General features: G+C 42.9%; 6 protein-coding genes across 9 annotated transcripts; 4 read left to right on the plus strand and 2 right to left on the minus strand.

Moving 5' to 3' along the window:
- The first annotated feature begins 29948 nt into the window (after positions 1-29948).
- On the plus strand, positions 29949-125908 carry GTF2F2 (general transcription factor IIF subunit 2). 2 transcript variants are annotated; one of them, XR_014269356.1, is made up of 10 exons: positions 29949-30076; positions 37771-37844; positions 38351-38369; positions 39169-39313; positions 49119-49157; positions 73353-73434; positions 107571-107670; positions 115270-115413; positions 122799-123015; positions 125785-125908. XR_014269356.1 is itself a non-coding variant. In XM_082485922.1 (9 exons), exons 1-9 carry the CDS (start codon positions 30011-30013, stop codon positions 122916-122918), a joined length of 789 nt encoding a protein of 262 aa, XP_082342048.1. In that variant the 5' UTR covers positions 29949-30010; the 3' UTR covers positions 122919-123688. The 2 variants fall into 2 exon arrangements, 1 of the variants encoding a protein (XP_082342048.1); XM_082485922.1 differs by lacking the exon at positions 125785-125908 and having other exon boundaries at positions 122799-123688.
- KCTD4 (potassium channel tetramerization domain containing 4) lies at positions 62409-63182 on the minus strand (the record flags this gene model as incomplete). Its single annotated transcript, XM_082485937.1, has 1 exon — positions 62409-63182. The coding sequence occupies one exon, from the start codon at positions 63180-63182 to the stop codon at positions 62409-62411; it is 774 nt and encodes a 257-aa protein (XP_082342063.1).
- A 9196-nt stretch (positions 125909-135104) lies between the features above and the next one.
- TPT1 (tumor protein, translationally-controlled 1) lies at positions 135105-139465 on the minus strand. The gene is made up of 6 exons (XM_082497401.1): positions 139314-139465; positions 138872-138945; positions 138226-138416; positions 137392-137497; positions 136784-136900; positions 135105-135343 (listed from the first exon to the last, which is right to left on the minus strand). Exons 1-6 carry the CDS (start codon positions 139339-139341, stop codon positions 135341-135343), a joined length of 519 nt encoding a protein of 172 aa, XP_082353527.1. The 5' UTR covers positions 139342-139465; the 3' UTR covers positions 135105-135340.
- Positions 139466-159928: 20463 nt separating this feature from the next.
- SLC25A30 (solute carrier family 25 member 30) lies at positions 159929-171584 on the plus strand. 3 transcript variants are annotated; one of them, XM_082483642.1, is made up of 10 exons: positions 159929-159977; positions 162301-162379; positions 163829-163976; positions 164642-164736; positions 165007-165092; positions 166353-166452; positions 167339-167459; positions 167988-168126; positions 169064-169144; positions 169973-171584. In XM_082483642.1, exons 2-10 carry the CDS (start codon positions 162316-162318, stop codon positions 170012-170014), a joined length of 876 nt encoding a protein of 291 aa, XP_082339768.1. In that variant the 5' UTR covers positions 159929-159977; positions 162301-162315; the 3' UTR covers positions 170015-171584. The 3 variants fall into 3 exon arrangements, with proteins under 3 accessions (XP_082339768.1, XP_082339769.1, XP_082339770.1); XM_082483643.1 differs by having other exon boundaries at positions 159961-160063; XM_082483644.1 differs by having other exon boundaries at positions 159967-159977; positions 162305-162379.
- A 1068-nt stretch (positions 171585-172652) lies between these two features.
- On the plus strand, positions 172653-204029 carry COG3 (component of oligomeric golgi complex 3). Its single transcript, XM_082493548.1, has 23 exons — positions 172653-172931; positions 175650-175796; positions 176323-176384; positions 178032-178197; positions 178990-179064; positions 179194-179286; positions 179610-179735; positions 181920-182000; positions 182210-182253; positions 182460-182586; positions 183068-183159; positions 185354-185493; positions 186754-186914; positions 189281-189386; positions 191375-191499; positions 193308-193397; positions 195328-195448; positions 197795-197883; positions 197983-198117; positions 199316-199391; positions 201039-201166; positions 202049-202147; positions 203385-204029. The coding sequence occupies exons 1-23, from the start codon at positions 172770-172772 to the stop codon at positions 203412-203414; spliced, it is 2475 nt and encodes an 824-aa protein (XP_082349674.1). The 5' UTR covers positions 172653-172769; the 3' UTR covers positions 203415-204029.
- A 56631-nt stretch (positions 204030-260660) lies between these two features.
- Positions 260661-261635, plus strand: CBY2 (chibby family member 2; the record flags this gene model as incomplete). The annotated part of the gene is made up of 1 exon (XM_082491245.1): positions 260661-261635. The coding sequence occupies one exon, from the start codon at positions 260661-260663 to the stop codon at positions 261633-261635; it is 975 nt and encodes a 324-aa protein (XP_082347371.1).
- Between the last annotated feature and the right edge of the window lie 26723 nt (positions 261636-288358).

The following is a 288358-nucleotide window of genomic DNA, read 5'->3' on the forward strand; positions in this document are numbered from 1 at the left end:
CCATGGAAAAATCCCCTTTAGACTCGTGGGCAGGACATTGCGTGACTGGAGTTCCTGCTGGGGACTATAAACTCAAACGGCAGCTGTTATGTCCACCCAGTGCTTTTATTTCTGTGATTCTGTGTCTGTACATAAATACAGGTTTATATGTATGCAGTATAATTTCTGCACTATGGCAGGAAGAGCTAGTGGCATAGTAGTAATAAAACCTCAAGATTTGCAGATTTAATTATAAAATGGTAGAATACAAGAAGAGAAAATCTAATTTGAGTTTCAATTTGTAGAGCTTGTCATTAGAAAATCCATCTTTTTTAAGCAAATACAATGCAAAAATCAAACCAAAATAGAGTTTATTTTGTCCGTTAATTTGCAGAGCAGAACAGCTCTTTGGTATCAAAAAGGAAATAAATCTGACATTTTTAAAAAAAAAAAATCTATATCCATGCTTAGAGTTCTTTAGCTTTTCTGCCTGTGTGTGGAGCAGCTGAAAGGAGGGTTGTGTTACTTATTTAAAATTAGACTTGTACTTTCATCCTTTTTCTCTCGAGTAATGTTTGGGATCCTTTTTGAGGAGTTACTGACAGTATCTATATATGAAAATAATTTTACATATGAGACGCTGGCAACTTGTTTGGAAGTGTGACACATTTTTGCATATTAAATACCACGGGGTATGCTGTAATTTGGAAAAAGGCTACTGTGACAGACAGTGACCCAACAAGCCCCAGAAATAAATGGCTAAAAACTTGGTATTTATTTTATTGCACATGTGAGTGAGCCCAAGGCACAGCCTCCACATGCTGAGAAGTCTTGGAGAATTTTCAGTGTTTCAAATAAATGCTTGCGTACAATATATTTAGGTACTGCTTTTTTTTTTATAGACAATTTATTTTGCCTGAAAAATCTGCCACCTTTGGGAGGGAGAGGGACTGGTTTTATATTGTGTATTGGTTTTATATTGTGTATTTGTCTTTAATCGGTATTGAGTTTCTGAGCCTTCTCCTCTTGAGGCAAGAGGAGGGGTTAAACAAGGGGCTGTTTATTTTTCCTCCCATAAAGCAGACTTCTCTTAGTGCCTCGTGCTTTTTTGTAGCATAGCAAACAGTGTCTCGCCAGGTTTCTACCTTCTGAGTTGTCCCCTTCCCCTCTTCGGGGAGCTCCTCTGCAGCTAGGGGTTAAATAACATCTCTCTAGCAATTCAGCAAATGTAGATTTATTAATTGGAAAGGCAGGAATGGTTGGTTGGTTGGGTTAAGGCAACTAAAGCAATGGCAGGGTGAGCATCGTGTGACTAGCTAAATCTTCATGGCTGACAAAAAATGAGCCTCATGTCCGCTTTTGGACACCCTACTGCCTGGATAAATCCATTTATTATCGGGTGTTGCCTTATGTGCTGAGCACATCATGCAGTCCTCGCTCGTTCAGACAAGTCCGTAGCAGGGACGAGGGCTGCTTGTATTGAGATTTTGTTGTTGTTACGTGCTTCGTTTTCATTTTTGTTCTTTGGTCCTTCCTCCTCCAAACCGAGGACTGGTCACCAGATGTCACAGGTGGCCAGATCTTGCCATCCTGCTCTTTGCTTGCTGCCCTGCCTGGCCCCATTGCTGCGGGGTGCTGCTCACGAGGAGAGCTCTCGTAACGGGGAGGGGAGGGCAGGCAGCCCCTTCGTGGTCGTGCGGCGGTACGGTACACCCCCGCTATGTGGGACGTGCGGTTCTAATTAGTGAAGCCTTGATGTGAGGTGGGAACGTGTTTTCCCTCATCTGCTTAATCGTGGGGGTTTTTTTCAGCTCTGAGGCAGCCTCTCAAAGACTCGATGAAATCTGTGTTACGAACTTGAGATAGAGGGGAAAGTGGAATTGTCGAGAGTTCAAATTAAGCTTTTCATTACTTTGTGTAAATTGAGTGAACTTTTGAATCGCGTTAATACACAAACTAATCTCCTGTTACCATACCAAACCGTTCCCTCAAACAGTCATTAGAACAAGCAGCAGCTCAGTAAATTACAAGCTCTGTGAGCTTTTGTGGGAAAAGATGAGCTGCCCTCTACAATTTGGATGAGCCGCGAAGCATTTCTGCAGAAATGTTAGTGGGTGATTTTTCAGAATCTCATTTGAAAAACCAGAATTTATTTCGGAGAAAATCCTCACCGTAATTACTATGTAACGTTTCTGGTAACTGGCTCCTGACACAGATTTAATGGATTCTATTGCTGTTCTGCGCTGCCAGCCTGCGTCGCGGCATAGCGACTGCAGGCACATCAGGAAACTCTGTTTTGTTAAAAAAAAAAAAAAAAAAAAAGTCGTCAGAGGTTTTCCTGGATGTGAAAAACCTATCAGCCTAGATTTGAAAGCGCTTGTCTTTGTTTTGTGCTGGCATAGATATAGTTTATTAATACTGATGCTAAAAATTTCTGCTCCAGAGCAGGGTCCTCTTCTTCTGAAACGTCAAGTAAGCATGGAAGGTAATTCATAGTGAAGCCAGTAGAAAGAAGGCTTTTGTGGTAGGCAAATGATAAATTGGGTGTTTAAGAGGAATTTTAAGGACTATTATATGTTAATAACAAAAACAAACAAAAAAAAAAAACCCAAACACCAAAATAACCCCTGTTGAGTCTGCTGTATTACCGAGGAACAATTAAAGGCAATATAACTTTCTGATTTCTTTGCATCCATATTCAGGACAAAATATTGAGTTACTACCATGTTTGATCCAGACAAATTTTGTTAGAATATGGTATAGCAATACTGTCACCTGATAAAAATCTCTGTCCTTGAGATAAAATTCTGCTCTTCTGATTTAAACACCTATTTATGGAGAGTTATGTTTTTGCTTCTGCTGTTTGCAGTCAGTGGATGCACTGTGCGTGTTGGCTTTTTCTGGATGAAGTGTGTTTCCCAAATAATAAACAGCAATAGAAATGCATTTTATTTAGGGCTCTGATGGTGTCATGTTGATAGCACAAAAATGGCATCGTTGAAATAGCTTTCTTCTCAAAAGAAACATTGAGATCAAACATTGATATGTTCCTGTTCAGTAGGAAATGGTTTTTTCTGCATAAAAGAAGTTTCAAAATGCTCCAGAGGACTCCAGGAGTTTGGGCTTACTTGTGCCTGGGGACTTGTTTTGTTTCCGAAATGTAAACTTTGTTATTTCTATCCAGCCAATGATCAATTGTATGTTGATTTAAGAGTAATATAGCATTAAAAATCAGAATCTGTGAAAACTTTCTGTGCATGCATCCTTAACTTCAGCCACCCCACCTGCATAGAGGGCATATAGTTTCTCATTGCGTGATTATCTAATTCTCAAATAAAACACATGCATATGACTTTCTGTCCTTATGAATTGTGTGCAGTGTTTTTTATGCTGGGGGGGAAAAAAAAAAAGTTATGTGGTGTCTTTCAGCCAACAGCTTTAGATTTTTCTCATGTGGTCACTGATGAAGGTGGTGTATTGTTACCTAAAGTCAGTGAGAAACGCAACGTGGGGGCACCAGTCGTTGGATGAAACACATCTTCCTGATGCTTCCAGCTCTGGCAGCCAAGTGGGAAGTGGTGACCCTCAACAATCATTTGCCCAAATGCGGCATTTCTGTTCTTTTGGATCTTGATGTGAAAACTGAGGTATTACCTGTGCAGAGCTGATCTTTTCACAGCAGCTGCTTCTGGGTCCTGCCGCAGTAGCCATCACCACAATGGGCAGAAGCCCTTTCTCCATCATCCCATCTTCCTTCTTTGTGGTTCCAATCTTCTGTTTTCTTACACTGGTCTTTAAACCAGCAATAAACCCCATTGCTCCTTGAAATTATACCCATTTTTAATCAGCGTGGCAAATCAAGCCTTATTTTAAAAAAAAAGAAAAAAAAAAGTCTTTCTTTTAGAGTGGGAACTTAAGTTCTCGAGGAGACAGCAGCACAGGCTGTTTGTCACTCCAGCAGGAGCAGCTGCAGCTGTTACTTCTTCCAAATAAGCAATCCAAACATAAATATTCAAAAGAAATTCTCATAAGAAGACTTTAGAAGGAGGAAAAAAAAAGAAAAAAAAAAAAGAAAGAAGTGACTGGCACAGACTCTCAGCTGCTTAACATTGCAATTGCTTGCTTTGCTTCACAGGGTTGTAGCCACGTGTGGTACACCTGGCTAGGAGTTTGACAACTTCCCCGCCCTGGGGCAAATCACATCTTCTCTCTGTCCTTTCCTGACTCTCTCTCTTGAGGAGCCTCATTCCCTATGTATGCCAATGCCTGACTTGCTAGAAAGCACTTCATGTACATCAACAAATACTTTTTTGATATATCTTAATTTGTGTGAGCCCTGGAAGAGCTGCTGCAGCTCTCCCTGTTGGTCCTCCTGGTGGCCTGGCTTTAAGAACAAGCCAAGTGCAGTTTTGCAGCTACTCCTTTATGTTTCCTAGGACCCGTCCTTATATCTTGCTGGCCTGTGGCAAGGTTGACACCCATCACCAGCTTAGGGTCAGGAAGAAATTTGTCTGACCCCAGCCACAGTGGGGAGAGGACAAGTGTTGAGTTACTACATCAGCCTCGGCTTATAGAAGACAAGACCCTCTGCCCGCTGGAGCTTGATAGTGGAGTTTATGGTAGAGCAGCAGCGCTGTGACAGCACCCTGAACCCAGCAGCTGTCCCTCTGGTTAAGTCCCTCAAGCCAGACTTTGGTTCAAACACAAGACACCCCAGAGCAGGAGAGCCCCACAGGTACACGTCTGCCTTCCTTAGCCTGAGCAGCAGCCCCATCTCTGTGTTAGCCATAACCCTCCCTCAATGAACCTCTTGAAGACACCTCTCCTCTTTGGTGTCTGGCCAGATGGCCCAGGGGTGCTCCCACAGTTGTGTACCACAGGGCTGGATCCATCCTGGCTGCTTGGCCCAGATCTCTATGGGCATTTGCATCCCCTGACACCTGCTGTCCCCTCAAGAAGAGAAGGGGGTGCAGACACATGGCCAGCACCCAACAGTCTACCCAATGTCGGCTGGGCTAAGTCCACCATGACTATTCTTACTATTAATTTTCTAAGCAGCTCTGAAGAAGTAGTCTCCAAAGCCAGTGCTCTGAAACCAGCTTGGTGTGTGTCACAGAGCCATGCTGCTTTTGGCCTGGGGTTTGGGGCCAAGGAGGGAATTTAAAGCCCTGTGAAGACACCTGGGTTGTCTCCCTGGTCAGGATGCAGGGAGCCATTCAAGCTCGTGTGCCCACCCGGCTGATGCTAAAACCCAATCTTCCCCTCCTTCCCGGCAGCACGTCAGCACTGGGGAGGGGAGGACTTCCCTGGGGGGACATCTTCCTCCCTCCCTCACCAAGATTACCCCCAGTGGTGTCCCCCCGTTGGTCCCCAGGAGGTCCCATGTTGCTGCCTTGCCAGCCACCACCCTTGGATTGCCACAGCACTATCATCTGCCCCACAGAGCCAGTCTCCTCCTCCTCCTAATAGTATTAGGAGATGCTGAAGACGCAAACATGTACTACCATGAACTCTGCCTTCAAATATTATCGTGAAGGAAATTCTGCTGTGGCTCCTCTTTCTTGTCCACGTTGGTTATAGATAAATCAGAAAACTGCACTGTTAAAAGCGCAATGGCTGTGCATGTGGTTAGGACACTGGATTTCAATCCCATTAGATATGTCTCTGCATGGCTTTCATTCCCACTTTAATTAATGTTTTCCAGAGGTCACCTCCCTGCAAGAGGCAAATAGCCAAAAAGAGCTGGAGAGGGAAAAGTGTGAAGGAACAAAAAGGCCAAGATGTCATTGCCTGTGTGACATTAAGCTGATCTGCTAATAGAGGCAAAGGACAGAGATGGACTCCCAGGATGCCCGAGAGCAACCAGGATTAACTAATGCAGCAATTTGTGCTCTGCCATGCTGTAAGTCTCAGATATCAAATGCTTTCCTGAGTTTTCTCCTCTAACATGGAGCAAGGTCCTCAAAGGAGCATCCCCAGGGATCACAGCATGAAAGGGATGGAGAGACACGCAATGAAGGAGCAAAGTCACCAAGATGCAGCTGGTGGACGGTGGTTGCCATTCCTGGGGTGCTTTGCCATCGCTGCTTTAGTTATGAGTCAATCAAGGTTAGGGTTGCTGCCAAGGATGAGTTTCTTTCCACTTGCCACGGATCCTGGAGTCCTGTGGTTATACGCATGGACCTCAGTTTTCCTTTTAGAAAGCGCTATGTTCACAGTCCTCAGGGTGGTTGGACATCTCTGAGCTCAGTACTGCCTAACAGCCATGGAGCTGCAGCCCTAGAAGCAATGCTTTTCTAGGTGTTTATTTGCTATTACGAGGCATACCCTTGGAAATTAGAGGGATTTCCTTTTTCTATACCCTTGGCAAAAAAAAAAAAAAAAAAAAAAGATAAAAAAAGCTCCTGTAACCTACCTGCTCCCTTTTGGCAAGAAATTGTTTGTGAGGGCTTAACACGACTCCCCATGAGCCGCCATATGACAGCGCGGGCTGCAGTGCCAGGCCTTAGCGGAAGCTAAAAAGGCTGTTGCTGAACATAAAAACTGTGATTGAAATTCTCCCCGCTCCCAACCTCTAAATGAAATGACAGCCTTTGGGACCACACTCGGGCTGCTGCTGCTCCAGACCTGCATCTATTTGCAATTCTGAACAGCAACGCTGAACATTTTCTGCTTGAATATAACACATATGGTATATTCCATGGAATATATGCAGCTCTAATACCCTAAAAAGTTTAAAACTCTTCCATAAAAGGTTTCTCCAGATAAGTAAAACATGTCCTTGTTTCTCTTCTCTGCAATTTAGCCTAAAGCTTACTTTACGTGAGTCACTAAGACCATCTTGTTAGGTCTTGTAGAGACTGTCTTTGGTGTAATGTCTTATAAAACTTTGCAATACGCTTTCAACTTCATCTCCAGTGGTAGAGCATTGAAGATAGGTAGACTTCCTTTGGGTGGTATTTTGCAGCAACTAAAACTATCACGTTGTTTCTAAACCAGGAGGGTGGTATATGAAGGATATCCTATGTCCTGCACTACTTTGAATTTGCTCATTACAAATACAGCAGAAGAAATTTGAGAACGAAGGAATCAAGGGAGGCCACCCTCTGTCCCACAGTTAGTGGCAGAGCTCCTGGCAGCCCAGTGGACTGTTTGTACTTGAGCTTCGTGAAAGTCCCACATGGTAACTTCCCCTCCTGGTTCAAGCCTTTTGTTAATATTGTCTCCTACTGATGGCTGCTCTTTATGGAGGAAGAAGCATGGCCTTCTTGTGTCTCTATTCAAAACCTGTAGATCTGATTTTAACTTTTTTGTATTAGTGCACTCCATGTCTTTTTTTGCAAACCTGCGTCCCCACTGAGCATTCAAGACCCCAGAGCGAGAAAAGTGTAAGACCTTTGAAAGGAAAAATTCCCATCTTTAGAGCTGTGAGTAATTTGAAGGTTTGGGGGTTTTCTGCAAAGCCTCAGATCTGTCCTGTTGTTCTGACAATCACTTCTTCCAAGCAGGCTGGTCTCCATGCCTGCCAGAGGAGCCTGCTGTCCCAGGAAATAAAGCACGCCCATCCCCTTCACCCCAAACTTCAAAACACCCAGCCAAAAGGAGACCTGCAGCATCCTGCTACATAAACCAAGGAATATACCTGTTTCAAGCATTAATAGAATCATAGAATGGTTTGGGTTGGAAGGGACCTGACATGGGCAGGGACACCTTCCACTAGACCAGGTTGCTCAAAGCCCCATCCAACCTGGCCTTGAACACCTCCAGGGATGGGGCATCCATGTCTATGGACAATCTGTTCCAGTGTCTCACCACCTTCTCAGTAAAGAATTTCTTCCTTGTATCTAATCAAAATCTACCCTCTTTCAGTTTAAAACTGTTACCCTTTGTCCTATCGCTACACTCCCTCTCCACCTTTTCCATAGGGCCCCTTCAGGTACTGGAAGGCTGCTATGAGGTCTCCCCAGAGCCTCCTCTTCTCCAGGCTGAACAATCCCAACTCTCTCAGTCTGTCTTCATAGGAGAGGTGCTCCACCCCTCTGATCATCTTTGTGGCCCTCCTCTGGACTCACTCCAACAGGTCCATGACAGAAACATCCCACCACAGAAATATATTGTACCTGGGGAAGGCATTCGTTTCCCATGAATCTCACTTCCCCTCTACTGTTACAGGCTCTGTAACAGTACAGGAGACGACCTATGTAATATCTTTATAACCACAAAAGCCTTCCTCCTTTAGAGCCCCAAAGCTTTCAGGGTACCAACTCATTTCAGCAAATCATTGAATCATTCTACAAAAATGACATATGAACGATGCTGCGAGGATGCTACTAGGCAAAGGAAATTTGGGGCAAATGCAGGCCTGTTGATGAACAGGGGAAGGCCAGTATGACAGGCAGTAGGTAAAAGGCTGAAATACTCCACTGCGTAGGGGAGCAGCAAGCCAGGGTTCACTGCGAGAAGCTGGATGTGTTCATAGCCACAGGGACGGATGGGATCCACCTGAGTCTGCTGGAAGAGTAGTGACTGCAAGGGTATTGCCTTTCATCTCGAAAAGTCATGGCAAAGGGGGCTTATAGTTGTATGCAATTGCTCTACCAATCTCAAATGGTGTCAACCCCACCCCCATCTGCCCCCTGTGGGACGCAGGCAATATGGTTTGCTGTGGAAAGGGGGGTGCAAAACAGGAGTAGGCATACCTGCCTGCGCCCACCATCCAAAAGCAGCCGTGAGACTCCCTACTGAGAGAGGACTGGCCTTTAATTTGGTTTTAAATTTACTAATACATTGGTGGATAGTTTGGGGATAGAAATAGTTCAAGTAGCAGTCAAATTCTCACAGTCTGTCTTTATTGTTCGTTTTCTTAGTGACACTTCCCTTTGGCAGCCCCTCTCTTGCCCCATTACAATTCCTGCTCCAGGCTCACTCTTTCTCCCAACCTGAACCTGGAATCCAAGTTGTAGGCCAAGGTTAAGACAAAGCCCCTGAACATTGTTGCCAAGATGAAAAATCTGCAGCACACATGTCTGTGCAGCCTATGCTTTCTTCTGGCAGTCCTGATGGTAGGCTGACCCTTAAATAAAAACACATAAGCTGTGTTCCAATTACAGAGTTATCACAGCACAGCCCTTCTCATATCCAATGCTTTCCTTCAGCAGCTCCTTTCTGTCCCACTACTGTTTCTTCTCCAGGCTTTCTCTTTCATTCAGCCCTGACCTAACCATCACCCTAATGCTTAACTCTAATCCTACTGGTTGGCAGAGCTTTAGGCAGGGCCCCCTGTACTCTGGCTTACAACAGATGTTTGGAAAAGTTGGTCCAGCAGGTAAGTACCAATCTGGGGAGAGGCCTTGAGCACATGGGCTATGAGAGGTGTTTGAGATCTCTAGGCTTTTTCAGCTTGGGAAGAAGTCATCTAATGGGGAATCCAACTGCAGCTTAGAAGTACTTCAAAACGAGTCGCAACGATGGCCTCATTGAACTGTTCTCAGTCATGGCAGACAACTTAGCAAGGGGCAATGAGGACAAGCTGTCACTTGAAGGTTCACGAGGACATTAGGAGATGTTCTTCATGAGGAGGGCAGAGCAGCACTGTTTTAAGTTTCCTAGCAAAGCTGTGGGACCTCCACCCTCCGAGGCTTTTAAGACTTGGCAAGACAAAGAAACAACTAACTGGATCTGGTGTTGGCGACAGTCCCTCTTTCAGCAGAAGCTTGCACCAGAGAGCTCCTGTGGTGCCTCCCAACCAAGATTTCTGTGATTCTAATACTCATTCTAGTCTTCCCCTATGTCAGTGATGATGGGCACAGTGAACAGTGACAAACTCACCACTCCTTGTCTTTTTAGGGTTAGAACACATCTCAAAGAGAGTTCTCTACATGTTGAATGCATTCATGGACATTGAAGAACACAAAGGGGTTGAATCCTCTAGTAATATCTGTGACAATTTTGTAAACCCCTGAGGTAAGGACTACTGTACCTTTCTCTTAAATGAAAAATGTGTAAAGAGTATGAGCAGTTCTCAGGGTAGATCCATCATGCTTTTATTCAGAGGTACCTCAGATGAAGCAGACTGGTGACCTAATTTTGTGAGTCTTGCTACTAAAGTCATGTCTTATTCTCAAAATGGAATTGAAAATTAGTATCTTCACTGATTTTTCTATGGCTTTATTTGCAGATAATTTCCACTAAACCTGCTTCCCAGGCAGCAGGGAGATCCAAGGCTTCAGTTGTATACTGTGCTATCAAACTGAGCTGGTGTTCTGCAGGAAAGCCCCAGTTCTGGCCTTGCTGGGTGGTGATGTAAAAGCTGTCATCATTAATAATGGCTATGTCCTGAAAAGAGAACATCTGTAAATGCTGCAGACCTACAGAGAGGCTTCCGGTATGGTGCTAAACTTCTCACCATCAAACCATGGTCAAACCATCTCACCAGATACTTCTCTCTTTGTTCCTTTCACAGTTACTGCTTTTCTAGTCCTCCAAATCCTGCCTTGCTCTACAGTGGTGGTTTATGACTCTTTTGAGTAGAGGGAGCCAGTAACCATTTTGCCTGCATCATATTTTTGCCTGGCACACCGTTCACTGAGTTGGGCCCATTAGTTCAGCAGGGCAATGCTACTGCCTGACTGGGACTCAGGTCTGCTTCTGGCTTGAGCTTACACTTTAACCTCCTGGAGAGAGCCCATGGCGCTGGAAAGCCATTCTCTTTGTGGATGGTGGCCTGGCAAGTCCTGAAAAGGGTTGCACACTGTTTCCAAAAATCCAAGCTAGCTGACACACCTGACATGGAGAGGGTCTACAGACTTGTAGCAAATGAAGTTTATGTGCATGCTCTGCAGGGGCTCACACACCATCTTGTGCTTCTCTTCAGAACTCTACTGCTGCTGGATCTCTCTTCTCCCACACGAAATCCTCCAGCAAAGGAGGTTTTCTGGGAATAGGGTTGTCCACAGACACAAAAAAGATGTGGGAGCTCATGAATGCTATTCATCATTCAGAAGGGTACTCCTACAGTGTAATGTTAAGGAGCTAAATATAAATTTGGGAGTATGGTGTCCAGGACCCCAATAGAGGCTGCTGTTGGAAAAGGAGCCAGATTCCATTTAAGAAACAGTTTTCATAGGAGAGGACAGAGGGTGGTGTTTCTCCTCCTGGATCTACCGTGCTCCACGTGTGTCGTTACTGTGGCCCTCATAGGCCCTTCAGGCAGGCACAGCTGATAAGAAGGACACAACAGGGTCAAGTGAGTCAGCCACAGGCTAAGCCATAGGAGCATGATTTGCTCTCTTCCCACTGCCCGTGGCAGCCGAGGGCAGGCCAGCCCTATATCACCAGCAGCCAGGGACAGCCACTGCACAACGCTTGGCAAGCGTGAAGGGGACTGGGTCTGCTCCACCTCACACAGGCTGATCTGACCATGCTAAATGCAGGAGGCCTGGAGAGCATTTACACTGAGGCCATGGAAGATCCTTTCCACTGCTTGGGATTCGCTTTTTTCTGTTCAGCTGCTTTGTACCTCTCCTGTCAGGGCAATGAAGGGTTTGCCTTACCTAGAGGGACATCTGTGCTGTGTGAAAGCAAGCAAGCCCATCTCCCACCACAGCTTCCCAGTGCAGCCACCCCTCGGTGTGAAGTGCCCCCAGAGCACCAGGAGACAGTAAGTCAAAGTGGTCAGTTCCCATCCAGGGAGAAAAGGCACGATGGAAAAACAGCAACTCTAGGAAAAGGAGATCGTCCAGCTCCTGGCATACACAAAGCCTGCAGCCTGGGGGAAGCTGTCTAGAAACCATCGCGGGCTTGCTGCGGTTTCCAAGGTAACTTCCATCTTCTGCGACCCAGGTGAGGCTCAGCCTTTACAAGTACACGGGCAGAATACAAATAGTGGGTCTGAGGTGGAAAACAAAATGCACACAAAATGCCATGTGTTGCGCCAGCTGCTCTGCTAGCAGCTGCTCACCTTCTGCCCTTCCATATCTGCCCAGTGAGGCAAAGTGCCAGGAACCAGGAACCTAGACACCATGGCTGAACTTCCACGACTCGCTGCCAGAGGGAAGCCAGGTAATTCAAAATTACCATAGGTGGCTTTCCAGCTGGAGTCATGACTCAAGAGCCCAGGGTCCCCATGGATGCACAGCTCCTTGGTGCGCACCGAGGCTCTGACTTTCCCTGCATATTCACCTGAGAGCATCCATGAGTCCATGCGGCCAGCATCAGCACCAGCTGGGCTCGGCTGTTGCCTCAAGGCTGTCCCAGGGTCTTCTGGAGAAATAAAGGAGTCAAGGCTTCCCAAGCTTCATCTCCGTGGTAACCACGGGAGACCTGGGCTTTTGTCACAGGAGAACCAGGTAGCTATTCACACATGGGGTCACACGGGTCAGGTGCTGTTCACCTCTGGACCACCTGCTACAAAAGCCACCAGTTTTGAATTGCCTCTTCAAAATCAGCACAAGAGGAAAACAAGAACATGAGAGGATGCACTCATGGTCACATAGTGAATGCAATACTTTAATTCTTTGATGTACACATTATTGTCCACAAAAAGAAAGAGTTTCCATAAGCAGAGAAACCAAGGCCAACGCCAAAGGCTTCACACAGTTCTTCCTGTCGCTATCATGCTGTGCACAGGCAGCAAGCCCACCCCAAAATTACCAGCTCCCCGCAGTGCTCACAGAGGCGCAGCCGAGTCACAGCATTTCTGCTGTCCCTTGTCCAGTATCTTCTCTCCATCACCTTCACACAGCCTGGGCCTCGGCTGGCCAGGCTGGGAGAGGGACACAAGGTGCCGGGCTGAGCCTGTTCGGGCATGAGCCGGTGCAAGAACACCACTGTAGTGCTGAGGGTTATGGGTGATGCTCTTGAGGAGGATTCTGCGCAGTACTGATGCTCTGTCAGGAACTAGTGCATGGCCAGGAACCGGAAGGGGACCTGGTAATGACTCTTCCTGCAAATGTAGGCTGAGAAACTTGGCATCAAGAGGGCCTCCTTTCCAGGTGTTTGTGTTGTTTCTGAAATACTCTGTCAGCTGGCATTACCTACCCCAGGTGTCAGCTCTGATCCACACACAAGACTTTTTCTTTTTCAAGTATTTCAGAGCACAAACTCCAGAAACATTGCCGATATTGAAAAGGCCATAGCTTTGTGTTGCTGAGAAGCTCTGGTTTGGAATATGCACTTAAATTTGGGAGAGGCAAACCTGGGGGTCCCATTAGTGTCAGGGAGATTATTTTTTTATCAAACGCACCCCCACGTACAAGCCTTGGGCCCTCTCAGGTGACATATACTGAGAAGAGACTGGTTGGAGCTTGAGGAGCAGCTCACTGCTCTGGTGATGCAGGAGCCTCATGGCCTGCTCTCTTGGAAGGCACAGAGAGATATGCTTTGCCTTGTCCATTGCTGGGATGAAACGATGCCATCAGCTGAGGCAACCAGTGAAGCTTCTGTCCCATCCCAATGTGTTAAATCCTGCTCATCAAGGTCGTGGAAAACAGGGTGGAAGGAGCTGCCTGGCCACTGGTTTGTGGTGATCTTCACTAGCGCTGGGAGATGGGCACAGCCTGTCAGGCTGGTACCTCTCGGGATGCAGACGTCAGGCTTCCTCCTTTGACACCTCCTATATCCCCACTGTCCTAAGGAGGAAACATTGGTCACAGTGGACTTGGAACCTCTCGGCTGGCTTTAGGCACACAGAAAAGGCAGGGACCCCCACCAGTATCCGAATATCAATGGTAAGCGAGACGAGACATGGTGCAGGCAGCTGAGGCATCATCCTATTTTGACTGTTGCACACCCCTAAATTAGCAGCTGAGCATTTTTAGTTGCAAAGTAACATTAAAAACTCTTCACAGGGAGGAATTCTTGGTTTAGCAGCTAAGTTGAGACAGTGAAGATCTGCCAAATGCTTGGGAGTTTGAAATGCAATAGGCATAACTTTGCAAAGGCAAAAGAAAGCTTTTTTCTCAGCCTGTCAAAAGACACAATCTTTGACTCTTCATACAAGTCATCTGGGATGAAGGGCTTCCAACAGGCAACATTTCTTACAGCGTAGTCACTCCGCCTCTGATCTCCCAGCCCTGATTCTCAAAGAAAACCTACAAAACCTTCCCTAGGTAAATCAAGGAACTCTATGTCATCACTTTTCTGAATACTAATGCTTTAGAGCAAGTTACCATCCTCCTCTTTCCACCATTCCCACTAATCTCTCAGTGCTTTACATTGTGCTACTATTATTCTACAAATTACCTGCCTCTCTTTTCCCCTTAGGAGATAACCACCAATATCCTCTTTATATTCCACGGGTGCTGTCAGATGTCTAGCTCAGACACAGGTCTAATTAAACCCAGAACAATTGTTCCCTATGTGCAGCTAGGTTTGAAATTCATTGCATCTTTTCCAAGGAGCGTGCATGCCCCAAACCTTATCTGCTTTCTCCAGCTATATTAGCTGGCTTCATAAAAGCTATTACACCTACCTAAAAATCTTTATCTTTCAGCCTTTGGCTCTAACAATGCTGCCATGCCAAAAGGCTGCATGCAATTGGGTCTGGTTTATAAAAAATAGAGGCATAACACTGACACGCTTCACGGAAGATCTTAAACTTTGTTTTGCAAGACACAGTGGGGTTTGAGCACTAGTTTAAAATTTAATGTTCATCTTTGACTAGCAACATTGATCCATGGTAAGAAGCTCTGGTGCAGCTCAGCCTCCCCCTAGCTCCTTCAGTCCCTGCCTGGAAGAAACACCTCTTCACCTCTTTCTTCAGGAGGGTCATCTCCAGAAGGGAAGCAGCATCCAAGCTGCCCCTTCACTGAGCCTCAGTTTCCCATCTGTAGAACAAGGAGATAACAATCTCCCTCAGTCCTAGGAATACAGGTGCAGGCTCAGCCCCTCCAGCCTACTCTCACCCCCACTGCTTATCCATTGCTGCTCACGTTTGCTCCTGACCGTGGCCAGTCTCTCTCCAGGGAGCCACCTGCAAGACTCTCACCAGGGGTTTGTACAGCTTCTGACTGCCAAATTACTACATGAGTAGTACACTGTGTCCCACTGACACCTCCTGGGGCACCTGCATAATATCCCTATTTTGTGTCTCAAAAGTAGGAGAGGACCTGAACCTCTTCTCCTTGAAGCCAGGTATCCTCACTGGGAGCTTCTGAAGGTGACTTACCCAGCATTTGGGAAGCCCTCACATGCTACGGCAGCAGCTGACACAGAAGATGGAGAAGGAGCATTGCTGGTGGAAGGCAGCATGTGGGGCAGAGAATGTGGGACTCCCAACAGTGTGGGCTAAGCCACTGCTGCAGCAATGTCCCATGGGAAGTACTGACCACATGGAACTGGGCTGTGCAGGAGAGCGAGGAGGGCTGAGACCAGGTGGGTACCCCACGTGCAGGGTGACATACTGAAGGAGCATCACCGTAGTATGTATTTATCTGATTCAGAGGACCAACAGAGGAGGTAAAACCTTGACTGTGGCCACGTATTTAATTAAACATGGAGACCAGATGAGGCTTTTGTCATACCTGGAGTAATTTTAGCTTTTCCTCCCTTGGGTTGCTTCTAGTAAGGGCTGGGTTTACACTGCTCTCTCTCTCACTGGATATCTAGCAGGATCTCTCTCCTCAATTGGACCTCCAATTTCCATATATTTATGGCAGTATAGTATCTTTGAGATTTGGCTGAAACTGGTGGATGGTTTCAAAAGCTGGGGTGGCGACAACTGTCAGACATACACCTACAGAGACAGCATGACCACACGGGCCCCCTTCCTGTAGGAAAACAAGCTAAATGCTATGTAATCATGACATTCAAGGCTCTATTGTAACACAGAAACACAGATGAACAAAAATAATGTTGTGGGGGCAGCCTTAATTTGGCCTCTCTTAACCTTTGGCTATTTGCAATTTTCATGACTTTTTCAAGGAAGCGTTTTTATATGCGATACATTACTCCATGCGTTAACTTCGATGGAGTGTGTTTAGGTGGAGGAAGATGCCTTTTAATTTTGTGTTGATTTTCACCTTTTTTTACATTCTTCCCACGCACACCCTCCCCCACTAAGAGTAGATTCACGAACAGGTGCACAAATACGTGGAGGATCGGCAATGCAAAAGCCATCCACATCTTTGTCCCCATGCCACCGATGATGGGAGGCCGACGAGTCTGACTCTCGAGCCTTGCACGGACAGGCTTACTGAACTTGACAGTACCTCTTGTGTGCAGAGAGATGACTCACTTGAGCAGAGGCTGTGGGATCTGCCCCTAGTTGTGGACCCCTTTCTTGGGAGCAAATATTAGCTGTTCAAACAACACTCATGTTTCTATTTTGGGTCACTGTTTACAAGTACAGACTAATAACAGCGAAAGAACGCGAATCTGCTACCAGCCAGCACTCTCCCAGCCCTCTCCAAAGCAGCTTAGAGAAGCTACGTTTCTGGAGAGGGTCAGAATGGACAATTGCTGTAAATACTTTAAAAAGATGTTATTAGCTGCCAGAGATTACACATTTCCTAAGAGGAAGGTGAATATCTGGCACTTTCTCCAGCAGGTTAGAGGAGCAATTATTAGCGCAGAGACTTAGACGCCGACTCTTATCTTTGACAGGTTGTCAATGATTTCCGAGACGAGGGAAGTATCACAATGTTTTCAAAATACCAGCAAATTTTCTAGTGAAGAGCTGTACGGTTTTGGGTGCTTAACTGAAGCAGCTCTGAATGGCTGTCAGAAATAATTTGCACCGTCGCTCAGCAGAGGCAACGGATGGTTTAATATCCAGGCCTTTTGTTATGCACAGACATGTCAGATAAGTACACATCTGGCCCAAAGGAAATTGCTACCCATTCTTCTTACATTCGCTTCTCTCTGTGTGAACTCGCCTGCTACTCCAGCAGCCACTTCAAAGTCCCTCGTCAAAACCATAACTGCGGTTCAATCAATAACATTTTACAAGAGGGAAAGTGCCTTGACCCACAAGTGCTCAAAACGGAGGTCATGCCAAACCCACAACTCATCGAGATGTAAGGACACTTAGCATGACCTGCCTTGATTTTCAAAAGCTGAGTTTTATTGAGCAGTCATCTTGATGATTTCTTGTTGACCACATTTCTAATACAGCAGTGGACTCCTCTGTAATGGACTCCGTACGCCTAGAAAGCCCATGATGGGATCGCAGGCACAAGGGACTTCCGATGTCTGGGTTTTCTTTAGCAGAAGCACGTTGTGTGTCACTGAGATCAGAACAAAAGGGCAAGGAAGGCAAGAAATTTAATCTCAGCTCTGCCACTCACCTCTCTGCATGGTGAGAAAATCCTTAAATCTTTCCCTTTTTCAATTTTAACCCTCTACATGTTGAAAAACAACACATAGCTATTAATGCAGTGTTAACGTTTAAGATTTAATGACAGGAGAAAAGCCTGTCTGAGCCAAAGGAAGGACTTAAAGTCAGTCAAGCAAGAGACACAAGTGGGTGAGAAATCAGACTTCATTATTCCTAGCAGTGCCAGAACGATGCCTTCTCTCTCATCCCAGAAGATCTCCACACAAACAACAAAGAGAGTTTGGGTAATTTAACCATCACGCTGTTAGGGAGATGTTACTGCCTAGCGTAACACACCAGCAAATGAGGACAAAGTCTACGGATGGCTACAAGTCGTTGCTGTCTCAACTCCTGATCAAAAGTGTTGGGATCTTCAGCGGTAGCCAGGGGCCACTGAAGGTGCTGGTGATGCACAGCAGGGATGGCAAGATGAGCGAGAAGCTCAGCTGGGGCCAGCATTGTTCTTTGGTGTTCGTTCGCGAGACGGCTGAGTCCGAGTCGGCAACAACAGCAAATCTTTAAGAGCAAATCAGCAAATTAGAGGCAGACATGTTGAAGCTAAGACACACGTTGTGGCTCATATCAGGGTGTTCCTAAAAGGATTATTTTCCATTTGTTCTCTAAGAAATAACTAGGTAATGTGCCGTGCAGGCATGAACCAGACCTGCAGGGCAAGGCAAGGCAGGCAGAGGGGGAATACTCTTTCTCGAAGAATAGTGCAGAAAAGCAAGACACTTCTAATTTGCTGAGGGGCTCCGAGCCCCAGACTGAGGAAGGAGAGATTAGGCAAATGCTCTGCTAATAAGAATACCGAAAGGATAATGTTATATGTGATTGAAGTAGCACTGTTGCTGTGTGAGAGACGGGGGTTTTAAGAAGGTGTATGCATAAGAATAAGAATATAATAGTAAAGCCCTGCAAAAGCTATAACAACCAGGAAGGTTTTTTAAGTGAGGACAACCGTGTATGTTAAAAAAAGAGTTTAATTAAGTAACGTGATAAAATGAGGGGCAAGAGCTCGAGTTCACAGAACAGCAGAGTCACCCTAAGCCAGAGGGTGAAAGGAGGAAAGGTCCTGCGAGCCTTAGTGCAGGGAGAAGTAATAGGATGAGCTTTGCAAAGCTAGTGAAAATATTGCAGGCTCTGAAGGGAAATCTCACTGCAGTCAGAAACGGCCTTTTTTTTAATTTTTTTTTTTTCTTCTGGTAACTTTAAGAAAGAAGTTAACATCCAGCTTTATTACCTAAAGCTTCAGCGATTCATCCTTAAGAGTATATGATGTGAAGAGTGAACTCCTGATCACATTGGGTCTCCAAAAGTGACAAGTGTATGTGAAAAAGGATGTGAGCTTCTGGAAGATGCTGGACGTATCCTGCAAGCCGCAAGTGCCAGTTTAAGGGCTGCTGCTGCTAAACTCTCAGTCTCTGGGAGAAATCATTCTCAGAGGTAAACCTGCAGTTTTCAGTAAGAAGCAGACTATGAGGAAATAGCATCTGATGACAAATAATCCCAGAATCATCACATTTCTTTCCCTCAGCCCCACATGTCATTTGCCAGAAGATAAAAGGAAGCAACATCAGGCCATCGGGATTAGCTGCAGCCCCTGTCTCTCTCATCACCCAAGCTCCCATCGGTTCTTCTTGTCCTCGCTGGTTTTGTTTGCTGTTTCCCTCTGTTCCTCGTCTGCTTATTTTCCTCCCACTGACTGAAATGCTGTTTCTGTTCTCTTTTCATGTTTAACTCATAATAATTAACTAGAAGGCAAAATTTCAAACCTTATTTAACCTCATCCATCAACAGAAATCCAGTAAAACGCGATCCAGTTGTAGGTCTGTAACACTTTCTACTCATTCCAGTTTATTCATTTCAATTTAGCGGGATAGCCCTTCTTTGTGGCAAAGAGAATGTATTTTGCTCTGGTCCATCATAGCATTGTTAGCTTAAGCAGTGAGGAGACAAACCACTTTTGTATAATCATATTTATTAGATCATTAGCACTGTTTTAGAGAAGTGCCAACAATCGGCACTTGGGGGAAAAAAAAGAGAGCTGACAGTAAAGGCCATTAGGTGGAAAGGCTTTGGAGGGAACCTGCGGGCGGTTCGCAGCAGTAATGAAGCAGACACGTCTGATGTCTCCAGTTAATTATCTCATTGAGAGCTTGTTGAGAGGTGCTGCTGTGGCTGAGCTGCAACCAGGTGCAAGGGTGGGATACGAGGTTGGATGCAAATACAGGTGGTTCGTTTCCTTTAATGACAGCGCTTTAATATGTGGCATTGCAGGGTACCACAGCGATCACTTCTGAAGCAGCGGCACCCACAAAACTAGATGCCTTTATCACATTGATATATATACACAATCTCAAAATTTTTGGTTTGGTCAAAACTCTGTATATACCTGCCTAGGGTGTCAACTGTGGGCAGTTGCAGGAGGTTGTCAGCCAGTTCAGTTCTATACATGTTCAAACGGTGAGATCCCTATACAACAGGCTGGATGGATGGATGGATGGATTCCCAACAGAAGCGTCCTGGTTTTCTCTAGTAGCCTTCTAGATTTGTTCTTCTGGTCACTAAAGTTGTTTTACTTCAGCTTAGTCACACAGTCTTCTCCCAGGGTCATTGGAAAGCTCCCTCTACAAAATAATAATAGTCCATTAGGAGATAATTTCTATATCAATAACATTCCTTGGCAACTGTGCATTGTCTATACCTATATAATTATGGCAATATCACTGGCATGTAATCACGTTTGTTTAATTATAACACAAGGGAAATAAATCCATTGAAAACATTTTTTTTTCTGGTAGATGAACAGAAAATGCCTCGCTCTTCACCAAGTCATTAGTGGAAAGTCCAGGAGATGAGTGACTGTAGGTACCACTGACCTTTCGTGCTGAGGTAGTACATCACTAGAGAAAACTCAGGGATCAGACAAAAGGTAAATGAGCGGAAGACTGGAAAACAGGTAGCGCTCGGTCCTACATAACATCTCCTACTCAACTCCAATGAAAAGGCACTTTATAAAGCAACAAGCTGCTCAGAGCTCACATAACCTTTGTACTATTAATGGGTTGAAAATGTTGCATGCTTAAAAGCCCTTCTTAAGAGACGTGAAAAATGCTAGGCTAACACTTTTCTATGACAGAGAGAAGGTGTCCTTCAGTTAAAGAGATAATTTCAATGTTATGGGTCACTTTTTAAGAGATTATTTTGAATTAGGTTCAGATCAAGTATCTCTGAAATTCTCTGACAATCTATCATCTTCCTTTTTCTTTTTTTTTTTTAATGTTGCAGCTGCATCTTTCAGTTCTCTCCTGTTTGTTTTTTTTTTTACTTCCTTGATATGGTAAAAATCCAAATGAACGAGAGGCCAAGCTGCCTACAGTCAAACTCACTGCACGTTGTTAATGTGATGGAAGACAGGGTAAGGGTGAAACTGTAAGCACAGCTGCAATTTCACTAACCTGAAAACTAGGTGTTCTCCAATGCATAGCATACATAAAAACGTGTGGTTGTAAACACACAGAAAGAATTCAGAAGGATTAGTCAATGAATGAAGGTGGCCTTCTGATCAGAACTGGGTTTTTGAGTTGTGTTTTCAGGCAGAAGTGGGATGTTTAAGTTTTTATACCGCTCAGCATTGCACTGAAATGGGAGCTCTGCTGTGGGCTTGATGCTTTCGCACTCTGACACAGAACAGCTTGGGGTGAACAAGTCTGTTATTAATGTATTGCTCAAAGGCAGTCTGAAAACACAACAGCTACAACATATATTTTGGGCTTAAAGAAGCACACTGAGGATCCTTCCCTGCCGGAGGAAATAGATATGCAGCTTCATGGTCCATGCTCTGTTTCGGGAATAAGCTACACAGACCTTCTCTTCTCTTATTCCAAAATAAATGATCATGCTCTGCCCAGATGTTTTTTGCCTCTTTGCAGATTACTTCCTCTCTTTTTTTCCAGGTTACATAGACCATCTGCAGTGCCAGCAAGAGAAAGATGCATCAATGATGCCAAGCTGGTGAAGAAGGCTTCAAACTAAAGTTGCCGGGGGAGGGGAACTGTAGTCCATCCCACAGTCCATCCCAGTTTGATGCCAATGCCAGCAATAGATGCTCAGAGCCTGGAGAAGGATCACAGGTCAGCAGGAGAGCACCTGGAGTGCAGCACAAAGGAGTTCCAGCCACTCCAGCCAGTATGGCAGATTCATCGGGGGCCAACTTAAACACCTCTGTGCAAACCCATGTAGCATGGGGAATAAATAGGAGGAGCTAGAGACATGCGCACACCTGTAGGGCTATGATCTTACTGGCATCACGGAGACATGGTGGGATGGCTCCTATGACTGGAGTGTTGGAATGGAAGGATACAGGCTCTTCAGGAAGAACAGGCAGGGGAGATGAGGAGAGGGTGTCACCCTCTATGTCAATGACCAGCTGGAGTGCATGGACCTCCGCCTGGGGATGGATGAGGAGCTGACCAAGAGCTTTTGGGTCAGGATTAAAGGGAGGGCAGGGACAGGTGACATTATAGTGGGGGTCTGCTACAGGCGATCTGACCATGAAGACCAAGCTGATGAGGCCCTCTATAGACAGATAGGAGCAGCCTCACATTCAGAAGTCCTGGTCCTCATGGGGGACTTCAACCACTCTGACACCTGTTGGAGGGACAACACAGCAGGGCGTAAGCAGTCCAGGAGGTTCCTGGAATGTGTTGATGATAACTTCCTTCTCCAAGTGACAGAGAAGCCAACAAGGAGAGGTGTTATGCTGGAGCTTGTTCCCACCAAGAAGGAGGAGCTGGTGTGGAACGTGAAGCTCAAGGGCAGCCTTGGCTGCAGTTACCACGAAATTGTGGAGTGCAAGGTCCTTAGGGCAGCACGAAGGGTGCACAGCAAGCTCACTTCCCTGGACTTCAGGAGAGCAGACTTTGGCCTCTTCAGGGATCTGCTTGGTAGAATAGTGTGGGATAAAGCCCTGGGGGGAAGAGGGGCCCAAGAAAGCTGGTTAATATTCAAGGGTCACCTTCTCCAAGTTTAGGAGAGATGCATCCTAACAAAGAGGAAGTCAGGCAAAAATGCCAGGAGGCCTGCATAGATGAACAAAGAGCTCCTGGTCAATCTCAAACAGAAAAAGGAAACCTACAGGAGGTGGAAGCAAGGACAGGTAGCCTGGGAGGAATACAGAGAAATTGTCTGAGCAGCCAGGGATCAGGTTAGGAAAGCTAAAGCCCAGGTAGAATTAAATCTGGCCAAGGGCAACAAGAAAAGCTTCTATAGGTATGTTGGTGATAAAAGGAAGAATAGGGAAAATGTGGGCTCTCTTCAGAAGGAAACGGGAGACCTGGTTACTGGGGATATGGAGAAGGCGGAGGTACTCAATGACTTTTTTGCCTCATTCTTCACCAGCAAGTGCTCTAGCCACACTGCCCAAGCCACGGGAGAATGGAGAACTGCCCACTGTAGGAGGAGACCAGGTTCGAGACCATCTAAGGAACCTGAAGGTACACAAGTCCATAGGACCTGATGATGTTCATCCATGGGTGCTGAGGGAACTGACAGATGAAGTTGCAATCCACCATATTTGAGAAGTTGTGGCAGTCCAGTGAAGTTCCCGCTGACTGGAAAAGGGGAAACATAACCCCCATTTTTAAAAAGGGAAAAAAGGAAGACTCAGGGAACTGCAGGCCAGTCAGTCTCACCTTTATGCCTGGCAAGATCATGGAGCAGATCCTCCTTGAAAGTATGCTAAGGCACATGGAAAATAAGAAGGTTATTGGTGACAGCAGCACAGCTCTGCTAAGAACAAATTGTGCCTGACAAATTTGGTGGCCTTCTATAACAGGGTTAAAGTGTTGGTGAATGAGGGAAAAGCAACTGATGTCATCTACATGGACTTGTGCAAACATTTGACACTGTCCCACATGACATCTTTGTCTCTTAATTGGAGAGACATGGATTTGACAGATGGACCACTCAGTGGAATTGGCTGGATGGTCAGACTCAAAGAGTTGCAGTCAATGGCTTGATGTCCAAGTGGAGACCAGTGACGACTGGTGTTCCTCAGGGGTCGGTATTGGGGCCGGTGCTGTTTAACATCTTTGTTGGCAACATGGACAGCGGGATTGACTGCACCCTCAGCAACTTTGCTGACAACACTAAGCTGTGTGGTGTGGTTGACACACTGGAGGGTAGGGATGCCGTCCAGAGGGACCTTGACAGGCTTGAAAGGTGGGCCCGTGTGAACATCGTGATGTTCAACAAGACCAAGTGCAAGGTCCTGCATGTGGGCCAGGGCAATCCCAAGCACAAATACAGGCTGAGGGATGAAGGGATTGAGAGCAGCCCTACCAAGAAGGACTCGGGTGTGTTGGTTGATGAGAAGCTCAACATGAGCCGGCAGTGTGTGCTTGCAGCTCAGAAAGCCAACTGTATCCTGGGCTGCATCAAAAGAAGTGAGGCCAGCAGGTTGAGGGGCCATTCTGCCCCTCTACTCTACTCTGGTGAGACCCCACCTGGAGTACTGCATCCAGCTCTGGAGACCCCAACATAAGAAGGACTTGGACCTCTTGGAGCGAGTCCAGAGGAGGGCCATGAAGATAATCAGAGGGCTGGAGCACCTCTCCTATGAGGAGAGGCTGAGAGAGTTGGGGTTTCTCAGCCTGGAGAAGAGAAGGCTTCGGGCAGACCTTTGTTGCAGCCTTCCAGTACCTAAAGGAAGCCTACAAGAAAGATGGAGAGGGACTATTTACAAGGTCATGTAGTGATAGGACAAGGGATAATGGCTTTAAACTGAAAGAGAGTTGATTTAGATTAGATATCAGGAAGAAATTCTTTACTCTGAAGGTGGTGAGGCACTGGAACAGGTTGCCCAGAGACATTTTGGAGGCCCCATCCCTGAAAGTGTTCAAGGCCAGGTTGGGTGGGGCTTTGAGCAACCTGGTCTAGTAGGAGGTGTCCCTGCCCATGGCAGGGGCATTGGAACTAGATGATCTTTAAGGTCCCTTCCAACCCAAACCACTCTATGATTCTACAATTTTATGATCACAGCTGAAAATGGCAAAGGGCAGTGTGCCATCTGCTTGCCCTGGAAGTTCAAGCATTAATGGTAGTTTTGAGACTTAATTCTTGCACACTTGTGAAGCCATGGGCTATTTACTGGCTGCAAAATCAGATATTCAGGCTAAAGGGGACACCCTTGCTGGCCAGTGGAGCTCTGCCGATGCTGTGCGGTACTTGTACAAGCAGCTCTGTGACAACCTCATTCCATTAGTCTTCCTCTTCCAAAATGAGTGCCTGGGTCACCTTAATTTGTTAATGAGGAGGTTGGCTGACAGAAATGAATGAAGTCATAAAATTAGTTGTTGGTGGAATAGTCCCCTTCCTGACTCAATGCTCCCCCATGAAAGTCAGCTTCTGCAGAAGCTTCCCTCCGTGCCCGGCAGCAGATCTCAGCTCTAGCTCCAGATCCAAATGTTTTGACCCTATGGCAACCCAGCACAGCTCCTGTGTGTACAGCTGAACTCAAGGAGTATCCAGATGTGGGCAGCCCTCAACTCCTCCAGCACATGGCAATGCTAGAAAACAGACACTGGGGGTGCCGCCCCATCCACATGGAAGAGGAGAGCCGAAAACAGGTTTCTGGGGCATCACCATTTCCCACTGAAATGAATTCTGGAATCCTGGGAACCAAGAGACGAGGGAACATCCCAAATCTACCAGGAATCACTTGCAGACACCAAGGGCTCCCATCAAATGTGAAGCATGACTCAAGGAGGCAGTGGTCCTGCAACACGCTCAGCACCAGCAGCCAGAAAAGGTGAAGGGTGCTGCAGCCATCCCCAAGGAGACCTGCTGTGAAGAGTAAGAAATCACCAAAATGAGATGTTCTAGCTGCATAAATCTAAGTGAATACTTTGGCTGTGAGATGGCCAAGCCACATTTGGCCACAGGAAGGAGGTTGTGGCCTCTGGCTTTTAGGGCTGCCCAGCTCTCAGGCCAGCCAGGCAGCCAGCATGACCTGGGCATCATTGTGGCCTCTTCCAAACTCTTCCCACCCCTACGTGTTCCCAGACACAGGAGCACCATGATGGGATGGGAGATTGCTGGTCGCGCTCCAGTGCCTTTCAGAGGAAGGGGAGCCTGTGGCCCAGTGGTGTGGTTTATCTTGCAGGGAGAGCCCATGGGTGGACCTCTGTGGCACGTCTGGAGTGTGAGTCCCAGAGCAGCAAAGTCACTGCAGCGGTTCAGGTAGGAAGGGACTTTCATGTGCTTAATGTGATTTTACAGGACCATAGCCAGGAGCTACGGTCCCTCTCCTCCTCGCCTTGTGCCAGATACACACTCGTCCTCCTCATCCACCATGTGAAAAGTTATAAAGACAGTGGGTCTGCAAACTCATTGCTGGCAGAGCAGTGAAAAGGAGTCAGAGATGGCTGTGACTATGTTTTTATGTCACTCAAAGCAATGATCTTCTTTTCTGTTGTCATGCATCTGGAGTAGGGAAATTTTGTTTCTCTTGTTAAAATTCCATGCACGCACTCTGCTCTGCTTATAAACTGAAACACAAGTTGGGGTCCACCTGCTTAATATAAATCAGTGTTTGCAGTTTAGTGTGATTATAGTTGATTTGTTTGATCTAGTATATGAAAACTCTTTGTCATCTGCTACTTTACCTGATGTGGAAGGTTTGGGGACATCTGCACAGAGAACAATATAGATGTCTATGTTGTAGTAGCTCATAATATACTAATTATCATGTGCTCTATTTTATTTCCTTTCTACACAGCCTGGTTCACTTCCCCAGAGGTTTCTCTGCACCAGGAAAAGTATGGAAAAATGTAGTTTTCATCAAGACCTCCAATGTTTCTAAAGCATTATCACATGACTTCTTCCTGCCAGGCAGGGAAAAAGAACTATGTTGAATCGTCCTGCAACTAAAATCAGTGAATCTGGGGCAAAGGAATCCTGACATCTTCCAGAGCTGTCTTCTGGGGGTTCCTCCATTTCATGCTATTAGAGGGGCTCAGGAAAAGACAGCACATGGCCTCCAGACTTGCTGGCCAGCTCTCTGCCTGTGTGTCCAGGTCTCCTTCCCCCCAGTAGGAACCAGTGAGTCACAAAAAGGTGACCAGCACATGTGTGAGTGCTGTCCCCCGGGGCACCCTTGGGGAGATGTGTGCACCATGTCAGGAGCTGAACAGCCTTTCCCCGTGTCATGCTTTAGGGCTACCCAACAATAAAGCAGGTTTTCCCCACAGAGAATACAGCTGAGTGGCTTGAGCATTCTCATGTGCAATTCACTTTGCCAGTACATCTTTTCCCTCTAAAACCTCCATTTGATTCCTGCAGAGCATTTTCAGTGAAACTTGTCTGATGGTGTCCATCACCGACATCTTGGGTGGGACCGCTACCAGCTCCCAGAAGCACATCTCCCCTCATCCTTGATGGGCTTTGAGGGAAGCATGTGTTTTCTGATGGCAAAACTCCTGTCAGGTTCAACAGGACAGCATCAGGCCTGGTTTTCAACCAGCACCATCAGGCTGAGTGATTAGCCTGTTCCTAAAATGGATGAAGAGGAACCACGTGAGGCTGCCAACAAAACTGCAGCCTCTTCATCTCACCTAGTTGGGGGGGGGGGGGGAGAGGAGGGGGGGGAGAGATAAAGGTTGTTCATATCTGAATTTGGCCACCTATATCCTCAGACAGAACATCTGTTTCCGTGCAAGCAAGAAGAAAATGGGTGGCTAACACACAGCTCTGCAGCTGGCTCCCAGATCCTCCTCCATGGCAAACAGAAGGTTGAGTTTTAAATGGGGAATTAATGAAAATGCGCTCTTTTCCTGCTTGTTGTCCCTTTAAATTCAGTTTCCATGGAAACGGGTCTGGAGAGGCTGCCTGGAGGGAGCCAGGAGAGATCTCTGCCTGGCCGCCTTCCCCTCCGGGTTGCCAGCTGAGCCACCCCAATTGCCAGGCTTTTACAGAGGTTTTTGCTATTGTCATTTGTGCCTGGAATAGAAGCGATGGCTCCTCGTGGGTTCCTTCTCTAAGGAGTCCCGAGGTGGTCATCCACGCTGCCATTGCCTGCAGCCAGGCCTCTTGCAAGCAGAGCTCCTCTCCTTCCATCGCCCGTCCAGCGGTGCACAGGCTCATCCAAACCCGCCATGATGCCACCTCGCTGAAAATGTCACTCCTGTTAGAAACAGCCGTTCCACTGCTTTTTTCTTAAAAGGGGCAGTGGTTGTGATCTGAGCACACAGACTGAGCTGGGAGTGGTGGCAGAGGAAGAACTTTGTTGTTAATTCAATGTCCATCCTAGGGGAAAATTTGAGATGCCACCTGGAGTATGGCATCCAGCTGTGGGATCCCCCAGCAGAAAACAGACTAGGACCTGTTGGAGTGAGTCTAGAGGAGGGACACGAAAATGATCAGAGGGCTGGAGCACCTCTCCTATATGGACAGTCTAAGACAGTTGGGGTTGTTCAGCCTGGAGAAGAGAAGGCTCCAGGAAGACCTTATAGCAGCCTTACAGTACATAAAGGGGTTCTACAGGAAAGATGGAGAGACTTTTTACCCAGGGCCCATAGTGAGAGGACAAGGGGCAATGGTTTTAAACTACAAAAGGGTAGGTTTAGACTGGATATAAGGAAGAATTTTTTTATGATGAGGGTGGTGAGACACTGGAACAGGTTGCCCAGAGACGCTGTGGAGGCCCCATCCCCGGAGGTGTTCAAGGCCAGGCTGGATGGGGCTTTGAGCAACCTGGTCTAGTGGAAGATGTCCCTGCCCATGTCAGGGGGGTTGGAACTAGATGATCTTTGAAGGTCCCTTCCGACTCAAACCATTCTATGATTCTAGGAAAATCATATCACTGAGCCCCTTATTTCTGCCAGAGCCATCACTAAGTTGTTTTACAGCAGGGTGGGGAACAGCATATATCCTGAAAAACGGCCTGAGAGCTTTTGGCTGCGGTCGAGGGTGCAGTGTTTCCTGGAGTTATGCTGGAGGACTGTGCTGGGTACAGACAGGGAGGCAGGATACAGCTGTATACATACCTTCTTGGATATCCAGCCATGCCTCCGTGTTTCTCTTATAGAGAATTCACTGACTTGTTCTCAAAGACACCCCAGGAAGAAACTGTCCCATGTACAGCACAGAGAATCAGTGCAGTAGGACTCAAAAGCAAACTGTAAAGTGATGGTGTTTGTCTGTGTATACTCATCTTTTTTTCAGGTAAACAAACCAAAGGGTCTTAGATCTATAATATTTGGGGGTCACACAATCCCAGGAATGGTGGCTGGTTTTACCTCTATTGAGATGCATCTGTTCCCGTTTTTGTTAGCATTTGGGGAGATGCCTCTGGTGTGTCTGTGAAAGGTTGTCTTAATGAAAACTGAATTTTTAGTAGAAGCTGACTAGCAGTATAAGCTTCACCCACCCTCCCAGCTGAGTTCTGCAGACAAGTACAGTTCCAATGTAAAAACAAAAGTAATTTTTAAATGTCATTTACCCTAACCAGAATAGTCCAATGTTAGCTGCTGTTGCTTCGGATATGGATAAAAGCACTGCCCTCCTTGGTTACCTAGATGCTTGCCTATAATTAGAAAGACAATCATATCTGAGATGTAATACCGAGATGGTTTTCTGCACGCCAGATGAGCAATGCCTTGCGTATGGTACCAGAAATACGCTCTGCTTGCTGCTGGTGCAGTCTCAGATTGAGTACAACCTTCACTGATTTGCAACCAGACTTCAGGGAGGATGTGAACCTGCACCGGGGAGAATTCAGAGGGGAACGGTCACGACCAGAGGTCTAGAAAATATGACCTATGAGACAAAATTGAACAAATGGAGGTTGTTTGGTATAAGTGGAGACAAACCAAAGGGATACATCTCAGTGAAGGGATAAAGTAAAACTGCAGAGAGGAAGGTAATAAATTGCTTTCCATGTCCACAATGGATAGATGAGAAATAACGAGCTTGAAGTGCAACAAGGGAAACAGTCTCGACATTGGGAAAACTTCCCCAGTGATAGGGACAGAGTCATAAAATAGGGACTTAGAGAGGGTATCTAAGCCCAATTTCCCCCCTCTGAAAGCAGAAATGGTAGGTGCCCGCTGTCTCCTGACTTAAGACATTTTCAGTGTCTGAGACGCCATCCCATCTTCAGACACAGTGTTCCAACACCATGAGTTCCCTTTGCAGAAAGCTAAGCCTAATTTTTCCCTTTTTATCCATTTTAAACGATTCACCTGCTCTATTTTTCTCATTTTTGTGACATTTGGGCACACTGTGATGCTTTGACCCCTCACCCCACAGCCACTCCCCAGCCCGCCATTTTCCTGGGAGAACACTGTCATGGCAGTGCCCCCTCTCCAGACTGCTTCTCCAGTTTCTCTAGACCATTTCGCATGCTGCTGCCGTTCTCCAACATGCCGGGACAACCCCTTCCTTACAGGGAGAGAATAACTTTTTTGTGGCCCCCATGCCGAGACCCTCCCTCGGTTGCGCCGGGGTGGGGACTCGAACCGCCGTCCCCGCAGCAGCGAGGACTCGCCGTCCCGCCCCTCCCCAGCCGTGCTCCGCGAGCGGAGGAGGTTTGTCCGCCGCGGGCCACCGTCTGCCGGCGGTGCGCTGCCGTGCGGGTCCGGGCGGGTACAGCGGCCGCGGGAGCAGGAAGAGCCAGCCTTGTCCTCCGCCTCGGCCCCGGCCACCTGCACCGCCATGAGCGAGAAGGGCGAGCTGGACCTCACCGGGGCCAAGCAGAACACGGGCATGTGGCTGGTGAAGGTGAGAAGCCGCCGGCGCTCCGGCGGGCCCGGCCTGGCACGGCCTTGTGGCGGCCGGGCTTTCTTCCCGTCGCCGCCCCCGGGATGGCGGCGGCCGGCGGGTCCCGCGGAAGAAGCCGGAGGGCGGTGTGGAGCGGGCCGTACCTGGGGGATAATGGGGAGTCCACCCGCGGCGCGGGGCCGGGGTTGTCCGCGTCAGGCTTGTCCCGTGCCCCCGGGCAGCTGTTGCCCCTGTTTATCTTCTGGTGGCCACGGGGGCTGGGCGGGCAGCGACGCGTGGCGTGTGCCCGGGCCGGGCGGCTGCTGGGGGCAAGGAAACACCGCAGGGAAAACTGGGTGACCTGGGAGCTGTCCTTGGCTCGTGCTTTATTGAGGGGTAACAAACATGGCAGCGTAAACTTTTGGTTTCCCAAAAATCTTGAGAGTCGGAGAAAGTTCGAGTGCTCCCAAGTTCACATCCTGGTTAAAAAAAAATAAAAAAAAAAAAAAAAAAAAAAACCAAACAAACAACAACAAAAAAAACCCAAACCGAAAACAAACCACAAGAAAAATAAATGCCTGTCTCATCACTACACCTTACCTGGGTGCTACAGAAGTACAGCTATAGTGAAGATACTATGAAAAGGTATTAAGATCATCCAGTGAAACCCAGGCACCTGTTTGGTGCAGGCCCACGCTCACGCCTGCTGCTGCAAACGAGGCCGACACTGCTTACAAGTCAGCTCTGCTCTCTGGAGGGTCTTTCTATCGAGGTGGCTTGGCTGCTTCTGCTGGCAACAGCAAGCGTTGGCTCAGGAAAGAGGACACTCACAGCCAGTGGGGGAATATGTGCCCTGGCCTCCTTCTAGTCCCCTGTGGATATGCCCCCGTTTTTCTAGACTTGTGTTAGTTCTGTCTGGGAAGAGACAGTAGCTTCCTTTTCCTTCTTTGGGGATGGAGGGAACAGGCCCAGACCATCAACTTGAAAGAACCTGTGGGGACAGGGTAGTACCCAGATACTGGCCCTGGGTGGTGAGGGGGTGTGACACCATTGTAATTCAACTACTGAAACATCCTATTGTGGCCCTTGAAAATGGTGGGGAATTTCAGACTTGCTTTGCAGTGCAGAATTTCTGGTGGCGGGTAGGTCACTGCATCTGGCTTCCTCTTCTGTACTGACACCTGAATATCTGGTTTCATGAAACCGTAATGAACACTGCATAGTGCTCTAGTCATAATAGCTTATGCAGCGCAGTAAAAATGAAAGCTGATAGCAGAAAGCTGCAGAAGTATATCATGATATACTAAGTGACAGGATGATAAAATGGCAAATGAAATTCAGAGCTGAAAACTAATGTGACGTGCATGGAGAATAGCTATTCTAATTATACATACGCGGCGATTGGGTCTCTGCTGCTTGTTGTCATTTAGGAGGAGGTTTAGGTTTTCAGTAGGTGTGGATAACGCTGTAAGAATGTCATGTCAAATGAGCAGAATCCACATTGGGCATGATTACAAAAGATACAGAGAACAAAAGAGAAAATATTATTGTGCCATCATATTGCCTGTATCCTGAATACTGTGTATAGTTGTGGTCTCATCCGCTCCATCATGGAAAGTGTATAGTGGACCTAGAACAGTACAGAGGGGAGCAGCAGGGATGATCTGGGGAACAAGGAATGGTGGCTGTGGAGGGAACCCCAAAATAAGTTGTTACCTTTCAGGCTGGCAAGATGATCGATTTGGAAATCTTATAGAGCTCTGAAGTAATGAGTAATGTCACAGGTGGATAAGGAAACAGTGAATAGGCAAAGGTGAATAGGGAAGAGTCAGTTCAAACACAAGGATTAGGAGTGTGTAAAATTAATTCATCTGACGGGGCTCAGAACAAACAAAGCAGGTACCATTTTACACCACATGTTAAAATTTGGAATTTGTTGCAGTAGGAAGTTGTGAATATCAAAACTTTGCAGAAGCTCAAAAAGCCATCAGACAAATTCAGTCAAGAAAATTGGATGGAGAGGTTAAAAATTAATATGCTTCCATACCCCGAGACTGCTGGGTAAAAGATCCTAGAAATTAGAAGAGTATGCTGGGGAAATACCTTTTCTTCTTATGTTCTCCTCTTCCTGAAGTATCTGCTGTTGGCTGCATTTGGAGACAGGACACTGAACTTGCTTGTCCTTTAATCTGGTACAGTTTGGTGTTTCTTGAAGCAAACCAGGAATTTTCAGGCACATCTATGCTTACAGTTGATGCCTCTTGGTGAGCACACAGTGCTGCCTGGTTTAATGAGAAAAACAAGCTAGAAGGAATGCTTAAATTTTACCCTTCCAAGTAAGTGTGATGGAATCCTTCATGCACGTGGTCTGAACTTATAATTTGTCTGTCTTCTTGTATAATAATGACAGTAAAAAAAAATATTACAAAGTTGCTAACATTGATAGGCCATAGCAAGGGATGTGCAAGATTTTATCCTTTGAATTCCTTTGCACCTGAACTTGGAAACAACTGTCGTTGTTACTAGGACCTTCAGCACATTCAGATGCATGACGGTGTGTAGCACCTGTACTTTTTAACTTCAGTAGCTAGGATAACGAGGCTGAATTTATCCTTCCTTTGAGGGAGAGAGCAATCAGTTCTGCTGGAATAAAAAACCTGGCTGATTTAATTTCCTTTTAGCACGTATTATGCTACCACAGAAAGTATTCCAGAGAGACTACTTAACAGACAATAAAAAATGTAGTGATGAGTATTTTAGAAGCATAAGCGGTACGAGGAGGTACCAGAAATCCAGTGAGTCGCTTTAATACAAACCCAGAAAGCAACTGGAATAATTCTTTATGTGTTTTCAGTGAAAGCTAAGATAGGGAAATATTATAAGAACTGTTGGTTATGTACTTGTGGTAAAGTGAAGCCCATTTAGTGTTATCCATTAGAATTGTTAATTTCTTGTTCCCTGCATGGTGGTTTGTTTTTTTCTATTTAATCTGCTGCATTGATCTGTATCTAGAAAGATGATATCTTTATAGAATTTCTTTTTTGTATGTTCAAAGGAAAACAAAAACATAGAACCTGACATCAGCCTTACTCAATTTCTGATGTAAGTACTGCGTACCGATTGCTGTATAGAGAAAGAGCTAATTTAATTTCATACAGAAAATTGGAAGTAGTTTATTATACATAGAGGCTGCTTGTATGTTTTTTTCTAAAGACAGATAGGAAGCTGTGAATAAGCCGAAAGATGTGTGGAGCAGAGACCCTCATGTTGTACAATAACTGCAGGGTGCCTCATGTACTGGAGGCCTGGGTGTTCGTGTGATGTGAGTAGCAAGAAGAAAACAGCCATGTGAAGAGGTCTTGAAGTGATGCTACTTAGTATGTCAGATTTCTTGTGATTAAATTGAATGTTCTTTTGGAGAGAAGAGTGTTCTTGCCTACAAATCCCAGAATAAAGGCCACTTGTCTTGAAAATGTTCAGTAGCCTCACAGTGTGGCCGGGACTCTGTCCGCCAGTTAGTCTTTCTGTGGGTATGTATTTTTCAAAATCCTGCTGTGGGATCTTTGAGAATTCTTTCTGCTCTGTAAAAGCGGGTCACTCTTGTTTTCTGTATGTTCTTTCAGGGAGCGTTAAAGAGTTTGAAAACTGGCTGTTGTTTGCAAGTTAAACTTTTATTATGCTAAAGTTAAAAGAAAGTGGCAAATTAAGACGTCTACAGTGTGTAAGACTATTTAATCTTTCCTGTGAGCGTTTATGCCATTAGCATGGAGCTACAGTCTGGCATGTGGTTTTGAGAATACCATCTGGTTTTAACTGAAGTATCTGTGTATAGCTAGAAGTAATCCTTCGATCACAGTCCTTTGTAACCCTTTTTCTTTCTCTGCATAGCCAGCAAAAAGATGATTAATTGCACTCTTTAAGACTGTTTACCATGCAGCTGAAAGAAGTATGATTGATCTGCAACCTCTTAATCTGAATAAATTCCATGTCTGATTATATTATATACCAAGTCAGTGATTTTAACAGCATGAGAGTCCTTCACTCCTTGTCCACTCATACCGAATGTGCCTCTACCTTATTACCTGGCAATATAAATTAGATACAGATTAGGTGCAATCACATAATAATATTTCTATTGAGTCACCTGGGGCATATGTCATGGCATTTATCTTGGCTTTAGAAAGAAAATGACATCTGATCTAGCATGAAATCTGCCGTAGAAAATTACCAGTTTGAAAACTGTGGAAAAAATATTTATCAATAGATTGTTCCAATTCATGGCTTTCTCTTGTGCATTTGTGTCATTTTTGACCCAGTGTTAGGACTTTATGGAAACCTGGACTGACATTTAGTTTGGCTGAGCAGTTGGAGCACATCTGGATTTTATAGCTATTCCACAGTACCTCATGGGGTGCTGTGAGGCTAAGGGAAAGTGCTAAGCACCAGTACCAATACGTTTTCTGTTTTTTTTTTGAAGAACAGGTAATTGCAAGGTTAGTGTTAAATTCATTTGAGCTTCAGGAAGCTAGCAGGTTGCTGTTTGTCAGCAAGTTCCTGGAGCAGGCTGTTCGCCGCTTCAGCTATGCAGTGAAACTTGGCTTAGTTTTATTCTATGGAAGACAAAAATCAGACTGCAAAGTGCCTCTTTGCTGCTTGAAACAGAAAATGCCACAGGCGTTTCTCTTTCTCGCTGGCTGTGTCTCACACCATTTTTCTACGTGGGCACAGATGTTTGCAGTAGCTGTAGACTGTGTGAGCCAGGATAAACTTTGCTGTACCAGTAAAGAAAATTGCTGCAAAATTAAAGAATGTAGATTCGTCCTGATGTGTCATGAGCATATGAAGAAAAAAGATATAAAATTCTTATATCTGAATGCTTCTTTAGTATGTGGCATTGGAACACTAAATGATTTTTCCTTTAACAAGTCACTGTTTTGCTAGACACTGAGACTACTGTAGGTCTTTAAGATGATGTTGTCCCAGTGACTGCTGAATCCTTATTAGAAAGAAAGGGGTTTATAGGAAGTAGTAGCTTCTATTAGACTGCTTTCAGCTATTTCCTTTTGAAAAAAGTCTGTAATTTCCATATCACTTGAACATCTTACAATTAGTTTTAAGTAGTCAGATGTGAGATTGTCCTTACTGCCTCAGGTCTGTATTCCATCTCTTGATATGCCACGGTACTTCTACATCTAATAGCATGTGTGTAGGGGGGAAATTGCTCCAATCTCACATTTGTTGTACTAATGTGTCATGTTCAGTCTTTATAAAAAGCCATCATAGAAAAGACAGTCGTAATTGCTGAATGGTGGGGAAAAAAAACTGTGATCTGCAAAGCATTTTACTCTGTGCTTATAGCTGATTGAGTTGGATTCTTGCAAGGAAAAGTAGACGCGTCTAGAACTGATGCCCTGCGGTGGAGCAGAGAAGGTAGAGAAGTTCCTCGTTCCTCTGGGGCTAAACTTGAAGTGCCTCACCAGGGCTGGATGCACGGACATATGGGCTGAGTTGGGAGCTTCTCTCTGGGGCAGGCAGTGGCAGCCACCAGCACAGGCCACCTTGTGAAGTCCCGGGGAACTGTGCGCTCATACAAGCATTCAGATTTACAGGTGTTCATCAGCGATAGCATCATGTATCAAAACAAACGCTTAACCTTTTGACTTCACAGAATAAATGTTGTTTGTCATCTTTAAGATTGCCTGGTCTTTAAGGAGAATCGGGATAACTCTGCTGAGCACTGGACACCTCCTGGCATTACTATCTCCAGAAAAAATAAGTGCTGTTGGGACACATTCGGGAGTCTGAGGAGCGTGAGCGTGTGGCATAGCAGCAGCAGCAAGGCATTGAGGCAGACCTTAGAAGTGCCAACTGCTGGGGTCTAGTTTATCTGGCAGTAGTTAGCTAGTACTTTTTTGGCCAGACAGTGGAGAGGCAGGCTGTGATTTCAGCTACCAGTACATTGATGGGAAAAGCAGAAAAACAGGTCTGCTTGGAAAGATAGCTTGTTGGTTGATTACAGAGGTACCTTTACTGACCATTATGAGCCCAGATCTCCCGATGCTGCAGGTACCAAAACCTTTGTAACTGAAGGAATTTGTGTGTAGGTGAGTCAGCGTCACTGGAGGATAGTTGGATGTATCAGGTTAAGCAGGGCTGCTTGTTCCTGTCCCTGCACTGACCTCTGCTTTGTGCAGCTGTTTGGGGAAATGGACTGGGGAGCTGGTTTGGTTTTTTCTCCCTCTAAATACAAAATTAGCACAGCTAAAACACAGAAGTGTCCGACAGCTCCCAGCCAGATCAGTCTGCTCTTCTGTATACTGACCAGCTGCACAAAGACTTTTCCCAGTACAGTGACGGGAATGTGTGCTGGGAGGCAGATCTGCCTAGGGCAGTGACAGGGCTCTGGCTTGCTGCTCAAAGTGTCAGAGGCTCCCAAACTCTAAGCCTTCCCTTCACAGCACCTTTTAGTCACTGAGTTATAATTGCCTAACTTCTCATCGTTGTGCTTGGTTGGTTGGTTTTGTTTTTTATTTCCCAGAGAGATGATAATTTCTAATGAATATTTAAAAGTATAGTTTTCCCTAAAATTATTGAGACTCCTTAGTTTAAGAATATGATGCTGATCTTTTTTTGCCTTTCATGATTGGATTATAGTACTTAAGTTTCAAGGTATTACAAGATTTTTCCCTCATTTGGGAAATTTGAGACTCTAGACCAGCCTTGGTTTTGTGCTACGTTATTCTTTTTGCTCTCCATAACAGAATATATATATATAACAGCTTGAGAAGTGAGCCCATGTGAACATCATGAGATTCAACAAGGTTAAGTGCAGGGTCCTGCATCTGGGCTGGGGCAACCCCCAGTATCAATACAGGCTGTGGGGCAAATGGATTGAGAGCAGCCCTGCCAAGAAGGACTTGGGGGTACTGTTGGGTGAAAAGCTGGACATGAGCCGACAATGTGTACTCGCAGCCCAGAAAGCCAACCATATCCTGGGCTGCATCAAAAGAAGCATGGCCAGCAGGTTGAGGGAGGTGGTTCTGCCCCTCTACTCTGCTCCAGTAAGACCCCACCTGGAGTATGGCATCCAGCTCTGGAGCCCCCAACATAGGAGAGACACGGACTTGTTGGAGTGGGTCCAGAGGAGGGCCACAAAGATGATCAGAGGGCTGGAGCACCTCTCCTATGAGGAGAGGCTGAAAGAGTTGGGGTTGTTCAGCCTGGAGAAGAGAAGGCTCCGGGGAGACCTTATAGCAGCCTTTCAGTGCTTAAAGGGGGCTTACAAGAAAGATGGAGACAAACTTTTTAGCAGGGCCTGTTGCGATAAGACAAGGTGTAGTGGTTTTAAACTAAAAGAGGGTAGAGTTAGACTAGATATAAGGAAGAAATTTTTTACAATAAGAGTAATGAAACACTGAAACAGTTTGCCCAGAGACGTGGAAGATGCCCCATCCCTGGAAACATTCAAGGTCAGGTTGGACTGGGCTCTGAGCAACCTGATCTAGCTGAAGATGTCCCTGCTCATTGCAGAGGGGTTGGACAAGATGACCTTTAAAGGTTTCTTCCAACTCAAACCATTCTATGATTCTGTATTGTCTACTGTATATACTGTATTCTGAAGTGGTCAGGGTACAAGCATTTAAAGTATATACACATAAACAATTTATATAGAATTTTTAAATCTGCCTTTCTTGAAATCTGTCTTCTTTTCTTAGGTCCCCAAATACTTGTCACAACAGTGGAATAAAGCTTCAGGAAGAGGTGAAGTGGGAAAACTAAGGATTGCCAAGTAAGTTCTTACTGTACCTTTATTGGTTGCAATTCTTAGAAGTTACCTGCATTAAAGTAGATTATGTTGCACCTCTTATAATGCATAATCCTTTCTTGCAAATACTGTGCATATTTCTCTGATACCTGAATGGTACTTGCTTGTATAGTGGTTATGAATATAAATTATATGAAATTGTACTGGGGAGTGGCTGTATCCCTTTACGTGATGTTTGATTTCTTAAACCTAAGAAATATGCACATCTAACTGGAGAATGTTCCTTAACTTACATGTGCTATTTTGCTGCTTCTGTTCTCACCTGCTGACTTTTCCCATTTATTCTTGTGCATCAGCATAACAAAAAAATTTGAGCAGCTCAGGATTGAAGATGAATAACAAAACTAGAATTTGAATTTGCTTTTGTATTTAAAAAAAAAAAGGAAGGGAAAAAATAGAAATAAAAAATGGAAGCTAAACTTGTGGAATTAGATTATGGAAACTAAAACATTAAATATTTTCTTTTGCAGAAATCAAGGAAGAACAGAAGTAAGTAATTACTAAATACAAAGGCTGTGAGTGTGTTATATTTTGGATTCTAAAAATTGTTTAGAATATGCTGGTTTCTCATCTCTCATACTTTTTGTTACACCTGTAATGAAACATTGTACTGCAGAATCAGGAGGAGAGAATTCTGTTCGTAGCTCTGGCCATAGATTTACTGTGGGACTTTCATCAAGTCTCTTCATTCCCTAAGTTTGTTTACCCATCTGGGCAAGTGTAGTAGCCACCTTCTCTCTAAACGTTTTGTGATGTGTAAGTGCAAAAGGCTGGTGAGAGATTCTGGTTACCCAGTCCCCCCAGTACCTCCTTAGCTCATGTATTGGGCATACAATGTAAATACAGCAAAGGAGACATATTTGAACCTCTCCTGGGCTGCATGCAATTCAGGAGTCCCTGGGCTAATAACACTTGTTGTGGTACATTGGCACCTTTTGCTGGGACTTAGCTGGCTGTATGAAACATTTTAAAGCACTCTTACTGAACAATGTTTGAAAACCTATTATGCCTTACATTTTAATAAGTAAAATCAAATTGTTCTCTAACTTCAGAATGAAGTAATTTACTATTTTTTAAAAGATGGGTAAATTTTATTAAGTACATGAAAGCATGGAATTCTCTACTTCAACAAGAGATCAATATAGTAACACTCTTATCCCACCCTTTTATGTTTTTGAAATGGAAATGTGCTATACTACTTATTCTTTCTCTCTTTTTGTTTTCCCATAACTGGTAAAGCTGTGTAATTTAGTCTGTTTAGTAACGCTGTGGTAATTGTGACTGTTAGGTGTCATTTACTTTGAATGAAGAGCTTGCAAGCATCAACGATATCGGAGGAAAACCTGCTTCAGTCAGTGCACCGAGGGAACATCCATTTCTTTTGCAAAGTGTGGGAGGACAGACCTTAACAGTGTTCACAGAAAGTTCAGTAGGTAAGTTAGAATTAAAGTTATTTGTTACAATTCTAGTATACATGATTTCGATAAACTGAATGCTGTAAAAGGCCAGAAGACTCAGAAATCAGATTTTGGCTGTTTTGTTGTTATCTGCATACATAACACTGTTGTACTTTTTTTCTGTCTGTCTCTTTTCTTCATATGACTGAACAACTAATTTAAGTTCTCCACACAGAGTTATCGTGTACCTTTCAGCTGTGGGCCTGCTGAAGAGAGCAAAGAGAGCGTGGAGTGCAGTACATTGTGTATTACCCTTTAGGGTTTTCACTACAAAAAACATGTTTGTGTTCCTGTGTACTTTTGGGATCAACTGATTTTTTTTTTTTCTCCTTGAATTGGTATCTGCTGCGAATATAGTTTTATATGAATGCCGATTCTTCTTCAGTCCAGTTGAACAGATCCATTTTACCAATAAACACATCTGTTCACCCTATTTTCTTGAAGTATGTGTATGTTTTAAGTGTATTAAAGCTTAATAAGGTCATAATACCAAATAGTGCAGCACTAAGGTTATAATTTTTCACATTGCATTTTGTACTGTTTGGCCTGCCTTAAGTTCAGCTCAGTAGCTCTGTAAGTGATTAGGATATTCAAGATCGTATGTCCTAAATTGCATGTTAGACTTAAGGGACATAGTATTGTTACGCTGTACAATTGAGTTCAGCAGACTACCTTGCATGGAACTCCTGTGTGCTGTAAGGTTTTCTTCTGAAATTACATGGTCATGTTCTGGATGTTAGAGAGAGGAGGAAGGTGTCTGCGGAGCATATTTCATTGTCTGCAGAAGGTATCTCACTTTCAGGTACTTAGGTTTTGGTGTCCCCAGAAAATAAATAATAGTAATATTTTTTGATACCTCTGCCTTCTGTGGGGCAGAAAAATTACAGCGTGACCAGCTTCTGATGTTTTGATGTTCACAGGCTGGCAAGTAATTGCTGTGATGGCAGTGTGATGCTTTATCAAATAAATGAGGAAGGAGAATCGCAACTCACAGGCCAGAGTTAGAATACTTAGTAAGTTGGACCACCTCCTTTTTAAAATCTGTTTTAAAGACTTCATGGCTGAGCATTGAGATATTAAGGTACAAGTAGCTTGTCTGTCTTAGTTGTGTTCAGAAATACAAGCTCTTACGCTACCACCAGGCACTTTTCATTTGTTATCTGTTTCTCTGAAACCAATGTAATAGTGTTATTGTTTTTTCACTTTAAAAAAAAATTGTATTTTCATGTGTGTGACTTGCAACACTTAAAAAATACTGGGTTTTATAATTCATGGATTATGAATGTGGAAAGAGATAGGGAGCAAGTTTTCAAGAACATTGCAAGCATTTTAGTAGTGCCTCATCCTTTTTCATTACTGTGTGCCCCAACCTCAGAATGCTTGACAAAAGAGAGATTTCAGGTGTGAAGATATGTTTAGAGTATACATTCAGTGACTTTTCATAGTATCATAGAATCATAGAATGGTTTAGGTTGAAAAGGACCTTGAAGATCATTGAGTTCCAACACCTCTGCCATAGACAGGGACACCTCTCACTAGACCAGGTTGCCCAAGGCCACGTCCAGCCTGGCCTTGAACACCTCCAGGGCAACCCAACCTCTCTGGGCAACCTGTTCCAGTGCCTTACCACCCTTAAAGTGAAAAACCTCTTCCTAATATTCAATCTGAACCTGCCCTCTTCTAGTTTAAAGTGATTCCCCCTTGTCCTATCACTGCATGCCCTAGTAAAAAGCCCTTCCCCAGCTCTCCTGTAGGCCCCCTTTAGGTACTGGAAGGCCGCAATAAGATGTCCCCAGAGCCTTCTCTTCTCCAGGCTGAACAGCCCCAACTCTTTCAGCCTCTCCTCATAGGAGAGGTGCTCCAGCCCTCGGATCATCCACATCGCTCTTCTCTGGACACGCTCCAGCAGGTCCATGTCCTTCTTATGTTGGGGACCCCAGAGCTGGATGCAGTACTCCAGGTGGGGTCTCACCAGAGTGGAGTAGAGGGGCAGAATCACCTCCTTTGACCTGCTGGCCACACTTCTGATGCAGCCCAGGATACGGTTGGCCTTCTGGGCTGCGATTGCACATTGCTGGCTCATGTTGAGCTTCTTGTCAATCAGCACCCCAGGTCCTTCTCCTCAGGGCTGCTCTCCAGCCATTCCCCACCAAGCCTGTATTTGTGCTTGGGATTGCTCCAACCCAGGTGTAAGACCTTGCATTTGGCCTTGTTGAACTGCATGAGGTTGGCACGGGCCCACCTCTCCAGCCTGTCCAGATCCCTCTGGATGGAATCCCTCCCCTCCAGCGTATCTACCTTTCCAAAGAGCTTGGTATCATCGGCAGAATTGCTGAGGGTGCATGCGACCCCACTGTCCATGTCTCCGACAAAGATGTTGAACGGTACAGGCCCCAGTACCGACCCCTGAGAGACGCCACTCGTCACTGCTCTCCACTTGGACATCAAGCCGTTGACCGCAACTCTCTGAGTGCGACCGTCCAGCCGGTTCTTTATCCACTGAGTGGTCCATTTGTTGAATCCATGTCTCTTCAATTTAGAGACCAGGATATCGTGTGGGACAGTGTCAAACACTTTGCACAAATCCAAGTAGATGACATCAGTTGGTCTTCCCTTGTTGACTGCCACTGTAACCCCTTCATAGGCGGTCACCAAATTTGTCAGCGTGACGTGCCCTTGGTGAAGCCATGCTGGCTGTCACCAATCACCTCCTTGTTTTCTACGTGCCTCAGCAGAGTTTCCAGGAGGATCTGCTCCATGATCTTGCCAGGCACAGAGGTGAGACTACCTGCCTATAGTTCCCTGGGTCTTCCTTGTTTCCCTTTTTAAAAATAGGGGTTATGTTTCCCCTTTTCCAGCCGGCAGGAACCTTGCCAGACCACCACGACTTCTCAAATATGATGGCCAGTGGCTTAGCGACCTCATCTGGTAGATCCCTCAGGACCCATGGATGTATCTCATCAAGTCCCATGGACTTGTGCACCTTCAGATTCCTCAGGTGGTCTTGTACTCGATCTTCACCTACAGTGGGCAGTTCTTCATTTTCCCAATCCTCGTCTTTGCATTCTGTACCAAGGGTAGTGTGGCTGCATGTGACTTTTGCATGTTTGCTGCAAATCCCGTCGCATTTTACTTCCCAAGACATCTTTTGGTACAAAATATTGGTTCAAAACCAGTAACTTAAGCTGCAGTGAGTGCAGATGATTAACTTGAATGTGGAGTATTTGTCACCAGTTAGAATGAAAGTCATTAGAATGCGATAGCTAGAAGATTTATTTCCGTTTTACCATCTGTAATACCAGTGTCTCGAAACCTTTAGGTACTTAAAAGCTTTCCAATTTTTATTTAATCAATTAAAATTTTTGCATTTCATAACAACTAGAAAATGTTATTCAAGGACCATGGATCTATTGAGTAGAAGTTGTTATATAAATTGGGAGCAAAGGGTATTTAGTGAAATGAGAAATGTTTGGAATGAAGCACTGAATAAGCATAGACCCTGTCAAAATTGTTTTTGCTTCAGATTAGCAAGCATAACATGCAGTCAGTGAATTTTCATGAAACTCGCTTAAATACAAAATGGCTAAAATGCGTTGCTGTTGTGTTAAAGCTGGCGCTGGCAATACCGTAAAAAATAGACTTTAATGTGCTTTTCTTGCCTGACTTTTTTGGTTGTAAAGATGAATGTGACACAAATATTCCAAATCCCGGTCAGATTTCTTACAGGCACCGTGTTCCTGCAGCCACGGTCTTGTGTTTAAATGTGTATCACTGATATGTTTTGAGCTCCAGAGCCAATGCCAAGAAATTTCATAGTGAATTATGGCTAGTGTGAAAACAGGTGTCTGAAGACTGGAGCAAAACTATGTGGATAACCCAGCTGAAAGAAGGGCTGCTACCCTATTTGATGGCAGAAAGTCCACATGGAAAAAAGAACAATATAATTATATCAACCATGGAAAAAGACTCAATAAAAACTTCCATATCTTTGCACATCAGTCAGTCCGCAGTGAGAGACAGTAATAGGAAGTCAGAGGCAGTCATAGAAAATTAAAATTCATTCATTCTTATGTTCACAGACCACTATTTGTCTCCAAATTTTAATTGGCATATTTTTGTGAAAAGCATTGGTGATTTCGTTCCTTTTTCTTTTGTGAAGTGCACCACATAACAAAATCAATACGCTTGTTTGAACCGTGGGCCAAAGATTAAGTTGGTATGGAACCGCAGATGGCATTGCTAATGTTGCATCTGGAAGGATGCATTTGAAGAATTATGCAAATGAAATAAGGATAAAAAAAGTGTTTCGTGCACTACTGCTCTCATTCAATACCCTTCTTGAGGACTGGACTTGCCTAAAATGGAGCAAATAGCATAAACCAGTTGGGTTTCTTTTGTAAAGGGTGGGAGTTTTTTGGTTGTGGGTTTAGGATTCTTTTTGGTTTTTGGAGCACAGTAAAAGCCTAAGATCTGTTCTGTGTGCTGTCCTCTAATCCTGGGATCCTTATGTTCCAGTGACCATCTTTTTGATGTCTTTCAGAAAATGAATGTGGGATGACAAAGCTGCCTCTGAAATATTTTGTAGATGCTGCAGGGACTTTACATATTCTGGATAATTCAGCATTTCACATAGACTCTTCAGGTCACTGAGAGCAAGCAAAAGAGATCAAATTTGACAAGTAATTTAATATTTTCTGCATGATGTAATTTCTAGACTTCTGAATGGATTTTCTTTTTTTTTTGTTTTGTTTTGTTTTGTTTTGTCTTCACTGAACTTGCTTCTAATACCTGTTGGAGTTGGAAAAAATTCTTGAGTTCTTACATGGTAAACCTCTGCATCTCTGGTGGTCCCATATTAGTTAACAGACAGCAGTAGGCTCTTCTGAGGTGCCATTTGTTATGTCTGGAGTGTTGAATTGCAGTTTCTTTGTCTTCTGCAGTGTGTGTACTAGACCTGAGCTAATATAAAGCTGGATAGATACTATTAAAAAACTGGTCTATGCTGGCTTTCACACATGGTGCACTTTCTGTTTAGACTAACTCTGGGGTTTCTCCTGTTTCTTGTCTTTTCTTATTTCTGTATTTTGAAATAGCTCTAATGAATAATACAGAGTAGTACAATGCACTCTGAAAGTAGTTGTTGCAAAATATCTCCCTACTTTCTTCGCAAGGCTGTTTGCCCATGTGAGACATTGCGTTGTCTTAATTGCTGGGCAAATCAGTAGGACCTGTGGTGGTGTTCCGAACATCAGTTTAGCAAACCTGACGGGAAGTGCGGCTTCTGTGAGGACTGCAGAGGGATCCAAAGCACAGTTGTCTCTTGCTGTCTAGGTCTTGCTGTCTAGGCTGGTTTCAGTATTATTTCTGCATTAAGTATGAACTACATTCTGTTCCATAAACATCACCATATGTACATCAACAGTTGCTATGCAACAATGCTATTTGTGCTTCCAGTCATTTTATCTTATCTTTGTCATCAGCTATCATAGCTGTAATTTTTGGGGCGGGAGGAAAGGAGAGCATTTGACATATATTTCAATGTGTTGTATTGAACAAAATGAATTTTTCTTGTGTGTATATAGCTAAGAACTATCTAGGGGCAAGTGATGGGTTTGATATGGAGTGTGTTTGGTTAAAATAGTTTTTTTTCTCAGCTTCCTACTGGCAGACACCCTGGCATAAGGAAGTGCTGTAATTTGACAGTTTCTTTCTTGGTTGAAGGAATGGGAAAATGCTTTTGTTAAACATTTAACAACAAACTTTTCTGATTGTGATTATAAATTAATTCCCTTACTGCTTTAATTGCCTGTTGCTTAATTTTTCTGCCAGCAGGTAGTTTAGGATTGCTGGCTCTAAATATAAATAAAAAATGCAGCTATGTTATAGATAATGATAAAAGTTTCTTACTGAGTTCATTCTTGGAAAAATGTGTTACTAATGTGACTAGGGAAAACACAGACCTTGGCAGGCAATTGCACCCCTAACTGTAAAGGACTGATGAGTGGAGAGGAAGATTTTTACACTGTAGGCGCAAATAAAGTATAAGATATTTCTGTAAATTTGGGTGACATGACTCATTTTATTGAAATTTTGAATGTATCACAGCTCCCCCCTCATAAGTGGGATTGCCTTAATGCCTGTTTTAGTAACTTTAAATTCCTTCATGCTTGTTCCATCTTACTGAAAGTAAAAAGTGTTTAGGGAATTACATTGACAGAATGACTACCAGACCTTTGTTTCTGAGCAGCATTCACGCATGGATTGTTTCACCGTTTCACGCCTCACAGAAGATTGCTACCTCTTAACATTGTGTTCTTCTCCAGTTTTCTGAGTCGATTCTTCTTTCAGAACCTCAATGAAATTCTTTTTTTTTTTTTTTGTATTCCTGTTCAATAGTACACATAACTCTGCCTATATACCTTAGAACATCTCCTTTATTCCCACAACCCTTGAATATTCTCCCCTTGTTTGGGATTTTTTTTTTTCCTTTATAGAGCTTCTCATATATGAAGGGACCTTTTCTGAGTTTGTCTATGGATCATGCCAACTATATAACTTACAATACGTGATTGTATTTCAGTGAAAATGAATATTCAGAGCTTTGTATTCTGTATTTTGTATATTTGTATTTTGAAATATCAGGTACCCAGCCATTTAAAGAAACGTGAAAGGAAGAAACACTAAGAAAAATCCTGGAAAGACGTTTCTTTCATTTAAGCAGTGACTCCTATAATGATGTTTAGTTATTTCCAGCAAAAATACATAGTGCTCAGAATCTTGATGCCTTGTGATAGTACTTCTGATCTTATTAGATGAAAGCTTGACTTCCCAAAGTTTTCGTCAAACTCTTATTTATGAAATAAACGCCCTCCCTCATCGTTCTGCTGTCTTAGCTCTGCCTGCTGAGGAGTTTCGACGTATACCTGTCTACTTTAACAGTACTTTCCCGTTGTCTCTATTTGTTCAGGCTGTCACTTAACCACACGTTCCAGTCTCCAAAATGCTTTGGGGTTTTACTTTCTGCTCCTTTATAAATGTTCCTCTATGTACTTCATTCTTTTATGAACTGCTGTTAGCAGGAGAGGAAAACCTATCAGCAGCCTTAGGATCAAAAGAAATAGAAGCGGCAGCAGCCTTTCAGATCTCGAGCATTTATGCAAATTTCCAAATATTTGTGAGTATCATAATGAAGATGCATCCCATGATCAGAAAAGCGGAATATGTGATTCAAGCTAGTCTAATTACAGACAGCATTTTGACGGGTCAAGATTTTGAATGTATTGTTGGGACATACGGTTCATTTAGAAAACAACTGTGACTGCTTATATCATCTCTCTTCTCCATCTAAAAAAAAAATGAAAATTATATTTATTTACTTACTTCATATGAGTGTTGTGAGGATTCACAAATTACTGTAAAATGGGTTCAGCTGGCTAGCAGGGGTAAGCTGGTTTTCTTTTCATTTTTGTTATTAAAACTACAGACTGTTAATTCCTGTACAATTTTAAGCAATTGAGGATATAATGCACAAAATATATGGGATCTTAGAATGCACTCAGTGTGATGGGAATAGAATTTGCTTTCTGCCTACTTCAGTGACTTACTTTGTTTTTTTCTATCTCACTGATGTATGCATAATAATAAGAACCCCTCCCTAGCCACCCCGCACCCCCCAAAAAAGAAACAAACCAAAAAACCAACAACAAAAAAAAACAACAACCAACCAACCAACCCCAACCTGTTGATATTTATCTGTGAATCTTGCATGTTGTGGAGGAGGCTGAGCAGCTGTAGTCTACGTTGAAAAATATATTAAGTAGACATAGTACAACTTCCTTTACCTTCTTCATGATATTAGTACTGAGAAGATTTTAGAAGCAGATACTTGTGACCTAATAATAACAAAAAGAAATTTTCTAATGAGAAAAAAACCCTACTTTTTTGCAAGGCTTGAATTTTGTCAAGTTTTTTTTTTTGGCTCCGCTATTAAGGGCATATCTGTTGCTACATACAAGCAAACACACACACTGCCCCTGTAGACATGATACACATTTATTGTTAGGTGAATCAGAGATGCCATTAGCAATTTTTAAGTGTGATGTCTTATGCAGCGGTTCTGGCTAGGTAGGTAGACTTTTCATTGAAACAGAGTTAAAAGGAAACAGCTTTAAATCCATCTGCTTCTTACATCTCAGTCCAGGCAGGGGTTGATATCTTAGAATATTTGTATGTTCTTTATTACGTCCTCTTTGCTTCTTGTGTGTGTACTGAATGTTTCCCTAATTAAGTTATGACTGAGTTGGAGTATTGGATGGGTAATAACATTATGCTGTAAATGTGCTAAATACACACACAAAAAATGTCAAAGAGAAAATACATGCTTTTCTGCAAATGGGCTATCCTGTGAGTATATCTGAAAGTTGGCAGGGATTGTAACTTGCTGTGTGAATGCTCATGGGTGCGAAGAGGCCATATAATGATGTATTCTCAGTTTTTTCAGTGAGAAAGAACATGCCTTCAGCTACTAAGACTAATGACAGCCACCAGTAAAGAAAGAAGGATCTGTAAGATACTGCTTTTTCCATTTGCATTAGTCCTCAGGCTGTCAGCCATCTCAATGCATAACCAGGGCCATCAGCCATGAAAGCCAGCAAGAATCAGTGGCAAGGAAAAGGTTTTGTAAAATCTTTCATGTTTTCAGTTCTGTTAATACCCAACCTCTAAATGGCAGAAATGATCAAACTAACCGAACTCAAAAATTGTTGTCTGAGATAGAGCAATAATTCACTCCCACCTGTAAGTAAATAGTCTGTAATGATAGCTGTGACAGCTCTGAGTTGAAAGTAAAGACGCTGATTTTAACATTTTTAACTGTATTTTCACGTTAGTGCAAACATTCTTTTTATTCTCTACCATAGAAGACATGTAAAAAGTAGACATACAGGAGGACCTGTCAAATATCAGGTTGACATTTTATGTAGGGGTTTAATTTCATAGGACTTGGTAAGTGTTAGAACTCAGTTTACCAAAATACATCCGCTGGCTGCCATCTCTTGAAATGCTGGATTGGAACTTCATGCAGAAAGCTGTTTCTGAATCTGACTCTGCCATTCACCCGAGTGATATTTTTTTGGCAAGTCACTTCACAACACTTATGTCTACGTTTTTCCTTCATACATACTTTGATTCTCTGCTCTGTCGAACAGGACACGTTTCTGATTATGCATATTTTTTGTACCTGACAAGTTGGGCTGTAGTACCATTTCAGGGCTAAGGATTAGAAAGGGAAAAGATTGAAGAAATAAATCCTTGCGTGATCTGCAGAAGGGCTAGAGAAGAGGTTGATCAACTTCAAAAATTTACCTAATGCTGATTAAGAACATTCTTCTGCAGAAACTTGATTTTTTTTTTAATATGCAAAAATAATAGTAATTTGTTAGAGTGACCAGTGAGATACATGGATACTATTAATTGCTTAAGTATAATGGTACTACTGATACTCTATAAATGTGCAACTTAATTCCTGCAGAGCTCAATCAGAGATGTGATGGAGCTCTCTCATTTAAGTTGTGAGTTTGGGCACTAGAGGAGATTTTTTTTTTAATTTTGTTGCTCCCTGTGGCAAATTATTCTTCAGAAAGTAAATTTATAAACATTAATTCAACCCAGTGATTGTGATTTTATCATCGTTTATCATTCTTTGCTTTTAGATGTAATTTCAAATAATCGACACAGAAACATTGTGTTTCCTTTTTTGTTCATTTATGTTTTTTTTTTCCAGAAAGCCAACCAGAAGAAAAATCTGAAAGCGGCAGCGCTGGTGAGTGTGGACACTTTCTTTGAAACACTTAAGAAATTGCTTGTGGCTGCACCTTTTCAGTTTTACTTTCCAAGAAATTAGTAGATAAAAATAGGAGTACTTTTGTTATATTTCTAGGGTAGAATATCATAAAATTGAAAAATGACTGTCATAAACTGATTGTCTGCTGTAACCAAAAGCTTAAATTATTAATATTTTTTATTAAATGAAGGGGGAAAAATGATGAGGGAGAGCTTTAGAGATGTAATGTTCTTTTGAATGTTATTTTAGATTTTTTTTTCCTCAACTCTTTTTTTTTTTTTTTTTTTTTTAGTTTCATTGTCTGTATCTTTTAGTTTGAATTCTTTCCTCTTGATTGGAAAGTTTATAGCAAATTTCCAAATCTTTTGTTATTTGATTTTAATTGTATAGACTAAGCAGTCAAGCAGTCAGAAAAATAGTGTTCTAGTGTTGTACCTTCTTCAGTTTTTCTAATGAAAAACTCTTTCTTCTGGAAGAGTTATAAATTCTTTAGAAAAAGTAAAAAAAGGTTAGTTCACTGATATTACCTACCAGTTACATATTAGTCAGTCCAATGATGTCTTAAGTACAGTCAGAAATTCTAAGGGAGCTTCTCAAACTGCAGTTGCTGTAATAAAAATGTTGGATTTTTTTACACAGTTCAGAGTACTAAATAGAAATATTTCCTTTCAATGAGTATTTTTTTTGTGTGAAATGGGCAACGTGCTTCTATCAGGTAGGTTCCTAAGGCCACCAGGTATCCTAAAGATTTTATTTCCAGTCTGAGCTAGTATGCGCAGACTTCCTTTACAGTCACTGAAGGAGACGATTCCAGAAAGTTGTGTTCTAACGTAGGTGTGAGCAATTCCCCAGCAGCTCGAGCACAGCTCTCTTGAGGCTGTATGTTCCTAGCCTGCTCCCTTCTCTGCTCCTAAAGCCTTTGGCCTTACCTTACTGAAATTCCCAGATTGTTACACGACAGCAGGAGAACTTTACAACGTCAAGTAGTGTTTAATAAATATCCCCTTTTCTGCTTTTATTAAAGAGATGTTTCAAAAATATCATTAATGTACTAGTGCAAATAAGTGCCAGTGTTAGCAAGAATCTGTGAACCTGGGAAACTAGACACAGCTAATACAAAATATATAGACAAATCTCAGTCTTGTTAGTAGAGGGATTACCTCTGATGCCCGCAGATTAAATACTACCGGGACTGGACTGGCAGTCGTAAGTGGTAATGGCAGAGATGATAGATGGACTGGAAAGAGTCTCATGCCCCTGCCTTTGTTCCAAAGCAATTCCTAAACATAAGACTAATGCTAGTGGGTTTTCAAAATGCCTTCTTGAAAGTAATTTTTTCAGACACTTTAACATGGAGATGTCTGTTTTTTCTAATATTTGGCTTTTATTTGACTTGCATTTCAGCATCAAATGTTGTCGAAAGTGTATACATTGTGTCTGGCTAGGAGTAGGGTTTGGGTTTTGTTTGTTGTAGGAGGGAATTCTTTGTAATATTGAGATGCTGTTTATTACACTGGCTTAAGTATGTCAAAAGCCTAGTGTTAGAAATGTTACAGTCTGTAGACTTCTACTGAATTTAAGGTGTGTTTTATAGCTTGCAATTTTTCTGTTACTTGTTAAAACCTGTTCACTCTGATTATACGTTAATTGTGGTGCAGCTGTAAGGTTGTGAAGGGCTACTTTCTAGAGATTAGAATTTTATACCACTTGAAAACTGAGACTGGCTGTTGTGCGATGTCGCATGTAAAGCAGATCTTGAGAGTTTAACTGCTGAAATGAATAAGAATTTTGATACTTACATTGCATTTCTTGATGTTCTTTAGTTGTAGGGATGCACCCTTGGTTTTGCTTGGCTTTTGGGTTTTTTATTCTGTTTCGGTCTGTGTTTGAATGATTGAATTGTCTGCTCTTCGCTCTTGGAGTCTTTCTCCTTGTTCTGCAAACATTGTGTAAGATGGCCACGTGTTTAGCTGTTTGGATTTTTGCTTGGGTCAGAAGAATGAGTTACTGTATGTTGTGAGCTGTTTAAATATGCTGACAAGTGCTAAACCTCTGTGAATGAATCAAGCTGGTTGTGGACTCTGAGTGATGCTGGTTGGTTACACCGGGGCATTTAAAGGACGACTCTCAGCCATCAGTAGTGCTTATTTGCTTATTCACTTTTTTTGTCAAAATCGTTGTGGAACTCAGATGGCATTTTCCAAACTACCTCCCACGTAATTCAGGTTATTGAGTGCTCCATTTTGCTGTTGATCTGCTTTATCTTGGATTACAGTAAGTACTTTTGAGGCAAAGACAATGTATTTATGTGGCATTTTAGCATCACAAGACCCTAACAAATGCTTTTAGGTATTACTGTAATAAAAATATGAGGTATATTTGTAGTTAGAATGTTAATAGAGGAAATGAATGAGACAACATTCAGAAATACTTTGACTTATGTCCTTAAAAATCTCCCCCACATTTTTACATTGGGACGGTACTGTCAATCTTCAGAATTTCTTGTGTCCTACGTTGTTAATCACATATGACATTTTTAATCACATTTATTGATGGGCCAGTTGTAAACCACTTGCCAAAAGGCAAGGTGTCGCCAGTGTTGCCAATCTGCTGGATACCATTTGAAAGGAGACAAGTGGTACTGGGTCAGACCGAAGATCATCTAGCTGGTATCCTGTCCTCACTGGTGGCCAATTGCAGTTGCCTTGAGAAGAATATAAGAACAACACAGAAGCATAGTGCTACCTCTCCAAAATGCTTCTTCCAGCCTTTAATGATTCACAGCTCAGAGACATCCAGACCCAGGTGTTTTATTCAACAGGCCCTTGTGGATTTTCCTTCTATGAAGTATCCCTGCTGGGTTTTAAGCTGATGTAAACTTCTAGTGTTCGTAGTATCTTAAATGATGCTATGGTTACAGTCAAAATGTTTAGGAATTAAGGCATACCTGAAACAAGTTTACCTAAACTAAATTTGGGCTCCCTTTGCATATGCAGTTTGATAATTTTAGATCACCTTGTCCATACAAAAGCCGCATTTGATTAGTGCACGTGATAAACAGTTCTCAGGGATTCAACCGTTGTCGTGTAGTGCCTGAAGGCTGGTTTCTGTTAAATGTGAAAGGGGTGTAGCAAATTACACACTCAGCTAAAGGAGAAGAGAAGGCTCTGAGGATACCTTAGTGTGGCCTTTCAATGCTTAAAGGGGGCTTATAAGAAAGATAGGGACAGACTTTTTAGTAGTGCCTGCTGCAATAAGACAACGGGTAATGGTTTTAAACTAAAAGAGGGTTGATTCAGACTAGATTAAAGGAAGAAATTTTTTATGATGAGGGTGGTGAAACACTGGAACAGGTTGCCCAGAGAGGTGGTAGATGCCCCATCCCTGGAAACATTCAAGATCAGGTTGAACAGGACTCTGAGCAACCTGATCTAATTTAAGATGTCCCTGCTCGTTGCAGGGGATTGGACTAGATGACCTTTAAAGGTCCTTTCCAACCCAAACATGATTCCATGAAAAGAGAAACGGAAAATTGGCTATTCTTGTTCCTATATGATGCTGAGCAAGTGACATAAACCCAAATATCTGTATGTAGCTCCTGTTTGCTTATGGCTTTGCTTGTGCCTATGTGTAAGTGCTATTGTGGTTACAGAAGCTGTGAAAACCAAGCATTTCTGGCAGTTAAAGTGTGACCTCCATGCCTTAGCCCAGATAAAAAATGCCCAGAAGCTGCTGCCATGAGCTTGTGTAGTCTGTTGAGAATGATATGGTTAACAAATGCATTCTCATGTAAGAGCAAATGTAATTAGATACTGTCCTTGTGGAAGTGTATTAAATGAAAGTTGCATGGGCAGCAATTGATTATAATGTTGCCTAAGCTTTGAGAATGTAGTTTTGAAAGCACAGTATTGCTTTTTTGGGGGGGATGTATCAGCTCCGTACATGAAGTACAGCTGCATCTTTTTATTCAAGAATGTGTACATCAGGAAGTGTTAACGTGCAACCTACTAGTTGAAATTCCTGAACGTACTTCAAGTCAATTGAACTCCTGTTGTATCCAAATTCTATCTCTTGAAGTCTTAAAGTTTATAGCAAATAGCAGCCTTCAGTACTTAGCATGCTTTAGGACAAGGTGTTAGTCATCTCTCAACCTGCCAGTGAGTAATACAAATGCCTTCTAGCGAAGTGAGAGGCACCATTGGGACCATTTCTGATTTGACTTTGGGTAAAAGGAATAAATTATCTGAGTTGCTGCAGACAATATAGCATGAACCTAGTATTAAAATTTTGCCAGTTGTCAATGTACGTGTTTGCAGACACAAATATACAGTACTTGAATTGTCCATAGATCACACTTGCTTCACTTTTTGATGTTACAATAAAAAAAATCAGGTGTTGATTATACATGCGTTGGAATATTTGAAATTCAGTGTAAGCACTTGGATAAACACTGAACTGCATGCAGTAAAATCAGCAATTTTTTGTTAAAGGCACAGAGTTCTTATGTTATGACGCAGAACTATATAAAGATGCTAAATGCACGTTTGATTTCATTCACTTTAAAGCACTTAACATATATTAATTATACTGCAAAAGTTAAATTCTAACTGAAAAATTATCATCAGGAGGAATAAAATAGTAATTCGTACTTTAAATACTAGCTTGAAGCTCAGTGCTGTGGATAACTTAGTTATGGAATCTGCCATTTTCAAGCCACAGAAACAGGTTTTTTTGTCTTGAAAATATAACTGGTTTTGTTGGCAGATAAATGCAACAAAACTTCAAATACAAGCTTCACATCAGTTTTTCCAGGAGCCATAATCAGTAATGAAACTCCATTTATAGCTGTTAAGACACACAAAGAAGCAATAATTCCTGCTTTAAGGTATATGTGGTCAAAGTCTATTATACTGGTTACAGTAAATATTGTGGAGAATCTGGAAAGGTGCATTGGTAGAACAGCAAAAAGGACATTGATTTTAATGTAGGTCAACATTAACCGGAGTTAAATTTTTTAAGAATTTGCATAATTGGCCTTAGTGTCCTTAGGGTCTGGCTATTTATTTTAGTATACTGTATGAATATTCTAATATTTGTGTTTGCCTGAGCAGCACTGATGTATCTATTGTCATACAGTCTCTATCCCGAGAACAGAACCTAATACAAAACAGCAGGAGTTAATCCCATGAGTCTGTTCTGTCCTTCAGCAATGTCCACATGCAGCTTGTTGAGGTGTTGCACTAAGAACAAGCGTGCTTTTGGCTCGTATCAGAGATCTTGGTCATCCCTTCTGACTCTCGAGAAATCCCAGGAATTTCAGCCGTGCCTGGCGTCGCAGATCGTGACTGTACAAATTGTGTTTGTCTTCTGTGAGGGATTTTGCTGATTACTGCAGTTCACCCACCTACCAGCACGATCACATTTGATGGGTTCAGACCTTTGCAGTATTGCAAATTAGAGCCTTGAACGGTGGATCAAAGGGGCAGAGGGAGATCAAATGCTTTTCTGCCTTGGCCAGTACGAGACTGGTGTGTAGCAGATGTAAAGTTAGCAGGAGGTAGTTTCAAAGTAAATAAAAAGAGGTGGTTCTGCACTCAGAATGTAATTGAGCTATTGAATTCCTTGCCAGAAGATGTGGATGTGAAGGTGGTATTTGCTAAAGGCTTACATGACCTTACAGGAGACCAAAGAGTGAAAGAAAATCCACCAAAGGGTACAAAGATTGAGAGGACATCTAATTTAAAAGACGCCAAGGCACAAAAAATGGTGGACACTGGGATACATACCCAGTAGGAGAATCATACATATCTGCTCTGCCCTTAGGGTTCTTCATGGATATCTGCTTTTGGCCACTTTGCTGGCGTCATGATGCTGAGCAAAGCAGACCTTTAGCCCGGTCCAGTACTGTTCCTCTCAGGCTCTGTTTTTTTTTTTCCCCTCCCCTATTTTTGTTTTTCCCCAGTTCTGTACCGTTGTTACAGAGCTTGCATCAGGGATAGTTGAAGTTTCTTCTTTTTAACCATGTAAGTAACTTTTGAGGGGGAAGGCAATGAAGACAAAGGCAAGAGCAGCTCTTCTAAGGTTGTGTGTTACCTCTGCAGCTGCGAGAGCACTGGAGCCTGCAGCACAGTAAGACCTGAGCTTTCTGTATGCTTTGAGTCTGGAAACAGTCTAGCAGAGCTCATTTGGTGCTTTTCCTGAGCTATAAGGCTTTTCCAGCCCCAGCATCTTGCCAGCAGCTGTGGTGATACAGGAGCAGGAACAGCGTGTAGCTGGGCTGCAGCATATTGTCTTACTCATGCAGGTTGTCTCAGGGATTTCTGTGCTGTGCTCTGTGGGCAAACCCTAAAATCATCACCTGTGCGTGGCAGAAGTCTTATAGAGGTGTACTTTTATCATCATATGAGAAGGCATAAAATAGCCTACATGTTAGATTTCTGCCCTGTTAGGAGAGAACGTTATTTGCTGTTCGGTTTAGAAAATGTGTTGGAAATATCAAAAGACCTGGCAATGCTGCTGGTCCTAGATAAAGTTAGTATTGGTAAGACTCCTAGCCTGAGAGTACCTTTTTCTCTGGTTAGTTGATTTTTATCAGCCTGGCTTGCAGGACCTCTAATTTGTCTCCTCCGAGATTACAGGTTTCAGCATTGGGAAAATGTCCTGCCTTATCCCTAATACTTGCCAAAGGCTTTATTTAAGTGGTAGAGAGGCAATAAATGATTGGGTTTGATGTTATAGTTGCTTGTTCTGTTTACGTTTTTTGATGCTTAGCCTGTTCGTTGCTAGTTTGTTTGCTTAATTTTTTCTTCCTAATTGAGAGTCTGTACCCACCTCTGACCTGCTCTTTTTTTTCTTCATCTGTTCACTATGGTACAAAATCAAAAACCTCCTTTGAGATAACAAGCAGCTTTCTGTGGAGCCGCGGCAGTAGATTTGTAGCTCAAGGTTTTTTGTTAACAAATTTTAGAAAAAGTGAATTCCTCTGACTTCTGTTGCAAAAAAGAAAATTGCCTTTCTGAAACCTGACATATAAAAATCCAAAAGAGAATTTATTTATTTATTTAGTAATTTCAGGATAAGTAGACATTACTTGTGTTGTACAACCTTAATGTTGCACTGTGTGGGCATCTGCCTTTTCTATAAACCCAAGGTCCTCAGGTCATTGTCACTGGCATGGAGTCCCTCAGCCCTTTTCTTCATCTCCTAGTGCTCAGAAGATGCTCCTCTCTCCCCATCCTTGCTGCTTGGGGAGTCCAACACTGCAAGCTTCCCGAGCATCAGGCCCACAGCTCTAGCAAGCCCTGTCAATCCTCATCTTCCTGGGGCATTTCCCTAGTGAGTAGCCTTGGGCTTTTAAATCTGAATTCTCATCTCCTTGGTGTTCTCCTGTGGCTGGTGAAGTGCCACCCCCTTACACAGGACGTGAGCAAGAAAATTTCCCTTCAGGAGATGTGAGCAAGAAAACCTGCTGCCTCCTTTTGGCCAGGCTTTCCGTTTCTGGAACAAAGCTGCTGTTGAAAGTTTGGTGTGGAGTGGTGTCAAAGGCAAAAAAAGATGTGTCCTGGGAAAGCGTAGAGATCTAGTTTTTCAGGTAACTGAAATAATGTTTGGGGTGGAACTAGTGCAATCCCCCTTTAATGTCCAGAAAGACAGTGGGTTTCCTGAACTCTCTATAAACCAAGGTTAACATCCCGTGCAGTTACACCACTGGTAAAAAAGGCAATACTGTAGTTGGTTTTAGCAGTATCAGGAGAAGTTTACAGACCTTCAGAATGGCTCGATTTATAACAGTCACCTTCTGACTACTTGGTTTTGAAACCTTACCGTGTTGAACTTGCATGTCATCATGTCCTAATAGTGTTTTAAATGAGTAGCTGCTGTTTACAGCTATAATTATTGTACCAGCTTTGTGAGCGGTTTTGTTTCTGAAGTGGCAGAGCAGTATTCCTTTCTGAAGCTTAAAATGAACAAACGTGGTGTTAAATGATAATGGCAATGATGTTAAACTGTTACCAGCGCAGATAGAAACAGCTCTTTGCGAGACTGTTGCTTTAGCTGTGTGTGGTACTCCTACTATGCACATTTTTAGGAAAAGAAATCAAGTGTCTAGATCTACAGGATATTATGCAATTTCTTTCAGAAGGAAAGGCAACTGTGCTATCTTTTTCCAGGTGCGTGCTCATCTGCGTTTCTCAGGTGTCATCATACATCTCCTGTCTTCCCCAGTCCTTAACGCACTTCTTGTTTTCTGGGATTTTATTGTGAATGATGGTGATTTATAGAGGCAGTATTTTGAGACCATGTTCTCTGTGATATACCAGTACATAGGACTTACAGAATGTCTAATTCAAAAGTAATTTCCATAATATCAATTTTCTGATCTTAAATTTCTCGTGCCTTATCAATTGTTTTGTTTCAACCTTGTAAATTTTGCAAGCCTGTCTCTTCATCTGCAAATATCTTCGTTTTTTTAACTAGTAGTCACTTTCCTGCCAATCTAAGAATTTCTGCCCTGTGTTGCAGGACAGGAAACAGAATTAGGGTTAGGCAACAGTTATTTAGAAAAGATGAAATAATTCTAGCCTAAGAAAATATTTTGTTATAGACCTAAGTTAACTCACCTCCTTCATGCCCAGTCCTGATTCACCAGTCAACAGAATTAGGGCAACATGACCCTTCTACCCAAATAAATTCATGGATGAGGCACTGCTGTTATTAAATTGGAATATTTGTTGCCTGCTCTTACTCTGCTTGTATACTAAAGGGGAGAAAAGGAGCAAGATAATTTTCTTAAGCTGTTCTCATCTTCTTGAATGGAAACCTTGTAATGCTTTTAAGTAATAGGTGAAAATAACAATGCCGCTGATTGCTGCAAATAATGCTGTAGGTTTTTTGCCCCTTTAGGATCTAGAGAAATATTACCTACTGCAGAAGAGAAGTGACCAATTGTCACTTACACAGTTGTAATAGGTACAAATGCAAAAAAAAAAGACAATTAAAAATAAGACAAGAGTGTTTGAAAACATCAATAGTGCAATTATGATGCTGTGAAACACTGGTCAATGAGTGAGCAGGTACTGAAGGTGTGGAGTTGGAGCTGTAATTTGACTTTGTTGCGCAACCTGTGTATTTCACAGCATCAGGGCTACCTCCAGAAACCACATCTGTCTCTAGAAGTCATTGGGCAGTAAGCAGCTGGAGACTGAGGAAATACTTCAAGGGAGCATTGTATATGCCTTTTCTGGTTTTATATTCTTTCCTAGGCATCCCTAACAAAGCCGTACAACCCGCCTGGTGAAAGGAAGGGGTATGGGGAAAGAAAAATGAAAAGTAGTTGTATGATGGTCTGGGGAACAAGATAAAGGGAAGGATGTGATGGTCAAAGGATCAAAAATGGGAATTCTGCCCAGAGATGCGAAGGATCAGGGGATGGAAACAGTTCACAGTCATCAGGAGACATTGGGCTAGACTGACCTTAGTCTGGCATAGTGCAGCCGCTCTTGGGTTTTGTCCTTATGTAGAAATAAACCAGATAGTTGGTACCTGTGTCAGCATACTGCCAACTGTGGTAAAAGAGCCCTTGGCTTCTCCTCCACCAATGGAAAAGTCTGGGTATTTTGATCAATTTGGCAGCTATATATATTTTTTTCATGAGCAGTCATTCAAAGGGGCAAGGATGTTCTTTTTACAGTGTATGGGGGTCAGTCCTGCCTTCAACTCCCTCTGTCCTTTCTGCTTGGTGGCCCTTTTTCTCACCCAAGAAAATGGGCAGGGAGGCAAGTGGAGCTGACCAAGCCTGAGAGCAGGTTAAGTGCCTCCTTGGGAAGGGGGAGGAAGATCCTTTTTACTCCTACCCGAGCAATTGAAGATCATCAGAGAAATTATGGAAGTTGTCGTTCATTCCTGATACTTGTAGGACTGTTCTGATAAGGTCATTGTGATCCAAGTCTTAATGAGAGAAAGATGAATAGAAATACTTCCTATGCACATCATATTCTAACTAATGTTGTTAGAACAACTGTTAGTATTTCTGACTTAAGCACTTGATTTTTTTAGTTTTCTCATTTTCATAGTAGTATTAAATACGAAATTTCCAATCTTGAAAGAAAAGACAAAAAAGGAAACTGATATATAACTGGCTACCTTTTCTGGCACACCTTAAAAAAGAAAAGAGGTGGAACACAAGTATTCACCTGAGTGACTGAGCAAATGCAAAATATATTTATGTTATTTTTAGTATATTTATGAAGTAAAAAGGAAACATTGTTCACAGTATGGAGGTTTTATGTGGTCTTTTTGTTCATATACCAAAACAAGACACACACACTAGTTTGAAGTGTCTGATTATAGTTGATATGGCGTGATTCAACATAATTGTGGATTTGTTCAGTATGAACAGGGAAGAGAATTATTTTTTTACCCCCATCTTCCGTCTGTTTCTGCTGTGTGAATCAAACAGATGAGTGAGGTGCTTTTGATGAGAGATGGCATGTAAAAATTTCAAATCCTGACACTTGTTGAAATGCATGAGTGCTCATGAAAATGGGAAAAGAAGACAAGATTGAAGTTAGTGTTACAGCAGATGACTTTACCTGTATGCCATAGATGTCAGTGTTATTTACACAGAAATAAAAAAATATGCAGTGAAAAGTGTGTAATGTAATGAATCATTGAGTTTTAAATCAAAGGAAAAAACAACCCAGGACTTTATTTTTACTAGTGATTAGAGATGTACATTTTTAACTTTAAAACAAAAAGGAGTTTCAAGTGTTCTTTCTTTTTTGTAGGTTAAAGAGGGAAGTAGGTACTCTGAACCAAAGACCTGGCAAGAAAAGCTTCCCAGTAAATCTTTTAAGAACAGCTATAGAATATTTTTAGAAGATATTTCAGATGGTTTGAATTTTACCTGTGATTACCAGTTTGTGAGTAGCTTATAGTCCAAAAGTATTTTCTACAATAAATGCAGAGCCATCAAATTCTTTACCGCTTTTTCACGAGTGAAGTCATGCTCCGATGAAAAACTGGTACTGCTTTCTGATACTAAAGCGCTAATGATTCCTTGATGTTTGGCATCCTAAGAGCCCAACTGAAAGGCAAGCAACCACAATATATTTTAATTACCATGTAAGTATATTAATTGTTTGAAATAAAAATTGATTTTTGCTGTTTTTCTTTTTTCTTCTCAACTGCAATGACATTTGAAATATCAATCAAAGTTCCATTACAAGTGAAGGTTATAACCAAAAGCATTTAAGTGAAAATGGATGATTTGACATGCTAGGAGCAACAGCCTCCTCCAGACTTCGTGCTTATGCGGGCTGTGTATTTGACAGCACTGAGAGCATGCTTCTTTAAAACTTGTCGATTAGTTATGGCCTTTTTTAGATTATCTTGTCACTTTTTCTTGCTCGTGTAGAGAATTGTGTCCACAAAGGGCTTTTAATGTAATTGTTCTGTGTGATGTTGTTTCTAGTTTTTGTCCTAGAAGATCAGCAGAATTTTATTTTGGATATCTTTTAGGGAAACTTTCAAATTTACTTTGCATGGAAGTCTGAGAGATTCTTGTATGTACAAGATTAGTGGTTAATGCAGATTTTTTTTAAGATATTTGAAAATAACTTGGGGGGGGGAAGGATGGAGGATGACATGCACTGATGGAGTTCTACTCAGGATGGCCTATGAGTGTAAAATAAGTATGTAAAGAATTGTATTTTGCTATAGATCTTTTGTTTGTAGATAGTTAATGTATTTGGATAAACTCAGAGAAGTTTTGGGATACACGAACAGTTCTTCAGCTTGGATGTCTGAAAAGAACATCCCAGTCTACTAAGGATGGATTTGTTCCCTCTAAAATCTGAAAGAAAACTGTTCTCAGCCCGTCTTGTGTTAGCTGTGTTCCTCAGTTGTCACTTCTAATATGGATTATACTGCATTTTGTTGACATTCTTAGTATTTTTTTTTTCTGTACAACATTGATGTTTTGGGGAAGTTGAGAAACTACTTGGTTGTTTTTTCTTACTTTAATAGCATTTTACTTGAATTTTGGGTTTGTTTGAACTGTGAATGATGGTTGAGTTCAATGATCGACAAAGGTTAAACACAGAATTAGTACAGCTTCTTTTTGCCTTTTATGATGACTTTTGCTTCCGCTTTTGCAGAGTGACTGGTTTGTAATGCTTGTGGTTAAATTACTTACAGTTGTTCCACAGAAGCTATTAAAACTTTATTTAAAATATAAATGAAAAGATTTAATAAATAGTGGAGATGAGGAGAAAGAAGGTATTTGTTCTGTTACTTAGGGTGATACATTTTTAAATGCCAGCAGGTGGTCTATTGAAAACTAATAGTACTAGTTGCTTTTAGTAAGCCATTGTGCAAAGCAAGGGCTATGTTAATTGCCTGTCCTTACAAGCACAAATGATTAGGAGGAAATAGTGACTTTAGCATTGTAGGATGTCATTACTGGACACCTGTTACATGAAACTTTGTCAAATATTTTTATTAGCCATTTGATATGTATATGTAATTAGAAAATCTAACATTCTGTGCAGATTCCACTCATTCCCCATAATAGAACTAATCCCCTCAACATTATTTTGTTGGTTTACATGTTTTTGGCAATTTTTTAAATGTAGTAACATAGCTGTAAATTTGGTTTTAAGTGAGTTAAGAAATCATTTAACTTTAAAATCAAGTTGATTAATTTGAAACCCTCTTGCAATCTCATTTTTTTGCAAATTCAGTACAACAGATTAGCATAAACACTAACGAACACTCAAAATCATTTATTCCAGTTAAAATCCATTCTGAATTTGTTATAAGCAAAACATATTTTAAGCCTGCTTCTTATATGAAAATACTCTCCCTGCTATTCAGCAGAGCAGTTAGGTGTATGCATGTTAGTCATACAAGTACACAAAAATTCAGCTAGACTCTCTGGTTGAAAGACAGCATTGAGAAAACACATATTACAAATAGCATAAAGCATTCGATCTGTGTTTACAATGTTTAGCAGATAATTTTTATTAAATTCAGACATAAAATTTTCATTCAGCTTAAGTAAGTCAGAGATGGATGTCATTATGAGATTTACATACCATTAGCTCACATCAATTGATTAGCAGCCGATCTCCGTGGTACAAGGCTAGTTCGATACATTATTTGTGATGCCAGGAGGCTGCGAGTCAAGGAGGTTTACGGGCTGCATGCTCCTTTCCTTTGCCTCTGTGATTACTTGATAAAATGAAGTGCATCACTGTGAACAATTGACCCTTTGGAACAATCCAGACTGGTCAGCAGTCTAAATCCACATTTTAAAGCCGTCATTATAGCCTCAAACTTAAGAGTTTCCAGGGTGCAGACAAAGGTGTTGTCCTCCTTCAGTACCAGCCGTGTGCCGTTTTCAGACTTTATGAAGTACTTGAATTGAATAATATTTGAAGATACTGAAAACTCCTCCGGAAATCCATCCAGCCTGCTTTTGGACACCAGTACAATTCTGGATTTTATTTTTGCGATGAAATCAGGAGCATTACAAAAGATTCTAAGTCCTTGTGAACGGTCGTGGCTGTCAGTTATTTCCAGGAAAGTAGTCTCTCGAGATGCTAGCTGTTCCTTCTCCCACCTTGATTTCACTGCATCTGAGAGTACCTTAAGCTGGAAAAAATCTGCTTCTTGTGCCAAAAGTTGATTTTCTCGAAACCCTTCCGGTAGAAGAAGTTCTCCATTTCGTAGGAAGTTGAGAATGTGTCTGAAAAGGAGTCCATCTCTGTCGATGAAGTAATGACCGTCTGCATCGAATGGGCACATTATTTTGCCGTTTATGATCCCTTCAAGAAAAGAATCTGGATACTTGGTTAGTGTCTGTTTTTGTGTGATATATAGATAGCCACCAACATTCAGGGTAATCAGAGACGTTTTATAGTCCTTGTCTTGCTCAGAGCCTTCAGAGTTGCTTTGTTTTTCTTCACATTCCTTTTCTCTTCTGTTTATTTTTCTCTCCATTATTTAAGCTAGGACAAAAAGGCAGCTATCTTGCTTTGTTCTTGTCAGCTTGCAAAGGGATTTTTTTTTAAAAAAAGCACCTTTATTCAGCTCCGGCACGATGTTGGAATGGAAATGCTGCTAGCATTGCTCCGACTGTCAGCTCGGGTTTGCAGTAGGTGGCGTATCAGCTGTGTATGCAGGGAGATATCAGGAATATGACTGTAAAGGAGAATTTGCATTTAACTGTGTAAGGGAAGAAGGGTATAACAACTGTTTGTCTCTTTCTTTCCTTTAACTCTAAGAAGTTTACATAGTTTTGAGGGTTATTCACATCACATGCTACTATTCTGTATGACACCTTATTTTTAGTACTTTAAGATGTATTTGTAGTATCAGATGGCCAAATCACGTTTAGTGCTTATGGTGTTAAACAGATAGCTTCATTTATGTTTCAAGGATTTTAATTTTCGCAAAGCATGTTTTCACAATTTTTTGGTACCGATTACGGCACCCGATGCATACAGCAGGACAGCACTGAAAGTAAAGCTGTCCCTCTCGGTACTAAATGGGTGTCATCTATGGAGTGCGTACACATACATATTCCTTGTTTATCAGACACGTGCACAGTGGTAAGATGTTTTCACAGAAGATACTCTGGAAGTGATGCTGAGGACTTGCTGGTCTGACTTTTAAGTTTGTGGTTAAAGCTTCCATTTGCAGTTGATGGGAGTATCCTCACCAACACAAGAACTGCAGCCTGATTAGGTTTTGCTTTTTGCCTTTCTCTGTGCCACAGATAAAAACTGTTTTAGAGAGGTTTACTATTTATATCAGCGATGTTTTTTCAAGTCACCAAGGCTATCGAGCATCAGTTTGTTCTTTCTCGATAGCAACAACTCAGCTGCCCTGTGGAACAAAGGGTTAGTGTGCCTACAGATAGCTTTGAACATCACATAACATTATAGCTTAGCAACACTTGGGTATGGGGAGGGGGGAAACATCGGCAGAGCGCACTTGAATCAAATGGCTGTCTTCTCTCCATGAATCTGTGCTTTGAGGCTCACTCTCGGTTGCCTCTTGGAAAAAGGTTTCCCCTTTAAACATTTGCAGCTTGCAGCAAGAAAGGGGAAGCTCTCCACGCATCTCCATGTGGGTTTCCTCGGGGAGCGGGTGGGAGCTGCAGGATGCATTCCCCAGCATGGGTGGGAGCAAGCACTTACCTTGGGCTGGACCTGGAGAGGAGGTCCCATCTTTTCCAAGATGTATTTTTCACTTTACAGGTAGATGTGTCCTGCTTTGCCTGGTTAGCAGTGAAAAGTCAGATTATTCTGCTGTAAATTCTTCTGCTCTAGATCTAAATATTTTATTCTTACTGCTCCTGCTGTCTCTAAGGCTGTTTATTGATACTGTAGAGTCATCACTATAATATTTTATTAATTGATATCTGAATCTAGTAGAAATAAATGCACTTTTTTTAACCTCCTATTCTCCTTGCCAGGTAATCCCTAGCACTGGTACGCTAAATTTTTCTGCTGCTGTATGTGATATATTAAGCAGATATTATTCATTAGATTTGATTTATCAGGAATTAGTCATGGGTTTACTTTTAACTCTTTCATGTCATTGATTCAGTGAAGGAGATTTCAACCAGTTTCTAGTTTTTAGATGTTTAGAATTTTTCAAAATTAACTCATTTCACAATTATTGAATGAATAATTAAGAGAATGAGTGAACCAAATAGTTTTAAGTATGACTTTTTTTTTTTTTTTTGCCATTGTAGGAGCCTTCTGTTCAAATTCAGTTTATTGTCAAGTGGTGGAAAATTCAGTTAATGTGCTTAGATAGTGCATAGCCACAGCATTGAACCATTTTAGTGGCTGTTAAACCTTAAGAGAATTATTTCTGTGATGCTTTCATCTTAGACAGTGATCTTGAAATACTGTGAAGCTGAACTAGAAGTGTCCTGGCACAAGTCAGTAGGGATTTCCAAAGAGAGATGGGATTTGTAAAAGATAGGAAATTTTTCATGGCCAGCTAAACTGTCTACATTTTAAGAGATGGGAGTTAGAGAACAGTATCTGCTCACTTAGTTTTTCTTGCTCATCATCTTCTCAATGTTCTAACACTTGCAGTTGAAATTTTCCACTTTTGTGAACGAGTAAGTATTCTTTGGAAGATCATGCAAAATCATTTTAGTGGTTTGTATGATAAAATATTCAAAATCGATTCAATGCAGAAAATATACTCTGTGGAGATCATGAATATTTACATTTAAACCTTTGAGACTTGAAAAATGTAGAGCTGCTGTAAAATTTTCATCACCACAAACCCATGTAACTTTACTTCACTGTGGCTGACAGTCATTTGTAACACAAAATTGGAGGCTGGCACATCTCTCAAAATTTTCCACTTTCTGGGCCGTACTACAAGACAACTTTTCAAAAGAGCCCTTGTTCTTCATATGCGTTTGGTGATAACATATGGTATTGCAGTGCATGTAGTTTTAGTGAGGTAGGAAATATCTTAGTGGTTTCATACAGCTCTGTTTTCTGAAGGGGTAGCTAGAAGAACTGGATTTCCTTTTCTCTGTCTTTTTGTCCATCTTCTGGAAGATCATCCAAAAGTTCATTTTAGTAAAGGTATACAAGTATTTCTTGCAATCACGTCTAGAGACTTGGACAGCTCTTGTGCTCTGAGAGTCTGTGTGTTGTGTGCAAGGCACGTAATAGTTGAGATGTTCCCAGTGTGTCCTGGTTCTTCTTCCTTCCCACTTGGATTAAGACAGAGCGTCTTGCTGCTGTGTGCTTTCCCATGCCATGAGCAAGCTGCCTCTGTTTCTGCCCTGTACAGCTGAAGTATCCTGCTTGCCAATATTGGTAGCTAACAATCCTGAAATGGCTGTGGCTTCACAAATTGTTAGTGTCACCTGTTTCCTGGGATTGGCCATTCAAGGGAGGAATAGCACTGGAATCCAGCAATTGCAAAGGTATTGTTTTGCTTCCAGATTGTCAGAAAATACACTAAGAACTCTATCGCGCTCACACTTCAGAGTGGCTGTAGTAGTAGTACTCCATTTCCAAGTTACTCATCCTTTGGGCTGTACCAGGAGGGCAATCCGCGGAGGTTTTCAGTTTCTTCTCAGTCAGACAAGCCATCCTGGAGCCAGTGAAAATGCAGTGCTGGTGTCTTATCAGCTACACGGGAAAACAAATCCAAGGAGGAGGGGGATAGGCATCTGCCCCTCATTCTGTCCTGCATGTTTCCTTTTGGAAAATAACTTCACTCTTGCTCAGCTTCCATTTTTCTTCTGAACCTCCTGGTCTGGAAGCTCGAGCCATGGAGCTGAGTCAGGACTGGAGCACACCACAGGAAAGCTGGTGCTTTACCAATGGTTCAGCTTACTCAAGTATCCAAACAGCATCAGCTTCGCTGAGAGTCTACTGCCAGTGAAAATGACCTGGGTTACAGAAAGCAGCTACTTTTATTTATTACAGAGCAAAAGGATATGAGGAGAAATCTCAGCTGTAAGAGGTAGAGAATTTTTTAAGTGTATTAGGAAGCTGTGCTAATGAAATCTGTTTGGGTTATTGAGGCAATTTGCTAGTCATTTAGTGTCATAACAGAAAATTGGCCAGGTTGTTGGACAATTAAACCATTCAATAGCTACTATCTCACAGTGTTGGTAGCGTAGACATTCTCATTCCAATAATAACTCCAAGACATTGATTAACAACTATTGAAGACAAGATCTACACACTAATTAAAATTGAAGATTTTCAAATCAGCAAGTCTGAACAATTTGCATTCAAGAGTTTTAAAAGAGCTGTCTAAGAAACTCTGTCAACAGTTGCTGTTGATAATTTTTGAGCACTGTGGTTCTTCTACAAGATGGAAAAAGCAAATGCTGTGGCAGTATTGAAAGGTGAATTGGATAGCCAAGGTATTTAAAAACTAAAAGGGACTGTACAAAACCCAGTAAAACATCTGACTTGGAAGTCAATCAATTAAAATTAAGGAGAGTAATATAATGCTAATCAATGTAGGTGGAGGGAAAATGGATTGTGCCAAATTTTTTCCCCCTTTTTTGATTAGAATTTATTCAGCAAAGGAGGTAATACTTTTTTTTTGTTAAATCCTTGAGTATGTCCCATTTGTCATCTTGAATTAGAATATATACTGTTAGTTTCCCTTTCATTTAACTATATAAAAATTATCTGCAGGTTTCAAACTGGCAAATGCTAAGCAGGGAATTGTCACTAAAATGTTGCTGTGATTTAGTTCTTGGTCCTATTTATTTTTAGTCAGTGATCAAGGAGGCAGTTACTGTGAAGTTTGGAGATGATAACAGACTGAGAATATAGTCAATAGGGAGATGCATTGATGATGCAGAATCATTTGGTTAGTTGGTTAGGATAGCATTTTAATATGGCCAAATATGAAGTTTATATGCCCAGGAGTACCCTGTAGATGGGGTTTGTGGTACGCATGTTTGCGGGAGGGTTAGGGCAGATTCTGTCCTGTGTATCATTAACAACTGAACATGAGGTCATCGGTCTCTGCGTCAGTCAGTAAAACAAATGTAGTTACGTACCTTTGGATGCCTAAATAAAGGAGTGCCAAGCAAAGACCGTGTGATCCTGTTCTCTAGCTGTGTAACTACCAGGGAAGGGTGGTCTGAGAAGGGCACCAGCTTTGAGGCTTCCCTTTGAATGGAAGAGAGGTGCCAGAAAATGCCTCTGGTCTGGAAGAGCAGAGCTGAAGTCTAGTATAATTGAGTGCACCCTCAGTACCCCATGTCGAGTGCACCCTCAGTAAGTTTGCAGATGACACCAAGCTGGGTGGAAGTGTTGATCTGCCTGAGGATAGGGAGACCATGCAGAAGGATTTAGACAGACTAGATCAATGGGCTAAGGCAAACTGTATGAGTTTCAATAAGGCCAAATGCCGGTCTTACACTTTGGCAGCAACAACCCCCACCAACGCTACAGGCTTGGGGAGGAGTGGCTGGAAAGCTGCTCAGCAGAGAGGGACCTGGGGGTGTTGATTGATAGCTGGCTGAACATGAGCCAGCAGTGTGCCCAGATGGCCAAGAAGGCCAACAGCATCCTGGCCTGCATCAGGAATAGTGTAGCCAGTAGGACCAGGGAGGTGATTTTACCCCTGTGCTCAGCACTGGTGAGGCCGCATCTTGAGTACATCTTGAGTTCAATTTTGGGCCCCTCACCACAAGGACATTGAGGCACTGGAGCATGTGCAAAGAAGGGCAACGAAACTGGGGAGGGGTCTGGAGCACATGTCTTATGAGGAGCGGCTGAGGGAACTGGGGTTGTTTAGCCTGGAGAAAAGGAGGCTCAGGGGAGACCTTATCGCTCTCTGAAAGAAGAGCAGAGAGGTTGGAGTTGAAAAGGAGGTTGCAGAGAGGTGGGAGTCAACCTGTTCTGTCAAGTAACAGGTGATAGAATAAGAGGAAATGGCTTCAAGTTGTGCCAACGGAAGTTTAGATTGGATATTAGGAAGAATTTCTTTACTGAAAGGGTCATCAGGCACTGGAACACGTTACCCAGGGCAGTGGTGTAGTCCCCATCCCTGGAGGTACTTAAGGGTCGTGTAGATATAGTGCTCAGGGATTGTCAGTGTTAGGTTAATGATTGGACTGGATGGTCTTACAGATCTTTTCCAATCTAGGAGATTCTGTGATACAGTGATAAGTGGGCAGCGGGAACTACTGGGGCTTCTGACTTGGACGCTGGGAAGCAACAGCCCAACTTCTACCTACCGAGGAGCTGGAGGCACACCTGCCTGTAGCCTGTCCTTACTGCGCTTTCTTCCACTTTTTCCTGCTGCTGGGAATCATGCATCCTGAGGCAGGCCTTCATCTCCTCCTCCCTTGGCACCGCTCACAAAGAGCAGGAGCTGGTGAACTCCAGATCCTGTCCCACAGGCTGTCAAGTCTGACTGTGAGAGACAATGTCTCAGGGGAGACATTCATGAACTGAACTTTCTCAGGCCAATAAGAATGATTAAGAAGCTGAAAAATAGGCCTAATGGAAGATTCGAGAAAACATGATTTATTTTTATTAGGCTTGATAAATGTGGAGAGTACCTAAGTGCTTGGATGGGCAGAAATGCTTTCATCGCAGGCTCTTCAACTTAGCAGTCAATAGTTTGTCAAGACCCAGCGGCTGGAAATTGGAGCTGGGTGCAGTCAGACTAGAAAACTAACACATTAAAATCTCCAAAACAGTCCGTCTCTCTCTAAAAAAAAAAGTACCCAACACCTATCAGACTGTCTTCTGCACAATTTCAGTAAATTTCCCCAGTGCCTGTTTATTAAGATTGCCTTGAGCCTTTTAACCACATTCGGTTCATTTGGTGGTGGTCGTCAGCAGAATTTGAAGCTGGAATCGGTGTCTCCCCAGCGTATCTCCCTATCATCTCACTGAGAGAGTCAACAGTTGAAATTGCTTTATGAATTGGCACCAGAGCATTCAGGCAGGGAGGTCAGGGTGAGCCTGCATTTGGCAGCTAATGATGAAGCTATGGGTTATGTAGACCAGCCTGTCTGGAGCTGCCACCCCACATGTACCTGTCACCTCACATAGGGCAACACATAGGGAGAGTGTAAGACGCTTGGAAAAACGTTGATTTTCCCTTCTAATCACTGGTCTTAGTTAGTCTTCCAGACCTATTAATTTATGTTGTACTATCTGCTTTGTTTTGAGTAGGTATTTTTAACAAGGAATTGCCATTTTCATGCCTTATTCATCCTTTGGCTTCTAGGCTGATGTGACTATGGAAATATCAAGGCAGAAGTGTAGCACTTTAGATGTCTTTTCATTGCAGCTCTGGTCCGCCAACAAGTGAGCACAGACCCAAGTCTCTGAACTTGAATTTGGTGAATGAGAACTAATTAGGCTGCAAAAGGAATAAAAACTGTGTTCCCCTGCTACAGTCGTGCATCCGGAGGTTTGTATGTGTCTTTGCAGGTTTATTCTGCTGGATTCTCTGGATGTGTTAAAATCCCCAAGAGGGTCCAGGGAAAGTGGGACATAAACCTTGGCTTTTGGACAGTGGATGAGCTTTGACAGCAGACTAGCTTAGCTGCAAGGCGGTGATCTTGGAGACTGCAGACAGCCTTGTGCTGTGAAGCAACTGGAATGTTAAAAGCCAAATCCGGATCAGTGGTAATTAAAAGAGGGTATTAGCCAAGACATCAAAGATGAGATATTACTAAGGATAAGCACGTTTAATTGGCAGGTTCATTTCCTAAATAGTCGGTGTGGGGGAGCTATCTGGTTCACTGATCCAGATTCTTAAAACTTAAGAATAATTAGAAAATTGCGCAAGGTGCAGAGAGATTGATAGCGGCATGTCAGTGTTCAGACAGCTGGGCTGCATGGCTCGGATGAGGATAAGCTAGTTAGCCTTGAGCCTGTACCATAGAAACAAGTGGAAAAATTGTTGTGGAGTTCACAAGGTAGAAAAGATCAGAAATATAATGAATACTAGCAAACTTGGCTTTATGTAAAGGTTTTCTGGTCAAAGAAACCTTTTTTTTTTATTATTTTGGAGGTTGTGAGTTTGATAAAGTACAGCATGTTTGCAGCCTGCTTAGCATTTCATATTGCACATAATTTAGAATCTTGTGATATTCTGATTTATGTCAAAAAAAAAAGATAGCAAGCACAGAACAACATTAAAAACTGGCTGACAGTTATCAGAAAGTAATTATCAGTAGAAAGCCACTCGGGTTGTAGTTTGAAGGACTTCCTCCAGGATTAGCAAGAGGGACAGCAGTAAGTGAGAATCACTGCTTATAACATGTGTCTTGATTGACAGAAATGCTGGTCAGACAGTGAATAACTGCGACAGGACTGTCACGGTATGACCGGGATCACTTAATTCACAGAATCTGTTTAAAGACAATGCATTTTAACCAAGCCAAAGGCAATTATACACCTAGGAACAGGGAATGCAGAGCACATAGGTAAAAATGTGAGGCTTAGAAAAGACTCAAAATAGATATCTTGGTGATACAATAGACAGTCAGCTCCATCAACCCCCAGAACTTGATCATTATGGACAAATTGATCTTAACCCAGTTTTAGCCATCTAAACATGAAGCACAGTCATGGGACACAGACACACACACCCCCACAAAAAGAAAAAACAACAAAACCCAAACCCACAAAAATCCCACCAACGCAGGGCAGATCGTTGAATCTTGAAAGAGACAGGACCAATTTTCTTCTGAAAGTCTCCAGTCCTCCCTCTCTCAGCTGAATTCAGAGATTCTGCTGAATAACCTTGAGATGGCTGAAGTGAGGTAAGAGAAACTGCAGCTCCTGTATCTATTATTTTACCTCCATACATGGTTTTGGTAAGACCAGTACAATAGTATTATGTCTATTTTCTGGTCTCCATATTCTTAAAACATCATTTCAAGATTGAACGAGGTGCAGATAAGAGACCCAAAACTGTTTTAAGTGTGCCATAAATGCCTTGTGGTGAGATAATGCATGAGCTTGAATTACTTCATTTATTGAAAAGATGATTGAGATGTGACTTGATTACAATGTATAAGTACTTTCAAAGGGAGAAAACACCAGGTACTAAAAGGCTCTTTACTATAGTATAGAAAGTTGTAAGAAGAACCGGCTGCTAGAAGCTGAAGGCAAATTCATACTAGAAATTAAGCAGCAATATTAGTACCTCTTTAGCCACAAATAGATTACTAGGTTCTGTACAGAAGAAAGAGGATAAAATTTATCTGTCTGTGATACACAGGAGGTCAGGCAAATTAGTCAAGTTGTCTCTCCTGACCATAAACCTTAGGAATCTGTAAAACCAGAAGTGGTTTAATACCCGTTTTCTTTATTTCATTCAAAACTACCTGGAACAGTATGGCATTCTTACTCCTTTCAAGGATTTAGTTTAAATCAAACCAAGAAATGTTAGATAAAATAATTTTAAAATACATGGTGTCAAAGTAATCGCTCTCTGCGTTATTCAGGGAGAGCAGACTTAGATTTCCAGATGTAATAATATTTCAGTCTATAAGGCAATGGAAAAATTAGAGGCGTCTCAGAGTAACTTGTGTTACTTGGCATCAATACTTCTAAGCATTTATGTTATCTTCTGTGACATTGCCAGTTGAAGGTGACGGTGACAGCATAGTACCCTACACCAATAACAAGACAAGGCGCTCTGTTTGAAGGACATTTTAAATAGCAAGAGCTAATCAAGCTGTTAAAGCTAAGTAACTCATCCTTTCTTGGTACGCAAAGCTGTTCCCAGAGGTGTACGTTTTATATATATTGCACCGGTGATGCCCAAAGGAGACGGTTGTTGCCCCCCACACACACTATGCACTAGAACATTGTAGTAGAGAAGCAGGTGTTTGCCCACCATCACTTCTCTCTTCCTTTCTCTGTCAAGTTGTTTTCAATTTTTAGGCTTTTCCAGTGTTACAGAGTAGGCTGGTACTATTGCACCGCTCTGTTAGTCGTCGTTACTTTAGGCAAGAAGGTGTTCACGTTGGATTACAAAGTGACTGTGTATAGAGGTGAACGTACAGAGAGTAGTATTAACTAGAACTTAGTGTGTGATCTCCTAGATTGCTAACTGCAAGTTTTTATATCTTTTCACCGACTGTTAGCATATGTAATATTATTACTTTTTTCCATTATGTTCCTTTAGTGAACAATTATTATTTTTATTGCAATAAGATGAAAATCGGTTACTCTTTTCCTCAGGATAGGAATAAAGTTAGCTCTCATTTTATCTTCCACTAATTTTGGATACTTTGATCAGGTTCTCTTCGCAGATTATTTTTTTCATTGGTGGTATTCAATGCACGTTTCTAGAAAACTGTACCTAGGTATGCTGAATGCAACAATCTAGAGAAAGGAGGACCACACAGTTACCATCTCTTATTTAAAATTTATTAAAATATTAAAATCTTAATATGTAAACCATCTGATGGCAAACTGAGGAAGTCTAGGGAATATCAGGTATGCAAGCATGTTGTTCCTGCTTTTTTCTTCAGTTTCTAAATAGCAGAGATTTTAGAACTTAGAATTACATATTTACTAAATGCTGAATTAGTGAAAAATAATTCAAATGTTGACCATGTTGGTAAATCTTATTTTAATGTTCAGTTTTGTTTTGGTTTTTTTTGCATTCTAGATAAACTTTCCCTGGAAGGAATAGTGGTGCAACGTGCTGAATGCAGACCTGCAGCTAGTGAAAATTATATGAAACTGAAAAGGTAGGAGTGCTCTATCTATCTGGATATGTGATGTCTGACTTTGATGCCTTTATTATTGCCTTACTAGGGATGGATGACTTCAGTATTATCATGGTCTTATGTAAGATTTATACAGGATCGAAACTGTTCTTGCTTTTTGGGTGGATTTACTGTAGGAATGAAGGCTGGTGTGGGGCTTGTACCTCCCCCTGGTATTGTCTGGTAGGATGATGTAGAATTCTGTGTTCCATCATGTGCAAAGCTCTTACTAGAGCACACATTGTGCTTCTTCATACCTGACTGTATGAATGTATGGCTATATTCAGATGTGATTAAAGCTGAATTTCCTGAGGACTTAAAGGTTTACATTCATCTGGTCAGGACACGCTTCTTGAGTATGGGTTTCTGCGTGGATTGTCCAAATATGATTCCACTTAATACTGTGCCATGCTAGACGAAGAGCACCTCTGAAAAGATATTTAAAAAGAGTTTAGGAAGAAGTGCTAGACCTAAACTGGCATGCTTGCCAGAAAAGGTAATGGCTGAAAACGTCAGAAGCAGCATGGAAACCACAAAACATACATTTAGCTAAATCATTTAGTGACTTTTGAAAATTTAATCCAGTACATCTAGAATTTACCATGTGATTCATATATCATATGGATAATTAACTTGATATTCTCTAGTAATAAATCAGATTTTGAATTGAATTTTGTGTTATATTAAATACATACTTATATATTTTAAGCATGTGGGTTTTAATTAAATAATGCTTTATATTGTGAATTTGTTGTAAATAGAGAAATGCAAAGCAAGAAATTTCAGGGAGAGACTCATCCATGACTCGTTTTAGAATCATCAGAAAGAATTGCAGAAAAGGCAAAGTGAGGTTTTTCCCCAATTCCTGATCTGTTTTCTCAGTATCATATACTACATTTACAGTATCTTATGTTTTATTAACCTCCTCTGACATCTAAACTGCTCCAGTATTTCCCTGTTCTGTTCATTTAGTTCTGAGACTTTATGTTCTAGCTGTTGGCAAATCAGTACCATAAGTTTGCTCATGTACAGTGAGCTACTTCATTTCAGACTGTGTTCTGTGATTGCTGTCATGATTTTTGTCATCAGTGTGAAATCAGTGAGTATCAAGCAAATGTAATGTTACTAGAAAAGGACTCATTTCAATCTGGCAATTTTAGGTATATCCGAATATAGTCTGTGGGATGTATTTGCTTCATAATTGTTTTAATCACAGGTTGCCCAATCCAAGTGCTTTTTTGAATTTTCTACACAGTCTTCTATTAGTTGATCAGATAAGCTGCTTCTTGTAAGGCCACAGCAGAAGACCAAAACAAAACTGATAGCTTTAATGACGTACTACCCAAACTTTGAATTTTTCAGCATTCTGCTTTCTGTCACGCACGCATGCACGCAGCCCCTCCTGGTCTTTGATTTTTGTAGTGTTCAACTCCTACGGGAGCAACAAAGATACAAACTTGAAGGCAGGTTTTGTGTTTGGAAGCACTGGCAGCTAAAAACTGATGGCACTGTTGTTTTTTCTTTCCTGTAGAAAAATTGTCAGGCTGTGTATGCCTAGTTGCTAACTTTACATGTTGTTAAAGATTTTTTGCCTTTTACCAAAAAGTAAAAAAAAAAACCAACCAAACAACCAAACAAACAAACAAAAAAAAACCAAAAAAACCAACCCAAACTTATCTGGTGGGAATCAGCATGAGATTTAGCAGATCTAGCAGTCACAGCCTCTGAAGAAATTGGTTTATGTCCAAATACCATCTCTGGTATTTGAGTAGTAGGATCTAACTTTCCGCTCCCTTTAGTCTCTCCCACCCTCAACATGCTGCAGTCTACATTTGTGCTTAAAAAAAGTGACAGCATTGAAGATAAACCACATAAGTTATAGAACTGTGTTATATTAAACCATTTTTATTCACTTTTCTATTTACTATTGTGCTTTACATGAGAGAGACTCTCCAAAGGTGGAATTGATAATATTGATAAAACAGCAAGTCTGTTGTGTAGGCTTTAAGTGCTACAATAGTAAATTGAGTCAGGAAGGAAATAAAATTAAAAGATAAATGTAGTTGCTTCAAACTTTGAAGATCTAGAAAATGAAGTTAAGCTGCACACTCCAATAACTGTAATCATTTGTTTTGTTGGTTGGTCACCAATTTGTTTTGGTGACCAAAAGGGATTATATACTTCCCTGGTATTAAATGCAGATACGGATCCCCTCTATTTTACCCTCTATGTCTGGGACAAGGAAATGGGCTGACGGACACGTGGCGTGGCGTTTGGTTTCCATGCTGCTGTGTAGAGTTTCAGTGAGAGGACAAAGTGGTGGTCTTGTGATGGGGCTGACAGCAGTTAGGTGGGAGATGTGTGTGACGTGGGTTTAAGGACAGGTAATGAAAGCATAGAATTAGGTGATACGTATGGGTGAAAGCATTGTCAAACGCAGCAGATGGAAGGAGGGTATTTTCCCCAAGGAGTAACCTTTTGATTTGATTACAGGAAGGGTGTAGATGGCTGTTGTTCAGAACACTTTGAATACAAGGTACAAATGTGCCTCTAGGGATAGCTAGTCAGAAAGGGAGAGCAAAGGTTGTGTGACCTTCACTTGGTATTTTCCGTTTTGGAAGTTTTGTTGTTGGTAGATGTTGGTTTTTTTCATTTTCCTGAAATTCAAGTTCTAGAAGGGGAACAAATACCATGAAACACCTGTTATTCTGCACTAGTAAAGCTTCATGCTGTTGAATTTCCTAGAATTTTTTTATTAACAATGTATTTGTTCTTTGTAATGCCTTAATGATTAGTTATACATTTGCAGTTGCTGGTGGTGATGCTATTGCGGCTAGCTGGAAAATAATATGTGGTTTCCAAGCATCTGTCCTGATTTCTGTCTTGTGGGAGTGGATCTCATGGTCTCACTTAAAAATATTTGGACGATGTGGTTAAAAAAAAAAAAAAAAAAAAAAAAAAAGGCAAGCAGACTCTGTTCCCAACTGTGGACAGTTTTACTCTGTGGTAGTCGTAGAAGATTCTGTCCCTACACTACTCTTTCTGGTTGACACCTCCCTTCCTGCCCCATCAAGCCTGTAGGACATAGGAAGATGGTGGCATGTGAATTATAGTAGCAGAGGGTGTCTATCGCAGATGGGGTAACACACAAGGTGCATTGTAGGATGCACACAATGTTTGTACTGGTCTTGTGCCCCCACCATGCATGTCACCTTAGGTAGGAAGCCTTTTCCTTCTTCCAGGCTGCCCTAGGCAGGCTCCACATCCACCCCAGCTACTCCCACTCAAACTAGATGATTGTCTTCACCTCACTGTAGTCAGCTTTCCAGCATAAGGAGGCATTATCTGTCCCTTAATTTTGTCTTTGGGAAGCTAAAGAGATTTTTACTTCCATTGCCTTCGTTCCATGGTTTCAGTGCTTAATCATCTTGGGGTTAATGAGTCCCCAAAGAGAGAGGTCCTCCAAGAGGCTAGTCTGCACTGGGAAGGACAGGACACAGAGAGAGGAGGCCCCCAAGCATTCAGGATCCCCTCCAGCTCCAAATAACTTGAAAGGAGATGAGAATAGGATTTTGATACTCTGAAGGGCTTTTGCTATGCACAAAAGAGAGAGAATGGGGGACTGACATGCACCCATCTCATATTCTCTCTGCCAAATTACCTGTTTCCATCCTTGTACTGGTCTTCACGTCTGTTCTGTTCTTCCCTCTGACCACAGCTCTTTTCCCCCAATTTTTTCTCAGTCCCTCTTTCCCATTTCTTTTTGCTTCTCTTTCTCCACTTCCTCACAGAAAACATCTTTTTATTATTATTTAGTTTTTCAAAAATAATTTTAACACATCTCAAACTACATTTCTTTTAGAGGAAAAGTTGAGAAGAAAAAAAAAACCCCACCATCTCTGGGAGATCAATCTCTTCTGCAAAGCTCTGATTCAAACTGACATTGTCAAACTGAGTAGCTACAACAAAGTCTCCAGGACTGCGCAGGTCCGTTGCGACAGGGTGGCTGGGCACCAGGCTCGCCATTCTCAGAGGAGTTTTTGGAGGCACATGCAAAGTGCTTCTCAGGCAGTTGGTGAATGCAGAGTTTGATAGCGCTTCCCCAACAGTAGTGGATGGCAGGCAAAAACTGGGATAAAATCAGAGCCTTTGTTTCATTCTCAAATGTGCCCGTGAAATGCTGCTCGCCTTTTCGAAATGGATTTTGAGAGACTCTGATTCAACTATACATAATCGGAATTACTGAACTCTCCCAAACTGTACACCAAAAAAAAATAAAAATAATAGGAGTCCTAGGATTACAGAAAGCCTCGAAGAGCTGACATTTAACACTGCAGTGAGGCTGGTAATCCCTATAATTCTCTTCAGTAACATAAAAATAGATCTTGAAGTATCATTAGTGAAAATCGTAGTTGCCAACATGGCAGCTTGTAACAAGGCTGTGAGAATTTTGTATATCTTCTTGCTTCTTCTTTTAAGAGTTTTCTACAGAGAGCGTGATGAAAGTCCTTAGAAAAAGTTACTGAAAGAAACATGCATGATAGGCTTTTAGGAGAAATGGGTCGCAAAACATTCTAGAGTAATTAGTGAACTTCCATGTTTGAAAAGTCACATTTCTTTACAACCATATTACAGAAGCCACTAGAAGTCCTGACACTTGGTGGTCTAGACCAAGCAAGTGAAATTTAATTAGTGCAGACAAGTTGTTCATCTTCTCTAAAATACTGTGAGAGTATCGACTGACTGACAGTTCAGTATATTGCTGAAAATGAGCATTATACCATTTTTTTTTTCCCCAAATACCCCCTAATAGCGAAAGAAAATGAATAATTTGACCAGCATGCCACTTCATATATATTCTTGTAGATATGCTTAGTTGGCTATGAATTCCCTTTCAAATTCAATACATATGAATACATTTGTGTATTTTTCACAAGCCCTGACACGCTGCACAAATGCTGTTGAGTTTGTTTGAAGTGGGAGGCCATTTTTACAAAAAGCTGAGATTGCATCTACCTGTCTGTCAATGCAACCTTGATTTTTCAGGTACTGAAGATCAATTTCTTTGTCTTGAAATAAAATTCAGCATAATACAAAAAGATGTTCCCTAGGATGTTTTGAGCAATACATCATTAAGTACAAAAAATATATCCTTTGTTTCCAAGTGCTAAAATATTTCCGGTCCCATTTTTTTCCTGGAGAATAATGTGCAATTTGTAGAAAATTATCTAATAATCATGTTCATAAGGGTTAAGCTGTACTGTTGAGAGACATATTTTATATTTCCCTTATGTTCCCGGACACCCACCAGTTTTTACAAATCAAGCAAATTCCATTCTACTTGTGAACAATTGGACTGCAAAGGAGCAAGCAGACTACTACATAAGTTTCTTTGTCCATTTTTAGTCTATTTTTCACATTTTTAAATAGAGTAATGGGGAGGAGCAAGTAAGAAAAATAAGGTTAAAGTGAGATGAGTTCGGCAGCACAGAGGAGTGGTTGTTCCCCATTTCAGAGGTCAGGAGAGTTGCTTTTGTTGGTTTGCTGTGTATTTCCTTATGATCTTGGGCTCTTTTCTCTGTCTCTCATCCTTTCCATTTTGTCTGTTGTCTTTTACTGTACTTACAAGTGCTGTTCTGAGACTGGATTTTAATAGGTCTTTTATATCGCCATGCTTTTTTGTTCAGTGATATGAAAAGGACCTAATTTCGGTCACTGCTTCCAGCCATTATAATAATGCTAATAAATAAGGAATAACCTACTGTTCGTAATGCAGCAGATATTTTATCATGTTTCTCTTAACCTTCTGCATCCAGCTGCAGGTTTACCATATCCTTTTTGCCCCATTGCTGTCTTCAGCTTCTGGTAGCCAAGTGTATTGGGCTAATTTGCAGGGAGTAAGAAAAAAAAAGAAGAAAAAAAAAAGCCATGAAACAATCTTATTTTTTTGAAATATACTTTCTAGTGTATGAATCATATTAGTTATGGAAAGCTAATACTTTCTTAAATTTTAGAAGAGACCGTTGGTCTGAGCATTGAACATCAGTTTCCTTTCTTTTGCAAATGTCTGCAGATAGAAGACGAAAAAAGTAGGTTTCCTTGTTGGCTGACTTACCTCTCTCCTTTTGGTTTACCTTAAAATGGCTTTCCTACAGTGTGGCATGAAATTTGCCTTCTTTCTGTCTTTTAAATATCATAATTTCCAGATGACAGGCACAGAATCACAGAATGATTGAGGTGGGAAGGGACCTCTGGAGGTCATCTGGTCCAACCCCCGTGCTCCAGCAGGGCCCCCTAGAGCCAGTTGCCCAGGACCATGTCCAGACACTCATGCATTTCTCTGGAATTAAAATCGTGTGATAAGGTGCAGCTGGGATGTTCTTGTGCTCTTAATAGTGGTCCTACAGAATGTGTTCTGTGCCATTTGGAAAGGTGCATTGTTGAGAGGAGCCTGGCATGAAGGTCATTTTCAGAAAGAAAAGAGATGCTTAGGGATGTGTATTTAAGAAAGATTTATGGCAAATATCGCGTGGATTGGTTTTTTTCCTTACACCCTGGGGAAGTAAATCAGTAGTTGTAATTGAAGAGTTCTCATTGTCCTGTTTCTTTAACATGGAGTTCATGAAACAGTATTCCTCTTCTGCTGGTTATACTGCTCCTTTTCCCCTGCTATCAGAGGCGTTGCGTTTAAGAACATATCTAGTTTGCCTTTGTGGTAATTAGCCAAAAAGCATCCATTTCCTTTTTATCTGCTGAAAGGGGCGAGGCTAAAAATAGTCACCCTGGAATATGTTCAGGCTCCAGTCGTAGCCAGCTTCTTCAGGCTGAAAAAAGCCTTATTCAGTACCAGTGCTCAGCACCAGAAGTTCTGGGTACTTTTATTTCCAGTAAACCTAAATGTCGGTGGCACAGATTCCTTCTCTTGAAACCGAAGTCTTCAGCGTCGTACAATGCTGGAGGTCTTTTTGCCTTGCTGCTACCAGGGCTACAGTAATTACAGAGATGTCTCTTCTGCTAAGGTGCTCTCCAGATTTCAATGAGGGACTTGTTTAGTACTTAGGGACATCCTTTCCCAGGGCAGCGCCAATTCCTTCTCTTCATTTTCTTTTCCATTTGTAGCATGAAAGTCACACTATAATGGGTTAAAATCTCTGAAAGAGAGTGCAGTTTTAACTATCATGATTTATCCTGTGTTACTAGCCATACTAACCTTCTGTTCTTTTTGTTTATCATCATACTTGAGCCTGTCAGGGAGGGTGGGATAGGTAGCTGGTGCAAAAAAGGCCATTTCTACATTGGTGTCAGAGTTTGGATGTAAATCTTCGTTTTCTCTGTTGCAGAGCAGAGCTCATTGGAGCTCATGAGTCTCTTCCTAGCCACCATGCCAGATGCTATAGTCATGCTGAGTACTGCCGGTGTTCTGGGTTCTGTAAAAACTGCTTTGGCAACTACCAGGCTGACGAGCTCAAATTTACACAATATGTAGAATGTCAGCACCACAGCACATCTTCTATTTTTAAGCAACTTTGTTCACATACTACTGATGATATTTGCAGTTTGTGAGAGATCAGTAGACTAGTATCGTCCAACAGTTACTCTGCTGCCAAGGAGCTCCAAAAATTGTATGATATCACTGACTACTAGAAGTTATCCTTCTGCAAAATCAAACTTTAGAATCACCAGGTGGCAAGCTTTGTTGGTGACGTATTGATTTCCTGGTTTATTAAAATATTTCTGAAATACTTGACACTGCAAGAAGACACTAAAACAACGGCCTGAAGGGTGACAGGATACATACGCGTCCATCCAAATAGCACTTGTTACTTGGAGTGTCACCAAGTTGAAACAAGTTCTTAGTCGACAAACCATCCATCCTCTATCTCTGGTTCTTTTTTGTGGGAGTGTCTGTCTGTAGGGCTCCAGTGCTTCTCAAACTGGGGTTCTCTGTGGTCAGGGGGTGATTTAATTCCGCAAGACACAGCAAAATTCCAGCAGGAGCTTAACTCCTAGAATGCCCCAGCAAACAGACGTATCCCCAGTGCTCCTCAAAGGCTTTGTCAGTGGAAAAGATCCCAGTTTTAGAAATTAATCACAGCATTACATTTTATGGGAGAATCTTTCATTCTCTAAATACCTCAGATATTCATAAAAGACACTGAAGCATTGCAGCCATCAGTACTCAGAGGCAATCCTGAAACATTTTCCAAAGGAGAGGATATTGTGCAGCCACCTGCCGATGCCCAAGACTGGGACATTTTTTAAATGGTTTGGGAGTTGAATTCAAATGAACACCATAAAACGAAAAAGAATAGTAAGTTGCCTTTTTTTTTTTTTTTAAGAGAGAAATATAATGTAAAATCCTTTGAATTCCAGTCATCTAGAATACTTTAACTCACTTTTTCTCCGTCTTGAATTATCTGGATAGAGAAAATGAGACTGCCAGTGTCAGAGACCAAAAAATATACTTACGTTGCAAATACAATGAAGGAACTTTAAAATCCTAGGGGGTTTATTTAGATTTCAAATCAAGTGCAAATCATTTTCAGCAATATTTTTCACAGAAGCCCTTCTATAAAATGTTACTTTCCACAGCTTGAAAGAAGCAGAAATGAATACAAAGGACACTGCCTAAAACATTTCTTATGTACATTCAAGTGCATGCACAAATTTAACAATACTCTAGAAACTGTGGTTTACAAATTCTTTGTATTTTTCATGCCTGCGTTTAAATACAGACACATCTGCTTATGGCCTTAAGAGAAATACATGCTGCTATTTTAATTCTGTTACCATTGCATGACCAACACAACGGTGAGAGAACAAGATGGTTTCTCTTTGCAATGGTATTTTATCAACAGAATGTGACTTAAATGTCAATGCTAGTGATGTGCAAATCATGAAAGTATTCCTTCCTTTTGAGTCTGCATTCAGTTTTAAATGTGGAAGTTGCTTTGTGCTTTCCAGTGAAATACATTTCTTAGGTGAACTTTGTAGAAAATAATCATACAATTCCTGGGGTTTCTGTTTATGATCTATTATGATGTTTCTGCTAAGCTGTTGCCTCCTTTGTTTGCAGTTAGTGGTCTTGGCTGGGATTTTAATCATTCGGTATCTGCAATGCTTCACTAAAAATTTTGCACTATACACTGCCAGTAGCATCAGCAGGACCTAACACAAATGCGTTTGCACTGGTAGAGAGGGTGTTGCAAATCTGGCCTTAAGTGTGTTCGTTGTATAGTACAGTGTCGAGGTGAAACCGTTGTAGGGCTGATGTGCTTTATCCATACCTGAGGTTGGAATGAGTTTTTTCTGAGCTAACCTCGTACCTTGAATGCTGTGATATATCCCGACAGGAAAGCATGAGAGTGTTGCGGACTCGCTGCTGCATAGTTCCTCTCCTTCCTGCTGCCCATGGTAGAAAGCTGGAACTGAGCAGTTTTCTGACAGCTAACTATAATAGTTAAGGTTTAGGATCAGTGTTTGTAATTTGGAGTTTGTTCTTGTATCATATGTTTGTCTTTTGTAGCATGCATATATATACATATAAAAAATAATATGCAAGGTCCTGCACCTGGGTCAGGGTGATCTCCAGTATCAATACAGGCTGGGGGGTGAAGGGATTGAGAGCAGCCCTACCAAGAAGGACTTGGGGATATTGGTAGATGAAAAGCCAGCTGTATCCTGGGCTGCAGCAAAACAAGTGTGGCCAGCAGGTCAAGCGGCGTGATTCTGCCCCTCTACTCTGCTCTGGTGAGACCCCACTTAAGAGTACTGCATCCAGTTTTGGGGTCCCCAGTACAAGAAAGACATGGACCTGTTGGAGCAGGTGCAGAGGAGGGACGGACACGAAAATGATCCGAGGGCTGGAGCACCTCTCCTGTGAGGACAGGCTGAGAGAGTTGGGGTTGTTCAGTGTGGAGAAGAGAAGGCTCCTGGAAGACCTTATCTGTTGCAGCCTCCCAGTACTTAAAGAGGGCTTATGAGAAGGACAGAGAGAGACTTTATACCAAGGCCTGTAGTGGACAGGACGAGGGGCAACAGTTTTAAATCAAAAGAGGGTAGGTTTAGATTGGACGCAAAGAAGAAATTTTTCACTCTGAGGGTGGAACAGGTTGCCCAGGGAAGCTGTGGAAGCTCCATCCCTGGAGGTATTCAAGGCCAGGTTGGATGGGGCTTTGAGTAACCTGGTCTAGTGGAAGGTGTCCTTGCCCATGGCAGGGGGGTTGGAACTAGGCGATCTTTAAAGGTCCGTTCCAATCCAAACCATTCTATGATTCTATGAAAGTGGTACATGGATATAAGGCTGGACAATCAGTTTCATGTCTAAGGCAAGGAACTGACTCCTGCCCATGCAGCGAAGGCAGAAATGCCATGTTACACAGGAGTTGTGAAGACCTGTTTTGCCATGGAGGCAACTGTTCCAGATGACTGCTCCATGCTTCCCCAACACTTTACAAAAAGCCTGAAATGTCCAAATATACAGTTAAAATGTGCAGTGTGGCACCCGAGACTTGTCAGCTTCTCATGTTTCAGGTGCTTATAAGCCATGAGTTTGGAAGCAAGGTGTAGCATAAAGTGAAACTGAGAGAGATTGTGTGCTGGTATTTGAAATTAAAATTTCCAATAAAACATAATTAATATAGCAAAGCCATTAAATAGAAATATTAATTAAATTAAAAAAAGAGAAGTGTGCTCATCTCCACCCAAGTTTGTGACACACCTAAATGCTGATAATGTTCTGCACTAAAAGTGACTCTGCACAACTGAATTCATATCCTATTGATATCCATGTATATCCTATTAGTATATATTGATATATGTCACCTGCCCTATCAAAATTCTTTCTCTTTTTTTAGCTTTGGTATCCACTGTCTTTACCAAGGTGTTGTAATGTAGTTATCTAAAGCCATTTCTAGTTGGGCCATCTCCGAACAATTTAGAAACCACTGTGTGCGCAGACCAGAATTTACAATGTGGAGGAAGCCAGTAGTGAAGCCTGCGGTGGGAGACTTACTGAAGTTGTGGTGTTTTGGAGGACAGACTGGTTTTTTTTTTTCAGTTGCTCACTCTCTGTATGTCTCTTTTTTCATCTCCCCCTTTTCCTTCCCCGCTCTCATCCAGCACAATTACCTCACTCGGACTTTCAGTGTGCTGGATGCTCCTAGTGTTGTCAAGCACGGTCAAAGATTTGCTGATAAGAGTTTAGGGTGGCCCGTTCTGGCTCGGATGAAATTGCAAGTGAGTTTATCCAGGGGTCATCTTCATGAGCAGTTTTAAAATATAAAGCAATTTAAATCTGTGCTCAACTTGTACAATGTATTCTATTGAAAAAATACATTTGATTTTTACAAGTAACTAATGCCAGAGATAGCAAGCTTCCAACTTTATTAATGTATTTGTCCAGCTATCCTGGCAGAAGTTTCACAGAATTTATTGTGCTGCAAGTCCAAAAAGACCTGCCAGAAATTAACAGGTACAGCACTATCTCGCAGGTCCTGGATGCACTGAAAAGGGTAACTGAGAGGAGTGTGAACAGACTGGGCCCTAACCGAAGTTAATGCCAATGAATTATCTACATTCGGTCTTTGAATAGTTCAGTATTTTTGCAGGAATATCTGGCTAACCTCTTTTTTAATGCAAGTGGCAGAATCAGGAGGAGCTGTACCCTGTGACTTGAAATACAAATTCGAATTACTGTCCTGCTGTTCCCTCAGATTGTGTGTATGCGCTTGAGTGCTGACTGAGACCTTGCCAAGGAGGAAGATAAAGAAGAAATAGTAATGAATTAGGAAAAGAAACAGCTCACCAAAGAGCTTTCTTCTGCTCCTTCTGCTCTTGGACTGTATTCAATTCCGAGGGTTTGCGCAGCACTCCCATTAACAGGCATAGGGAAGTTTGGGATTTTACAGGGTTCGTTTCTGTGAATAACATAAGGCTCCGGCTTCGTGATTCCAGTCTGCAGACGGTGGAGACACATGGGCTTCTGTCCTTCTGCAGAATTGGTTGAACCATGCTAAGTCAGGTTAGAATAAGTTAGGAATGTGACAACAGCTTTAAGATGAAGAAAAAAACAGGCTAACAGGAGTGCTTAACTTCTCATGAACCCAGGCTCTTGTTATGCCTTAGACCATCACAACCACAACAATGCAACAGCTTCAGATTTAAAAGCGGAGGGAGGTGAAAAAAAATCACTTGCGAAATGGTTTTGATTAAAAAAAAAAACACCAAAAAAACATATTTAGTTGGGGCTAGAAGCAATGAGACATATATTCTGGCTGCTAAGCTTATTTTTAAAAGTTCCTGTGTCATATCTGAAAGAAGGAAAAGAAAGGATCCTAGCTCTCCAACAGCGTTAACTATAGCTGCTTCTGAGGTTAAAGAAAGCCCTATGTTCAAAACGTGGTACAAGGGTGAACGTTATCTGTATTGTTGTTCACTCCATTTTTTTTCTAACTGGAAAACAGACAGGAGAAGTGGGAGCACAAAAATATCCTTGGCCAGATTTCTTTATGTAAAAAAAAAAAAAGGGGAAGAAAAACCCAGCTTTCTGGAATATATTTTGAATTAAGAAGTCATCTTGAAAGAGAAATTTCAGTGTATGTGAGTGTAGGCGGGAGTATAAAAATGTGTGATAAAAATAGCAGACTACGTGGAAATCAACACTGATATGTGGATGCATACCTGGAGATCTTACGTGATAATATCTGAGAGAAATTTGTGTTAGGTCTGCATTTATATAATACTTTTCAAAATGAAAAAAAAAAACAACCACCCCACTTAAAGAATTTTCAAATTATATTTCAAATAATTGCTTTATTTTTAATTCTAATTTCAACTCAAATATTGGCTCCCGTTCTCACCTTTGGGAACTACTTAGAAAAATTCAAGATCATTTCACTACTTTGCAGTCAGTGGGACATGTGGAAAGGGGACTTTTCCACAAAGAGTACCTACTTTTCAAGGACTTTATCAGAAACAAAATGCAGGGAATACGTACTGCATCCTAAAAGTCTGAAACTGTGATCAAAATGCCGAGAGCACAGCTGTATTGCAGAAATGACCTTTTAGTTGATAAGAGCTTAATTGATCAAAATCATGATTTTTCACAACAAGTGGGTGTTCTTTGTAGGGTCTCATAAAACACAGCTATGAGCACAACAAACTGAGACTTTTCATACACAGTCTTTTGTGTATCAGAAGCAAAAGATACATTTTGTAGATTGGCAAAATGTATAATTTCATGACGTTAATTTGTTTATACTGTATAAAATAAACTGCCCTTCAAGTGGGTATTGGTAAACCAACTTAGAAAACCATTGGTACTTTTAATCAGCACTATTTAGTGATTCTCTTACTGTACCTAATGTCTTCAGAAAAGCACATTTCAGATGTGCTCTTAAGTGTCATATGGTCTTTGTTATTATCAGCATGATGCAGGAGCAGCATCTGTCTATGGGAATGCAATTTATGACAAAATACAGCTAATTAAATCCCTGGAGGATTTCTATGCACGCATGCTGTGAAACTGAATTATACAAATATTTCCTATTAAATTGTAGCAGAGTTAAAGTGTCTGTTTTAATTTCTAACTGTGTGCACCTAAATTCTTTTTTCCCTGTCTTTCTACGACAAATGTAAAGTAATATGAAATACACTTTATTACTGCAATATCGACCAGGAGAGATACTCAGGGTAACTTGGAGAGACACCTACAGCAGTTATGCAGCCGTGTAATGGAGTAGGAGTAATGGTGTAGGTTTTATAAATTGACACCTAAATCACCTGATCTGAGTAGATTATTAAACTGGTTTTATTGCTATTTCTTTTTTTAACTCTTTTTAGCTCTTTTTTATGTTAATAGACAAATATCCAATGTAGTATCCACTCGGGGGGGGGAAATGCTTCCCACAAACTGTACCAGTTTGTGGTACTGTAGCAAGGGCAAAGCTAGGAAATAGCTCTTCCAGATTTGATCCATTTTATTAGAATCGTACACAGATATTTTTCCCCCTTGTTTATCCTGAACTCTTAGTGTTGCTTGGTATGGCACATAAAGAATTATCCATTTATTGCTGTTTTTAAAAAAAGGTAACTTTGAATGTCACTTGGATATTAGTTTGTACTCTGCGGAGGATGTTTATTATATAGCATTTAGATTTTTTTTTTTATTTTATTTCATTAAGCTGTATGTAAGTGACATGCTAGGCTAGTAAATTTTATGTTAGCTGTAGCGTGTATATGCTGATTCTTGTTCCCACGCATGCCTAAGAACCAATGCTTGTGGAAAAGGAGCTGTGGTTTTGTATATTCAATTAAGTGTATTAGTTGCTGCATAGCCTGCGCCTATGTAATCAAATTTGTCAGAACATAGATTGGAATATGGGAATTATTTGGTTTAATTGCTTTATGGGCTCTTATATCCTTAGATGTTGTTTTCTATTACACTCTACTTTCCATTTATAAATGCGCATAGTACAACTGAAAGAGAGGTTTCACATGCTTTAATTACCTAAGCATATCATTTGTGGCAGTCTAGAAACTGGCAAAATGGAGGATAGGATGGGGAATAACTAGGATTTTATTTTTATCTTCTGTGTATATAGTGGGAATTCAGCTGTATGAAGGAAAGTAAGGTTTGTGAAAGCTGCCTGGAAAGCAGCTGCTTGGCATAAACAGGGCACATAAATTGATGAGAGAAAAGTAAATAAGTAATTAACTCATCTATTGATACTATTTCCCAGCAAAGATTTCAAACTTCAAACAGATAAAATATGCATTTCTTTTAATGTAAGTTAAAAAAATATTGTTAAACAGTATGTAAGGAATCACAGGTACAGTGTTACCTGCTTTAGTGAATCCAAGCCGGTATATTTTAGCTACAGATACAAAAGTCAGGAAATAAAATGGCATATGTATTTTACTTGTGGTTTTACTTCTCTGAAAGGGTCAATAAATTCAAAGGAGTTTACACACCTCAGGGACTTCTTGGTCCCTGAACATCTGGGTGATGAGGCTGGAACAGGGCCCTTGAAAACAATATCCTCTCTTGTAGAGGAATACAACCAAATTAAACGTATGTAATTAGTGATGTATTCCAGTCTGTATATGGGCAGCTGTATGATTGGTGCTGTGTAAATATTACAGAGATAAACATGAGTAATGAAAATCAGGAAGTGCCTAATTATGCATGAAGTAATTTGGAGTTACATAGATTATGGGCAGATCAATTTCAGAAACTAATGAGTGAAGCACAAGTGTCCTATGTATCATCCAGAGAAGATGAAGAGGATTTATAAGCATATTTGCCCAAATGTCCCATATGCCATTATTTTAATAAAAGAATAAACGTAGAGTTCAAGTCTGGTGTTTTGGAAACCTGGTGAGTGCAAAGGAGAAGCAATACTCGATAGAGATGTCCAAAACTTGCTAGAAAGCAACCTCACAATCTCTTACTAAGAGAAAGACCCATGTTCTTTTTGGAAGCGAGGGAAACATCTTGTTACACGGTCAGCTTTGACGTTTATTATTATTGATGTATTTGTGTGTCGATATAAAAAGTGACTGATGTACAAGATGTTTATTTGGCAAAATTTAAAAGGCAAAAATTAAGTGATGTTTTGAATTCATGACACACTACACCAACCAAGTGGTTATTAGAAGCTTTTAGGGCCTGATCCCAAAATCCTATCAAATCAAGGAGGAAGACTTCCATGTGGTGCAGCAGGTATTAAATCCAGCCCTTTAATGGTAGCGCAGAATCCTGTCTGAGCTACATTTTGCAGTCATATAATACTTGCTTTTTTAATATTTTTTTTTCTTTTCTTGCTGGTCTGTCTCTACTGTGTAAGCAAAGGAAGATATTGCTATAATGGTGGATTTTTTTTCCTGAAACAAAATGCAAGGTGGAGGCCACCCATTCTGTAATACTGCCTTCAGAATGATTAAACCTTGCTCTGTCACCAAGGTGTTCTTCAGGCTTCTTACACTGCCTTGACAGTTGCATCTCTTCTCTTCATTAATCACTATGAACGCAAACAAGTTCCCTGGACTCAGGTACTGTCTGAATAAAATAAATTGAACCTGGCTTTGTCTTCGGTTTTGACTGTGAATTGAAAGTCCTCTGTGAAAGGAATTCAGGCTAAAAAGGGTCATCTTCTCTGAGCTCTCAGGGGCAAGGGAATTAGCCCGTGCTTCCTTTTGCCTTCTATTAAGATACATCAGTAGTTTTCATTCAAAGTACAGGCATCTTCCTTACTTCAAGAAAATAATGTATTGATTTGGTTTTGTTCAGAATGTTTCTTAAGTTAAAGAAAAAAAATTGAAGGTTTGACAAGATGCAGAAGTACTTCCAATTCATTGCAATATTAATAAAGAAGGGAAAGAAAAGTCAGGTTTGGAGGATTTAGCTATATAAGAGCGGGCTGACAAAAGAATCATCTTGTTTAGACATAGCTTCTGGCTGCAGTAGATAGGAGCCGTTTGGAAACAATTCTGTCAAAGTAAATGACAGAAAACAAGTAGCTAGTAGCCCATCACTAAGGAAAAAAAAAAAGCTGTAAACGTTTTTTTAAAAGAAACAAGATTACAAGAAAGAAATACTTGACTCCATCAACAGTTTCTGTTCCTCTTTGAAATAGCCTCGAGGATGCCAGATTTTGACATCTGGATGGAGATTAAAGTGCAGTAGCAGCTTCACTATTTCCACCTGCAAATGGGTGTGTTTCTGCTAAGAACCCCTAGTATACAAACAAAATTCTGTCTGATGTCCCTAATCTCCTATGTGAAGTACAGAAAATTGATATCTTATGGTGGCGGTCTGTTGGCCTTTTCTATTTGTTAGTTATCTTTTTTCCTCCGTGTTATGCCTTTACTCCTTTTTGAAGAAAACCTCTAATATTTACGTAATTGTGGCTCCTCGGTTATTGAAAAAACTCTTCCAAAAAGCCTCCCAATTTTCTATAACATGTTTCTGTCTGCCTTTTCATTCTAAATTTTCTCTACCTTTAGGAGATGGGCCTATCTGAATGTATGTACAGATGCATAGGGTTCCCTGCTTGAGACTGTCTTCATCGGGTCATGACTATGTTACTTTATCCTACCCAACTGTAGTAACTCTCAGACTTTTTTTTTTTTATTTATTTACTTCAATTTGGTTCTTTTAGTTCTTTTCCATCCTGGGTGTAAATACCCAGCTTTGTCTTCCTTTCACTTTTTCTTCTCTCTCTTAGACTTATTTCCAACAATAGGATTGTAACAATATATGACTTTGTGTCCTTCTCTTAAGAGGTACCTCTGAGCAGAAGCTAATTAAATCTACCACACATTTGGAATGACATTAAAATTCTTTTTTTTTCCTCATCTACTGTAGCTGTTTATGACATTTGATTACTGACCCTGTAATTAACATTTCTCAGGACTGTCATTTCAAGTGAGTGAGAAGAAATCACAACAATGTCTGTTTTCTCGTTCTGGATCGTCAATTTTATTGAGCTGGAGCGAACGCTTAGCGCATTCAAGTCTTCATCTATTTCTTATAGACCTGCATGTAGCTGTGCTGTAGCTACAAAGGAGAGATTCTGCGCCTGCTCCCTTTTGACGTGTCATGGAGGGCATACCTCGTGCCTCGAAGCGCTCAAGGCAAGGGGGAAAGTGCAGAGTCTCTTCAGTTTTCCTGCTAAATCCAGCACGTTATGCTTGTCCTGTGATACACGTAACATATTCTATAACATGTTTTATGCCTGGATTTAAGACTGTCTCTGCTGGGTCAGAGCAAAAGCTGTCTCACCAAATGTCACAGAGAGTTACCAGTAGTGGGTGGCTTAGAGAAGACTATTAGAACAGGGCACGCACCTGCTGATACTTCCTCAACACAATCTTTGAGTCTCCAGTAGCTTGTACGTCGAAGATTGTTGGGTTGTCCCAGTGTTTAACAGGCATCAATAGAGTTATCTTTTGGGAATTTGTCATTTTGAACCCATGTGCACTTTTACCATCTGTAATCTTCTCCAGCAAGAAGTTCCATCATTTATTTGCAAGTTGTGTGAAGTGCTTTCCTGTGTTTACTTTGAATTTCCCTATTTTACAGTTTCAATGCCTGCTAGTTCTGGTATTCAAACCATGCAGTTGTTCCCTATTTACTGTCTTCTTGGACCAAATGATTTTGTAGACCACAGTCACATCTTCATCTCCAGTTTTTCTCTTTTCCAGGCCTGAAGAGTCCTACTCTTTGTTTTCTCTTACAACATAACTTGTTCCATACCTCTATGAATTTATACTGGGGCATACTAGTGCCCCAATATTTCTTGTTTCATTTACTGTCCTTTCAAAGAAGAGAAGACTGCCATTTTTAATGAAATACTGTTTCATTAATTGCAATATCTTACTGGCCTGGACATAATAATCCTCACTACTGAGGATACGTAGAATACCAGTGCTGAAATCTTACCTTGGCTTCTCAAGCATTTAGCTCAGGTTCATTTTTGCGATACCAGTTTATCAGATGAGCATCTAACCAATGTGTCATCCTGACTTTTCAGCTGCTGCTAAGAATGGGTCTTGTGTATGAGACGTCAGCGTTTCTGAAGTCATCTGGCTGGCTGCCCCCACGGGTGGGTGGCGTGGGGAGCTGGCTGGCCTGGGAGTGCCGGGCTCTGGCATTGCCGGGCAACTCACACGGCTGGACTACCGGAGGGAGACAAGGCACCGCGGATGCTCTGACAGCTCCTGGACTGGAGTCTAAGATAGTTTTTGTCAGTTTTGTCACCACAACGAGCCATGGAAATTATAGTTGTGAAATGACAGCAATTGCATTAATTTCAGTCAGCAGCTGCTGAGGATACTGGGAAAACATATTTTGTTTTGAGAACATCATGTTTGGGTTTCCAAAACAAAATTTTGAAGGATTTCTGTTCCATGAAAACTTTAAATGTTGGCTTACCTCCTGAATCAAGGTGGAGTTTTTTTCTTGAAAACAGAAAAAGCATGTAATAAAAATTCAGATTTCCAGCCGGCTCTACTTACGTTTCAGTTAGAAGATTATTCCTCTTTTTTTTCTACATATTATTAGTAAGAAACTTTATTACGTCTATGCTTTTTGCATTTGTATTTCTCATCACTGCAATGACTCTTAGCGTCCCAGTGTGCTGCTTAAATTTTCTTTTGCCTAATTTCGTTTCATTACTTCCTTGCACAGCCTTCAAATAACTTAACTGCTTTTTTGTTTACACCCTTGACATCCACAAATGATGATGCTTTTCAGTCGTTCTGTAGCTAAGCTATACCTATTTGTCTCGTAGTCTTCTGATTACAGAGTAAATATGCAGCTATGGAAAATACACATTCTCTAATGTATATTAGTAGAAGCAGATGGTGCAATCTGTTCATCGATGGAATTCAGTTTCTAAAACTGATTTAATCTGGTTTGCAGCAAATACCACTCTGGTACCGTCTGTCATGGAACATGTGCAAAGGGAGAAGTCCCATTTCAGGTTGTTTGTATTTTCATTGCAGTAAGGTGTTTATTTCATGTGTTTAGCCTGGGTAACACATACCAGAACACCTATTGTAAAGTCATTTTGTTTAAATCCACAAGACTACATTCATTGTTGTTTGGTATTTTTGTATATTATTATTTTTCGTTACTCATTTATTTAAAGCTGTGTACTGCTGGTCCCTTTTGCAAACCTAGTTTTCATGCAGCCATTAATAGAATTTCCACTCGAGAAGAAAGGATGGCAAATTATTTTTTTAATTTGTGGAAGTGGAGAGGAATTTCAAATTAATTATAACAGCGTTTTGCATAAGTTGGCATTTTTCCCATTGTGAAAAAGAAGTCTCCTCTTCAGAATGGAGGCTTTTCCAGAATTATCAAGTCCAGAAAAGCTGTTTGTGTTCTGTTTCTGCTAAGCCAAGTGCAGAAAAGAATACAGTGTGTAGTACCTGTCTTCTTCAGCTCAGACAGATCCTGTAACCTCTAAAGCAGAAACTACTTAGGCTGAAATGATGAATTGCCATAGAAGTCTTGAGGCTCTGTATAGCTGTGAAGAAACATGCTAGCAGAGACAGCTTTCTTCTCCCCACTTACCACAAACACTAAATGTTTGCAGCTCTGGATACAAATTTTGCAAGCAATAAAAATGGGAAAGCAATAGGTAATTTATATCCCATTTCCTCCTGCACTGAAGGATGTGGGAATCCTCCAAAATCTTGTGGAGTTAAAATCAAAGGGTGTGGTAGACTAGAGCAAGTGGTCTGAAAAATAATGCAGAAATAACATCCATTTGGAAGAAACTTGTTAGGCTTCTTACCGTTCTGAGTAGTTGTTTGACTATTCTCTGCATTCTGAAAATTAAATATTTGCTACAGCTGTTTCTTTCTTTTAAGTGATTCTGTTTTCCAGTTCTTTTCTCTAGAGTGTCCTCAGCTCCTCTGGACTTAGGGCAAGAATTTAAAAATCGATCTCCCACGCATTTTAAACACTGTCCACCAGCTCCAAAGTTGTCAAATGCCACGATTTTCACAAAAGATGGTTTGTTTCCCAGTTCCCCTAGACATGCTTCTAACTTTATTTTTGTACAAACCTGGAAATGAATACATGAGAAAAATTAATATACGTACTTCAAGGTGACAGTATTTTGTAAAAAGAAAGGAACTTAATAGGAGACGTATGAGTGGGGAAAATAAAACCTGCCGTTTTGTAAAGTAGTAAGCATACGTGATATACTGTGATAGTTCCTAAAAATACACCATGTATGCCACTGAAGGGAGGACAGATACCCAGCAGTTCACATCATTCTGAGCTGATCTATATTTACTGCTGCGTATCCTCTGCAGTGAGCGTATTGTTTAGTGCAGAGTACTTCTTACATCGGTGTTAAATGTTTTTAAAAAATTTACAGCTCTCAAAATCCCAAGGTAACTTTTAATAAAGTTACAAATTTTTTACCGTTTCTAAGTGTCGTGGGTTGACCTTGGCTGGCCGCCAGACGCCCACCCAGCCGCTCTCCCACTCCCTCTCCTCCACAGGACAAGGGGGAGAAAATAAGATGGAAAAACTCATGGTTCGAGATAAAGGCAGTTTAATGAAAGAAAACAAAGGCTGTGTGCGGAATCAAAGCAAAAATGGAGGAGATTTATTCTCTACTTCCCATCAACAGGCGATGTCCGGCCGCTTTGTGGGAAGCAGTGCCCCAGTACGTGCAGGAGCTGCTTTGGAAGACAAACGCCTTAATAACGAATGCCTCCCTCCTCCTCCTCCTCCTTTCTGTTAGCTTTTATTGCTGAGCACGACATCGTATGGCACAGGATATCCCCTCGATCGGCTGGGGTCAGCTGCCCTGGCTGTGTCCCCCTCAGCCTCTCGCCCACCCCCAGCCTACCGCCCTTTGTGGGGTGCCGGGGGGACAGGCAGCCTTGGTGCTGAGCGGGTGCTGCTCAGCAGCAGCCAACACATGGGTGCTGTACCAACGTCCTCCTAGCCACCATACGGGCTGCTATGGGGAAAGTGAACCCCGTCCCATCCAGAACCAGTATGCTAAGATACGTCTTTTTACACTGCTGTTTGACACATATGTACACACTGATTAAAAAGAATAGATTTTTTTTTTTTTTAAAACCATACTCTTTCCTCAATAATAACAATTTCACAGTATATTATATTTCATGTTTGGATTACTGACTAACAAATTCACTTCCATGCAGGTATATGACAAACCAATGAAACTTGAGTGGAACATTTCTTCTTGAAAAAAAAAAAAAAATAAAAAAAAAAATATATATATATATGTATATGTTTTTTTCAATTGCAACCTTAGGTGTCATTAAGAAAAACTATGCAGAGCAGGCTTTAAAATACCCTGAAGCTTCTTTCAAGACTTTTTTTTTTTTTCTGTGAAGGACATACTCAACTAAATTACACATGCATGGAGTCTGCTTTCACACAGATCTCACAGACAAACCCAATTATGCAGCTTCCTATTAGGGAAGCTAGACAACGTTTGTGCTTCAGCCATTAACTGGTTTTGGAATTTGTCATGCCAGACAAATCTATAATCAAATCTGTGGGGTTTTTTATTTAATAACAGAATAGGTATGGCTTCACAAAGTCTGGGTGAGTTTCTTTGTGTTTGCAAATAACAAGCACTCTTCTGAAAATCTCTAATTAAGAGGAGAATACTAATATAGCAGAGCTCAGGAGTGCATGGAGCTAAGTTTATTTCTTAACAAATAAGCTCTCTAGGGAGCGTTCAAAAGATAACGTTCTGAGCTACCAAGCTTATGTTGTTGTTGTTTTCTCCAAAACAAAGGCAAAGTTGGCTTTTAAATCGTATTTTTAAAATGCAAAATTAAATCTTACTTTTTCTGGGCTCAGTTGCCTCAAAACCTGGTTGTGTCCTTGTTGTGCCTTGTGGTCATTGGTGTGTTTTTAAAAGAAAGATATTTTGAAATAACTTTGAGAATTGTTGATATAAAGTTGTAGCGGAGCTCGAAGCGGAGTCGTGAGCCAAAGCCTCCAGATCCTGAAGGTATTTTCAAAATACAGAGTGAGAGCTCTTATCAGGGGTTAGCAGTGATACAGCCGTGGCTCTGATGAGCACCGTACACCCCAAGATGATGCACAGAATCCCAGTTATGCTTTTTAAGAAAATAACACTCACGTTTGCCCACTGCAGCAGGGTTTCAAAGACCAGACCTCGAGGAAGGTGACTCGAGCCAGGCTGAATGAGGCAGGGCTGGTGTAAAACCCTCCTTCGCACAGCCTGGCGAGCGGCAGCAGAGGTCTGCAGCGGGTGGCCCTGTGGTGGCTCCTCTCTCCCCATTGCCATCACCTCCCATCCGCAGAGCAGCCCAGCAGCTCCCACCCCTATTCCTGCTCGCCGGGGTCCCTCCGCACGGCCGGTTTGTGCCTCTGGCGTTCCCCCAGCCGTGTACCCCCTTGCTCTGCCAGTCCCCACTCGAACATCAGCTGAGAGATGTCATAGCAGCGATTTTCAAGCGGAGGCAGGCAGGTATGTAGTGTATCAGGAGAGGGAGCTGGGGAGGCACTTGTTTTGCAAAATAGGAGGAGGGAAAATGTAATTAAACTATTTGAACAAATACAGCAGAGCAGCAGTGCTGTACAATTGGCAAAGGAAATAGAGTTGACGGAAAGAATGATGATTAAGCTTAAAAAAAATATCTGTTTTCTGCTTTAACTGATACATCTTTCAGTCTGCTCTTTGGTTTGCTGTATTTCTTTTTTTTCTGCGTCTTGCAGGAGAAAGTGGTAAGTTTTCTAGTTGGAGGATAAGCAAGACTGCTTTTTCGCGTGGACTATGGAGAAAGACAGGTTTCTCTCCCTTCCTGTGTTTGCTCTGTTGTTAGCAGAGGCTTCCTAGGGTTGCTGAGCCTACACAGCCTTTCTTTTTAACTTAATTCTGATTTTGTTTGGATTAAGCGTGTTTTCAGTGTTCAGTTAAAAAACAATTTGGTTCTCTTTATTTGCAGGAAAGAGTGTTGGGTGGGGTAATTCAGCAGTTCAATGTGAGCTAATTCAGCGGTTTAGTGCGAGCATACGGTTAAGCTATTTAACAGTAGCTGAACTGTGCAAGATTACCTTTTAAGCTATCGGTGGCAGTATATAGACATTAACACATAGGCGTGCACAATGTTTTCTTCCCTGTAGTTTCGTTTCAGTGCCCTTTGCAGCAGTCCCTTGCTGGTTGTTTCCAGGTTTATTTTAACAGAAGAGAGGTGAATGTCCTCAGAAAGGCATTCTGCTAGCTGGCATTTTAGGTCTGCAGGCTAAGGAAGGAAGAGGCAGAGAAAAACCTCGAGGATTTGAGCCAGCTAGGTTTTCTAGGGAAGCAATCCAAATGTTTCCCAGATTGCCACAAACTGTTAAATTGTTTACAGTAAATTTTAACTGGAAGATCCCCAATGGAGCCAGATGCCGTGGCTGTTTGCAGAGCTATTGGGGGAGTGGTGAGGTATCTGGGAAAGTGGAGTTTTGGAGACGGGAGTGCGTAGTCGGAGGCAGAGTGCTGGCAGCTGTAACTCCCTAAAGACATTTTGCGGGAGAAGGGGAGGAAAGGTTCAGGCTGAGGAGAGTTAGCTGAGATGCTGTAGGGTTGTTTGTTTGGGTTTTTGGTTTTTTTTTTCATTTGACGACTTGTAGCCAACAGTCTGCCTCTTTCTTTCCAGCTTCTCTTCAGCTACATGAGCAGTTTCATCAAAAGAATTGCATAGTGAATTGACTGAGCTTATAAATCATCCACCTTTTTACCAATAATTCAGGACCTAGGCCTTTCAGGGTATGGTAAAAACGTGGCTTTTCTGTGTAAGAGACTCATTCCTAAAATTCTCCTTTCTTCTTTCCACTTGCAAAATGTTACACCGTTTCTGGAATTGCAGACAGCGACAAGAAGTGTTTGGCTTTGTGTTGCCTGGACTTACAAGTCCCCATTATTTATACCATTGTTTTCAAAGCAGCAACAAGCACTGCAAATTAGTTTTGGCAGAAGAATGAAGATGATGTGATTTTGAGATGAGTCTATTTATTTTGCTTTTAGAAATAATTAAGAGTTGAGGATTTAAAATTCCTCTTCTAAAATCTAAATTGAAATAACGTCTAACTATTAAATCCATTCTTTATAGAGAAATGTGAGGACTGAGGAAAATGGGAGCAGGAAAAACTGCATCTTTGAAAATGGAAATGGGAAAGGAGCCTTCATCTTTAAAAACATCATAAAAAGACAGACATACAGTGATTCTTCATAATTTTTGGTTTTTTGAATCACGACAGGATGTTTTTCTATAAATGATGTAGCGTAGCAAAATTGAAATTATGAGCCTGAGGTATCAGGCTCTTCAGTCAGTAGTACACAGGAGAAAAATTTAGATTATCATTTCATGATTAGAATGATCATTTCTGTCCTTAAAATATATAAATACCTGAAGGTAACTTCATTTATAAAGATCTGTTTTTTCTTGGTTTTTACATGAGGTGTCAGGTCTTTTCTTCCCTCTTTCCTCCTCAGGCATCCAAGCATAATAATGGCACTAACTGGTTTATGATATCAAAGAAAATATTCAAGATTAAGTTTTTATTAAACAGGAAACAATTTCTATCTGCAAGTTCCTGAGTACCAGTGCACACACTTTCAAACACATTGTTTATTTGTATTAGTGGGAGAGTGGGCAACCCAGGGTAGTCAGGACAGACATAAAATACAGAACCTGATGGTCCCCAAAGTTTGGATAAGAATAGGACTCCAAATGGTGTAATCTTCAGAAAAGTGTACGTGGCATAACAGGGTGCAGAGCTGGGAACAGGGCTTGACTTTAAACACATCTTATCCCAGGTTCCTGTTCAAAAATGTCAAGGGCACAGGCATCATTTGTCACCTAGATCAAAACTCAAAGTGCTCAGCACGCACAGGGTTTAACCCTTTTACCCGTGCTGTTGTTTTTAGCCGTCTGCATTTTGTCAACGGTGCTTCAAATACTTTATTTCTCAGTTGGCTGGCTTTGTTTGTTGACAATTTCGAATAAATGTCCCTTCAGGTAAGAGGCAAGAGATTTCCAAACACCTGGCTGTAAAGCAAGAAAAAGTCTTGAGCCGACAACAGGGGAGATAAAACTGTTCCTTACACTTTTGCCTTGAAAATAATAAGTACACTTAATATCTTCATATGTTTTTGCATGTATTTAAGCTCACTTGTACATTTTGAAGAACTCTGACCCCTCCCCAAAACCATGCAGTCTTTATTTTCTTTTCCAACTCACATTCTAAACCATCTAGTAGCATAAAAGAGGAAGAAGTGATGTTGTAATAGTTGTTTCCTAAAGGATCTTTTTTGATAGGAACAAAATATGTGTGCGTGCATAGTTAAAATTCTATGTGACCCTTTTGAAAGGAATTACATCTGGCTTTAATTCAGGAGGATAGTCTTCAGATTAAAATTAAAGGAATGGGCTTTTCCTATCCTGCCTTGACAGCTAATGACTCACTTTTCCTAGATCTTCAGTCTTTGCTTTCTGTAGTATTCATAGTGGGCTTGTGAGATTCCCAGTGCTTCCCCTGAAGCAAGGATCCACTTTCGCTGGTTCTTCATTCCTACCAATATTTAAGACATGGACATCTGCATGTGTTGTACGGACTGCTGTACAGACGATGTGGAATGGTTAGCTCAGAGGTAGAGGTCTGTAGATCTTCGCGTGCATGTCTTAGCTGAGCAAACCCAAAGGGTAACTAAGACTTTTTAACCTACTTTTTCCCCTTCCTTGCTGTTTTTCTGCAGTACGTCCACCAGACTCTTCTTCCTATTATGTCTTGCTTCTCTTCCAGCCTCTCTGTCACCTACCTCTATTTTTCCACACAGGACTGATGTGTGTCATTTACATCTGCGTGGCTCTTCAGAGCTGTCTCTGAAATTTCACCTGCATTCCCATTTCTTCTGACATGCTGCCTAATTTCTTCTGCTTGGTGTACCTTGTCACTCTGCCAGTCTTATGCCTCGTCTCGTGCCTGTGCTCATGGTAGCCCACATGCACTGACCAACGGAAAAGGACATCCAGATGTTACTTGACCCTAGTTTTAGACCTTTCTGTCACTGGAATAAGCCACAATTACAGGCCCCCTGGTATAAAATTGTACTGTGTCCCGCAGTGTTATCCACTTAGAAACTAAGGTGAGGTGCCCCTTATAAAGATACAGAATGTAACAGAGCGTACATGGACGCACTTGCACCCTGGCTTAGTCCTTGGAGAAGACTGTCCCCTCTAGTTCTGCTTTTATTTATTCTTGAACTCGATCTTCTCGCTTGTGTTGGGATTTCTGTTGGGCTGAAAACTGGGCAGAACAGAGACGTTCAGGGTGTGTGTATTAATAAGAAAATGTTGGAAGTACGGTAGGAACCAATAACGGAGGGTTTGTTTCCCTTCTGGGCACAAACTGATTGAATGTGCTGACCGTAAGATGGAAAGGACTGCAAAATCCTGACATTTGCAACAAGAGCTGCAGACTTCTCTGCTTTTCCAGAGTACATGAATGGTAATAAGGAAATGTTTATTTCTTTGCAGTAAGTGATAGGATGAGAAGAAACAACCTCAAGCTGTGCTGGGGAGATTTAGATTGGATATTTGGAAAAATTTCTTCACCGAAAAGGTTGTCAAGCATTGGAACAGGCTGCCCAGGGAAGTGGTTGACTCACCATCCCTGGAGGTATTTAAAAGATGCATAGATGTGGTGCTGAGGGATGTGGTTTACTGGTGGACTTGGTAGTGTTAACTTTACAGTTGGACTCAATGATCTTAAAAGTCTTTTCCAACCTAAATGATTCTATGATTGACCACGCAAGGCCTTTCCGTTGATCCACAGCAGGACAGCAGTGGAAGGGCCTTTTCACCTTCAAGAGAACAATGATAAGTTGATCCAAGTCCTCCTGGAAGAGCAAGGAGGGTGCAGAGGCTGCCGTGCTTCACAAGGGTGAATAGGCATCTGCGCCCTTAAAGGTATCTGGTCAAGGACCCTTTTTGGTGCAAAAAGGGGTGTTGAGTAAAGGGGGGGAAACAACAAACAAAACATACAGAGACACAAACCTGGACAGACAATCCTAACAGAGGCAAAGACAAGAAACAAGCAGATCTCTTAATTTTCTTCATGCTGATTGCATTAGGGCATCACACTGTTTAAAGCGGGGCATCAAATAATAGGGAAAAGTTATTCAATTATATGACTCCTAGAATGCTAAAGTCTGTCTTACTTTATCTTTACATTATTTATCTTCACAACTTCAAGCCAAAAGGTTTTTAATCATTTGCAATACTAAACTCAGAGAGGAAAAAAGGGAGTTTAGTGGTTTAAAACAATTATTCCTATTCTATCAAATCAGAAAATAAAATGCATAAGAAATTGTTACTTATTGTTTATTTGCTATTCATACCGTCTCACGTTCTGTACTGGAGAAAGATATGTAGAATTGGAGTCTTCAGTTATGATTGTGGTGCTTGTCTCAATATTAGACATGAAATTATCTTATATTCATATGATTCATTGCTCAGCCTTCAACATATATAGTTGAAATTGTCAACTTCAGAAAAATCTAATAGGTTTCCTGAACATAAAATAATTACAGCACTTTTCTTGAAATGCCAGGATTTCAAGACTTAAAATTAGCTATAAATCATATTCTATATTAATAATTTGGAACACCTCGTTATTTAACGCTGGCAAATGCACTTCTTAATGCCATTTCCATTCAGCTTATCCTCTTCTCTGTCTGCCTGCCTAGGCTTTATAAATGGAGACAGACTCACTTTGCTTTGACTGGGTGTGTGTGCTGGAGTAACACTCAACATCTGAAGGAGAATAGTCGATTCATCCATGCAACAGGCTGCAGTCATCCACCTCCATTTAATGTGAGACAGTAGAATTTTCTTCTTACAACAAAACACCACATGCTGAATTTGCATGTTGCTAGTTCTTATCTTTCAGAAAATATGACATTGTTTTGTGCAGCAACAGGTGGTCATCATCATTATTAGGTAACATGTATTTTTACCGATGAAGTAATTCTGGTAGTTTCCTATGTTGCTTGTGGTTGGGCATTGCCATGGGGTCGCTTTAGCCGGCTGTGCCCCACAGGGTGCTGACTTCCCTTAGTTCTCACAGAATTACAAAAACTTTACATTTCAGCATCTTGTAGGAGTTTTCATCTCTTGCTCATCATCTGCTCACTTCTTATATTATTAATATTCTTGCTTGGAAGAAAAGTTAGAAAAGAGGCTGCCTGAACCTCAGCGAGGTGTGGTAGTCCAAATGAACACAAGAGAAGTAGGTGTGAAGCTGAAGAGAAGTAGGTGTGAAGCTGTATTGTTACATTTATTTTATTAGCCAAATGGGGAAGCAAAGAAAAAACTTTGTCGCCTGTATCAGATATCATGAAACTTCACGTAATCATCTGCCTGTGTCTGGTTCAAGTACAGAATTACTGAGAAAGGAACTAAGAGAGCATTAGTCCTTGGCTTTCACTCCCATGGTACTGGGCTGGGAACTTCTGCGAGGAGTCAAAAAAAAAAAAAAAAAAAAAAAGCTGCAAAACTATGCGAAGTTGGAGAGCTTGTGTTTCTTCCCCTCCAAAGGTTTGGGCAGTGGGTCTGCTTTTTTCCAGTGCATCTCTGTTGGGTGATATTGCAGAGAGAGAAAAAAACCCAAATTTTCCTTTTTTGCAACAATAAGTTTAGCTTCTTACTTACTAGTGCCCTGTGTAAATACAGCCAAGCACAGAAAGGTATTGAAATTTTTCAGTCCTGTCCGTACAATAATTTATTTAGAAATGTCAAGAATTCAAGCCCTAGCAGCATTTCTGGTTAATACCTGCTTCTAATCGTTGAAATATTTGTTTTGTGGTGGAACATTAATCACAGGAAATCATCTATTCTAAAGGTCTTTTGGTTTATTTTTTATTGCTGGAAGATCCATATATTTAAAAGCCAGTGAGCATCTCCTCCTAGGAATGTACATATTGCCTTCATCTGTCTCCCTTTATGAGCCTGCTGCGTGTTGACAAGTCCTATAGAATTATTTCCAGCCTGTTTGAATGTTTTTTCCCCTTATACAACTGCAGGCACAATGACAAATCAGAGTGGCAGTATAAAACTTATTTTGCTGGGAAACGACCGTGGTGAATTCGATGCCATGCTGGTTACTTGCTGTATTTCAAGGCAGAAGAGCTATATTTGATCTTGGGGGTGGAAGAGAAAACCGCAGTGTGCAGGCTGGTGGCTGCTCTGTCGCTAATTTGTTGGCGGATTTAGGAAAAAAAAATCTGCATTCTCTTTTGATTTTTTAGGCCAGATATTAGTATGAACTATGGCACTAGCTGTTTCAACAAGAGTCAAGTGGAAAATTTAACTCCTCGGAGAGTTGTGTGTAGTTCTGAGCCATAACTAAGGCTTCTAACTGTCACACTCCCGCAAATCGTAACAAAGTGTAATAGGTAAAAAGTCACTGCTCCTTTAAATCAGTGTCACCAGTGACTCAGAATATCTATTGATTTTTTTCTTATTATTCCTACTAGCAGTTTCAATTAAGATTCAGCAGATCCACTCTGAGAAAACCCTGTACAAAATGCTTCATAATACTTGCTTTAATACTGCTTTTTAAATTCTGTTTAAGAAATGAGCATTTAAAAGTAATTGTAACATGTTAAAAGTTTGGTCTAAAAGGCTGACATAATGCCCAATTCATAGCTTTTGTAATAAATTTTTGAGTGTATAATTACTAGAATATATACATTTATATTTCATCAACTTTTTTCAAACAACAGCTATACAAATTTAAAAACTCAGTTATATTCACCCAGATGTAATACTTTCTGAATATGAGAGAATTATGGCATGATTTTGGGAAAAAAAAAAAAAAAAAAAGAAAGAAAAAACAAAACCCCAAAAACCTCCACACCATATTTTCCCTGCAAATAGTGGCAAATAGTGTCTGCACCAACACATCATCTGGACAAAAAGATTACAGGTTATTTGTCTTTACCCATTGTAATGTGCTAAGCAAATTTCTGTTCTTTATCCACACATGAGCCGTTTGTTAATTTGGGGTATATACCACATTTGTCATGCCCTTTACCTGTATTAGTGCATTTTGGGGAGGTTAACTCCAGCTGTGCAGCAGCTGTTGTTCCACATAGGATTGTGTGGCCATATTCCGTATGGAGGCCCGGTGGAAGGAAAGCACCACGAGGCTCTGTCGTTCTCCAGGAGATCTTGAAGGCTGCAGAAAAAGAAATGAGAAGGGCAGCCATTAGGGAGAAGAGCATGATGCATGTGTAGAATAAATGCATATTAATAAAAAGGTCTGCCTCCTGAGTCACTGTGCGCTTCCCATTTAGATTTCCATATTGGCATGTGGCAACTGCTGTGATCGCTTGCATTAAAAAGTAATGCCAGGGATGTAATATAGTTTTGGTTCTCCCTACAGCAATTTATCAACTAGGAACAGGAAAAATCATTAGGAATGTACTGTTAGCCAGTTTTCTAAAGACCATCTGAGGTCTGTGGGTCGTAATTTGGAAACTGTTGGCAAGAAACCTTGAAGTACAACAGGGATATCTCTGAAATTTCCTTCAGAGACGTGTACATTTGTAGATGGTATATTTGTTAGTTGGTACATGTAGATCTTTCTGAAAGCCGTCATTTCACAAACCAACTTAGATTTTCCATTTCCATTTTCACTTGGTAGGCTTCCGTCCCATTTCCTAAGCAGGCAAGAAGTTTTTCTTTGCTTTCAAGATTGTGTGCTGGGGAACTTCACATGTCAAAAGTAACTTCACTGCCATCAAGCTTTGGAGGCCTCTGAGAAGTGCATTAGCTCTCCTACACATTTGGTTTTCTACTGGTTTGGAAATTAGCAGGTTAAAATAAAAAACCTGAAATGCATATCCTGCATGGCAAGTGAAAAATGTTAAGAAATAAATTGCTGGTGTTCTTTCATGTAGAGAAGGTTTAATTTATGGAAGCTGCACTGAAATGGGTGATGAAATTTCCTGTATTGTAATTTTTAAATGCCAGAACAGGAAGAGACTTTCAACCCTGAGTGGTGTCCAAAGTTCATGACAGGCTCTAGGCTAAAGAACTATCAGTTGTATGCACGCTTAAATACCTAATTTATTAAGAAGCTGGAGAGGGGTTGACATCACCATTCTAAAGCTTTTCCTTCTGAGGACAGTCTGAGGTGTTCAATCCATATTTTCAGTGTTCTGGCATTTCATCATTGAAGGGCTACTGTTCTTTGGCTGTTTTCCTGAAGGAATGGAGGATATTGTAAATTTACGTTGTAAAGAGTAATGAATATAAAGCCCAGTGCAAGGAGGATTTAATCACAGAGAAATGCCACCATTGAAAGCCTAGCACTCCCCAAAAACGTCAGACCACCTGATGTATTTTAATATTGTTAGGAACCTTGTCTATTGCTTACCTGTGCTGCAGCTGTAATGAGAAGGACTCTGGAACATCACAAATCAAATATCTAAATCTGGTCCACATAAAGGTGGTGCCGTGGCCTTGGAGGCGAAAGGAGAGACAAGAATTCTCAGTTCATCTCCAGGAACCTCTGTCTCATGGACAGGGGCAGTATCAGTAAACGGGTTGAGTGGGAAATCTCCTTGACGGAAAGAAAAAATGTTGAGAGGGGAGAAGGGAGATGAAAAATAGCTACAGTGGGGGAGAGGGAGAACTGGAAAACTCCCCAGGTCAAAACAGTTGGAAAAAATGGTGAAGAACTGCAAGAGAAGATTAAAAAAAAAAAAAAAGAAGCCAAACTAAAAAAGAAACTAAAAATTTAAAAAGTCATTGAGACCAAAAAGAAAAAAAAAAGTAAGCAATGACGCAGTGGAGAAAGAGACAGATTTGGAAAAAAGATATTGATTTATCTTTAGCCTGTGCCTCTTTGTGAAATGTGAGTTTAGAAGACCTTTGGTAACTAGATCAATAAAATCTTTAAAATCATTTAATTAGATTGAAGGCCAAAAGATAAACTCTTGTGATAAAAACTTCTACCTTTATTTGCTGGAACAAGGGTAAAAAGCGTTCACTGCTCGTTTACCTTCTGATAGATTTTCTTTCAAGCTAAGAAAAAAGGTGCTACATTTGGACAGAAGGCATCATTGATGTACCTTCTCCTGATTTAGAAATGTAGAATATAAGACAATGGTCGCTTAAGGGTAATTAAAACTATAGAACGAATGACAAGTCTGCAAAGATTCAAGAGGAAGCAAGTTTCGATCCATGTAAGGACAAAACTGCCAGCAACTACTGTCCAGCCATACTAGCTATGAAAGATGAGTGGCTTTAGTTGTAGTTGCTACAACCAGAGAATTTATTTCTTAATTTAATGCTTACTTCAAATGTAATTTATTTAGGTTGTTCAGGTGTTGGAGGCATGCTGAATTTAAATTTAGCTTTTTGCGTCTACATTATATTTTTACGAAAAGAAATTTGTGATCTTAAACACTTACAGTATTTTTTAAAGTCCCGTCTGTTTTATCACTTTTGTGTTTTGCATTAATAAACATACAGTTATTATTTGCATTAATGTCACCAAATTAATTTTTTCTTTGGAACAATGCAAACATCACTGTACATTTATTGGGCTTTAAGTCTTTTATTGTGTTTAATGAAAATTGACTCTTCTGCCTATAAGATACACCTTTGGAAACAAAATAATGTCGCTGATGGTGACTTAGTTTTCTCTCAATATTAGTTGTATGCGCCATTAAGCTATTTTGTCTGAAGGGGTTTTGTCCTGCACCTTTCTAAAGCTTGGTTTCTTTCATCTTTGTTTCACGTGGTAATTCTTGCGTGTTAAACCTGAGTTAAATGGAGCACTCCTACACCATCACGCATAAGCTTTAAATTACACAGGGATGAGCTTGACAAAATGTGCTCAACCTCTGACCTTCTCAGAGTCTTCCCCGAACAGGACTGAAGGTCACCTTTCATTAACTGTATGACTGAGACTTGATTGTACGTTGGTTTGAACCTGGGTGGATTTCTCTGTCTTCACATTTTTAAAAGTGCTCGTAAAACAGTTATTTGTGCTCTCTTACTGCACTATAATGCCAAAAGAAAGGTCATGGAAATTTATATTTTTACATTAAAATATCTAAGAGGAGGTCATGGAGTCTGATCTTCACTGTGCTCTGGGAGTCAGCAGAGGTGGATCCAAACTTTTTTCAGCCCTCAGCTGGGTAAGCTGAGAGATTCTGGGTTCATTTGGTCTGGCTTTCATCTTTTTTTAAGAGCACAGGCTTTTCTTCCACCTGAGTGCCAGGCTTTTGGAATAAAATTTGTATTCGGACATGGGTTTTCGTGTTTTCCCTTCACAATTCCTTGGTTTTTAGTATTTCAGTATCTTCTGTAGCACATAGTGTCCTAATAATCCATAGGGTCGTCAAGCAAAAATAGAGTAGGAAAAACTTAGTTCAGAAGAATGCATCTGTTTTGCCTTATGATTTGTTCACAGCTGACCTTTGATACGGGCTGGTTCGTACTTGCAGATTTTTAGAATTCATTTTGAGTGTGTGCTTGTCTGAACTTTTTATTAATTCTCTTCTTCTTTTCTTTTGCAGATTACAGATAGAAGAATCTTCTAAACCTGTAAGGCTATCACAGCAGCTGGACAAAGCCGTAACCACGAACTATAAACCGGTGGCTAACCATCAATATAATGTAAGTAGCTTTCAGTATTCTCCCCTATTCTCCTAGCCAGGAGTCTGGCTCAGGTCTCCAGAATCGCTGTGCTGCTGTCCTGCAGCCCTTTGGCTCACAGTTGGCCACTGTCTTTGGAAATGTTCCACCTTATCTGTTTTCTCCCTGATTTTGTCTTCTGGGGATCTTCTTTCTGTCTCGAGACCAACATCACCCCTGGGGCTAAGGTCTGCCAATTCTAACTCTCTCGTGTTACCTGATGGAGGGCAGACCACCTTTACCCGAGCCTTTTCTAGTGTCTTTATTACATTCTTCTTCTAGTCTTTTTTGAAATGTAATTTTGAAATTTGGGGATAAAAGGCAGTTCTGCCTTTGTGCTGTTAGATGTGGAAGCACTCCTTTGAGCCAAATAAAATACCGTATGGAGGTGAGTAAAAGACTTGAAAAGAATCATTAGTTTCCAGTCCTTTGCAGGAACTGGCAACAAGTAGAAAAGAATAACAGCTGCTAATTCTTCACAGTTTCATACCTTCATAGTACGTGTTATTTGCATCATTAGCTTTGTCAATATTACACCCACACTGCTGTTCCAGATCAGTTGATGTACATAAAAACTATAATGTCCTTTTTCTTAAAGATCCTCTTTGAGTAATTTGTATGTATGCATATATAATCGCTGTTGCTGTTGAATGTGAGAAATGTTAAGTCATACTGAAAATGAGTCACTGTGTTAGTCATTTAAACTTTTACACTTTTTATTAAGATTTTATTTACATAAAACAAATGACAATATACTGGATGGTATTTAAGCATTATTCTGAAAGGCAGTCTATTTCCACAGAACCAAAAATAATCGTTTCTCTCTCATGGGACTGTTTTGTAGTAGTTACTGTTCAAAGTGTGATCTATACATAGATGATCATACCAATAGAACTATTTCAGCTAAGGGAATGACATTTAACCAAAATAGTCACACTGGTATATCCTGCTATGCAAATGCAGTTTTATATGAGTATATTGCTTTATGATGCGGTTGTTATTCTCTTTCTTTAATTCTGGAATAAGCTACAGTGATGTACAGTGTCTGTCTTTAGTGGGGTTCTGTGCCATTTCCCTGACAGTAGCATAATTACAACAGTATGACTTCAACATGGAGACCGTCTTTGAATCTTTATTCCAGTTGCAAACTGCTGTTGTCGTATCATTACAGAAATTTAGGTCTTGTGTGAGACTCAGGGGGTATAACCAGCACGTAACCAGGCTTGTTAAAAGTTATGGTGCTCTTGGGTCCTAATTGTAATGGTTTTAGCAGTTACATAGCTGTCCATGTTAACAGAAATACATTGGCAGTGTGTTTACTTTTCATGTCTGCCTTAAAGGTGTTCTGATGGGAAAACTCTAGTAGGACATACTGATACTTGAGTCACTCTTGGCCATGCCTTAACTCTAAAGGCCCAGGCATGACTACTTCCTACAACACATTTCATTAACTCTTTTATTAAGGTTCGGGTTAGATGGCTGAAAAGATGTACGAGTGGGAGAACATGTCCATGAACATTTTAGACCTCTTGGTTACGTTTTTGTAGTGTTTTCAAGCAGCAGTTGCTTTCTTAAAACTTGCTGGTTTGCTTGTAATTATATGACAGCCCTGTTGGGGACTTTTCACAAGAAAGAAGGGAAAAAAAATGCACGAACTACCATACATGCTCATACATTCGGCCATCTGCAGGGGAGTTTCTGAGGAAAGAATGAGCATCTACTAAGAAGGAGTAAAATTTCCTGAAGGGAGATATGGGAGAAGATTAAATGGGGCTTGAGTGTGGCTGCTCCATGTACCCCTAAACGAACATATAGCAGGAAGGAAGATGGAAATACATTACACGTGGTTGGGAAATAGCAACAGCTTGTTTGAATACAAGGACAGGGAAAGTGATTTTTTTTTTTTCCCAAGAAATTATATTGAACCCATGTTTTTATTAGAAGAAATTGCTATTCCCTTGCGTTGCGATATACATCAGGATTATAACTTAGCCTTTCTTGTCTGGGAAGGGGACCTTCATTTTCTGTATATCTGTAGATGGTGCACATCTTTAAAAGGTTGCAATGTTAATGTTTTTGCAGCTGGAATTTTTCTGTGACAATTATTTTTTGTAACATAGCAGAAAAGTTCCCTAGTGGTCCTGGTTACCCCTTCAGAGGCTTCTTTGTGGTCTCTCCTCTTCCCACTCTCCCGTACTATAGAGGTTGGTACCTGTGCTCCGGGTGATGGGAAAACCTTTAAGACTTCTTTCAATCATCATCAGATGAAACTTCAGATTTAATCTCACTTCTCCATCACCTTTGTATCAGCTGTCTACCAAAGCAGTGTAATACATCAGCTTCAGTATTAATGATAACTTCAAGAAGGCAATTTTGGCAGCTTTTCAGCAAGTTTGGCAACATCCTGGGAAGGTAAACAAAGAGAAATTGATTTCTGTATGAAGTCTTGCAGGGATAAACTTGCAACTTCTGTACTCGGCAGCTTGTTCTAAAAGGGTCCTTTCTTGAAAGCAAATCGTATTTTAATGCTTTTGAAATTTAAAAACTTCATAATTTTAAATAAATTAATTAGTTTAAAATGTACAAAACATCCTGTTTGCAAAGAAAACAGGAAGGAAAAAAAATGAAAGGCTGCGCTGTAACTTGCTAAAAGCAGTGTATTCACAAGACAAAAAGAAGAAAACAGCAACAGATACTGTGCTTTTTTTTTTTTTTAACAGCACTTCACAATGCGCTCCGTGTTTTTAGACAACAGTGGGAGCTGTTGCTGAAGTTGGAGAGAAACGTTGGAGTGTTGCTAATTAAAATGTGGGCAACTGGGATGCCAGCTGCAAATAACTTTCCAACAAAGGGAGGGTTTGATATTCAGTTTTCTGTGTGAGTTGTTTTTATACATTAATGAATTAAGAATATTACAAAATTCACATTGCATTTGTATAGGGAACACAAACTCTCCTTCTTGATTTACTTTAGCTCATTCAGATAATGTAAAATAGAAGCTCCTACTGGGGAGAGTGTACCGAGGCACTAAAATAATAAAGAAAGAAGAATGCTGGGCATTACAATTTACTAGCAAAAAAACCCCACAAACATTGTGCTTTGGTTAAAAAGACTACTTCATGTTATTGTCCAGGAGACTGTTATTCATATAATTAGGATTTTATACCCAGTCATGAAATAGTCCTGTCAGAAACCTAACATCAGTGAAGGTAATGTTGAGAATTTCCTTATTGTTACTTTGTTCCTTTGTGTAGGAAGCATCAATTTTAAAGTGAGTATTTTTTTTCTGTACATGGAGAGAGTTGTAGCTAGTAGCCAGTTGCTAGCTAATCACATTTTCGCTATATGTCATTTGAAGAGGTACAAACAGTACCATGGATTTTTTGTTGTTGTTCTCAGAGATTGTCTTGAGAGTCCCAGTAGCTTTTCCCATTATGCCCATGTTACTTACCCGTTATTCCTGTAGCTCTGCCACATACAGAAGGAATAACCTCAGTGCTTTGCTCTTGTTCTTGCTCCTTAAAAACAAAACACAAACCAGAAAAGGAGGAGGTGGGTTTCTTCCATCACTTCAGCTTGACCTTCCACCTGAAACGGAGTTTGCAGTGTGTTTCTGTTTCTGCTTTTCTTCTTCTTGTTCATTTTGTTCTTGTTGTTTGGGGAGGTAGAAAATTGCAGAAGGGTTGGTAACAACAGGCATAATGGCTGCTGCTGGGGCAGAGTGATGCAGCCTGGCTGCCTTTGTCTTTCATACCACATCTTTCAACTGGTGTTTTTGAGTCAGAGAAAAGTTGCTGACCTTAAAAACAAATGCATAGGTCTATACACTGAAAAGTGACCTCAGATGTATGCGGGAACCCAGAAGTCAGTCAAGCTTTGCAAATAGAGATGCCTTCGTCTCTCCTACAATCTTCTGGACTTGACCTCTAAAGTATCGGACGCTTTTCTGGCAACAATTTATGGCTGGATAATCCATCGCCTCCACTTGTAAAATGTTAACATGTGCATATATTCACATTATTAAGTCCTCAGTCCTAGTCTCCCATAAGCCAGTGTCTCAAATGCAGTAGGGCTGTATCGAAAATCCACTAGAGTGTTGTTTACCAGTATCAGCCATGACCTGATCAGCAACTGCACAGAGAAACTGGAAAATTCTGTGGACCTCTGAGTCAAACTGAAACTCTGAAAACTCAGCCACAAGAAGGCCTGCTGCAGTTGATTGCAGTGGCTAATTAGAAAACTCTGCTTCCAGGAGAACATACTGTCAGTGTCTTGATTTTCGAAGAGGATCACATAAAGTTGTAGTTCCTGCTTTCCTTCTTATGTGAAGGGAAATGTACAATATATCCTATGGGACGGTAGTTCCTGTGTTTGACAATGAAATATCAGAGAGAAAAAATCTGGAGCAGTTTTCAAACAGGACCAAAAAATACTTGTTGTACCCAGCTAGATTTGATTACTTTTAATAATGTTCGGGTTGCTGTTGTTGACCTATTTTCCTCTGAAAACACAGTGTAATGTGGCGCTGTCTGCAACTTTGTGCATGCCAGGTAATTTCTCTACCTTGGTTTCATTCCATGTAGAATGATGATACCATCATACTTTGTGATGGTCTTACTCATTCATTTATTTGAAGCACTGTCAGTCTCATTACTTCTGGGACAGGGGTTTTGCCCTTAAAAAGCAAAGCAGTTTTCAAATACAAATAATATTAGAAAATAGAAACCAAAATCGTTCTTGTAGATGGAAATAGGACTTCCAAAATATACAGTGTAATGGGGTTCTGATCATAAAAGGTGCTTTTCAATGCTAGCGTGAAGTATCAGCTTTAGACTGTAGCCTGAGATGTGACATATTCATGTATTTTTTTAAGACTGAAGGGACAGCTATCATACATAAAATGCATGTCTTAAGCCCTGCGTATTTCACTGTCCTCAGGATACACCCGTGTCCTTACAGCAAGTCCCTACACTATTGCACTGAGTAGAACATGACAGTGGTAGTAGATGATTGCTCTGGAGAGATGGTTTCTCTGTCAGGAAAAATATAAATGCTCATCATATATCTTAGCAAGTTCTGACTTAAGCCAGGTGTAAATTAAAAGCATTTTTAATGCCACAAACTGACTAGTGTCAGATCTGATGAAGAAAGAATGCAAAGAACTTTTTGGCAATCAAACAGTTGATTTAGTGTATTGCTTATCTTGCAGGTAGCAGAAGAGACAAGCAGTCTCACACATCTCCTATTTCATCCTATATTTCATGCAGCAAAGGACCAGTCTCCTCCTACTTCCCGCTCTTTGTATCATTTCTTCCAGTGCTTCATACAGAAACCCTTCCTTACCTACCAGGACATGGGTGGTGCTGTAGGTCATAGTAGACTTTCAGGTGAATGAGATTTTCCCTACTTCTCCAATACCTGTATGACTATATATATACACACACACACCCCCAGTAGAGAACTGACCAACGGCTTTGTTGGTGGAGTTGCAAGGCAGAGCACACCCCAGCCATGCTGCTTGGTATTTTGGGCTTGTAGTTCTGAAGAGCGTCAGCTGAGTAGACTTGTTCATATATATTTCAACGCCGTTGCAGTTCTACTTCATGGTTTCACAACTAGATGCAGTCTATTTGCATTATACTCCGTAGTGAGAGTATACTGGTAGAGAAACAGAAATTAAATCCACATCAGGCCTTCCAAAGCTTACAATTAAAACCTTTTCCAGGTCAACAGAGGTTCCTAATGAATTGTCTGTTGTGCTTTCGGAAGAAGCAAATGTTTTGACACACTATTGTTAATAGCAAGGCCAGTGTCCCAGATTTGTGTTCCTACTCCAGTTTCTGTGGCGTAGCAGTTCTGCTGTAGATCATGGCAACCAAGATGATGTACTGTGAAGCTGTTTTACTTGATGCTACAGTTTGCTATTGTTGTAAAGCTATTACCATTTTAAAGATTTTTTTTTTAAAATGCAGAGGCAAAAGAGTTAAATAATTGCATCAAAGTCTATTAGTGGATAAAAATGAATTGTGTGGGTTTGTGTGGAGAGGTTGAATCTTTTATAACACTAATGGTTGGAAAAGCAGACAAGTATTTGGATGCCCAAGCCCATCTTAGGTTTTAAGCAGAAGCAACAGACTTCAAGCTACAGGTTGAGAACAATTGCTCTGTGTTCAATGTAAAGATGTACATTTGTTTCAGGATTTGAGATAGTTGGCTGTCCAGAGACGTGTGAGCAGCGGCAAAGGTGGTAATAGTCTTTAGCCACTTTGGGACAAATGCCAAGAGACAGTCTATTTTCACTCAGAGAGTAGGAGGGAGTTAGCTGGCAAGGAAGCATAGGAAAAAATAAATTGTGCCATGAAAGTAATCTCTTTTCTTAAAAATAAGATTTTTAGTATCCAGTAGAACTGTGAATTTTCAATTTTAGGCATCTTCTCTGAAGGTCTTACTTTTGAGGATCAGGTTTGAGACATCAGAGGCAGAACAACTCCCATACAAAAGCATCCCACTGGCAGCCAGACATGTGTCCCTTATTGATCACATGCATCTCTTCCGCTGTACATTGTGCTGCTTCGGATTCACCCACGTAGTTTGCCTGAAAGCACTTGATTACATGAATTATATTACCTTCTGGGTCACATTTGTCAGTTCCAAGGAGCTTGGTGGTTTTCTGTTATCGAGGGTGGTATTAGGGGTGGATGCGGTGATGTGGTGGCAGATGTTGCGGTTGGCGGTCTGCAGTGATTGGGGTTTGTTTGGGGTGTGTTGGTCTGTGCAAGTCTTGCTTCTGATGATGAATGTGAGGAAACGCAGGAAGTATTTTTGGACACTGGCAACGATAAAAGTTTCCACAAAAATACATGGTCATCTTGTGCAGATTATGATAGCTAAATACTTTTTAATATGCATTCTGAGATAGGATGATGTGTAGCAATGACAGGCATCTACTTCCTTGGGTGGCTTTTTTTGGACTACCATAAGTTTGTGTGTGCTTCTTAGGTTTCTCCTGAAGAGATGCCATCTGCGTCCTTAAAGTGCGTCTTCACTTGGTGAAGAATGGTTTTATATTGATGAAGTGGTCGCCTTGAGTGTTGTTTCTGGAACAGATGAGGCCGTGTCCAAGGGCCATTTGAGCACCCTTTGGACAGGTGGTTGTTATGACTGTGGATGTAGCTGTGTTGGTGTGTGGATTTTCCCAAATATGGTAATTTGTAGGTTTTTTGATATTTGTCATTATGCTTCAGAAGCTGATATCAACAGAGGTGGAGTGAAAATACCGTCTCAGTTTGGATTCCTGTATTAATAGTAATTCTCCAGGTTTGGGCTCTGTTTCTGGGGTTTTTTACTCATTAATGCAGAGATACGGATCTGAAAAGCCTATTGTGCTGAGGACAAAATGCTTAGTTTATGTTCATAAAAGAACATTCGAGTGCTCAAAAGAAAATTTTCCAGATGAAAAGCACTGAGTCATTGAACAGTGTTTTATTAAATAGATGAGGTTTTTTATGTCTTAATGTTCAGCACTGAAAATTATGCGGCATTACATATGAATGTCTTTAAAATGTGTTTTGTATCTGATAGATTGAATATGAGAAGAAGAAGAAAGAAGATGGAAAACGGGCTCGAGCTGATAAACAGCAGGTGTTGGACATGCTTTTTTCAGCCTTTGAGAAACATCAGTACTACAACATTAAAGACCTGGTGGATATAACCAAACAGCCAGTGGTATGTACTAGTAGTCTTGTAATATAACGATTTTCAGTAGTTAAAATTGTGTATATTTTCCATGTCCAGAAAATAGTTTAATGTATATTATATGCCTTTGAAACAGCTCTCTAAATGTCTTTTACAACAAATGGAAATCATCGAGTTTTTAAGTTCACCATTGTAGGACTGTGTAGGATACCATGCATTGCAGTGAGTATGCTTTTTCTTGGCAGGGGTGGTTTAACTAACCTAAACGGTCTCTTTCTTATTTAGGTTCTCTTTAATACTGGAAACCAAATTCTGTAATGCTCTGATCCTCCTCCATGCTACTCCTTCCCTCACTGAAATAATAGCTTAATTCTGTTGTAGTCGGTAGTAGAGAGCTTGTGTAAGTGGGTGGTCAGCCCTTCCTTCAGCCTCTGAACTTTATCTTCTTGACATAGCAGCAGGGGTTACTGTTTTTCTATGGGTCTAGAAAATTGTGTTTCATGGAATTGGTATTAAATACACACATTATCCATATTGGGAGCTCAGGCATCGTGTCAGCACCCCCAAAATCACTTGATTTCCTTTACAAATAGAATAATTTTTAGACTAGGAGTTGAGGGGGTTGTTATTTGGGGTTTGGGTTGATTTTTTTTTTAAACCGTTTTGATGCACAAACAAGAAAAGCATGAAGACGTGTGCTCACGTGATGATTGTGTTACCCTGCAGTGTCTGCCAGCTCCTTTATCTATGAACCCTAACTTTCCAGTTAACTTTCCCTTCTACCCCTGTTCAAGCTTTCCTTGAGCAGACCAGGCAGCAGCAGAGGCAGACAACGACACGTGAAGTATCTTTGGTGCTTTTGATGTTTTTCAATGCTGACTTCGATATCTATCCTCAACACAGCTGCATTTTTCAGAAAACTTAAAGGGACTTAATTATGTTTGAGTCTAAATGGAGGAACAATTTCAAAAGTTGCTAGAGCTAAGGCAGAAGAAGGAACAATGACAGCTGGATTCTGGAAAAAATTCTTCCTCTGTAAAAGAGGGGGAAAATGGAGATGCTTGTTGGTTTTGCTCACTTCACATTTGGAATTAAATTGAGCTGTATCAGAGGATTTGTATAATATAAGGTGTGCAATCTGTTCAGTTAAGAAACTGCACAAAGATATTACCCAATTCAAATACATGTAGGTTCACGGTATTCTAGTATCTTGGAAGAAACTAGTTGGATAATGTATTCGTGTCTTCTATTCCATTCATTTATCTAATGAGTCAACTCGTTCTCTGTGTGGCAGAGAAGGTGTGTAGATCATGGGAGCTGAGAAAGAGGAAGGAATCAGAGGAAGGTATGGAGGGAGTGGCAAGAAAAATTTAAGATTTTTCTTTTGTAAGAGATAGGTGTGACAGTCACTATCTCGATCACTTTGAATGTAAGTAGATGCAGATTTATCCCATCTAACATGGCTTCAGCTAGAAATAGTCACCCGCAACTCCCACTTAAGCCATGGGAGAACAAAAGCGTTCTTCCTCCTGTGATGTGATTTGCCTTTTGAATGTACCTGTCTCTGCATCAGCTCAAAGGAGCCTGGAAAAACTGTGCTTCTGACACAAGTTTCTTCATTAAGCACCAAAAGCTGGGCCAGATTAATCCAATCTTTGCCTTAGTTGCTGCCCTAAGGGTTAGATGTATAGGGTAGTTCCGTATTCTGTGTTTGCAAAATACCTCACATGAATACTTCTGTTACATTTATGATAAATTTCTATGCCTGTCTATACACCTCTGCTGTCATTATATGCTCCTGAGTGTATTCTGCCTGTAGTGTAGTGGATCTGTGCTGTGTCCTTTCATCTCAGCAAATCTAGCCCTTTTTTTTTTTTCCCAACTATTGTAGTAATACAGATACATTAAAAGGAAATCGTAAAGTAATTTGACCCAACATCACATGTTATTTGGGCTATATCTTTGCATTTCTTATTTGAGTCTCTCTACTGCTGGCTAAAAATCCCACAGGGCTCCTGAGAGTAGTCAAACCTTTAAATCCTCTTCCCTTGAGTGGACTGTGCGGTCTCAGTTTTGAGCTGTATGCAAGAGTGAGGGGTTTTGTGTTTGTTCCCAGCCGGGTTTTTTGTCCTAGGTGTTGCTGCCCTTCCAGCTTCCTCAGACCTGGATATCCTGAGAAAATAAATGACCGAAATCCTCTTCTTTATGCCTGCCTTCATTCACTGGGTAGCCAGTATGGTGATAAATTCAAAACTTTCTTTCAGTACATCCTCTACCTCTCATCTAAAGCTACCATAATTTCCCATCTGGGTTCCCGTTAAAAACTTTTGTAGGGAGTTGCTGTTGGTATCCATTTCTGTTTAAAAATACTATCCCTTGGTTCCTGCGGCTCAGCTGGTGTTTGCTCTGTGTGCGAGCATCCCTGGTGCCACGGACTTCAGCCTCTGGTGCGCAACTTTTGGATTTTTTCTGCAAATAAAGTATCTGTTTCTAATGCCCGCTGTGACTTTATTGTTCACAGAGCAGCTTTACCTGACAAAAAAATGTAAAATGCCAACAGGTGAATAGGCATATTTTCCCTGTGCTGTACAGAGGTTGGCTGCTAATTAATCTCTGCTGAGTGTTCACTGCTTTATTTTCTGTCATAGTGTCTAAGATTGTCTGGGTATGTAATTTCTCCTCTGAGTTTCTAAGTGTTGAGGTTATTTTCAGACACGAGGAAAAAATACGGCTGCTGCTGTCTTCTTAGTTCCTGTTAAAATGAAGTTCTAGGTGCTGACATCACTTGCTAATAATATTTAAAACACATTTGTCTAAGGGAATCAGCATCTTTGTTAATGAAGTAACAAATAAATAAGGGCATTTTTCTTACAGGACGTTATATGTAAATAGTAAATTAAACCCTTGCTACAGAATACGTTGCATGTTACACGGGAAGTTGCTGCCATCTTTATTTTGCAATCGTGAAATCACAAAGCAAGTCTGCTCTGAATGAAAACTACTGTTATATTAAGGAAACCTGGTTGTTTTTTTTTTTCCTTTTTAATGAAAAATAACAATTTGCAGTAGTAGGCAAATCTGTTGCCACCTACCCAGATGTAAATACCAAGTTCTCCCTGGAAATATTGCCGTAATTCTAGATTTGGACTTAATAGCTGAGAACATAACATGCATTTTATGTGAGCAACCAAATATTTGTGAAGAATGGAACCGGTGGTCTAATATGAACTTTTTTTTGTTCTAATGTGTATTTTTATGAGGTAGATTTTTTGCAGTTTTTTCTTTTATTTTGGCTTTAAGCAATGGTTATCCTAAGTGCAGTGTGGTTTTTTTCCCCCTCAGAGTTTTGGAAGGGTTTTCAGAACTTGGAAGTTAACTCCTCTCTCAGCTTTTCAGAAAATTTTTTATCCCATAATTCTGTAATAACATTTATTTCACTTTTTATGGAAAAAATCATGAGGGAAGATGTAACAAAGAAGAGGATGCCTTAAATGTATAAACAGATTACCCGCAGATTAGCTTCTGTGTTATAATAATGTGTATATAAACATGCCAAATCACTTTCTGAGGAGAAATTGTGGACCCGTGATTAACGCTCACCAGGCTCTAAAACTCAGTATTTGGCATCACTGGAGGAAGTGGGGGGTTTCTCTTGATGACGCAGTATCAGACTGAGTAGTATGCTTCGAGATGTATAGGCCAACCTGGCACAGCGCAGGCCCGGGCGGAGCGTTCTGGTCTCTGGAAGGAGAAGTGATCCTGCAGGAAAAATCATAACGACCCCTGAACCCCATCTCATCAAGCCACTTGCTCTCAAGTACAGTAGAGTACAGCAGAATTAGCCCCGATTTGTAATTGTGTAAAACCTCCAACGATTCAGTGTTGTCTGTGCCTGCAGAATGATTTTTTCAGGGCTAAACACTCTCAGCTGCGCTCCCCAAAAGCACTGCTGCTTGTTTCCCCCCGCAACAGAGACAGCAAATAGGAATATGTTGCAAATCCTCAGTTGCTGTAGTTCACGCTCCCAGCTTGAAGTCCCCTCACTTGTGGCACAGACGTTACCTCGCCATTCATTTTGGGTTGCTTTTGTTCCGTTTTGTTACACTGTTGAATCAAAACTCTTGGAAGTTTTGCCCAGAGAGAAACGTAACTGCCTGGAGAGTTGGGTCTGAAAACCAGTTGAAATGAAGAGTAACCTTTGTTTAACTGGGTGGGTGGTTTGGAGGCGTGAGCAAGTAGGGAGAGGCGAGAACTGTCTTGTGGAAAATGTCACCCAAAGATACTGCCACCGAACAGCAGCAAGCCGCTGGGAGCTGCGGACCGTGCAGAGCTGTGGCGGTTTCGTTCTGCCTCAGCCCTTCGGTATGGTCACAGCTGGTGACCTGGCTTCCCAGATGCAGACTAGGTCTCTCGGCCCAGGAGCTGCATATAGATGTACTTCATAGGACGAGAGGCAATTATATTTTTTTTTCCAATTCTCATTAATCTGTCCACGTGCTCTAGAGCAGAGTTTAACCTTGAATCTGAGCGTGTTTCTCCCACGCACTCTGCCATCTTTTGAAGTGCCTGTCAGTGACCCTCCTGAAATCTACCTTGCGTGCATGCAGAAGGATTGCAAACAAAGCTTTGGGATATGCAGGTATACATATCTACACATACTCATACAGAAATCACTTTTTCACCTGCTTTCCTGACCTTTTAAAAAAATGCATTGCACAACAGCGGCGTCACCGTACAAAACCGTTTGCGCGCTAATTGCTGTTGTAGTGAGTACATTCGTCTCAGACACCTGATTCTCAAATAATGACAGCATCTCTGCAACGATGGGATGTGGAAAGGTGTGCTGAGAGAGGTACACTGATCTCCTGCTGCCACCTGCTGGGGTTTGCATTGTGAACCCTCAAGGACTGGAGAGCCATCCCTGCAGCGTAAAATGAACTCCCCGCTCACGGCTCCTGCCCGCAGCCGCTTTGGTCGAAGACAAGACCCTAAGAAACTGGTTTGTAGACGCGGTCTGTTAACGGTCATCTTTCTTACTTGTTGGATAAAGCCATCTTTTAAACAGACCTCATTGCTTCGAGATAGGTTTTTAAGAATCACTTTGCTACGTGAGTCCAAATGAAGTATCATCACTAGCGTGGAGTCAGGATTTTTTTTGCTTTGTAAATTTTTGATGTGTACCTGGAGAGAGTGAAACAATCAGTTTCTGTAAAAGATACTTTTTTTACTGACCGAGAACATCCTTTTTGTTTATTTCCAACTTTTCCATTTAGCAAAAAATGTGTATGAGGTAAGGAAAAGACTGGGCAATCGGCTTTTCTTTTTTTCCTATGTTATCAACAAATACTTGCTTCTTTAATGAGTTGGAGTATGTTGATATTTGCGCTTAGTGGAACAGTAGATACAGAAAATACAAGGGTTCCAGTAACTCCAGTTCAATATATGCACTCAAAGAGGATTAAATTGCTCAAACTAAACCAATTATTAATTTAACGTGGGGATTCTTAAACTGTGGTCTGTGGTTGCCATGGCAATCCAGTCAAGTCAGTCCCGATTAATATTTAAACAAACAAGCAGGCAAATGGCTCTTTAAAAAATGAAACAAATTGCTGGTGTTTATTATAAAGAGTAAAGGAGGGTGATATTAGTGAGCTGTCATGTGTCGAAGGTTATACTACTGGTTATCATAGCTTTGCTTGTGTTTTATTTTTTTAATTTCTCTTCCTAGCATTAATATTTGAATGTATTAGAAAATTCTCTGGCACTTTCTCAGCTCTCCTCTAAAAACGAGGCCATAATAAAATGCTTAAAGCTTTGCAAAATGAAAACCAACAGCTCGGGGCTTTGATGGGGTCTGAATAACGCAGGCAGTTTCCAGATAATCCCAGCCCAAGCAAGATGAAAAGCCAAGAGCTTTCAGCTTAGGTGGAGAAATTCCAGCAGGAGGAAGGTGTATGAGATAACAGTGATGTACAGACCTGCACAGTGGCTGTGTCCCACCACCCCGGGGAGCCCCTTGTGCACAGTGGCCACCCGCACGGCTCCCAGGGCAGAAGGCCTGCCTGCAGCCCCACTTCTTCATAGTCATGTGAGAAACGTAACAGCACGCAGATTTTTAGACCAGCTGTGCCTCTGATACACAGGGTATGATGGGCATATCTCAGCCTTTTGATTTTGCAAGTGCCCCATCTTGAGACAGGGGCTGTGGAGCATCTCCACTAGCTCATCTGTAGGGTACTGCATCTGGGGAGGAATAACATCCTGCATCAGTACAGGGTGGGGACTGACCTCCTGGAGAGCAGCTCTGTAGAAAGGGACCTGGGAGTCCTGGTGGACAACAGGATGACCATGAGCCAGCAATGTGCCCTGGTGGCCAAGAAGGCCAGTGGCATCCTGGGGTGCATCAAGAAGAGTGTGACCAGCAGGTCGAGGGAGGTCTTTCTCCCCCTCTACTCTGCCCTGGTGAGGCCACATCTGGAGTACTGTGTCCAGTTCTGGGCTCTCGAGTTCAAGAAGGACAGGGAACTGCTGGAGAGAGTCCAGCAAAGGGCTACTAATATGATTAAGGGATTGGAACATCTCTCTTATGAGGAAAGGCTGAGGGACTTGGGTCTTTTCAGTCTAGAGAAAAGAAGACTGAGGGGGGATCTTATTAATACTTATAAATACTTAAAGGGAGGGTGCCAGGGGGATGGGAACAGTCTTTTTTCAGTGGTGCCCAGTGATAGGACAAGAGGTAACGGGCACAAGCTTGAACATAGGAAGTTTCATCTAAACATGAGGAGGAACTTCTTTACTTTGAGGGTGGCAGAGCACTGGAACAGGCTGCCCAGAGAGGTTGTGGAGTCTCCCACACTGGAGACAGTCAAAACCCGCCTGGATGCCGTCCTGTGCAACCTTCTGTAGGTGACCCTGCTCTGGCAGGGGGGTTGGACTAGATGATCTCCAGAGGACCCTTCCAACCCTGACCATTCTGTGATTCTGCAATTCATCTGTGGGTGGGTGCTGCTGCTGTACGTCTGCAGTAACCTCAGCATAGCCTTCCCAGAGGTGCTGGGAGCTCCCTTTTGGCAGCCCACGGAGCATCCATCTAGCTAGTACCTGCCGCTCCACGTCTTGGCAGGGCTGCACAGGGACTACCTGGGAGCCGTCACCCCTGGGGCTCAGGTTCTCACTGCTGCATCCCTGGGGCTTGCGCTGGGCCGGGTGTTACACCCGGGCTGCTCTAACCCCTGTTGGGGGTTAAAGTCTATCACAGAGCTGTTACCGCACAAGTTAGTGCCGATCAGCCAACCTTGCTGTCCGCCAAATCGTTTTTATAAGCCAAGTTGATGTGATTGAGCAGATCGTGAGATGTCGTTTAGGAACTGTGGTAATTGCCTGTCTGTATAATTTGAATTTTTGTTTTCTTTCAGATATACTTGAAAGAAATTTTAAGAGAAATAGGCATCTACAACGTGAAGGGGACCCACAAAAACACATGGGAGCTGAAGCCAGAATACAGACACTACCAAGGAGAAGACAAGAGTGATTAACAAAAGCGTTTACGAAGCAAGAGAGAATTAGAGTGATTGCACTGAGGGAACCGTGGTGGGTTTACAGACAGGACTGAGCACAGCACAATTCTGCAAGGTTTGAGTGAAATTAAAGCAGCTGATCCTTTGTAATTTTCCTTAGCTTCATTTTTTTCCAAGGAATATTTCTTGTATGTTTCTATAAGTGTTTCGTCTTTTGACAGGAAAAAAATATTTATAGAATAAACATGTATTAGATTTATCTTTATTAGAAATCTTTTTGAGTTCTGATTTTACTTTTTCTTGGTAGCTTTTCCAAGCCTAGATGACTTTGAAGGAAAACAAGTCCTAGAGGAACCCATAACTTTGTGGTTTTGCATTCCAGTAGAACCAGGTTAATAACCTCCCTTCTGCTGGGATCTGTCAGGGCTTCATCTGGAAGGCTGCAAAGGTACACAACCCTTTGTGCAGCGTTTGGGTGGAATGGACATGGTGCTCCTTTGGGATCTGGCTTTAGGAAAAACAGCCACAACTGCAGTGCTCATTGCAGTCCTTAGACTCCATGGGAACAAATCAACACAGTTAAAAACCCATAAAACGAAGTCTGTTTGATACACAGGTCAGAGGGAAGATGACAATCCCCCTCCAGGTAATTACTGAGGAAAAAAAAAAAGAAATGTCTGTCTGTTAGGTACATCAAGGAATATAGATTTATCTTTTGTTTGTTTTTTTATGATGTTACCTATGTTTTATGTTTAAGCATATCAATAAAAGCGTTATTTTAATTTGTACCACGCAGTGTTCTACATTATTGACTGAATTAGCACTGGAGAACACGTATGAAGGTTTTTTCCAAACCATGTTTTTATTGCTGGCTTTGCCACTGGGTTTCTGTGTGTTTTGGGGAAGATTGCTTAATGTATCTGTGTCTCTGTTCTCCCATTTTTTTAAATGCACATTGCAAGGATTGTCTATTCAGCATGCTTTTTGGGAGGGAGCAGGGAGGGAGACGGGATGGGACTATTTAATTATACTCTCAAAGCTTTTTATGTCAAAAAAAGAGCAAAGAACACAGAGTGGAAAAAAACTCATTAGTATACCTGTAAATGAAGTGGCAAGTGAGGTTTTGTAGCGCAACTTTCACATTCCTTCAGGTCTTTCAGATGTAAGCATCACTTCCGCACACACTAATAAAATAATAGGTCTGCGTGAAAAGCAAACGTTCCATTATTGGTCCACTTGGAAGGAATGAAAAGTTCAGAGGGCGTCAAATGCCTCTGGAGGTTTGTAAAACAGTTCTGAACCCTTACGCATAAGTCACACATTTTAATTTTGCTCAATTCATTTTTTCTAGAATTGTTTGTGTAGGTATCTCTCTAGGGATACGCTTCCTGCTGGTGCTCAGCTTCCTGTGGCATGAAGTGTCTAGTTCCTAGGAGGTGGACTACTGAGAGTTTTTGAAGAGCAGATGACGTTCCAGGGATGTGTGTGTGCTTTCATAAGTATTGCCATTGACTCCTGTCTCCTCAGGCTCTATGAGCAGGACTCAGCTTGCTAACAGCTGCGGGAGATACCTGAGGATGCTGAGAGGAACCCAGGAAGTCAGCCTTCGTGTCTTGCTACAGTACATGATGTGCGCACCAGCGATAGCCGGGGCCTGCACACGTTGCTGTCCTCCTCGTGCTCTTTGAGTCCTCCAGAGGCTTACATTCACAAGCACGTAGGATGAGAACTCTTGCTTTTCATGAGCTGGGCTCCTCTATTGGACTCATGTCCTGTTTGAGCAGCTAAGGTACCTAGAAAGTCTAGACCACCTTCTCCCTTGTGTTGTTCCTCATATGGTCTTCTAAAACCACGCAGGGGAATGCCGTGCAATCCTGATTTAGTAGTGTTGTAATTCAGTGCCACAGGTAAAAATGACTGTGCTGTTTCAGAGGGAAAAGGTTACCTTTAGTGGAATCCCCAGCAGGATTAGCTTACCAGGAAAGTATTTTGGATCTGCTCATATTTTTGGGTTTATGTGAGTTTACTGCTTCACTATTTGTCTTCAGTTGAGAGGGATATAATTAGTCAGTGTGAAACGCCACAAGTAAAGTAGGTATTTTATTGAACTGCAGAGTGCCTTTGAACAGGGTAAATGGGTTCTACTTAGGAGTAATGGAAAGTGTACAGAGCTTACTGGTTTTTATGGGGTTTATGATTTTGTGGGGTTTATGGGCTTTATGGTTTGGAGTTCACTTTCCAAAACCAAAAACTTTCTGAATTTTACATTCAGAAATGCCAGCCTGCTGACAAGTTTGCTTAGGCAGTTAAGACAACACCAAACAGTGCTGTATGTGAACGCTTGAAGTTAGGCATAAACATCCACATTCAAAATACCTGACTGACTTAAAAAATCCTGTAAGACTACAACTCAAAACAGCTTAAATACTCTGAAAAATCAGTCTATATTTTAGATATCTAAATATTAAGACAGGTTCGAAAATATTGACAGAGTAAGGATTATAAAGCAGGATATCCTGTTTTGCTCAGCTGTACTTTAGTTACTCAGATGTTCAGAAATAAGCTTTCTAGCTAAACTTCTAGGTACACTGAGATTATAAATACCCATACCAAAACAGCAAACACAAACACGGTATTTAGTCACACAAAGCGCAGCTACAAATGAAAAAGCTTTCTGAACTGCAGTCATGTGCTTTTCACCAGCCTCACTGAAGTACTAATACTGAAATCTAGACAATAATGCTTACATTATGCTGAAATTGTTGTAAAGTCTTCAGAAATTAAGTTGATGTTAAAAGGGATGACTGTACAGAAAACCCTTACTGATGTTGGTTTTGCTCTATATGAACTGATGCTAGCATAGTAAAAATGTTTCTTCCTGCAGTTTTGAGAGCAATCAAGTTCTTCCAAACAGACAAATTGTAAGCGTGATCGCAACCCAGAACGCCAAGTGTATCCTGGGCTGCATCAGAAGAAGTGTGGCCAGGAGGTCGGGGGAGGTGATTCTGCCCCTCTGCTCTACTCTGGTGAGACCCCACCTGGAGTACTGCATCCAGCTCTGGAGTCCCCAACATAAGAAGGACATGGACCTGCTGGAGTGTGTCCAGATGAGAGCCACGAGGATGATGCGAGGGCTGGAGCACCTCTCCTATGAGAAGAGGCTGAAAGAGTTGGGGCTGTTCAGCCTGCAGAAGAGAAGGCTTCGGGGAGACCTTATAGCAGCCTTTCAGTGCTTATATCAAGATAAATACTCCACAACCGCTCTGGGCAACCTGCTCCTCTGTTTGACCACCCAAAGAATGATTTATTTTTTTTCCCTGGTACCTAATTGCAGCTTCCTGTGTTCCAACTTGTGTCCATTGTGCCTTGTCCTATCAGCACACACCATTGAGAAGACTCTAGATCCATCTTCTCTATGCTGCAGCTCTGTAGCCTGGTAAATAAAGTATTGCCATTGTTAGGTACCAGGCCACAGGCTTTGTGCTGAGTTTTCACAGTCTCGGGACTGAGGTTTACTAGGTTTATTGTTGTCTTAACTTGCTTTGACGGACTTGGAGCTTTGATTTTATTTGGTTTAGTTGCAACATCAGTTTTTCTTCCAACCAGGTGGCTACGCCTAGATTGTCTCACTTTTACTTATGTTTGTATGGTACAACAGTTTTTGAATAGATGATAGTAATAACAAGTACTCATTCTTTGTAGAATGAAACATTTACCGCACCAGTGAGGATAGATAGAAATGTGCGCTCGCAGCCCAGAAAGCCAACCGTATCCTGGGCTGCATCAAAAGAAGCGTGGGACTGGTCTAACTTCATGCAAAGCTGGGATAATGATTTAGCATTTGGGGCAACCTCATTTGGATCCAGCACGTAATAACCAGCAAAAACTCTCCAGCTCTGCTCCACTTGTTCTACAAGGGGACCTTACGCAAGTGCTGTTAGCAGGTTTGCCATCTGCCGAAAGAGAGGAGGAAGAGGCTCGTAGGCGTTCAAGTCTGATTCCCCGGCCCCCACATTTGGATTAATTTAATCTCTGAACCCGCAGCAGTGATGAACACCGATTCCCTGCTGGTCTTCCCATGTGCTGCTGTCTCTGCTCACTGCTGAATTCTGCTCGCGCAGATGTTCTTGAATATTAGTGGTTGAAACATTGGTCCACAAGCGGGTCCCATAGGCACGAGCAGAAGTATCAATGTGCTAAATGCCGTTAAATGAGATTAAAAGCGTGTCTACTCTCTAGCTGTACTTCTCCCGAATGACCAGTTCTTTGAGTTGTCAGACATTTCACGTACAATAAGCCCAGGCACTGACCCAGTAAGTACTGGCATGGACCCGAGTTGATGCGAGGCGGCAGTGGTGCAGCTGCCCCAGTAGAGACATCCCCGTGCCAATGGGCTGGGAGTGGGTGAGAAGGTGCGAGCCTGGAGGCTGCCACTGCTACGTGGGGAAGCGGGGGTGGATTCGAACCCAGCATGGGACAGGCTGGTCCCAGTGCTGCTGTGCTCCGTTCCCCACCAGCTCACAGCTGTAAACACCTGCCTGCCTCTGCTGCTGCCTGCTGCCTCCACTGCCCGGTGGGACAGGCAGGGCTGTATGAGGAATGGGAGCAGAAAACACCAAGTGTGAATATTAGCTGTGGGCCAGTAGAAAGTTAAGTGGCTATGAGACCTCTGCTGCCGCCACCACATCTTTGACACAGAGCTCAGAGGGGGATCAGAGCTCACTAGCTGCTGTGATCCCAGTGGATGCTTCCTAAAAGTCATCCATGCTTTGTCAGCTACATATTGTCTTCACCAGCTGCTTGAAGTTGGCTCCAGCTGAAGGTACCTCCTGCGTGTGTCAGCTATACCCACCCACATTCACATGTCCCTGTTGCCAGGATGGCATTTTCATTAGTCACTGTATTTATTGACTCCTAACAAATCATTTTTCTTGCTAATGCAGGATCAGAGCTGAGTGGTTGCTCCAGGCTCACCTGGAAGATAGCTCTGCTTCTTGAGCTTTTCAAAGAGTTGTGGCTGGATACAACCTGCCCCGTTTCTCATACTGGTGGCAGGATTGGAGGATTCTTTCTTGGCTCTCATAACCCAAGACTGTATGTGGCCACCAGGCTGTGGGGTCAGCCTTTCTCTGGGAGTGTTTAATTATTTGCACAGGGATGACATAAACCAGCAGAAAAGATCAAAAAAAGGCCCTTTCCAGAAGAGCTCGGCACATGATGCTGCAACGGGTCTCAAGGTTCACACCTCTTGTCTGGCTCAAGGTCAAACTCTTCCACCTTCAGCTCTCATCAAACTCAAAAAATGTTGAGTTCATTGTGTTTTGGGAAAAGGAATTGATGAATACCTTTGGATGGGAAACACGGAACACCTGTAAGGCAGAGGGGTCAACGAATGCAGGTGCCATTGAGCATCACTTCAGGTAACCGCACGTAGGGCTTCTGTGATGAGGGTGATTCAAGCACCATCAGCTGAATTTACAGTGACCCTGTTCTCCTGCCCAGCTCAGCAAATCTCAGCCCAAGTAGCTGCTTGGTACCGGTCTTAGGAGAACCTCAGCCAAAATGCATTCCTTGGAGAGGCGCAACCAGCTGAGAGGGGCTTTCTGCTCCTGATGGTGCTATATGGGGGTTTGGGCTTTTGCATCCAGTATGTTTGCAACTACAGGCAAATAAATAGGAGAAGCTGCAGTAGTTGGTTTTCAATCTTGAAAGGAAGGGAATGACTTTCTTTTCACCTCTACTCCATTAACTAGCTTTACCTCTGGAGCTCATTCTTGAGAGTGGGATTTCCACAGGGACTTGAGCACCTCCAGGAGGCAGGGAAGGCTTTCAGCAGCTGCAAGAAGGATCACCAAGGACCAGAGGAACAGGCAAGGGCAAAGGCTTGATTAAAAGCAACAAAGGAAACAATGGAGAGTCAGTCCTCAGCTGCCTCGATGTATGCCTGCGCCCATCCAGTTACCCCCACCAGTCTGTGGTGGAAGGGTTGATAGCACTGGGGATGGAAATGAGACTGACCCGCCCTGGGCTTCACACATCTGATTTATGGACTGTTTGGGGTTTTTTGGTTTTGTTTTTTTTTTTTTTTCCTCCCCAAGAGAGTCTTACATAAACCCCAGTGTGGATTCCTGAAAAGCCTCCCTCCACCGCCTGGCCAAGCCCAGCCTTGGGAAGAGGCCATTTATACCGGCAAAGGGACAGGCTGCAAGCAGCGAAGGCTGCATCCATGCAGGATCCACCAGCCCAAGCACCCCCAGCCACGGGATTTTCCTCCTTCCCAAAGCTGCCTGGCCTGCATTAAGCCAGGCAGCCACGAACACAAAACCCCTTCTACTTGTGGGCAGCTGCTCTCTTTCCTGTTCAGCTTAAAAATCAGGTGGGTTTACGGGGGTCAACACTCTTAGCCCCACCATGACAGGTGAACCAGGTGTGCTGCCAGGAGGTGGCAAAACACCTTTCTGTGGGCAGCTTGACCAAGCACCAATGGCTGGAGGCAGTTTTATGGCTGCAGGAGGCAGAGAAATCATCTCTCCCTGCCTCTGCTGGAGGGACCAAGGGTGCCTAGCTCAGGTGCAGACACAGCTGTAGGTAAAGGAGATGAACCTCAGCCCTCCAACCAGACTATTCCAGTAGCAACAGTAGGGATTTGCTAGCTGAGCATCCGCAGTGAGGAAGCATCCAGAGCTTCACATGGCCTTTTCTAGACTACTGTATTACAAAGAATTTGGAAAGTTAATCCTTAAATCCTTTCTGGGTATCTTAATTTTTTGGACATTCCCAATAAAAAAAAAATTAAAAAAAAAAAAAAATCAAACAGCTGCACTGCTTTGGTGGGACTGCTGGTATGGTTGTGCCTTGCAGAGGATGGGAGGAAAGGGGGCCGCTCTCCCAGCCAGCGCTTCCTCCCACCACTGCTGGTCACAGCCAGGGAGGTGAATCCCAGCTGCTGGCTCTCAGGATAATGGGAAGGCTGCACAGAAATGTTTGCTCATCATCTTCCTCACCACATTCAGCCACTGCCTCATTGGCAAGGTTGGCATTGCACACCAAAATGGTCTAAAAAGGCCTCCTCAGGTGTTTGGCCTTCTGTCAGAAGTGGAAGGTGATAATGGCTCGAAACACCCCGCTGCACTCCTGCCGAACATGCTCCCAGGGTCACCAGTGTTTGCTGGCACCCAAAAAAAATGCTCCCCCAGGCTTCCAGTCTTGGCCGCAGCTGCTTGGCTGTCATCCTTGCACAACAGCTCCAGCTGCAGCTTCAGCCAAGGCACAGAGACCACAAACCAGCACAGTTGCACTCCAGGCAATGGATTTTGGGCTGTTTATGGCAAAGACTTTCAGGCTTGGCTACATTTTTTTTTTTTTCCTTCCTCCTACCGAGACATCTATCTCCAAGCTAAATGAACATGGTGTTTAACTGCTGCTCTCCCACTGTGGGCTAGCAGCAACCCGGAGATTTACTTGCCGTCTGGTGCAGGGTGAAACATCCCAGTTTAACAAGAGCAGCCACATCCCAGGGAAGCAGCTGCAGAGCTGAAACGCAGCCAGAGGTCCATGGGAGCGGAGGGAGGCAACTTACCTGCTCCAAGCCAGCAGCGGCATGCGAGAGAACAGAGGTATCTTGCTGCAGATACTACTGCTGTTTAATAAAAGCATCCTCCCTAGACGGCCGTCACTGAAAACACTGCCAGGGCTGAAGCATGCTGGCCTGAGCCAGCTCAAGTCAGAGACTCACTAAGGGAAGGAAGCAAGTCGCAGCGCTTTTTTTCTATATTTTTTTTTAAATAATCTAATTTTACTTCTCTGACAACCACTATGCCCTAAGCTTAAGGTAAGTCCCTCCCAACCTTAACATAAACCCCGTGAGGAAAAAAAGCAACCCAAAAGAAAACAAAGTGCACCCTCAGCAAGTTTGCGGATGATACCAAGCTCTTTGGCAAGGTAGACATGCTGGAGGGAAGGGATGCCATCCAGAGGGACCTGGACAGGCTGGAGAGGTGGGCCCGTGCCAACCTCATGCAGTTCAACAAGGCCAGGTGCAAGGTCCTACATCTGGGTTGGGGCAATCCCAAGCACAAATACAGGCTCGGCAGGGAATGGCTGGAGAGCAGCCCTAAGGAGAACCTGGGTGTGCTGATTGACAAGAAGCTCAACATGAGCCAGCAATGTGCGATCGCAGCCCAGAAGGCCAACTGTATCCTGGGCTGCATCAGAAGTGTGGCCAGCAGATCAAAGGAGGTGATTCTGCCCCTCTACTCTACTCTGGTGAGACCCCACCTGGGGTACTGCATCCAGCTCTGGAGACCTCAACATAAGAAGGACATGGACCTGCTGGAGCATATCCAGATGAGAGCCACGAGGATGATCTGAGGGCTGGAGCACCTCTCCTATGAGGAAAGGCTGAAAGAGTTGGGGTTGTTCAGCCTGGAGACGAGAAGGCTCTGGGGAGACCCTATTGTGGCCTTCCAGTACCTAAACGGGGCCTACAGGAGGGCCAGGGAAGGACTTTTTACAAGGGCATGTAGTGATAAGACAAGGGGAAATGGCTTTAAACTGGAAGAGAGCAGGTTTAGATTAAATATTAGGAGGAAAATTTTCACTCTGAGGGCGGTGAGGCACTGGAACAGGTTGCCCAGAGAAGTTGTGGAGGCCCCATCCCTGGAGGTGTTTGAGGCCAGGCTGGATGGGGCTTTGAGCAACCTGGTTTAGTGGGAGGTGTCCCTGCCTATGATGGGGGGGTAGAACTAGATGATCTTTAAAGTCCCTTCCAACCTAAACCATCCTATGATTCCTACATCCATTCATTTAAAACCTTTGTAAGTTCTCCCTCCTTGTACCGAAGCTGAGGGCTGCACAAGGCTCCAGGACTGTCACCCACCTGGGCTCTGGCACCCACCCCCTGCCCAGGCTGAGTGGGCAAAGCCAAGGGATGGAACCGGGCTGGCTCAGCTGGGTACCTAGGAGGGGACAATGGGAGTATACAGCTCCCCACAGCCCCACCAGCACCTCTCCCAGCACACCAGATGTTCATGCAGTGGAGGCAACATCCCCAAACCTGCACTCTTTCTCCTCAAAGCAGAGGGGCAGCAAAACTGTGAGACAAAGAGCAAACATTCAGGGGGAGCAGTTGGGTGGGAGGACCAAAGGCCAAGGGGACCATGGAACATGCCCAGCACAGAAGCTGCTTCCTCCAGTCCCAAGACATCACTCCCTTAACCACAAAGGCACAAAACTAAAAACAGGTGGTTGGTCGTCCCCCGTGTCCCCCCCCCGCCTTTATAATGCAGTCAGCCTTCCTTCACCTTCCTGGCAGGTGCAGGAGCAACCTCCCAGCCCCACATGGAGCTGAGACCGGAGCCGGCACAGGAAAGGTTTCTACCCAGCCCCTTAACCTACTCCATGAGGCTCAGGAGAAGAGCTGTTTGGATCCTTCCCAGGTCCACAGCCCTTCCAGCCACAGAAAGTATCTTCACAGGCATGTAATATATAAGCCTAAGCACAGGTTTTAAAAGAAGATGGGGATAGGTTTTAAAGCCGTCCTTCAGTTCAGGCTGTGTTCAAGCAGCACCAGGGTAATTTGTTATGATGAGGGACTTTTACCAATTTAGTCAAAGCTGCAGCATTATAGCAGTACAAAGCTTCCCTTCTCAAATCACTTCAGCCCCAGAAAACAGCTGCTTGAAATGAAGAGAGGCCAGAAGAGGAACTGGGTTACGAGGAAATACACTGACTTCATTTCCAACTCAGAGTTGCATCACAGACTGTTGACAAGTGCGTTTACCAGCCACAGGTCTCCCACTTAACAGTGTGCAGCGACTCCCAATGCAAGCAGTTGGATCCCAACTTTCCCCTTGCTCTGCCTTCACTGCAGGTGTAGCACAGCTGAGACAGCTGCTTGTCACCACCATGGTACTTCCCTGCCATCAAGCACCGTTTAACCTCTCTTCCCTGGTGCCTTGCAGGCTTGACACTACAGAGTGGCAAGATTTACCTTTTTCCCCCTGAGAAATTGAAGGCAGCAATGCATTTTGGGGAAGTGCGGTGCAGCCAGGAGCAAAATCACTTCTCTTGCTGCTCACTGGGAGATGAACAGAACAAAATCCTGCATCTCAAGAGCCTTTGAATGGTCACTTCTCTACAAGAGGCAAGAGACCCCTTTAGAGACTCTGCCACACAGAAAAGTATTTGAGATTAATAGGAGCGTGTAACCCACTAGTTAGGCATGTTTGCACACACCAATTGGAATATCCCAATTAGCCCAGAGTACAGACAGGATGGCACATAATTTGCCACACACCATTCAACCCAAGACCAAGGCTGTGTTCATCAGGCTTTTAAGCACCTGCTTTTCAAAGCAGCACCTCATCACCTGCACCCAGCTGCCACACAGCAATTCGCTCCAGGCTCATGCCCAGGGTTCCCAGCCTCAGCAAAACTAGCCAGGCAGGGGGAAGAGCTGTTTTCATTCCCGCATCCCAGTTCCACTCAGTTTTAAACACTTTGACTCACTGGCAGCAGGAGCTGGAGGTATTAGGGGATGCACAGCCATGCAAGCATTGCTCTGCCACACTAAACTTACTCCACAGAGAAGCCAAAGTCTCAAACTAAACAAGTGCTTACTATCCCCTTCCTTTCAAGCTCCCAGTTTTTAAACAAAGACGCAATGGAAAGACTAAGATGGCATCCTCTCATGGCCCCGTTAAACAAATCCTCTGCAAGGACAGGGAGAACCAGCTCACAGTGATTAAATTTAGGCTTTGAACCTCCTCCCTGCCTTTCAGCCCCCATTGGTTGAAGGCAGAGGGGAGCATTAATTTATATTGCTTAGATTACACCAAAGTTGGCCTTCAGCCAGAAGCGCAGCTGGCCCAAGACTCTTTCTTGGGAAAGCTAAAGAAAAATATGTATGCAAATGAAGTTCCCACAGAACTAAAATAGGGTGTTTAAACCAGACAAGAACCTCCAAGATAACTGGGGCACACTCCACTCCCACCTCCACAGACAGTATCTCACTCCTCCCAGCCTGCTGCCACATCTATCTGACCCCTGCAGAAACCTACCTCCACCTCAGCCCCCTGGCACCAGCGCCAAAACCTGACCCGAGACAGCAAAGATGCCAAAACTGTGCTGAAGTGGAGGCCTGAGGCCTCCCAGATCAACAACAGCTAGGAAGTGGGTCACGTGCTCCCCTTCCAGCCACCTTAACCTCCTATACCTGTAACAGTTAATGACCTGCAGTCTAAGGCAACGTCCCCGGTCAGGCACACACAGTCACGTTGTCAGCAGCAACATAAGCCCCCTTGCCTCAGTTTGGGCCCTGTGAAGAAGGCATTTGTGTTCCTTTATTCAATCCAGACTGCCATGAGGTCAGACAGGTAGAAAGCGCAAGGAACCTGTTACTGTTGCATCTCAGCAAGAACCAGAGAAGCAATGGCCATTTGCTCCAGGTCTGTCAAACAGATGCATTTCCTAACGAGGAATACAGCAAGAACAGACATTATAAACACTCAGGTGAGTCTCAAAGCACCTGCCTTGTAATAAACCTAGGATAGGGCCAGGCCATTTCCACATCTACCTCCCCAAGGCAAAGGCAAGTACAGAAAAACCCCAAATCCTCTAACTTGACTGAGTTCTAGTCAATCTGCTCCTTAACAGCTGTCAAATACAGAGCAGCCAGTACCACAGCCAGGCTGTGTTGGAAAGTGCAGTGATTTCACCTCCTCCCCATGATGTTCCCACTACCTAGGCCAACAGAGTGCTGGTCTTAGACTAGTGCCCCATCCATCCTACCTTCATCCTGAAGTTATACTACAACTGAGGACAGACTCTAGTATCCTTGTTTGACAAAGCAGCTCAGCCAGCACTCAGCTTGAGTACCACATATTCCATTCTGTTGTGGGGCTTTTTTATTATTAATTTTGGTATCTTCCAGAGATAGCAGTCTCTCTACAATCATGAAAGACGAAGAGGGTCCACTCCACCACGATGACATTTCTTACACTTTCCTTATTCCCCTCAGCCTGCTCTTGCATTCCAATGTCACAGGTAGAAAGTGCACAAGGTCTGTCTGGAGACAGTCAAGGTGCAGTGCGCTAGCGCCAGGCTATACTACTGACAGTACCAAATCCTCAGGCAAACATCCTGCTGCAATCTCTCCTGCAAGTCACCCTAAGAAACACAATAGACCAAAAGGCATCACCTAGAATGGGTTTAAATGAGTTTTATTTTAGACAACCTACATGACAGATGTTTGGGTTTTTTTTTTTTTTCTTTTTAAAACAATGCCTCCACTCCAAATCAGGGTCAAAATAAGTGAATAAAGCTCAAGATGACATCAGTCCAGTTGTTAAGACATTGCCAATTCCTGGTGTTGTGCCGATGAAGAAGAAACAGCAGCCAGCTATGAAGACGGGTGATCCAAAACCATACTGTTTGATTCGTTACTGAAACAAGAGTAGCAAGTGTTAGCTCAAGGTCTTGACAGTCAGTGTAAGTTTCTGTAACTTATTGGTGTATTCCCTAATTCAATCTGAGCTGCCACAGTCAGGCAGGCAGAAAGCGCAAGGAAGTTATTTTTGCATCTTAGTGCAAACCAGAGAGCAACAGTGCAAGTGCTCATGGTCTATCAGAGGATGCTGAGCATTTCTACAATCGTGCAGAGCAACTGGCATCAGCTGCTGAGCAAGCCAGACAAGACACTCATTCACAGCTTTTTTGCTTGACACACCAAGTTTCAGATTTCCTCTCAAATAAGAGCACGTCCTAAACAATTACTAAAGCTTACAATGTACGTGCTGTCTCTTAGAAGAGGTGTACCAAGAAGCTGGAACAGTTTGTTGCCCACTGTAACGCCCTGCTACTATTCTTTTACCCTATCTTGAAGTAGATGGGGTTATCCAAATTACAAATCAAAAAGGTCTGCACAAGCAGGGGAGACACACACAAGCTTCTGCTCCGAGGCGGCACCTTCCAGGCAACCGCCTGCTCTCAGGCCCAGGACGGACATCACCCTTCAGTCATGCTACAGAAAGTGCTGTTTTGGGGCCAATACATGTTGCCCTAGTTAGGCTACTGCTCCACCCTAGAAATTGGTTCATCTTTACATGACTTGCATACCAGAAAGTCTGTAAGAGGCTTTACAGATAAATTTAGCTGGCTATAAACAGACTTCATAAGTCCACAATGACTGGGCAAAGCAATTGGTGACCCAATCCAATAGTCTGCAGTGAATTCCATGACTCTCCGAATAAGTAAAAAAATGCAAGTGTTGAGGTTCAAATACTGTTCCCTTGCAACCACATTCCAACGTAGAGTAGTTAAAGCGGAGCACAGGAGCTGTCTGAGCTCAGGCAGCTGGAGATTCCAGACAGAATAAGGTTAAGTACTCAGTCAAATATTACCATGTTCTCAAATTTAGGGCAATTAGGCAGTTCTTGCATAACAAAATAAGGGCATCAGATTAAGTGAAAGACAACTGAACGTGACCATATAAGGTACTTCAGAATTAACCCCACAAGAGGGATTCAAAGTAGAATTGCTCCATTTCAGAGGACACTGTCTTTAATCTAATAGTTTAAACCATTACCAATTACACACATCTCAGAGACAATTCCTTCTGCATTTCTTAGCCATTATGTCACCATGAATCACGGCAGTGAAACTAAGTCCGCATTTAGCATAACTGAACAGTAGTATACAAGGGAAGTTTCAGCCACTTTATATAACATGAAGCAGCAATTAGGCTGTACTTACATGAACTTTAAGTTTTTAAACTGGCAGCTACTGTTCAACTTTAACAGGGATACAACAGAACAAGTGATGCATTGAAAGAAAGAGCTACTCATGTAGTTACGCACATTCATCCAATCCAGATCAGTACTTACACATTTCTCGATTTCTAAGCCGTCCTTAAAGAAAATCATATATGGGGTCACGCCATCCTCACGGAAATCCAGGAGAGCCACCATACCATCTGGATTCATGTTCTCTCCTACAAAGAACTTCAGAGAAACACGTTACTGAGACATTTAATGAGCTATTAACAGGATAAAGTGCCTTTTTATACAAGAAAGCTACAACGCCTCCAAGTTTGGTTCAAAAGTCTCCCTGACCAGCTGCACGGATTTTGCTTTCTGCAGCTTGGCCATTTTAGTACCACATAACTTTACACACTGCTACAAAGAGCAGAGTAAGACACAGCAGGGGCAAAAGTGATCCATCTTGCAAGTCTTTAACTCCACAGTTCCTAAACGGTGAGAACTACAAACGTAGTTAACTACAAGCATTGCAAGCTGAAACGAAATCCCCAAACAATAGTCTTTCGCTATTTCTCCTCTCTGAGTCTCAGAGCCCTTAACACTCTCAGAGAAGGTCAAGTTAGATGTCCTCACAAAAGGAGCCCTCAAAACTTTTAACAAGCTAGTTCAGCAGATGAACCAATCACAGCTTGTATCACTGCAATGCTGCTGTAAGGAGATGCAAGTTTCATTACCTGGTAGTTTTTGAAGTTAGCAAGGATGTGTTTGATTTGTTCTGCAGCCCCTGTCATGAAAGGCTTTACTCTCTCTGGTTTGTGTTCCTCAAGTCTGGCTTTGATTCTGCAAGGAAAAAAAAAAAGCTCTGAAAACACATTCTAGCTTAGTAACTTCACTGTGCAGCATCACATCATAGCAGAAAGAATTACTAACAAACTGTTTGGCTTTGCTGCCTTTCTCCTCTCCCTCCCAAAGCCCCCAACGTTTAACTTAATTTTGCTAGCGTATTAGCAGAACAGTGTCTGCCACTCATGTTAAGCTCATTTTACTTCTAGGCTAGTGGTAGACAAAAATTAGCAAGCCATTTGCATAGCACCAAGAGTGCTATCTATCAGTATCACAAAGCATTTTCACCTTTAATACTAACCCACCGAATCACGAGCAACAGAAATTATACCCTGAGTTAGCAGAAAGTTCCATTCACACAAATTATTTTTGACATTTAAATTGTGAAGTTAGAAAAGCTTCAGGAAGCTTTTCTTCACCACCTCACCCCCTTCCACATGAATGTTTGGCATAGAGGAATCCAAAAGAAAACAGCAAGGTTACAAATAACATCCAAAGCACGTGATCAGGTCCTCTACCTCAGCCAAGATAAACTTAGATATTCCAGTATCAATTCTTTAGAGCTTCAGTTTTGCCAAGTATTAAGACATTGTTGAAGTTCACAGCCAGTTTGGCACCTGTATCAGAACTAACACCTACTAGGAATAAAGTTCAACACTGTTTTTAAAGTCTCAACAACTGACATTTCACAGTCTCATTTAAAGAAAAAGCCTACCAACACTTACGCCTTCATGTAGTCCTTGATGTACTTCTTGTAGGATTCTTTTGTAAAGCTGGTTTCCTGAAGGTGGTGGTTTATTACTATATCAACACCAGTTATGACCGTGGCTTCTGTTCCATCTCCCTCAGGACCTTCAGCAGAGGCATTGCCACCAATTAGAGAGTCATCAATTTGACCCTCTGTCCTGGTGACCATCTAGATTTAGAGACATCAAAAAACTTAACGGCTCTGCAAAAATCTTAATGCTACCGCTCTTACACATCTATGACCTGTCAGCAGGGCATGACTTCAGAGCCACAGTTAAGTGCAAGGAGTCTGACTGCAGCCCAAGCACAGATTACTTAAGCCAGGCTCCTCTCCCAGTGCCTGACCAGTTTCATTACACCACCAGCGCTGCACTCCAGCTTGCCTGCCCCGGGCTCTCTCCCGCACCACTTGGGGCAGCAGCCGGCCCTGCCTCGGCCATAGGCACCAGGCCGTGGTGGGTGTTCCCCTCTGGGGTCCCTCGCAGGGAATCCAGCCCCCTCTCCCCAAACCCTGCCTCCGCCACCGGCCCGGCAGGCCCGGCTCCAGGCAGCGGCCGGGCCCTGAGTCACCGCAGCGAGGCCTGTCACCCCCCCACCTTCCCTGGGGGCGGGCGAGCCACTCACCTTCCCCTCCACTTCCAGGCACAGGCCGTTCGCCACCTCCCGGATCTTGTAGATGTCCGAGAACATCTCGTCCTCTGCGGGGAGACAGACACACACAGGCGGGCGCCGCCGCGTCAGCCTCCGCCCTCCACCTCCCCACCACCGGGACGGCCCGCCGCCACCTTCCCCTCACCGCCCTTCCGGGCCACGCTCCGCTCCGGCTTCCCGTCGCCCCCTACCCCCGAGCCCGGCGCTCCAGCCTGGGCCCCACGGCCTTAGCCCAGGCGGTCCGCGGCCCCCGCCATGTCCCCCTCCCCCCCGTCGCCGCGGCCGCCCGCACTGCACATGCGCGGCACCGCCGGGCCCAGCCGCCGGGCCCAGGCCTCGGCCCAGCCGCTTTCCCCGACCGAGCGAGCGAGCAACCCCCTACCGCCGGCCCCCTCCCCCGTGCCGCCACCCTTACGGCTGATGCAGTCCCGGTAGATGATCATGGCGGCGGCGAAGGGGCGGGGAGGGCGGCGCGGCGGTGGCGGCGCGGGTCTCTGCGCAGCGACCCGAGAGCGGGCGGGAGCGAGGCGGAAAGGGCCGAGTCAGCGCCTGCCGGAGCTCATATAGCCGGCACCTCCCGGTGCGTCATCGCGCATGCGCGCACACCGCCTCTCCCCCCCAAGTCCCCCCGTCCCCTCTCCCGCCCTACGCGGCGCCCTCGCGCGGCCGTTACAGGCCGTTAGAGCGGCCGTTGTGTGAGGGGAGCACAAAGCGGCTCCCCCCGCCCCAGACACACACACGGCGGGAGGGCGGGTTTGTGCCTGTGCTGAGCGGGCAGGGGATGAGGGCGGGCTGTGGCAGTGGTAGGCTTCGCTCTGCGCTGACTGGCAGATCTGCCCAGCGGCTGTAGTCTTCCTCCTCTTGCTGATTGTTGTTTTCAACACTGAGAGGGGATCTTATCGACGCTTATAAATATCTAAAGGGCGGGCGTCAAGAGGATGGGGCCAGACTCTTTTCAGTGGTGCCCGGCAACAGGACAGGGGTCAACGGGCACAAGCTGGAACACGGGAAATTCCATCTCAACATGAGGAAAAACTTCTTTACTTTGAGGGTGGCAGAGCACTGGAACAGGCTGCCCAAGGAGGTTGTGGCGTCTCCTTCTCTGGAGATACTAAAAACCAGTCTGGATGCGTTCCTGTCCAACCTACTCTAGGTGAACCTGCTTTGGCAGGGGGGTGGACTAGGTGAGCTCCATAGGTCCCTTCCAACCCTGACCATTCCGTGATTCACTGACCTGGGCATGAATCTTTCTCCTCAGCTCTGGCACAAGCTCAGTTTTCAAGAAGTACTCCGAGCCTTTCCCAAGCATCTTGAGGAAGCACTGCTGTGTCTCCCACCACAGTCAGGGGTACCACCATGTCATCTGCTGTGCTCACACTATTAACAGCCCGATAAAGTGCTGTCCTGACTGCCTCCAGCTGCTGCCTTCTCACCTACAGGGTACCTCCCTGTGATCTCCATCATCTGTAATGACTACTTCGATGTGCTCACTGCTGAGGAGCTCCTGACACCTTGTAAAGACCATGATATGTATGCGCTGTACTGAGTGCTGTGCCTTCTCCAAATAAATGTTTGATTATTTTTAATGCACAAATCATTAAGAAGCTGTTAGACTGATCCTGCTATTGCTCCCTCAGATAAATCCAGTTGGGTATGCTCAGAGACACCACTTCTACACGTACAGGAGGACTGGATGGGGCAGGTATATTTTTCTTATTTTTACAGGTATGTTTTTCTCAGTTATCCACAGATAAGAGAGATTAAGTCCAGCAGTCAGGGTCGAAATGAAAGGCAGAAGTACAGCAATGCCTAGACCTCTTTTTTCCCCCTTGCACATACTTTTCTGCAGCAGCCTGTCACAGTTGAAATGAATGTAGACCTCCCTTGAACCCAGCTGCTTAGGGGCCATTGACAAAATACCTTCAAAAGACATAATGGGACCTAAAATGCTTAATGCTGCTAACCATCCCCAACTTGACAGAGACACCAGGGCACAGGATACAATTCTTTGTCCTACACCCTCCTCAGGCAGTAAATTACTCATTGCTTTCATCCTGTGTGCCAGAGGAGCTTGCATTTTATCTCCTCCTTCCCTGCTATCTCTTCCTTTGCTCCAGATATCAGTCTTTTAGTCTTTTTTTTTTTTTTTTCAGATGGTCTAGCTGCTTACGTAATCTAATTAAATGTAGAAGTCGTTCTCTGCCAGTTTTCACCTTTAAGACTACTGCTGCTATTTCAGACCTGAAGAAGGGGCTTCTGCCCATAAGCTTATCTGGTTTCTCTCGGTGGCAGCTGGCCTGATAAATTACAGCCCCTCTTTTTACAAACTGCAGTAGAAAAAGAGCAACTTACATCTTTAGCAGTGGGTTGAGTGACAGGGGAACATTTGGCTCCTTCTCCATGGTGTAATATGCAGCTAAAAACATCCAGTTAGTAGGTGTGCGTCAATTTGGTTTTATTTTAAAGAGATTGTTCTAGAAAAGTGAATATTTCTGTAGTAGTATTGAAACCTCTTGCAAATTCAGCGGTTGACTCAATTTACTGGAGTCAGGGTAGGAACCCTTTGGCACAATCACTAAGGTAGGTGGACCTTCAGGTTGGTTTGCCTACATTTAGCAGCTGTGAAATGGGAGATATTATTTAAAAATTTGTTGGTTAAATAGGTCAAGGCTCCCATGTGAACACCAATTTGATGTGGAGTTAAGCTAAATCAGTATCAAGCTGAAAAAGCTTTAAATGAGACTAGGAATGTTGACATGACAAAGTTTTGCATCCTTTTAAGTTGAGTTGCTTTCAAAACTGGTTTAAACCCAGACAACCCTGAACAAATCCCAGGACTACATTAGTGATATTTTAAGTGGTGTAGGCTTTGCAAGAAGCACTTCACTAAGGTACCAGTGCTGAAAATTTCCTGTGATGCCATGTAAACAGATAATTATGTAATGTGGTGACACTTTGTGATGAACTAGATTAGAAAATGCATTAATTTAAAAAAAATTATTTATTTTTTCCAGAAACCAGCATTGTTTGAAGAAAACCTTAGTGTTTCTCACCTGCTTTCTGTGCAGGCAGCCCCTTCAAGCACCACTCATGTCCACCCAGGCTTAATACACTCCAGAGTGGTAGGTTAAAAAGGTTGTCCCTCTGCAGCAGGGTCTTTTTAGGTGCCGACTGACATCTAAAATGATGTGACAGGTTTTCCTGATAGTGCCTCTCATCTCTGGAGACTGATCCCCAAGGACTGATGGAAGTCCTGTGTTTTTATAGAGGAGGCTTTTAATATCATTTGAGGAGTATTCTCTAGGCAGGTGTCTGCAGAGACTCACAAGAAGCTTTTCTCATGGAAGTCACATCTCAGCTAGTCGTGAATTATTCCAGTGTTACTCACTTCCATCAAATATTAGCATCTGGATATGACTGTGCTCAACTAATTGTTTGTGTCTTGGATTAAAATGGCAGATGACAGCTGATACTTCGCTGTTCTTCCTCTAAGTAAACAGTGTGTTTTCAGCCCAGTGGCAACTCCCATTGGGCTGTATAAAAAGGGAGAAGATTGTGCCTACAGCTAAGTGTCCTGTCAGGTGCAGTCAGTGGAAATAAATAATAGGTGAGGCTGGACTATGACGTAAGGGACAGCACTAATGTGTTCTTCTAACCTTCGTAAAAGGCTGTGAAAGTCACATAATAGTGGTGATATTTTACATTATTTGCTGGATGTGAGGGAGAGGGTCCTAAAAATATGTACATAGCCTGGTAGAGAGAAACTGGAAAATTGAAGACTGAACAATTGAGTGAGACCTGGCACTGCAGAGAGCAATCTGTGCCCAGTGCTCCTTTCCCAGTGTGCCTGCTGGCACGAAGGCTCTTGCACTGGGAGAGAGGATGCATGACAAGCCCGTGATTAACCTGTGCCTTCACAAATCTGGCTGGAATTTAGGACTGAAACAGGAGCTGCAACTTTGTAGCCCCTCATCCCACTCACCCAGATGGAAACTGTAGCTCCATCTGATTTTGTTCAAGTTCTTTCCCCAGGGAGTTTCAGGGCAATAAAGATTTGATCTCTAGGTGCTAAACCTTCTTATTAATTGGGAATTGACCTCAGAAAGCCAGGCCATCAGTTTGAGTCTTTCAGGTGTGTTTAGGTTACATAATATAGCCAGCCTTTCAGGCCCTGGCAATCCTTGGAGCCTTTTGGATCTCGAGCCAAAATTCGTAATTTAGATCTACATTGGCAGCGTACTAAGCCAGAATCCCAGATCCCAAGATTGGTACTTGAAAGAGTTGAGCTTTGATCATCAGTGTAGCTTATTTGGTTTGATCTATTCACACATAATAGAATACATTAGACTGGATTAAATAAATGAAGATATCCCAGACAAAGGCATCACTTTTTGGAATACAAGCAAGGTCTTCAGTTCCGCAACAACCCCTCCTGCACTCAGAAGAAATGTAGGTGTTGTTGCCCTGTTGTTTACAGTATTTACAATTTTTCCTGTTGCAGACAGGTCCGTGAAAATCCTCTGCATCTTCTTTGGCTGTACACCCGCAGCTCTGTTTTGCTTGATGGCTGGCTGCACTCCTTCAAACAGACAGAGAGGTCACTGCACAGTAACAAAAAGCCTTTTTATCTGTGACATTACATGCACCAGTTCAGCTTACCTAAACCCCTGCCAGTGGGGATGGTGTCAGCCTGCTCTGCAACCAGTGCATTTTCAAGAAAAACAGGACTGGAATTGCCAAGATAAGAACTTTGAAGCAAGTTGTTGCCCAAAGCTGCAGCTACATTTTAGACTTAGTGACCTTGTAAACTAAAAGAACTAAAAGTGACTAAAAGAACTGCTGTAGAAACGCCTGCTCTTTTTTTGGGTCTGCTACCATTCAGTGTTTCCCTAATGTGCTGAATGCTGGAATAGAGGGTGCATTTATTAATGTTGCAGACAAGATTAGGTTGGGAAGGACCATAAGTGTATTAGAGGTTGAGATTAGAATTAAAAAATTATCTCGACACATTGGACAAATGGCCTGAATTGTTAGAAGGCACTTGGAGAAGCCCAGTGCATCAATGAACAGTCAAACACATTTACTAAAGGAAAATCTATCAAAGGCTTTTAAACACAAAGATGCAGTTCAAGGTTCAGGCAAGCTCTGAGCCACACACTGCTAGAAGCTGAGAGGGTATGCTGGAGGAAGTGCTGCTTTATACTGGCCCTGGTCCTCTGCTCTTCACTAGGCTTCCGCTGCTGGCAAATGCCAAAGGATGCTGAGCTGATGCTGCACTCCATATGGCTGCTCTGATGTCATGCTCTTGAGTGCAGAGCAGAAATGATCAGCTACAGACACAGGACAGAGAACTGGGAAGCAGTTCTGCAAAAAGGACCTGGGGGACTGGCGGATCCAACACTGACCCAGAATCACAGAATCATTTAGGTTGGAAAAGACCTTTGAGGTCATCGAGTACAACCATCAACCTAACACTGCCAAGTCCACCAGTAAACCATGCCCACGTCTACACGTCTTTTAAATACCTCCAAGGATGGTGACTCCACCACTTCCCTGGGCAGCCTGTTCCAGTGCTTGACAACCCTTTCAGTGAAGAAATTTTTCCTAATATCATCTGTCTTACCTGTTTTAAGAAAAGCCCACGCCATATTGGAATATATAAGTGGTGATGTCATGTGTAAGAAACTTCTGCTGTCTTCTGCCCCTTCAGCTATGAGGGGCTGAGCTCTGTTCAGTGGTGCTAATACCTCCTGGAGCACTGACTCCAGCTTTAGCAACACACTTTGAAAAAGGTATGGACTAATCTGCAAGGGTTCAGAAGAGCAGTGGGAATGAGTAGAAGGAATATGAGTTGGTTTATTTTGCTGTGAGGGAGTTTTAGTTTAGGCATTGGAAATGCTTTCCAGTATTGTCAATAGAGAAGCAAGGAATTGGCTGTCTACCTAGTTCTCTGTCCCTGCAGGTTTTTGAGAATAGGCTAGAAACCTGCCCAGGTGAGATCAGAAAGCATGTTAGATCCACCATGAGTGACACAGATAATAGCTGATCCTGCCCCACAACAGAGGGACAGACTGCCTCTAAGTTTTTTCTAGTGCTATTCTGTGTCACCCAGTGATTCTTAGATGAACTATGGGCTGTCATTTACACCTGTTTAGACTTGTTACACAATTGAGATAAAAATAATATCCTCGTATCCCTATTCATAACGGACAAGAGAGTTTGGAAAAGGGACGTCGTCAGAGAGGAATATGTTTGCTGCCCTGCATGGCAAGATAAGTCTGTGTGGAAATCACATGTGCACAGAGGGAGAGGCATTCAGGTTCTGCAGGGCCCAGAGCTTTAATCCTGATACGAGTCCCTACTTTAGTCCTATTTAAATACAGAGTTGTACAGTCCTTTGACTCAGATTAGAGATACACTGCAGAAAGCGCTCCTTCCGTGCCAAACCTAAGGGAACGGGGAGCAGTGATTTAACTACTTGTGCCTGCAGTGCTCAGACTCGGCTTAATCTGTGGGCAGTGAGCCTAGATCTCTCTGGTTGCTCTTACAGCAGAGCAGAAGATTTATAAATTCATCCACAAAAACAAAATCAACGCACGCCTGGCTGGTTCAATTGTTTTGAAAAGAATGAGGGTGGAATTAATCCTATTTAACCTCCACAGTAGAGACAGCTCACCGCTAGATCCCTTTGTAAAGTGAGCTGAATCTGACTTCTCATGGAGCAGCAGTGCCTGCTACATAGGAGAAGGGGAGCCAGGAGGGCAGGTGGTGGTGAGGCAGGCAGTGGCAGTGTCCTCCCCAGCACGGGCTCAGTCCCACAGTGCCCCAGTGAGGCCAGCGGAGTGGGACCAAAGTCCAAAGACGAGCCAGGGCTGGGACCAGCAAGGTACAGCATGGCTGCAGGAGGAGAGCAAGGGAAGGGCCTGAATGCAAATGCAACTGCTGAGACATGTGGGAAGAGGGACCCAGCGAGGCCACCCATGGCTCTGTCTCACACCACAGTTGGTTTTACTGCAACTTGAGCCAAAGTCACAATTTTTATCTACGAACACACCTCTAAAGCTGAATAGATATTTTTTTTTTAAGGCCAACTAACCCCTCTGCCTACTTTCCCCCCCAAAGACATTGAGCTGCACTTTGCCCTCAGTTAACTTAGTGATCCCCATAGACAAGACTCAAAGATGACTCTGCCCCCACTAGATCTCCAAGTTCGCCCTCCAGATGTAAGATTTTCTACTTATTTGGGTGCTTGTGACATGCGGAGACACCCCACTAGATGGCAGGACAGGAGCCGGTGGATGGCAAGCAGGGCTCTACTCACCTTGGTAGGAGGCCAGAGCTTTTTCCACTGGTTTTGGTATCATTCCCATATCACCTGGAATGACCCGGGACCAGCGAAAGAAAAATTTGATCTTGGGCCTGTAACTGATACAACCTCTTTGGGCTCCTGGCCAGTTGGATGCTGCACACAAATACCATTCTCTCCAGATAATTAGCATCCTCATGTGATGAGCTCGGGTCTATTGAGTTTTTAACCATTAGAAGGTCTAATCCTGCTGTACTGAACTCACTCACTTGCCATTTTTCAAAATGGCATTTGCCTCACAAATGTTTTGAAGTCTGAAATTGAGTTCTGCCATTTTAACCCATCGCTGTGTGCTTTTTAGTTCATTGTTATGCGGTGTGAGCTCTCGATTTTGTCAACAGAGAAATAATCATCAGAGCATGTGGCATGTTAACGGTGTTATTCCTAAAATTCCGGCACTGGATTTGCCAGCAGGTAATAAATAAGGAACACCCTCAGTTACATTTATAAAGCAAAACTTGCTGCAGATGATCCAGGAGAATGGCAGGAATAAAGGTGGCATTATAAGGAAATGGGTAGATCAACCTTTTGGTCTCCCAGTTGTGCAAAGCATCACTTTAAAACACTGTAGGGGAAAGCAGGAAACAGGACTAAAAGACTGCACTTTGGAAAACAGCTTCCTAAACAGTAATCCAGTACCTTAAGTTCATAATGCTTGCCAACTACAAATACAAACCTGCTGTTATTTTCAAAGATCCCACGACAGAATTGTTATTTATTTTCTGATAAGTATTTTGTGTCTACAATATCCTCCCTTTCTGTGAAAATCAAAAAGGGACCTGAGCAACAAAGGATCTGTTGGAGAGTTAGGAAGTATCATCCAGCTTCTGAGTGATTTTGAATTGCTCTGGTTTATATTATTTTAGAAAGGTATGGCAGTACTGTAGGAGCCATTGTGAAATGGGGGATTTTAAAGGAAGGATGGTAGAAGCAGCTCTTTGCAAACTGTCCCCCACAAATATGCCCTGAGAAAATAAGGGCTGATCTGATTATCTATCTGTGAGATGGCTGATAATCTTTGGCACTTTAAGATTAGGGTAGGAAAGGACCTTGAGAGGTCAATCAACCAGTCTTCTTGCATCAAGGGGATTAGTTAGACATGCACCATTCTGGGGAGATGTTTGACTACCTTGTTTTTCAGATCTCCCGATGATGGAGATTTCCATCCTCCTCTGCAGAACAAATATTTACGGAGCTGGGGGCTGGGTCCTCCCATTCCCCTGTGAGTGTTGTAAATACACGACCGATTATAACCTGTATTAAAGTGGATTTAAGGGTCTGTCTGATGTTCAGATCCTTATGGAGCTCAGTCTGCCTTATTCTACGTGGACACTTGGCTGCACAGTTTCCATATTTATCTGAAAAAATTCTGTATTATTTGTCAGTAGTTTCACACAGGATGAATCAGGATGTTCCTCACTGTTTGGTTCCTTCAGTGGGCCAGTGGGCACATGGAAGTCTATCTGCAGGGCCATCATACTGTAGGCAGAGAGGAGAAATGGAGGAACCAGCCCAGCTCTTGTATTTCTACCAAGAAGCTTTACATATAAAAACCAGTTTAACTAATTAATACAATTCAGGGCAGAGTTGCCTGAAGTGGTAATAGATACTTTTGTGAAAACATAAGAGCAGTTCTCAGTGTCGATCAGAAGACTAAACTGTTAATGACATTTTAAGAAAGAAATAGAGAATAAAACCAGAAACATCCCTGCCATTTATATGTCTGTATACACACAGACACAGAGTAAATATATATATATACACATTTTGTATATAACTGCTGTATACCCAAATGTCAAATGCCATGTGCAGTTCTGGCCTCCCAGTGTCAAAAGGGCATGATAAAAATAGTAACAGTACCAAGAACAGAGGCAAGGAGCAAAATAATAAACTGCAATAGGACACACCACCTTTAAAAAGAGATATCTGAGGTGGTGGATATGATGGCAGTCTTTGAAATTAACAGCAGCACTGAGAAAGTTAAAAAAAGGTCAATAATTCACTGCCTGTCAGCATACAGGAACTATGGGAACATCAAGAAGATGATGAGGTGACAGCTTCAGAAGAGACAAAAGAAGGCTCCTTTCAACACCCTGTGTATAGTTATATTGTGGAACCTACTGCTCAAGGATGCTGTGGATGCCAAAAGTTTAGGTTATTGCAAAAGCCATTAGAAGGAGTCATGGAAAAAAATACAGAAAGGGCTATTAAGCACTTCTGGCTCAGGAAGAAGCCCTTCAGCCAAGGACTGCTGGAGGTTGGGAATTTAACACTGAAATGTTACCTTCCTCTGCATAGATTTGTAAGTTTTATGGGATAAAGGGCTTGGAAGAGATCTACTGAATCCTTGAATCCCCTTTTATTAACTTATCAGTCATGTGCAGCCTCAGGGAGGGACATTTTTAGGAAGGAAGAGGGAGCAGGAAGGTTGCGAGGAAGCTAGGGAATCGTCTCTGGCTCTTTCTCTGGCCTCAGATAACCCTTGGGGAGCTGTGGGGCCATGCTGAGGTAAGGGAGCACGGCTGCCCGCTCTGCCTCACCAGCTCCCAGCTATGCTAATTGCATTAGCTGCCGCCCTGAGGATTTTTCCCAGTCTAATTTTGCTGCCTCATAGTTCTGACCTGGTTTTGACATTTGAAAGAGCAAGTAAAACCCTCACATGTGTCAGGTGGTTTAGCTGCCATCAGCTTCCTTGCTGTTTAATGACTGCGCCCGAATGCCCAGCCAAGGCGGTGTTGGATATCCCTGGGTAAGCGAAGGATTATGGAGGTGCTGCGAGGTCAGGCTGCTTTGTTTCAGCCGTGCCAAGAAATCGTGTCCACCCTCCACAGCCCTTTGGGCAGCCACAGGCCCCCTCCCTCTGTCTTATTTTTGAGTTGTTCTGCAAGGTGGCCTAGTCTTGTATTCCTCCACCTGTGTCTCACCAGGCATTTAATGACAGCAAATTTCCCATCTGGGACGTCCTGACATAATTGCACACCTCAACCCACAGACATTTACACGCGTACAAGCAACCAAAGTGCATCAGGAGATAGAAAAGACATATACGCACATCCAAAGTTGAGCATACATATTTTTCTGTTGTAAATAAAAAACACTGTGGCCACGATGAGCACAGTGCCTGTTAGGTCTGGTTTTGTTGTTTTTTTCCTCAAAGGTTATGCTGTCCTTCAGTTTTGAAAAGCTTAATGGCATGGGCGGGAGCACAGCATGCACCTGGGAGGCAACAAAGAAATTCCTGTGTGCCAAAACTGGTGTTTACAGCTGCTCTTCTCTGCGATGGCATTCAGTGCATAACCCTCCTGTCTCAGATTCTCCATGCATGAAATGAGGCCAGTAATGTTTATCCACCTACTGTGAGGGCTGATAGAACAAATCATTATTACTCTATGGGGATAGGAAACCAGGAAGAAATCCTATTTAAATAATTAATATATACAGGAGCAAGTGAACGGGGAGAAAAGGAGGCGGCTTGAGGGTGTATGGTCTTGTAGCACAAAGCAAATGACTCTCTGCTGAGAATGGCATGAATATGGAAACCATGCAACAGATGCACTATGCTGAACATCAAATGTATGTAAATTATTCTGCTTGTCTTTTGGTGCATTTCCTCACCATTCAGAAATGGTTTTGTGCTTATCTTCTGAGAGAGAAGCTGAGGAGTTGGTTTTGGTTACAATGGGCATTGCAGACACATGGTGAGGGCGTGCAGGGTATGGCGTGATGGTGCTGCCCAGAGCTGTGGTCAGCCCCTAATTAGCAGGATAGAAACTGGCCTTTGCTTTCAAACTCCTCTGCAGCAAGGCAAAGAGGGAGACCCCCAGCCAGGTACTTAAGACCAACGCCATGGAAATGGGGAGAGTTTTTCTTTCTTTCTATTAATCTGAGTTTTATCCACTCCTTTGGATTTCTGCTGATGGCCAGTGCTATTTAAAGACTTGGCTTTCATCCAAAGCCCACACTCACGCACTTCACGTAAGAAATTCAGACAGAAAAAAGGGAAATTCTCCACTAGTTCATCGAACAGTTCTGCTGCTGCTGAACACAAAAGCCACCATTTCAGTTTCTACATGCAGTCCTGACTTACAAGCAAGCTGCTTCCCTGAGGGTCAGCTTTGCCAGAAGAACAACCTGACTGCTTGTAGGTACAACGTGTCTGTACTACTTGGAGTTTCACCTAGGCAGACAGAGGCTCAGGGAAGTGATTTTTAATTGCAATTCTTTTTTTTTTTAGGATTTCACATGAAAAGTGCAAACACAAAGTTTGGAACTTCTGATTGTTGTTGACCACTGAAAATTAAGGGCCATGAAAATTATTCTTCATAATTTCCTTGATTTTTGGTTATATTCTTCATTCCCAAAACCAGCTGTGGTGGTCGGTAGATATATTGACCAAATGTGTTTATTCATTCTTTTTTGCAGTTGAGACAAATTATTACATATTTCCATAGGTAAGGGAAGAAAACTATGGAGATCATGGATATTCAAGAAGGATCGTAAGAACCCGAGATCTTCCCATGATAAAATATTTCAGTGGTGCTGATGCAGGAGTTTGGCCTTCAGAGAGCTACAGGGTTTGTTTTCACAGTGTGGCATTTGGCCTTGCAACTCCAAGTTACAAAATGTTAACCATGAAAGAGAAGTATGAAAAAGGGTTTGGACTGACAGCTGGGAAGTACCATGTCCCAGACCTGCTGCAGCAGTGCCGCTTTCTAGAGTGTTCAGGGCTAAGCTTGTAAATCTGTATTTCGGAATCAAAGTAATTTTCTTCTGAGCCTCAGAGGAGGTAGGAGCTTCCTGTGATGCTCAGGTCTTGCTCTTGGCCCTCAGTTTGGGCTTCCATCTTTTGGTTTCAGTCCCTTTATTCATAACATGTACCTGTGGGCGGTACCTCTGACCACACAGAAGTAACCTGAAGACTCATTACTAACAGCTCAGAAGTGCAGTGTATGGGATGAGATCCTTTTAAAGCCTCAAGGAAGAAGGCTGAGTATTACAAAGCATGTAAGAATTGCACATCCTTACTCAAGCCCAGTTGCAGAGATGTGAACAGCAGCAGGCACTGCTCCAGCCTTGTTTCACTATTAGTGAAATATTCCAATTAATTATCAAAAATTCAAAGTGACTACTATTATGCATTGCCACCTTTGACTCTTCACCCCGATGGCCACAATCAACTCAAATAAACAGATCGAAGCCTGTATGAGCTCAGAGCAATGTTTGAATGTACATCTCTGTATCTACAGTGCAATACCTAATGTCAATGTCATGGCATGTCTTTAGGTTTAATATTCTCTACAGAGGATCATCTGCTCTATAAATTCAGCTGCACCTTTTGCAGCAGCACCGTAAGCACTAGTGCACATGAAGTATTTTAACATTACTGTGTCTAGCCTAACATTCAAAGATGTGAGGCTAGACCCTCAGTTTAGGATGAGCAGTTGTCAGCATCCTGACAAAAACCTGGGGGATGTATTTTGTTCTTGATTTTCATTCAAGACTTTTTTTCCCATTTTTGCCTCCAAAACTTATGCCTTGAGAACTTTACAAAATAATAATCAGCCTCACACCACTGCCCTCTGAAATCAAAGCTCTGGCTTTCCAAGCATTTTCACCGTACATTCCTCACAAGGCTGAGAGATCAGCTAAAACTTGGAGGCAAACCTAGGTCCAGCTAATGAGCCTATCATTCATTAACATTTACATTGCCAGTTGTTTCAGTGCATTTGAAGTAAATAAAACAGGGAAAGTAAAGGAGAAAGAAGTGAATGTCAGTGAGAAGCTCCAGGGCCTGATGTCATTGCCACCGGTCAGCAAACGGCAATTACCTCCAAACCCAGCAAATGTGCTCCAGGGTTGCTGAAACTGTTGTGAGAGAGAGGATTGGATGGGAGGAAAAATGTTGTGGCCTGTCTGAACAATTGTTTTACAGAGAACTGATGTATTTTGCAGTGGATTTAGAAGAATTAAGAAGAAAAAAACCTGTTCAGCTGAGCTTTCTGGGTAAACTGATTTTGAATAAGAATGTTATTTATGAAAATGCAAAAATGCTCTCATTGTTTCTAATACAAAACAGCAAAATAAAAAAATCTGTGGCACAGGCAGAACAGCTTTGATTGTAAGAGTCCTGATTCTGATTTCTCCTGCTATGAGAAGTGCTGCATTTGTGACAGCGTGCCAAGTATTCTGTTCCTACTGCTGTCTTCCTGCAACATGTAAAGGAAGTTTTGAAGGTCTCACTGTTTCTGCAGCTCTGTTTCTTGTCACCATTGGTAGGGGATCACAGCACAGCGCAGAGCTGCTGCAGAGGCTACGCGGGCTTAAGTAAACTCTTAGGAACCATTTCTGGGCAGATATCCAGAAGTCAGTGTCTGAGTAAGCTTAGAGGGCTTTTCAGACACAACTAAGCTGATACTTGACTCGCTTGAATTTAGGTGTGCTAACATTTAGATTGAAAAGACTGATACGTAGCTATGTGTTAACATGGTCAGATGAGAGGGCAGCTCAGTTTGGGAGCTATATCCTTCTTGCAGTGGTGACGCAGGCAGTGGTTAAACTGAGATCTTTTTTGCTGATTAGAGACTTGCTGAGCTAATTGAATGAGGTCTGTTCAGATAAACCAGATGGAGCTGCAGGAGTCTGCACACTGCTGTGATTTTAACCCACCTAGCCTTTAACCATGCCATTTAAATGCCTCCACGATGTGCGAGCTAGTATGGAGAGAGTAACATCATCTATATTGTACACTTCATTGCTCACTCTTTGCACCTCTCCCGTTCCTTTCAGACGCAGTACACTTATTGATCAAAAGCCATCTTCTGGGGTTCCCCTGCTTCTGGAACTGCTTCTGTACTCCAGAGTTTTAGAAATACAGACCATCCTGTTTATAATCTCAAAAAAATCAGTGTTAAAATGGAGTCTGCAGTGACAATTAACATCAGAAAAAGTGCTGTCATCTGCTTATTACTGAGAAGCATTTGAAGAAAAGTTGTGTAGCGTCTATAGTTACTGCATTTTCATACACATACAATTACATTTATTACAGAAGCCTTTCAGGTAGGGATAGTAGATTAAGATACAAAAATAATAAAAACAGTCAACATATGTCTTTTGGAACCATATAAAATCCAGGATGTGTCAGAACTACAAGAGCTGGGCCAGTTTCCCGTAAAAGTTACAGCTACTACAAACCCCCAAAGTTTAACTCCATCCAGGGCGATGTATATAATCTATTGCTAAGTCCTGATCTCCAAGCAGCCTGAAGGATCGCCCTGCTGGATCTCCTTAACTGTGACTGCACAGGGCTTTCCAAGGTCCCTCAAGACCTCCTCCAAGAAAACCAACTCAACCTCCAGCCACTTTCCTTGGAACATTTTGGGTCTCAGACTGCTGAAGGTGTCAGAAGTAGCATTTCACCAGTAACACTTTCCTCTGGAACAAGCTACCTAAATGTCTTAATCCTCACGTCAACTACTACAGAACAGGCAGACCATCTGTTTTCAAAAGATCACTTATTCTTTTCACTTACAAAACAACTCTTGTCATTTCAGACAGTCTAGCACCAGTACAAGCTTCTGCACAATTTATATGTGCCTGTTCTCCTCATGTCTCTTGTCTCAGCCTTCATTTGCACTATCTTCTCTTGTTCATCTATGTTGCTCTTAATTGCTTTTTTGTCTCTCTTCTCCCTGTCTTCTTGCTGGCTTCACATTTGAAATGAAAAGCAATGAAATTTGTAGGCTGCTTTTTTGATTCTACAGGACAGGATTCCCCACGGCTTTAGAGCTGAAACAAGGCCGACACATCTCCTGCATGAATTAGACTCTGCATTTTTGGCTGTACTGTAGGAGTCCGCCCCGATTCCTTAGATGAGGTTTTATACATGGTCCAGCTGGCAGCCTGCAGGCTGCAAGGTGGCTCTGCCTTGTTTGCAGTCTCTGCTCTTCGACCTTGAAGAAGGTCAGAAAAAGTTGTTAGTGTGCTGTGTGAAGTCCAGTGGTTAATGCCACCTCCTGTTCACACTGGAAGCCAGACCGGAGGCCAGAGGTATTAGGATGTGGCGTTAAAGGCAGGATGCATACTGCAGCCCCTCAAACGTTTTTGCTGTGCCAGGTACTTGTGGCTAAGTCCTGTGAGATGTTGAGTCATTCTAATAGTTCGATGCTTCCAAAAAGGCTGAACCCACTGCAAGTCATGCACTCCTGCTGCTTCTGTTACATTGCTGCTAGTGCCAATGCAAGCCAATCCAGTTCCATCAGCTGGCAAAAGCCTAGGTTTTGATGGATGTGTTCTGCGGACTTGGTGAGTTGAACCTGCTCATGAGTCAGACAAGAGATATCACCAGCATGTCCAAAGGGCCAGAACTGTGTCTGGGAATGGGAGGAGGATGTGAGGGAGCAACCTCTTTATTGGCAATGAGCTGCTACATTAGTGCTGCCATGTTGCAGAATACCCTTGTTGCAGCTGCAAAGCACATCACTGCACTCACTGGTGCTGCCACCTAAGGCATAAGTGAGTCCAAAAGCTGGCATCCACTGAACCCTGTGTAGGGAAGAACAACTATGGAAAACGGAGGGAACTGTTTGAACATGTCAACTGTCACATTTCCCCAGAAGCCCAGGGCGCCTATCGCTGCGGACTGTGCCTGTTCAGCCCCTGAAAGACCACCACTTTCTCACTCTGTCAGGCTTTGTTACTGGAAGCGAGGGGAGATGTGAGTTCCTACCTGCGGCTGCTGCTTTGCAGCATTGGCAAGGAATCCCACTGCACACTAAAGATCCTGAGTGACCTGTCCAAGATGTGTTTTTTGTGACAGATGACTACCATAAGGACAAAATCCTACAGCTGTTTACCCTGCTGTGCAGAATAACCTGTCTTGCTCAAGGTTAACAGCAATCAGCTCATCTTGGTCGAACAGTGTTTGTTCTGGGATGCTCATGTTATGCTGCGAGTCAGCAGGCCTGCAAAGCAATAAAGTACTTCTTCAGAAAGCATCCTGTCTTTTCTAAACCTTTTAATTTCAAAAAAGTTGCAATGTTACTTAAATGCTTCATTTTACAAAATTTTGTGAAGTACATTTTTGAATGTAAAAAGAAGGAAATGGTATTCAAACGCTGATAGGAAGGGCTGTGTTACCCAAAGTCAGACTGTGGTAAACAGAAGAAAAGCTGGATTATTTGGGTAAGATTTAATGCAAAGTATTCTATAGACACTGTGGGAAAATGATCAAAACTTGGGAATCGGGAAAGAGAATAGTCAGGCTCCTTTAAAAAGTAACAGCACTGAAAGTTTGAAATTTTCCACACAGGCATTTCTGTGTTTTGATCAACCTAAGTCCTGTACTGTGAAGGACCTGGCTTGGGGTCACCTGCCACATCTCACTGTCCGTTGTCTTGTATGAGTCACATTTCTGTTACTGTAGAACTACTTCAATTGCACCTCTGCTTTCACAGGATAGTCAAATGCAAATATGTATTTCCCCCAGCAGATGTTTCCTACTGTCCCTGGATTATTGAGTACTGCCAAGTAAGTGGTGTACTTAAAGTGGCAGAAAACATACGGTATGTACCATGTTCTTTATTGTCACACCGACCTCTCTGTCCTTTGTTCAACATTGAATCATCTCCTCTTGTGGAAAAGGTTAGGCCATATCTTACACCACGTGCTACCTGGTTTTTAGTAGGGCATAGAAACATGTTTGCTTTTCTTTGTGTTGCCTCTACTAGCATTCAAATTGGCGTAATTTCTTCCAGTTGCTACTTGTTTAGCTGCAGTGCCATGTTGGACAAAACCCCACTGTGAAGCAATTGTGACTAATCTTTATTTGGCAAGTAGTCAGAGGACAACAGCTGACTTCTCAGATCACCTGTTGAAGTTGGAAAGTATTGTATAGTAGTGAAAAGCCTTCTGTAGTGCCTTCCTATTTGAAAATCTTTAACAACTTTTCATTTTCTCACTCAAATAACATGAAATACAACCCCATGACACACATAGGAATTATTATCTCTGTAGGGAGTCTCAGAAATGAAATCAGTTTCCCAGGACACGCTGGAAGATTGCAACACTTTTCAGAAAAAAATTGTCTGGATTACAGGTTTACATTTACTAGAATTGCTTTGCTGGGAACTTATGTTGTATGATTCTCTCGTCCACTCAAAGCCCGGAACTATCCTCAGTTCCTTCACCCTCAAAGCCCAGAACTGTCCTCAGTTCCTTCACCTTTACACATTAAAAACAAATAACATGCTCCTTTTATATCCACAAAACTAAGATACAATAAAGACCCTTGACTCCTGCCAATGTCAGAGCCCAAATCAGATTATCAAAAAATATTAACAAAAAGGCTACGAAATAGCATTTACTATATTCCTACTTTCACTTTCCTTTCTCCGCACAGCAGAGTCTGTCACTAAGTTAGAAACCGTAAGACGTGTTGTCATTGTACGCCTGTATGACATATGCTAGAAGACAGAGCAGGAAATGTCACTGAATTACAGAAAAAAAGGCTGGAAAGATCCTTGGGGGTCCATCCCTATGTTTGGGCTGGATCATCCAAACTGAAACTACTGAGAAACAGCTGCTTAACAGTTTTTAAAAGCTTGTCATGACGAAGGCACTGCAAGCTCCCCTAGTCAATCTCACCTAGCACTGTTCATATCACTAGAAAGTCTGTTCTAATGTCTAATGCAAGTGGTGGAGAAGAGATAATTCCTTTCCTCTGTATGGCCACCTTTCAGTTTTGAAGATTATGTTATCCTCAACCTTTTTTTTTTAAATAAACAAGTCCATTTATTTCAATCCTTCCTTGCAGATCATGTTTTGTATCCCTAACCTTATTCTCCTAACTCGTCTCTACAGCCCTCCTGAAATGCATCACACATAGCTGGACATGGTGCTCTAGCTGGGGCTTGGCCCCTGGCAAACACAATGGAAGGACTATTTAATATGTCATATATTTACACATGCCAATAGCACCTTAAGCATTTTTTTTTTTCCAACAGAGTCATCTGCTGTATGGCTGAGGGTCAGATTAACTCCTTCTCAGACAGAAAGTGCAAACACCAAAGATGACAAGGCTGTGCCAGGGCAGGGAGTGGTTGACTTCATGTGCCGGACTTGCTTTCATCATGCAGCCAATGGGACATGAACAAAGCAAATGAACTATGTGACTAATAATTATGAAAGTTTCCAAGGGACAAAGGAAACTCTCCAGTGGTTACTAGTGACAAAACGACAAGGCAGTTTGAATAATGTCTATAACCATCTTGGTCACTTCGTTAAAGCAGTAGGACACTAGGCAAAACTGTCCACCACTGCAGCAACCAGAAGAGGATTTTCCATTGGAAGTAGCAGTGGAAATAGTGAAACAAGAATCAATGCAGAAAAAGCAGAGCACTCTGGTAGAATTATTAGAGGGTGGCCCTCTTTTGTTTAAAAAAAGAAACACAAAAAATGTGTGAGGAAACTCAGGAACAGTAAGGTTAAGGGTCTGGGAACTAATTAATTAAACCTTAGACCTACACAGCCCAGCAGGAAAGAACTGGCTTTTGGACAAAGCTGTTGTAAGACTGTGTAACCAGTAGCACACCAGTAGCACACCAGTAGCACACCAGTAGCACACCAGTAGCACGTGGATTGTTCACAGACATGTGAAAAGATGCTGAGCACCAAAGTCAACTGCTGATATGGCACTGATGTCATGCTCAAGGCAGCTTGCCAAAAATAGTCTACTGGCTGTTGATAAAAGCATTACGTATCTCATAGTATGAATTGGGTTGAAAATACAAGAAAGGAGGTTATTCAGAGGATCCATCCAAAAGTCACAGAAGTAACAAAAGGTAGCCTGAATTCCTCTTTATTCAGAAGCACATGGCTGAGTACTAGCAGGTACTTCAGAAATATGATCAGGCGCAAGCTGTAATGTGTGAGCAGGAACCGGTTTGCATCAGAGATAATAAAAACTGTGGAAGGTGCTGGCCAAACTCCATGAACAACTTAAGGTCAAACTGGAACTAAGGTCCTTAAAAGGAGACAGAAATTTAGGAAGTTGGAAAACAGAAGCGGCTGTCCTGCAAAATCACACAGTGTTAGAATAAGTCCAAATGATCTCTGTGCAAAAAGAAAGAAAGGAGTCATTTGACTTACCTCACATAAGATCCCCCTCACTGTAGATATAAAACCTGGAAAGTTCTAGACAATTACCAGGAGTTTCAGGAGGGGATGTGAGCACGAGTACCAATTCTGAGGTGTGAGTTCATACCTTCAGAGAGGCCCATCTGCAAAGACAACTTTGCGACACTGTGCTTAGAGCGTGAGCTCTGTGGGCTGCCTATGCTGTAACAATGGAAATGTAGAGTTTCTGGGAGGTCTGCGATGGATTTGGATGGTTGTAGAGACCTGTTTTCACCGTATGAAGCATTTACAGCACAGTGGGACCCAAATGTTGGATTCCTTATGTTTTATTGACAGATTAACGTGAGGCTGTCGCCAGCTTCTTAATGAGAGCTGAACCCTTCCTCCACCAGCCCCTAAGCTTAAATATTAAGTTTCTCAGCCTCCAGCCTTGCCCTGAGATTAGCGAGGAGGGCAATACCACAGGATGTTTTGACCTTTCAGGGGTAAGGCATGTCATCCACTTGGGAAGCAGCAGAGTGACAGCAGCAGCAGGGCTGCACCGCAGGGGTAGATCCTACAAGCACATGGGGGTATGTCCTACAACTATGTCTGGCAGCTCTTCAGTCAGAAAGGGAAAGCGCTGAGTTGCCAGAACAGGCTGCCTTTAGGGGCAGAGAAAGAGCTAATTTCAACTATTTCACAGGGAGTCCTGGGCTCTGAACCAACTCGTTCTGGTTCTCTTCCAGGCTTGGTGGACCGGTCACAGCCACCTGTACAGCACCCTTTCGGATGGCCTCCGTGTTCCTCCTTTGGACAGGCAGCCTTACGGTGGCCACAGCCCACGTCCCGCACAGCATAACCGTGATCCTTCTGGAAGGGCACTGGATATACATTCACAAAGTGATGCAATGTAAAGGTTACATACTGAGCGCATAATTTCAGCGTTGGTAATGCAAAGAAACATAGCTGGAATTGCACAGAGCTGCATAATAATGATAAAAATCACCTGTGGAACTATTTTGTCAAAAACACACAGCGGGGTATTTTTAAGAACAAAGCAGCTGTTTAAACCCACCCTGCCCCTTTCTGTTCCTCCACAGAGCAGGTATCTAAGGTTCCTGAACCCAGATATCACTGTAGCAGAGGCGGCCATGCCCCTCTAAACCGAAGGAAAAAATCCATGCCGTTATAGTTAATGATGGGGAGAAACCCCGAGGGGCGAGTGACCTGTTCATCGACCGAGGAGCACCGAAATACCTGACATACCTGCCCCGGTCTCCTGGGGCGGGATAGTGGAAAATATCACCCTGCCCCACCAGCCAGAAGTCTCCCAAAGCCAGCGGCGAAGGGAGAGATTCCTGACTGGAAGGACATGGCGGCTAATTCCGCCCCCCGCCCCCGCTCCTCGCCTGCTCAACCCCCTCAGGCGAGCCCGCCCTTTCCCGCCCCGCCAACGGGCTGGGGGAAGCGAGGCGGAGCAGGGCGGGGTCTCCAACGGCCGCCCCGGCTGAGGGGAGGCGCGGCAGGGCTTTATAATCGTCGAGGCACCGGCGGGCCGCTTGCTTAGCCTGGCGGCGGTCGGCACCGGAGGTCTCGGCGGTGAGTGGGGAGGTTGGTGGTTGTTGGCTCCTCGGGTCGTGGAGGGTGGGAGGTCATCGCTCACCAGGCCGGCGAGGCGGCCGGTTGTAAGTATGGGAGGGACTGCTGCAGGCTATCCCTTCAGTTTCGGGGGGGGAGGGGGGCGGGGAAGCTTTCACCGGTTTCCATACTTGAAAGGCAGCTGGTATTTTGCAAGAGCTTGCCACGGTGGTTACTAGCTTTTAGCCCTGTTTTGTTTTGTTTTGTTTTGTTTTCTTTCTGATGATGCTTCACTGAATACAAAGTCTGAGCTGTCTGCGGTGTGATCCATGCAGTTAGAAAGTACAGCTTGGATAACTACCTTATAGGTACATGCTTACATTACAGGAAATAACTTTTTGGGACAAATGACTTCTTTAGCATAAGCATTCTGTAACATTCAAGGGTCAAATCCATCTTAAATAGCCGAAACTACTCTAAGCTGGAGTATTACATGTGCCTAGTATACTAGCAATATTATTAACCAATGAAGAATTTGATACATGAATTTCAAAGTCCATTCTCTAACAGGGAAATATCTAAATATTTGTAAAAGAATGCATCACTTCAAACAGAACCCGGGCTTTTGATTTTATTTCAGTCACACTGCCAATAAAAGCAATCAAACTTGCTTCTCACTTTTGCAAACATTGTGTGGATGAATCACTGTATTAATCTAACCCAATGTCCTTTAGTGGTAGTATCACCTCTGTCATCTTACTGATGTTCAGGGAACAACAAAGTATATTTGATAAGGATGATTTCTTTTTAGTAAAATTGAACACCTCAATTTATTCTACAGTGAGGGCTAATAGTGGTGAAACTAAGCTTAGCTTTGTCTCCTTTAATTAAAAGATCTGCCATTAATCATGCCAGGACAGGAATATGAGGAACTTGGAGCTGGACGTGGCTTTCCTCTGGCACAGCGTCATACCCATGTGGCTCTGCTGCTTTCATATTGAAAAGCTGGCATAGTCTAAGCCTGTGGCTCCTGATCTCTGGGCACTCTTAGCAATGGTGCGTGCCCTTACTTGCCATTTCTTTATGGGTGGTGTGTTTTTTTTTTTTCATCAGTGGTGTTCTTTGCAGCGGCCTAAAGAGTAAGATGGATTTCTGTGCGCTTGGTTGTTGGGTAATTGAAATTGTGTGCTTTTAGCTCCTGTGGGTTTTTTTATTGTACTGTCAGAAGACTGAAGACCTAGGTAACTCTTCATGAAGTAAAGATGATGAAAGGAAAACTAGGGCTGCAGTAACTATTCAGGCATGCTCAGTGTCTGCAACTTCTGTTAACTTCATTTGGACACTGGATTATTGGCGCTTACAGAGGAAGTGACCAAAGAAGGTTCATCTTTACAAAAAGTGGTGCTAAGTAACTGGTGTATTTGTGGTATTTTCCATCTGGGCAGTACGGGTGAATAAACAAAGTAACAGGGAATGGAAGTGCCAAAGGAAATAGTTTCAAGTATGATTATTCAACAAAATTAATTCACAAAAGATAACTGTAGAATCCAATGTTTAGGAGAATATTATAGAAAATGGGGAATGGAAAGTATATTATGAGGAAGGATAAAAAATAAGCTGCGGAGAGACCTACTTGGTTTTGAGAAGGGCAATCTTGTGTCAGCTGGACTAGTTGGGTTTTGCAGTTCTTATCTTTTCTAAGGTGATTGGATTACTTTAGTAAGTGTATGCCAATTATGGTTTGTGGTCACTTACCTGTAAGTCAATTAAGTGAATTTGACTTAGAGCAGCTTTTCTTTACTGTAAAAGGCCTTATGCACCTGGTTACACTACTTTCATATAATGTTCACAGGAATCAATATTGTGAACACTGGTGGCAGAAATAGGCCTTAATGGAAGCAAAATGTTGTATGCATCCCTATTTTCTGTTCTAGCATACCATCTCGTGTTAGTGTTGATACTAGGAAAAACAGGACAGAGGTTTAGTAATGACTATCTTAAAGTTCCGTTTGATTGCAGGATGTAGTCAAACTAATTCATCTTGGTAAGAATCATTGGACGTTATTCACTGCAGTGCTCCTTAAGATCATGCCTGGGAGACAAACTAACCTTTCATGGTGAGGATAATGGTGGACCAAATACATAGCAGAGACATTGATTTGAACCCAGATGCCTTTGTGCGGTATTACTGACTTCTTATTGTCAAAGGTATTAAATGTTTTTACCCATAGCATGTTTGGAAGATCCATCTAAAATGGACAAGGCATAAAATTTTATTAAATATTAGCATATATATTTATAAGATGTACTCATAGAAGCATTAAATCATTGTCTTATTTCACAGAAAGAAGGATCAATAATGTCAGCACTAAACTGGAAGCCCTTTATCTATGGAGGTTTAGCATCAATCACTGCAGAATGCGGTAAGCTTTTCCTTTAACTGTTTACATTATTTCCTTTACTCAGTCCCTTTTGAAACAAGCTTGGTTCCATGCTGTCAGTGACACAGTAGTATATGGTGGTTTACAGCATAGGAGTGTTTTTCCCTAATGCTGATTGAAGAGTTGCTCAGAACTTTGTAACAATGTCAGAACACTCCTGTCTGTAAACCCACATTCCCTGTGAGTCTTGTTTTTATACAAACTTTGCATTTGCATTCTATTATTTGGCATTTGTTGATCTGTTCCTAGACAGAGGTCGCAAGTATGCATAGCTTTTGTTTTGCTTGAGTAGACAAATTAAGCTCTTAACTTGTAAAATTTTCTCTTAGCTTTTCTGAGTAGCTATGTTGCAGTTTCAATTCCCTTTCTTGAATGCGAGTGGCTGATTAGACTTGAACGTTTAAATTCAGTTAGCATGCAACATAGAATAATTGCTATAAGACAGTGTATCTGATCTTTTAGTGCTTACTCTAAAGACAAACCTAAAATAAGAAGTCTTTTAAAGTCTGACCTGAAATGCATGCACATGGAAATAAAGGAAATCTGGATTTTCATACTAGCAGAACATAGTCTGACATGTGGTGGGCTTGCATGTGAAGTCTGTCTAACAAAGTAGATGCAGTATAAAATTAGACTAAAAACTACGATTTTATTTTCCTTTCCTACCTTCTCTTATGAATCTTGTTTAAACTTGAGTTTGAGACCTTTCTTATTTGACTTGACTGAATAATACCAAATAATGCCAAAACCTTCATGAGGAAGACAAGCAATTCATAAAAGCCTTGCTTGTCTGCTAAACCTTGTTAAAACAGATGTAGTTAATCCTGAATCCTATGAGTATTTAGGTGAGTACTGAGTGTTAAGGTGATCCCTTTCCTAAAGATAAGCTCTGGAGGGATATGCTTTCTAAACCCTTTCATAAAGGGAGCATGGAGAGTATGAATTTGACATAGCAGTAGGCTACAGGAAAGCAGTAACAGAAAAGGGTACTGCTGCTATTACTTTTTTAGATTCTAGCCTAGAATCTGTATAGCTTGTCCAATGGAATTTATTTATTTATTTGCCTTCGATGAAATGCTCTGCAGAGGTGTTGGTAGAATACACGTGCAAACTCTACTTGATTGTGATTGCAGAGTCCTATTCAGTGTGGGCTTTTACAACCAGGCATCCTTTACAACTGTGTTGCCTGAAAACATAGTGAATGCAAAATGTAAACATAGGAAGTAGGGCCTCTGACAAGCTTTTAGAAGAAACAAGATGACATAAAATGAACCACTTCTTTAAAAGAGAGTCTTGGTAAGAGCGACTTTTTTTCCCTGAGTGTATTTTTATCTATTTTAGTGTATAATAAAGGCTGCTTTTTATTATATCGTGTTCTTTATTGTCTTTAGGTAAGACCTTGATTAATTTTCACTTTGATTTTTCTTTCAGGTACTTTCCCCATTGATCTGACCAAAACACGTCTGCAGGTTCAAGGTCAAGTTAATGATGCCAAATATAAAGAGATCCGCTACCGTGGAATGGTGCATGCACTAGTTAGAATATGCAGAGAAGAAGGATTGAAAGCCTTATACTCTGGGTAAAATTAACTGACTTGCAGTAATGTTTTTGGAACGGTATATTGATAAGTATAAGCCCATAGTGTTGTGAATTCTTGGGTTTCAGATTTATAAGGTATTTGGTTAGCCTCAATTAATCTGGAAGTTGAAAGCCTAAGCTTAGATTGCTTCAGTCTTTGCACTCTTCAATAGCATTTCATGTTTAAAAAAAACATACTAAGATACTTGGGGGGGGGGGGGGGGGAGGAGGGGGGAAGAAAAAAAGCTAAGCATAAAGTTATTCTGTGCAATGCTGCTATTGTTGTTGCACCTGTCAGAAAAAAAAAAAAATGAATTAACTTTGTGTATAAATGGGCATGCTTTTCTTTAAAACATGCAAGACGGTGGGGGCAAGATGTAATCTGCAGATTATATTTTGGACAAACTTACCAGCTATTTTATAGATCACAAGTTGAGGCATGCTCTCTTCTACAGTTCATTCATGTTTTTGTAGGCTTTATTAAAAAAACACAACCAAAACAATAAAACCTTGTTTTGTCTGTACTGAGTTTAAATTGCTGATTTAAAATGAACAAACCTTTCTCTGGTAGATATCTTGTGTTCAGTCTGTCCTACTCTAAAAAGTATTTGCTAATGAGTCTTTTGCAATTTTGAGTATAAATATTATCACTGCCTATTTTTACAGGATTGCACCTGCAATGCTACGCCAAGCTTCATATGGAACTATAAAAATAGGCACTTACCAGAGCTTAAAAAGAATGTTTGTTGAGCATCCAGAAGGTGAGTGGGTTTTTTTCAATTTGGTGGAGGACTATTTTGCTTGAAGCTAGTTGTTTCCATTTGGTATCTTACTGTAGCGGTTTGAACAAGTCTACTGACATTCCTTGTACCAATTACAACAGAGTCAACGAGGAAAACTTGTTGGAGCAGTTTAAGGTTTCTGTAATTGGCACTCTCTCTGGTTAAAGGAGGGGTGGCATCATCCTGCCCTGATGCATCTTAAACTTTGTAAATCTGCAGCTAAATTCTTCTTTGTTGTTTATGCAATAGATGAAACCCTGATGATAAATGTTCTATGTGGCATCCTTTCGGGAGTAATCTCATCATCTATTGCCAACCCTACAGATGTCTTAAAGGTAATTATGTGTTATGTAGAGTTTGTATTTATTTTTTATCCTTTCCTTGAGGAAATTCAGAATCTCCTGATGAATATATGATTTTTTTTTAACCCTATTTATTCTTATCTCTTAACTTAAAAAGAAAAAAAAAGTAATTAGTAACATCCTGAGTTCTTCTAACCTCTTTCTCCATACTAATTATTTGAAGTACGGACCAGGAAACTGATGGCTGGGGAGGTAGTTGAATCCATGTAACTCTTTCTGAGGGTGACGAGAGAATAATTTGATGACTTTAACTTTTATGCTATAGTGTTTGTGGGGAAGCCGCACTGCATATTTCATCTCTACTTCTTGGTAACACTGTTATACTAGGATGTTTCTAGGGCTCAAAATAGAGGAAAATCAATGGAGAGGAAAGAGTTTGTGAGTGGTACTTATAGTAGGATTTTTAAATCCTGTGGAGAAGCTTTGCTATCCAGTGTCCCAGAGAAGTAGTGTTCCAGCATCAGTCATTTAAAGTGAATTGGTGAAGCCCTCACCTCTTTAAGAATCTGGTAGCTTAATCATAGTCAATGACCTTTTCCGGTTACCTAAAAGGGTTGATGGTATTTAACTTACAAAGCTGTAGCATGTGACTTACATGGCTGCCTCTAATGAAAAATTCAAGAAAAATTTCTATTCTTCTAAAACTACTAAAAACTTAATCCTTCATAGGGCTAGTGTGGTTATGTAGAGGCATTTCAAATATAAGCTTCTATTTCAGGTGTGGCTTCAATTAGTTATTTCCCAAAACTATGTCCGTATACCAACTTGTTTGTCATCAAACTTGTATTTGGTAATTACCGTGGCAGTTTCCCAAGGACATTCTTAGAAGTCTGCAGGGTGGAAGACCATGGTTCTCACCAGCCGAACCTGTAATCTTTAACCTTTCATTTTAACATGTTCCAGTGAGAACACTGTAAAGGACATCCTGCAGAACCCATCTGTCAGTCTAATCTAAGTGGAATAGTGTACAAGTACAGAAATAGACACGACCATGCAGTTAAGAACTTACACCACGTGCTCGTTCAAAATTAGCAGCTGCATTTGGATAGTTAAGACACTTTGAAAGGTTTCATCCTGGTTGTGATAATGTCAGCTATTAATTTGTATTCAAAGAGAAATTGACTTTACTTAAAAGACTATAACTTAAAATGTTAATACAATTGTATTAAACTATTACCAGTTCTATGCTTGAAAAATATTTGTTTTCTAATTTTATCTTCAAATGAATCGCAGATCCGAATGCAAGCCCAAGGCAGTGTGATTCAAGGAGGAATGATGGGCAACTTCATACAGATCTACCAAAAGGAAGGCACTAAAGGATTGTGGAAGGCAAGTTTTTTGAACTATACCCTACACTCTAAGTATACTTCCTTGCTCAACTGAATTTCATGTACTTCTATAGTGTTCTCAGCCAAAATATAGAGAAATTGGTAGCTAATATGTATGTAGTTTTTCATGACTACTTCACTGCTGGTGTCTTGGTGCATTTTGACAAAGGGTTACTGCCAGTCTTGTGTTTGAGGATTAGCCACTTCTTAAAAATGGGGAGACAAATGGAGGCTTAAGTTAGGATGATTGGCTCTAGGACTAGTTCAACAACCCTTTGCAAGACGCCTCTTGGTCTGTATGCTCTGCTCTTTTTAAAACATATACTAAAGAACACTTGGAATTAAAGGTACATTAGTACCTTTAGAACATCCCCTCTAACTCAGGAATTCTTGTACTCACCATTGTAGTTTGCCTGTTGTGCCAATTACAGCCCATGACTGTATAACAACTGAAGACTAAGAATGGACAGTTGCTCTGAAACAGCTGGAAAACAGAAATGTTTTTCTATTAGCTGCTTTTCACTGCAAAGCTTCTTGATCTCCATTTTTCTGCTCATCTTCCTTTGTCAGTTTTTCAGTTAGCAGCAAGGGGAGCCAGTATCACCTGTCTGTCAAGGTCTTAGCTGACTGTTGATGTAAGAATTCATGTGTTAAGCAGAGATGGAGTAGCATAAAGTAACTGAAATTGGTGTTCAGTATGGAAAAGTGGTTTATCTATTAACTTTAATCTGTGCTTTTCGAGCACATACATCTAAGACCTGTACTAATTACCCTTATTTGAATATTAACGCATTCATGGTGTGTTGCTTTGTATTAGAAAAACTAGGCTTTTCTGATGGCCCACAAAGGTTGGTTTTAAACTTCAACTATATCCTTTCTTTTGCCAGGGAGTATCATTGACAGCACAGAGAGCTGCTATTGTTGTTGGAGTGGAACTGCCAGTGTATGACCTTACCAAGAAGCACATAATTATGTCTGGATTTATGGGAGATACAGTATATACTCACTTCCTGTAAGTTTGTATAACTAACTGCTTGCATAGCTCATCATTGGTTATTTCTCATTATGGGGGATGAATCTTTTTATTTCTTTTTCTGTCATCAGTCTAGATGTAAATATATTTCTGATGTGTTTATACTTTTTAATGCAGTAGCATCTCAAATGGTAGCATGTAGCATGGAAGCTAATTTTATTTAGGATTTGGATTTAATTTTCTTTTGAATATGGAATTTTGGTTTGTGGATCTGAATCATTCAGCTTTTCAAATTGAGATTAGAGGAAAGTTCCAATCAAATATTTGCTGTTCTCAGAGGCACAAACATCTGTTCAAGTATACAGAAACTGTACATAATGGCTGTATATTGAACCTTGAAAATGGTGCTTTGTAGTAAACGAAAAGTAACTTTTCACATCTATTAGCTGATGCAATTTTTAACTAAAAGCATTAAGCACTCATTACTGCATGTTTTCTGGGGAGGGGGAATTCTTGTGCATCTTGAAATGTGGTAGGTCAAATTTCATTAAACCTTTCTTGTATTAGCTCAAGTTTTACTTGTGGGTTAGCTGGAGCCCTTGCATCCAACCCAATTGATGTTGTGAGAACACGCATGATGAATCAGAGAAGCCAACAACATGGGGGACACTCAAACTACAAGGGTACTTTGGATTGCTTGTTACAAGTAAGTAGTTCATGTAGAAACTGGTGCTATCGAGCAATGATTTTGGTGTAGAAATTGTTCTAAATTTCTGTAGAAATTAATCTAAGTAACTTAAATATTCTTTTTGCCCTAATGCTCAAAAGAACTATACTGCCAATAATGCACTTGGTGTGAAAAGTATCTTCTGTGTCAACAGAAAGGCAGGAAGAAAGTTAGTATGTACGGCAGGCACTTGCTTTTGGCGCTTGGATGAGGAGACTAAGTCTTTCAGCAGTACTATCTCTTACTGAACTTCATATGATGTTAGGGCATTGATCAGGAATTATAATCTCATAGGTCAGTTCTTGAAGAGCATCATCTTCTGGGGCAGATGGTTTTCTTTGTTGCTTACTGCATAATGGAAAGCCTGGTACAGCCAAAGGCAATGTCAGTCTCTGATTTTGATTATTTTGGCTTGGTTTCTTAAATCCCTAAATTGGGTATCAGGTGGGACCATGGAGAAGAGTGGATAGGAAGCTATTGGTGTCCAAATTGTTGACTGACTAGTCCAGTTTCTACAACTGTCCAGTGCAATTTTGTGAAGTCCATAAAGCACACTGAAAAATTCCAAGGGGGTGCCTAATGTGAGCTGCAGTCTTACATGCAGCAGTCCGCAAGGTGGTTTGAGGGGGGAACAAAAACAAAATGCAGGAATGAAATTTAAACAAGTCTAGGTTGAGTACTAAATGAAATAGACTGTATCTTTACCTGCCAGGTAATGCTGCAGGCAGTACTAATCTTAGCTTTATCTTGTGAAATCTTGTGATTTCTTTGTCCCATCATACAATATGTTTAAATCAAGGTTACAGCACTAAGCCATCCCCTTGTCTCGATAGAATCTTGTTAGCTGAGATGCTGTCTAGGTTTCTCACTAATGACATAACTGTGTTCTTGCTGTGTTTTATTTTTTTTTCCCCAGACATGGAAGAATGAAGGCTTTTTTGCTCTGTATAAAGGGTTTTGGCCAAACTGGTTAAGACTTGGTCCTTGGAATATCATTGTATCCTTTTCAAAGGTGTGCGAAACTATCAAGCTAGTCATACAGCAACAAGTATTGACAGACAGTTTCACAGAATTTTCAGTTTGGAAAGTGTCATGTCAGCACAAATATTCCCTTTTTATGAATGGAAAATTGTGTAGTTGACCATTATCTTAGTCAACTGCTTCTGGTCAGATTGAATTCATGATTCACATGGAGTGAATATTAGAATGTGATGTTACAAAACATTTTTATGTTCCTCCAGTTTCATACCTGTCTGTTTCCTTAGTTTGGAGCTTAATTTTAAATAAAGTCAACAACGTGAGTTAGGAGTGGGGGGATATTTCTAGAGCTGGGGAAACTGTTGGCAGTTAACCATGAAATCTTTTTGTATTTATCTTAGTCTCACACAACTTGGTTTGTGTTTCAATAGTCAGCTGACTGGAAACCTGGGAAGTGGGTTGGTAGTAATGTTTGTGTGGTGTGGTTTTTTTTTTTTTTTTTTTTTTTACCATGAGCAAAACTACTTTTGCTTATCAAAGCTAAGTGAGTAAATTCTCTGACGGCTTTTGTAGTACTCTCCTCCCTCCTCAGTCCTGTGTGTAAGATCCCAAGGAACAGGAATGGGCAGGCAGTTGGCATCACCAGCCTTAAAGCTATTGATGTACAGGAGTGCCCTGAGGCAAGTTTTATCATTCAGCGTAACAAAAATGGCCAACCAGCACCATGACATAGGAGGGACCTAAGAGAAGAGCAGAGCTTCACACATATGCTGCTGTCCTCTAGTAGCAAAGGGACCATTTTGCACTGAGTGAACAGGAAACATTTTGCCTTAATCAGCTGCTCCAGTTCTTTCTGACGTATGAACAGCTGAAGAAATTAGACTTCTGACATGCTGAACTGGATACTGGATTCTGTTAATGTACTGTTCGAGCTTAGAGCGACTTGTAAGTTATCCTGAGTATCTGCTCTTTATCGCCTGAGATGCTGGCCAAAGGAAGAGGTCGCTATGAGACTTGTGAATGAGAACAACTTGGAAGTAATTTCAAGGCAAACCGGCTCCCGTAAGAATGGCTTGCTCACGTGATTCAGTGGATGATGTGCACTATTTTTTAGATTGAACCAAACTTTGTGGAATACCTTCTGTCAACTCTTTAAGTCTTGAATGTGAAGATGTGTAATGCAACTTTTATGCTGTTGAGACTCCGATGCACAGTGTTTATAGGTGTAAGAGACAAAGAACAATCTTTCTCTAGAGGAAGATAGGTAGTACCAAGGAGCTGGGCTTTTCCTGTTTTTGGAAGTGGATGCAATTTCACTGCAGTAGCTTATAGTTTCCAATTAACCAAAAATGTCACAAGACATCTTTGCAGGCCTCCACTTCAGCAAAATATGTGCTGCAATGCAAAATCTGCTTCTGGTTTTAGAGTTTCCCTGTGTTCTAAGTCATTAGATGTCGGCATAATTAGCTGGGAATAATCCAGCTTCATTTGAAAGTGTGGTTGCTGCAGTTGTCAGTTTTGCATAGCTTGAGGAAAGTTGTGATTTTCCCCCCTCCCCCCCAATGTATCATTCTTGGGTTTCAGCATAAGTGATTCTTCAACATATTCATATGTAAATTGCAATTAGGAATGAAATTCAAATGAGTCCATGCTCATCTGCCTATCTTGCAGAGAAACTTCTTGTGCTTCTTCCATTGTTGGGAAGAACTATTTGTAATGGTTACTGGCTGTTACGTATTGTCTGAAAGATGTAAGTTTTACACTGAGCAGTTGAGGCTGTCATGTAGGTGCCTCCATGAAAAGAACCAAACCCCTTCGAAGACAAGTTGTCTATAAAGACAGCTTTTCGTCTTAAAAAGACACCCAAACCCGGAACCACTGAGCACTTTTGTACAGCAAACCAGGCCCAGGTTGCTGTTACATACAAGTAAAAGCTTCATGTAGAAATCCACCACGACTTCCTTAAAGCATTACTTTTGGGGTTAAACGTATATGACGACCTCAGGCCATTAATTAAAGAGTTATGTCAAGATTCTGACGAATGCTGCTGTTAATTCCAAGAAGGGAGAGGTGCGAAATGCGGGTTACGTGGTGGTCCTTCTGTGTTCACAGCGGGTAGCAAAGCAGGATGTGTAGCTTTGTGGTTTTGTGGCATTGTGTTTAATCTTGTTGATATTTTTTGGTTAATCATACATTCCACTTAAAGAAATGTCATTGTGATTTTTCAAAATTACTATAATCACTTAAAATTACTAATTTTGAATTCACAAATGGATTTTTTTTAAATGCACGAGGCACTTTCTTTCCTATGGCACAATGTTTTTCTATGTAATGGGTATGCTTATGTGCAGTGTTTTTTCCCTACAGCTGTTTCTATGCTTTGATAGATATATTTGTAAATATTTTTGTACACACACAGTGTATGTTTTACATTTTTAAGCTTATTAAAAGTTTTTAAATCATTGTGTACTGACTCTAAACTGATTTCACTTTTCAAGTTCCAAATGGGGGTGGGTGGTGGTGGGGTGGTTGAAATACTTGAAGGTGATTAAGGAAGGAAAGCTGCTCCTGGCACTGAATGTGTGTTAGCCAAGGCAGACTGGAGTTGCTGTAGGTAAAATGTCATGTTCCTGTAGCCTACAGCCTGGATAACATGCATTAACTGTATGTTTCCGCTGTTCTTTGGCTTATCTTGAGGTGCCATACCATTTCTCACTCTGCTCTCGGTTCCAGACCAAGCAATTTTCATTAACAATCAGCTTAGTTTTGTGTGGCAGCAAAACTTGTTCTGGCTTAAGTAACCAGTGAGGCTGAGACAATGTTATGCTCGTGCTTTGTGTGGGTTACTGCAGGTCTTGCAGCTTCGCACAAGTCTAATGGGGTGGGGAACCCACCACTTTGGAGTAAGGGGGTGGGAGCAAACCGGGGAGGGACAGATGGACAGAAGTTAACTGCTGGGACCAAAGGCACCAAAACAGTGAAATGGGGGCTGGGGATCTCAGCTGCAGATAATACCTCAAGTTGTTTTCAAGCTCTCTAATTCAGGCATGCCTTTGTTAGGATTTATTTTAATATGTAGTGCTAGAAGATTTAAGTTTACAAAAAAACTAACAGCAAACCAATGATAAAGTGAATTTCTGAAGTAAAGAATAAAGCCTGCAGCACAGTGGAAAAATGCTGCTCTGGCTCATGGGTGATGCTGCAGGGAAGGGGAAACCAGTTCAGCAGCAAAGACGATCACACCAGAGGGAGGTGACCGCTGCCCAGGAGAAGCCTCGGTGGCCCGGAGTGGGGTGCCACCACCAGGGTCACCCTGCCCCCCTCGGGAAAGAAGGGTACAGGGAATGCTGCTCTCGGCGGGACCCGATGCTGCGGCAGCCGCCTGCGCTCCTCCCTGCCGGCAGAGGGCGCCATCCCGGCCAGCCGCCGCTCGTTCGCTCACACGCACTCTCTCTCCCCCCGCTTCCGCCCCTGGATGACGCACTTCTCCTCCCCACCAATGACGCTGCTGCCACGCGACGCGGAGCGGAGCGCGCTGTGCCTCCCCCGGAAGCGCCGCTGCGCTCCTCAGCGCTCCGTACCGCTCCTCCCCGCTTCCCCCTCGCCCCGGCCCGGCCCCCGCTCGTCCCGCCGCCGCTGCCAGTATGGCGGAGCCGCCGCCTGTCGAGCCGGTGGGCAGGGAGGTGCGGGACCGCCTGAGCCTGTGGGACCGCCGCCCGCAGCCCGCCGCCCCCCTCAGCGACCGCCAGACGGACTCGGTGCTGGAGATGAAGGCGGCGGCCGAGAACCTGCCGGTGCCGCCCGAGGTGAGGCGGCAGCGCTGCTCGAGCCGGAGGGAGGGTGGGTGGGCGGGCGGTGCCACGTCGCCAGGCGGCCAGGGGTGGCGGCCCGGCCCGCTGGGGCCTGCGGGGCCGCCGCTCTCCCCGGCTTGTTACGGGGCTCAAGAAGCGGTTTGCATTTTAGCGGGGCTCCCAGGCCGGTGGGGCACTGAGCCCTTCACCCCCCCTCCCCGCCGCTCCCCCAGCCCGTTTTGCCTCCCTCGGGAGGGCTCGCTCTCCTTTCAGCCTTCCCGAGGCGCCTCACGGCGCGGTGCTGCCCGCCCGGCCTGGCTTGCAGGGGGTTTTGTAGGCAGCGGTGGCAGCTTCCCTCTTGAAATCCACAGGGCGTTCTCTGTCTGTCCTTACTACGTCCCTCGGTTCCTCCAAGTTTGTCCTCTTGAAATTGAGAGTTTTAGTCGTGGAGTTACATGTTTTAGGTCCTCTGCAGCTGATCCTGATCAGTTCATAGCTGCTGGCAGCAATGTTATCAAAAGCACTGTGGCCAGCAGGTCGAGGGAGGTGATTCTGCCCCTCTGCTCTGGTGAGACCCCACCTGGAGTACTGTGTCCAGCTCTGGAGCTCCCAACATAAGAAGGACATGGACCTGTTGGAGCGGGTCCAGAGGAGGGCCACGAGGATGATCAGAAGGGTGAAGCACCTCTCCTATGAAGACAGGCCAAGAGAGTTGGGATTGTTCATCCTGGAGAAGAGAAAGCTCCGGGGAGACCTTACAGCAGCCTTTCAGTACTTAAAGGGGGCCTATAGGAAAGATGGGGACACACTTTTTAGCAGGGCCTATTGCAGTAGGACAAGGGGTAATGGTTTTAAACTCAAAGAGGGTAGATTTAAACTGGCCAGAAGGAAGAAGTTTTTTACGCTGATGGTGATGAAACACTGGAAGAGGTTGTCCAGAGAAGTGGTAGATGCCCCATCCCTGGAAACATTCAAGGTCAGGTTGTACGGGACTCTGAGCAACCTGATCTAGTTGAAGGTTTCCCTGCTTATTGCTGGGGGGTTGGACTAGATGACCTTTAAAGGTTTCTTCCAACCCAAACTATTCTATGATTCTGTGATTGTTTCCTAGAATAACTTACAGATGATTCAACAACCCGTATAAAGCCAGAAATAGTGGTAAAAAGCTTAATAATTTCTCATTACCATGGAAGATGTGGTCTCCTACCTGGTTATAAAATGTCCAACTGACATGATGGTTATTTATGAATGCTTCCTTGTCTACAAAGGGAGGGGGAACAAAATGTTTGCCTTCCTTAACTGTACTTTTCATGAGAGGTTTTGTATTTGAACAGGATCGTAGCGCAAGTTATAGTGCTGTAAAATCAACAAAGTTGGCTCTCAGCAAGTGTCTGAAAGGTCAAAATAACAAAGAGGAGAGAGTAAAGCAATTCCTTTCTGAAATGCACCTGTTTCATTTCATGCTTCCTGGTTTCTTTTTTGTGTAAGCTGCATGCAACTGTACTAAAGAAAATACTGGCAGCCGTCCAAAATAATTTTAGAAGGATGTGCTGCTATCGGAGGATATTCTTAAGGACCTAAAACAGCTTTGCAACAGGGCAGGTACCATATTTGCCAGTCAGGACAACGGGGATGGTAAGACACTGAGGACTTAAGCTGGTCTTGGCTGAAGCTGAAGTGGATTGGGACAGTGGTGTTGCGGCTGTTCTGAAAAAGCAGGCTCTGATTCACTTGTCTTTTCCTCAGTAGTACTTATGAGAGAAACCCTGGCTCCCCAGCTAGGGTCCTGCCTGTTTTGGAGGGCCGGGGTCAGAGACATGCGGAAGTTGAACAAAAAAGGTCAATCTGTGTTTTCTCAGACATCTGAAATCCTGGCAGTTCTTTCTTTGCCAGACTAATGTTACCAGGCAATGAGTGTTTTACTGAGTGAGTAATTTTCTAGAGAGATACCAATTTAAGTAGTGTTTTCTGTTTCTATGTTACTGATGTTCCCAGCAATAGAAAACATACGGTACTTGTGAATTAAAAAGGGTATTATGCTAATGAAGATTACAATTTCTCTCAAGTTACTTTTGTCCTTATTTTTCTTGCTTGAAAAATCATTGTGGCTGATAATTGCCATTCAGCAGAGCTATTCCTTGTCTTCTGAAAAAGCCTTTCTTTTAGCTTGACTTCTTCATTAAAAAGCATTTGAAAGAATATGAAACACTGTTCCTGAATAAATTCTGGCAGTGTTAAGTCTTGAATTTTCTTGGAATATCTGGCAAAAAAATCTGACAATTTCTGTGCGGTCATGTTGTCATGTAGCATAGACTGCAGTGGCATTTATTTTTGCTTCTGCATGTGTTCTGAATTCTTATGTTCTCAGATACTTTTCTAGTGCATTTCTCTGGGTATAGAACCAGATAAACTGGATTAAAGTATAACCCATCAGTATTTCAGGTACATGTACATTCAGTTTCTGTTCTTACACAAACATGTACTTATATAAAATGCAGTATAATATTTTCCAACTTTAAAAAACACTATTAGGTGTTTCTGAATATATAGATATGGTATTTGTTGGTGTATTATGGTATTGACAGATGAAACGTCCATTGCATTTGTTTCTTCAAAAGTAGATGCCTGTAATTTTCTCAAGTTGATGCTTTGGATCATGTTATTGTAGTTGAGCTGAATACACTAATTCTTAGTTAGCTGCCTAACTAAAGTTTTGTGGGTTCTTGTGAGCAGCTTCCAATTGAAGATTTGTGCAGCCTGACATCCCAGTCACTAACTGTTTCACTGACGGCTGCAGTGCCAGAATCCACAGAGGATGTCCTCTTGAAAGGATTTGCTGTACTGGGGATGGAGGATGAAAGAATTGAAACAGCACAACAGGTAAGTGATGCTGAATAATCTTCAAGTTGCAGTAATCTTCAGAGAATTCTGCGAGTTTCTGTGTCTTTTGCATAGCTTTTGGTGGGTTTGTTAAATTTTTTGGGCCGTTTTCAAGATACATGAAGAAACTTGGGGGAGAAAAATCGTTGAAGTCATAGCTCTTAAGTAACAGATACTTTTTCCATTTCAAGTGGGGTCTTAAGAGTAAGGCACCCCTTCAGTAAGGTGGTGTTGCTTATAATATAGAAGAATGTCATGCCCCCTCCTCCCCTTTCTAATGTGACAGCCTTGTTCTATTGCAAATAAAAACAGATTAAATTCAGTCGTTCCTGTTTTAATTTAGCGGAGGAATAGAATAGAATATTTTAGTTGGAATGAGAAATTATAGTTTGTTTCCTTGATTAATAATTAAGTTCTGAAACATCTCTTTTTTAACAAAAGCTCATCTTCATTTCATAGATCTGATTCTTTTTTTAATTGACTGCATGTGATATCCATGTTGTTCACACCATAAAATCTCTTCTAGTTCTTCTCCTGGTTTGCTCAGGTACAAACACGGATGGATCAAGATGAAGGTGCCAAGTATAGGTACGTGTTCTTCCTCAGTTCCTTTCACTGTAAGCTCTTTAAACCTTGAAGGACTTTGTCTTGTCTATATAATGTTAGCACACATTTGGATTCAGCTGGTGGGGAATGCGTTGGAACAGCTGAAGCTTTCCAAGGCGGTACGCCCCACTCCCATCCTGAAGGCTGTTGCCCTTGTGGCAGTTAAAAGTGACACAGATTTTCTTCTCAACTGCCTAGCGTATTAAGATAGATTGAAACCAGTTTTGGCTTATAGACAGGGCTGTAGACAAAGGCAGTCTAAGAGCTTTCAATGGCCGCTGCTATTGAAATGTCATCCTCTGAGGGCGAGAGTGCGTAAGCAGGTGTGGCTGCTAGTCATTTCTGCTGTCACCATTCAGTTTGCCAGTCCCTGTGGCTGTGACTTTGAATCTGCATTCCCTGCATTCTTTGACACTTTGCTCAACTACGGTTTTGAGACTTGGCGTTCTCATCTATTTTTGTTTAACTGGCTTTTCTTTCAGGCTCAGAAGAGCCCCTTCCCACCGACTTTCACAGTTACTCCTCAAGAGTCTGAAATGCAGCTGAATGGCTTAGCCAAATCTGCTGACGGCTTTTACAGAAACTGGCCTGTGTTTTGAAATTTTGCAAACTTGCCTTTGGCCACAAAAAGATTCTGCTGTATTCCTGGCTTCTGTTTTTCTCTCCTTTTCTTTAATCTGTCTCTTCCTCTGACATTTGAGGATGTGACGGCTCTTAAAAGCAGAGGTTTAGACATATACTAAGCCCATGATCAGATCATTAACAGCCTAAAAAAAATAGCACCCTTGGACTTTGTCACCTGACATGTTCATAATAACGCACACAGATACTAAAGTGTGCCATGGATGTGGAATGGTTTGTAGGATGGCCAATTGTTTGCAGGAGGCTGGAGGAGCAGGAGGAAGAAACGTCAGTTCTTTGCCTGTTGTACACTAAAGGGTTGCACACAGTTACAGAGAGCTGTTATTTTATTTGCTGCTTTGTATGTGGTGAAGTAGAGCTTAGAAATTTTAGCTGATATCCAAAAGTAATTAATTTTAAATGATGTTTTAGTTAAGCTGACTGCTTGACATATTTAATGATCATTTAGAGTTCATATCTGCATTGAGCCTTAGACAAACTTGGTGACATTACATACTGGATCTATTTCGTTTGAGCCTCTTTCAATCCTCATAGTAAGTTTTGAATCCTCTACTACTTTAGGAGAATAAAACTAATTTCTAAATGGAAACTGAAAATTGTATAGAAGAGGGGACCCAAACTAGCACTCCCATTGGAAGCAAGGAAGGTAGAATTTGGCTGCTCGCAGTAGCCTCTATGTTTCCGCTGTGCATTTAGACAGTATTTGCGTGCTCTAGACTATCTGTGGTATGTGCTGCTTCTTTCTGGGTAGGGTTGCTATAAGGAATATTGAGGAAATGCAGTTACTGCAGTGGCTATTCCAAACCCTATAGCTCTGTTACTTCTGTGGGTCACGGTGCATCTGCTTATTGTGCACTTTTGCTTGATGCAAGTGCTCTTTTGTTCCTAGAGAGGGAAATGTAGTGGCAATGTCCTTGCAGGCAGCTGGATTTGCAAATGCAGAAAGTGAAATTTTACTTCTGTTATCTGTTGATTCTTTTTTTCTAGACAGATGAGGGATTACTTGTCTGGCTTTCAGGAGCAGTGTGATGCTATCTTGAATGATGTGAATAGTGCCCTTCAGCACCTGGAGTCACTGCAAAAACAGTATCTCTTTGTCTCCACGAAGACAGGAACGCTGCATGAGGCCTGTGAACAACTTTTGAAAGAGCAGGTAATCGTTGATGGGAGGATCTCTGGAAACTTCTAAGGTACCATAAATGGAAGTTCCTTTTTCTCAGGCTGGGAAAACTTGTGAGCTGTGGTGACAATCCGTCCATTTGTTCTGGACCTCATTTTTTTTGTATTTTACCTGCAGCTAGGGTGTCAGGCTGTGTGCTGGTAAATGTTCACCATGTGTTGATGTATACTTTAATCAAGAAGGACGGCTGCCTGAGGGGAGCTTTTGTAACTGATGCCTGACAAGTGCAAACTTTATTGAGATTAATAATTCATATCACTTACAAAGTATTTTGAGCTGGTTATTGCAAGAAGAAAGGTTTGGGTTTTTTTTTAATTATAAGCTTATTTCCCAGATGCTTTCTTTTTCCTCATATACTGCTCCAACCGTGATGTAATGAACATGTCGTCTTAGCATGACTGGATAAGGGAGAACTTTTAAAGGCTCCAACCCTGAAATACAGGTTTTCTACAGTTCTCTGTAATACTGGTGACAGCATTGCTGTTTGTATGCAGTAATATCTGTGGAATGCTGACAAACCTGTAGAATATATGTTTTTAAATACACTATTAAGTGTAATATGTCTTTCTCTGGTAAGAGAGAGCAAGAGAGCACTGCATCTTTTGTTGTACTTATTAAGTTGCAAGTTATGTAGAGCTAGTTACCACTGGGGTATGCCAAGAGCTGAAAGGGAATCTGGATAATTTTTTATATTTAAATATATATATGTATTTTTAAACTACTTGCTAGGTTGCTGATTTTCTTGTATTTATTATTTTTTAATAGTCAGAACTTGTTGACCTGGCTGAAAACATCCAGCAGAAACTTTCCTATTTTAACGAGCTGGAAAACATCAACACAGTAAGTATTATTTCACTGTTAGTAGTCTTAGAAAATGAAAGTATACCGATCTTTTGAACTTTGTCACCAACACTGTTACTTGGGTTCCTTACAATGATGCTTTGTCTGTGCTTTGTCTGTGTTCCAAAGAAATTGAATTCCCCTACGCTCTCCGTGAACAGTGAAGGATTCATTCCCATGCTGGCTAAGCTTGATGATTGTATTGCGTATATTTCATCGCATGTAAGTAACTCTATATTGGTTTTAATTCAATCTTAATAAGTTTCAAAACTACGTATTCATACTATTTTTGTGGTGGTTTGTTTTTTTTTTTTTTTTGCTATAAAACATTCTCTCTGCCAAATACAGTAAGAAAGCAAAGATGACGGTTTATAAACTTTAGAATTTTTTACTGAATATGCTTAATATTCTGCTTAATTTTTTAAAATAATGCTTTTAGTTTGTACAAACTAGCGTTTCTAGCTAGTAAAAAGTATTTTAAGTTTTGATGAATTTTTGTCTCTCTTATTGTTCGTATTTAAAATGGATTTTTTTATTTCTTTCAGCCAAATTTTAAAGACTACCCTGTATATTTGATCAAGTTTAAACAATGCCTTTCTAAAGCTATGCACCTTATCAAGACATACACTGTGAATACACTACAGAACCTCACAAGCCAGTTAATGAAAAGGGTAAGGTGAATCAGTAAGCGGTAACTTGAGCTGTACTGAAATGTCTGTTGTAACACTATAGAGTTTTCTTCTCTTTTTTTAAAAATTTTTGGGGGGTGGGAGGTGTCAACAGTTTTGTGTGAAAATAGGTCAGTCCTATACCACAGTGTTTATGTAGACTGGCCAAGTTGCAGCTGAATCTGGCAAAGACCTAGTGATCCAAAAGATTCAAAACCAGTAATAATTAAAAAATCCTGTTAATTGAAGAAGAAGTAGGTGAGTTGAGGTGGGTGAACAGTAACCTCAGTGAAGGCCAGGGATGGAGAAACGATTGAGTTAGAGAGGCAGCAACCGGCTGACCAGACAGCATGCTTTCCTGACCCAGTTTGTCCACCATAGCTTTGAATTGGCTGCAGCACATGCTGCTATCTGCGTTCCCAAATGGGGAGAGTGCACAAGAGAAATACGGGTACTGTGGGGGTCTGTTTTGGAGATGGATTGTTAGAGACGGACAGGTTGCAGGGAAAGCTTGAAGAATGAATACAGGAGCTGAGTGCTGTAGGATGAAAACTGTTAAAGCGCATCGACTATGAGTTCATGACGTAAGTCTTCCAGTATTATATTCCAGTAAGTATTTCTGGGTGCTCTTGGTCATCTAAATATTTCTTTTTGATAAGCCTGCACTGCTTTGTGTAGCTGCATAGAATAACTGTGACAGCTTCCTACTGTTTTTTGGTGATCTTTTGCTTTGTTTTAAAAGATTGACAGCAGTGTTAGGGAGTCGCAGGGAAGTTAGGTGCTTTACTCCTACTTGGTCTGGTGGGATTTAGGCATAAATGTGAGTAGGGAGGTTTTTTGGTCTCATTAATATGTAAATAGTCTTGTGCTGAAATATTTTGGCAGAGGAGGAAGTGGAGGGGAATGTCTCTTTCTACCCACTTTCTTTCTTTCTTCAATTAAGTGTTGTATGCCTTGTGCTCAGTCTTGTTACAGTCAAACTTGGTGTCATGAGGGATGTCAGTACTCAATTCTAGCATCTTTCAGACATAAAGAAGGGGATTTTAGACAGCGTTCATGGAAACTTGCTAAAGGATGCTCCTGGACTGAAGGTCTTGGTTAAGTGGTGTTGAACATTTTTCATATTTGGTACCAAATTACTTTTTATTTAAAAAAAAAAAAGGTATCTTAGCTTGGTTTGATGCCAACGGATTGTCATGAATTCAAGCAGAATTGAACGTCCCTGATAATAAACATGTCTACAGAAAGAAATGAAACCTCATTTCTGGATTTGAATTGCTGTTTAGCAGTCTTAAGTCAGGAAGGAGACCTCTTTTAGGAGTCAATGACCTCCTCCTTCCCATTTAGATGGGTGTTTTGTGAATCTTTTGCATATTTCTGTGAAACATCTGATGTCTGCTTCTGCTAGAAGTGCAGTACTGGACCAGCGGTCTTTAGTTGTGATCAAGTGTTGAGATTTCCTATTGCAACACAACAAGAGGTCTTGTCAGGACTGGAAACTGGCTGATGAGATCTAGATGTTCTTTGTTACTCCTCACATGTGAGTGTTTGGGGATTTTGATCTGTGTTTGTAGAAGGATGGTCAGGTTGTTCACAGGGATGAAAGTAGGAGGTGAGGAAGGTGGAAGAGTTTTCCTGTCCCCACCAAGTTTCAAGCCTGGTGGGTAAATTGCTCTGCTTCGTTAGTACTAGAATTTGTGTCAATTCAGGCTGTCAACCCAGCCAAGCTGGGGAGCCACAGGGGGACGTGCCTCAGAACTTGTCATTCCAGTTGAAACTTGAATGCAAGCTGAAAGTTAGATTCTCTGCCCTGGGACTGGCAGGTAAAAGGGAAATTTTGTTCCATTTTAGTACTACAGATTAAGGAGCAACAATTGGTACTACTGTGGCAGGTCCAGAGAAAATTGTTCTCTCTAATGGAGGATGCCATAATTACTGAAAATGTTATTTTTGCTGTAGACTGTTTGTTGAAACTTTTGTTATGGGTGCTGTTCTTCCACTTGGCTTTATCCGAGTTCTGAAACAGACATACCTTTCTAGGTGGAAAGTGGCCAAGAGCTGTTCCACTGGCAGTATAAATGTAACGAAACTATATGCTGTTTTAGAACATAATTATCTCAGCCGTTGAATACTGGAAACCAAATATAGTATTTTCCTTTTTAACCAGTTACTCATCTCATTTTTCAGGATCCTTCAGCTGTGCCAAATTCTGACAATGCCTTCACGCTGTTTTATGTAAAATTCAGAGCAGCTGCTCCCAAAGTCAGAGTAAGTAGGCTGGTAACTAACTGTTAAAAAGGAAGCTATGAAAATGGGGTTTGAATTTATTAGTAGTGTTAATGCAAGGATTGCATATTGTGCAAGTGTGAATGTCTAAAGATTGCATATTGTGTCCATGGAAAAATACTGCAAACTATTTTCCAGTTATTGGAAAAAAAATCATTTGCTGATAATGCTTTTTTCTTTTTATTGAGTAGACTCTTATTGAACAAGTAGAGCAAAGATCTGAAAAAATGCCAGAGTAAGTATGTCCACATAATTTATTTTTAACTATTTTAAGTTTTGAGAATCTTTACTTTTGTTTAAATACTGTTTAACGCATATTCATTTCTAAGAAATTTTAAAAAATTGGAATTGTATAGACCTGAAAGAGGATATTAGAATGAATATTACGTTTACCAGAAAATGAGCTTCAGGATGTAGTTACTGTTTTAATTTCTTGGCTAGGTATCAACAAGTTCTCAATGAAATCCATCAATGTTACCTTGACCAGAGGGAGCTTTTGCTTGGTCCAAGCATCGCTAGCACTGTTACAGAACTAACCAGTCAGAACAACAGAGATCATTGTGCTCTGGTAGGTAAAGTTGTCATGTGTTGTGGGGGTTTTGTTATGTTTTAATCCCTCCTCCATCAAGTAAAAAGTGCTTATTTAATTTGGTTGTTTACATGCAGAATTCTTACATTTGTTTGTGGTTTTGAATCATTAAAATTAAATTTTTCAAGTAATGCATGTTTTGTGGAAGACGATTCTGTAAAAACTCTGCTCTGCTACAAACCTGACAAAGGGGTATTTGCAAAAGCATAAAATTTAGTTACTTAAGTTTCATCAGAAACGAAAAGGGACAGAAGTTGTACAATGAGATTTATTTGGCTAGTAACAACTTTTCAGTCCTTAATTGATTTCAATAATTTTGAGTTTCACAAAGTTTCAATTTAATCATAGCTGTAGTAGTAACAATAACAATGCAATGTATAATATAATTCTATAATATCTGTAATACCTGATGCAAGGAAAATAATTTAATAATCAAGTATTTTTATTTCTGTGAGTACAGGTACGAAGTGGTTGTGCCTTTATGGTCCATGTATGCCAGGATGAACACCAGCTTTACAATGAGTTCTTCACAAAACCAACACCAAAACTGGAGTAGGTGGTACATGCTGGTTTTGTTTTCCTGCAAGTTGTATTTACTATGCTATGATATAGCAGACAATGTTATTTGCAAGTGGGGTTGTATCGAAGTGGTTTAGTAAAAACCAGCAGGAAAAAAAAAAAAGCCTTAATCACTTTATGCGTCAGAATTTGATGTGCTTTTGTTTTCTTTTTTCTTCAAGCGAAGCTGGTAGTTTACATTCTCCATAAATAATCTGAGTAATGTAAATAGTCTGTAGATGGTCTGAAAGAGATAGACAGAGTTGCTTTGGAAAAAGTTGTAGAAGTTTACAGTGTTGTAGCGCTCAGCTGTTTTTGTACTGCCTCTATGCCGACAGTTTGCGCAGTCAGTTGCAGAAGTGCTTTTCACTTACTTCAGTGTAAAATTAAGATGATGAACTCCAGCCATTTTTCATCAAGGATTTATTTCGTGAGCTGCCCTTACTGTCAAGGAATATTTGCATGTGCCTGTATCTGGGCTGAAAGGAAGGCAGGATAGTGGACCCCTGACAAGGACAGTATCTGTACCTGCTCTGCCTAGATCTAGAAGAGGGACAGGTTGTTGTCTTCACATGGTAATTGCATGATAAAAGTATTTAAGTTTTTTACGACAGACCTGTAATATTAGAGCAATAGCATAGACTATGCCCCTTCTCCAATTTGCTGGTATGTTTTAATAATGATATTTAATTTTGACATTTGGGCAGGTCATGTTCCCTTGGTATGAAGTTGATAAATAAAGTATATTCCTATTAATATAACTGAGACACTGGTTTTGAGTGTTGTATTATCATAAAATCAAGTGCAGCTTGAGTTGAATAAGTGTAACCTGGAAAAAATACTGCCCACTACCTTCCCTGACCTCTAAAGCTAAAGGAAAACCATAAATGCATATAAGCCAGAGTAGGAGCAGCCTTTCTCTTTCCTGAGAAATTGAGGTCTCGTGTGGGACGTGTTCAGGATTTGAGGTGACCTAACTAAATTGGCTTAAGAACCAATTTAGCTATCTCGGACCAAATCCTGAAGTAAACATCCCTAAGTGAAATCAGTGTAAAATGTTGTTCAGGCAGAAATTGTGTCACTATTGCTCTTCACACCAAGAATGAGAAGAGACTTCGATTATTTTTGAATCTTGATGGAAAGTTACCTCTCTTCATAAGAACTTGCTTCCCTTTTTTTGCCTACATCTAAATAAAATATTTGGAGGAAAATGTTTCAAGTAGTAACTACTTTATTAGGTTTTTCTTAGCTGCATAATAAATAGCCTTATTTTTTTCTGAAGTGCTGAGGTGCTCTGAAGACATAATAGCTAGATATCTGCGTACAGACAAAAGAGTTTACCAAAAATCTATCCAAGAGTACAGATCTCAGACCGAGTGTTGTATTTAATAATAAGGCTGTTGAAACTTTCTCCTTTGTGTCTGCTTTTAATATGGAGAGTTACTGTTTATCAAGTAGCTTGTAAAGCTATAGAATACAACACAAGAGAGACATTAAAAATGTTTCTTCTGTGAGTAGTATTTGTCCACACTCTGAAAGGAACTGGAGTGTCCTTGTCCTGTAGTCAGACATTCTTCATGAATTAGGAAAAAAATATATAGTGCCAAAAATTCAACAACTGTACCACACTGTAAATACTTAATCTTAGTGTTTAAATTTCCAGGTCTAACTGTGGAATTACTTGAATTTTCAGCTACTGGCAACAGCATTATTAGCTGATTTGTGATTAGTGAAGGGAGCACTGAGAATGGCAAAAATGTCTAAAATGGATGATACTGGTGTCTTAACCATGATATGCAGCACTTCAAACACAAAAGAAAAAAATAAATCAAAGTGGAATTACATTGATACTTTAACTTCAGTTAGATTGGAAAGTGTGCTCTGCAATGCTTTTTGTTTCGGGGTTGTTTTTTTTTTTTTTTTTTTTTTAATTTTGGAATGGATTCAAAGCTGTACCACCATTTCAAGCAGCTGATGTCCTAAATCTCTTAAAGACTTTGTAGGAAATCAGGGGTTCATGTTTTAAACAGTCCTTTCTTAAGTCTTCTATGATACCATGTTGCATGGTTTTCTCACCCTCCTTTTAAAATATCTTTGCCATAAAGTAATCCGTGTTTGGGATAAAATTTTGTTTTGGTATTGTGGGATTCTGAAAGTGTTTTGCTTTGTTTTATTTTTCTCTTCATAGTGAGCTCTTGGAGAAATTATGTCTTTCATTGTATGATGTCCTGAGGCCAATGATCATCCATGTCATTCACTTAGAGACACTTTCTGAACTCTGCGGGATTCTCAAAAATGAGATGCTTGAAGATCATGTACAGAACAATGGTAACTCATAGATGGAACGTGTTTTTAACTGTCGTCTTAACTGTTAAAATTATTAAATTGCATAGGCAAAAAAAATCACTAGTTTTTTTTCGTTCTAATTGGTCTTAAACATGTTAAAGATGAGGTAGGGTTATTTTAAATAAATTATGTTTTTTCATTTATTATAGAAAGGTATGTATTTATGGTTCTGTGTATATCTTCATTTAAATTAATATAGTGATGTTTTAGAGTCCTGTTTTCTCTAGGTTGTTCAAATGCAAGCAAGCATTCACCCAGTGTGAATACGTGCACCAGGATTGATTTAAATGAACTTTTCAAATGAATGAATTGCTTTGCTTGACCCTGCTAATGCATCATCTCTGTAGAGCTTTCTGCATACATAAAACAAAGGAATGTAAACCTGATTTTTTTTCATTCTCCTTGACATAGTGTTTCCCAGACTACAAATTGTAACTTTGAGCAGAGGAGTTACATAGCTGGTAGAGATTTTGGAGTTTTGGAAGTGTTCAGAGCTCATAGTCTCATAGAACTGAGCTGGCCATCAGAAAAATCTGGTATCTCATTTCCTTAGCATGACCAATGCATGATGGAATCATTTCACAATCTTAACCTTGCACTGAACGATTAACAGAAATTATAATTAGTAGCTGGTATATAACACAGTGTAGCTCTGTGTCTCTGAAGCTGTGCCAATACTATGAAGAATTGCTCATTTTCCTGGAAGTAGGATTGTAACACTGTTGGGAATGAGCAAAAAATTTTGGCTAATCTTAAGAAGAGACTTTCTACTACTGAAACTCAGGCTGATACAATAGTTCTTAAGTTGGACATGAGCTACTTTGGATCATCTTCTGGTAGGTGGGTAGGTAGATGAGTTAGCTTGTCAGCTCCCGACAGTCACACTGTAGGCATTGGCTGTGATAGAACCAAAGCATGTTAGTTTGGTATCTAGGCAGAAATGCCACTCGACATACCCTGGTCTCAAATAATCACAGTGCTTAATTCTAGTGTGGCGTCTGATGTTATCAGTGTGAGATCGCATTTTCACAATCTAATGAAAATTTGAGGAGCTGAAGCAACTGCAATATGGAGTTCATTGTTTGTCACAAATTTGTCTGCATGCCGCTGTTCCAAAAATAGTCTGACTTCATCTGCAGCAAGCCAGTTTTGTGACAGTTCTATATGCGATACTTCAAACTTCTGTGTCTATAAGCTTGTTTTATAATTAAATTATTTGTGCCTTTTTTTTACCTTTGTCAGCTGAACAACTGGGTGCATTTGCAGCTGGTGTCAAGCAGATGTTAGAAGATGTACAAGAGCGTCTTGTCTATAGGACACATATTTACATTCAGACTGATATCACGGGCTACAAGCCTGCTCCAGGCGATCTTGCATATCCTGACAAGTTGGAAATGATGGAGGTATAGCATCAGCTTTTTTATTGTCTTTGATTGGTTTTCCTTTTATATCCACTATAGACAATTGTGCAGTATAGTGCTTTCCAGATGGGATTTTCCAGTTCTCAGGTGTATGTAGTATTACTGGCATTACCAAATCGGCACCTGCTGATTAAATTATGATCCTAAGCTAGATGTCAGAGAACACTTTATGTCAAACTTAGTAAAACTGGCGATAATTCTCACAGTTAACAGTTTTATCTAAACTTGAAGCTTCTGAATTTTCTCTTGTAACATTAAATTTTTATTTACTTTCATAAGTAGTAGGTATTACCCAGTGTATTTTCTAGTTGAGCTGCAGTTGAAGAGAAGCTTTAGACAGGCACAGTTAGCGGCAGGTTTGTTTTCAGAATTACTGGCCAACTAGTGTTTGGTACTCATACGTGTACTCTCTGCTCAGACAGCGTGAGGAGGGGACTTGCTCATTTTTTTTAGTCATTCTAAGCCCTTTGAGTCAATGTTCCTGTCGAAAGGAATCAAACTAATTCTATTTACTTTAAAAGGTTAATACTATATTGATGAAAGATTACAGAATGAACCTACTCACAGAAATAAAAAAGTGGCCGATGAAAGACTGAAATAGTTTTTGACTAGAGCAAACTGCATTGTAATGCAACTGAAAGGTAGCATTGCATGGAAGGGATTAAGCATAATAAATATTCCCGTCCGTGTCCCCCCCACCCAGTAACTGTTGCCAATAAGTTTATAATAAGAGGACCAAGCTGTCAAAGGATTGAGTTGACTAAGAGCAGCAATTCTGACATGGACTGGCAAGATGCGTATTTTATTGCTCTATTCTGCTTTCCATCTGTCTAGCAGAATAGCTGGTGGTGCTTAGAAAATTGTAGAACTTGTTTGCAGCTGACCAGTTGGTAGAGAAGCTGTTGTTTTGACTTCAGAATCAGAGCGTTACTTATACAAAATGAAGAAGCTCTATAGCTGTATATATATATATTTTTTTTTTTTCTGTGGGCTGGAAGAGATCAACATTGTATAACTGTACCTTATTGTGTTCAATTCTTGCCTGTAAACAGACAGACTGAGAAAGTTCTTAGTACTGAACTCGCATTGCTCTAATCTTGTCTTTATACATGTCTAAAGCTTTTATTATGTTACAGTTCATGCTTTGGTGATTACATTGGATATTCATAGATTTTTAGGAAAGCATTTACAAATACTGAAGCTAGTGAGTTTGTAGAATACTTGCCCTTTATACTGAAAGTTTAAGGACTAACAATCTTTTGAAGAAAAAGCAAAAATAATAACTGAGAAGCCCGCCACAAAAAATGCAGCTAGATGGGATCGCCCTGTTCAGAATAAGTCGTGATCAGAAGTTTTACCAGTGTAATTGTTAGGAGTGCCGGTTTGTTTGTTTGGTTTGGTTTTTTTTTGAGAAAATTCTGTGAATAGAACTGGATAAAAAAATGATTGCAAGAACTTTTTAATGTTAGCTGTAACTTCTGTAGGGAAGTAGTGCAGATACTTAGCTTACACAAGGCCTTATTTTCTAACTAGAGTCCTATGGCCGTTCAGTTAGGAAGAAGAAGAAAGTGAGTTTCACAGTTCATTCTAAATCAAGAAATTACGCTGCTCTTCATATGTCCTCATAAGACTCCAGTTTTTGCCTTGCTTCTTTTGAGATTCATTTTGCTCCTTGATTGCTTTTAAACCTCAAAACCTTGCTATTTAGAGAGACCTTGTGTCTGAGTAAATGAATTATTAAAATGTTAAAAGCACAGGGCAGAAATATTTCTTGTCCAGTTCTACTGAAATATTAATGCAGTTCTTTGCCCATTCTTGCTGCCGCTCATTGCTTTGAGGCAGACGAAGTAGTGAAAAAGGTTGAAGTGTGGAAGTGTCGAGTGATGTTAGGGGAAAGCTTTTTGTTGAACTCCTGCAGGGAATAAAATAGAGAGTACTTTGAGGTCATCTGCACATGTCATTTTTAGGAATAAAGCCATCACAGAAATTACCTGTATGAAATTCAAGTCAGTGTTGAATTGGGTTCTCCTATTTTGAGCTTCTCTTTCTAGGTGGCCTCACTGGTTATTATTTAGAGATCAGTAAAAACAGGCAAAATGGAAGGAACAGTGTTTTACACAGATCTGTGAAGTACTTGTGAATCTTAAATTGATATTGAAATGTTTCTGCTACTGTTTTGGAAACACCTGTGTATTTCTTTTAATGTCTTTGAAACACTGGGGAGCTCAGTGTAGCCAAATCCTTTTGCAATTTAGTATGCTTCTGTCTATTGTAATCAAAGCTGTGTAATACTGCTTAAATTAAGGAGGAAAAAAAAAATAAATTTTGTGGTATATCTTCCTCTGCAGCAAATTGCACAGAGTTTAAAAGAGGAACAGAAGAAGCTGCCATCTGAAGCTTCTTTTTCAGATGTCCGGCTAGAAGATCCTGAGTCCTGCAGCTTAATTAAATCTGGTATGAAATACATCTCCTGTTGTCAAATTAATGCATAAAGCTTACTGAGAGTGAGCATTAACTTGAACCATTAGTGAGAAACTTGCATGTATCTTAAAGGGTTATTTTCCTAGAGAAATTCATGAGAGATTTTGAGGGGTGAACTTTGTCTCAGGGTTCTTAACCTTGTATTTTTTGAATGAGAAACAACTTCATCTTGTTCTTTTGGTGACATTTCTTTATGTTTCCAGTGCAGTCCATTCTGTGAAGCAGCTGCTTTTGTAGCTGACAGCATCTATTGTACTTTGTATAAAACTGAGATTCTGTATTCTCTACTGCAAAGTTGCCCTACCGTCATGATGTATACTTAAGGATGCTTCTGTTTGTGAGCTGTGCTAAGATGAGAAGGGTGGGTTGGTGTGTCAGGCATGTCTCTTAAATGAATGCTTTGAGCACCTCGGTGTGTATTCGTGCGTGCCTTTACCTGGGAAGGCGACTTCTTCCTTTGAGTGTGTTTCCACTTACTGAAACCAGTTAGTAATTTTAGCTGTTTACAATAATTCAGAATATAGTCCTTGATGACTTATTAAATATGTGACCCATGTACCTGTAAATTACGGTAAACTGGAAGCAAATTCCATGAAATGTGGTTCTTTTGAGTGTTACAAGCCTTTAAATGTTTGTCTAAGATCCATGAAGAATTTCTCCCTTTGTTTTCTCATTGTTGAGAATGATACAGTGTTATGTTTCCCAGCAGCATCTTTCCCAGCTCTTTGTCAGTTGTTTCTCATATTCCTTTTGATTACCTGGTAGTCTGTTGCTTTTGGCTTGCAAGGCCTGCAAAGTTCTTTCTGGCTGTTTCTTGCTGGACTCCACAAATCCCATTGAGAGTGGATTTTGTCTTACTTCAAGACAGGTGTGTGGCATTAACAAGTCCTGTAAATCCCACTTGCATTCAGGAGATGGAAGGTACCTATATAGTGTAATTGGAAGATAAGTGTCTGAGATAATTTGGATTGTTTGCCCTTCAAAGGTGCCTCTTTCCCATTTCAGTGCCTGCAGGAGTAGCTGAAGTGACTAATAAGTAGCTTAGGAATCTCAATCTGACAACTAAGGTCTTGCTTTCTAATTACTGTGACAAATTTATTGTTGCAAAAGGTAGAAAGATATTGCTGAATTATTTTAGACAATTCCTGTACTGATCCCATAAACACTTCACAAGTGCTTATTCCTTCATTAGGTAAAACTTTAAAAATGTTACTTTTTTGAAGGGTTGCTAGTTGGAATCAGAGTTCTGATGCTGTTGACTCAGCTGTTTCCCAGGATTTAAGGACAAAATGAAAAGAGTTCTGTCTGTCAAGTGTTGTGAAAATCCATTTTAAACATACAGAATTATTACAAAGGTTACCCAGGAGGAGCACTTTTTTGTGTTTACAACCTCCTCATGAGAAATTTGGTTTTGCCATTATTTTTGCGGTTAATAACACGATGCTGAAGACCTACACTTTCTGCAGCTGTTTAATCCATGTAGGATTATCCCTAGCAGGAAGGAAAGCACGAAGAAGTAAAACTGATGGAATGTTTTGGGTTTTTTTTCCCCTCTTTGTTTCTGAGCATCTCCTGTAGTTTCACAATCACTGTTTGTTTTTCTTTTTTTCTCCTATGCTTTTTCTTTTCTTTTTTTTTTTTTTTTCAGTAGTTTGATCATTTCAGCTGTTGAGCTAAGTAGAGGAGGGTGACATTGGAGACATGCCTGTAAAACTAACTCATTAAAAAAGGTCAAGCTGGGCCGTTCCTGAAAGTGAATTCATGTGTTTTACAGCCACGTGCTCTATACACATCAGAAATCTATTACTGACCTGCTTAGAAGGAAAAAAAGCCCTAAACTGTTTGGGTTAATATGTCTTACTACTGTGGAGTCAGTATAAAGTGCAGTCGATATTGCAGTCTGCTTCAGTTGAAAGGACAGATGGACAAGTTTTTCATGTGTGTATTTTACTTTTAAACAGGTTCAGCAGAATCCCTTAATCCCAGGCACCAGACCACAATTTCACCAGCAGATCTGCATGGAATGTGGTATCCTACTGTCAGAAGGACTCTAGTGTGTCTCTCCAAACTGTACAGATGTATAGACGTATGCAAAAATTTCTTTATCTAATTTTTTTAAGTGAAGTTATGAAGTGTGTAGCGCCATGTCTAAATATTTCAATGTAAATTAGGAATTGACAATTACCGGCCTCTGTTATGTCTTAAGTCTTTTTGATGCTATCTTTATGTAAAACAAGGGAACTGTCAAATTTAGGTCGTCATTTCCGAGACAATTTTGTATTTGTAGAATTAGAAAGGCACCGATTTTGTACACCTTTCTGCAACAGCAAAAGCAATATACTTCAGTGTCTAATGCTCAAGGTACGTATTGCACCAAAGTTGAAGAGTGAATAGGACAAGAAAGAATAGGAAATTCTGGGTCGATTACAGAAAATGATCTTATTGCTGAAATTACTAGGTGAATGTTTTTCTTGCTACGTGCTTTGCAGGACATCAGACAAGGTGATGTTTCTGGTCTTAAAAATGCTGACTCTAATACTTCTACATTTTGGAAATGTGCCACAAAAAAATTTTGAGAACATCTTTTTCACCTTCCAAGATGTAGGAGACTTTTCCAAAGTTTAAGATAGTAGGAATCTTCATGTCTAACAGAAACAAAAGTGGTGTTTACTTCACAAGTATTTTGAGACTTGCCCTTTAGAATCTGATTTATGCCTGTCACCTTATAGCATAAAAGGCTAAGAAGTCTCTGAGAAACATAATGCGAGTGTTTTTGCTTTTCTGTGTATGTTGTATCTTTTTTAGATACATTTAATGCATTTCAAATTATCTTTGATAGGTGTTATGTGAAACTGCTACCAAGATGCTATTTGCTTAAAAAGCTGGAAAATATTAATACTTTATTGCTTAATATGTCAATCTCATTAAAGATAAATGAGTATTTGCCCTTGTTTTCAGCTAGACTTTTGGAGATGAGGTCGTTCTTGCAAGTTTGTTGGCAAGACTCATTTATAGTGTGTCTGCACAGTGATTTATTTATTTTTTCTCTGAGATATTCTAGCATAGAACTGTAGAATCATTTTGGTTGGAAGAGACCTTTAAGATCATCTAGTCCAACCGTTAACCTAGCACTGCCAAGTCCATCACTAAACCGTGTCCGTCAACACTACATCCACACATCTTTTAAATATCTCCAGGGATGGTGACTCAACTAGCAGAACTGCCATGCCTTGCCTGCACCCTCTAGATGGGAGAAGACCTGAATGAAGTGGCTCTGGCAAGCCTTGGGGCGGTCAGGGCTGTCACGTACTACATTGGAGCGCTGGCGGAGGCGAGCTGTGTTCCTATGGCCGGCTCAACCCTCTGATCTAGTTGCTGCAGCTTAGTGACTTACTCTGTGTCACCGGGGCCGTGGCAGCTGGTCATGTTTGTTTGCTAACCTGGCGCAAACCTGAGATAATTCGAGTTTGCTGGGGGTTAAGTGCACTTGAATGATCTCGCGTCTGTTGCGAGTATAAATTGCGCGCACACAGATAGTTACCCTGACACATGAAGCGTCTACTCAGGTCACCCAGTAAGCATCGTTCGTGCCGTTAGCTGTGAACGCATTAGGTGTCACGGACCATGTCAGTACCAGGGTGCAGATTCAGAGCCGGAGGGTGAACAGGGCATGCCTGACGAGTAGCACTCAGTGCTGTAGCAAACTTTTATGTATGAAGGCTCCATCCTGTCTTATTGTGCTTAGTCGACATGTTTTTAGCTAACTAATGTAGAGTTTTATGTGCTGGTAAGCACATCCTTCACTGGCCGCAGCTCTTAAATCCTGCGTAAATTTTGCTAACATCTTTTCTTTTTTTTTTTTTTTTTTTTGGACTGATTTCCTCATCCCTGCAGAGGGCAGTGTTTCAGGGATTATCGCAAGAGGCCTTATCTGCCTGCATCCACTCGCTGCTGGGAGCTGCTGATTCTATCAGCAAAAACAAGGTCAGAATCAGTGCTTTGGATAGGATTTCTTGTTTTGCCCCCCCCCCCCCCCCCTTTTTTTTTCTTTTTCTTTTCCCTGTGTATATCTAAAGTCGTGAAATGATTGTTCAGAATTCCGTTGAAATCCTAGTGAAAGCATGTTCCTCTGCCCTCAGAGGCCTGATGGATTTGCCAGCTTTTAGTTATGGTTAATGCATTGTAAAGCGCAGATTAATGATTCACATGCTAGCCTAGCTGGAAAGGTGGAATACAAATCATAGCAATCGTGTTTACAGGCCGCTCTAACTCACGTGAATTCAATCAAGTGATACCCAAAGAAAAATTTTGCTGGAAGTCTCTGCTCCTGGTATTGGTTTTCATTGCCGGTTACTCTTTTCTCTTTTTCTCTGCCTCCATTGTTTGAATTTTCAAAAATCTAAGCATTAAATTCACTGGGAAGATTTGTTAAGTATTTTCTGCTCAGAACTGTCTGTAATCAAAAGGTTGGATCTGATGTGTTGCTCAGAATTTGGTTCAGTTTCATCAAGTCATTTTAACCTGAAGTGTTACTTCAACTAGTTGGAGTTAAACCTTTTTTTCCTGTCACAGTTCCTTTAATACAAATGCAGTAGTAATTTTCTAATTTCTAACAGCCAGGAAGTTAATTTAAAAAAATTAGAAGGCAAGTCTTAGTAGGCTAAAATCGTTGGATTTGTAGAAGCAGTAAACATTGAATAATGAAAAAAGTTTTAGTTGCTAAGGGAAATGAAGAACTGTTTTGAAGTATTTCTTTTGAGTGTCCTTTGAAAAATATCTGTTAAACATAGTATCTTTAAAAAGAAATTCAGACTGCCTTTCCTTCTAGCTTGAGCAGATAACTATTTCATATGTAATTGATTCAGAGTTCTACAGTTAATTATCCATTCCAGCCCTCTATATCGGGTCAGCATTAACTTAAAGTATTGCAGAGAGTGAAACTGGTCCTGCAGTGAGCCCTGGGTAGGTTAGCCCACAACTAAGATCTGTACCACTTTGTTCTTGATGCATGTTAATTTAAAATTATCTAGTGAAGTCATACATGTAAGAATAAAAGAAAAAAAAAGCAACTCAAGAAATCCTTCCACCACTTATTTTTAATAAACATTTCTATTTATTAAAACTGTAGATTTAAGTCTAATTTCTCCTTTACTTCGTGTTTAACATTAAATCAAGGAAAGTTCCAGCATGCAAAAGCAAATTTGAATTCTTGAGTCCTCCTCCATTTACCTCAATGAGCCATGAACTTCAAAGATTAAAAGCAGCATGCAGTATAAAGCGCATAGCTAAAATAACAAGCAGTGCAAAACTGATCATCTCAGTGGTGTGAACTTGGCCTTGTTTTATTCTTTGTATCTTTGCTGTACTGTTTAGAAATTAACTAAGCTTTGTGTTTAATGGCATGAGAAAAATGCCTTGTAAGACCTTTGCACAATAGCAGTTAACGTTTCTGTAATAACCTTGATTATCTGTCTGTTTAGCTGTTTTTTAATCATCGTAATGATTAAAAAAACTTTTAGAACCTCATGTTTTTCAACTATAAATTATATGAATTAAGTGAAATACTTCCTGGCTCGTAAGAAGAAGTTGTTTGTATCTTTCAAATAACGGATATCTGTACCTAATGTAAGCATTTAGTAATATAGCTGCATAATCTAATTCTTCTAAGTAAGAAATGTGAATAAAGTCTGCCTCTGTAGAGAAATGTGTTAGGAACAGTACAGAAGGGGGATTTGTTGATCCCAGAGTGTAGTTAATGGCACTACAGACTAATGGAAAAAGCTTGTTAGTAAGATTATTAGTATTAATTTTGTTATAGGAAGTAACTAATAAAAGTGGAGGTGTTGAATCTTTGCTCTTCATTTAATTGTTTTTTTTACACGTAATGCATCTTCTTTCTCTTGTTGTGCTGTAGACCCAGGTTGATGGACAGCTTTTCTTAATAAAACACCTTTTGATTCTTCGTGAACAAATTGCTCCTTTCCACACTGATTTCACCATTAAGGAAATTTCCCTGGACCTTAAGAAAACTAGAGGTACTAAACAGTTGCTGACTACAGAATGGGATGGTATTGTCCTCCCATAATGTGCCAGCAAAAGTTCTGGGTTTATTTTATGTTCACTTGCAATGACCTGTATGCTTGTTCTAATCTCTTGCTTTGTTCTTTTCTTCTCTGGAAAAAAAAACAACAAAAACAAACCCATTCTCTTATTAAGGGCTATTCAAGATGTATCTAACACATTCTTTATCTTTGTATGAAATGCATTTGACTGCTTTTTGTTGCTGACCTAACTTATTTATTGAGTCTTTTTTAAGAACAGCTAAAGAATCTACATTTCTGTTGCACAGAGATGTCTTTCCCCTTTTCTGACCCTTTAAATGAATATCTTTTGTTACTGCTGTTTAGCAGGTGAATTTAAAAATACATAGTTCACTTGCCTAGAACAAATTAAAATTTCCTAGACTTTTCTGTGAGGTTTTGTTTGGGAAAGGATTTATTATGTTGCAAGTTTAATAAGCAGTATTGTTGAATAGTTTTATGTAGCAACCATATCTTTTGTAGGAAGGGAAAATAGAGAGCAGTGGCCATGGTCATGATTTTTAAAATGGTACTGTGGTTCCTTTTTTAAATGCAGAAAAAAACTCTCAATACAAAAGTGAACAGACACGCACTTGTCAAGTTTATAAAGATAATGGGAAAACTAATTGGAAGCATGTCAAGTTTCTCTTCTTCCATTCCAGAAGAGAAAGCTAAAGAAATAGCTTCTCTTTCCTGCCATCTAATATGCTGCTGTTTTAACTCTGAAGCAAGCAATTCTTACACTAACCATTTCACCTGTTGCATTTGAACATCAATGAAACCTCCTACCTGTTGAGTAGTTTCTAGTTGACTGGAGGTTAAAGGGCAAATACATCCTTTTGGTGTCTTGTCCTGGCTGACACACAACTTTGTTCTCCATCTTCAATTCATTGAATAAATTTTTGTGCCAGCCAGTGCTTTGCAGGTGGTAGTGGTAAGTAATGCAAACCACTCTTTTTTTTTTTTTTTTTTTTTTTTTTTATTGGGTGGTGGTGGTGGTATTGAAAAGATGTACATTCTGCTTAATTCTTAATGTAGTGTAGCATAGGCCAGTAGGGCCTTTATATTTGGGTTCAGTTGTGGAAGAAAAATAACATGGCTAATAGGAGTTTTACTGTGTTGTAGCCAAGCTGTCTGCATATAGATTTAAGATTTAATTTGGGATTTATAGACAAAGGGACACTGCTTGATGTAAAAGTCCTGCTTCCACGCAATCTATTTTAAAGCAGTATAGTTCTAAGGTTCTTATAACTGAAGTATCCAGTGGGGAGAAGTGACTTTTCACACTGACTAGCTCATAGGCTTCTAATCAAGAACTTAGGCTCTTTATGGGATCAGTGAAGTTTCTGGGAAATAATTCCAAGAACAAAATTAATCCTTCTCTGCAGTCTCCTTTAACTGCATCAAAGTGGAGATTCTTAGTTCAGTGCAAAGCCTACATGCCTGCGTACCTGGTATTCCCTCTTTGTGTAGTGCCTTTGATAGCACTTTAACTCTTGCATCTTGTCTCCCTCCCATTGTTTTATAGAGCAAGAGGAGCACAGAATTGCTTTTGAAATGAAAAAAAGCAGATGGATGTGTAGGATGATAAATGAATGATATTGGGGCAACAAGCCATACTGAGAACCGTGTTGATAATTTTAATTTTCCCCCAATCTGACTAGATTTCAGGTTGACAATATCTCCTTAATGCAATAGGAATAATTTCAGTATCGTGTGTTAATTGCAGGCATTTTTTTACAACTTCTTGGGACTTTTGCAGAGACTATAAACATGAGTGTATATTAACCTTGATGTTTTGTCATTTTGTCCTAACTAAAATAATTAAGCACAGAAGAAAAGAGTGACAGGTCTTAGTTATTTCATGCAACTGTACTTGGTTTTCCCAGGCAACGTGGGCCAAATTCTGCATATTGTTCTTTAACTGCTTAATTACATGGCTGGTGTAAAAAGCCTTTCACCTGTAGATGTAGTTACAAAAGGAAAAGAGCTCACGTAATTTGTGTGCCGATAGCACTGTAGCTGCTATCAGTCAGTTGTTAGGTTGATGTAATGTATTTATTCATTTAGACTGTGCAACTGATAAGTTCAACATAGGTGTAACTAAAAAACAGTGGATCGAGCTTTGTGTGCTTCTGTGCGTATGCACTTATGCATCCACACTGAGCAGTAGTGGAATCATTAATGTTATCTTCCTAATCGTGCTAGGCCATTTTCATGAGTAAATGAGTGATTAAGGTTTTTAATTCCTGGAGCTGAATCCCATTGACAATGCAGCATGAGTGACTTTCTGATTCACAGATGCAGCATTTAAAATCCTGAACCCTAAGGCAGTTTCAAGATTTTTTAGACTAAACAGCAACAACGCCTTGATACAGTTCTTACTGGAGGTAATATGGATTCTTATTGCATTACAAACAGTTTGGTCATTTAAGCGGGTGGTGATCTCTGGCAAGTAAAAAGGAGAGATTTGTTGTCTTCTGTTCAAGGGTACTCCAGAAATCAGAGAACATTATATCGACTCTAAGAAAGATGTAGATCGTCACCTGAAATCGGCTTGTGAGCAATTTATTCAGCAGCAAACCAAACAGTTTATCGAACAGCTGGAGGAGTTCATGACAAAGGTACAAACATGTTGTATGCTCGTTAACCTAACTGAAATATTGATAGGACAAGGGAATTAGTATTTAAATTGGGTATAAAAGTTGCTAGTTCTGTCTGATTAGCTGAAGATGATGGCATTTTCCATTATAAGGCTGTGCTTCCCTTTAAGTTCTGACAAAATTTTCCAGGCATTTTTTAGATTAATGGATTAAGAGAACATGACATAGGTTTTTTCTTTTTAAAAGCAGCCCTTATCCTCTTCAATCAAGAACCTATAGCGCTTCATTGAGTTGAAACAGGTCTGTGGAAGTTGGCAGGAGTTTTTCTGTTGCAGGAAAACTCCTACCTTGAGTGAATTTGTAAGCCTTCAAAAACAGTCTTGGGTCATGCGTGTTCTTGAGGGAGGTCTTAGAATATGACTGTGAAGTGTATTAGAATTTTCTGTTCTCAGCTTATTTTACACCAGTGAGGTGCTGGCTGAGCAGGACTTTCCTCCCAAGTGACAAATTCCTGATGAAAGTTGGTCAGAAAGATGAGACATCCTAGGGGTTAGGAACAAAAAAAGACATCTTGTTACAATACGCTGCTTTCTAGAACCTGCTCTAGAGCTCAGCATTTCTAGGCAGCTTGAGAAAACCATGCAACAGGATCTATTGATTCTGGAAAATGAAGTGTGATGTGGATCTTTGTGTACTGAGAATAAGTGGGTTTACAGCATGGCATATGAGAAACTTGGGTATGGACATCACAAATATCCCAGCTGCTGGCTTTTGAGAATTTAGGAGATTACAATTACTGATGCCTGTCATGCTGGGGGGAGGGGCGAGTGGCATGGCTAAGATATAGATGGGTACCCTGTGAGATCGATAGGTGGTCCAAGTGATCCCAATGATTCATTGGGAATTCAGGGAGTTTGACTAACCTGCTTAAGTATAGATCTCACTTGAGGTTTCTGTGTATCCTTAGGTGCCTAAGTATCTTTGTAATTTTAATCCCCTTTTGAATTTTACTTTCGAGAAGTGATCATGATTGTAATTTTGAACTGCATTTCAGTCAAGCTGCTTCCCCTGTCTGTTGTTAAGTCAGTGCATAGAAGAGAGAGGGCAGGGGAGACTCCGTGCACTGCAGCGTCCGAGAGACTTGTGTAATTGTTACTTGGTCACTTTGTTGTGAATTCAACTGAAAGAAACGACATTTTATTGATTGTACTTGCTTTAGGTAGCTGCTTTAAAAACAATGGCCACTCAAGGAGGTCCCAAATACAGCCTTTCGCAGCAACCTTGGGCGCAACCAGGTATTCGCTTTGTTTTATATTCGTGTTACCTCTGAGGTGCTTGTAGGCTAATAAAGCCGTGATCATTTACTACTCTGAGACTTCTGTAAACTTCTAATCAAATGGAGAAAAAGGCCCCTTCCATTCACCATTTCCAGTAGAGTAATATAAGCTGCATTACATGGGCCTTGAGTATTTCAGAATGTCATTTGTCTCGGTGCCTGACTTCTAAAACATAGCAATCTGAAAAGCTGGCCAGATTATTTTGGACTGTGATTGATTTGGAAAAATTCTAAGTACCTAAGAACTGTCTACCTTTTTCTTGCTAATCCTGGCTTCCGTTATTACCTGTGTGCTAGTTTAAATGTCTTAAGATACCTCTAAATCAAAATCTGACAGCCTTCAGAATATATATTTAATTGGTGCAGTAGATGAACTATTTGAGTATTTCTCAAGCTGTGACTGTTTTTGTATGAAAACAGCATTTATGCAACTACGTATGAAATATGCTTAAGGAATTATTTGATTACATTAAGATAAAACTTTTGCTTTTGTAGGAAAAAATTAGTCTGCATGGAAGCTTTTATTGTCTGTCCCTTTGGTACCTACTTCCTTTTCAGTTTTCCTGTCACTGTGTGAAAACAGAATCCGGCTTTGTTTCCCTCTTCTTAATTCAAATGCGAATGCTTCGTAGGAACATTTGGAGTAGTTTAGATGTTCCTGGGTTGTCTTGCTCGTCACATTACAAAGTTGTGCTTCTGGGTCACACTGAGAAATTTGATAATTCCAATTCATACGTTGGAACCTTCTGTTGCATCATGTTCTTAAAATGCAAAGCCAGCCACATTCATTCATAATTCAGTGCTGCTCCATGGGTCAGACACTCTCAAAGGCTAATTCGAGCTTCTACTTAACATCTCCTGCTTCGGGAGTATTTTTAATGTTTGTTTGGAGATAATTATGTGTGCAGAGGCAGATCTAAGCAGAGCTTCTGCTGTTTCTTGGAGTCATTTGTTTGGAAAGCAGGAGTAGGTAGAAAATTTAGATATGGTAGAAATTGAGGGGAAAAAAGTTAGCACAGTATTTTAACTTTTGTAATTCAAAGCTATGAATGGATTTGTCTCCAGCCCCTTAAGCGAAGAGCTTGCAAACCCATCAGAATACCTAGCAATAAAGAAAGAAGGTCTTGTCTGAGAGAGGATTCCTGTCTGGTTGATACAAAATCCAAATGGCTGCGCAGCCTTTCTTCTTACAGACATGGCCTGTGGTCAGTAAGGAGAATTTATGGTATGCTGTTCTCTTTACTATCTCCGAGCAGTTTGTTTTCCAGACAAGTTTTCTGGGGTGAAGAGTATGTAGAACTTTGTTACTGTTGGAAAGCTGTAACTTCAGGAACTCAGGAGGATGTGGTCACGAAAATGGGTTGGATTTTCTGCAGGGAAAGAGGGGCTGATTGTCTTGAATAGATTCCCAAAGAAAAGCCTTGTCTGGCATGTTATGCTGGTATGATGGGTTGGTGCTGCACAGCCCCGTCACCCCCTTTTTCCCTTTCACTCAACCCTGTGGATATGGTCAGCCCCAATGAAGTGGAGGTGATATTCTGATGTGTAGATTTCAATTAGCAGAATGCCATTTTAGCTTACTAAGCATATTTCTTTTTATTTTCAGCAAAGATCAACGATCTGGTCTCTTCCACTTACAAGACAATAAAAACAAAGCTGCCATCAACGTTACGAAGCATGTCGTTATACTTGTCCAATAAAGATACAGAATTAATTTTGTTTAAACCTGTTAGGGTGAGTATTGCTCGATGTCCTTGAGCACATTTTCCTGTAGGTGTTGGGCCTTCATTTAGTTAAAGACTTTAAGCACATTTTGTAGGATCATTCACCTTATGTTTCTGTGTGTGTGTGGTTATATGTATAATATATCTATATAAATGTATGTATGCATATATTTGTAAGTGTATATATTTATACACGTATCTGTAGAGTTATTCTAGGCTACCAGTGCTGCCAGTAAACATGTGACAAATACCACACACGTGTAATAGTGAACATACTATTACAGCCCTGATCTAAGAAGCCTGTTGAAAAGACACAAGAAATAAATAAAAAAATTAATATAATAATATGTTTTATAATTATATGTTTAGCTTAAAAAAAAAAAAAAGCTGTCCCGCTGTCTATTATACTCGATCTGCATAACACACATGGGAAGCAACTGGTTCCGCTTGTTCTGCATGTCTTCCACTCAGCACCATACGAGCTACTATAAAGAAAATTAACTCTGTCCCAGCCAAAACCAGTACAGCTTGGTCCATTACACACAGGCAGAAGCACTGGAGGCAGAGACGATAATACAGATTCAGTGAGGCACACACTGTAAACCCACCAGAAAGAACGAAGGTTGAGTTTTAAGCTTCCAGGTTAAGTCTGTAGGACTCAGTGTTCCGGCTTAGCACATCTTAGCCAAAGTTTTTCTCTCACAGCCAACGTGGATTCCTTGTGGCTGTTTTGGAGTTTGTTTTAGCAGAAAAGCTCTTAAAGCTCGACTGCTTCTCCCTACCTGTTCACTTCAGTAGCTATGTCATGTATACATTGTAGTTATTCTGGTTCATGTTTGAGATGGGATGTTGTGTTTTTTAATACTGAGATTTTTCTTCTTTCCTTTAAAAGAATAACATTCAGCAAACGTTCCAGAAACTCCATGCTTTGTTAAAGGAAGAATTTAGTAATGAAGATCTCCAGATCATAGCTTGTCCTTCAATGGAACAGGTATATATTGAAGCTCCTGGTTTCATCAGTTGCTCTTTCACGTGACTGGCTTTTTTAAACATTAGTCTTTCATTTTTAGTATTTTCGGTGCTCGGAGTCCCTGTTTGTTTATTGTCCCCCTTAATACTGCATAATTAAACTCAGGGCTTTTTCTGAATTCTAGGCTCTCAGCTGAAAGGGGGGTTGGTTTGTTGTTTTATTTTTTTTTGTGTGTATTGAATAGAGTTTTTGAACCGAAGGTGATGAGTGGGGATTGGGTTGTACGGCATCATGGCAGAGTCTTGCCATTTCTGGGCATTGTCTTTTCAGAGAGATGTCAAAGCTAGGGAATAGGCTTTAATAAAGCCCGTGTGCATGAAGGCAGTCTTGCTTTTGACAGATACAAAAAGAAGCAACTTTTATATTTAGGAAGCATGGCGAAGACTTACAAGGGTTCATTTGAAGTAAATTGCATTGGGAAAATGTGCAGATGTTTATGGAAATGCAACCCTACATAATAAGGTCTTTAGTCTCAGAGATGATTGGGGTTAAGAATTCTCTGTATTAGGATGCTCTGACGGAAACCAAGTAGGTTTTTAAAAATCTTGCTTTGACCTTAGTGGTCCAAGGAATGTGGATAGAATCATGATTATCCCAGGATGCCAATATTTAAACAGATAACCTAGTTTATGGATTAGCGGACATTGCCTCCAGTGATTGTGGCCACAGGGATGTGTGATAACTCTCCTGGAGCACAGAGTGGGAGTGAAGCACTGGAAAGAGGTGGGGTTATCGTAGAGGAGATGGCTTCCTCTAATTGTTTATCTGTTAATCCTCAGGATCACTTCTCCTACAAACTGAAGTGTATGGCAAACCATATTGTAATTTGTGGGAAACAAGTATTGCAAAGGATCCCAAATGTGTTTTATGTAATCTGACATGAATGTTAACATTTTTTGCTGGTGAGCAGATTTTTTTGGAATTCCTTGACAATGCATGAAGTAATTCTAAAAGCTTTGACACAATAGGTTGTGACTGCTGAAATGACTAGTAAGCATTGTCAACGATCTCATTTTACAAAGCCTGTGAGCAGGCATTTGACTGGAAATTTTGGCCGGTTGTTTTGTAGCTGTCTTCTCCTGATTCATCTAAGACTCTATGTGCTTCCTAGGAATCCTGTTTAAAGGTTAACACATAGGACACCAGTTTTGAAACGTAGCTGCTCTGTCTAATGCAGGTTTTCCTTTTGCCCTTTCAGGTGAACTTACTTCTATCGATGTCCAAGTAGCCCAACAGTGGGGCTGCTTGAAATAAGCTTCGGCTGAATGCCAGGCAGTGAAGGGAATGTGAAGACATTTGCTTGAAATTAACAAAAGATCCCACTGTGCAGTCCAGTCTGCATCAAAACTCTCCAGGCTGCTTAACCCTGTTTTAGGGAAAAAAAGAAAAAAAACAACAGTTTTATTGATTTATTAAAGGTATTCCTGTTAATTGCTTTGAGAAGTCGGGGGGGAAGAAAACAAAGCAAAATACTCTTTGCTGATCGCTCTTATGGAATCTCAGCGACTGCCTTCTCCAGATGTTTTCAAACTTGAAATCCTGTGGGTTTTTTTATGTAAAAACCATTCTTGCTTTCCTTTAGTAAGCTGATGTATGCAGTGAAAAGCCTGATTTACAAAGGCGTGCTGGAAATAATGCGCAGGGAATCAAATGGGACTGGTAGTAGGTATTTACAAGGCTTGGAGATAAGCACATTGGTAGGACAATTTGGCTGAAGCAGGCATGCTTCGATTTTTTTCTTTAACTCCCCGAAAAACCTGGTAATCCACCACGTTCTTGAACATAATTCAGAGGTTCTTAGTTGGGAAAACTTTATTTCACGCATGTGAAGCTTTTTTTTTTTTTTTTTTTTTTTGAAACACTGGATGTGCCGGTTTTCTTATACCGTTGTGATTGGGAGCTGTGAGATCTGACCTTAATTTGCATGCTCCGTGTAAAGAATCTCAGTTCCTTGGGATTTGCAATGGAAAGCTGTGCTATATAACTTCTCTTCTTTCTGAGGGAACTGCACGTTTTTAGACGCTTTACCGCAAAGCTTAGCATTGAGATTCTCAGGTACTGACTTCTAGTTTAGAGTTGTTTTTTGGCCTTACCTAAGATCAAATGGTGGTGTTTCATTGTTTAACGTTGGGACTGGAACTTGTACAGCCTTTAAGTGCTAATGTAAGGGTGTGGGGAGGTGCCAGAAATTGAATGTGCAAGCCTGTCAAATCAGCGTTGTAAATGGGGGATAAGTACTTGGTAACTGGTAAACAGTGCACGGTGAATTTATTGGTCGTTATTTCGGAAAGCTGAACGCTAAACACTTGGCCATGAATCGAAGGAAACACTACAAGCAGCTTTAGGGTGCCTCAGTGTATAAGTCTTCATTGTGCAGCACTGCAAAAGAAAAACGCGGTGACTTACGTGGCAGATTTTTAACTTATTTATAAAACCTGTTCTGTAGTTTTAAATATGTATACATTTCCATGCACATCGGTGGTGTTTTGATTGAATAACTTTCCTGTTATAAATCACATGGCTGGAGACTAAGATGGTAGGATTTAAAGCTACCACGAGAAGTGTTGCGGCAGTGGTGCTGAGGTACATAAATGGTACTCATAGGACTTTACGTGACTCCTTAAAAATTAACTAAAGCAACTAACTTGCCCTTTCTTTTTACTTATGTAGAAATACAGGCTGTAAAATAATGTCCAGTGCATTGTAATATATGTATATTTGGTTTTTTATAAAGTTTTACAGAAGGACTGTATGGTCGCTGTACAGAGTTATGACTGACTTAATACAGACGTTGTACAGAAAAGACATGAAGGGTAAACCGTTGCAATAGTCACTCTTGCGCTTGGGATCTTTTTCTCTCTTAGAGTACCCAGACAGCTCTAGGGAAGCTGGTTGAAAGATTAGAAGAGCAATCAGTTTATACGGCCTGTTTGCTAAATGAACATTTGTTTAAACATGTACAGTTTCAGATATTTACGTTTACAAATAGTGTAAATACTTTCAAAAGATTAATTTAAGATGCTTTATATTATCTGACTAGAAACTTGCCGTTTTTAATTTTTTTAAATAAAAATGTTGCCTCCTATTTTGGTCCAAGAGTAAAGCTTTATTCTGTATCCTGAGGCTCGTCTGTCAAGATAACTGTAATACAGAAACAGTAAACATCCCGTAAGCACAGGCAGTGCATTGCTGAGAAGAAATGTTCTTTTTTAGCAGTAAGAGAATTGACATTATTTGGCACAGATGTATACCTGAGTGCTGAATGTACAGCTAATTGTTACAGTAATGCCTCTTTATGGTTATAATAAAAGTAAATTTGTATTTTCTTTACTGACAAATGATCTTGTGTGACTAAATGGTCTCTTTGCTTGCAATTTTGTTAGGGGGAAGAAACCACGACTGTAATACAAGAACATATTTTACCTAGTTGGCTTTTACTAAGATAAAACTGGGGAGCTGGTGGCAGAAATCACAAGTATTACTGTATTTGATAGCTCTGCTTGTTGCTGGGTCGCTCACAGACTTATCTACCCGTAGTTTCTCACTACCACACACTGGTAGTCCAGTCCTGTTCAATATATTCATCAATGACCTGGATGAAGGGATAGAGTGTACCATCAGCAAGTTTGCTGATGACACAAAACTGGGAGGGGTGGCTGACATGCCAGAAGGCTGTGCTGCCTTACAGCATGACCTGGACAGGCTGGAGAGTTGGGCAGAGAGAAACCTTATGAAATTCAACAAGGGCAAGTGTAGGGTACTGCATCTGGGGAGGAACAACCCCAGGCATCAGTACGGGTTGTGGGCTGACCTCATGGAGAGGAGCCAGCAAGGGCTGGAGGACCATGAGCCAGCAATGTGCCCTGGTGGCCAAGAAGGCTGATGGCATCCTGGGGTGCATCAAGAAGACCACTCTTGACCAGCAGGTCAAGGGAGGGGAGGTCATCCTTCCCCTCTACGCTGCCCTGGTGAGGCTGCATCTGGAGTATTGTGTCCAGTTCTGGGATCCCCAGTTCAAGAAGGACAGGGAACTGCTGGAGAGGGTCCAGCGGAGGGCTATGAAGATGGTTAGGGGACTGGAGCATCTTTCTTACAAGGAAAGGCTGAGAGACCCGGGTCTTTTCAGTCTAGAGAAAAGATGACTGAGAGGGGATCTTATTAATACTTATAAATACTTAAAGGGAGGGTGCCAGGTAGATGGGAACAGCCTTTTTTCAGTGGTGCCCAGTGATAGGACAAGAGGTAATAGGCACAATCTTGAGCATAGAAAGTTCCATCTAAACATGAGGAGGGACTTCTTTATGTTGAGGGTGGCAGAGCACTGGGACGGGCTGCCCAGAGAGGTTGTGCAGTCTCCCACTCTGGAGACATTCAAAATGCATCTGGACTCCGTCCTGTGCAACCTGCTGTAGGTGACCCTGCTCTGGCAGGGAGGTTGGACTAGGTGATCTCCAGAGGTCCCTTCCAACCCTGACCATTCTGTGATTCTGTTCCTCTGGCCCCTGGTGTTGTAGAAACACATCATCCAGAGGCTGTGTTTTTTCCCCTGTAAAGTCAGTGTGAAGCTTCCCTTCACCCTCTGGCTTTGACAGTGTCATTTCAATGAACTCACCTGAGGAAAAATGTTCCTTCCTTGTGGAACTCAGCTTTGATCTGACTGGTATGGGGCAGTGATGTGTGACCATTGCTTCCTCGAGGTTTGGCCCTTTGGATTGTCTCGTAAATGAAGCGAATGCCAGAGCAGCTGGCCAGGCATTCACACTTCTTTTTGTACAACAGTGATACCTGCAGCATAGCTTGTGCTGTGCTGGGTGTTTTCCAAGCAAAACCAATAGTCCCTTCCTCAAACCGTGTGTATTTGATGTTGACAAAGTGACGTGGGTAGGAAAAGGGGGAAAAAGTTTGTGCTGCTGAAGCAATGCAGGTGCTGACTGCAGGTAGGGCCAGCTCAGCGTCCACAAACATTGCTTTCTCCTGCCCTCATGCATTTTTATCCTCATTGAACCCTAAAACCAAGCCAACACTGGGGAGCAAATCAGATGTTTGATATAAGCACCTCTGAAAAGAACAACAACAAAAAAAAATCAGTTGACCCCTTTCAGTGGTGGCCAACCATATCACTAAGCCATGGGAGTTATCATCTACCATCAACAGGAGCACTGACACCCAAGAGGCTCTTCCTCTTCCCTCTCTCCCGGGTTGTCCCCCATCCCTGTACCCAAGCTGCTGTTCCTCATCCCCTCCCCACCAGGATGGGTGTCTTTGGCTGACAGCCAAAGCAGACTCATCAGTCATGCTTGGTACAACAAGCTCCCAAAGTCCAGTTCATCATCTGTGGGAAGGAAGCCATTTCCTTTTTCAAAACGCTCCACGTTCGGTGTATAAACCCGCTGCTCACATGATGTTCCATCGAGTGCTTTCAAAAGAGACGGGCTCGATGTTACGAGGACTCGATGTACTGGAAGATAGGCATTGTGAGCTTGAAAAAAAGAGCTTTATTTTCAGCACAAAGTGACTGTTATCACCTTGATGAAGGAAAAGTTGATCTGAAACGCTGATGTAACCGCTTGCTACGGGTCTTAATATCTTCATTTTAGTACTTCATGCGGATAGAGGATGATGTAACACAAGGAGTGATATCACTGAGAGAGGGGTTGCCAAAAGTATTGCAGGGCTGCCTGTATTTTGGACAGCAGGCTCCTGAGCTGAATCTTCTTAGACTGAAGGAAGAACTCCTCTTCGCTTTCTGGCTGCTTAAGTAGGTGACTCGTCTCTGTGTCTTTCAGCTGCAAAGAGAGCCCGTGCAAAGCAAAGAGCGTTAATGCTGAACCCCCTGAAGGGAGGCCGAGACGGAGAACATCCCTTATAATCCAAACTTTCATGCTTACCCGTGCAGAGTGTCCAGGCTGCCCTTTCCCTCCATGACCGTGGAGAACGCTAACCCTACGGCTCCCCTTTACAGGTGGTCCTCTTTCCAGTGCACTTACAAGGGGACTTGAGGAGCTAAGCTCACGGCTCTAAGTCTCCTTTGGTGGGAGTGAGCTGCCCAGAAGTAGTGGGGCAAGGAAGATGACTTCCTTACCTAACATAGCAATGGGTCCTTAGAAGAAGTCTGGATTTTGGGGATGGAAAAGCAGGTGCTAGTGCTTTATGGTTCCACATAGTGACCTTGGGTTGTTGCCACCTTTCTGAACAGGTCCCCCACATGTCTGTTTCCATTAGCCATACATCTGTGGCCATATATTGGCTATTGCTATGAGGTCTGTCAACATTTGATTTGTGCTGCCACCAGGGAAGACACCTCAAATCCTTCACCCTGAGGCCACGGTCCCTGACCAAGCATGAGCTCCTGGCAACGTGTCACCTGCGTTTCAGAGCTGACCAGTTGTGTTTGCACCCAATGGAGGACAGGGATACCCACCAGTAGGCTGGGACAGTCACACTGGCACTGAACGGGGCTGAGCCCTGGCCAGAACAACACCTCCACCTCCAGGGAAGGGTCAGAGGAGGGAAACAAATACCAACGGATTTTGGTGCTCCTCTCCTCAGATGCTTGTTTCATGTTAAGTGAAATGCTGCTTAGATAAAATCAGGAGCTTTGTGTTTGTATTGACATTTAATATAAATGTTTTGAAAAGAAATAGTGTTTCAAAATGAATTTGTGAGACGTGCTGTTCTTACCCTTCAGCGACAGCATTTCAATCTTATCTAAATGCTTTCCTGAAAGGCAATTTCATTAAGATTCACACAGGCAGGAAATTTGCTTTTGAATGAAACGGTGATTTTTCCACCTGAAAAATATGTGACCAGTCCCATGCAGCAACCCCAAGCTTGTCTCCACTGGGTGGTTTCCCTGCTGCTGCTGCTGCTCTCCAAGGAGCTGGTAGGCAGGAGATGGCCAGGCAGGGTTACCATGGCAAGTGCTCACCTTGAGCCGGGACCCCACGTTGAAACGGATGCCATCGCTGCGGCTGGTGAATGATAAATCGATTTGATCCTGGGCCAGGATTTTAATGGTGATGTGGCTGTTCAGCTTCATGGTGATGGACTGGAAAGGCGGGCCATGAGTGTGGTGGCTGAAGTCGTGCCACTTCCAGCGCTTCTGGTTGGTCCCTGCCTGGTCCAAGCAGATCCCAGTGCAGGGGTCCAGGGCGGCCCTGGGGACAAATGCAAAGCTGGATGAATCCAGAACCGACAACTTCCCGGTCCCAAATGCCATATTTTATCTGCAGTTGGACCAAACTTCTTATTTTTTGTCATCCAAGAGCCACTGCTGGGACCTAATGCATCAGGTCAGGGACTGGTTTTTGGCAACGGTTTTTGTCGTACAGCAAAAGCACACTGCAGAAATTGGCTGTCCGTTGGGAGAGCAATGAGTCCCCAAAGGGCAGAGAAAATCCTTGGGCAGAGCAGGGTCTCTGCGTATGTGTGTGTGTGAATCCCCCTCTTCCTATTGCATGTTTACATCTTCTGAAAGTCCCTGGACGTGGTAATTTCTTTTGCTCTGGCAACCTTTATGCTAAAAACAGGTTCTTCGCGCGTGCGTGCGTGGTCATGCGTGTGGCTGGGTGCAGGAAATGGCCTTGCCCGACTACAGAGGAGAAAGAAGCGCAGTGTGTGTGGGGAAAAAAGCCCATATTAACAGCATACAGATAGGAATCAATACTCCCCATCCCCAGGCAGTCTGGGCAGGCTGCTCTGGGGGCTGGAGCATCCCCACAGCCATAGCTCACGGGGAGTTTTTATCATTCACAGCGTGTGTTACGTTGAGTTTTGCCTGCCTAAGTGTGAAGATAATTCTCACTGGGCTGCGAGAGCAGCTCAGCCTTCCCCAGCATTACCTCGTGCTGCAGCTCAGAAAAAAAAAAAACAAAAACATTTAAAAAAAAAAAGGAAAAAAATATAATCTAACTTTGCAACTGTGATGTGCTACAGCGCCAGCCGCAGACAAGCCTGAACCGGTCCGTATGCGGGACAGGCGTCCTACTCACAGGCTGTCGGTTTTTTGTTTTCCTCTCATCCAAGCTACCATATTCTTTTTATAAATATCAGAGCGGTCACTTAGCATTGACCTTAATTTACTGTTGCTGGGAGAGGCTGGGAGGATCGTAGCGGCCCACCCCAGCTCAGTGGCAAGCTGGCAGCCGGCACGTGGCTAACACCGATGGGGAGCGTGTGGTCCAGTGGGCCCAGGAGAGCCCCATGGAGGGGTTGGAGATGGTTTAGTGCTGTTAGGGATTGTTTTGGTGCCAGACTGTAAAAACCTGGCTGCTGCGTGATGGATGAAAGACCGCCGTGTCTGCAGGCGAGCCGTAGGACTGCAGGAGTCTGATGGAAGCGTTATTGCAAAGGCTATTTAAAATGATTTGTAATAGTCAGTTAGACATTTAAGATGTCCATTAATTAGTCTCAACACAGGGAGGACTTGTAAAATTGAGATGGAATTTACTGATTCCCCCAGTTCTTAGCTTTCTGAAGGGAAACTTTGGAGACTGGGGGTGGGGTGTCAAAAATTAGTATTTGATGGCTCAAACACCAGCAGTTTTTCCTGAAAGCCATTGGTCACCTCATATGACAAATTAGACTGCAAGAAATTGGTCCCCTAAGTCATTCTTTAGCCAGGTACACTCACTGGATATGAGAAAAAAACCCCAAAGCAATGTTGGCCTCAAGCTAACCGACTCCAGCTATTGATGTTTGCCCTCATGTGCCAATAATAAGCCCACTTCTTTCTGGTGTGGCCACCTGGGGCTCCATGAGAAGCCAGTAAAGAAGATCCCTGCACTATAATGGGGCCAAGCCACCACCAGGGCCACGTGGCCACCCTTGTCCAAAATCAGTCCTCGTGTTGGGATATCTGGACAGATGTCACTGGCAATTGAGTAATTGGCAATTGAGGCAATTGAGGTGATCCCCAAGTGCCCTCGTGCCGTGCATGCTGCCTGCACCTGGCACCTTGGTGCACAACGTGAGAAGCCACTGCAGTCTCTGGTGGGTTGCAGCACAGCCCTCCCTCCTTTTCAGGCACTTTCACATAGAAAAAAAAATAAAACTGGAACAAAAAATGAAGATGCTTTCAGCATCCCTTAAAGCCCTGGGGTGCCACTGGGGCAGGTTGGGGCAAAGCTGGGATCCGGTGTCACCTCTGGGCTTGCACTTACCAGAGTTGGCCATCAGGGTGGAAGCAGACCCCATGGCCATGGCTCCCGAAGGCAGCCCTGACCCCTGGGTATCTGCTGTCCTCCAGGATGCAATAGGTGAACAGGGCTTCCTCGGAGAAAGTGATGAGAATGGCCACATTGCCCGACGGGTAGCTGAGAAATGGTTAAGGAAAGATGAGGCCATAGAAAGCCCACAGAAAGCATGATTTGGAGAAAAACCATCGTGGGACAGTGTCTGGGAGGAAGCAACCCAAGCCTCCCCCACCCTTCAGACAGCCAAACCCAAGGCAACCAGCTCTGTAGACCTCGTTTCCTTGCAAGAGTGCCACAGGTTGCATAGCCAGCCCTGGCGGGTTACCCCAAGAGAGGAAGGTCATAGTGACCCACCTTGAGGCAGGGCATTCCCACAGCTGTCCCCCCCACCCTGCCCCCAAGCATCAAGGCTGCTGGATACTAAACCTGACCACTTCCATCTGGGAACAGGAGATAAAACATCTGTCCGTCAGGATAACATCGTCTTACAGGCTCAGGAGAACGGCAGTGCTGCAGGAGAAAAACCGAGGAGGTGAGACGCAGGCAGGGTGCTGGGAGAGGCTGTTGTGGGGATGATGCCCAGACACGGGGTAGAGGGATGCTCTGTCCCAGACCTCCCTCACCCTGCATCAGTACCATCCCCAGAGCACTGGCAGCCACACCATCACGCTCTGCGCTGTCCACTTAGACTTGGGTGTTTGTTTTGTTTTTTTTTTTTTTTCCCTACTTTTTCATTAACTCATTTTAAATAACTGAGCAAAATTCATCCTCAATTCTGTGTTTTCGCATTTCATGTACAAAGCTCAGCTCTTCTTATTTTATGTTATTAGCTGCTCTCTGATGATATAATTTGCCAAGAGCCCTCTTTCCATCAGACACACAAGTAATTTATCCTGCAACGTACTGACAAGCGAAATGGAAATATTTCTTTGCTGAGGGCTTAGCTCCCAGCATTACAGGGGAGCTGAGTTTAATGCTTTCTAATAGGAATAAGCAGCATTACCGCCTGCTTCTCCGGGAAGAACGGAGAGCGGCTTGGGGAGGAGGGAAGTGGGGAGATCTTGCTGTTCCCTTTTAACATCATCGTTAAAAGCAGGGGCTAATTCTCACGTGAAGAAGGGCTGTGCGCAAGTTTGATGTGTTGCGGGGACCACAGGGACTCATCCACAGCAGCTCTCAGGTGGAGGCATTCCCTACACGTGAAGTGTCCGACTCCAGCCGTAACTGCGGCACTAATTTATAGCCTGAAGATGCACGTTTTGGCTCTGCAGAATAGCTAAGAGTTACTTCCTGGTTGTAAGGGATGGAGGAGAACAAAAAAAGCAACAAACCAACGATTTTGTTGCTGCTTTCATTTTTCAGGCTTTTTATGAGGCTAAAAAGACAGTCGGTCCCAGGCAGGAGGATTTGCTACCCCTATATTTCAGGAGGGGAGAGCAGTATAACGCGCTTCTATGTCGAAAATAAAAAAAACAACAAAATCACTGATTGTGTCATAAATCACAGGTAATTTTCTTGCACGCTTGCAGAAACTGCAATGCTGTCTGGTTTGGGAAGGGAGAGGAGAGGCAGGGGAAAGGGGAGAGGAGGAGCTGTGCTGCGGGTGACTGAGCTGGCAGGGGAGTCCCATCCAGTCCCCGGCTGATGGGACAGGCCCCCAGCCTCTGCTTTCCCTCCCAGAGTCACTGGGGCAGGAACAGGCTGAGAGAGTTGGGGTTGTTCAGCCTGAAGAAAAGAAGGCTCTGGGGAGACCCTATTGTGGCCTTCCAGTACCTAAACGGGGCCTACAGGAGAGCTGGGGAAGGACTTTTTACTAGGGCATGTAGTGATAGGACGAGGGGGAATGGCTTTAAACTGGAAGAGGGCAGGTTTAGATTAGGTATTAGGAAGAAATTTTTCACTTTGAGGGTGATGAGACACTGGAACGGGTTTTCCAGAGAAGCTGTTGAGGCCCCATCCCTGGAGGTGTTTAAGGCCAGGCTGGACGTGGCCTTGGGCAACTTGGTCTAGTGGGAAGTGTCCCTGCCCATGTCAGGGGGGGTTAGAACTCGATGATTTTCAAAGTCCCTTCCAACCTAAACCATCCTATGAGTCTATGATTCTATGACAAAAGGCCCTGGGGAGCTGCTTCTTGTGGCAGCTGGGGTGGGGGAGGCACCCCACAACACCCCGTCCCTTGCTGGACACAGTGGTGATATCCCTACTGATGAATTCAAGGCTGCCTGAACCCTGTAAAGCTGTTGCCTTTGTTGTTAAATTGTTGGACTAGGGCTTGGCCTGGGACCGGGAGCACTCCCCCAAGTGATTCCTAGATGAAGAGCCTGGATCTGATCCTGCTAGGCAGTTTGGATAAGGCAGACTGATTTGGAGGGTAAGAGGGATGAATGGTATGGAAGTGAGTAGACCAGGGTCTAAGGCTTCAGCTGGGGTGGAGATCACTGACTAGGATTGTTCAACCTTCAAGCTGCATGGGATGCTCCATAAAAAAACCACTTTATATATGGGCACCGTCTCAGTAAAACTGCAGGGACGCCAGACTCAGCTTTCCACCTCAGCCATGAACACCTGATTAAGTCCACCTTCAAACAGTCACAAGTTGGTATGTCCCATCAACTTAGTGCACACCCACCGATAATAATTTTAATGTTTTGCTGAATCAGAATCTTATCCATATCTCATGGAGAAGATATCTCATATCTAAAAGTGCTTGACTGGAACTGCAGGACTCTCACAAGGTATGAGCAGACCCAACAATATGCAGGTCTCTACAATCCCTGCCTGAAAAGCAACAAGAACAGACCCAACAGGCTACACCCACCTTTAAGTGCGCCACAACAGACTCACTGTCTGGCTCCAGCAGATCTTCTGGAGCTGCTGATGTTGGTTGGTGGTTTTTGAAAGGAGCAGTTTTTGGTCTGACAGCGTATTCATTTTGTTTTGAGAGGCTGAAGGAGATTCTGGTCCCTGAAAAAATTTTCAGAAGGTTGTTGTTGAGGAGAAGGCGATGCAGCTCTGTTTCTCCAAGCCTTGTGTCACAGATTATTTGGAAAGGAGTGGGAATGGAAGGAGGGATTGAGGAGTTTTTGTGTCTTTTGCTTTGTTTGAGGAGAAATAAATGGAAAGGGCAAACCTAACCTAACTAGGCTCTGCAGTGCTGCAGGATGACTCTCCTAAGAGGTTTAAGAAGTGTCCTTGCTTAAAACAGTGGAACATCAAGCCCTTGAGCAGCTGAGAATTACTTACAGCAAAGGCTAGACTAGACACAAACTAGCAAGTCTCTTCCACACCATCTCCTACTCCTCTCAATCAGAGGACGTACGGCTTGGAGATGACGGGCCTCATAAGCAAGCAATTATGCAGATCTGCATTTTGAGCAACTCTGAATGTCCCTGGCCATTCCTAATTAGGGTTATGACACCTTTTACTACACAAAGGGCTGCAGTGTCTGCTTCTCCTCTAGGTGCACTGAAGCTACCATGTGCTGCTGGCTCCAGGTCAAGCCCAGCAATGACAGCAACTCACTAGCAAAGGTACATACAGGCAACAAATTTCAGATACTGCTGAAGTATTTCCCTGTAGTTCTCAAAGCCTCCTTCATCCAACCTAAGATGAAAAAAAAAAAAAAAGGGAAGATAAAAATAAGATCAAATTTTTGGCTAATGAGACTACCCACAGAATCTAAGGGAAAACAAGTATCATGGGATGTTATATCAGGATTCACCTGAAGCAATGCAGATGCCTGCATATGAGATTGTCTCCATAGATGGTTTTTATAGCCAAAGAAGAGATACAAGAGATCCATCTCCTTGCAGGTCTGATGAATTGTGCCATAAAAATGCCTGTTTCCCTGCCCTTCAGTCAAGGGGAGCTGCAGGTGACAGTGGAAGGCTTGGGTATGGGCTTGCAGGGGTGAGGCGAGTCCCAGCCCTTGGGACATCCTGCCCACACAGCTCATAACACTTGTGGCTGGGTGCCCTGTCCCACTCCACCTGCGTGTTGCACCCCTGACTGTCACTTTAAGGGCAAAATTCAGCTGTGTGGCTGGTGGGACCAAGTCCTTCGCACCATGGATGCCACTGGCCCCTGCAGAGCCAGAAGACAGACCCTAATGAAAAGTCTCAAACCAGGTCCTACCTGGAGACCTGAGTGGCACTCACATCTTGTACTGCCCCTCTGCAGCTGAGAGAAATTTTGTCATGGGCTGTTGCTCCCATGAAGATATGACAGCACTTACAAGTCAGATCCCAAAGGACCAAAACGGTGGGAGAAAAGGGGAAACAGCAACAAAGCATGGATAACTCAAGTGATGCAGTCTGGTCTCTGCCCACCCTGGTGAGGTCAGTGTGCCCCAGCCACAGTCACCCATGGTGTGCCCTGGGAAATATGTGCCTCCAGGGGAGCGAAACAGGAGTTAGACCCTTCTTCTGCTGCTGGGCAGCCTGGGAGAAGGTTGGGAAGTCACATTCATGTCCACCAAGGCTATTGCATGTGGGGACTGAAGCAGCTGCAGTGGGAAGGTGTGCAGGGGCTGTGCGATAGGAAGAAGATCCCAAATGGGGTCAGATGCCTTCAGGGTCTCTTGGGAGAGAACATCCACTCAGAGTTTGACTTGAGAAAACCTTTTGCCATTTGGGAAAGCATGTGGCCCCACCCTCACTTCTAGGGAGCTTCCTAAACTGCGAATGTCAAACCTTCAATGCCAAAATTGCTGGGCTGAAGGAGCTGATGGCTGCTGAGCCCTCAGCTCTAGCTGGTTCTCATCAAGCCAACCAGCGCCTTTCTAAGGGTGCTACAGTGAAGATGAGCTGTGTGAGGACCCTCAGGCAAGTATTACCTGGGCAGCACTGAACCATTCTGATGCAACATTTAATGGCCCCATTCAGTGCTGTTGCCTGCTCAGCACATCCTGCACTGAACTGACATGACAAGGGCAGGTGATCAATCTTTCCTACCAGTGGTACTATTGTAGGACTGACATGAGGATCCCTCAATGCTTATTCTTGCATGCGGGCAGCAGCACCACAATGCCACAATCAGGTTCCCACCAGTGAAACTCCCTGGGACCAGACTGAAAGGACCTGGTGATGGGGTTCCCTCCTCCTGCCAGGGCCTTGGGCCAGTCTCCCTTGGTCCTTACTGCTGCAGCAGTTTGTCCTTTATGCTGTTCCTCAGCTCAGCTTGGGAAGGGTCGGCATGGGGAGTGAAGTCCAACTCTTCCTCCTCTTCATCTTTGCTCATCAGCTCTTGGATGACATCATCAAACGTTTCCTTATATCTCCTGCAGCAAAAGAGCTGTGGGGTCGAGCACCCGTCAGGAGCAGTGAGGCACTTAGGCAGACCAGGGACTTCCTCACCCTCTGGCTCTTCTGCCCACGTCCCTCTCCCTTTCCGCTCTGCTGCCATCATGGGGAGACTGCTCTCCCTTTCGCCAAGAAGAAACTTATGTTACTGGCATGCTCACACAGTATGAGCAGACTCACATTTTCCTGGGGTTGTTCCCTCAGATCCGCCACTGTTGGGATTGGCTTTTCAGGCGCACTGCAAAAGGTACACTTTGCAGACTCTTCCATCCAGGTGGTCTCCTCAGAGGACAAAGGAAAGTCAGCATCAGCTTCATTATATTTTTCAAAAAAAAAAAAAAAAAAAGGGCTATGTCTAGCCTGTTCCCGTAAAGGCAACTAAACCCACTGCATTTAGTGTAACTCCAGAAATTTTCAGTACATATATATATAATGTCAGGAAACTCAGGTTAAGCTTAATTATCTGTGCTCCCAAATAAATTCAGTTGGCATGAGCTCAGTGGAAAGTTATAGTTGGTTTTCATGTGACAGTATGAGCAAATTTTTAATTTGGCCTTCTTTTAACATCCTGTGAAGCACTGACAAAGTGAAAAAAAAAGAGGAAAAAAAAGATTTTAAGCCTTTCTATAAAGCTTAAAATTTTTAAAAAGCAGCTCCTATCTCTTCTTTAAAAACAACCCCCTGAGAAACTACATTAAAAAAACAAGACGCACTCAGTTTTTAAGGCAATCTTGAGAAACTTCAAGGGAAATGAGAATATTTGCATTTTGGAAAGGAAAAAAACCCTGCGTTTGCAAAGTATTTGTGATGGAAACATTTATGATTAGCTCTCCTCTTTCCTGATAATTGCTTAAAAGTGGCTTAAGTCTGGTTTAGCTTTGAAGGCCTTTTTCCTCTTTGTCGTATTTACAGTAGCCATCCTGATGCCTTCTACCATGACCAGTCATGTCACCTAAAGCCATCCCATCTTGCCCCAGGTTGTTTTCCAGGTGGGTTGTCTTCCTCCATCATCAATCTGCGGTCCAGGGGCTGGGTGGGCTGGCCTGCAGCACAAACCCTGGTGCCACCAGGACCGACAGACGGCACCCGTACCTTTTTGCAACGTATTCTGGTTTCGTTTGATGCAGTGTGGGTTTGTGCTGGCCCAGCTACGCAGGCTGCTGCCACTGCTGCTTATACGAAAGTTGTGCTCTGTCTACGACCCACATCTGCCTTTCTGGTGGTGAGAAGACATATTACTTATTACGTGTTCCTTTCATAAACCTCCCATTGAAAAAGACCCTCCAGCTCTGACCTGAATGAAATGGAAAATTAGTAGCAGCAGCCGAAGGGACTGATTTTATACCCCCTAGCAGTGCCCCAGGGCTGCGCAGATGTGTGCACCAAGCTGGTGTGGTTCGTCAGCAGTGGGCTGGCACTGGGTACACCACCCAGCCATTCCAGCCCCAAACCTTACCCTTAAGCACGTGAGGGGTGAAACAAACACAGCTGAAACTCTCAGCCAAGCCAGAGGAGCCCCCAGCGCTCACCAGTCTCCAGCTTCTGTTCCCGGAGCGGGCAGCAGCATGGCCATCAGTTAAAATGGAAATGAGACTTATGCCTTTGTGTTTAAGGTGGCCAAATGCCTTCCCTTCAATGAGGGGTTTGATGGCTGCAATATCAACGGGTCTGCCACCGGTCATCTCTTGAATTTCTGTTCTGCTTTGTGGATCTGCAAAACCAGTGGGTTTTGGTTTTTTTTTTCATGTGCGTGCACATATTTTTTTGCCAGGAGGCACAGGTCTTCCCACAGCTCAAGAAACACTTTGTGCCTGAGTCACTGATGCCTGCTCTTTTCTTGTGTCGTCAAATGGGTCCTGGTTTTCTTATGGTCAAGCTTAAGGGGTGCCTTAAAGGTGAGGGCATCTGCCCTTTGGAGCAATTTTTGCTCCATTATCAGAGAAAAGACACTGTCTTCCTTCCTCCCCTTGCAGCTGCAGGAGTGTCAAACCGCCTCCGCAGAGCATTTTTCTGGGAGTCATGTGCCTTTTCTGGAAGACATCTCGCCAGAAAGCTGGCAAATCCTGCACTGCCTGGCTCTAAATGAAGCAACAAGAAATTACCAGGGTTAGGGAGGAGAAGGAAACACGCTCCGTGTGACCTCGCAGCTCTGTGGTGAAGCTCCAGGCAGGGATGAGGAATCCTCCACTGAAGCTGTACACTTTCTCACCTGCTTTTCCCCTATTTGAATTAATGTTGTGCTCACCTTCAGCTCCGGAGTGTTGCTCAGCCTACAGATAGCAGTGGCAACTCTCCAGCCTCTTCCCCCAAACAAAGATGCCCCCAGAAGAAAGAAGTGTCCTTCGTTGTTACCCCTCAGCACTGACCGCCCTGCCGGGTGCTTCTGCACGGTGCAGTGAAAACACCACCACTGAAAAAGTGCTCATCACTGGTAATTTCTGGTTTCTTTTGCTAATTGACCCATTGGGTCTCACCTTGCCTGGGCAAAGGGCAGTTGCCGTCCCATCATCCTCGTGCTCTCCTCCCGTAGACAGCAGCTCCTCTTCTGACTCTGGCCTTGGACTCCCTTGGGCAAGCTCATCAGGCTCCCATGTGGCTTTTTTCAAGGAAGAGTTGCCAGTTAGCTCCTAGTCGTTCAAAGCGATGTCTCACAACTTTTGTGTACAGAGGTTTTCTCAGAGAAAGTCTTTGCCATCCATTCCTTCCCTTCTGCCTCCTTTCCTGGGGCCCCAGGGCTTCTGCATGCCTCTTTGTGCCAGGGCCCAGCTTCAGCAGGAGAATGGGCCACCACAGGACCTCCTGCTGGTCCTGTCCAGTCTGGTGGAGGGGTCAGACACACATCCCAGCAAGTGGCATTACCCCCCCCCCCCCCCCCCCCCCCATTTGTGCAAGGGGAGAGGGAGACGTGCTTGTTAGAGTTATCATCCATCTCCAGAAGCACCAACCGATCCCCAGTGACACCCCAAGAATGAGAGAAACTACATTTCTTCCCTCTCCTTGGGAGCTGGCACTTCAAATTTGAGAGGGAAAGCTGCTAAATTAGCCTAAACACGGTTCCACGCTTTTGAAATATTCATAAATAATCTCAAAATAGCAGTAAGCAGGGAGAGGGAAAGTTTGCAGATGATATTCAGGGTGGTTGAGGGAAAGGGCTGACTGTGAAGAGTTACAGAAAGACCCTCATGGCACTGAATAAAAGGGTAATAAAATCACAGATGAAATCTGATGTAGATAAATGTAAAGTGATGCACATGGGAAAAGACAATCCTAGCTTTACATACAAAATAATGGGCTCTGAGCTGGCTATTTCCACTCGGGAATGAAATCTTCGGGTTATAATAGATAGCTCTATGCAAATGTCAGCTCAACACTCAGTAACAATCAAAAAAAGCAAACAGAAAGCTAGGAATTATTAGGAAAGGAAGAGAGAGCAAAACAGAGGAAATCATTATGCTGCTGTATAAATCCGTGGGCTTCCATCTCTTGAATACTATTGTGCAGTCCTGATTCACCAATCTCAAATATGATATAGAAGAAATAGAAAAGTTACAGAGGAAGACAATTGAAGATGATCAAAGACATAAAAGGTCCTCCATTCAAGGAAAGACTGAATAGATTAAGACTTTCTATCTTGGAAGAAAAAAATGACTGAAGAAGAAATATGACCGAGTTTTGTGATGGGAAGAGTGGTGTGACTGGGGAACAGCTGTTCACGTTATTCAGTGCTCTTCAAAGGAAGAGAGTGATCATCAAAGAAAACTATCAAGTGACAAGTTCAACATAAACAAAAGAGATTTTTAGCTGTGGCGCTACTTGCCATAGGGCACAGTGGATGTTTAAAGTTTGCATTGGTTCAATAGGGCGTAAACTAATATATAGAAGAAGAATCCATCAAGGTCTATTAAACTTGGAGACGGTGTTTACAGTTCAGGAGGTTCCTGAGTCACAGACCTCTGGGGGAATGGAGAGTATTCTGGGAAGTATAAACAAATGTTTGCTCTATTTTTGTGTTGCTTCCTGAGCATCTGCTGGCTCTCACCCAGGGCAGGACGCTGGGCCAGGCGCGCTTTGGAGCTGACCCTTATGCAGTCGCCCTTATGTCCTGCATTTCACACCAGGCCATGTCTTCCACTAAAGCAAAACGGCTTAAATGTAGCCTGAGGTGTCTGGTGCTGCTGCCTGTCACCGTTTCCGATGCAGCCCCCTGCATCACAGAGATAGAGCTGCTTGGTGGCCTTCCAGCCTGAACACACCAGGCACAATTTTCAGCTTAAAAACCCTCCCACCAGGACCTGCAGGCGGGTGCAGCCCCTTTTCCTTTGGCTCCCAAAACGACAGCCCAACTTCAGAGCACGGACCCCTTCTCATGGGATAACCTCACCGTGGAAGACAAAGCAGTGACGTCTGTGGCTGTCAGTGGGAGCCAGACCTTAGTGACCGAGGGAAACCACCAAGCCACTGACATAAAGCAAAACATATGCCCTGCAGAAACCTGGCTCACCCCATCTCCTCCCATCACCAGGTCTGGGACCTGAGGAAGCCTTTCCAGTCTGCCTGTCCTGCATGGACAAGTCTTCTCTGCAGGTTCTCAGCTGGAGCACCAAGTTTGTCTGACATGCATCAAGGACAGCCAAGGCGTGCGCCTTGTGCTACATGCAGACTTCTAATGTGCATCTCAAAGTGCCGTGGAAACATGACCTGGTGGTGGCTCTGTCTTAAGACAAGAATATTTTATGGCAGTCAGCTTGCCTTCCCCCAGCCTGACCTGGATCATCTTGGTTTTTATCGTTCCAAGGCGTCGTTGAAAGAGAGCGGCTCCTGTTCTGCTTATGATGCATGGTTATGAGCGATGGGAGAGCCAAAAAAAAAGAAACCGTATGGCAGTGGCTTGAACAATCAGTCCAAATCTGAGTGATTCACTCAGGTTTTCCCCATGTAAATTAAAAACAATCACTTGGATGCTCTGATGTCACAATATATAAGTGCCCCTTCTGGCTGAAAACTTACCACCTTAATGACAGGGATGTTGGCGTCCCTGTGCACTTTTCCAAGATTGCCTTAAAAGCCATGCCCTGGCTGTTTACCAGCTGACGGATACAAACTAGAAGCCTCGCTCTGCGTCTCCTTTCCAGCTAGAAATGAGAATGAGGGATAGCGGCTATTACAAGGTAATCACGCCCTGGGGGGAAATTCCTGAGCTCAAGTATCTCCCTTCCCCAGATCAGGGTAATCTCCTTGCGCTCCGCTAGCCATTGGCAAAGCTTCTGCTAGCCATTGGCAAAGCTTGTGAAGCCAGGCTGGCTTGTCACTCTCAGCATTTAGGAGCCTGCCCTATTTCTGTAGGCTGCTGCATCGCCCAAGCAGCCTTGTGTTGTGATTGCATGCTCAGTAATGTGGAGGGAGGGTTATTTTCTGAAAACCTACCATTTTCACCTATAAAGCCTAATTTAAAGTGAATGCAAGGCCAAATTCTATTCTTATTGACACCTGTGCTATTTTGCAGCAGCTCTGAAGGAGTAATGATGATATACGTTGAAACAAGAGGACAATCAGACATCTGTCCGGTCGATTGATCTGCAGGAAAGGGAGCACAAAAAGCTCCATTACACACACTGAAGCTAATAATATGATAGTGATTGTTATGAAAAGAGAAAACCCACGCACAATTCTTGTCCCCAGATTTCCATTAGGAAGGAGTCCCTGCTGTGTTTGGCTCTGTAGGATAAGGAGGAAGATGAGACTATTGAAAGCAGAGTGTGAACTGCAAATGGGCAAGGGAAGGAAACTCCATCTCTTGGCTGCAACCTGGGGAAACGAGGTGCCTTCCCCTTCCCCTTCCCCTTCCCCTTCCCCTTCCCCTTCCCCTTCCCCTTCCCCTTCCCCTTCCCCTTCCCCTTCCCCTTCCCCTCCCTCTCCCTCCTCCTCCCCCTCCTTTTCCTCCTCTTATCATGGAGTCATAGAATGGTTTGGGTTGGAAGGTACCTTAAAGATCATCTAGTTCCATCTCCCTGCCATAGGCAGGGACACCTTCCACTAGACCAGGTTGCTCAAAGTCCCATCCAGCCTGGCCTCAAACACCTCCAGGGATGGGACCTCCACAACTTCTCTGGGAAACCTGTTCCAGTGCCTCACTGCCCTCAGAGTGAAAAATTTCTTCCTGATATCTAATCTAAATCTACCGTCTTCTAGTTTGAAGCCATTCCCTCTTGTCCTATCACTACATGCCTTTGTAAAAAGTCCCTCTCCAGCTTTCTTGTAGGCCCCCTTCAGATACTGGAAAGCTGCTACAAAGTCTGCCTGGAGCCTTCTCTTCTCCAGGCCGAACAAACCCAACTCCCTCAGCCTGTCCTCATAGGAGAGGTGCTCCAGCCCTCTGATCATCTTCATGGCTCTCCTCTGGACTCGCTCCAAGAGGTCCAAGTCCTTCTTGTGCTGAAGACTCCAAAGCTGGATGCAGTGCTCCAGGTGGGGTCTCACCAGAGCAGAGTAGAGGGGCAGAATCACCTCCCTCGACCTACTGGCCATGCTTCTTTTAATGCAGCCCAGGATACAGTTGGTCTTCTGGGTTGCGAGCACACATTGCTGGCTCATGTTGAGCTTCCTCCCCCGTTGTGACTGCACCTCTCACCTGATCCTCCTCGGCGTTCCCCACCCATCACCATATGGCGGTGCAGCCACTTCCCAGCATTGCCCCCGGCACCGCAGCCAAGCCACTTGTCCCGCTGGCACTGGAGGGATTTTTTAGCCACAGAAAAGAAGAGTCCAGGTGCCCCACGGCCACAGGCTGCCAGTGTGGCATCACTTGTGGAGGCTCCTCGCTCCTGCAATGGCCTTATTTTAATGCGTTTGTGCTGAATAATGTATATTTCTTGTGAAGAGAGGTGGGTATTTCTGTTAAGGGGGAACTTGGCAGCTCTGAATACTGAGCAGCAGTTTCCTCAAAGCAGTAGGATCCAACCTGGTAATCAACCCTATTAGCATTAAAAGGAACTGTCTAAATGTCAAGCCAGGTTCAATAAATAAGCACTAACACATTCAGAAATGGCTTAGAAAGGGGAATTAAAAGTTTTGCTGCTAATTATGTTTCTTATTTTAGATTTTCTGTCAATTCTAGCTCTTCCATTCAAATGAGACAATCGTTTGCTGCCAAGATGAAGGAAATGAGATGTCCTGAAAGTTGAGGCTGGGCAAAGCCATTCATATGTAACAAAGAGCTAAAAGCACCTGAGCTCTTCTCTCAAGCCCCTGGAAGCACTGCAAGGATGGGGTCAGCAGACCCTTCCATCAGGTACCCTCCAGCCTCCTGTTATGGCGTGTCCCAGCTCCTCTGATACCTCTTGATCCCACCAAAGCTGGGAAACACCAGAAGATGCTGCAGCTTTTTGTAGGTCATGGCTTCCTCTCTGACTGCAAAGTATCAGAGTGGTGATGGGGAGTCCCAAGAGCCCACGTGTGACTTGGTCTTCTGAAAAATCACGTTGTAGGATGATGTTTTATGTGCAGAAGCCTGTATATCATACTGCAGGACTTGGCCCTTGGCTCAGGGCTGGGGATACCACTGCCAGAGAAATATTGTTTGGGTTTGGGGAAAAGAGAGAGAGGCGGGTCAGGGAGGTGGTATGATTGCATCCCTGCAGTAGCAGTGGGGAGGGCTGTGTCCAGCCATAAGAGGACAAGGGAGGGGAGCATGTGGTCCTCTGGTGAGCCAAAGGTATGCAGTGTGCTGCCCAGGAGGTGGGCAAGCAGAAGCAGGGAGCACAGCACATTTTATAAGCAGGTTCAGAAATCAGTGTTGGTTTTAACAACCAGTGCTACTCCTCTGGACCCAGCCACCTCCAGCGCTGCCTGAATGGAAGCGGCTCGCCCGCGCCTGGTGCTTTGATGCGGTAATGACATATAACTGATTCTGATGGCAAAGGCTAATCCACTCTGCCCCGTAATGTCCCCAGTCAATCATGCAATATTCTGTTATTGGAAAAACTCATTTTTGCCCCTCCGATGGTAATCAGTGTATGCCCTGCAGCACAAGGCTTGATAGCCTGTGTAATTTGCAACCTAGCTAAGTGTAACTGCAGATGTTAATCCTATTTATACAAATGCCTGACAAGCAAAAGTAGGGATGGAGGGACGAGCTGCAGGGCAGGGGAAAGAGTAGAGCTAGTTTTCCAGGAATTCTCCTCCTTGCAGATTTCAAGCTGCTGCACGCCAGTGATGGGAGATCGAGAGGTTTGGGGTGAGTAAGGGGAGGTAGCACAGGCAGCGACTCTGCAGTTGTGCCCCTCCATTTGCCTGGTATCTGGTCTGGGAAACACGGGAGCAGACTTCACCATGGAGCATGTCCCCTGCTATAGGCAGCTACTCTGTACCTAACAAACCTGTGTCAAAGCTTGTTGTGAAAATAAAATCCTTAAAAAAAAAAGAAAAGCAAGAATCTCTCCTTTCTGTCCTTTGCCCTTTTCTCTCCAGAATGGGCTCTTTTTGTCCCAAACAGAAAGGAAGTGCTTTGCAGTCCCAGGTTTCTCTTTCACAGTTTTATTCCTCTGAGGACTGCAGATATCCAGACAGAAGAAGAAAAGAGGAATTGCATTCTCTGCACTATTTTGTCACCAAACTTTCAATGAACAACCAGGAGTGTTGTCTTGCTGAGCCTACCTCCTCTGCTCTCTGGAATCTTCACTTTGCTGTTTTCATTTTGTAAATTTGTGAAATTTCTTCTCCTCTAAGTTTTGCTTCTAATTTATGTCTCGCTCCCCTTTCAATGTCTCTCCCTCTGTTTTTCCACCCCCCCGCCTCTCTCCTAATCCCTGTTCTTGTTTTCCTCTCTTGTCCTCCTCAGTTTTTCATTCGTATCCCCACAGCTATCAATAATTTTTCCTTTTCTGATCTCCTATTTATTGCCCTCTTTCTCAGATTCCCAGTTTTCCTTCTTTCGTCCCTTTTCCCAACTGCTTTTTTTCCAAACCACATTTTTTTCTTGCCTCCTGCACTGACATCCCATGACCACCCAGCTGAGATGTGGCAGAACCCGAACCCACTGAAGTTGAGGAGGAAAACCACGGGAGAAAGAGGGCTGCGATCCTTCAGTTTAAGGCTGGTGCTCCCAGGCATCCACTTGACCTTTTCCTAAAGGCTAACTCTAGTATTCTGACAAAAATTCTCCCATTCACATTTCCCTCCTCATTTTTATTATGGCCCTGGATGACTAGGCAGGATCACTTGTCCTCCATGGCCGCCAAACAGTGCTAATCTCTAATTCACAGCAGCAAAGGGAGGACTTCAAATGTTTTGGTTGTTCCTACAAACAAAACGATTTTTAGTTTAGCCTGTGATTTTCAAAGGATGGCAGATGGGCACCTAGAGAACTCAGATTTATCTTACAGTGGCTGTGATTATTCCAAATATCGTATTGTACCTTGCTCACACAGTTCTGCTTGGTTATTCTCCTCTCCATCCTCGGTCGCTGCCTCTTCCTCGGTTTCAGCTGTCCTCTTGCTCTCTCCGACCTCAGGGTACATCTTGGTGGCCCTGGAGAGCACCTCCATGGCTGAAGTGAAGAGCAGAATTTACCGCAGTGTGAGGGCACGATGCTGAAACTGCTTCTGCACCATCGCAGCCTCCAATGGGTGCCAGGTGGGGTGGGGATCACCTTCCCTCCTTGTGGCCAGCCTGGGTGGAGGACCATGGTGGGCCTGCTGAGCAAGCCCTGCCTCTGCAAATACCTTACCTGGGGCTTTTGAGGAGCGTGTCCTACGGGTCAGGAGACCTGTGCAAGATGAACCAAGGCCCAAGGTCATCCCCATAAGTGAAGAGCCTGAACTAGGAGCTTGTCAACAGCAAGGAACAGGCACCTCCAGCAAGTGATTCAGAGGAGCAGGCACCTAGCTCAGGGGGCATGAGACAGGGACAGAGCTCTGTAGTCACTAAGAGCAGGAAAAGGCATTTACTTGCCTTGCCAGGGTGCAGTGAGACCTCATCACATCAAATAACGTATTCTGGGTGAACTGCACCCTGCAGTGGTGCTCAGTTTCTCTACTCAGCTGCTCAGTACTGAAAACACCCTCCTTATTGCCTGGTGCAGGACTAAACTGTGGGAGGAGGGGTTATGTATGCAGAGAGGCAACAAACCTGCTCCCATCTCAGGTGGGTACTCAAAACACACTTGCAGTGGTGATGGGTACCTGTGTCTGCGATCGCTCAGTTTGCCTGTTTCACTAAGGAGGGGGAGGGAGGGAGGTCACTGCTTTGTAACTGCAGAAAAGCCTCAGTTTCTAGGAATTCACACCTTTGGGTGAAATTTGGCCAAATAAGTCTCTCAGGCCTCACAGAAGATAAAGGTTTAATGCCAGCAAGCCTGGGCTTTGCAAGAGCTGTGACCTGATGATGACAACGGTCCCATCGGGACAGGAGGCACCCAGCGTCACAGGGACCCAACCACCCAGCAGCGTTTCCAGCCATGAGTTTCCCTGGCTTTGCTCCCCTCCCAAAAGCTCTATAACACCCAGCACCTGTGCTCCGATATGTTACTTCTGGCACCATCCCTTGTCTTGGAGGATATGTGAAATAGCTGCATTTCACTGGTCTTGTTCCAGGTTTAGCCAACCTAAACTGAACACCAAAAAACCCCTCCAAACTCAAACCAAGGAAAACCCAGCTTCATGGCTAATTAAGAGTGATATGGAACACATAGTTATAGACTACACTGAGTTTGTCATGCTTTGTTTTCCTGCTGTTCATCTCTAGGGACGTCTTTCACTTGGGCAAGAAACATCAGATGCGCTAAGAGCCCACACTCACGGGTGCACACCAGTGCTTTACCCCACCAACGCATCCCCTCTGCCTGGTTACACTGAGTCTTGTTTGCTTTTTAGAGCAAGGCCATGACAGCTTGGCCCCGTTGCACATTTCTGTAGCTGCAGAAGCCCTGACCGTGGCCAAGAGCCCCCACTTGCTGTGGTTCCAGCTGCAGGGTCTAAGGACAGCAGTGAGGATGGGCTGGCAGGGGATGCTAATATCTTTAACTGTATCCATTAATATAGATGGAAAAGAACAGATGAGCCTTTGGGCTCATTTGCTGCTTTCTTTCAGACCTGAGAAAGAGTTGGTACAGCCAAGAACACATTTTCCACCCCAACTGTATACTACAATTGGTCTATTTCACTTGCCTACAAAAATCACTCTTCTGGGCACTTTACAGCCGCAAAGTATGCTGTTTTCTATTCCTGGCTTCCTTTAAAAGGCCATGTCTTGCTGCTTATATTAGTGAATGCACCAGACACATGGAACAGCCAAGTGAGCACTGCTGTAGGAGTCTTCACATTATAGTTTTCTATGCTTGATCCTCCATGCACTTAAATTGATTTTACACTCGTGGTACTCCTGGGACACCCAGGCAGCTGCTTCAGGTTTTCACCAGTTTAAGTAAGATTAGGATCAGGCCCAGGAGCTGCATTCCTTGCAACAGCCTATGTGTTGCAGGCGCTTTTACCCTGGTGAGCTCGTATCTGTGTTTCCAGAGGACAAAGGGTAAGACGGGGATCCACAACTGGGATGCGTGCAAAACTGATGGTTAACTGTGGGAATGGGAAAGCAAACTCAGAGGAAAACAGGCAAAACTGGTTTAGGATCCGATTGTGAGGCACGCGCCAACAGGTAGCATTTGGTCCTTTTGGCATCCTTGAGACCATGTGCAGAGGATGGTTCGGTCAAAGAAGGTGTATTAAAACCAGAACCTTAATGCCATTCACCTTGGTCTTCTGTGGGCTTAAGGCTGCTCCCACCACCCACATCCTCTGAGCTCTTCTTCTGCTCTCCTATTACTGAAACAGCCTAAACATCATGTTTTAGTTATAAAGTGAGTTTAGTGGATGGAAGGGTGGGAGGGGAAGGGGGATTAAATTTACTGCTTCAGTGACTACAGATCTGAAATAAATCTCCGATTCAATGATAGATCAATAACACCAAGATTGGGTTTAAATTATTAATAAACTATGAGAAACGAGGATAATTATTCTATGAGTCACAGCTCTCTAATGCACTGCACATTTTTTCCCCGAGACATCTGCATTGAAGCACGACCTGCCTATCTTTGGCAGAAAGCTGTAGCCAAGAAGTTAATGCTTTTTGTTTTGCTAGCTAAGCATTTCATAAACCCTCATGGGCTGAGACAGCCTAGTGACAATGTTGTGCTTCTCTCACAGAGAAACCCTTAGGCCAGGATGCCCTAAAACATTTAATATGTTTAATGTGACCCTGGATATTAATGCGACTTTGGCCCTCAAACGCCCTTCTGAACCTGGATGGCTGGAAATGGAGGAGTTGCATTAGCCTAAAAGGAGTTGCTGGCCTTGAAAAATGACCTTGGATGGTCGCAGAGGCCCATCTGGCTGGTGGCAACAAGGAGGCACAACCTCAGGACTGCATGAAGCAGGGAAGGGAACAACTGCTTTTGCCCGTTACTGGTAGACTGCAATGACAGCGCCATTGAAAAGCTCGTGAACTTCAAATGAAGTTCACTTCAATCCCTCTTTTTTGGAAAAAAGAGAGGGATCCATCAGCCCAATGAGACCAATTAAAATCAAGAAGCTGAAAATGAGAATATTTCACCATTCTGGGTTGTGACCATCTCTATTGATTGAGACAACCCACTCAGACACAGTGTGGGCTGGAGATGCTGAGCACCTTTGGGCATCCTTCCACCTAGGTAGGTGTCATCCCTCAGCTCCAGCATCAAGGCATAGGGTGGTGGTGGAGAGCAAGTCTGAATTCAAGGGGCAGCTCATCCCTGCAGCTCGCCAGAGCGAGCTGGGGTCGTGTGGGCTCAGCGCAGTCTTGCCGATGCTCATCAGCTACTGAGCCCTCAGGCAAGGTGCTGAGCGTGGCCCTGGCTCACCCCTGGGCTCTCACTGGTGTCTGACTGGCCCTGTGTAGGGGTCTGAGAGTTTGCAAGCTTCTACCTGAAACCCTAATAATGTGGGAAGTGAAACAAAGCTGGGTCTAAAGAAAAAATGCCATAAGGCATTTTGTGCCATAATAATAGAAGGGGGACGGAAGTTAGGATATTGGTAATGAGAGGTATTTATCCTTGTCAAAGTGCTTCAACTGAATCAACACTTCTCCAAAACAAAATCTACCTTGTATTTTTTTTTTTTTTAAAGTAAACTTATACCGAAAGCCACTTTTTAAAAAATGTCTACAATTCCGAGCACTTGGGATGTTGGACAGGGCTGATTTAAATGAACTCACCTTCCTCCCTGGCAGCCAGGGACTCATTTGAATAGCTCCACTCCGTCTGGGTCATCTCGTCCTTGATGTCATGCCTTCCGTTGCGGCAGGAGGCAGGATAGCCATCTACATGCCATCTGCAAAAAGGTGAAACTGAGTAGGACACTCGTAGGTGGTTCATGGCCAGGGGGAGATAGGGCTGTAGGGTTTAGGAGCAGGCAAGATTTCCCAGCTGTTTCCAGTGGTTCCTGGTGGGATTATTTTGAGCAGGGAGCACCAGTCACAGGTCAATGAGTTCTGGCTGAGAAGAAGTGAAAGTTAGGTCTTGCGGCGCACGGAGGGGAGCGATGTACTCGCATAGCTAAGGGCAGCAGGGTATGGAGGGGTAACTGGGGCTTTCCAGACCCCCTCCCACTCTCTCTTTTCACCTGCAGTTGTCTGGCAGGGTATGAAACCATTCCCAGCCTACGACCCGGAGCTATCAAGCTGTCCAGCTGCTTCTATCTCTGTAACACAGGGAGAATGTTTTGATTGCTCCTGTGATATACTAATTTAAAGATGCAGGTGGCCTTGGCAAATGAAAAAAAAGCATGAAAAAATAAAAATGCTGAATGAACTGTGGTTGGGACTTGACTTGATCTAATTCAAGGGAAGGAGTGAAGGGCTTTTGATTACTTTTTTTTTGTTTATCTGCATTAGTAATTCAACAAGACCTTTACACATCACTGTTTTTTTATTAGTTATCTACGAATTTTAAAGGATTCTGGGCACAGTGCACTCAAATTAATGCATCCGTGGATGAAAACCTTAGAGGAATCGGTTAAGACCAATTTCCCTTGATATCTCAACAGAGGTTTTACCTCAGACTATAACATTTTCAAAATTTGGGGAAGAAATAGAGCCTGCACTCTTTCAGGCTGCAAGTTATGAATTTATAACCCTATAATGAAAAAAAAACACCTTGCTGCATGTTCACGTAGCAATACAACAGCCTTCCCTTAAACAGCTGCTTGTATCCATTTCCCTGGGTGCCAGGCGCACGTGGTAACATCTTTAAGGAAAAAAGCCAAAACATCCTCCAGATTTTCATATAAGGAATGTTATCAATGAGCTGAGTGCCATTTAAAGTATGCTGCAGAAGAATTTGGTCTTTGTCTCTCAAACAAGCGTCTGTATTTAATTTCTCTTCTCTCCCCTTTTCTCTCTCTGCAAAGAAGATTAGATATGTCTAACATTTATATCGGACAGCCGAAAGGAGTGAGCTACTTCCCCGGCCGATGTAAATCCTCGTTGCTGCAGCAGCATCGGTGGCGTGAAGGGTGGTATTACACTGATTTACCGTAGCTGGGGAATCAGACCTCCCTTTCCTCCCCAGCTGGAAGAGCAGCCTGCAAAATAAAAATCACACGTTGCAGCTGCTTTGAGAGATGCTGCACGGGATTTATCTGTCTAACAACGACAATAAAATAAAATAAAATAAAAAAACCTTCTGCAAAGGCTAGCAACATCCTTTTTAATACAGCAAATGTTGAGGGGCCCAAAGACAACCACTTGGACAGACATAACTTCCAGTTTATTAATAGCAGGGGGACAGCAGCGGCTGCCAGGCTGTGGATGTCTCAGGCATCCTGTAATTCTCCAGTTGTTAGGTGTTCCTGCTGCTCACCCGCGTGTGGCATAAATACAGCCTAACGTAACCGAGTTCTATAGAAAAATGTTACCAATTATTCTCCTTACTTGGATTCCTTCGGCTTAGAGCCAGTGGGCTGAGCTGACGGGGAATCTGTCGCCGGTGCTGGAGGGGACAGAAAAAGCTTTCTTTAAAAAAGAAGAGATCCTCTTTTTGTGTAGAACAGCAGGGTTTTTTTCTTGCCTTGAGATTTCTTGCCATTTCATTATTTTGTATTTCAGATAAAACCTTCCCACCTTAACGAGGAACATTTTTTTGCCATCGCTTTTAATGGTATAATAAATTGCGAGAGAGCGAAGAAAAAGCTTCCAAAAAATGAGCCGTAAAAGAAAGTTGCTGGAGACCGAGGGCAGGCTTTGCAGAGGAAGAGGCAAGAGTTACAAGCTAATTTACTTTGCCCTTCCGCTCAGGTTTCATCTGTAAGCAGTGTGGGTCTCTTTATTTTACCAACTCATTGGGAGGGCATATTCCCATGCGTGCTTCACCTTCTCTGCTCGTTCCAGTGTGGCTGCATGGGGGCAATGGGGCGAAGGGGACCTGGGCTGCCCTCCTGTGGCATGATGCTACAAGAATGGGGAGGAAACTGGGAATTTTGGCGCTAACACCTCATATAGGCAGATGAAGTGCCCCGGGGGGGTTGCTGCTGGAGCAGCACCTTTCTCCTCCAGGTTTGCATTAATTCAGTGACAACAGACTGCATGTTTCCCTCTGCACACAGAGCACTGCAGACCTGGGGTCTGCTGTAGCCCTCACCTACAGGGTTAATTGTACATCTCAGCTCAGCTCAAATGCTCTGTCAGATAAACCACTGATTAGGCAACCTACCTCAGTGCCGACAACCCAAGTGGTGTCATTTCCAAAAAATCAGAGAGGACAGAGGGAGACATTTAGGGCAGACATATGTAGAAAGTGATGGGAGAGAGGAGAGGCACCCGTGGGCATACAGAGATCTGGGGAAAGAGCGTGGACATGGAGGCATTTGGGGAGGGCAGTAGGATGGCAGAGGACAGGGTGGAAATGAAAATGTAGAAGCGGAAAAGACATGGAAAAAAGAGAAGCATGGCTGTGACAGTGAGCCATAAAAAGCATTAAAATGAAGGTTACTGCTCAGATTACATAAGCCACTCTTATGAAAGACAAAAAACAATGAAAAGAGATTGCAAAAGGCCAAAGAAGCCCCGTGAATCACTGTACTGTACGAATTCTTGAAGACATAATAACTGTTCACTCTAGGTCCTTAATGAGGCATTCCCATATTTGATTTTCCTTGGTAAATCTACTTGTGTCTAAATACTAACCCTCCACTGAAACAGGCTGAAAGAAACTTCACATTTCATCTGAATTTTAAATTGTGAGGTGGAAATCCAACAAGCAATTGCCCTGGATATCGCTGAGCGAGGTTTCTGCATGCATTTGCTTACAGTCACTTCTGGCTGTTTCAGATCCTCAGCCTTTTGCAGTGGCATATTTGTCCTCAAAGATGCAGCTCACGTGTATGTCTGCTAAGAATACTTGATTTCCACATGGAAAGCTCTTCAAAAATAAACCTTATGTGTGCAAACAGTTGATTTTTCTCATTCTTGGGAGCTGGCAAATTTGCATTGAGAAAAAAATGCAAGAGTAAGCACAAAACACTTCTGTTGGCCCACCCCCAAGGAGGACCAACCCATGAATTCTCTAGGAAATAGGTAACCCTTTACTTCAAGGGTTAGGCTGGCTTTTTCGTGCCGCTGTGCATTTCTGGCTGTCCCAAGGCAGACTGTGCTAGGGCCTCTCTTATAGCAGGTGGAATTAATGCTCATAGTGTGCTCAGAGAAGAAATATGGAAAAAGCCCAATCTCTCCTCTAAAAACCTGATTTATACTTAGGATAAGGCCAAGTTGTCCCACTTGGACCCCAGTTTGGGATCCAGTCTCTGTTGCAGAAAGCCAGACTCTCCCGATGTAGGGAACCAGTTGCCGTTCCCCATGGCTGTTGTGTGGTCCCCTTCCAGTGGCTTTTGATGGGGCCATTTGTCCCTTCTTCACCCACTTGCAGGGCACAGCTGTGACTCTGTCCTGCATACAGCCGCAAGCCACATCCTGGCTTGCAAGCAGAGGAGATGGGCTATCCAAACATTGGCTAGGTTATTTAATGAGCTGTAAAATACTAATAAAAGCAAGGTATAGGGTATATATATAAAAAAATAAAGGTAAACATAGCTTGAGATATCTAATAAGAGATACTGGCCTAATATTAATTTCCTGGCATTTACACGCAACGGAGCAACTCTGCTCCAGACAAAACTAAATCACAGTGTTTGGACTCTGAACACCTTGGAAAGTCAGAAATGCTGCCTAAAATGGATGGGTGCGTTTTCTATTTACATTCTGTCCTGGCTTCACTCTGCTTCTGTTTAAATTACTGGTGAAATCCCATTTTTCCCAGCTGGGGCACTTAGACTAGCACCTTGCATTTGTGATGAGCTCTCTGACAAACTCTATGGTTGGGATTCATGTCTGGGTGCCGGCGCTCCTTGCCGTGCTCTCACAGCTCAATACTTTTGCCCAAAACATGGTACAAATCGGTCCAGCGGTCCACACAACCACAGATCTCGCTGGCAGGCAGGGAAGGGGAGGCACGTGTTGCTCCTCAAAATCTGTCACCATTTTAGGGGCCCATGCATTGCACTCATATTTACCACATGCAAACAGAAATGTAGAAAGGATCAAGGACAGCTGTTTTATTCTCTCTCTTTCCCTCTAACAGATTGCTGAAAAGTACCTGTTAATAGATTATCGTTCCTTGAAATTTCTTCAGAGATCTTCCAACAAACTTCTTTGCTATTTTCGCTCTGCTTTGCAGGAAAGGATGAGGAGGCTCCTTCAGGCTCTGCATCCCAGACAAGCTCTGTGCTGGTTTTCCCAGTCACCTCTTTGTTAAAGCAAGCAAGATTAGTCTGCTTAATATAATCTTGTATTCTCTGTTTAGCAAAGGCTTCTTTAGAAGCTGTGTACTCCTTTTCCAGCCTTTTCACTTTTTCCTCTGTGAGAGCAGAGCTGGAATCTGATGACCGAGTCCCAGGGGGAAATATTTTGGGTTGGGACTGGTTACTGCCAGACCCCGACAGCTTGTGTCCATTAGACATATCTGCAATGCATTAAGGAGATGAGAATCTTCAGCAACAGGCAAAGTCAATTCATCATTCTGGTAACAAAGAAAGAAAGAAAAGAGAAATCCCATTAGTCATTTACTCCTGACGGGCATATTGATTGATGTAGTTAAAATGTTCACACTAAGATAACCTTATTAGATTGAAAATCACTTTCTTTTCAAGAGGATCTACTAGGCTCCAATTCAACAAAGCGCTTAAACAAATACCCGATATTAAGGGCATGCCCAAATCCCATTGGCTGGATTTTCTTAAATAGGTTCCACCTAACACTTGAATGCCGAAGCTTAAGATAGCTAAAAGATGGCATAATGCTTATCTGTGTTCAGATAGGCCCAAAGTTGAGCAACCAAACACCTCGCATCGTAACGTGCAATGGTACCCTCGTTCCCCACTAAGACTGTGCTAAAGATTATATTGGTGATTTTATTATTAACCCAGTTTGCTTTGGCTGTAAAATGCTGTACAGCTGAAACTTACTGTATGCAGGCTGGAACACAGTGCACTTTATATTCATTACTAGTACTCAGACAAATTATTTTGGACATTTTATGCTACCTGCTGACGAAGAAAAAAATAAAAACGTACAGTGAAATCTATTGAATCTGTTTAATTGGACCTGCTGGTGGCCATCCGACCGTGCCAATTAAATAAAGACAAACAAAAGGAACTCTCAAAGGACTTGCGGTGAATAAACCCAGGGTAAATACCGCATGATTTTTGTAATTGCATTTGTTATTGCATTATTCTGTATAGTTGTGTGTCTGAAACATAAACTAGCCATAAAAAGCGACTCGCCCCCCCTGTTCGCAATATCTGGTTAATTGTGTCTGCATCTTCCCTTCGTACACTCAGCCTGTTTAATGTCAAAAGAGAAAGGAGGGAAAAATAATCAGGTTACTTTGGGAGAACTAGTACTTTGCAACCTCCTCTTCCCCTGCCTGCCCCTCCCTGCCAATTCCCATTGGGCATGATGCTCCTCTGTTCTGACCAAGACAGCTGTTTCCAGGTGTTTTACTCATGCAGAAGGTCCAAAACCTCCTAGTACCCCGGGTGCCAGCTTTTGGGGTACCCTTGGATCATCTCCAGACTATGCAGCCCTCTCTGACTACATGAGCAGAGTGCTCTCTGCCAGCTGTAGGAGCCCACGGACACACACTCATGTGGGCGCTGCGGATGCGCAGTGGACCGCTCAGTGAGATGTGCTCCTCATCCCTTGGCTGGGCTTCCCCGGCGGGACAATTTCTGAGAACAGAGAAGGCAAACGCTATGCAGGAACAGCACAGAGGCATCCATGGTGAAGATGCTGACTGGGCAAGGTCCCAGCCAGCACTGTTTCTGTGGTACTATGGCAATGGTCACCTGTTACAATTTCTTGCGTTCTAAAGACCATAGGTCTAAGATAAGGTGGTTAGCACATTTTATTCCATAAGGCTGACCTAGTTTAGTTTCTTAATACAAGTCTCTGACAGAATGAACTCAAATGCTACAGAGAACTACATGTATAGGGTATCAATGATTTTTCCTTTGTCAATCAAACTTATACATCTCATTAAAAGAAATCACTGAGCTGGTCTGGCAAAAGCTGATTCCCTAACTCTGTGTTGATTCTCATTAAGGACTATCTTTGATTCTCCTCTTATCCTTTTCTCAGGATAATTTTTTTCAGTTCTCTGGAACTTTCTTTCTGATCCAGGACTTGTGAAAACCAATACCAATGACCCAGAAAGAACCCAAAGGTTTCTCTTTTACTGTTGTTTGGTCTGGACTAGCTGTCTGCGTCTGATTTTGAAGCATCTAGCTTTACCAGTCCCATTGTTGGGACAAAAAGTATCTCATTATCATGTAATCTAATTATGCTTCTTGATTTTCCTCTTCTTAGAGAACTAGCTTTGGAAAAGTCTGTCATTTCTGCCTTTTGTGAACAATTCTGTCATTTCTCTTGTAACAAATTAATGTTAAGACACCTTTGCTTCTTCATCATACTTTAAAGCATCTCTGATGTCATTTACTCTACTGATGATTGCACTGCTGTCCTTTTGCTTCCTGTGTCAAGTTTTTGTGGTCACAGATCTGTAGAACAAGTCAGGCTGGAAGGTGCCTCTGGAGGTCACCAGGGTCCAGGTCGCTCCTCAAAGTAAGTCAACTAGATCAGGGGGCTGGGGTTTTTGCCCAGTCAAATTTTAAATATCTCCAATGATTGAGATCCTACAGCCTTTCTGACTCCAGTATTTAGCACTGTCATTCTGAAAATACTTTTGCTAGTATTTAATTGGGATTTTCCATACTCCAGTGTGTGCCTGTTGCCCCATATTTCACCGCCGTGCTGCTCTGAGGAGTCTGTCTCTTCTCCTCACAGTCTTATTTGGAAGCTATAGGCAGCAATGAGATGTACCTGAGCATTTTCTCCTCCAGGCTGAACAGTCCCAGCTTTCTCTGCCTCCTCTTATGCATACAGGCTCCAGCTTCTGTGCATAAGACAGCCTCTACGTATCTTGGTGACCCTTTGCTCCAGTATGTCCATGTCTCTCGTACTGGCAAGCCCCAAACTGGATGCAGCACTCCAGATGTGACTCACCAGTGCCAAGGAGAGGATAATAGTGATGTCTTTCCACCTGGGGTTTAGAAGTCAAGTCTCACCCGGCTGTTTCGGTTGCCATTTCCTCCAACCCAGGGTCAGCTTCATCTCCCAGCTTTAATGGATTGTAATTGCCATTTGCTTTGGATTGAAATGCAAGGATCTGGGCAAGCTGGGAGACTGCTCTGGGTCATGCCGGTGCCATTTTCACAGTGTCTTCATGGCAGGGGCTGTCCTGGCCCCATGTCTGTGCATGGCACTTCTCTTCTTGTGGAGAACTTCTCTTCAAGCAGTGGAAAGTCATTTCAAATGGACTTTACCATTCTCCCCGTGCCACTCCACACAAAACCATATAGCTGACCCTATGAGAATCATATATCGGGAGGGTAAAGCCTTCAGGACAGACAGCCTCTGGCTCTGCGCTCGTATCATACCTGCCAGGCTGAGTGTTTGTGCTCATCGGGACAGTCCTACTGAGTAATATGAATTACAGTAGCTTTTAGAGGACCCACTCTTGGCACTTGGCACATCAAAGCTGCATGGCTAACAGCTCAGCAGTTTCCCCACAATTTGAAGAAATGCAGTACTTGAATGTTCGTGTTGAACTTTTCCAGGAAACTGAAGAGGATCAAATGAAGTGTTTTATTGAATTCTGAATAGGGTTGTTTTTTTTTTTTTTTTTTCATTTGCATGCTTGCTTTCATCAAAAGAAATGTTTGAAACAAAAAGCCCGTGGCAAATTAGAGGGATGAAATGCCACATTTTGAAAGTGCCAAAATCAAAGATTTCTGCTTTGGAAGTTTGCCTCCCCCTCTCCATCACAAGCCATTCTGGGATTTTGATATCAAACCGTCACATTTTTCACTTGACCCAATACATATTTTTGTTACAAAGCCCAATCTTCTTGGCAAAATGCAAATAAAAATTTTGCTAATCTGGCCAGATAGGATCGCCATACAAAGAAGAGAGCTCTTGCTTTTGTAAGCCCATAGTTCACTGGGACTGGTATTAAATAGAAAAATCAGTCACTTCAAAATGACAGGCTTGAAAATCTGATAGATAATGGTAAGCTGCCCATTACAATGTCACAGGAGATTGTCCACTAAGTATTCACAAACACATCTGCAGCACAGCGACGCATCTTCTCCAAAGCCATATCTGTCCCTGACATCAGAGCTCACCATAAAAAGCAAGTGAATTCAAAGCAACATTTATTGGCTATTTCCTCTGTGAAGCTTCACTTTCTCTATAGCTCTTCTGTTCTCATAATAATATGCTGAAATCTAGTCAGAATATTTGAATCTTAGAGAAACAAAACACAGCTGAAGTAGCTGGAAGGCGAAGGGCTCGGGAGGCAATTTCCTCTGATTCATCGGGAGACAAAAGCAGAGCGATGACTGTGTTTGTGTTAATAACAGTGGAATTGCCTCCCTGGCGCTGTCACCCCCGTATTTCTTTGGCTCTTGCTGTCATGCCCCATCTTGCAGCCTCCCAGACCTCCGTTCTCAGCCACAGCCAGGCTGGATGTGTCCACGGGAGGTCACAGCAGGACCTCCTGCCATCCCCATCCTGGGGCACTACCCTGAGCTCGGTGGGGTTGGTGAACCCAGCTGCCGGGCCCCGCGTGGGTGTTCCCATCACAGCTGCATGCTTCGCCGTCAAAACTTTGATTTCCTTACTCTGAGCTCTCCCATCATCCCCTGTTAAAAACCAAGCTAAGGTCGCCATTTCCATGACCATGGCCCTAGGGTTGGTGTCCCCCGTTGGGTGCAAGGATGGCCGAGAAAACACTGGCAAGCTCTTTTGCTGAGAGCAGCTGGCGGGACCCGACAACCCCAGCAGCTCTGCCGGGTGCTGCAAACACACGGTCAGAGATGATCCTGCCTCCCCTGCGGGATGGTTCCAGGGGAAAAGGTATTATTTGCATGGCTGTAACTCCCCAGGCAGTGGCAGAAGGCAGAGAGTGCAATGCCATCAAATGAGGATTAAACTCCGCGCCGTACTGCAAAATGTCAACTAAATTAATTCCAGTCGTAAGCTCCCAGCACATATCCCAAAAGGTAGAGGAGTGCTATGTACACAAGGCTGGAGAGACTTTCATACACAGACATTGCAAGGGAATTTCCACTCTGCAGTGGGTCTGGAGAGAATACTATGTAAATATGAGTTTAGTCAGCCTCTGCTTTCCTTTGCTATCTTCAAGATATTTGTGCTTGTAGAGGGAATCTTTCCCTCTAAGCAACGGCTGCTTGATCCTACGGGATTTATAATCTCCTGCTCTATAGTCCACTGCAATGAAAGGCATCTGACGGTGCCCCTGTTTTGTTTGAATGTGACTTTGCGGCAGGACTTTACAATACAATATCAGATCTCAGGAGCTTTCAGACCCACATCCCAGGAGGGACACAGGCCCCCAGCGAAGCCCTCCCATCACTGCTGTCACCCCGTTTTGTTGGAGCAGAGGGGTCCGCTGGCACCATGGGTGCTGTGATGAGCTACGACTAAATACCGCCCACCAAGGGCAGGTTGGGCTGGTGGGAGTCCACACTTCCTTAAATGCTAAAGAAGCAGCTATATGTGTGTACATATACATATGCACATACATATGTATATATGCATCTGTGTACAGAACCAAGGAGAGTAGTTGACTACTTTCCTGTTATCTTTTATATATGTGTATATATATTTTTATACCCCCCCCCCATATATAAAAGCATTAATGGGCTTTAATTGCAGAACCAGCCCACTAAAAGCAAGCAGGATGCTTCCCCTATTTCTGCCATTGCAGCAGTGTCCAGACCTCCAAATTCCGAGTGATAACCACTGCTCTTGTAGAGAAAACAATCTCCTAAAATAACACCATTTCTGCACTTTGCACTTTCAAAGACATTTGGAGAGTAATCGGTCACTGTAAATCACACAGAAGACTCTTGAGTGGTCTCCTGTTGTGCAGCCCTCATGCCTATTACATCCTACCGGTCCCGTAAGCTCCAGCAGTGCCAGCGATACTCATCTCAGCAGTGTCTTTCAGTTTGAAGGGCTGCATCCAAAAGCCTGGATCTCACCATAGTGGTGACATCGGCTCCGATCGAGGGACTGCCTACCTCTCTGTAACCCACAGTGGGCATTAACAGCCTTGTAGGAAATACAGAAGGATATGGCAACTACGCGGTGATGCAGAACCTGGTGAATTCGCCCAGCTTCAAGGTTACAAGGACCATGCTATTTCTGCAGGTGCACGGATGAGAACCAGCTGCCTCTGCCTGCAGCAACTAACACTCGCAAATTAAGAGTTAAAACCATTTATTCTGGTAAATCAGGAAAGTAACTTCTCTCCATTTGCATTTGTAGTATGTAGTCACAGCAGCTTGGGAGGGGCATACAAAATCAAACTACCAACCTCTACCGTTGCGATTTTAAAATAAACCTGATTTTAGCAGATGACACTGCCTGGGCCATGGAGCTGACAGGACACACGCTCTACACACAGCTACGGAGCTACAGTCCATGAATATTCTTCAGAAAGCCTGGCTCTTCAACAGGATGGCAATTACATGATACAGTCAAATGAAGCAGCTCCAGCTGTGTATCATGGTTATTAGCGTGTGTTCTGGGATTTGTGTCATGAGAGACAAGAAGTAAACTGAAGTTAGACTGTCTGAAAGCACAGAAATCCACCATTAGCAGCACCAGCGGTTCCAGCTCTTTCCCGCTCTGGAAGGGGAAAGGACTCATCCAACAGCTCCGCCGGAGATTTACTGGGTTTGGCTCTGGGTAACACAGAGCCGAAGTTACTGTCGGCTGCACTTTTGATTTCTAACACTGCAGCGAACTGCAGGTAGAAACATTTTGTGCTTGTTTTGGCACGCAGGACCTCATCCTCTCATCCATGCAAAGGTCCTTCGGCAGGAGAGTCCCTCCTCCTTGACATCCCGCAGTGCAAAAAGGAAGCCCAGCACCGCTGCCTTTTTCCCTGCCCTCCGCAGAAGCCAAGTATTTTAATGGAGATCAGAACAGCATTACTTACAGGTGGCAAATAATGCATAACTAATCCATTAGCCCTTAAACACAGAGCTAAAGGTTGTAGTCACGATGCACCCAGTGAAACATCAGCGGTGTAAATTTGCAGCAATACTGAGTAACTACCGTTACTGTAGCTTTAGAGCAGAATAAATCACAGAATCACAGGCAGTCGCACCGAAAAAGAGCTGAGAAGCTCTCTGATGTCTCCTCCTTTTCCTGGTGGAATAAACTATACTTCTACTGTTCAACTGAGCCTCTTTTTTTTTTTTTTTTTTATGCTGCGCTCTCTAAAGTATGCATCCAGAAATAAAAATGTTACGGTAAGTCTCATGAAAAAAATACATATATTCACAGAGATATCTATTAAAATTACAGGTTCTGAAGTAGAAATTTATGACAGTGTGATGTGAAAAAATAAAGAAAAAGAGATAAATGAATGTGAATATTGTTTATTAAGGGAAAACAGAGAATGAGAAAGAAGCCAAGAGCAAAAGACGTCAGCATTGACCCTGCTGAGGCACTGTCCTACCAAATGCCCTAAAAATCCCACTCCTGCATGCTGTCCATAGGCACCTTGGCAAGATGTTGCCTGCAAGACTGCTCTGTCCCTGTATGTTATTTCTAAGGTCTGCCAGCCCACGGTCTGCGCCAGTTCCCTGGGGTGGGGGCAAAGGGGGATGCTCACTCCAGCTCTCACCAGGACTGGCTCAGCAGATTTTGGAGAAAGAGTGTTTCTCTCTCTCTCTCTTTCTTTTTTTTTTTTTTTTTTTTTTTTTTAATTAAGGTATGTTATAGTATGATCTGGCCAACTGTTGCTCCCATGTTTCAGGGAATTCTGACTTCGGGGGGGGGGGGCGCTGAAGGGGGAGGTCGGCTCTGTATCTCTCCCCTCTCCCATCACCCACCCTTGTGTTTCCACCCCTGCCTACTGCAGGGAAGCGGATAGCCCTCGGGACACCCTGCAGCTTCCTCCTCCTCCCTCCATAAACCCCTTACAGTGCCGGGGTTTTTCATGCAGGGTTTTGGTTTTCATCTCCCAGCAGAAAGGGAAAATGGAGGAGGAGAGCAACAACAGTGGGAGCAGCAAAGAAACATGGAAGAATTGTCAAAACAGCATCTGATAGCCACAGTGGGGCTCCAATGAAGCTTGCCCCAACCCCAAAACCCTGGACAGGCATCCCAGGACAGGCTTACCTCTCTCCAGGGGAGCAGGAGAGGAAACCACCCCTCCTCGGCCCCGCGAGGGGAAGGCAGAGACCCGCTGGTAGGGAGGTGCTCAGGGCACCTTCATGGTCCTCAGTGGTCCTGAGGGTTGGTGGACCTCTTCCCCTTGTTGTCTGTCCCCTTGTCCCATTATGTGCCCATTCTGTCTGGTCACTGGTGTCATGGTTCCCAGGGCCGTAGCAACAGGGCAGGCAGGGAGATGGGGGTTCCTCTGCCAGCTTGCAACCCTCCCTGGAAATTTCGGCAGGGCTGTGGGAGCCTGGCCCAGGGCTGGGGGACTGATGGGACAGGGACTTGCAGGGGTGGAGGATATGCAGGACCGTGTCCAGAGAGGTCAGGGCCTCCCGGCTTGCTGGAAGTAGGATGCTGACCTGCGACCTTGTCACAGGGAAAGATTGGTATTGCCATCACTTAAGACATCTTGCGCCAGGCAAGCCCTGAGAGGAAGCAGGTGAATTGCCATTGCATGTTTCTCCATAAGGAGAGCCCGGGTGTCTCATGCTTGGACCCATCCATCTCAATCATCACAGTATCACAGTATGCTAGGGATTGGAAGGGACCTCAAAAGATCATCTAGTCCAATCCCCCTGTCGGAGCAGGAACACCTAGATGAGGTTGCACAGGAAGGCGTCCAGGCGAGTTTTGAACGTCTCCAGAGAAGGAACTATCCACCAATCATGGTGGATAGTTTCCACCCGAGGGCTCCCTTGCTGGTGGTGTTCTGCCATGTGCTGCATCCCGAGACCTCTTTGGCATGAGCTGCCCTCACCATTCCTGGCACACCATCCACGTCACCCCGTTCGCTGCCTGTGTCAGGGTGCAGGATGAATTAGTAACCTGTGCTGTCCTCACAAAGGGTTCTTGAGCTCAGTGGGTTTTAGGTCTTTTATATATATACCTTTTTCACCCCATCCAGAGGTGAAATAAGGTTGCTTCTTATTCTGGCAGCTGGTGTCTGAGCTGAAAGGGCTCGGGGTCCTGGGGAAGTTGCAAAGGCCAATGACTCAGGCAAAAGCTGCCGCTTCATTTCATTCAGAGATTTCTTAAAAGGACAGGAAGGTTTTAAGGGAGAGCTTACTAAAGTTCAGCTGTGAGATGTACTGATGTCATCGGGAATTTTGTGGCTCCCTCTCTGCTGCCTCCAGCTGTGTTTTACCCTTTGCAGCCAGTTCCTTTGAACCCTACTGTGAGACTCTGCGGGATATTTTCCATGCCGGCGACCACACTTGTGGTAGGCCCGGGGAATGACCTTACAAAACATGTGGAGAGGAATTCACCTTGTGCTCATCAGTGTCTTGGTGTTTTTTTTTTTGTTTGTTTTAAAATGAAACAAAACAAAAAGTGACAAGGTCAGTGGCTGTGCGGCTGGGCTGCCTGCAGAGCCCTCTGCTTTACGTGCCCTTCAGCTCGACGCCGCAGCCTGGTTTCCCTCTTTTGCGGGACCAGCAATAAAAATTGAACCAAAATGTCAGTGGGTTTGACCTTTGCGTGTGGTCCAAGAACATACAATTGATAAGTTGGAGGCTGGAGGGTCGGTGGTGCCAGAGGAGCTTTCCTCCTCCCAGCTCCTGCTGCAAAGGGTGGGGAGAAATCACCAGCTGATGGTCAAAGACATGATGTCTGGCCCCAGGGGCTCGCCCCCTCTGCTGGACCCCCGTGTTTTAGATTTTCACTTTCTGTCCCCAGAATTTCCCTAAGGGCACCCAGATGTGGAAGTTTCTCACGCAGTGGTGCTGTCAGATGGGGGTTGGGGCTCGGCTTTCCGTTGCAAAACAAGGAGTGGTTTTGTGGAGGCAGGGGGCATTCCCTAATGTACAGTAATTTAAATCAAAATCCTGTATTGTACAGCACATACCTCTAATATACTATAGATTTTATAGTTGACTCAAATTTCTCACTAGGAAAAAGTCAATTCCTGCATGGCAGGGCAGCCAGAGGAAAGAATGCTTTAGTCTGCTCAGCAAACACGGACCTATTTTTAATCCAAAGGCCTTCCGTTAGTTCTTACCTATTTAATGTAAAAGCAGGATTTACTACACATACAACTTAATCCCCTTTTTATATTTGCATAGAGATCCCGGAGCATGTGTATGAACAGTCTCTGAGATAAGAGAGGGAAGGCCTCGGGAGTCAAAGTCATTATTTTTGCATGAAGTATTTAATGCTAAACATAAATATTAAGAGGAGTGAATTCCCATGCACTTGCAGACTTCACTCTTGTGCTCCTGAGGATTTTTGCTTTACATCCAATTATTAAGAGCGCAGCTGTAAGTGAATGAAAAAAAAAATTACAGGAAGGCTTTATAGCAAAGACACTTAGCAGGCTTCATTTTCCAGTTAAAAAGAGAGACAGGTTATAGACAAAACAGAAGCAAAGGTGGTATCCTTCTCATCTCCCCCAAAAAAGCGTGGCTAAGGAGTGGATGTGCCAGGCGGAAGAAAGCCAGCCCTAGGAAGGGACTTTCTCCAGCGATGACCTCGAAGGGGATTGTAGCTGGAGTTCCTGTGGTGCACATTCATCAACCCCGCTCATTGTAATTCCCATGATTTACGTTCTCACAATCATGATTAGGTGGTGAAAAAAAATGATCTACACACAGGTTGACTTCAGAAAGCGACATTCTTTGTCCAAATCCAATCAAGCCCCGCGGCAGGCAGTCCTTTTGATTTAGCATTAATTTTAATACGTGTGGCTCTGAAAATAACCCTCCTGGCTTTGGAAACCTCAGAGATTAAAAGACTATTGGGTAAGTGCTGGGCAGAAGATTATGTCCGAGACCTGTCATTCCTTCCTCCAGAGACAGTTTTGCCGGAGTGAAGAACGGGATGCTGCACTGGCATGAATTTCATTTTAAAAATGTTGTCCAAGGCAACTCAGTGGGGAAATCTACTTCTCCAGACATAAAAGCAGGTCCAGAACAACTCCACCAGAACGGCTCATGGAGTTGTTGTGAGCTCAAGAGTGCGATGCAGTGAAGACCGGACTTTTTCCTTACTGGGGGCAACATAATCGGATTCATTTTTGCTCTTTTGCTTCTAATGGCTCTAAGAAGACTGGCAAAATGCTTCTGCCTTTGGATGTGAAATCCCTGACTCACTTGATGTTGCTGTGACTTCAATGGGCCAAGATTTTATACTGAAACCTCCTGCTGCTGCTACTTAAAGCTTTCCAAGATAGTCAAATTACAGCCTGGTTCTTGCCTGCTGGCAACTGGGCTCTTCTTTGCGAATTAAAGAACAGAAATGCGCAAACTGCATAGGTATTGGTCTCATTCTCACTCCTAAACTGGGGCAAAACAGGAGGGTAGAAACCTGGGCAAAACAGGAGGGTAGAAACCTGGGCAGCATCTCTCCAGCATGTCTTTCTACATCGCCTTGCTATATCGAACTTCAAAAGCAAATCTTGAGCAGCACTAATGAGCAAGAACCTTCTGTGGCCGGTCATTCAGGCAAACACCTCATGGGTATGGGGGAGGAGGAAATCAGAAGAAATGTGTCACTTCACCACTGCAGGCTGAGAGGAGTTTGAACCCCAAAATTGAATTGAGTTCAATCAGAGAGACATATGAACAAGAGTGTTTTTATTAGCGTGCTATGTACCGAAATTAAAGAACTCTTCTCTCCTAATAACTTTTTTGAAACCATTAACCGGTCACACTATGCCGGTGACAGCTCTTTCCTATGCTCTTGAGTGCTTCTTCCACCCTACAATTTTTTTTGCTATGAACAGAAAGCTGTAGTGCTGATTGCAAAGGACAGACACCTAATTATAGCACTTGTTATTAGTAGAGTCTGGGAAATAAAGAGTCTGCAGTTCATATAGTGTAGAGAATGACAAAGCATCTCAAATCACTAATGTGACTTAAAATGCTGTCTATTGGAATTTGCACGTTTTTTCCCCCATTAAATGTGTGGGAAAGCCTATTTGCAGCAGGATTTGGAGGGCTTTGCTGTTGTTTTTCTTGACTTTTGCCAAAACTAGACTTTGAATGTTTCCCTGACGTCTTTATCCCATCGGTCTGTCAGTCAGGCTCACAATGCTCTTCATGCAAACCTATCAGGGCGTCCTATAATCTAGTGTTTAATAGATGTCTTGAAGGAAGACAGTGTTTGACAACACCTCAAAGGCTTGAGATCCTGCTGCAGTCAGGCACATCCCAGCAAGTTTCTGGGACATGTTGTCACTTTGCTACCCTTGATGCATGCTCGTGGCTGATCACAGCATCGCAGGCTCATTGTCCTCATGTGGCTAACGGGGAACGACCTTGGGAAGGAATGGGAGCGGGGCTGTTTCCAGTCAGCACACACCTCCGTCCCTGCTAACAGTTTGTTTTATAGTGTCATTCAACCCAAATATATTGTTTAGACTAAAACAGGGAGAGAGAGAGAGAAAGAGAAAAGAAAGTGTCCAACAGTAAAGATGTGAAGTGAGGGGAAACAGGCACTTCTTTCTATGTTGCTGAAGGCTTCGTAAAGATAACAAACCATTAAACTTTATGACCAAGGTCTCAGGGTAGTACTGGTTTGGTTTTTTATGCTACAGTTGCCTGCACAAGTTTTGGTCTGCTTTTGACTCCTCTCATCCCCTCCTGTATTTTCCTCCCTTCCCCTTGCCCATTTCTTTGAGATATTCAGTCCTTTGAATAAATTGCACCTATTCATTTCTCACAGGCTCATTGTCAAGTCCAGCACCAGTCTCTTAAGGACAGTCCATCAGACTAATTTGGTGATGGTGTGAAGCACATCTGGGCTTGTCTCTTCTGAATGGATGTGCCTAGAAATCTTCTGTGCTGGTATTCACTCACTTAATGAACGCTGTGTCTTTATGACCTGAAATAGCCCACTCCAGAGTCCCTGTTACGTGACGTGGAGATAAAAGTGTGGATTTCTACGTGATTTTAATCTGGACAAAAATATAGAGGAAAGGGTAATTTCTAATTCCAGACTTATCAATTTTCACAAGGGAAAATATAGATCCTCCAGCACTTCTTCCTTCTCATACCCTCTTTTGGATCTATTATATCTTAGGCTAGTTCTAAAATTTGGCCAGACATCAGAAGAGGCATCTCTCATAATCATCAAATGATGACTTGCCAGATGCAGAAGTATCAAATGCAAAAGGAAAAAAATGAAGAAGAAAAAGAAGACGAAATGGTATATTCTTGGAATTGGATGAAAGGAATTAGACTTTAATGCAATGTGCAAAGGAATAACAAAACAACTTAGGTTAGAAGGATTTTGCAGCTGAAACCACTTAAATTTTGGAAATCCTGGTCCTTGTAAGTTTTGTGGGAAACCCAGGGGAGTGTCCCAGAAGAGGAATAATGGGATCTTAATGTTGCTAATGAGCTGGTGGCTGTGGGATTCTGAAGCAGCTGCAAATGATATAAAGAGTTTACCAGGGATATCAAAGATGGGGAGAAATCAGTAACTTGAGAGAGAGTGACAAAATTATGTTTCAAGGATTCTGGTTCTCCTTGACATAACATGTCAAAAGCTGGAAATATCTAGGCATAGGCTGTAAACAGCTTTGACAATCTGATTGATGTGGGCATTAACCAAAGTTACAGCATAAAATATATGATCCTGCTAGTGCTTATTTTTCCCCATGAAAATGATTACCACAAGCACTTTACGCAGTGACATGTATGTGAACTTGTACCTGTGGTTTCTCAGACGCACTACAAAAAGATGTCAGTATAATGAAGAGCCACTCTATCATTTATTTTATATGTATATACAAGTGACAAGGCATTTAAAACAAGTATCTTTTTAATAAACTTCATGGTCAGACCACATTTTAGTTCAACTGTTGTTACTACATTTGCCTTTCTTATTTACGAAGTTTTTCAGTGATTCTCTCATTTGGAAAAAAAAAAAGTTGTGTGATGTTACTTCTCAGGTATTGGTGTTTCATATGTGTAATTTGGAGGAAGTGCTGCTTCTTATTTCTGTGAGAGCCTGTACTTCCAGTCCTATGTATTTTTCCTCCTTAAGAACACAAGTATCCCACCGAAGGATACAATTTCACTCAATATTAACATTTCCCTGTATCTTAGAAGCAGTTTCTTTAGCGGTCCTCCCAAGAGAACTGCAGCTCAGCCCAAGCTATCACCCAGGTATTGCCTGTGTTTTGGTGGCCGTCGTGCATCAGAAATGGCATATTTGAACAATATGGCAAACAATTTCTTGCTCAAAACATGTTTATTGCATGCAAATTTTTGCCTTTAAGCAGTACTATGTGGGGCTTCCTCAAAAGAGGAAATGTGAGGGTTATATGTCGGTGTAAATGGAGATGGTTGGACATGGTTTCTAAGGGCTCAGTGTGGGGTGAAACTGGTGCAAAGAGAAATAAATGGAGACAGTGGCAGGTAACAGAGCTGATAGGACTGTAAGGGCTGCTAATAATCCCTCGGGCCAGAGGAGCTGGAGGTAGCTGGCTGCCTAGTCGTCTGTCTGCTTTTCTCTTCTGAGGCAGACTTTCATGAAGTGGATGCTCATAGTGTGGTCTTTTACTCCCTATTTAACAAGGAAGCACGTTCTGGGAAGAGAATCAGAGAGCAAAAGTAAATACGACAAAACAAAGACAAATAATGAGACATGTCTCATTATTTGTAAGAGAGCATCCGCTGTCATCAGAAAGACAGTAACTTTCTGTCTCCCCGGACTGAGAAGGAAAATTGACCTCTATAAAGATCCAAATAAAGATGTCAAATAAAAAGAACCCCCCCATATTTTTTTTTTTAATTTTTTAAACTGTCTTTATTTTTAGCAAGTTTTATGACTGTTGAAGGCTTGGGGTTAGCAAGGCTGGACCTAGTCAATGAGACTGTAGAGTACAGCAGATAACGGTATCTTTGATCAATCAGGCAAAGCAGATAAAGATGCAGTGCAAAAAATTGGTCTGAGAGCCACAGAAATATCTTTTTTCCTGTCATTCATCAGTTCTTGGGATGAGACTTGTAGAAATTAATCGGCATTGGGGTGGAAGGTGAGGGAGATATGGGCTGATGACATGTACCTTGTCTATAAGCTTATGACAGGCTTTGGTTCAGTCATTTCAGATGAGGCTTCCCAGGTCACTGGAGTGCCCCTTTCTGCCTCGAAAAGGCGGTGTCAGGATGGTGTCTTCTTATTAGTGTCAGGTAGAAATCTTTGCTAGAAATAGGAGGACGGTCTCCAGGTACCTTGTTAAATACATAAGATGTGACAGTCACAGCAGCAAATAACACAAAGCATTTCGTGGCTCAGGAAAGACTTTGCCGTCTCACAAAAAAAAAAAAAAAAAAAAAAAAAAAGAGTTTGCAGAGATTCTGCAGCCAGGGCAACTGTTCTTTTCTCCGCAGTTCAAACTTGTGAATAAACATGCAAGCAGGCACACATTTAGAGGAGCAGCTGTGTGGCTTTCCACAAAATACAGACTAATGACAACTTGGCTTTAGACAGGAACTATTGACCCATTATTGCCTTTCCGTTTTAAGTATGGAAACCAGTGTCCTTGGAGTTTGTCCATTCAGCAGTGAGCACCATGGTACTTGGGCTGTGATACCTGCAGTGCACTGACAGGTATAAAGAGTAAGTCGTATTCCTGATACTCTGTGCAGAAAGTGACTTTGGTAAGATAGAAAGAGTAGTATCAGCACAATGTGTAACCTCAGTGTTTGTATTATGCAAAACGTTGTTTCAGTTAATGGGCTGACTGCCACACACTGTATGTTTGTCTTATACAGAAAGTCCAGGTGGCTTATGGTTTCTAACACAATGCTTAGGTTAAACACCATACAAAATATTTTAATGGGCATCGCGTATTTCTGCCACCTCATCCCTGCTTACAGTTGGAAAGAGATGAGCTGTTTTTCCCCCAAGCAGAAGAGGCTTAGCTTTGCTTCTGGCACAGCCAGCACTGCTCAGACCAGGAGTGATGCCTGGTGGTGTCTGAGATGGCTGGCAGCTCAGACACATAACACGACTTATGTTGTAGGAGACACCTTGCAGAAGACACAGTGTCCCTTACACTGTAAATCAGAGATCAAAAGCTTATGTACACATAAGTGAGCCCGTTGGACAGTACACTTATGGTATTCTGCACCCCAGGGCCACCATATCAGAAACCTCACACAAGAGATCGCTTGCAATATTGCTTGAGGACACTGAAGAAGAGCTGTTGTAAAAGGGCCCCTGAAGGGGAGTCAAAGACACGTGCAAGCTCGTAGCACATAGCTGATATGTAGCTGCATGGTCACGGAGCCATACACTTGGCCCAGAAGTAGAGTCACCTCCAATACTCTTCCCATCAGTTGTGGTAACCATCTGACTGCAGTTTACATTTAGCAATGCAGGACACGGTTACAGCTGTGTTTGAGGAGTGTCCCTCCCCCATCCCATCCCATCCCATCCCATCCCATCCCATCCCATCCCATCCCATCCCACCCCATCCCATCCATGCTTCACCCCACCTTCTCAGACTTTGCTCACTGAATCATTGACATGACAGTAATGTGAACATCTTCAGGGAATTTGTCCCTACACCTAGCTGAGATCTGTGCTTTGCCTGACATCTGTGCTTTTTGTCCTTCTGGATGGTTAAGAGTGAAATTGCTACACCAAGTAAGGAACAACAATAGTAATAAAAAGTAGTGTAATATTTTTTAAAGCCCAATAACTCCATACTTGCTCCTGCTGAGATACACCTTACTATGAAGCTTATGCCACTGATGGGACTGTTCATTTGAGTGAGGCAAAGCAGCAGGGACATGATAATTAATAATGCTTAGCAGGAAACAAGTTATTGTGCTTGGGGCGAGAAGGGGGAGAACTGTTCTCTATTATTTCTTGAAGAGTTAATTGGTAGTAGGCAAAGATTTGCTGCATTGAGCCAGCAGGTGCTGCTTTATGACTACATTAATGTTAATGATATCCTCTGGACACATATGAATACAGTTTAACCTATTTCTTTCTCATGGCATTTCTCTGAGTGGATGTGTGTTTTGGTTCCAGTTATTTCTCGAGTGCCACCACAGAGCACTTGGACAGACAGTGACCCCAAATTTGCACAGATGTTTGCGGGTAGTTTTATAAGACCAGGTAACTTTTGTAACCTCCAATCACCCCAGGACAGACTTTGCAGATTAAAAGTTGAGGGAAATGGGTAAAAGGGGCTGCTTCTCTGGCATAAAATCATTCCTAGGGGTTGCATAACATTTCTAAAATTGCCCGTTTAACTGTTCCTAGAAGTGCTTAACAATAGTACCTGGGATCTAACTGTTTATTCTTTTATGAACTGAAACCTCTCTTCTTCTGGCATACTGTTAAAAAAGTAGTCTGGCAGCAATTTAAACCCTGAGATGAACAGGTGTTAAAGTTGTGTTCCTCTAAGCAAAGAGTGCCGTGGCCCATCAAAGCACAATACACGCTAGAAAAGTTAAACCAGTGGCTCTACAGAGCTCGAAAGGGTCTCATTTCAGCACCACTCCACATATGAAGTTTTTTATGAGCCTATATTCCTTTTTTTTCCCCCCCATGCTTTTTGCATATCTGGTTTGGCAAACCTACTCTCTCCAGCTTCAGAGAGAGTATGCTTATATGCATATGCTTCAGAGACCCTTCAAGCTACTTATATTTTTCACAAGATGCTTGCTTTAAACAAGTCCATCAGCTCCAGTCAAAATCTGGGTGGAACTGTAGCAGACAAAAACGTTGTGGAAGGACAGTCCTTGGAGCTGGGTGTGGAGCTCTTCATAAAACTCAGGTGACAAAGCTACTATTAGAGAAATCCAACAGGTAGAGGGAGCTTTCTGAAAGCCAAAGCTGATTTTTTAGTAAGATTACCAGATGGGTCCTGTGACCTCTTAGAACTCTGCCCCCGCAGATCCAGTGATAACAAAAGAGGAGAACACAGAGAGAGTTGTACACAGCCCATGTATGTTTGCCCATTAGAGCATGGATGCAACTCCAAGTAAGCTATTTCATAATTTCTTGAAGGATGAAAGATGAGTAATGAGGAAGGGAGGGAAGAGTCTGTATAAAATTGTAGGAGAAAGAGTGGGACCCTGCATACTCATTCTTTTTGGAAATGGCATCTCTAGGACACGACGCTGTTCCATGAGCTATAGGAAGAGGAAAAAGAAACCAGGACCTGCAGAGGCTGGAGAAGACAGAGAAGAGGTACAGAGTAGCTAACGGAGCTGGGCTCATGAGCTACTAGGAAATCCTACCCATCCAACAGATCCAAACGTAGTGTTTTGGGATCTCCAGGTTCCTTGGTAGTCAGCACATACCGGTGAAACCCATTAACAGGACAACTACCTCCTTGTATCATATGTGTCTCCCTATAGGACAGCTTTGCATATAAAATGATAACTGGTTATTGTTGCTATTGCAAATACATCCAGTTTAATTCAAACTGGGGACATGTTACCAGTCCTGCTAGTGACACGTGTAGAGATCAATGTTGTTGTACACAATCAATTTTTTTCAGTTCATCTCTTTAAAAATGCCGGAAAATGCACACGCACAAACACATGTCAATTGAACATAAAGGGTGTAAAGTCCAACAGTCAAGAGACAGGAAATACCTGAGCTTGCCAGTATTTCTAAATGAGACACGTCTTCCTTCCCTGGTGGGCTTCCACCGTGCTCTGCCGCTTAATCATCTGGGTTAGCAACTGAATGGGTTTTTGATGTTGCTTTCATGATTCTTCATGTAGCATTGTTTATAGTATAGCATCTAGTAAATCCTAATGGGATACTAATTTTTTAAGATCTGAAATTCCTCTTCTTTACAGTTTTTAAAACAAAATGAAATGGTTAGATTTCAGCTAAACAGATCCTTATTAAAGCAGAAGCTAGTTTGATAATGACTTAAATTGGTGCTACGTGGCCATCACATGTTATTTTATAAGCATTCAATTATAATTAAGAAGTGGCTAATAGACAATTAATATACAGGATTACACACTAGCTAATTAAATGATTTTAATTTTTTTTTGTTAGATTAAAATGTACAGGACCCCATAAATCACTATTAGAGATTGTTTAATAAGCCTGAACCCTGAATTTTTTCCCTGTCAATCAGGAATGGAGCTGCTGACTTTTCCTCTCACCCAGTGAAACTTGTCATGTGGAAGAACCACTGTGTTCAAAATGAGCTGAAACGCCCTCGACTCACAAACCTCGCAACTGTTTGTAGGACATCACAGCTCAAGTCTATGTTTTTGTGGTCTCCTCCTTTCATTGAGACTATCAGCTCCTGCCCTTGCACATGAAACGGGATGTTCCTCAGTGTTCGGTCCATCCCCATGACTTTTGCAGTTTCTTGCTTGATGCCCATCAGGGACAGGAATTTTGCACGTGGCTTTTTGTAACCCCTGGGAAGAGGATGCTTATTTTTAACACGTCTTTCAGTTCTGCCAAGCTGACCCCATTTAGGCATCCCAGGCCACGCAGCAGTCCTTGGTTGGGCAGCACCTTCCCTTGCAGGGTGCATGTGCGAGTCAAGCTGAGCTGGAGTGCTCTGCTAGGGTGTGAGGCTCCACTTTAACCACCTAATTGAGGAGGTTAACCACTGCAGAATCCTCTGCAGTCAGAGCAGGGAGAGACACCTACATCTTTAGGAGATGGCACACCACGTCTGTCAACACTGCGGGCTGGGAAGGATTCACCTCCAAACTGTAGACACCTACTTTCAGATGTCTACATGTGCCTACAGGACAGTGAAGTGTTTAAGCTCTTCTGCAGTCATCAGAGGCCTAATCAGTGCAGTCATGAGCTGGAGCACCACTTGACTGATGAGCCACCAAGGACTCAAGTCTGGTTTGGGGTTGATGGGTATCAGGGATGAGGGCCAGCAGGTTTGGCACAGCCTGGTAGCAGGCCTACCTCTCAGAGTGGCTCCTGGAGTCCACGTGGGATACCCCATGGTCGCACATGGCACATTCAGGTAACTGTACCCATCCGATTTGTCCCAGTGTAGGGGAAGACCAAAGACCTCCTTTGGATGCAATGTCAGCTCTGCACCTGCATCACGCTTGGTGAGTGTGTCTCTGCCCTCTCAACAAAAACAAGTGCACCGGTGATTATTACTGCTAGTACTTACTCGACAATAAACAACTAATGGGCTTTTTTGGCAACACAGACTGTGCTGTAAGGTTTGGTCAGACAGAAGTAGGAGAGTGATACAGTAATTGGGCTGTGGGTATTTTGTTGGCGAGGCTCACAAGCAGTACATCACAGAGACACAGCAAAAAAAAAATAACGTCGAGAGGCAATGGCTTAGAGTTGGCTAAGAGACTGCACATGGTTTTGATATGCTTTTTAAAATATTCATAGCTGAAGTAGAATGAAAGCAAGGTGGGAACGGCATCTAAGATGGAAGAACACAAAGCCTGACATCTCTGTAAGGAGTCAGTTACTAGCAAAAGGTAAATGTTTTGCTTCAGCTTGTAAACAATGCGTGTATTACAATCGTGGGCATAAATAAGAGTGGCGCGTAGGGCTTCTATACTGTAGTGCTCTTCCTGTTCTAAGCACTTTACAGGTAAGAACTAATTTCTCTCGACAGCTTGCATAAGAAAGTCAGTATCCCAAACTCACTGAGAACCTGAGGAAGTGGGGGAATGGGAACAGATGACTTGCCCAATGTCTAAAATGAAATTAGGACCAGAGGCAAGGCATAAAAGTAAATATTTCCACCTCTCGTTTCAGCTCTCAGCTGACCCAACAATCCTGGCCGGTGTTGATATGAGTATGCAGAGTCTGGCGTTTTGCACAGCATTGCGCGCGTGAGGGTTACAGCGAGGCACACTGGCAGCAGCACTGTCATGCTGTCACCGAAAGGGCAATTAGTCCGAATAGATGGTGGCGTAGGTGTGTCCCTCAAGCCCTTTATCTGTCTGAAAAAAAAAAAACAACCTGCTCTGGAGGTTTTAATTACTGATTTTCACCAAATGACCAAGTGCGCTCATCTCTTCCTGGGCAGAATACTGTGCTGAGAAATCACCACCTCTCCTTCCAGACACTTCACTGCCTCAAAAACTGAGAAAACATAATTTTTACTCCCTATCCAGTTATTCAGGTCAAGGAGATGATTCGAGATCACTCAAATAAGCAAGAATCTTTTTAGTGACTCAGTGGGATTTGCATCCAGGCTTAACACACTGGAGAGCAGAGGATGAGCGCGCAGTGAGACCTGCCTGTTGTTTCAGAAGCACAAATGTAATTGGGATGGTAGAAAGTGGCAGTGGACACCGTTGTTTTTATCAAATAAAGATTCAGGAGTATAATACACTTAGAAAAAGAGAAAAGGATGTTCCAAGTTCAAAGAAACATTATGCTTTTACTAAAAAAAAACAGATTATTCTGATTGCAGGTACTTTAACATGTCAAGCAAAGGAAGGAAAGGGTTCAGATTTACTCTAGGTACATGCCACTGTTCCTAATGGGAAGGAGGATGGGATGGGGTCTCCAGGGTCCTTCCTGCAAGATCTTCATGGCAGCAGTTCAGCCCTCGCTCTCCCCTCTGTTTCCAACCCATCACTGAATGGTGACCTTTTGCAGCCCAGCGTGGAGCTGAGTTTCCAAACTGGGGAATATTGAATATGTGTGTGGGATCATCCACTCTCTCCCTCTGGATCCTTTCCAGAACAAGATAATCACTGAGAAGAAGGACAGCAAGGTCAACTGAGCAGCCTGGTGTAAGGTGTGCAGGTGGGATGTGGGACATGGCTTTGGTTCCAATTAATATTTAATTCTTTGTATAGCGAAATAGCTTCACCTGGAGAAATCGAGTAGCTTGAAGCTATAGACAAAGCACTCAGCTGGGAAGTTAGTTCAAACCCTTCTTACAGAGGAGGGTTGTCTCTTGGCAGAGAGGGGAACACACTCAGCGTTATTTCTGCCTTTGTAACCCTGTGAATGACATCTCAGTCCTTTTGAGGGTCCAGCTCAGAAATGTGTGTAGCTGCTGTAAAAAATCTGCAGTGAGCCGTTGCAGCATTTCCAATTCGGATGTACGTCTCCGTGTATGTGTATACACATGTGATGATACTCGCTAAATTTGATCCAAATATATTAGTACTTGAAGTCATAATTTTCAGCAAATAAATGACTTGCCAAAACAACTTTATCCAGCTTTAAGGAAAATATTGCATAAGAAAAGGCAAAGGTACACTGCTAAGTTAGTTCTCAGTGGCTCTGGATTAAGCAGGCTTTGTCTCCCGATCAGTCCTATGCTGCACTTGTCTCTATTAACACACTTTCCAGCTTTTAGACCTCAAAATGTTCATCAGAGGTCTGTTTCAGTGGTCCACAACCTCAGTTCTTCAGAGGTTCAGATCAGCCATTTAAGTTACCTCTCCTGAAAACTGCTGCACCTGGGCGGCACCCTTAAATTCCCAGCTGATGGAAGGCCAAGCACAAGCACTCAATGATAAAATCTTTTTCTTTCTCTTTTGAGGACATTTTCCTGCTTTCCTTTGCAGGATCCTGGAGCTGGAATAGAGGAGAACAGTCCCTGGGGAGTTGCCATAGTAACCTGTGATGTTTTTTTTTGTTGCCTGAGATTAAATATAAGTGAGGGAGAAATTACAGAGAAGACTTTTACACCTGAGTTTATCATCTATGCATAACACCAAAGCTGAACTGTACCTCCAACTTCCTAAAGCAGTAACAGTCACCTTGAGGCTGATGTCAAGTTGGTAATTTTCACTGGAAAAGAAATTAACTGCTGTATTTATTATTCAACAACCCTGATTAGAAAAAAAAAAATTCTACATCTGAAAGATGTAGCAAATAAGAGAATGAGATCATTAGAAATGTAAAGACATGGAAGTGGGAATAGCTGCTACAAATAATATCTAAACTTGCAACGCATGAACGCCCTGCGTATTCTATTTTCTTCTTAATAGGGTTCAGTGGTAGTCTGCTCTTAACCTTATAGCCAGGGGAAAACTCCAAACCCGCACTGTCCTTGGAAAATCATTTCAAGGTCTCATAGTGCATACAAGGAAGTGATTTTTGAATGTAGTGATATCAGTTCAGCAACAAATATAATTCAAAGATTTGGAATAAAAACAAAATTTGTTTTAAGAGGGTGTGATGGAGAAAGAATCCACTCAAACTGTTCTCACTTATGAGCATCAAAGGCAGATTGGGAAGTCTGGGTTCAGGAGAGGGCATGAGAGCTGAGCTACCAGGAAAGTAATTTCCATGAAAAATAACCCAAAACCACAACGCTGGGAAAAATCAGAGACAGTCCTTGGAGGCCAGCGGGGAAGGAGCGCAGAAGTGGGATGTACAAGGAGGGTGTGCAGGAGCTCCCAGCCCCGGTGGGGGGAGCAGGGTACTGGTTCTGCAGCAAGGTTCCTTCCAGCGCTCGCATCACAGTAGGTCCCCTCTGTCCCCTGCTGCCACCTACGCCGCCCTGGACACCCCAGCAGCAGCAGGACCTCAGGCTGAGCTGCTCGGCAGGGGTGCAGGGAGAAGGAAGACCACCAGCCCCGGCGAGCAGGTGAGCACATGCCAGGGTGTAATTTAGCGCTGCCGAATTACCCAGCCCGGCTCGATTTCGTATGGCTTCCCCCCAGCTGGTTGCCCTGCCCACCCACCCCACCTGCCCCACATGCCCCACATCTCCCGGGATTATTCAGTTCAGAGATGAGGGGAAATGATATGGGAGGTGGGAGAAGTGGAAGTGCCTCCCTGAAGCCTGGGTCGATGTCTGCCCTGCAGTGCAAAAGAGCTGACAGAGATGCTGTCAAATTTAATTGTCCCCAAGATAATGTCCTTCAATGCCGTATATATTATACGTTTCTGTTTTTTCCTGAAAATGTGCCACATAAACACTTTAAATATAAGTGACTTTAACAACTCTAGCTGCCTGCCCATGATACGCAGTGGTAGGTGGGTCTGGGCTTATGATGCTGCACATTTTCTGCTTCTCATCTGGATATTTAGGGGTCATTTCTCCCTGTGGTTGGTTTACCTCTCCATCCCGGGGCTGACGGTGGAAACTCTGGGATTGGGGCACCCCAAGGGAATGGGATGGGTCAGAAAGGCTGTGAGGGAGAGGGTGAAAGGGAGGGAGCGATATACAGCTCTGAATATGGCATAAGTGGAAACAAAAAACTCCAAACCTGGGAGCTGTGGGGGAAATCCTTTTTAGCAGAGGAATGATATTATGAAGACACAAATCTGATGTGAGATAAACCAGATGGTGATGCAGAAGATAACCCAGAAAGTCCGGAGACCCTGTTGCAGTAAAATCAAGTGTTATTGCAAACAGACCTATATTGCAATTGCCCTCTAATGCATTAAGGGATTTGGGATTTTGAATGTGACTGATAATTCGCTGAGCTTTTGGACAAACTTGGGAAGGAGGCAAAGGAAGCATCTATGGATGTTGGCTGTCAGATGTAACCTGGAGGAGCCCAGCCCAGAGATGTGTTGTTGTGTGGTGGAGACGGCAGGGAAAGTGAGAACAGCAAATTTTGGAAAGGAGAAGGTGAAAACAGGACAGGGGGTGCACAATGCGACGGCAGAGCTGGAAGGTATGAGGAGCTTGAGACAAGGGGGGAAAATTCATGAAGATAAATCTCTTGTGTCCAATGGAAAGGCAGAACTGGGTTTCACAAGGGACAGGAGGACAACTGAGGGACCTCGGGGGGGAAAGGGGTGGACCTGGGTGAAATCTGATGGCCAACTTTTTTTTTTTTTTAAACTAGAATAAAGGCTTGTGCTGTTAGAAACACTGTGCAGAAACCCTAAGAATTCCAACAGTTTGGTTATAAAAATAGCTCAGCCTCAGTTCAAATGACTTAATCTCGAAAATCACACAAATTTAATTTTGGTAAAAACTGCAAAAACTAAGATTTCCTTTGGCATGAACCACACTTTTTTGGTGTTGTTTTTTTTTTTTTTTTATTTTCCTTTTGTTCATGTAAAAATACCGAAATCCTTCATTTGCCCAGGTTAACTTATGACTGGAAGGTGATTTAAGCAGTGACATTTTGGGCAGAGGGAAGGAAGGAAGGAAGGGTGTTGAGCAGATAAGTCTGAGGCTTCTGTGACTGAAATGAGAAGCATTGGAGGTACAGCCTAGCAGTATGGATTTTAAAGAGATGAGCTTTCTGGTGATGTGAAAAAGAGGCAGACAGACTGTAGGAAAGAGATGAGCAATCACTATTGCAAGCCTAGAAAGCAAGAAAAATAATAGAGCTATCAAAAGATAAAAAGAAACGAGTGACTGGGGATAAATGAGAACGAAAGGTGGAGAATTACCTATGGGTTGTGACAATTTTTGGACCATGGCGATGGGAACTTGTCAGAAAAACGTGCAAAGAGCAGCAGAGCTCTCAGGGCCCTGATGTTCCGGGGCTGAGGTTTTTTATTATTTATGGATTTTTAATTATTTGTGCATATTGTATTGTTCGCTGCTCTTCCTGTTCACAGTTCTTTGGATTTTAAGATTAAAAAGCACAACTGCCACCACATTTTTTGTGGTGGCCTGTTAACACAGGCAACTGGGCATCAACAAGAAAAAGCTGCTCTTGAGGACAGTTTTTCAGTGTCAACCTTTAAAGATGTTTTCTTTTGAAAAGTTGGTTTCAGCCTCATAACAATTTTTGATTCATTTGTGTGTCACTCCGTTGGGAATGGGATATTCTGAGGTGCAAGATACTCTCGCATCTTATCCCCTTATATGCCTGTAAAAATGAGGTAGAGAGGTAGAAGGAGAGTCCAGATTTTATATCAAAGCTTGTGGTGCTGCCATAGAGCTGCTTTATCTACCAATGCCAATTTTCTCAACTTCTGTAAACTCTGTTTCTGGTGTATTCCTTACCTTCCAGAGCCAAAGGAGCAACATAGTCGACCGTGGGAACTGACTTATTTGCTTGTTCCTGTCATCCAGTGGACTTTAATTCTGACTTTGAATTTTGGCGGTAACTCTGTGCATTTGTGTTCCCTGTTCTTTCAGTTCTGATCAAGCTTCTCCATCCCTGCTGTGTCACCTCCTCCTGGCCAGTGGACAGTGGCCTCTTGCTGAAATCCTGGAAGAAGTCTTTTCCACCATCTTACTCAATTCACTAAAGAAAGGCCATGTCTGCTTTTGATCTGACGAACCAGGGCATGCAGTGTACAGAGCCTGAGATAGAATATATCGCCCCACGGATGAAACTGAGGGATGACATGTTTGTCTTTGTTGACGGTAAGTGGGTGAATGAGATCTACTGCCAGTCACCCGTCGCTTCCCACCGGAATCTCTTTAGCAAGAAGGCCCAGAACGAGTGGAGCATCTGGGAGGAGAACAGAGCACTCTGGGAGGAAAACCAAGTCCTCCGGATTGAGAACAGGATGCTCTGGGAAGAAAATAAATCTCTGCAATGTCTCCAGCCACAGAACAGAGCCGTCCAGCTTATTTACACTGATGCCATTCAGCAAAGCCTCCACAAGGAAAATAATCCATTCCCATTCTTCCGAGAGAGGAACCTAGGCTTTCAGGTCAGTCCAGGCAACAAAGCTCTCCAGGCAGTCCAGGAAAAGAATAGAGTCTTACAGAATTTCCAGCAGGAGAGTAAAACAGTACCCATTGTCTGGAAAGACCAACAAACCATCACGGTCCATGAAGAGAGCAAAGATGCCAGCTCAGACCTTCAGCAGGATACTGACACCATCACAGCTGTGGAAGAAGGTAACTCTGGCCCAGCTCCCCAGCAGGAACATGAAGCTAAAGAGAAAAACACCACTCCAACCCAGAATAACATCAAGTCTACCCCAAGCATGCAGGGTGAGTATGAAATCCTCTGGCCTCTCCAGGACTTATACCAACTCCTCCATATCTTCCTGAAAGAGAATCATCTCCTTGAGGAGGAACAGGGCTGTCGCATTCTCTACAACGTGAGCAGATCCTTCCAAGAAGAATACAATGAATTGAAGCTGCAGCTGAATGCTGTGAAAAACACTGTGTCAGACATTAGGGCTCAAATGGAAATATTGGAAAAGGAGCTCACTGCCATCACTTCCCCAATGTATGAAGAAGCAGGACAGAAGCTGGCAGCAGATCATCAGCTTTGAAAGATGTGAAACTTGGTGCTAAGAACTGCTGGTTCAATTTCCTGGGAAGCCTCTCTCCTTGTTTCAGGGAACCTAATAAAATCCCAGTAGAACCTGAAGACATCTGGGGAACGTTGTGTTATTATGAAACTTTCTTACATTACCTAGATGTATTTCACCTTCTGATTATACAGTGTGAGGGACTGTCATGAATTTGCTTGGTGTCAGGAAAACATGTTTTTCAGCATTTTTTTCCTCAAAGTTTCCGATAATAAGGACTATATTTTCAAAAGGTAATTCATTCTTTTCACAGTTTGAGGTACCTTATGTTGGCCATACTTTTCAGAGGCATGGGCACTTCCTGAAAATGAGGATCCCAACTGTGAGCTGAATTTGGATCCCTGGTCATCCCTTTCTTTCTTATGGCTGGCCAAATTCAATGGCTGAACTGTGTCTTCTGCCATGCACCATCCTTCCCTCTCTCATATAGGGTATGCAGTGGATCATGGAAAATATAGCCTCCCAGGTGAGACAGGCCTATGAAAGACAATGGGGCACAGAAAAACACACTATATACGACGTATATATGCATTCTTGCTGTTTCCATTTCCCAGTCCCACATTTCCACTTAAATTGTTGTCTTTTTCCCTTGTTTAAAGCCTTTCCTCAGAAGAGAATTCATTTCTTGCCTCAGGGTCTAACAGAACCATAAAGCAAACATCGCCCACCAGAAGAGCACATCCCCTTCCGCCTTGGTTATTTGTAAATTACCTTCATCATTTTGTACCTTAATTAGGCCTAATTCTTCTCAAATTGCCTTGTTTTGGTACACTTGAATAATCCTACTGATTTCAAGTGAGATTATTATTTGCTGATAAATGACACTTTTAGGATGCAGTGTGTATAGGAAAGCCTGCTAAGTGTCTTATTTATAGCTCACTGCGGGAAGAAAATTCCTGTAGACTTTGGTGGTCTTTTTGGACCAGCTCTTCTTTGTGGCCAGGAATTAGGGGTGTCTTTGTCTGCAAGCAATCACGTGTGGTTATGGAGCTAACAGCTCTCAAGCCTGGAGGAGCATTGGTATTTCTAGTGGTATCACAGGGCGAGGGAAAGGGCACTGCGCTACCCTTGTGCAGCAGAAGACCCTGGGCAGCTTTGTGAGTCTGAGCTGCCTTTCTGAAGTCTTCCATTGGACTTGGAGACTTGAAAGCAGGACCACACATACCACAATAACTTACTGTCACGTGCTGAGGACTGGGCTGGGGTAAGCATGCATAAACAAGAGCCTCTCTGCACACCATGCCTGGGCATCAGCTATAAACATAGGTCTTATCACTCTGAGACAGTGAACAATTTCTGCACAATATGCTGCTAATTTCAGTAGTTAGAAGAGGCCCAGCTAAGAAACAAAGTTACTGAACAAAATTGGTCCTGTTTTACCTCAAATCGGGACACGGAGAGACCCTCTCCAGGGGTGCAGGTCTTTCCCTGCTGGCTGCAGTGAGTCTGGTGTGGCCAAGGTCAGGTGGGAAGAGTCCTGGCCTGAGCCATGGTCACATCCCTTAATGCATTTGCCCAGGCAACACCCTGAAGGACACTGAAGGAAAAGGAGGTGGGGGAGCCATAAGTGACTTGGCAGAGGTCACCTGTCTTGCTTTCCTTGTAGGCAAAAAGCAAAAGTTTGTTTCCTGAACCCAGTGTCAGCTTCCCAGATGGATCCCAGCAGCTCACAGCCATTCGCCCAGCCTCAGAGTTAGGGGTGTAGCCACTGAGCAGGTTTTCAGCGTTGCATCTGAGGGTTCTGTCCTGTGCTCCTTGAAGCCCGTGGTAAAACTCCAGCTGAGCTGAGCACCAGCAGAACGGAGGATCGTAGTTAGTTCACATGAATAGCACAACCAAATCTCACCAAACTTATTGTAAATATATACATTTTAGCTTTTCAACCTTTCTATGCCTCTGGGTTAATATTTTTTTTTTGTTGTTATTTTGGGTGCAAAAGGTAAAATCGCAGAACTTTCAGATTTTCAGAAAAATATAACTGACATAAATGTTTTCTAAATGCAAATTGAACACCTTCCTTTTGATCATGGGCTATGCCAAAGCTCTAACATACATCTTTGATCTTATGGCAGTGTCTGGAGAAATTATAGGATTCTAATATGGAATAATAGATTCTCATCAAGACTTCTAGCTTTAGGAAATTGTTTAATCTCCATTCTCAGTGTCTGTTTCTTTGATGCAGCTGTGACTGAAGGGTCCCAAGTGCTGGGAAAAACAGCTCACCAGCTCAGAACAAAGCTGATTATGTAAATTGTGCATTAAGATTCAGCTTTGATTTAATTTTATTCTGTAAATAAATATCCCATTAACATCCATCTGTTAAAAGTCAGGTAAAACATTTTCAATACCTCTATTGCTATGGCAGATGTGACTGTACCATAAATAGTGACAGGTCGGTGGCATGAGGACATCAAAGTATAAATTGCGAAGCACATTTTAAGAAGCAAGGAAGGTGATAACATTTAATTATAACAAAAGGAACCTTGTCTGATTGTTTGAGACAGACAGGGCTTCCATTTGTGTTGTACTGTTTGCGTTACGCAAAATGCGTTCCCTGATCACTGTCTCTGAGATCACTAATAATTATAGCACATTAATTCACTTAAAATACAAAAACAATTTAGCTGATGAAGGTCATTACTGAACGATGTCCAAGCCTTTTGCTTAATATCTTTTTATTTCAACAGCTTACTTGTGAGCAGTCATCTTCCCTTGGTCTAGCTGGTACTCTGCCGCCAACGATTTAAAAGATTATATTGATAAGGAGCTGAACGATGAACCCTGTGAGGTTTTCTAAATTACTCTTTGAAGAGTAGGAAAAGGTTCAAGTGCTCTTAACCCACAGCTTTTTTTAAACTGTTTTAAATAATCAGAGATTTCATGGGCACCGCAAAAGAACACTTGACAAAGAAGAAAGTAGGAGATTGGAGCAGATTTCACTTATACTGGAAGTATAAAACTGTGTGTCTCTGTCAGCTGGAGAGCAGAAACAGGTTCCTTATATATTCTTTAACATCCTGAAGGAGGAATTGTAACAGCACTTATTTAATTCCATAAAGAGAATAGAAAAGTTATTTTCTATGGGACACACTGTAGGGAACAGTTCGAGGTAGTGCATTGCTGTACGCCTGCAAGATGGAACAAGCAAGGAGAAGTTACAATTCTTCAAGGTACTATCAGACTTGAATGCAAACTGGTGCTCTGCTGTTCCACCTAAGCTCCTTGTTTATAGGAAATCTGCACCATATGTGCAAACCTTTGCTGCTTGGTGGAAGCTAGCCTTAGGCATAAGATTGCATGCCTGTAAATACCTAATTGTTGGTACAACAAAATACCATATGCCGTGCTAAAGCTTAACAGTCTAATTCCCAGTAAAACCAGTGTGCATTAATGCTGCATTGAAACTTTTTTACCAGAGCAAACACAAGCAGAGTCTGGCATCAAGTTTCCAGAATGGTTTACTGCTCAATTTAAATGTGTTTGCAAATCTGAGACAGCGCAGTGGTTCTCCAGGTATTCGGTATCACAAGCTATGTCCTCATTCCTGCACAATTTTCCAAAGAGAGTGTGAGGTCGTGAGGACTGCAGATAAAACTGAAGAATACGGCTGATATTACAGGCTCTCCCCATGCATCGGTATGCAGCAAGTCTCTTTTGACTCTACCTTTTCTCAGCTGTCTTTGGCTTTCATCTTCAACTGGATTTTCCAGTGGTATGGGTGCTGGGCAAGGAATTATAGGGCCATGCAGCTTTGATCACCTCCCACAACCCCAGCTGCCACAGGTGCAGCCAGGTTAGAAAAGGGAGGTTATCCCACCCCACCAGGCCAGAGCCAGAGCTCTGACTGGGCAAGAGTGACCTCTGAGGAGGACATGGTAGGAAGGGGCATGAGCTTTGCCGTGTTCAGCATTGCTGTCCTGCTTGTTGCTGGGAGAAGCTATGAAGGCCAGTGTGGATGCCTCCTTGAATATCCACCTGTCCTTCCCCTTATCCCCCACGTGAATTGGTTCTTCTGCTACCACACCTATAAGCACATCTTGGACAGAAGCATCTTGGACAGAAACTCAACATGAGCCAGCAATGTGTGACCGCAGCCCAGAAGGCCAACCATATCCTGGGCTGCATCAAAAGAAGTGTGGCCAGCAGGTCAAAGGAGGTCATTCTGCCCCTCTACTCCACTCTCATGAGACCCCGCCTGGAGTACTGCATCCAGCTCTGGAGTCCTCAACATAAGAAGGACATGGACCTGCTGGAGCGCATCCAAAGGAGAGCCACGAGGATGATCTGAGGGCTGGAGCACCTCTCCTATGAGGAGAGGCTGAAAGAGTTGGGGTTGTTCAGCCTGGAGAAGAGAAGGCTCTGGGGAGATCTTATTGTGGCCTTCCAGTCCCTAAAGGGGGCCTACAGGAGAGCTGGGGAAGGACTTTTTACTAGGGCATGTAGCGATAGAACGAGGGGGAATGGCTTCAAACTGGAAGAGGGCAGGTTCAGATTAAACATTGGGAAGAAATTTTTCACTTTGAGGGAGGTAAGGCACTGGAACAGGTTGCCCAGAGAAGTTGTGGAGGCCCCATCCCTGGAGGTGTTTAAGGCCAGGCTGGATGTGGCCTTGGGCAACCTGGTCTAGTGGGAGGTGTCCCTCCCTATGGCAGGGGGGTTGGAACTCGATGATCTTCAAGGTTCTTTCCAACCCAAACCATTCTATGATTCTACGATCTTCTTCATCACATGTCCTCTAATACTGCCAGGCTGCAAAGATACCAGCAGTCTGGGGAAGCCAGACTGTAATAGGGGAAGGTGTGTTGAATGTCGTTGCTGCAAGCAAAGCTTTGTTTAGTTGCAGTCTGGGAGACCCTGAGGGGTTTCTTAGCTCTAATACCATGTGTGAAATACAACACACAAATGCAAACTTCCTCAGGAAGGTCGGACATCTCATTTGTGACATTATTCAGGCTGATGTACTCCGCTAAGATGGCAGGGGGAAAGCAACAAGTGACCGTGCTAGAGAACATCTTCAGAGCTGCAGCATTAGATTGACCAAGACTGCCCAAGAAAGTACTGTTTTCTGGCACAGACACCAGCTATTCTACAACTGGAACACTTAGAATCCTCCTGGGAATAAACACAGATAGAGCATGGATGCACATAGTCCATGGAGTTGTTCTTCTTCGGGTAAATATACAGCCACAAACAAAGCATGTGTTGCACGATCTGTACTCTTTTACAACGTATAATCAAGTTTTCATCTGGTCTCGTATTTACAAGATTCAGATGCAAAACTTAAATTAGTCTTCAAAAAATATTTGTGTTTCTCTCCTTTTGACAGCCCATGCCACAGATTTGCTCTGCCCATCTGCCCATGATGTGACACCATGGTTGTCCATTTCCTCACCATATTCCTAATCTTCTTGCCCACTCTTTTCTCTTAAACCCCAAGAACCTTACTCGGGACAAGTTACTCTAAGTCATATAACATCAATACTTTTCTGAGGGATGAGGTTCCTGGGAACCCTTGGATGTGTGACTGCTTTTGCTGGTATTTAAAACTGATCTTGGATTTCAAGCCCAAAATTGGTTTCAGGAAATTATTTGAACGCAGGACTGATCAGGGTTATTTCTGTTCCATTTATTTACTTCTGGCAGGGAAGAAAGAACTTGCCATAGCTGATGGGTTTTCCATCTTGCAGCAGGCAGAGAGCAATAGGACTCCTGGGGCTGGGTGGGTTTGGTGAATGCCCCCTTCACCCCATGCTCGCAAAGGGACATTTCCGTGTTGCCTATCCAGACTGAAAATCTTTTTTAAAAAAGGATTTTTAGAAGACACATGTTATTCTAATCAGATGCCTCTGTGATCTTTGCAGCAGAGAGGCCAGGGATTGTTGGCAAGCTTTATTGAGTATGACTTAAATGCATTAGATTAGAAAGCACTCAATTTAGCTGGTTGTTTTTCCTGATTTGCTTGGCTACTCCAACCATCTCCCCCTCCCACTCCTTTATTGTGAAGGAGATGCCGTGAGGCTGGCACGCAGAAAACTCTACATGTCAGCATATTCAGGGTCCTAAAGGCAAGATGCATCTATGATTGCACAGCACAATGATGAACAGAATTCCAGGGCTTCCTAATTAACCTATCTAATTTATCTTCCCACCATATGGTAAATCAGAAGTTAAATACAAGAGAGGAGTAATTCAAGGCCTCATTTTCAGAAGGTCAGCCTTGCAATTTGGACGGACTCTTTCCACCTGGGATCGAAAAGCAAGCTCAGACAAAAACGATACCACCTATTTGCTGGTGTAAAGGGGAGTGGGGAGCGATGCCAGTACACAGGGAAGAGTTTTGCAAGTGCAAACACGGAGGTGCAATTTTTACAGGTGAAAAATGTCATCAGGTAAAAGGGAGGGCTAGGCCTTGCCCAGTTTGAAATTTTTCCTTTTAATAATTTAGCTTTGAGATTTCTACCACTGCAACTTGGAGCAGGTGCAGTCACCGGGCTCCTGCTCCCACATGGTGGGACTTGATGTAGCTGTAGTTCAGAAGTGCATACTGGTAGAGGGCTGTGCAACACCAGGTAAGACCTGCCTTCTACTTTTAAACATCTTTCTTAGGTCTCAGCAGGACAAACTTGCTCAGACGTGGAGCTGTACTAATTTCTCTGAATAGATGTTTAGGAGACCCAGGTATGGCTGAAGTCCCTCGTGGTTGTCTGTACCCAGATGAGTTCTCCATTAAAAGGGAGATGCCACGTTAGAAAAGTTGGTGTAGTAAGATCCCATATGGATTGCAAGGAGTCTTTCCCCCCGAAGGCAAAGGGCATATTAGTTCTGGCCCTGCAGAAGCAGTTTGCAGGGTGTGTGAGGGAGGGGGGATTTAAAAGATGAAGGACCTGATGACAAGCTGCTTTCCCAGGGCTTACACCCTCCTGAGGTGTCAACCGTCAGTCCTCAATCCTTTACCTCATCCACTCCCTCCTTTGAGACCGCTGAGCCTCCCACCATAACAGCATCCAGTTAACAGCTCTATGCTGCTCTGCTTCTCTTCTGGAGGGCAGCACACAGTTTTCAAGAGAGAAAGGAGGCAAAGGAAGGGAGAAAGGCACCGGGCTGGGAGCAAGCCCCCATCCCCAGGGCTTGCTCCCAGCCCTGTGACTGTGACAGAGGGACAGGCAGCACGCCCTTGCTCTGGGAGAGATGGGGTGGAGGCAGAGACCAAAAGGCAGCTACTTGGTAATTTTTTTTTACAGTGGTTTAATAAAAGATGTCCCCAGTCACAGAGTCTCCAGGAAAGGGATTTAAACACGTGCAAAACGGTCTGAAGACCTGCCTGTCTTAGCTTAGAGCTTGACATGCCTCAGAAGTGAGCTAGGCTGCTTCACAACTGCTTTTTGGTCTTTGGAAAATGACTTAACTGCCTGCTGTGCCCAGCCTTGGAGAAACGAGTCCTGGGACTTGGGCTGCAGCACCACTGCAGCCTCGCCCAGAGCACAAGCATCACCCCGAGACGTCCATGTTTTCTGGAAGATTATTCATCTACAGTTACGGCTTTCCTTTCTGCCCGGCCTACAGCTCTCCTGCTATTAAGCTCACCAGTATGCACACCCAGTATATATGCCAGGAAATAGTGTGGTGGGAGATGTCCTTGCCACTTGTGGAGATCAGAGCCTTCTTGCTTCCTTAGTGCTGTGACTTTGTCATCCCACATCTGTGTTGCAACAGGCTGAGGTGTCACTAACACAGGCAGCGACAGTGGAAACAAGGCACTCATGCAAACATACATATCAGAGGTAAAATGAAGGTGAAGAGGCACAATTCATGCCTGGTTAATTCTTTTTCTGGATCACCTCTTTCTAATATAGTTCCAAGTTATTCCATATATTCATATATATACATATAAAATGTATAAGCCATATATACACACATATATGCGCACAAATGCACATACACACAGACACACACACGTATATAGGGAATTCATTATAATTCATTTCCAGATCCTCTAAAGGTGTCTAGGAATGAACATGTAATGACCTCTCACAAGACAGGTTTCGTGAATGTTTAAAGGATAGCAATACACTCAAGTATGCAGCAATAAGACAGATGATGGACAGGCTTGAAACCACAGTCCCAATAATACTTACACGGCACTTTGAAGCTTCAGAGTGTGCTGAAAACACAAATAAATCTCATGAGCTGAACCGCTTGTAGCACTACCTGACTCTTTCAAATGGATTATGAAGGAAGAAGTGCCACCATTATCAGCAACCGGCTTCAGTTTTTCACTGAAGAAAGAAATCAATGGCTTGAGCTCAAAGCTGAAAACTTGAGGTTTTCAAGTTTTAAGGAAAAATTAGGCTTAAGCTTGAGGAAGGCTGTGGGGACCCATAGTGGCTGCTGTGAAGGTCTCCAGCATGGGCGTGGGAGGTGTCTTCTCACCACCAGGGGACCACCAACAGCACCCCATGAGTGCTTATTTCCTTGGCTATAAAGGAAGCCACAGTAACGGGCTTAGTTGTAAACATCTACATTTTGAAATATGAAGCTGGGTGAGAGATCTCTGATACTGTAAAGAAAAGCTGATGATGGCAAAAAAATTGAAGAGGTTTCACACTACTGTTTGTTGCCCTTCGCTATAGGAGGAGACAGCTTCAGAACAGACACATTTTTCCATCCTGAAAATGTTTACAAACCATTCTACTAACAACTTACTGAGTATGTTTAAGTACTCTTCAGCTGGTGAAATAAAAGAAAAAAGAAAAAAAAAGAAAAAAGAAAAAAAAAGAAAAAGAAGAAAAAGGAAAAAGAAGAAAAAAGAAAAATAAAAAAAATAAAAAAGAAAAATAGAAAAATAAAAAGAAGAAAAATAGAAAAAAGAAAAAGAAAAAGGAAAAATAAACAAGAAAAAGAAAAAAGAAAAAAGAAAAGTGACTAAACTATTTTTGCGATGTCTGTGACAATGACTAAACCAAAATCCTGTAGGACTACATTTCACTAAAATAAAACTTGCAGGAGAGGTAGGGAGAAAATGGTCATGAGTCTGACACACATTGCGTGATCCCTTTTGCCTCCGTGTGCACTGGCCGGCGACAGCTCTGCACAACCCCACCATTTCCGTATGCTTCTGGGACTGATGCTACTGCTGACGCTGGAAAGTGTTTCTGTGATCCATGTTTGCAGTGTTATTTCCTAATATGCAATTTGCTTTCAGGTAGAAACCGTTGGAGGAATTAAGTTGCGAGCAACCAAGCTTGAAGCAATACTGCAAATGGCGCTAAAGGTTCCTTGCAATATGGTACACTTTTCAGAGCAATATACTCTGGTTTAAAGGGCAGGTGACAAACAATCTCTCTGCTGAAGTTTTTCCCTTCTGCTTTAGTAGCTCAGATAACTTATAATGTCTCTTGCACTCCTTTCCCCTCAGAGTAGAACTTTAATTTTAAATTTCACAGTGTGCTGGAATGAAAACAAACAAAAGCAAATGACAGAATAAATCTACCAGGGAAAAGAAAACAGTGGAGAGTCACTCCAGTGGCTTCTGAATGTTAGAGGTGTCCACTCGATTTCATGGGTATTACAGTTTCGAAGTGGTCAGAGCTACCTCGCTGTATTACAGTCGCTGTAGTTCAGGCGTGAAGGTTTGGCTTCCAGTTTTCACTTCAACCTTTTTAAATCCAGAATGAAGAAAAAGCTATATAAAAAAAGAGAAGCTCATGTAATAGCATATTTCCTGGACTTTGGCCTGCCAAGGCACACACCCCGCGTTGATGGCTCACACGCCATTCGTCTGAGTGAGCAATAACAGTGAGGACAGAGCCCTGAACGTTTCATGAACAAATCATTTGGATCTGACAGGGTTTACATTTGCTTTTGCAGCAAAGCGTGACCAGTACTAAAAAAGAGGGCACCATAAGCAGCAACCCTCCTGGATACGCTCATGTCTTGTTTTCCCACTGATCACATCAGAAAGCAATTGGATGTCCTCCTCAAATGCATGCCATAGCTAAGTAAGGGCTTTTGAGCTCAGTGTGAGAATATTGAGGTGGCCCTTAATTCTGTCAAGGAGCTTAGACTATACTATTATATATATACAATTAGTTACTTGAGGAACAGGAAGTTATTGGAAGTGGTCAACATGGATTTACCATGTTACCATTTACCTGGTCTCACCCGCAACTGGAATACTGTGTCCAGTTTTGGGCTCCCCAGTTCAAGAGGGACAGGGAACTGCTGGAGTGAGTCCAGCGAAGGGCAACTAAGATGATCAAGGGATTGGAGCATCTCCCTTATGAGGAAAGCATACATGTATCTAAAGGGTGGGTTGAAGGAGGATGGAGCCAGGCTCTTTTCAATGGTTCCCAGTGACAGGATGAGGGGCAATGGGCACAAGTTAGAACACAGGAAGTTCCATTCAAATACACGGAAAAACTTCTTTATGGTGAGGGTGACAGAGCACTGGAACAGGCTGCCCAGGGAGGTTGTGGAGTCCCCTTCTCTGGAGATTTTCAAGACCCACCTGGATGCAGTCCTGAGTAATGTGCTCTAGGCAATCCTGCTTTAGCAGGGGAGTTGGACTCGATGATCTCTAGAGGTCCCCTCCAACTCTGAAACTCCGTGATTCCGTGATTCCTTCCTGGCCCCAAAAGTTAGGAATTTTGTACCAGCAGTGTCTGGCACCAGGAGTTTTAAGCCAGGAGAAAATCCTCCTCACAGGGGATTTCTCTCCTGGTTTACTACCATGATCCAGCCCTTTAAGTGGGACCAGAGACAATTTGCTCTATAAAGACAATTTGCTCTATCTTCACTGATGGAAAACTGTGATGGTATCCCCATTTCAGCATGCCACAGAGGTGGGTGAGAGGTCCCGTCACTTCCCAACAAAGATGAAACCTCTGCAAGGTATGCACAAGTATATATCTGTGTGCAGTAATAAGATCCCATGTATTATTTGGTTTCTACTGAGCGCCTAATTAGGTGCCTGTGCTCCTGGAGGACGAGGTGCACTACCTAGCTCAAGACCCTCAGCTCTAGCTCCAAAGGAGGAGGGTAGGTGACTCCAAGGATAAACTGAGAGAGCCAAGAAGTGATATGATGAGTCGCTAGCAGTCAGTGACCAAAGCACGTCTGAGAGCCTTCCCCACACTTCAGCAGAAAGGAGGTGGTCAGGCTCAAGCTTCTCATCTGGGCAGACAGTAAAACCCCGAACGATGTTTCTTTTCCAGGACAGTCACAGCTGTGGCCTGTAATGCATTGTTCACTGTCTTCACGTGCACACCTTGCAAGTGCATCCCACCAAAGACAAAGCCATTCAGGCTAGTCAAATCAAGGAAATAATCATTACTTGTAAAATTACTGCAAGCTGATTTTCTCATTAAAATTTCATTAATGTCTTTTTTCTTCCCTGACTGTGCTAAATCCTGTACTTTTAAACGCATCTTGTTCTATTATATTTCCATTAACACCAGCCACCATATTGATAGCTTGAAAACACAAGATGGTACATTTATGCTGCTAATGAGCATCGCCTTCCTCTTCGCAAAACATGCCATGCAAAATAAATATTGCAGCTAATGTTTTGCATTCCTCCCATGAATGTGTTTTAAAGACATCAGCAGGGTTTCCAGTTGATCTCAAAGGTCTCATCCGTGTTTGGTTTGGAAACAAAAACGACACCGAGTTTTTATTGTCTCCATCCAAGCACAGTCAGAGCCAAGCTGACAAAAAAAGTGTCACATTAATGCAGGCTGCTACTTTGTCATCTTCTCCGGGCTCTGAGAAAGGTCATTTCACAGGCAAGGGTCCACCCTGGTGCCCCTCAGTTGGGCTTGTTGAGCCCTCCGGTGCCATCGGTTTCTGCAGTAGGTCCCTTGGTCCGTGATGGCTGCACCTCTCCAGGAGGGTTTCTCTGCTCTACCTTGTCCTCCAAAACGGGCCTTTTCCTGCTAAAAACCAACTCATCCCGTACGGGGAGCACAGTGGCTTGACACATCGAGGGAGGGATATTCATCAAGGACATGCCTCACTGTGACAAGGAACCATTGGCACCAGTGGAGACTGGAAAAAGCCCCTCTGCACTCTTTGGTCTGCAACGAAGCTTTGCACGCCTGCCTCTGCTCTGGCTGGGGTGTCAGCCAGGACACAATGCACCGGGGGCTTACTGGAGTGAAGGATGGCAGGAGGATGCCAGAGGAGGAGCGTTTCACCAGGTACCAACGTTAAGCATCTTCTGAACGCTTATCCCACTGTGTTACAGGGCTGCCTCTCTCCCCATCCCTGGAGGACACCAGCCACCACAGGCCCCGGCTGCAGGGTGTGGGGTCCTTAGTTTGAAACACATAAACGTACCCTTCTGATGTGCTGCTGAGAAAGCAGCCCTCACTGCATGTCCCGCTGACATTAATGGCAGCTTTTAGGGACTTGAAGATTTGGCTGGGCTGCTGAGCCTCAGAGAGATCAGGATTACCCCTGGTGCACGCAGACCATGCAGGAATTAGTCCCGTTAAAATAATTGCTCCTAATGGCCAGAGGACCGTGCGAGACCCGAGGAGGCAGAGGGGCTGTGCTGGCCCGGCATGCTGGGGCTCTCCCCGGCAGCACCCCCGCTCGCCGCGGAGTCACACAGGTGTAAATGGGACCAGAAGTTGATGGATTGCTTCAGCGTCTTTCAAAACACCATATAACCCCCAAAGGGCTGGAGAAGACCCCCGCTTTGGCTCAGCTTCCCTGGCCATGTGGGTAGGCTCAGAGTGCTAAAAAAGTAATCAGAGAGGGCAGAGGCAGCCCGCTCCAGTTACCGTGCAAGCAGCAGTGTTTACTTTCTTCTACTTTCCTAATTAGGGGGAGAGAAAAAGCAATATCCATGGATGCCGTCTCCTGTGAGGAGATTGAATTTTAAAACATAACTTAAGGAAAAGATAGAGTTATCTTTTTTTTCGGGACCCAGGCTAATCTCCCCTTCCCACAGGGGGGGATTAGGGTTAGGGTTGTAGGATTTGCAGTTTTAATCAGAGGAGCCTCGACCACTTTCATTGTCTGCTCTAGATTACTCTGGCGTCTCTGTATCCTCCCATCCCTCTGAATAATGAGGAGCCGCAGACTGAATCCTATCTTACTGATACTGCTGGACTTTTATGGCTTTATGGAAATTGGCAGTAACTCAGGCCACTGCCTCTCTTTTTAGGGAAAAATGAAGGTTTCATTGGCATTGAGCTCTTGCGCTGCTCCCTTCAATGACCCAAACGATCTGGAGAACTTAATGAACTTTTCTCCACTGGTGGTGTGAACAGCAGGTCTGGTCCTGCCTGATGTGTGCGATGGTGGATAGGTGGCCCAGAGCAACAGGGAGAGGAGAGGAGAGGAGAGGAGAGGAGAGGAGAGGAGAGGAGAGGAGAGGAGAGGAGAGGAGAGGAGAGGAGAGGAGAGGAGAGGAGAGGAGAGGAGAGGAGAGGAGAGGAGAGGAGAGGAGAGGAGAGGAGAGGAGAGGAGAGGAGAGGAGAGGAGAGGAGAGGGTCTCTTAGCAGTGGAGTCTGTCTCTCTGATCTCACCATGTGTTTAAGCTCACAACCTCAGGAAGCCTAAAGGTTTAAGGGGAAAAAATAGCATTCTTCAGGACTGGATGATTCAAGAAATTGATGAATAATTATAGAGGGTTTGTTTTGGTTTGTTTTGCTTTTTTTTTGTTGTGGTTTGTTCTTTCTTTTTTTTGTTGTTGTTTGTTTTGTTTTGTTGTTTTTTTTTTTTTACCTACAAGAGTAATGTTAGTAGAGGCCAATGTATTTTTCCAAACCACTGTTTACACACAATGGAAATGAAATCCCTTTCCCCTTATTGAAGTAGAAACAATCACACCTGGCTTTCTTTCTGGCTTGGAAATCCCATTCTGGTGAATTCTGTGACCAAAAAAATCTTGTATCTGTCCTTGCACAGCCAACCTGCCACTGCTCCACCAACTTATGCTGTCAGTGCCCTCACGGGGCAAATCTAAGGGATCAGCTCTTGCTTATGCAATAAGCAAACCCCATGACCCACATTAACCAGCAGTGACCAGACTTTGAGATTAAGATGACTTTCTTGGTTGAGGAGCTGACACAGTGTCCACCTACCCAACAACAGAAAGGATCTCTAATTTTTATTTCAGCTGGGACGTCTGGGAAGAAAATGTGTTTAACTGAGTTGCAAGGGGATTTTTTTTTTTTTAATTAAAAAATGTATTCTTTTTGCTAGCTTCTATTTTTTTTTTCCTGAAGAAGATATTTTGTGGTCATATATTGATTTTGACTGTGTTTTCCCATTCTGCTTTAGTGAAGTTTGAGGTGGACTGTCTGGTTATATCCTTGAGGGAGGGAAACAACGGGGGAGAAATACAGAAAAACCTGAAAGCCCTGACCATTTCAGTCTCCCAAAGATCATTTTCGTTCTGTTTTGGCATAATCCCCTGCTGTGAAAACCATCAGAAGCTATGGGATTTCTTCTAATGGGAAAATTAAAGCAGATTTCAGAACTTCAAAAATTCTGGTGACAAAAAAGTGAATTGCCACCCTCCAGCCGTCCCTTGTGCTTTGCATGGCCAGGTGTTCAACCTGACCTACAGCTGGTCTTGAGTCATAGCTCGCCTGCTGGCTACCACTTATCCCCCTCATCCTCACATGTCTGTCCCAAAGATGACAATAAGCAGCCCCAGAAGAGGGTTGAAGAGAGGAGGTAGGGGATCCCTCTGTGTGGGAAGCAGAGTGAATGTGTGGGAAAAAACCTGCTGGCTTGGAGCTCTTGGAAGCAGGACACATGCAGATGTGCAGCAGGACCCAGCAGCTGAGGATACTCCTGGGTCCAGTTATCTAGATGTAGGCATGGTGAAAAAACACCCACTCGTTCACCTTGATCTGGGTGTGAGGGCACTTGGTGTCCCCCATAAGGACCTCCTACTTGCTAGGGAAAATAGCCCTGAATGATTTCTCAGGAGCAGCAGTGATCCAGAAACGGGGAAAGCACAGGCACAGAAGGTTTTCTAAGTAAAAAAAATTAATTACTCCCTCAGCATTGGTGCATTTATATGGATTGCACACAGATGTGCTTATGTTTGGGGTTGGATACTCTCAGTCTAGGGATACCAGAATGTCCATCCATTGGTGCATGGGGGCTGTACTGTATTCCCTGAAGTGTCCTGATACAGCTGAAAAGGGCCCTAAGAAGCCGGCATTGTGTTTCCTGGGAAAAAAACCCAAATTTGCACAAGACTGTCTTGCAGCTGTGCAAATCGTTTTATATTAATCTCAGTCATGTCAGTGATCATGTCGGGGTGATACCTGGCCTTTTTCCAATTTCTCCTGTATTGCTTGATGTAGGACTGATCAGCTTTCAGTCAAAGCTGATACTTTTATAAATAAATCTGGAAGCAAATTGAGTTTACATTCAGCCTCTTTGTCTATAATGCAGTTTTCATTGATGCAACAAGTTTGCAGAATGAATTTCTTTCGAGAGTCTTTATTATATTTGTTAACAAGAGCAAGGCTAATCCACTGGAGCATTTCTACCATAGTATTTTAAATACAGAGACATTTTAATCTCTCAGTTGCTCTCATTAAACTTAGTGGCTTAAAAAACATGACTCCTTGTGGACAGTTGCAGGCACAAAGAATCTATCATTTGTTCAAAAATACTCATATCCTTCCTGAATCCACCCCTGTTTTGCCTGTAGCTCTGGGAAAAACACTTTTTTTTTTTTTTTTTCAGATGTCTGCAGCCTCCTGTCACTTCCAGAAAATAGGATTTCTCACCTACAGATGGTGAAGAGAGAGGAGGATAGCCGTGAACATTAGGTTGAAATTACTTGTCAAGTTTGATCAATTCATAGAAAGACAAAAATCCCTTTTGAAAAGGCACAGTTGATTTTTGAAGATTAGTAGTGGTGTCCTCGCAGCTCCATTGTTTGGGTAAATTATACGAGGGTGCAGTTTATTACCTAAATGAAAGATACATTTGCATGTAGATGGCACATAAATTATTTCATTCTGCGCCGGACGGTGCAATAAACAACCCCTCTCCTGTACACATGCACACAAAAATGCACACATGTATTCACCTACCCGGGACTTATGACACAGGGGGTGGCTCTGTTCTTTGTGTTTTCTTTTTCCTTTTATTGCCTTGTAAGTATTATTATTTGACAAAGCACTAGGGAAGGAGTACATGAATCTATTAAAGATAACAAAGCTCCTTTGTGACCCGAAACTCAGGAAAGCAGACAAATAAATCTTTCATAATGTGGAATAGCTGGTCCCTCGCTCTTCAAGCAAAGAAGGAGCAGTCAATCTCAAAATGAACACTAATCTGAATCCTCCTGTTCTTGTGGTGACTTCTTGTTGCAGCAGTTTCTTCTTACAATTTAGTCATGTCATGATGCATTAATTACCATCTGTGTGGCTCTGTTTAATGGGAGCACTAAGAGACAATACCTGTTTTGTTCCCTCCTGGAATAGGGGTTTATAAGAGACAAATGTGCATGGGCCTGAAAACAGCTCCTGATCTGCTTTGTGCTTTATGGTCCACCGATGTATGCTGCTAACCGGCAGGCAGTTGGCTGTCTCTAACAGGAAAAAAAGATACATTTCATAAACACTTCTAGCTTCACGCTCTGATTTTCAGCCTGGTTTCCTTCAGAGATGTGGTTTACGCGGCCCTGTGCCAAGCAATGTCCTCATGGCGCCCGAACCATTGGGGAATTTTACCTAGGTGCACCAGAGCTGGGGGTGGCTCAGCCTCACCACCAGCAGCTGCCTCCACGGCTGGATTTTGGTTCTGCTCTGCCCCTGTTGCTCACAGATGCAAGCAGGCCCTTCCCTCTGCCCCATCTCTCTCCCAGGGTGGTGGGACGTCTCATCCCCAGGGAAAGTGTATGTGTGAGCTATATGGGTAGCCCAGGGAATCTGGTGTCCCACAAAAGCAAGTGTCCTGGGCTAACCTGGAGCTGCCAGGTGGGTTTCAGGAGGAGCGGTGACCAAGCTGGGGACAGGAAGCTCCCAGCAGTGACTGCAACAGAGGACAGGCTGCATCATGTGTGTGCTCCTGGGGGACAGTGCAAAGCCTGGGAAAGAGCTGCGAGGTTAAAGAAATGTCCTGGGCTTGCAGAAATGTCCAGCTGGAACTCATAGTCCATCTCTTGCATAAACCGCACGTCAAAGCTTTGGGCTGGAATAAAAAAATTGTGGATGCTTCAGCCCCCAATACCTACAAATCATGGAAAATCAAAGTTCAAGTTCTTCTGTGTAAGAAATAACCCAATTCCCCATCTTGGGCTGTGTGGAAATCCACCTGAAATGTTATGAAAGCGCTCTCTGACCCACTTTGTTTGCTGATCACGTGCGAGCAGCCTCGGCAAAAATAAAGCAACTCTTGCTTCTAGTTGTTTTCTCCTTCGTCCATTAACATTTCATTTTCCTAAGATTAAGGAGAAAAAATTGACGACCCAAACAGCCTCGTGCTCCTGAACGCTTTGCAGCAGCAGGAAGAAACGAAATGAAACAACCCCTTAAATTATTGCATTTTCAAAAAGAATCATCATCTTGTCGTACAGACCGTGTGTGCCAGGCCCTCATTAGCATCCCAGGCTATTTTTAGCCCCTGTTCTTGCTGCACATGAAATTTGGCTGTATTAAAGGAAATGCCACACTGCCTTCCCCAAGCATCGTTTGGGTCCACAAAAAGCACCCTGCCCCTTCCGGCCTTGGGTTTTAAGGCACAACTGCCTTCTCTGCAAACTAGCGACCGCTCAGTATATTTGTTCACGGGGAAGTGGAGGAAAATCACCTGCCAGATCTCCCTCCTTCATCATCAGCTTTTCTTTTTTTATCTGCTACGACTTGTTAATCCCACAAGAGGTGGAGTCCTTCTTTAGACCTTGTTGAAACAGTCTAGGATTGTGCTGGCAGGTCAGAGAAAGCGAGGACAGTGGAAATTCAATTCTCCTTTTGCTGCTGAACTGCAGACCGATGCTAACCCACAGCCCAGGATGCTCCTTTGGTAACCTTTTGTTATTGTCCGCTGGTAGATGAATGAGCTCCCTGGGGAATTTTAGCGTAAGGCAGGTGTGCGAGCACGAGGCGCCCTTCGCTTCTAGCCTGCAGTGTTTGGGGTAGGTTTCACTCCAGTTTTCCTGGAGATTTGAGCCCCCAACAAAGAGGGGAGGTTGATGTGAGCGATGTAACGACTTTATTCCTTTCCTCCCAAAGTAGGTGTCTAAATAGCTGAAGTGGGTTACATCCTCAAGGTGCCACTCTCTACAAGGGAAACTACTGGTGACCTGTGCAGATGCACTTACCTACCAGATGTCTAAAATCAGAGGGAACAACATCCACGCTTCATGTCTAAGGGGAGAACTGGTTCTTGTAGTTCCGTCAAGTCCATTTTCATTTGCACGTATGGCAGGGAATTTCAGGTGCCTCCACTCTGTGTCAGACACAGTTTTCTTTCACTGTTCAGCTGAATTATTTAACATGAGCTCCATGTCCCTCGCAGCTAGGTTCCAGAGGAATGAGTGGTAATGAGGCAGTAATTTGTGTGAGAGACAACAGGTCAGCTGAAGGTACCCAGCTCTGAGAAGAAGGTGGAGGTTGCTCCAATAAACCATGAATATTCATCTTGCACATCTGGTCAGTTTTTACCACTCAGCTTTTTTCAAGGGAATTTCTATCAAGCTTCATGAGTGCCTGAAACAGGTTTTGGCAATAAGAAAGCAAAGAAAAAGATTGATGTTAAAAGGAATTGACAGGCGATAGGGTTAGAGATCCTGCCCAATTCTGATCTTGCAAACAACCAACCTGAAATTAAAGAATTAATCTGTGAAGGTCCTTGACAACTTATGGGGTAGTGCTAAAGTCTATTCCCTTTTAATTTTTTAGAAGAAAAAAGCAAACAAGCAAAACCCAACCCCTAAAGCCTGCAAGCAATGAAGAGCAGCCTCATGTTGTTTCCATTTGGCCAAATGACAGAAAGGTTACAAAATGCCAAGAACCCCCTTCTTTGTTGCCCCACATGACCAGCTTTGGGCTGGACACAGGACCGAGGCTCTGATTCCCAAATGGGTTTTCAAGCTCCCGCTTGAAAGGTGCTCAGGCGGTGCTCAGGCAGTGCTGAATCCAGCTCATGAGAGCAACCAGGGACAGCCCAGGCTGGAAGTATTGGGACCTCTGTTTTGCCTTTGGTGATGGTGATGCTTTTCTTTTCAAACTGGTTGTGATTTTAAAAGATTAAAGGTAGGCAATAACAAATTGTAAGGCAAGCTTTTGCAGGCAGTGCACTTTGGCAATTGTTCTTTTCTTCCTAATATTTCATTTCTACCCTCTCGTGATGCACTATCCTCTTCATAAAAGTAGCCCTCCAACGCAAGCAGGTGATACAAGCTGAGAATGCCAAATAGGATTTAATGGCGTTTTTTCATGGCAGACATTGTGAAATGTTTTACAGACACCAATAGAAAGGTTTATTGCTGCTCTTTCATGTAATACATCATCATAAGGGTTTCTAGAAAATTATATACATTGGTTCAGATTAAGAAATTCTCTCTGAAGTGTCATTGCATGTTAAAGCAGAACACTTCATACAATGTAATATATTAAGTTGATGACAAATATTTGGGACAGTGGAATATCATAGAATCATAGAATGGATTAGGTTGGAAAGGACCTTGAAGATCATCGAGTTCCAACCCCCCTGCCATAGGCAGGGACACCTCCCACTAGACCAGGTTGCCCAAGGCCACATCCAGCCTGGCCTTAAACACCTCCAGGGATGGGGCCTCCACAACTTCTCTGGGCAACCTGTTCCAGTGCCTTACCTCCCTCAAAGTGAAAAATTTCTTCCCAATGTTTAATCTGAACCTGCCCTCTTCCAGTTTGAAGCCATTCCCCCTCGTTCTATCGCTACATGCCCTAGTAAAAAGTCCTTCCCTGGCTCTCCTGTAAGCCCCCTTTAGGGACTGGAAGGCCGCAATAAGATCTCCCCGGAGCCTTCTCTTCTCCAGGCTGAACAGCCCCAACTCATTCAGCCTCTCCTCATAGGAGAGGTGCTCCAGCCCTCGGATCATCCTCGTGGCCCTCCTCTGGATGCGCTCCAGCAGGTCCATGTCCTTCTTATGTTGGGGACTCCAGGGCTGGATGCAGTACTCCAGGTGGGGTCTCATGAGAGTGGAGTAGAGGGGCAGAATGACCTCCTTTGACCTGCTGGCCACACTTCTTCTGATGCAGCCCAGGATACGGTTGGCCTTCTGGGCTGCGATCACGCATTGCCTGCTCATGCTGACCTTCTCATCAATCAGCACCTCCAGGTCCTTCTCCTCAGGGCTACTCTCCAACCATTCCCTGCCAAGCCTGTATTTGTGCTTGGGATTGCCCCGTACAAGTATATGTCAAACAACATATGGAAGAAAAAATTGCTTAGGATTTGTACAATAAATTTCTTACCTATTCATATGACACTTTCTTTACTTAAATTCCAATCTGGCATACCTCACCTGGCTTCAGGCAGGTTATCCATGCTTATCTTTGAGTCTTTGCTTAGCCCTTCCCTGTCCAGTGAAATGCTTAAGCATATGCATAGATCTCCTGACTGAAGTCCTAGGAAAAAATTGGTATGCATTGGTCCTTAAATGAAGAAGCTGCTTCAGGAGCTTTGCCTTCGTAAGGCTCTCAAGTGGCATAGCCATGTACTGCTCACCCAAAAGGAACAGTTTCGGTTTCTTAAAGGATTAGTTTTCCAGAGGCATCAACAGAGTGATACTGCTTGAATTTTAAAAGAAAAAATGGGCTTTTGAAGACACTGGCATTGATGTTCACAGGTGGATACACCTCAGCAGCTCAGAGGTTAAGCTAAGTATTTGGATTAAGTGACCTCAACTATAAATGGAGTAGTCACATTCCAGAGCCCTCTCTTCTTCACCATAGTCCTCTGCTGAGCTTAAGGGATGCCCATCTTGCTAGCCCAGCTCCAAGCACTCCCTATTGCACTCCTTGATGCTTTCTTCTAACTAACTGAACCTGGAAGCCTGTCTGTCTCACTCTCTTGCTGGTTTTCTGCCTGTCACGTGCTTTGGAATGTCTTGCGCTAGTTTGCCTTAGGGTTAAATGTGTCTGTCCTGGGAAATGACACTGTGTTGTGACGTGTGGCATCTAACACCAGGCTGAAGAGATCGCCAGGATCCCCTAATCCTTTGGTAATATGAAGTTTTGTGTAATTATGTTGACATAACATAGAGGTGGTTTGGGTTCACTTTTTCAGCTTTTTTTTTTTTTTTTAATTTTTAGAAAAATTAAAGTGAGGGCCTCCAAGCATCCCAAGGGGGTGTGATTGCTACCTGTGGAGGCATGAGGATAGTTTTGTGGGGTGTTTGGGCTGGAGGAAAAACTGCTTGCCAGGGAAGGAGACTGCTCTGCGATGGGGTGATGAGGGGACAGCCAGCTCTTCTGCTTTAGGGGTGGTGACCCCATATCCCATGATAGTGTTTCAGCTGCAGCTGCAGTCTAACGGCTGTGGTCTGAGGGAATGAAGACCATTCTCAGGATCATGTGTCACCATGGCCATCATCCAAGTGTCCCGCAGATGAAGTGATCTGAACGCAGTTGTCACCACTGTATGAGTAGAAAGCAGTAAGCCGTAGGCATTTTGGTGACAATGAAAATCACGGAATCACAGAATCATGGAGTTTCAGAGTTGGAAGGGACTTCTAGAGATCATCTAGTCCAACTCCTCTGCCAAAGCAGGATTGCCTAGAGCACATTACTCAGGACTGCATCCAGGCGGGTCTTGAAAATCTCCAGAGAAGGGGACTCCACAACCTCCCTGGGCAGCCTGTTCTAGTGCCCTGTCACCCTCACCGTAAAGAAATGCTTCCCAGCATCACCACTGTTATTTCTGCTTTTCCCTAGAGGGCCTGAAACCAAACACTTGTGTAGCAGAGGAGTCAGGAGGATCTCTCCTGATCACAGCCTCACGTGGGAGCTAGCCAAAAGCAGCCTCTAACTACACAGCCCTTTTCCAACACACTCCTGCTAGACAACAAATAAGTCCCCAGGCCAACTCGGTTAGTTCTTCTCTGATCAGAGAGGACTGCCATCAAGTCTTTTAACATGCAATTATACTTTGAAAGGTCACTCTGAAAATGGTGTCTCAAGGCTCCATGTTTATTGACTCCCTTCCCTGGGCAATTTGCTCAGTTTACATGTAATGAATAAATGCTGCTCTTGGCTGCTGCCCAGCCCAACAGGTCTGAAAGCCAAACCGTGTCAGCTTTCTGCCAGGGCATTATCATCAAAACCAAAGGTTGCTCCAGGATAACCTCTTGACCTTTAGCCTAAATGTGTCTTTTTCCTGTCACATTTGCATTTGGGCACTTTGCCGTAATCCTACTTATCAGCATCCCCCATTTCTTCTTGTTTTCAGCTGCCAACAAACTCTGCAGCTCCTTGTTTGAGTTAGATTTTGGTGCCATTTTGTCCCACTGTCAGTTTTCACATGCAGTGTAGCTCCTAACTTAGCTGTGGTGGTTCAGACCTGTCTCTAGAACTGTCTGGTGTGTCTGCTCAGGGCAATCAGGAGAGGACAATGGGGTTTGTCATGTTAGACAGTATATCAGCCTTGTAGATGGCTGCAATCTGTAGGGTTAATTTAGCTCCAGGATGGGAAGCTGACCCACCATGGGCTGAGCAAGTGACTTAACCTGGTAAAGTGGTGTTACTATTATGGCAGGATGGCTTCTGATGCTTGTGCTGGCTCACCTGTAGTCAGATCATGGACCTCACAGCAATGCAGCGTGAACGTAACTGCTTTACAGGTCTAGGGCTGGAAAAGCTCACCCGCCTCTCATGGCTAAATGGTGCAGATAGGTTTTCTGCAGCAAGCTTGCACCGGGGGAGCATCAAGTCTGGAGAAGAGCTACGCTGTGCCTACACAGAAAAGCAGTCATGTCAGTCACTGAGGAATTGAGAACCCAAAGTGTGGCCCATTTGACCCGACAGCCATTGAGTCTGAATGGGAAGTGCAACCAGCACTGCATAGGGAAATTTCATGTGCCACAGCGGAGCTTTCACTTAGGTTGCAACTTGAGTGAAGACGAGTGTGTTTTGCAGAAATAAATCCTCTGTTTCTCTCTGGGTGGGAGGATCTCTGAAGTTAAGACTTATATTCAAAGACTTCTCAGCACTTGGGTCTGTCCTGTTTGGGGTTTCTTTCTGTGCACAGCGATGGGCCCTCCAGGACAGACTCCCTCATGGTGCTTCTGTGCTGGCTTCAGTGGCCTGAACACCTGCATGGCTGGTGACTCAGCTCTGGTTCCTCCAAGTTTCCAGCTGAGAGAAGAAGAGCAACCAGGAGGCATGGCTGAGATGTGATCCAGCACAGACAGTATGATTAAGTGCTCATCCTCAATACACTAGGGACATATCTTATGCAGGAATGTTTTTTCAACATGACTTCCCAGTGTATATGTAAGCACCAGTCAACATATGTCAGTCCTGCATAACAGGCTATAGGGCTGGTGACTTTGCCATAACCAACAGCCTGGCTGTCAACATCAGCCAGTATAGACACACACTGCTGGAGGGCTCAGGTTTAATCTCCGCCAGTTTTCAATGCAGGAGTTATCACACGCAATCGCTGTACAACAGCAACAACAATTTACAGGCTGTCAGGAATGCAGCCAGTCCTCCTCAGACCTGGGGCTATCCCTATCTTCTGCCAATCCAGCAGAGGAGCCATGTGGAGGCTTACCCAGAGGAGGCTGGATAAATCTCCTTGGCAGCTCTCACACTGGTCACACCACTCAGTGGATATTTATACTCCTTTTTTTGCAGTCCCGGTTAAGTATTTCTTTGCAAAAACTCTGGAAGTGACAGAGCAGGGCCTGTGATGTGCCGAAGTTCAACCCTCTCTTCCTACTGGAAATCCTTTTCCAAGGACATGTGTCACAAGAAATTGCTGCCCAGAGGCAACAGCAATATATTTCTGCTTCACTCAGGACTCTCCTAGCTATTTTTTTTTTCAGTTCAGCATTTCTTTGAGTAATCAGGGTAGCCCTGAGACTGTCACTCTTCTGGATATCTTCTTCAACATCTCAATAAGGCAAAAGCACAGGCATCACCTGAAGCTCATTTTGAGTAATGATCCCTTTCAGGATCAGCTGCTACTTTAAAAGATGTTATCAGCCCTAAAAGGCCTCACTGCATTATTATTTTATGTTGGTATATTATACTATTATTCATTTATATTACTGTAGTTCCTAGAGACCTTTCTGTGGATCAGAACCTTATTGTGGAAGGCACAGTAGCACCTAGCCATGTTTTGGAGCCCACTGTCATTGTCAGAAGCCAGAGGGAAACAGAATCACAGAATCACAGAATAGTCAGGGTTGGAAGGGACCTCTGGAGATCATCTAATTCAACCCCCCTGCCAGAGCAGGGTCACCTACAACAGGTTGCACAGGTTTTGAATGTCTCCAGAGTGGGAGACTCCACAACCTCTCTGGGCAGCCTGTTCCAGTGTTCCACTACCCTCAAAGTGAAGAAGTTCCTCCTCATGTTTAGATGGAACTTCCTATGTTCAAGCTTCTGCCCATTACCCCTCATCCTATCAATGGGCACCACTGAAAAAAGACTCCTCCCATCCCTCTGGCATCCTCCCTTTAAGTATTTGAAAGCATTAATAAGATCCCCCCTCATTCTTCTTTTCTCTAGACTAAAGAGACCCAAGTTCCTCAGCCTTTCCTCATATGAAAGATGTTCTAATCCCCTAATCATCTTCATAGCCCTTTGCTGGACCCTCTCCAGCAGATCCCTGTCTTTCTTGAACTGGGGAGCCCTGTATCCTGAAATAGGAGCTATCTGATGGAGATATGAAAGGACCTAATGTTTCTGTGTAAGATCCTGTTTTAATTCTCAAAGCTAAGGGAGGGATTTCCATTGATTTTTACTGCTGTTGGACTGAACATCTCTAGAACTGGTGACATCTAGTTCTGTGATCCAGCGAATTGCCACAGCTTACTAGGAGAGACCCAAACTGATCCCTGCTGGGCTATCTAGTGCTCCTGCTGTGAAAGGCAGAGGCAAAGACTTTGGGCTTACCTGCGTGTCTCCCATGCACACGCACCGATGAGCCTAGCAGAGCCTCAGTGGAGCCTCGTTGTCTTGTATCCTAAAACCATCTTGGCCTAAAAGTTTATATTAGTAGGTTTTAGAGAATAGTCTTAAAGCCATCAAAGGCTTCAAACCAGCTGCCTGACAGCTGTTATCTTCAATAGTTGAAACAGGGACTGTAACATGAGGAAAGTGTCTATATAGGTTGTGCTTGTGTCTCTGGTTTCACCCTGAACAGGTAGGAGATGTAGCACTGTCCCCACAGGCCAGGCAGTCTGGTCTGAAAAGAAAGATCCTTTCCAGACTTGTTTCTCTCCCTTAGTAGAGCTAGGAAGAATATCTGAGTTTCTCTTGAACTTAAGCCAATAAGACCTGATTGGCAGTGAAGTGACTCTTGCTATGCAGACTTCCAGTCTGCAGCAATAAGGACAGTGCTTTCAAGATCACCTGAGAATTCTGCCCCAAATCGCACGTTTGCATTTGAATAAGTTTATTTCTTTGTCTAAAAGCTCTCATTTTTCAGCCTGCACCGCATGGATGTTGAAGCAGTTCATCACTGTTGCCATGAAAGTTCAAAGCCATTTATCTTCAATAAGGTTACTTGATGCAATTTCTAACAGCAAGAACCCCTCAGTCCTGGGGCTTTCTACAAGATTAAGTGATGTATTCAGATAGACAATGTCTCAGGAGGATTATCAGTACCTGGAAGATATAAAGCTCATTCTAGTCGAAGGACAGCAGGCTTTGCAATTGGTGTTTCCCATTTGCCTCCCACTAAGGTTTGTTAGGCTCTTTTTTGGAGCCTGGCATCCCTTTGTGAAAGTACTGCAAGAAAAGCCACCTTTGCAATGATTGTTAGTCCTCGTCCTCTGGAAGATGATCACTGCATCCTAATCCTTCAAATGCATGGTCTGGAGAGGCAGAGCCCAAAGGGGGGTAAAAAAGCTGTGCATTAGTCTATTGCCTTTGTGGAGAGAGAAAGAATGAGTGATCATAGTCCCAACCAAGGGTATGAGGTATAGGTTTACTTTGATATTCTGCCAAAGATTTTTTGGGTGGTTTTCAGCAAATACTTTCCTACTTTGGTGAGAGCTATGCAGGCAAAAGACAACAAAAGTCTCGGGTGCCAGGGCTTGGAGGAACCACTAGCAGCTGCAGGTAGCTGGGTACCCACCAAAACCAGGGGAGCTGTGGGGCAGGACTGGGGCTGGGTGTCTTCACTCACTAGGCAGCATCAGGGCCGTCCTCAGGCAGACCCACAGTACCAAGGGCTGATCTTTTCATCTGCACTGCTCCCAAGGAAAGGCTCCCAAGTAGACGAGAGACCTCTTTGCTGGGTGGAAGATGCTGATGTGAAGAGACACGTTTCTGCACAGAACCTCACCTCCTTGCTGGTTTGCTACTCTAAGGAGGTCCGACCATTTTCCTGACAGGTCCCTCCACGACCTTGCTATGAGTGGTTTCTGTTGAGTAATGTGTCTGTCCGAAGGTTGAGCTCTGCCCTCAATTGTATGTGTACGCCTCTGGAGCCTGCAGGTGCTGCTGCCCTGTGCTACCCTGCTGTGAAACCTCCTCGTT

Source organism: Vanellus vanellus (genome assembly GCF_965231255.1).
Source record: "Vanellus vanellus genome assembly, chromosome: 1".
In the NCBI taxonomy this organism is placed as follows: domain Eukaryota; kingdom Metazoa; phylum Chordata; class Aves; order Charadriiformes; family Charadriidae; genus Vanellus; species Vanellus vanellus.

Bases quoted from the DNA above. Each gene is read 5' to 3' on its own strand.
- GTF2F2 (XM_082485922.1), top strand. From the start codon at position 30,011: ATGAGCGAGAAGGGCGAGCTGGACCTCACCGGGGCCAAGCAGAACACG. The intron at 30,077-37,770 runs GTGAGAAGCCGC...TTCTTTTCTTAG, and splicing joins CGGGCATGTGGCTGGTGAAG to GTCCCCAAATACTTGTCACA. The intron at 39,314-49,118 runs GTAAGTTAGAAT...TTTTTTTTCCAG, and splicing joins GTTCACAGAAAGTTCAGTAG to AAAGCCAACCAGAAGAAAAA.
- TPT1 (XM_082497401.1), bottom strand. From the start codon at position 139,341: ATGATCATCTACCGGGACTGCATCAGCC. The intron at 138,417-138,871 runs GTGAGTGGCTCG...CTCTAAATCTAG, and splicing joins GCCTGGAAGTGGAGGGGAAG to ATGGTCACCAGGACAGAGGG. The intron at 137,498-138,225 runs GTAAGTGTTGGT...TTTTCCTTGCAG, and splicing joins ATCAAGGACTACATGAAGGC to AATCAAAGCCAGACTTGAGG.
- SLC25A30 (XM_082483642.1), top strand. From the start codon at position 162,316: ATGTCAGCACTAAACTGGAAGCCCTTTATCTATGGAGGTTTAGCATCA. The intron at 163,977-164,641 runs GTAAAATTAACT...CTATTTTTACAG, and splicing joins TTGAAAGCCTTATACTCTGG to GATTGCACCTGCAATGCTAC. The intron at 165,093-166,352 runs GTAATTATGTGT...AATGAATCGCAG, and splicing joins ACCCTACAGATGTCTTAAAG to ATCCGAATGCAAGCCCAAGG.
- COG3 (XM_082493548.1), top strand. From the start codon at position 172,770: ATGGCGGAGCCGCCGCCTGTCGAGCCGGTGGGCAGGGAGGTGCGGGAC. The intron at 172,932-175,649 runs GTGAGGCGGCAG...TCTTGTGAGCAG, and splicing joins ACCTGCCGGTGCCGCCCGAG to CTTCCAATTGAAGATTTGTG. The intron at 178,198-178,989 runs GTAATCGTTGAT...ATTTTTTAATAG, and splicing joins AACAACTTTTGAAAGAGCAG to TCAGAACTTGTTGACCTGGC.